The following is a 235,745-nucleotide window of genomic DNA, read 5'->3' on the forward strand; positions in this document are numbered from 1 at the left end:
GAAAAAAATAAGTAGGTTAACGGCGTGACTAAAAATTTTTTTAAGAAAATCTTCAAGGTGGTGAAGTGTCATTAAGGGATAAATCTATTTGAACTTTAACCGCAAGGAGTTCTTTATTTTATAATTTACCAAAAAAAACAAACATGGCCTCACCTTGGATCTTGACGTATATAAACATGGAGTTTTTATCTTTTCTTTGTTCCTTATATTTTGGGTATGCTAAAGACAAAGGTGCTCTGATATTGATATCATTGCATCAAGACGACCCACAATCATATCACCCCAAAACTTCCAAACTCATATTCCTCACGTCCTAATGTGAAAGATTTAACGCTTAGCCTGTTACCCACAATCCTTCAACAGGTTCAACATCAAGGCTCTTAGCTAAGCCAGCCAAGCAAAGCTGGCATACAAACCAAACGACACGTATCCACTTCGCACACCATAATCCAAAAGAATGCCGCTTCTGTCAGTCTACCCTTGCTAATGCCTGTCAAATACGCTCCAAATACGTGGCGCTGTTTCATTGGCTTGTCCACGCAATCCCAGAGACAATGCCAAACCCTCCGCATTAAATGACAGCAACGCTTTCTCCCAACAGCTTCTGCTCGCTCATTTAATGCCCGTTTGCAACTTACAGCCTAGATCCCTCTCCATCGCGTTCTCACCCAAAACTCCCTATCTCACTATCTTCTGCGGCGCGTTTCTTTTACGTGCTGAGCCGCCTCCTGGAATGTGGTTTTGTAGGAAGTTAGGGATATGCTTGGATAATTTGGATAAAGATGACGTATTGATTTAATACATTGAATTAGTCAGTTTCCAGACCCAATCCCCTTTTAAAGACAATGACAACTCAATACCAATTCCATGTTCCATGCAAATCTTCTCCACAAAATATATAGGAAAATTCAACCCCTGGAAAAGAGATTCTGATTTACTACAATGACAAAGGCACTGTTTAGGAAGATTTCTTGTTTTTGGGTTTTGACCTTTTCTTTGTTTTTTCCCCTTTTCTCCCCCCACGTTGAGCCATCTCGAGGGTCGACCTGAGTCAATACCCGAACCACCACCCTTGCCTTGTGCTGAGAACAGTCCTTTTTCTTTGCACCGAGTCACTGCCTGATCACCACCATGCAAGGAGTCTCCACGCGCGGTTCGTTCTTGACTCAACACCCCCAATTCACTAGTCACACACACACACACACTCACACTCACACTCACACTCACTCTTCTCTCTTTATCTTCACACAACACAAACGCAAAAGCTCTCTTCAGTCTTCACAACCAACCCTATAAATGACTAAATACACAAAAGACTTCCATGTTAAAATTAAAAAAAAGGATGAAGAGGAGAAAAAAGGAAAAGAAAGGGCTAGTACAAAATTAAAAACTATTAAAGGAACCGCCGTCGGGATCACGTGAGTGCTTTTTCCCTCCTCAGCTTTCGCACTGGAGGGCAGCTTTGATCTTCTGGACGGTGCATGAAATGAGGTTATTGACTGTCTCCACCGATTCTACTGTAAGCTTGGCCGTAGGTAAACTGTTCACCAATATTTGGAAAGCCACCGTGAGAAGGGACCCACCCACTCTCTGCGACCCGCCACCGCCACCACCGCCATTCCCGTTAACATGTCCATTCGATGTGGGCCCACGAGAGCCTGGACCATCCGGTACGATGGCAAAACCCGAGGGTAGGAGTGCCACGTAAGCAGAATCACCACCGTTCATAACCACGTGCATGGCTGGAATGTCAACGGGCGCGTACACTACAAGCGACCCCGCCGCGTCTATGCATGTCTCCTGCAATATCAGCATGCTGCTCTGGTTTGCGTTCATGGCCTGCAACCCCACAAAAAAGAGATAACAGTGCAAATCAACCCCTCGTGTTCTCCAAAATTTACAAATCTACCACTCCAAATCTTTTTTTATAATATAAAAAAATATGGTCCCAAAAAGTTGAAGTGTCAGTCTGATTACAGCAGCGCGAGAAAGAGGAAGAGTCAAAATGGGAAGTCGAAGCTTTATTCATAAAGAAAAGGGGAAAAAAGTTTGGGTCAGAAAAGACTGAGAAGGGAAGTGGGAAAGGTCACAAACGTCCTATTCTTTGACTTTTTAAAGCTTACAAATCAAAACCTGTTTTCATGTCCTGCATATGAAACTGTCTTCATAGATAATTCCAAATTCCAGGCTCGTCCTTTCAAATTCACCTTTCATCCTAACACGACAAACCCATTTGATTCACTCCATCCAATGTCATTTCCGCCCCTAAATTATTACCCTTCCCCCTGTTCCACCAGATTTTTCTTTCTCTTTTTGCTTTTCATTGCTATTAATTTCATTTTATACGTCAAACAGGAGAGAGAGAGAGAGAGAGAGAGAGAGTATATTTACGCTGGCACGGAGAAGGGAGACGCAGTTGCCATGATCTTGGCCTTTGGCAATGTGGGCCATCTCTTGCATGGGTCCACCATTCGACAAGATGTCCCACTCGCTCCTCAGCCGTTCATCACGTAGAAAATCGAACAGTCTTTGAGGTGAAACCGGCAACCAAACCGAAGTAGCCGCACTCAACACGATGCCCGGTGGCTCGCCAGGGTCATCCACGCTCTTCCGAGTCATGACCCTAACGTCTTCATCCACGTCCCCGGCATTATTGAGCTTGTTCCATTTATGAAGCGTCGACGCACAGACTCCAGCGCAGAAATTATCGGTCATCCTTTGCGCCAGCTTTAACATGCTTCGTCTCCCACTTGCAGTTATAGCTGGCAACATAAATTAAACATTTATATTTATTCATGCTTGTACATTATTATTATTATTATTATTATTTTCTACAGGGTATTCTAATATTAATCATTGGTTACCAGTATGATCTCTAGTAGGAACGGTGGAGGACATGAGGATGGCGAGGCATTCGCATTGGCGTTGGAGGGTGGCCACCCAGCGTTGGGCACCAAAGCCCATGCCAGAGCTTAGTAAAGGGCGGTAGAGTTGATGAACCTGGCTCTCCTCATATTCTGCATGTTCAACCCATGAAACCTGCCATTTTTTTTTTTCAGAACATCGTCAGTGGCCATTCCATGCAGAATTTTGAGTATCTCCGTTACAATCATTGGTATAATAATGATTTCTCAAATTTCCCATACAAATTATAAAAAGTATATCTTTTTTCATAGAAAAATAATAATAAAAATGTGGTATGAACTGAAGCTACTAGTCAATCAATCTTTGGAGGGAAACAAATAAGTGAAACTTTTCATGGTCAGTAGGAGGATTTGGATAATATCGTTATTGACAAATGATATTGATTTTTGGAATAGAAAAATACGAGGCAAATCTTGGAAATGACTCAAAGATTGGGCTCAATGAAAGAAATGGTATCTCATTATCTCTCGTGGTGGACGTTGTCCCTTGCACTGAGACATATAATAAAAAAAAAGGGAGGAGGGAAAGGAAAGAGAATTGAATAATGGAGAAGATAAACTTTTTAAAGATTGTTTGAAGGAACAAAGTATACCGCGAGTTGTGACATCGAGATGTGTACTGATGTCGCCTCAAAAAGCTCAGATACTCAGATACAAACAAAAGAGCTAGTCTATGGCATTTTGACTAAAGGGTCCTCGTTTAGAGTAGGAAAAACAAGCACATCAAAGCGGGGCTGGAACCAGGTCACACGCAGTTACATGCCCTTAAATGTAGCTAAAATGGGAGAAACCGAGGCAGCATCAAAGATTGGAATAGAAACATCAAATGAATAGTTTATTCATCAAGAGACTCAGGATTACTAAAGGATATGAAATTAATGTGTTCAAGGCACAAAAAAGAAGGGGTTATAGAGGCTTCCAATCATATAATAATGCTAGTAAGCCTCGATTTGCTGCTGGTGCAGCGGGGTGGGTTTTTATTTTATTGTGGTTAAGCAAAAAACCCCAAGTTGGTGAAACTTGGAATTTAAACTATAATTTGACATTGAGAAGAAGCATCCAAATCAATAAAATACTCCTCTCTAAAAAGTGTGTAGGAAGGTTCAGATTCTTTGAGAGTGGGTGGAGTTAATGTATTCGTTTGGAAGCAAAGCAGGCACTGGCAGTGTGGGGTTACAGTAAGTAATCACTAGACAAAACAAAATTCTTAGATGCATGAGCTCTTAATGTTGGCTTGGTAATGCAAATGTCCTTGATTTCGTGACCTGGTGTTTTCCCAAAATTAAATGTCTCTCGCAACTAAGCTCCAATGTTGCAGTTATTTCAGCAAAACTCATTAAAGACTTAAAGGGAGGAAGAACAACCACTTGGGAAAGACACAATAAATGTAAAAGAAAAACATGATGAAGTAAGATGTAAGACAATAGTAATTTGGTAGACTTATAATTTACTAAAAATTTACCTTGGAGTATCCATTGGGCATATCTTGCACAACACAGCCGGAAGGAAGCCTCCTGCAGTTCACAAATGTCGGTGCACCTGAAGTCTCTCGGATGGTGTCAATAGACACATCAACCACTGCCCAAACCCCTTCTGCATGCTGCTTGCAAAACCTTAGGAAATTGACCTCACGAACTGGAACCAAAGGAGAAAGGACTTGGAGCTCAGCATGCATCTGAAGAACCCACAAAAAAAAAAAGAAGCAAAACTAGTTAGTATAAATATTTAAGAGAGTAGATGAGGGAATATAGGGATGAGATAGATTGATTAAGTATTAATTGTAGCAGGAAATTCAAGTTACCAGTTGAAGTGCACCATTTCTGGTTCCTCCCATGCCACTAGATATCACATCGGTCGTTGATGTTCTGGCAATCATACAAGGAAACATCTCCGCCCAACGAGTCTATGGAAAAAGAAGGGAATAAAGAAAATTGAAAGTCAATTCCCATGGCACAAACCTCCAGAAAAGAGAGAAGAGAAGAGAAGACTAGATTTCTCAAGCATATACCACCACTAGAACAGTCTCTACTCTCCACTAAGAAAAGGGTAAAAAAAAAGGAAAACAAAAGAGGAGGCTGCTAATTGCAAATCTAGAAATCTTGGTGAGAAAATGCTTTGAAAATGACTTCAAAACCCTTAAATTAAAGTGAAACTGACGAATTGGAGGAGTAGATGATGGAATTAAATGGCTCACCGAGTCCATCAAAGTTTCAACGAGGGCCAAACTGTTGATGATCACAACCCCAGTCTCTCTAGAAGCCTCAGTGACAAAGCCGCCTGGTTTCATGCCAATGCAAGGAGTGAATGTCCTCAAGTATTCATCATGGTTTAGTATTTCTCGTCCACCTTCCAAGCTCCTAATCCAAAGTGGTTCATCACTCTGTGCCATCTTAACCAATTCATCCATTGCAGCCAAGGCAAGCTCCAAAAACATCGATCTTTCCACCGATCTATCAAGTCCAGTTACTCCAGTTGTCGGTCTGTTAGGTGGAGCCACTGGCAAAGCATTTGTTATCCCACCTCCAAAATCAGGGCCCAAAGGCAATGTTGTAGGCACGGTGCTTAGACCTCCAAAACCATTGCTACCAACTCCAAGTTCCAAACTTGAGTTTGGCATTGGAGGTGCAATTGAAGTGGCTAGTGCTGAAATAGGACGCCCCAAAAACTTGCCAGCAAGTGCACAAACGCGATCTAACTCATCCTTTAACCGCGCGTTCTCAATCCTAAGATGTTGCTCTTCAAGAGATATATCTCCAATAATTGCCGGACCCCCACAGTTAGTACAGATTGGGTTCCTCATAGCATCCCTAATAGACATGTTCTCAGCTCGAAGCTTGTCGTTCTCTTGCCTCAGCAAAGAGTTCTCATGGCGTTCCAATTGGGTCTGGAAAAATGATCAAAATTTAAAGATTACCGTACGATATTCAAAGCGCGAGAAGAACACGAGAAGAAGAGGTTTTTTAACCCCTGAATGGTTTGGTTCTTGGCATATACCTTCATTTGGGTACGGCGGTTTTGAAACCAAAACTTGACCTGCCTGGTTTCTAAGCAAAGCCTTTTGCTAAGCTCCAACCTCTGTTTCTCATCGGGATGAGGGCACTCCTTAAAGAGACTAAACCAAAACCAAGAACAGAAAAAAACAGAAAACTTGTAAGGCAATGTTCCGTAGGAAAAACTTGAGCCAACTGAAATAAGAAAAAGAGCTTTGCTTTGAAACATGAAATCATACGCTTCAAGCTCTTGGATTTGCTGAGGAGTGTGTCGGTGGTATCGCTTCTTCCTCGGAGGGTTGTCGGCTGCGTCTTGATCATCACCTGAACCTCCGTCCATATTATCACTTCCAGATCTGCTCTCATGTTCCTCTTCTCTGCTTCTTCTCCCAACACTTCCCTCAAAATTCTCACCCATTCTAGTTCCATCCCCTTGATTATCTATATTCGGTTGCTGCTGCAAACATCACAAAAATAACCCAGATCAGTCGTCCTAACGCAAAAGCAACAAGAATAAAACCAAAAGCAAAAGCCTATTGTTAAAAGAGAAGGTTGTTATCATTACAAGAGCAAGAGAGAGGCCTGGGGAGTTGAACATGTTCTTCGCAAGAGAAGGGGAGACAAGGCGAGGCTGAGCAATAGCACCGGTGGGCATGTTGTTGCTATAAGGGATGTCCGCGACTATTCTTGCACCCCCGCCACCAGAGCTGTTATCGAGAAAACCCCCAAAACTCATCAAAGAAAGTCCCTTTTTCTTGTTTTTTCTCTCTCTATTATCAACTTTTTGATTTTGGTTCCTTTCTTCTTTCTTTCTACAAATTTACAAGCAACTCTTTCTTAACTACACTCCCATTTGACTGATTTGCTTCGTTTCCGAATCATGACTCGCCTTTGACCATGAAATTAGTAAATTAGCAACGCTCAAGGAATAGAACCCAAATTTGCAGACTAACATGTACATATAAAAAAAAATCTATGAACCAAAAAAACAGTATTTGAGCAAGACCCAACCCAATAAAATAAAAGTAAAACAAAGAGAGAGGATAGAGGAGACAAAAGGATAAACAAACTCCAAATGTCTCCAACTCCCTCTCTACAAAACAACTGATATAGTGGAGAGAAAGAAAGAGAAAGAAGGCAAGCAAAAAAACCCCTTAATGTTTTATTGCTGCTTAGCTCTTCGTTCTCTATCCCTCTCTCTCTCTCTGTCTTTCTCTTTAAGAAAGAAGAAGAAGAAGAAGAAGAAAGCAAAAAAAAACCCTGTCTTTCTTTTTTTTTTTGGGGGGGGGGGGGGGGTTTCTAGGTCTGAAAAAGAGAAGGAGGAGGCCTTAAAATCAGTTGGATGGGCGGTTTCAAAGACAGTAAATGGGAACCCTAGTTTTGGCGGAGAGTGTTATGTTATCTTCTCGTTCTCTGCATGCTTGACTATTACTACTAATAAAGCTTTCTCAATGAAAGTCTTCTCTCCCAACAACGAAAAATTAAGAAAGAAAAAAACGAAGGAAAAACCCAAGGCCTTTTTTAAAAGATTTGCACAGAAAGAAAAGAAACATAAACAACAAAGGTGGAGATAAAACGCACTATGTGGACTCTTCGAAGCCTTACATATGCATACAACCAAAAAGAGGTCGGTTGACTCTCTCCCCTTCTCTTTTTCCTCTATACAAACCAAAAATAAAAAATAAAAAGAGAAAGTCTCTGACTGAGGGTAAACTTTTTTTTTTACCTTTTAACCTTTTTTTTAGGACAGTAAGAAAAGCAGTCTTAACTCAATTTTTTACATCGACATGGGACAGAGTTTCAGATTTGCTGCTGCTGCTGCCGCTGCCCTTCTCTCTCTCTCTCTCTCTCTCTCTGGCCATCGAAATTTCAATACATTGGGATCTGTAAATACACCAAATTCATGGATAAAACCAAGCAAGAACATAAATTTACCGTGGCAGACCGAGAAATTGGTGTGATTTTACCGTGACTCTGGCTGCTTTTACCTGTGTCAATTGTGTACAATTTTTTGTGAAAAAAGAAAATGGACTTTAGGTTAAAGTTGTACGGAATTACTGTGCAATGATGGAATAGTTTGAAGCTTTAAAGTAATAATCCACCCTTTCTTTGAATCTTTTTTTACTCCTCTTAATAGTTTGTTGTCAAAGAATAGTATTTACTCACACAAATTTAATGCCATTGAGCAATTATATAAATAAATGCTTGCCCAGTAAAAGAGTATCATCTTCGATCATTTTACAATGGAAAATGTAAAAAATAATTGGATCGATTTATATTCGATGTATTATCGGTATATAGATTTTATGCATTATTAGTAAATCTAATTTTATTGTCGTTTAGTAAATAAATTTTTAAGAATTTGAAATCTTAAAAAAACGTATTTATAAAATGTTACTCGATAATTAATTATATATCGACGATGTATCGAATATAAATTTTTACTAATTTAAGTTCATACTTAAACATATGTGGAATGCTTGGCGAAAAAAATTTAGTATGGTATGTAATTTATAAATTTCACTATGGTACTTGGACTGTCAAAGGAAAATGACTTGTGAAAAAACATTCTACACTTACATCTTAGCTTATAGGTTAGGTAGCTTAAATTTTTTATTAATCATTTGTGTTTCATAAATTATGAAGTAGCTGGGGAAAAGGAAATGCATCTTAAGCATTATTATTAGAATTAATTTGTTATTCCTTTAATTTTCTTTTAGACATCCATAAAAGATTTTCACTCCAAAAGCTTTGTAGAATCTTTATAGTTATATTAAATGTTTAAGTTTTATAAGAATAAAGCCTGGCCTTTATGCACTGAAAATAAATACCCACTTTGTTAATTACCATTAATTAAATTTTATTTAGTTAAGGTCATGAAGACCAAAGTTGAAAGGGCAAAATCCAATTTTTTTAATTTCATTTACCTTGTTCAATAATTATTATATATACCCTATGATCCTTTTGTTTATGACATGGATAAGTTATATTTTTGTTTCCCCCGTTTGTGTTGCATGAATATGTTAATGGGATTTATATTTGATACATTGTTAGCATATAAATACTATACATTATGGTTGAATCAAATGTTATCATTAAAAACATTTAAAATTAAATATTCATAATTTTAAAATTATTTATTTTTAAAAGATTTTTGAATTTTTATCTTTGCAGATTTATGAAATGATATTCTATGATTAAGTGACAACGTATACATATTATAGAATATAGCAATTTATTAAATATAAATTCTATAATTAATATACTACTAAATAATTTGATAGTGATTTTAAATGATGGAAAAAGGGAAATTGGGAAAAATTAAAAGCATGAATACTCTAATTAATACCCTTAATTATGTACATGTGTAATGTAGCTTCTACGTACTTAATTAAACAAGCTCTTTCATCATTAAAATTAATTAACTAACCCATGGAATTTTTTTTTTGGGTACTTAAATAGCTGGATTTAAATTTCCTGTATTTGTAATCAAAGCCTGTAATTAAGTATTTACGTATAATTAATTAAACATATTTGCCCAAAATTAATACTATGAACTTAAGCTAGTCAAATCAATTAAAAAAAAAATTTGAATCATCAAATCCCAATTGAAAAGCTTTCTCATTTGCAAATCATAAGGATAATCTGTCTGGGATTGGAATCATGCACTTATGAAAAGAATGTTATTGTTTGGAAATTTTGTTGATAAATAAACCCCAAAATATGTTTACCATTATTTCTTACCATATGGTTTTGATGCATATGGATTAATATTAATTAAACAAACAAGTTAATAGGCTTCATTAATATATGACCTTGAGGGGGGTATTTAATTGTACACATGGGGTGGTGAAATTAAAATAGCCAACTGTGCAAGAAAATTTTGGTAATAAATAGACTTGAATGGTAGCTTGAATGCCCTATTTTCATCAATTATCTAAACAAATGCCACCACCACAGAGAAACTCTCCTTCACCTACTGGATGAAACTTAATTCAAGCTTAATCTTCCCTATGATTATCGATACGACAAATAAGTAAGCAATAATCAGGGTTTAATGTTGAGTAATTTATAATTATATCCACAACGAGTAATTACTCGAGTATATTATCCTTTTTTAATTTCACATGTTCAGATGATCTCTCTTGCTAGGGAGACAATATGAGTTATTAATGTTAGTAGTTTTCATTTAGTTTCCTCCATCACCGATAAGGTTGGGAAGGTTTGATGAGGGACAAAGGAGGATGCAGGGAGAGGAGTGGAAGGAAGAAAAGGGTGGAGAAGAATTAAAAAGGGTAGGGGAGGGGGAGGGGGAGGGGGAGGGTGGAGAGCTTGCTCAGCAAACTAGTGATTGAAGCTAAATGCTTCTGGCTTAGTTGTTGTACCTGCACGCTATTACGTGACTTGGTCTAGATGGCCACATGCTATGTTTTGCCGACACAAACCAAAATCTCAAGGCACAACTGCACAAACAAGGACATCACCCCTGCCTCTCCCTTAAGATTTTCTTATTACATCTTAGTCCACCTTAAACAGTCTCGAACGACCGGCACCCATTCCCTCCTTACATCATCTCATGCTCATCAATTCAAACTCTCTACTAAATTTCGATACAACATACGTAGACTTGTTATGATCTTAGATTACACAATACAAAAAATAATTTTATTCGATGAATACTAGGGTCTGACAACAGTTTTAAGTCTACTTAGAAAGGAATCTATTGTTGTAAACCACAAAAAATTGGAATTGGTTCATACAAGGTAAAGATTTGGATAAAATTCTTTTATAAGTTTTGAACAGTAATATTGATGTCTTGTATCAGAAAAAAAGAACAGCACTGGGAGTGAATTTGTTGTGACTAGGACTAATGAAATGAAGAACTATGGAAAGTACTGTATGTTGACGAAAAGCAATGGCGCAATTGAAGAGAGGAAGTAACTAAGCAAAGGGCAGATGAGAATGGAGGGGCGGGGAGGGGAGGGGGTGTTAGTATCGGGAGACCCACAGTTCACATGACCTTTCACTCTCATTAGGTTGTAACATCTTAATTTTCCTGTCCATCTAAAGTCCTTCAGATCAGACCAATTCCACGAGTCCAGGTATATGTATATTAGAGCAGCAGTAGAGTCCAGAGAGACTTGGAGAAAGCTATCAAGCTATTGTATTTCTTTCATATATATATATATATATATATATTGTTTTAACAGTTAGGCACAAGGTCCACAGGCAACAGTAGCACCCCCCCTCTTCCCCTCCCCCTCTCCATCCTTTTTCTTCTTTTACCGTTGCATTAATGCTACTCCCATTTTCCAGCCTATCCCCTTTCAAGTTTACATTTAAAGCATTTGATCTTTTTGAGCAGCCTCTTTTCCTTTCCACATAGGATAAAGGCTATCGGGAAAGAAAGTAACAGCTGCTATGATACCTCCTCCCTCAGATTCCCACAAGTATCCTCAGCTGAAAAAGCCCTTCCAGAGTTGAAATATTTATAACCCTTTCATTTTCCAACTTTCAAAAGCTTCCAAGCTGAGTAATCCTTTCTCTTTTCTGCCTGGAAAAGATATATATCCTTGTATCTTTTCAACTAGATATTTGTCACGACTCACGCGTATTTCTGATATACGCATTATTACATATATACGCGTCTTAGATTTTGAGACTTGAAACAAGGGATCTACGTACATATGTTTCATGCTTATGCTTTTCTTCATTAAAGTTTGGTCACATGCATACTTCTCTTTGAGATTTATGTCCCTTCCCCCATTTTGGAATTCAACTCCATTAACGTAAGCCTAGCTAGCTAACAACTTTGACCCTCTTCTCTTTTTTTCCTTTGGGAGGTTAGGGAAGGGAGGAGAGAGGGGGGTGCGGTGGAGGGGACAAGGCTAGAAAATTTTTTGTGCTACGTAGAAGTGGGAAGATGGGGCTTTAAAGTTGGATAATTGTGGAAGCAAGCGAGCATTGCTCCCATGCTTTAACTTATTGCTCCAGAAAGCTGCAGGATACCTGATGAAGACAGGCTCCCCAAGCTTAGTTGTCTATGCAGTTATGGCAATATCGGCAGCTGACAACAACATTTACGAGCTCATAGCAGGAACTGATCCTTCAACCAAGTTTTCCATGAAGCCACAACTGACAGGAAAGCTCAAACACTATAGGAGGTAGTTAAAGGACACATCCTTACAATTAATGGATATACTAGGATAAAAATTTTATCACCTGTCAAGAAGTTCGTAATTGCAGTCTGATTCAGAATTACTAATATATTAGGAGATAGTGGAAGTTGGATCTTGATTTGCCTGAGAGTGGGGAGGCGTTAATCTAATGATGGGCATTTGTATTAGCATTCGCATTTATGTTTCCAGTCCCCCCTCACCCCCACTCCCACTCCCACGCACCCCTGCTTTCTTCAACTGGCAGCTTCATGTGGGATCCATTGGCCTTTTTAACTTATACTAGCCCCACACACCCCCACCCCCCCCCCCCCCCCCCCCCCCTTTTTTAAAATGACTAGGTTACAAGAAGATAATCAATTATGTTGAATTGAACCATTGAAGATTGAAATCTGACTTACAAACTTTTTGGGTACATCAATGGAACAACCTTCCCTAGTTGACCACTTCCACAGGCATTTCTTTTGCCAACCGACTCACGTTATAAAGATTCAAAGGATTGAAAATCTTGGCCCCTCTCTTCTTTCAACTTTTCTCTAACCAAATTCACATTTTGGTTATTGTCCGGCAAAATGATTCCATCCCCATATGATTGTATAAGGCTTATACCAATCTCATGAATTTATGGTGCTTTTTGATCAAATAAAACTTAAAAATTTAGAAGAAGATTACCAAGAAACTGGTTTTTTGGGCGAAACAAGCACATCATAATTATAATTTATAAGCCATAATTGAGAAGCCCCATTTAGAATAAATAAAAGGGGCCCAAGAGAAGTGACGTGAATTCCTGATAAAAAGGTTCTGAAAATGCGTGCGGATAGCAATACCCAGAACAATAAATTCTTTCCTCGAAGCCAAAACCAAGAGAATCCATTTAAGACAAGTCACATCCATGTTCAATGTCACAAAATCTGGCATGTTGATTTTGACCAGTGGAACAGAGGGATAAACCACACGCTCATAAAGTTACTCATCTGTTAAAGACTTGCATGAACAATTAAGTTTCAGGTAATGAACATGTGATAGAAAATGCTACTTCTATTCCCAAAACTCAAACCCATCTCTTGTTTCTGCGTCTCCAGCCATCCATGTGGTAAGTGGTTAGAGAGGCAGAGCAAAAATAAAGTAAAGGGTTATGGTCCTTTGAGAGGAAAGATTATCATTATTCATGGCCTATGATAATAACATGCGATCTAGTAGCCAAAGGGTTCCTGGATGATATTCCCCTGGATGAATAATCAAAACCACACACAACAGAATTGCCATAGTGATGAGGCTAATGCAGAGCAGTACCAAGTTAGTGACAATCAATGGCATCAAGTTACAATTGATTCTTACTGCTAACAGAAATTGTCATTGCCACTGACACGTGTGTACTACCATAAAGCTGCAGTATTTTGTTACTTATACTTTTCTAAATCTACAGTTTCTTGATATAAATATACCAAATAAGGAACAAGATTGCACCTACTTGATGCATGGAGAAGACAACTTGGCTTCAAATAATAATCAAAAAGAAATGAAGAGGAAAAATACCTACAGTTAAAAGAACAAAGGCGCTCAATGGGATGCTGAAGTTAGCTGCCAAAAGGTTTTGGTTGCAACCAGAATTTTCTCTCTACCATGTGATTCAGGTTCCTTGTCATATATGGTAGCTCTCCACCTTACTGCATGAGCTATGCGAGTCACTTTGTCTAAAACTTCAGGAGAATCTCGGATCACAACTGTTCCTTCTGGACGCAACATCCGGTCTATCTCTACCATTAGATCCACAAGGGTACACCTGCAGAAACATTAGAGTTTGATCTCAAAAGCAGAGTTGATAAATTACTCGAAGAGTAAAATAAGAGTATGGTCCATGCAGTAACATTGCATGAATCCATTTAATTACGACAAAACATGCAAAGACTTTCATAGGATATAAAGGTGCAAAGATTGCTTTTCTATGCTTCGTTTTTGCATTGCCTTTCGATGTTGAAGCTTCAAAGAAGAAAAAAACAAAAAAAAAAAAAGGTTTGTTTAAGCACAGAAATTATTGTGATTAGCAATATTTTAATGAAGATGCAACTAAAATATTTCCACTTTCAAGTAACTGGTGAATTTCTCCCATTCCAAAAAAAAAAGGAGGAATAAACTTGTATTGCTCATCCACATGCTAAGAGAATTCAAGAAAAGCTAAGGACAGAGAATTGAAGGATGAAGTCACAGGTTATATCTACCTGCTCTTGCTTGAACCTGGAAGCTTTATTAGTGATTCAATGCCAGCTACGTGGATGAGATCATAAGTACGGGGGTATGTTGAGAAAGGCTCACACCTGAAAACAAAATTCTAGAACATCAGTTAATCAGAACCCTGTAAGACCACTGTATATTTCACCATCACCAGAAAAAGACAAGCAAAAATGACAATGATTTGAGGATAAGGATTAAACATGGATCTACTTTGAAAGTTAAAACACTCTTGTACAAAATCATTGCTCCAGTTGAATAATCACTCATCTACCAAAACTACCTAAATCACATGCCTGTACAGTTTCCATGGGATATTCAATCAACAGGGAATAAGCGATAGCAGGGTTGCTTTGAGCATAAAGGAATGAACATGGTATTTCCACGGGATAGAAGTTTGTCATAGAAATTAGAAGACTAGGAACTACAGCATACTCTTGTTTATCAAATGGGTAACAAATTCTTAGTTACCATCAGCTCCCTTGAGTAGGTCCAACTACCAATATGGATGGAGAGTGTTTCATCCGTCACATCTAGTCCCATTCAAATAGGTGTAATTGTGCTTTCAAACTTACAGTTGTTTGAATTTTCAGTAAATAAGGCTACAAATGCCACAGTTACTCACCAATCATGGTATACTCCAATAAGGCCTCTGTCATATATAACACTAAGAGTTAATGGCTTTCGAGCAGGAACAACATTCATCACCCATACTGGATCAGATATGAGTGCTGCTGCAAAACCTCCAAAAAATGCATTCATGTCCATGACGTTGCGCATTGCCGGAGTCCCAAGCTTCAAGTTCAAAGTATTTTTATAATAGGCAACTCTCCTTGCCCAACGCCTTGTGTCTGCCTCAAACAAATCAATCCCGTTTTTCACGACCAAGTCCCTTGAAGGAGCCCTTTTTAGCCTGTCTGGCCACTTAGGAATTGTCCCAACAGCATATTCTCCATTCACAGAAGATGTTGTAGTCACACATCTTTTTAACTTAAAGTACCTACCAACAAAAAAAAAAAAAAAACCCTTAGAACAACATAACATTTTATGTTCTAGAAACAATAAATAAACCCAATAGGCAACCAAAAACTAAGCTAAATTAGATGAAAATCATGACATTTTGGTTGAAAATTTCTTAGGAAAAAAGAAGGAAACTCTTATCAGAATTCTTGAATCTCCGAAACTAAGTATTTCCAGGACAATTACCATGCATTACTTGGGTCATTTGATTCATCACATAACTCAAGCCCAAATTCGTTTTGGTTTGGTAGACACAAATCTCCATCAGACTTTTTCCAAATGACTGTGTTTCCATCCACAGCAATCAACTCATAACACAATGCTCTTGCCACAGCCTGGAGGTCTGCCCACTCCTTATCCTGCTTAGCCCACTGTACAGGGGGTCCAGAGATGACCAAATAGCCACCTGGGCGAAGTAACCGGTCCACTTCAATAAAGTAAGTTGCATCTGCAAAAGCCATTTTTCTTCACATTAAGACCAAACAAAAAGGGGTAGATATAAAATAAGAATATATCAAGGGCACTCCACACACACACACACACACAAAAAGAACCCACTATAAGCTGTAAAAGGGATCAGGCATCGAGAGCAGTGGATGAAGTCAAATGCAAATGCAGGAAACGGGAGTCTGCGAGTGCCAAGCATTAGAACAAAGGCTGGTATCCCTCTTTCCAATGCGAATTGTATTTGTGCTTTGTGCGAATCTCTTGGAGCAAATGAGAGTGTCAAAAGGCCTTCCGATAACAATGAACCCCCAAAACTTGCAACCTGGAAAAGGATTAATAAGCATGGTATTCAAACAGTACAAACTAAACTATAAGCATGTAACAAAATACTAGTATGTAACATATCAACTTACCCCGCATCCCATATCCAGGGCAGTCCTTAGAGTTCCCCCACTTATTGGAATGTACTGTCCAAGTTTCTCGATATATGGTGCTGCTCCATCAGGGAACATTGTTCCACCACCAGGGAAAATAAAGTAAGGACCTTGCTCTTTCATCCATCCTTGGTGACCTTTCCTATCAGCAATTTTGTTGTGTGGCATATTGGAATGCCATATCTAACCATTACACAATTAAAACTCTTTTTAAGAAACATTAATAATTTACTTCCATTTCCTAAAAGGAGATTAATTTATGGAAACAAACAATGAGGAGCAGTTTTATAGCAAATTTTGTGTTTAATAATCTCTAAAGAAAAACCCAACAAACCCACAGTTTCTGAATAATTAAAAAAATAGAGAGAGAAAGAAAGAAAAAGCTACCATGTGCAAGCTTTCAGGCCACCGAACAGGAATCTTATAGCCAGGAGGAGGAGGGATCAAGCAAAGAGGCATTTCATCAGGCAAAGGACATTGCCTTTCCCTATAAAAGTTCATCTCCCTGCTCAGCTGGCTGTTACGCCTGGGGTCCTCACACGGCATATGATCAACGGAATCAGCAGGGCAGGCTTCGATGGGCTGGTGGTGGTGGCCCAGTTCCACCAGGGCTACCAACCGATGCCGTTGCCCCGGATCCGACGTGGAAAGCAGCAGGGCTTGCCTACCAGAGGCAGCCAAGGAATCCCCAAGAGGGGTGAACACTAACAGGAAGAACAAGAGTACCAGGCCAAAGAATATGGTGGATATGATGTCTAAAAGCTTCCATTGCCGCGGGTTTCGTTTGGATGCTGGTAGATTTAAGTGGCCCATGCTTTTCGATCTTTTTTTTTTCCTGGGATCTTTCTTTGATGCGGTAAATTCAATTTAGTGGTTCATCCCAAGGTCTTGGTTGTGGATCCAAATTGGGTTGGAGGGGTTTTGGTGGAAAATGATGTTTTGGGATGAAGGGTCAATATTATCGGATTGGGGAGTGGAGTAGATTTAGCTTTCGTTGCAGAGAGGAACTGTGGAGGGAGTGGAAGTGTGCCTAGAAGTAGACGATTAACTTTGGCTGGAAGTAAGTATGTATGCGATTGGCCAGTGGGAGCATGTGGCGTGGCGTACGCGGTCGAATGCGTAGCTCTCAGCCAGTGGAACCGAAACCTTGGGAAACAATTATAATTTACTTGGTTGCGTGGAACGTTGTCGGGGAACAAAGATTTGGGCAGTTTATAAGAACATTTGCAAATATATTTCGATCTTGGATCAATTGGTGCCATTGCAAGTTCGGGCTTTTACTATCTGTGATAATCTGTTATAATCTGTTTTCTCTGGTGTTATTGCTGCAGGTGATAATCTGTGAGAGATGAAATGGAAGCTCTTTCACGTAGCTACATAGCGCCATTCTGCTACCAACTTGTATTAATGTAGCAGCAACAGGCTTAGACTGTGCAACAATGCAAAACATGAAATGATTGTCCTTTGGCCTTCAAGGCTTTTAATGAATAAGAAGATTTGAGAATAACACCGGAGAAACAAGGGAAAAATAAATGAGAAGGCCCGCCTAGTGATGTTATGTGCAGTGCAGCTACGAGGGAGCCTTCTTGAGTCTTGAGTTTCATGCCACACCTATATCAGAAACAAGCAAGCCCCAATCTCCCCAGCCTATGCTCTGTAGGCATTAATTTAAAACGGCCGGGAATTTAGCAACAATGAATGAAACACGAGTGGTAAAACACGTATGAGAACTCTTCAGAGAATCTAAAGACACTTGCTTCAATCAGATTGCACCATTCAGTTTGTATTTAAGAGTTACGGTAGCGATATAAATCGAATAAAAGAACAGGGGCCATGAACATAAATTTAAAAAAAAATGTAAATAAGAACAAATAATTGAAACTCATGAGATAAATTTTGAGTATATACAAACAGTGTATCCTGAAATCCTCAAAATGCAATCCACCACCATGGATAGCCAATTTTCCTTAAACACCTCACAGTCGCACTTCAGCACATTAGGAATCCAGGCGCAGGAATATAAGACACCTTATCAAAACAATCTTGGTCATGCTTCAGTCCAGAATTTAGAGTTTCCTGGAAGCCCTAACATTGTAGTCGTGCTTGAGAAGATTTGCTCTCAGCAGCATTGCCCTAACATCCTTATCAAATTCATTGCCAGTCTGCAAAACCCGCTGGAAAGTTGCATTTCTTTGATCCGCATGTCGTGCATAAAGAATTTTGTTGTGCGAGTCAATCCGAGCCTGCAGAAATGTTATAATTTTCATAAGAAAAGATGAAGTAGTCTACAATCAGACCTAAACCCCACCATGAACTTTAGCATGAGTCCTATTGTCTACATTTGAAATGGCTAACATCACCCCCAAAGAATTTACTGCATGAACGAGGATTAACTCTACTTCCCCCATCTAGCCATTCTCGATGTTTGGGAAGGTTCTGCTGGAGAAATTAGGTAATTCACTTTATTTCTTCTCAATTAACAAATAGATCATATTCCAAAGGTCAATAACCATTTTCAATCTAAATAGGCAAATTGTACTCATTGGTCGCTAGAGAGATATAGATTAGTTAACAAATCAATTTGGGTTTGGGACTAATATTTAGAGCCTGTTTGGCCTGATTTTTTTTTAGCTTAAAAAGCTACTATGAAACTATTATGAAAAATAATAACTTCTAAAATTAAGTTAAATCTATTTGATAAATTTACTTTATAAGCTCTTTTTTGTAGATAAGTTGTTTGGCAAAGAATTTATATAAATTCTAATTTTGGTTAAAATTACCATAAAGAGTATTTAATAAATAACTTTTTATTAATCACAAATTCCTTTGTTCACAATAGAAAAAAGTTAACTTTATTTTTTAATTTATTTAAAATAAATTTTTAGAAGTATAAAAAGTATTTTTTATATAACATAAAATTTATAATTAATAATAAATCATATAAAAATGAAAACGAATAATGTTAGAACTATTTTTAATAGATAAGGATTTTTTGAAACAAAAAGAAAAATTCTTTTGAATAGAAGGCATGTTTTTAAAAAAAAATAGAAAAGAAAGCTCAAGCTCTATTTTTTAAAAATTTTGTTTTTTAAAGAAAAACTATTTTTTTTATGAACTTCTCAAAATCACTATTTGACCTACCTTCTACTTTTAAGTAGTAGATAAACTGAAAAAATACTAGGCCAAACAGGCACTTAAAAAACTAGACACAAAACATGTGCCCACACACGGACAAAACTTATGAAAGCAAACTACTGGCGCAAAACAATACCTGTATCTGGTTGTCAGTAATCAAGGCTTCAAGTTCTTTCTCTAGTCCTGCAACACTTGTTTTAAAGGCATCAGCCATCATTCGCATATCAACAGACACAAATGGGTGGGTATACTGGATGAGGGCCTTGTTCCGAATTTGATCATAGAGGGTCCCAACATGGTCATGTAAATGGATGTCAAGCAACAGGTTTGATCTGAGGTTTCCAAGATATTCTAAGCAGGAAGCATAATGACTGCAATAAAAGAGGAAAATAAGTAGAGTTAAAATGTAACCCACCACACCAAGAATATGTGCTTCTTATTAAATGAGAAGATCACACATAAGAACTTTCTGTAATCCTGAGTCACAAGTTTAAAGGTTTGATGTTAGCTACTATTAACCAAAGAAAATTGAATACAAGATAATTAAAGAATATGGATAAATGCATGTTATTGCTCATAGCTATGAATGACAGCACAAAACACACTTTACATCTTCCCTTGTATTTCCTTTTATTCTTTGCATCAAGCAAGAAGCCAAAGCATAAACCAAACAGGTCTAACAATATCCGATAATGTCACAGAATTCATTCTCATGATTGTAGACAGACAATAACATGAAGATAAAATACCTTGAGTAAAAATCATTAATAAGCTCCCTTACTTCAGGTACCAACTCCAAGAAATTCCGGAAGTTGATATTGTCTATAACTTTGTTCTGCAAAGTGAAAGCATTCAATGACTAAGAAATCTATCAAATGACCAAAAGACATGACTGGAAGATTAAGGAGGAGGGAGGGAAATAGGGGCAGAATAGATGCCTTCAGCTCAGTTCGATCAAAGCTTGCAAGGGCACAAAGCCCACCATAAGTAGCAACATCTTGAGGAGCAATCACATCACTGTATGAATTTCCCAATTCTGGACCCACTTCCAAAAACTGCATCCACAGAAAAGGTGATCAATCACGCAATGAAATGGTAATTTTTCCAAAAGCAGCAGTATAGAGAGAATCATACCGTCAAACTAACCAATGAAAGAAACCCTCATTAACAACTAGTACAAGCAAACTCTATATTAATTAAACCAGCTTAATTTTAGGACTGCTTCAGATAAACCATCGATGAACACAAACATTATACTCCATTACCATTTTCTTTTGAGTGTGTTAAAATAGCTAAATGACATAAGTTTTCTACCATAATATACTACCCCAACGCAACCTACAGGAAGATCTCATGCTTTCCTTTTAGAAATGCAGTGTGAATTGTAGATTTCTTGAACTTGGCTCATAAAAAACTTACTGGGCTCAAGCTCAACTCAAGCTTATTTCGAGCTTAAAGGATGAGACATGAAACAAGATTGTGTGGCTTGACTAGCCTTTGAACTTGAGTATTAGACAATGACTTGGTAAAGGACAAGAAATGGAACAAGATCAATTATATGTAGCATAAAGGATCCTTCACCATGTCAACAGACTTTCGAGAATAACCACCCCTATTTAGAGATACATGCCCATGCCATAGCCAAATAAATCAAAAGTAACTACAGTTAACTTCTACACATATCAGCCATATCAAATTCAACACACCTTGCAAATAAAAGATAGTGGGTGATATAATCCTAAAGCACACAGAAATAAAAGACAAACGTGCAGCATCAGAATTATCCATAATTACATTATATAAGCAGACAAACCTTACGAGCAGCGAGCTTGTACTTTTTAGCTTCTAAATGAGCCAACCCAGCAGCACACCGTAGCTTAGCAACAGTGGGAGGGTCAAGAGCCTCGGGTGTTTGCTCAGCCTTACTAACGTAGCTTGTCACATGAGTAAATTGACCCATCTCAATGCTCACATGAATTGCACTCAAACACATCTGAATTATATGCTTTGACGTAGTACAATAATCGCGAGTTCGAACATAGCTTTTAAAAGCATCACCCAATGCACCATGAGCATAGTAAAAATCTCCAAAATCATTGTATCCCATTCTTATACTTTCTTTAATTAAATTCGTCTGAAATTAAAAAAAAAAACTAAATGAAAATCCAACAAAGAACAAACAAACCGCAAACAGATTTTGGAACAGAATTTAAATAAAATCAAGTAAATTACCCTATAAGCATTGAGTTCGTTTTCGAGCTTTTCTTTCCTCTGCTCGGCTTTTTTATCAATCATAGTACACCACGAGGCATCCATCATATAGTTGGGGCCCAATCGACCGTCGATCTTCTGGACCGCTTCACGGAAAAGCTGCGTGTTCTCCCCTTTCTTGATTTCTTCGTAAGCCATCCTTAGGGCTTCCAATTGCATCCCGGGATTGTCGCAGTGGTCGGCGATGAATATGAGCCGCATGATTTTCGTGCGGCCCGTATAAAGCCCAGCATACGCCTCGATATCCAGCTGTTCGCCGCTTATGATGGGCCGGTTCTTTCGTGTCGTTGTTGATGATGAAGACGACGGCGTTTCGTCGACGCCGCCGATGCCGTTGGCGTACATCTCCTCCATCATTGGATTTGAAGCGTCGTCTTCACCATCCATTATAAAAGATAAAAACTGAATTAACAAAAAAAAAAAAAGAGGAACGAGATGGGAATTTGAGCGATTTTAGGGTTAGGGTTTGTCTGCTTGTGAACTGTTTCAGCGTTTCACGGTAGAGTGATGGAGTTGCTGAAGACAGGAACTGGGTTGGCACGTGACCTCTTATAGGAGCTTGCTTCCTTACTCAACGACGTCGTTTCATTATTCAATCTCCCTTCTAAAAAAAATAAGTTACTAAAACTTCATTTTGATTTTGTCACACCCTAAATAGGTACATTAATTAAGACTTAGGAGGCGAGATTGATATAGGAAAGTAAGTTTCAAGATTAATAAAACTTATATTCCCCTTTTACTATATAGTTTTTCTTTTAGTTCTCAATAAATGAAACAAATACATTTAAGTAGTATTAAATGTAATGTAACAAATTAAAAAATTATCGGGGTCTCTTTTCTGTTTGGGTTTTAATTTTTCCCTCTTTCAAATTTCTATACTCAACCCCAAATCATTTAAATTGTATACATGTTAAGATTTATCTTTCAATTGATGATATTTAAGAGTTTTTTCCTCTGTTTTCATCTCGCTCGTTTTATTTTAAAAGAAAAAAAAAACATTAAGATTTCATTATTTATTGACAATATATGAAAAAAAAAAAAAATTTCTTTTTATTATCTTTTCAATCCATATTGAATTAAGCTGTTGAGAAGCAATGAATGGCTACATTTAAATTGAATTACCTCCCATCTCCATGGATTAAAGGCAAATGGTTCATCAAAAGAATTAGGATCAAAATGAGGTACAGTTTGATCAGCTACTAAATACCAACCTGCAGGAATTGTATATCCTGCAGAAAGGGAGCAATCAATTCCAATTAAACAATTAATTAAGGAACATATAAATGTTTCCTTTTCATTTTATAAAGAGATGATCCATCCTGCAAGTTGTAAAACAGGGATGTATATATGTCGAACTAACCTTTTATCTCGACGTCCTTTGGAAGTTTTCTGGTAAGGATTGGAACCAGATTTCCCGCCCTGACAATTTCATTGATAACCTAATAGCACCAACCAAGTAATTAGTATAAGTTCATTAAATGAATTCCAAAAGCTTAACTAAAAGAAGTTAGCTTTACCATGTGAGTAAACTCCATGGATTTATATTCTTGCCATGTGATTTCAAGCTCCTTATGTTCAGTTCCTCAAGTAAATGATCCACAAAACTGTGGTGATAATTTATCTTCGTCGGTACAGATAAGAGTAAAGACGGGACGCACCTGGCAATTCTTTTCTTTATAAATGGCGAAATCTCAAGTAATGAATAAGGAGAGAAGTACTCCATGGTCTCACCACTGATGGGGAAGCCCACGGATTCCGGTGGCAATTTTCCATTGCACTTGGGATTTTGTCAAATGTAAAACCAAACAAGAAGTAAAGCTGCAAGGCAAAGAACAACCAGCTCCAACATCTTTAGATATTGCTATATTTTCTATTTACATGCAACTCTGCCTCCTTATCATCTTATTCATGCAAACATGGTTGTCTAAAAATCTCTTTTTATATTTTACTTGATAATAAAAATATTAATTGTTTTCATTTAATAATATAGACAAACCTTTTTCAAATATATTTAATAGCAATATGTAACAGAATTTGCCCCATTCTATAGTACAAAGTTTCTCTTAAAATCCTGTGGGGGCAATTGCCCCACTCGTATTTATGTTTTTTTCCTTTCAATTTATGATGGTGACCCCGACCCAAAGTAAAACTTAATAAAATTTTGTCTAATTCTACTTAATAGCATTAACTTTATAAAAGAAAATTTAGGGTGGCAATTACCATTTTAAAAGAAAGAAATATTTTAGGATTTGTGAATAGTTATTACGATTTATATATACAAATAAATATTTATATATAATTCATTTTTTATTATTCATGTATAATAAAATTATAATTTATTACATCGCTATTATCATTTATGAATAGGTAAATAGTTGAAATGTTGAATGTCACAATATTCAATTTTAAAATATTGCTTTAGTTGCATTTGCCACTTTAAAAATGTTAGTAGGCCTACAAGCAGCATAAATCACGTTAAATTCTGAAAACTAGTCCTAATTTCAAAGAAAAAAAATCTGATTTAAGTTCAAATAAGTGATGTCAATCAACATAATTGTATAATCATATAAAAAAATTATTATAAGTTTTAATAATAATTATGTATAAATTAAATGTATACCTATATATAATATTTTTACAATTATATATATTAATAACATCTTATATTACAAAATATTACTAAGGTGTAATAATTGTAATATATTAGTATGTAAGATATTTACTATCATACATTATAATATTAACATATAAGTTATATTATTGAAAATATATAACTTGTAATTTCATATAAATACATATTTATAAATAAATAAACATATATAACTAAAATTAAATTGCTATGATTATGATTTTTATATGTATATATAATAAATTAATATATTTTAAGTATATTATTAATTAAGTTTGTTACCAATTCTTCTTAATATATAAAAATATTATATATATCAACATATAATATATATATATATATAATAGTTTGATTTTTTGAATAAATTGGTCTAAAAATTTTAAAATAAAAAATCGACTAAAAAATCAATTAAATCGAACCGTTTTACCTAAATCGCATTTAGTTTAAATGGATAATTAATCTATTTTAGTTTTGCTCACTCCTATACATAAGTTTATTTTGTTTTTATTTTTAATAAAAAGTTTTAAAAACTTTTAATAGTAGAATTTAGATTGCTAGTACCATTAATGAGATGCAGGGCCGCGACTTTAGCTTCTCGTTGTATTTGTCTTCTTTCTGTACATCTGTTATTGTATGTTAATCATCACCATACATTTATATATAGAATTCAATCTAATTGTGATATCATACATTTGAATGATGATTGAATATATAAAAAAGATTAGGCCATGTTCTTTTTACGAAATCTTAACTAACCAATTTTTTAATCTAATAGTGATCTCATATATTTGAATGATGTTTAATTATATAAGAAAAGTTATTTGATTTGAAATAAAAATAAAAAAAATTATTTAATTTAAAATAAAAATATAAACGTTTCATTAAACATAATAAAAATATAAAAAATTATTTACTTTTTAAAAAAATAATTTAAAGACTTTTGATAGTAAAATTTAGAGTAACTACTACCATTAATGAGATGCTTATGGCCGCGCCTTTGTCTTCTTTCAAACATTTTAATGCCTTTGTGTTTTCTTTGTTTTCATCAATGGCTTCTGGAAAACAACCTTTTCTTCATTTTTGTAATTAATGCATTGTGGAATGTCAAATCTAAGTTCTCCATTGTGGCTAACATGAAGGAAATGACATTCTTGTCCATATTATAATCCTATGCATAGTTAAATTGAGTATTGATAATTAAGTTTGGTAATATTAGCAAAAAATAAAAGTAGGTAGTTTCAAGAGGATTTCTTTTGTCTCTTACTTTTCAATATATTAATTGAAGGCCATTCACATATATAAAACCCAATCTAATCCTAATCTCATACATGTAAATAATGATTAGATGTATAAGAAAAGTTCACCCGGTTATTTTTGATTAAAAAAAATTATTTAACCAATCTTACTATTCTAAAATCAATATATTAATTATCACCGTTCACAAATATAAAACTTAATCTAATCGTGATCTTGTATATTTTAATAATAATTTTTTTTAAAGCTGAAAAAGCTCTTAGGGCTAACTCCTTGTTAATGTTTTATTAAAGCTAGGAAGGAAGATATGAACTTTACTTTCATAATTATATATGAGATATGAGAAATAAATCCTAATAAAAGTACTACTTTCTTTGCATATTTTTTAAGAATGCATAAGAATAGTGATACTACTCTTTTTACAAAAGCTAAATTCAAAGCATAAATAAGGATTCTTAATAGAAATATTATTTTCCTTGCGTATTTTTTATGCATGCATGGAAAAAAAAAACACTACTCATTTACAAAAGATAAAAAACTAAAAATAAATAAAGAGTACTTATCTTTTACATTTATTGGAATCTAACATTAGGGTAGATTAATTCGATTTAATTTTAAAATACATCTCAAATCATCTTCAATGTTGTGGAATATTCTAAGTCCTTCATGTGAGTGGCCTTGGTTAGCTTAATTCCCTCTCTATGAATATGAGTAATTCCGCAACTAAAGTGATTTAAACTTTTTCAAATAAAAGCTAGAGTGATTGCATGTCAGATGACCCTGTGCTCCCTTCTAAGATCATGTTTACAATATCATGAATATGATATGTATAATGTTATTTTAATAATAATTATATATATATATATATAATGTTAGCCCAAGTTCTTTATATTCACAGAAGATTAACCTAACCAATCTTATGACTTCGAAAAGATGTTAACACGAAGACCCAAACTCTTTAATGTAAGTTATCTTTATATCTTGGCCAAACTCTAAGATCGATACGATTTTAACAAAACTCAACCATTGCTTCCTGAATTTTATTTCATAAGACTTATTATTACTTTCAATTCATATTCGATTTAATTTGCGAAATAGAAAACTGACTTTTTTTCTTTCTTTTCCCTTCAATTATTATTAGTTATTTTTTGCATATTTTTAATTTACATGCTTTTTTTTTTTTCGCAAGACCCTGTTTAGATTCGGAGTTTAATTTTTAGACACCAAAGGTTGGATGTCCCCAGTTAGCTACTTCGAATTTCCATTTGTTTGGAAATTGTGGCTTATTTTTTACTATTGTCAATATTTGAGATTTTTTTAAAGTAATTGTTGAAAATATTTTAATATTTGCGTTTAACTTACACATAAAATTTTTTTAAAAAGTTATTATTATTATTATTATTAAAGTCTCCAACTATATTACGCATGTAAATATCAAATCAAATTTCATTTGGCCTCTTATTAACTCAAATTAGACAAGAATAAAATGTTGTTAAAATAATTAAAAAAATAGATTGTGATTCTTATTTTATAAAATTAAAAAAATATAATCGATGAGTCTAAGTCACAGTATAATCAATGCGTCTGAATCAGTTGCTTTTATGAAAAAAAGGAGTACATCAAGATCAAGAATCACTGTCCTTTTAGGACTTAATACATTTTAGCTAGGCTTCTTGATAATCAAGTAGCTTAGCTCCGTAATGCAATGTGATTTCTAGGCCTTTCAAATTTATGTGAAAGTAGGAATTATGTATTAGTATAATGTTCAATAGATATGGTTTTATAACCATCTTGATATATTTTATCTTTCAATTTACGATATTGAAGAGCCTTTGCGGCGCACAATAAAATAATCATATAGCGTTACTTTTAGTTCAATTAACATGTTAATTTCATTTAATAAAATTACCAAAATGTCTTTAATTCAAAAATTAATTTATATATTCACATTTAAAATTTTATTATATAAAATTAACGATATAATCCTGATTGTTGAGATAGATAATAATATTTTTTAGTTTCTACATTACATACTATTTCATGTTTATGATATATTACTTCCAAGTTCCAATGTCCCAAACCATGGTAAAAGGTACTAAACTTGGAAATCAAAGTCGAAAAGCAATATTACATTCCCACAAATGAGTCTTTATTGCTTGTACTATACGGCATCTTGCTCCAAGTTCTTCATCTATCATTTTCATTTTCGTTTCGAAATCTCTACGAAGAATCCATTCGGCAAGCTTAAAACTGGACCCCGACTGATGTCATTTCTTTTTATTTCCGACCACCTGAAATTTCAGAGACATAAAATTAGGAGGAACTGGGTATTGATCAAATGGGTGGCATATGGTTTCCATACTTGTATTTGGTGACCAGGTGATGTAGAAAAATTGCAATCTGAAGCTTTCCAAAGTTGGCTCCAACGCAGAATCCTGCTCCTCCACCAAAAGGTATGAAGGTTTTAGTTCCGGTATGGCCCTTTTTTCCCTGTTCCCATCTCCATCATTTTATTTTAAAAGGAAAGATAAGTTAAGATGTGGTCATTTCTTGAATTTTTAAGACAGATATTTAATTGACAATAGATGAAGAAACTTTTATTGTATTTAAGTTTTTAGCATATTATTAATTTAAGAGATGTGAATTCTTTTTATTATCTCTTCAAGTCATGTTGAATTTTTAAAATGAGTACAATTGACAATAAATAAAGAAATTCTTGTTATATTTAAATTTTCAAAATATTCCTAATTTATCTTATATGAAAAATTTATAATTAACAATCATTCCTTCAATAATAAAATTAACAAAATGAATTACGCTGCCGAGAAGCAAGAAAGGCCATATTTAAATTGGATTACCTCCCATCTCCATGGATTAAAGGCAAACGGCTCATCAAAATAATTAGGATCAAAATGAAGTACTGTTTGATCAGCTACTAAAAACCAACCTGCTGGAATTGTATATCCTGCAAAAAAGGCACAATAAATTCCAATTAAACAATTAATTAAGGAATATATATATATATATATATGTATATGCTTCCTTTTCATTTTATAGAGATATGATCCATCCTGCAAGTTTTAAAGCAGATCAAGGAATGTATATATATTCGAACTTACCATTTATGTCGACGTCCTTTGGAAGTTTTCTGGGAAGAATTGGGACCAGATTTCCTACCCTAACCATTTCATTGATAACCTGAGAACACCAACCAAGGAATTAATATGAGAACGTTACACAGATTCTAAAAAGCTTAATTGAAAGAAGTTAGTTTTACCATGTGAGTAAACTCCATGGATTTATATTCTTCCCACGTGATTTCAAGCTCCTTATCTTCGACCCGGCTCTCAATAATAGCCTCGTGCTCCTTCTGAATTACACAATTGTTGGTTAAAGTGATGGAATGAACAAGGAAAATTATAATTTATGTTCCTGACAATGTTAAAGGGACTTAGTTTTCTTTGCTTCAAGTTCTGTAAGTTGTGTGCTTTTGATTTTGATGCAGTAAGGCTGGGTACTGTTCTGTTTTACCAGTGTAATGCCTAAACTATCTGTAATAATATGTACACACCATTAATTCAGCTAGCACTTTGGGATGATCGGCAATGAGCTTCATCGCTAATGTGATGGACAAAGTGATAGCTTCAGAGGTTGTTATTATAAATAAAAGGACCAAGTCTCTGGCAATTGCTTCATCCAAACCGGTGTCTCCTTTCTTCAGTTCCTCAAGTAAATGATCCACAAAAGTGTCATGATGATTTATCTTTGATGCCTTCCTCTTCTCAAAGGTTTCATCGATTAGCTTCATAAGATTTCTACTTGCCTGATTGAATTGATTTCGAATGTTAGGGAAATTTACTAAGTAGGATGACCAATTCAGATGGTTTATATCAGGGAAACTAAACCTTTAATTCTGCATGATAAGCGGTTCCTGGGATGTTCAAAGGAATTAATGATGTCCTATTATCAACGAAAGCTCTGACATTCTCACTAAGTTTCTCTGCAGCATTTGGTTCATCATAACCGATTTTCTTAGCGACGTATTCGGCTACCATCTGCCATTGTTAATCAAAGCAAAAACGATTAGCTAAAACTTGTACAGTACTGTCAACCTTACGTTTTTCTATTAGAGCTTGAATTAATTGATACGTGTACTTTTTAGCAACTTGTCTGGCATCAATGGCGCCTTGGGTAGCCCACCAATTTAGATGTCTGCGAGTCGCCTGGTCTATTTCGCGAATCGACTCACCAGTCATGAGGCTTTCGGGGCTAAGTTGGTGCATGAAAAAGCTCCTGAGATACTTGTGAAAACTGGCACTGAGAACAAATTGGTCTTCTCCACTCACTTTGACACTATACTGAGTAAACCATTGAATAGGAGGCATAATTTCTTGTTTGAGCATGCCAGAGATTAACTCAGGATCAGTTACCATAACCACCTTCTGGCCGACAAGACTCGTTCGGAACATTGGCCCATATCTGGAGACAAAGATTATACTAATTCAATCAGTGTCGGTTAATTCGTGATATCAATTCGATTATCGATATTCTTTATCAGTACAGATAAAGAGTAAAAGTGGTACGTAACCTTGTAATCCTTTTCTTCATAAATGGCGAAATCTCAAGTAATGAATAAAGAGAGAAGTATTCCATGGTCTCACCGATGATTGGGAAGCCCATGGATCCCGGTGGGAGTTTTCGATTGCGCTTGGGATTTTGCCAAATGCAAAACCAAACAAGAAGTAAAGCTCCAAGGCAAAGAACAACCAGCTCCAACATCTTTAGATGTTGCTACATATTCTATTCACATGCAACCATATATGCCTCCTTATATTCTTATATAGGCAAACAAACATGATTATCAACAATCTCTTTTTTTATTGTAATTGATAATAAAAAAATCTTTACCAAATTATCTTCGAAATGTTTTAATTTGATAATAAATACAAACATTTATTTAACAAAATTTGGGACCATTCCATCTATAGTGTTAAGTTTTTTTTTTTTTAATTCCAATAGGGGCAATATTGCCTCACCCGTATTTATTTTTTTCCTTTTCAATTTAGAATAGTGACCCAAAGTAAAACTTACTAATATTTTGGTTAATTATATTAATAGTGTTAACTTTTTTTTTTTTAAAAAAAAAAGAAAGTTGGGTAAGGTTCTTTTTATTTAAAGACGATTAACCTAACAATTCTTATAGATGTCAACACAAAGGACCCACCTTCGGCCAATATGTAGATCTGTCCCGGAATATATACTACAAATAATAAAATGTTTTGTACACATTTTTAATCTACACAATTGAGTTAGACAAGAATTGTATAGAATATAAGAAAATTTTTTAAAATGTTCGACGGTCCATTTTTTATTGTTTTTATATAATACATAAATAAATATTTATAAAATTATTATAAAAAATGATCCTAATTAAAAGGTTTCTTGAAGATACTATTCTTTTTTTGGTCATACTTTATTCCTACAAATGCTATTGTCAATAGATCCCTGTGGAGTTGCGGATTGCATAGTCTCTGCCGCTTTAAGATTGGGTGCTACTCAACATTGATAGAGCTCGTTGAACTTTATGCCATCAATCCACTGTAGGAGATGTCTTCCATGATCATTTTAGGAAATGAAAATGCAATTTCTTGATCAAATTCAAAAACTATTTTGCATATTAAGCAGAATTATGGAGTGTTTATGGGTGTTTGTTGATGACATGGGATGAGAGATATTATAAGCTGATATTAGTTATAAATAAAAAAATTGTTGCATAGCTAATTCAAATGGAATCGAATGAACCAATTACTAGATTTAATTTTGGCTTTTAAAGATCTCTTAAAGAATAAATAGTAAGATAGTATCATCTATATGTATCGTAAATATTATCATTTAACGAATTTTTTTTACGAATATGACTATTCAATAACTTATTGGTACAACACTTTTCAAGAATCATTTTTAGAATAATTCTTCAATTTTATTAAATGATGTTATAAAAATTTTATTCTCACGTATTATTATTAAATGATTCTTCAATAATTTTTTCAAAAAAGTTAATATTATTATTAAAGTCTCCAACTATATTATTCAAGAAAATATCAAATCAATTTCATTCACTATCTTATTAATTCAAATTAGCCAACAATAAAATGGGTTAAATAATTAAAAGAAATATATATATATATATAGTTTAAAAGAGGTTGGGCCAACTCAAAATCAAATACTTCAAAGCATTGCCCATGTCTTCTCTCCGCAACTAGGCCAGTAGGTCTGTACACACGAACGGACACGTGTGAAAAATATATATCCACGTGGACCAACGTGAAATCATTCAAACAAAAATTGAAGAAGGGCGCGAACGTCTATCATTCACACACCGAAATACGTATAAAATTAAAAAAAAAATTTACTGACCGCATCCTTCCTTTCCCGTACGCTTTCCTTTTGTCTTCTTTTTCTTTTTTCCCTCCTCTCTCTTTCTCTTTTTCTCTGTTCAATTTACTTTGAAAAGAAGATTGACAAATCGACAGCAATGTCGACGCCGACACGAGATTCGATCGAGGGTTTCAAGAGCATAACCGGCGCGTCTGAGTCAGTCGCTTTACGAAAATTAGAGGTACGTTTCTTTAAAATCCAATTTTCACTTTACTAATTTCAAGATCAAGAATCACCATCTTTTTAGGACTTTTACATTTTAGCTAGGCTTCCTGATAATCAAGCAGCTCTTTTTGGTAATGCAATGCGTAATGTGGAAAATAAAGCTTTCGAATGTCATTTCTAGGGTTTTCCAGTTTATTTGAAAGTAGGAATTATGTGTTAGTATGTTTTTCAATGTGATAGATGTGGTTTCATAATTATTCTGATTTTTTATAATTATAATCCTGCGTTAATTAGAGCATGAAATTGCTAAGTTAAATTTATACTGATTAATGTTTTGATTGGTAAACAGGAGTATGGAGGCAATTTAAATGCAGCTGTTAGTGCACATTTTCTTGAATTGGAAAGAAGCATGTATGCTTTGTTCCTTTGTTTCACAAGCCTTTTTTCTTTTCATTTATAATTATTCTATAAGGGATATTAACTTTTTCTTCTTCTTTTTTTGGTGCGGTTTGGTCTTTCTTTCGATAACTTTTCTTTCTTTTTCTTTTTTTTTTTTGATCTGGTGCATTCATGTTCAGTACAAACCCGACATATGCTGTGCCTTCTCAAAATAATTCTGTTGATATGAACAATCAGAATGGAGTTGGAATGCGTGGAATTGTTCCATTCATCTCTGCTGTGAGAAGATTTAGGCCTTCGTTACTGCTTGACGCCAATTACAGGAGGAATTTGCTTAACCGGAGTGGTGCTTCTAACTTCAATCACCATGTGACATCTCCTCATATGGGAGAGGTGACAGGGGTCCCTGTAGGGTTCAGCAGCGGAAATGAGCATCCGCTGCATTCGGGAGTGAGGCCTGCCATCACAGATTCAACAGGACCACCATCGTATTATGGAGGGGGAATTTATGGGAATGTCTCTAGTGATGATCATCAACATCGGAATGATATAGAATGTGAAATGATGCAAGCTGCAATTGAGGCTTCTAAGCGGGAGTTTGAACAGACTCATATGAATGAGCAACATGGTTCTTCCTATGTACACACCCATAAGGACAAAATATCCGGTTCTTCCTATGGTTTTTTTAGATTCTTTCTTCTGATTTTTCTTTGATGCAGGATTCATCTAGAGCTGGGCTTCAACAGAGGCGACTTCAGCAAGAAGATGATGAGCTTGCTTGTGCAATTTCATTGTCTTTGAAGGTTTGTACATCTTTCCTTTGTTTTCATGATTTGATTTCCTTGTCTTTTGGTCCTGGGTTCTCTCTAACGTGAATTTAGTTCAGACAGCAGATGAAGAGAAAGCAGTACGTGTCATGAAGGATCATTATGAACAAGTGGGAATATATGATTCAAGTGCAAGAACTCAGGCAACAACCAATAACAGCTTGAAGGTTTGTTTTTTCTGTTTCCGGTTTTGTTTGTTACAAATAAAATTGCTGCATAAACAAGCACATTCTCAGACGCACATTGATCTGTGGTTGTTGAGAATGCAGTAGAATTTAGTTATTGAAACTATTGTTGACATTTAGCGGAAGCTTTCCTCAGACTTATTGGGCTGAATTTTAGCTGATTAGGCCTAAAGTGAATATCATCACTCTTTGGAACGATAAGAAAAGAAAAAGTTTCAAATTCTCCAGACAATTGTCTTTTGTGCTTCTGGTTTCTCATAAAGCATCTTTTCCTCCTTAATAAGAGGCTGTTCCCAATTGAAGGCAGGAAACTCATCACTTAGACAACCACCAGTGAATCATGATTCCAGCCATGAAACTCCTCCTAATCGTCTTCGGCACAGTAAAGATTCCTTTAATTCTATTGAGGTATTATTAACTGGTAATAACACCAAATTTTCTGCTTCTGAAGCAAAGGACCATGTTCCTGTATTACTAATTACATTCATTGCATCTTTTCTGTGACCACTGAAGTGGGGAGGTATTTCATCAGAAGAACTTGATCAGGCAATTATGCTGGAGACCCAACTTTTTAGCCAGATTCCTGAAGGTGCTTCATATCATTCTTCCAATCTGTCCCATGAGCAAAGTAGTCCGGGTGCAAGTGTTGATCCTGGTCCGCAGGCTCTATCTCGTCCACAATCATTCTCGTTAATGGAACAGCGTTTATTGCGGCAACAGCAGGTTTAAGATGACTCGTATTATACCCTGTATGATGATTGTATTACCTCTGACGAATTGGTAACATTTCGCTTGCAGGATGATGAGTATCTGGCGTCCCTTGTGGCTGATAAAGAAAAGGAAATGAATGCTCTCAAGAAAGCTGAAAGTCATAGTGTGAAAGAAGAAAAATCATGCAGAAGGAAGCTTGGAGGAAAGGTTATATATTTTTTATTATTGTTGTTTCTGAGTGGCATGATCAATTTTTGCAAAGCTCTGTTCTTCCGTTTTATATTGAAATTTTTTATTTCACCTCCTTATGCACAGTACAGTGGTATTTAATATTCTTGATTATTCCATTTGTTTTTATGTGCTATTTGTTATTTGCGATTCTTGTATGAGATAGATGCCTGCAAGAAGAAACATTTTCAATTCACAATAAAAACTTTATCCAAAGATTTACTTTACTCTTCCTAGATTATCTACATGTTTATTCCAATCAGCTGACCTGCAACTGAAGTTAACCATTAGTCAACCACAAAAATGATTTGGATATATTGTATGCGCCTGCTGATTTACTGACAGTGGGGTTGTCTCTTAAGGCAAATCAATTTGCAATCAACTTAAAGTTGAGAGGTTATTTGAGCTGTTTCGCCTTTGTGTTATCTGCTTTGTGATTGACTTCATATTACAACTAATTTAATTCATCTGTTTTTCAAATGAATTATTGCTGTGTCTATCATTGAGAAATTTAATAGGATTGTATTTGAATAAACAGTGTAAAGACTGATAGGAATTTGGATAATATTGATGTTTTTTTTTTTTTTTCATTTGTTTTAAAGACATGAATTGTTTAGATAGTGATGTTCTTAGAATTGCATGTCATTTAGTTGTTTGGTGCAGGATGAAATGGTCTGTTTACATGAGTTTTGCAGTCAAGGAAATGAAATGCTGCTCTAAACATGGATAATCTCCTTCTGTTTAAATTTAAAAAGATTATTCTGGTTACAGATTGACCTCGTTTTGGATTGTGAATTGCATAATTAGGCTACTGACTTCTGTATTTCACTGAGGGCAGGAATCTGAAATGTCTGCAAAAGGGACTTCACTCCCACCTGAGCCAGCTATAAATGATGAGAATGCAGTAACTATACTTGTTAGGCTGCCAGATGGCACCCGCCATGGACGTCGCTTTCTCAAGTCAGACAAGCTCCAGGTAAATTTTTTTACATTTAAGAGTTCAAGATACATTCATTTGCTGTGCTGATTCTGGTTTTATTCCTTTGTAGCTTCTTTTTGACTTCATAGATATTAGCAAAGTGGTGAAGCCCGTCACTTACAGACTGGTGAGTACCTAAATTTCCTTTCTTCAGGTATCCTAGTTAAGACCTGCTGCCCTTGTCATTTTGAATTATTTGCTGTATCTTTCATAGTTAAGTTACGATGATGACTTTTTTTTTTTAATTATTTTAATAAATGATTATATCTTATTCTGTCAATATCTTTACGTGGTGATTCAAGGCAATTATCTTATTCTTCATCCATGAGGTTTCCTTTTTTAATTCATCTCCATTTAGTTGTTATTTTAAATTTATAAATAATAATAACAAATACATGAAAGATCTTTGGAAAGTTGGCCAACTAACCAGACGCTCAATTAGAGTTGCTTTCAAATTGTTTTACCAAATTGAAAAGTACCCGTTGCTCAGCATGGAATGGATATTACCCTGTGATGCTGAGCTACTAATTGTATGTATTCTTACCTTGTTGTTCGCTTCTGTTTGATGAACAGGTAAGGCCATACCCTCGCCATGCTTTTGGTGCTAATGACTGCTCTTTAAGTTTGAATCAACTTGGCCTGACAGGCAAACAGGAAGCTTTGTTTCTGGAGTTCATATAGCATTCACTGTTCGACTTTTATTTTTTCTGTGAGAATGTAGCTTTTGCCCAGATACCCTAACTCCGAGAAATTTACCTTGTCCTGTTGAAATTGATGCCGGGGATTGAACAAGAAAGTTATCAAGGTAGCCATGAATTTACCTTCTTATGTTCTTAGGTCTGACATGTTGAATAAGAACCCACAATTCTGTAAATCTTTGGTTTGAACTAGTTTTTTTTTTTTTTAGTATTTTTTTCCTTATTTTGTATTGGTTTGATCTCAGTTAGAAACAAGCCATGAACCAAACGGAACGGACAAACATAAACCAAAGGATATATATATTTATCCACAAGAACCACCCGTCGCACACCTTAAACAATGGAAAACTATCACATATCTAATTATAGCCATAAAATTTTTTATGTAAAAATTAATCTATTCAACCGACATGTTGCTGTAGGGAAAAAAAAAATGAGGTGTAAACCCAAAAATAGCAACAATTATCTCTTATGAAATTGTTTTAATTCCTTGTTGGCTTTGTTCAGGTGCAGGTACGGTCCAATATTGCTTAACTGCGAAAAGAATCTTCTCTCTCTCATGGGGTCCGTCCTCATGGTCTACAATTCTGCCATCCCATTGCATAACATCTATGATGTTCTTGACCTTCACCAAGACATCCACGTCGTCTCTGATGATCACACTGCCTTCCGGTCGTAAAATTCTATCCATTTCTAGAAGTATATCCTCCATTTCACATCTGTCATATAAAACCAATTAGTGCCTCATAATGATTAATTAATGAAATAATAAAGTGGGTTTTGATTTTTATTTATATGTATGTACCTGTCTTGGTAGAGGCTGAAGATAGAATCAGCGTGAATAAAATCGTAAGTCCTGGGATAAGTAGACATTGCCTCGCACCAGCTTTGATATGTTCCGATCAATCCACGTTCATAGACGGCTCCAAGAGTGTTGATCTCAGCCTCGATGGGGACAACGTTCATGGTCCAGACAGGATCATCGACAAGAGCTGCGGCGAAGCCTCCCAGATGAGCATTCATATCCAACAAGTTCCGGTACCTCCCTGTCTCCGCCAGCTGATGGTCTACTCTCTTGTAATATTCTACCCTCTTCTTCCATAGCTCTGTGTTTTCTACAAACATTTTTTCTGTGATTCCTGTCAAGCGTCCGCTGCTGATCCTTGGAGGGATTGCATTCAGCCTCTCGGGCCATTTTGCTAATTGCCCACCAGCTATTTCCTTAATATTGGATACTTCAGGCAGTGGGGTTAAACAAGTCTCTAATTTTGTGTACCTGCTCCAGAAAAATTGAAGATTTTTTAGGTAAAAGCTTTTGGTGGATGGTGGTTAGAAAAAAAGGAACTGAAAAAGATTGATGCTGGGCAGGAAACAAAAAAGTAGTTGAATAGTTTTTTTTTTTTTGAAATTTAAGTAGTTGAATAGTTTAACCAGCAAAAAGGGTTGTGCTTGAGAGATGATTCAAATGGACAACGGCTTTATCATTGAATTGGTTTTGGTATCACTGCCAAAGTGGTCTGTAGCAGTGGGAAGAATTTGCCTTCTGATGTTGGAAAATAATTCTTTTCTCCAATCAGAAGCCAATCGCTAAGCAAAAGTTTGGATAGTGTGAAAGATTCCTGACACTGGCTCTGAATCTTGAACTAAAATTTTTCAAAAAATGTTGCATTGCAAAAATTGAAGAAAATTATCTCACCATGCCATGTCAGGATTTTGAGTCTGGCAAAAGCGTGGCTGCTTGAAAACCTTCCTGTTAGCTCTACAATGGATATGATTAGTGGGTTTTTGCCAAATGGCAAGGTCATCCTTCTGTACAAGCTTTTTCCAGCAGAGGCTTTTAGCCACAGTCTCGATCAGGTTTTGTTCTGCTCTCAGGTTATCCCGTGTCCTATTCCAACCTTTCCAATGATTTTCCCAGTTAATTGGTGGTCCAGATAGAATCCAATAACCACCAGGACGTAGAATTCTATCAACTTCAATTAAGTAAAGCCCATCTGCAACAAACATAAATCAAAATTAATAAGATGTTCGACGTACTCAAGCGAAGACAATGAAATAATAATAACCAGACGAGCATTAAATTGAAGGACCAAGGCTTTACCATACTGGCCCCAAGGGATGAGGCATCGAGAGCAATGAGCCATGTCGAAAGCTCTTGACGGGTATGGGAGCCTAATGGAGGCAAGAACTCCGATCAACGCAGGCACTCCTCTTTCAAGAGCAAACTGCACCTGAGCTTCATGGGTGTCTCTTGGTGCAAATGACACCGCTAGGATGTTCCTGGATAAAAGGTAAGCTCCCCAACTCGCAACCTGAATCCATTCAAAGATCAGAAAACCTTGAAAAAAACAGTACAAAATTGATAATATAGTGAACAGTCGTTTTTGGATAGAATTTCGCGTAGGAAGAAAGATATTATATGATTTTTTATTACTATAATTATGGGAATGGTGTGATTCTTGTAGATGAAGGGAGTGAGCGGTGGTTAAAAAAAGTGGAATAAATCATGGGGAAGGTTTATTCTGGTAACATCCATATATACCTTGTTCAACATCAGCCTGACAATTAATACAAATTCAAAGCACAATAAAGATACTACACTTAATGACAAAGTGCGTTGAACTTAAGCTTCTGCATTGGAGACTTCTTAATTATGATTCGTATAGTTAATTTTAGGATAAGAAATTATTCTGATGCAACCCCTTTTTCCCCAGCTAGACGATAAGGTCCATAAACAAATTATTGTTCTTGGTGAACCACTTTACTTGAAACTGAAGACTTTCCGAACCAACTTGAAAATCTACCAGAAAACCTCCTAAAAGAACCATATACATGGGTGAAAAGGAGGAGTTTGAGATTGGGGATTGGTTGGTCATAAATAGCTTTGAAAAGGGTTTTTACTTTTCTACTTACCAAAATGATCCAAATCCTCAAAATTCTCCTTAATTGCATCATTTATGACTTGCTTTAATTTGTATATTTCCCATGAACCATTCCCTGTAAACCCCAGCTGGTTTTTTACTAAGAATATGAGATTCTCTAGCTGGCAATGGCATCTCTTAGCCAGATTTTTCTCTTCCAGTGAGATCATCCTACAAAGGAAGCTTAATTAATTAGAATTATGACTTGTTCTCTTTTTGTGACTCTTTCACCTTTTCCTAGTCCGCTAAATGTAGATGTGGTCACCGCCCTACAGATGAGAACTCAACAAAGTTTAATTAAATAAATGTAGACAATCAAAGACTACTAACTCTTCATGTTTTTGCTTGTTTTAATATAAAATTTATCTCTATATTCTTGAAGTAAAACAAAAGGAAGCAATCAAACAAATAATTTGCAGGAACCCTCCAACAAATCACCTTTCATTTCAACCATTTCCAACCCAGTTTCCATCATCTCCCCCATTAACTTAATTCGGCAGTTTCTGGGGAATTTGAACCCTTTCTTTACATTTATACGTGCCTATGGCATCACTAGCCGGTTCAAAACAGAACCAGCTATCCCGGTTGGATTGGAAAACATTAAACATGAGTTTAGTAAAGATTGAACGTACCCCGCAACCGGTATCAATGGCGGTCCTTATTGAACCATCTTTGAGATTGATCAACTCGTCGATATCGTCGATATAAGCATCAGCGCCACGCGGGAACATGGTGCCTCCGCCAGGGAACCTGAACAGCTCCCCTTCGACCTTAACCCAATTCTGGTTCTTTTTCTCGACGGTCAACTCTTTGTGCGGCACGTTAGCGAACCATGCAAACTCCCTACTCCGGGGCCACCTAAACGGGACCTTGTAACCGTACGGGGCCGGGACTCGACACTTCAACAACTCGTTCTTTTCAGGGCAGTGTCTCTCCCTGTATACAAGCATGCCCCTGTCGAACTTCAACGATCTTTTAACGTCCTCGCATGGGGTGTATTCAGAGAAGGAAAGGTCACACGGAGGTAGGTGAAGGACACGCGCCGCCGCGGGAGGTGGGTCAGGAGGGAGGTGGTGGGGCAAGAAGTCGAGTTCGATAGTGGAGTGGAGGGAAGAGCAGGGGACGTCGGTTAGATATCCGTCGGCGGCGGCGGAGTTGGGGATGAGGCCTACTGAGTGTTTCCATATCCCAATAAGGTAAAAAGTTGTACAAAGAATTGCTACGAGAGTGTAGTAAAAAAGGCTGGGCTTTTTGGCATTGAATGTTGTGATGTGAGATAGTCTTGTTGGAAACCAAGCCATGACGGCCATTGACGAGTTGAAGAAGAAAAAACGACGGAAGAAAAGACTCAAAAGAGAAATAGAGGAAGAGTTCGTATCACGTAGCGGGGTGCGTGTACATATATATAGTTATATAGGGTGACGAGTGAAGTTTTCGAGGGGGATTTTGGGGGTAGACGTCACGCGCCTGGCTCGTGAGGATGGCTCAAACAGAATGGGGTAGGGAGCGCGTCTGTTTACACTTCGAAAGCTAGCAGGAATTTAATAAAATGTGTCTATTTTGTCATGGAAACTGCACGTTGGGTAGGATTCCGATTCCCCCTTCACTTGCCCTCCTGCCTTCTCTTTTCTTTATAAAAGTATTAATTAAGAAAAAGGACATTTATAGAATGTTAATTAAAATAAAAATCTCTCAAAATATCATATAAAAAAATTAAAATCATAAAAGAATGTAAATTGAGTCTATTTATTTATTTATTTTTTCAATTTATAAGTAAAATGTCTTGCACAAAGAAGAGCTAGTTTGGGAGTCAAAAGTTACATTAAATACCCTATTTATAACCTCGAGTTCTATTGATATCAATGAAGTAGGAGACTTAACATTTCTTCGCTAATTAAGTTTGCTCTGTTTCTTTGTAAGAACCGCACACGGTTTTTGGTAGAAGAAATTAATTTAATTCTTTATGAGAATTAAAGGTTAATTCACTTGTACAAACTTAATTCCATGAAAAAAAATTAATTAAAGGGTTGATTTAAATATATCGAACCTTTAAACACAATCCCAAATTTTTCTATAATAATCCCGAATATAATTCATGCTTTTATTTACATATTTGTAAATACCTTATAAAATTGTCGTTGAACACATATTTTTAAAACTTAAAAGGAAAATATTAATACCAAAGAGCAAGAGAAAAAACACCCCACGACACTTTTTAAGAGCTTAATTTTTTTTATATATGTGATACTAAATTATATAATAAAAATAATATTTTTTTATCTTATAAATCTCATTTCATTTGTTTTAAAGTGTCTTTTCTAAATTTTAAAAAGTTTGAATTTTTTTTTTAGGGTTTAACGATTTTGAGGGTTAGTTTAGAAGTGGGTTGGGAAGATAGGGATAGGCCATGGGATTAGTTACTGCTCCTTTAGTCTCCCCTTTCCTTCACCAGGCAGGTGAAGTTTTTGACTTTCCATCGAAAAGCTTGATATATAAAAACATTTTGACACACAATTTTCTTCCCCTGTTTTCTTGTCAAATATTATTTTAATTCTTCATGTAGCAGGTTCTTCTGTCAATATGATCAATCCAGTAAATTACTATTAAATTTTACTACCCTATATGGCCTAGAATTGTTTTTTTTTTTCTTTTGGTTTGTAGCTTTATTAATTTTTAATTAAAGAAAAAATTATTAAATATGCTTTTCATGTACAAGATGATTTCTGACTATAGGCTTACAGATTTAAGAAGAAATTACTGGAGAGTATTAGAATTTATTAATGGGATGGGCAAGCTGGGGTGGTCATCGACCCAAACTTGCTTGCCTTCACGTATAACTTGTGCTTAACAAAAAAAGAAGTGAAAAGCTTTCTTGAAAACAAAACATGCATGTGCCTGTCTATTATTGAGAAATTAATTAATGTAGAGGAAACCCCAGAATCACATGTGGATCGCTGTCCAGGCATGATTCAAGCACGACTATTAGGAGCAGACATGTTAGGGCAAAAACCCAATATAAAGAGAAAGTCGATAAAGATTGAAATGACTTGCATGCATGCATGCATGAGTCAAAACGAAGAACATGTTTAACTAGTAACCACAATATATAAATCTCTTGAGTTTTGGAATCATATAATAAAAAGTCTTGGGCTTAATTTTTTTAGGGGTTTAGAGACGGGTTTGTTTCTATAAGTGGCCCATTTGGCTTCCGGGCTTGTGAATGCCTACTTCACCTATTTCTTGGAATTAATGGGATTAATTAGAGAAATACATAACAATCATGAAGTATATATGGAACAATATGTATGGAAGGGCATCACGACATCTAGATCATGATATTACATTCTCGGTCTGCTATCATGATATCATTTTCCATCTATTTACATGAAAAGGACCTGTTAAAATAACAAAGCAGAATTATTATTACATGGCTTCATACAAAGAAATCTAACGCAAGCGACTGCTTTTATTTTGCTAGCTAGCAAATTGATTGATGGTGTCAAGCTTTAGGCAATAACCCCATCATTTTCTTCATGATCGTCTTGATAAGCAGCCAAGGAGTGGAATCCGACAAAAAGAAGAAGAAAATGGGTAGTCCCATCTAATCATAACTGCAGAGGTAGCTCAATTAAAGGCCCTTGTGGCATCCGTTGTTTGTTTCTTGAGTCTTAACTCGAAGCTCCTCGATCGCCATTCCTGCCTTTCAGAGATTTTGATGTGAAGTCCATTGGGAAATACCAGACCAGGCTTCCGAACAATGTCCCCTCCTTTTATCACTGTCCACCTGATAACAATTCTATTCATTTTCATTATTTCAATTGATCTTGAACCTGCATCAGGGACTCGAAAATGTTAATCTAATACCTGTATCTTGTGACCATGTAATGGATGAAAATGCCCATCTGAAGCTTGGCAAAGTCAGCTCCAACACAGAGCCTTGTACCTCCACCGAAGGCCATGAAATTCTTGGATCCAGCATGCAACTCTTGTCCCTGTATTGCCTTTTGGTTTTAATTAAATTTGGAAATAAATGGAATGTTTGATATATAACATTCATTGGAATTTACCTCCCATCGCCATGGATTAAATTGAAGAGGGTTCTCGTACTTGCTGGGACTCAAATGAACAGCTGCTGGGACAACCATCACCAACCAACCTGCTGGTATTGTGTACCCTGCACAAGCAACATCTCCTTAGTTTAGCTTTCAGGATACCCGATCTCTTATTAATTCAAACAAGTTCTTGAGAAGTAATCAAGATTTGATCATTTTGGGAATAATCCATCGATTCAGAACTTACCCTTTATCTCAACATCTTTCACCACTTTTCTGAACATTCCTGGAGCAATATTTGCTAGCCTAACTGTTTCATTGATAACCTGAGATACAAGCAAGATTCAAGTGTACACTGTCATTGAAAAGGGCATAAATTGAATCCATAAAAAGAATTAATTGCTAGTAAGTAAGAGGTTTTGAGAGTAGCAGTCACCATATGTGTGAAAGTCATTGATTTATATTCTTGCCATGTAAGTTCAGAATTCTCATTTCCTCGGCTTTTAATGATAGCCTCGTGCTCTTTCTGAAAATTAAAATATCAAAGATTGATTTAGTTTGTTTTGGGCCATTAATTTGAAAGGGTTTTTCTTTTCTGTAACTTTTTATAGAAGAAGCGCTTGATTGCACAAACTGTTAATTCTTCGAGGACTTGATGATGATCAGCAATAAACTTGACCGCTAATGTGGTGGCTGCAGAAGTAGTCTCATGAGAAGCAAAGAGAAGCACAAAGACCAAGTCTTTGGCAATTTGCTCAGTTAAAAACGTGTCTTCTCTCTCCACTTCATTGAGTAAATACTCTAAGAAATCATTGTGATGACCCTTTGATGCCTTCCTCTTTTCAAATATATCTTTAATCACCTTGTAGACCTTTTTACGACCCTGAATCAGATTCAAGTAATGTACTTGAATGAGAACTTGAGAAACTAAAAAATTTCTGTTGAGGTTTAGGGTATATAGGTTTGTCTATTTCTAATACCTGTAAACATGCATGATAAGCAGTTCCTGGGATGTTTAAAGGTAATGAGATAAGACCATCCAAGAAGGCTTGGAAACTGTCTCTCACATTCCTGTTTGGATCCATATTTTCATCATACCCAATGAGTTTCGTCGCAAAATATTCGAATATCATCTGTCAAAATGCAAACAAAGGTATATTGTTGCCACAAGTCAGGAAAAAAAATAAACATATGGATTATAGGCAAAATGCTTGCATAAATTATAAACATACCTTAGAAGATCCTTCTTTCACGTCGATACTGCCAAGGCTACTCCAGGAATTAAGATGCTTGCGGGTCGCTCTATCCATTTCAGAAAGTAGTTTCCCCTTCAGGTTTTCAGGGCTAACAAGCTGAAGGATTAAGTTCCTGAGGTACTTGTGAACCATCCCATGCTGTGCGACCAGGCTTTGTTGGCCAAAAATTTCTAAGAAACTCTCTGTATACCAGAGCAAGAACGACTTGTTTTCTTGTTGAAAGATTTCATAATTGATTTCAGGATCCGTTGATACAACAACCTTCTGACCAACTAAGCTAGTTCGAAACACTGCCCCATATCTGAAAAAAAGAAATTAAGTAAAAAAAAATCGTTAATTTTATTAGTCCCATTGCTTGAACTCTAAATTGGATTCTTGTGATTGAGCTACAAGTCTACGATGTCTCCCAATATCCATCCAAAAAGGAAATGCCATGAACATATTGTTAGTTTCGTTTGTGTCTCTTAACTGCGGAATTCAATTACACTGTAATGAAAGCAAACGGTGAGGAGCTTACCTTCGCATTCTTTTGCTGATGAATGGTGGGATATCGTACAAAGAATGGGGAGAGAAGAACTGCGTTGTCTCCCCAATGAAGGGCAAGCCCATTGAACCAGGTGGTAGAACCCCATTGCACTTGGGGTATGCCCAATTATGCACCCAACGGCTAATCCTAACAACGAGCAAAGCTACAAGGCAAAGAACCGCCCCCCACATTTCGAATTACCTGGCTTGGGGTGTAAGACTAAGAGTCTGTCTGATGAGAAGAAGTATATGCGTTTGTGTGGACATCAATGGCATTTGCTTGGTGCCCTTATAATAGTACTGGAGGGTCTCATCACTTTTAGATTTTTGTTTGGACCAAAATCTAGATGTAAAGGAGGAATTGTAATTGTCTGTGGCTGCTGGAATCTTTGGCCACTAATATTTCACATGACAAATGTGACCTTAATCATCGTTAAATTTATTGTCGGTTGATATCTTTCACAATCATAACAAATGGCATGATTTTTTTTTTAAAGAAAAATTCAATTAATCAAAACGTTAACTTACATTATTTTAGTTTATGATATGCATAGTTTATCTGTTAATAAAATAGAATAAATATTTAGAGGTGGAACATTAAAAATATGTAAACTTATCTCTAAGTCTTCATAGTTTGTTGCCATCCAATCGGCTCCTCGATTGGCCTCACGATATACGTGAGTAATAGTACAATTCCAATCTCGTTGTAACAGCTCCTTATTTCGCCTTAGTAAATTTGAACATGGATACAATGAAGAGTTCAAGCTTGAGATCTTCTAAATAGCCACCATTGAATTTGCTTCTACTTGCACCTTGTTAAAACCTCTCTCCCAACATAATTTACGGCTTTGAAAAATTGCCCAAAGTTCTGCGACATGTGGGTATGTTACTCCCACCTTATGAACAAAAGCAAAAGGCCAATTCGCTTCATCATCTCTTACCAAACCTCCTGCAGTGGATTCCCAGAAATACTTTGTGAGCTGCCATCTACATTAAGCTTTACATGTGAGCTATTTGGTCTTGTCAAGAATATAAAATTTCTTTTTTAACCCAAAAAAATAACATTAACATTCATGTATCTATCCGGAAGATTTTAATTGATTATAGATCTAATAAACATTAAAGTCATGTGAATAAACATTATGACTACTTATAAATCTATAGTCATTTCAAGCTCTAAACTAAACCACTGAACCCACAAACAAGTATATAATGGTCCTTAGCAGACAATTAATGCTTAAAATCGATGATTAATTTCTTTATATGCTTAATTTGCGTGCACGATTGTCTAATTTCTGGTTAGATTTATATAGAAGAAACACATGAATATAGATTACGATATAATTGGATATTCAGTACAAATCGGGACCATGAGCCCCCCAGCATGTGATATATGTACCAAAAATAATAATAATGCAAGGGATAAGCTGGTCTGTTCTTCAACAGTAATATTTCCAAGCTTGTGATATATGTACCCAAAAAGAAAATAATAATGCAAGGGATATGCTGGTCTATTCTTCAACAACAATATTTCCAAACCCCATATATGACGTTTGTTTTGTAGTTCGAAACAGCCGCTGCTTTACATGACTGCTACCATAGCTTAATTTGATTCAATTAATATGGTTAAAATGATTATGGATTAATTAAATATAATGAATAGATATAACCATTTTCGTTAATTAAATGATTTATTAATATATATATTAGGGTAAATATTCTCATTTTTTAAGTTTTGATTATAATCCATAGATCCATTAATTTTTAAAATAGATATTTTGTCTTAAACATGTAAATAACGTTAATATCTAAGTATGAAATATTTAAAATATTTTTTTTCAACTCTCTTTCTTTTTTCATTCCAGTCGGTCAGTAGAGAAGAATTTTTTTTTAATAAAAGAAAAAAAATAAAAAATAAAAAATTATAATTTATACAGTAATAATTTTTAAAATTAATAAAAATAAAATTATTTTAAAAATATGACGAAAACATAATGATTGTTTAACTTTATTTTCAATATTAATAGACTCATATAAAATTATAGTCAAAACTTAAAAAATGTCGAAATATTTTACCTTATAATTATAGGATTTTAGGTAATATAAATCACATATTCGGAAGTTTCTTAACATTATGCTTGGATTTTTTTTTTTTTAAAGGCATTAAGAAGGTGTTCATTAAGACGAAGGGGAATAAATTCTTTCCCCCTTCGAAAATACATCCCAGAAAAGCAGACACGTATATTGGAAGGTATACTTGCAACCTTGAAGCCAGGTACAACCTCCCAATATACGTTTGGAACAGGACATCCCTGTCTGTCTTCCTAAACCTGCACAAGATCAAAAGGTACAGCGCCACAACAGAGCCTACCCAGAAAACCACCAAAAGGCGTCGTTCCTGCTTGGACTTGGTTTACAATTAGAGAGTCAATTTATATTTCCAAAGCAAGGTTTCCTTGGGTTAATCATTTTTTCCTTTTCCCTTTCCTGAATGAGGAAAAAAACTGATGGGAGATGCCTTACTCTAACGCCAGAAGCGAGGTTACAGTTTTGGGCCTTGTGAGTTATGGACCCATCGTGGTTCGGCTGCGCCACTCTGATTGAAGAATGATAGAAATAGAAGGAATATAGCACAGAACCAGAACTAGAACTAGAGCTGTCAATATGAGTTGGTTCGGTTCAGTTCAGTCCAAGTTCTTGTAGATTAAGAAAATATGAGTTGGGTCGGTCAATTTATTTTTTATATAGGTTGTCAAAATTTCAACTCAACTCACTCTATGGCGTGGGTTGGGTCAACTTCTTTCTTTTTTTTTACAAAAAAAAATTATTTTTATAATTTTACTTAATAAATTTTTTATTAATAAAATTATTTTATAATTTAATTTATAAATTAAAATTATTAATTTAATAAGTAAAAATTAAACACATTGAAATATATAAAATAAGTAATATTATTGATAACTAAATTATTAATTTTATATAATTAAATATATTAAATTATTAAATTAATTAAAATTATTAATTTGTTTGACTCATAGGGCTGGCTTGCCCCAACCCACCTCAGCCCACTGATTTGGTGGATTAACCCATTTAAATCCGATTTAATTATGAACCTAAATTTTTAAATCTAACCAATCTCATATTTAATAAAAAATAAATCGACCGAATGAGTCAAGCTTATTTTGACAAGTATAACTAAAACCAGCAATTCTTCTTCATGCAAAATCAAGGTTGCATCTTCATTCTTATCAGTACTTTCCCTTGTTTCAATTTGTAATAAAAAAACTTGGGGAACAGCCTGAGCAGTGTAACTTTCAACTACATCTCTGCTACAATAGTTAACCTCTAATTTGTTCTAAAGTCTTATGTTAGACCTTCATTCATTGTAGTGCAAAATGCTGAGGACTGTTCCAGCACTCGTGCTTTTACAAGAATTTCACTCTGTGGTCTGTGTTGAAATCGCTAGCTGATATATAATTTTGTTACAATCAGCATAAACTAATTGTAGAAATGCTAGTTATGGAACCTATTGGCCTTATTTGCACATGATGAATTGTACAATTGCCCTAGGCCTATATTGAGATTGAGACCCCTGGGGGTCTAAAAGGAAAACCAGCAGATGAACCGGTCATGGAACTGGTTTTTACATGGCAGTTTATATCCACTGCCGTTGGAAAATTAAGTTCTGTAATAAGCAAGCAGGGCAGGGAGAGATTGCCGCTTGCCAGCCATCCGTGCCCCTCTCTCTCTCTCTTTCCTAAGCCAAAAAGGGGGAAGTTGATGGAATGTGGATTCAAAATTTAATCCACAAATTAGTTTGACTTTAACTCCTAGCAGACAAATTTAATTTAATGGATAATGTAACAGATAATCTCTGTCATTAGCCGAAACGTGTTAGTGGCACCAAGCCCCACGCCTTGTCCATATGCTCGTCTGACTCGGTTCCACGCAGAGAGAGATTTGGACTTTTCCCATTGTTAACTCTCATCCAAGTTGTTTATAACAACAAGGTGGTGGAGAATATTTGAACCATAATTCATTCATTACATCATGCCAAAGAACCAATTTGGTTCTTTTTACTTTAATCATATCAAAAAGAAATCTAGCTTGTTGCCTTTTTCATTTGTTTAATCACATGAAAGTAGTGGCTGGGCGGAAAGTTTTGTAGGAGATGACACTTTTTGGTTAGGGAAGTATTAATCGAGGAGTGAAGAACAGCATTTTTCTCAGTGAAAGTGCAAGTGCTGGTTAAAAGGGAAAAAATAATAAAGTTGCAGGGATCTGCTGAATTGCATTCCTTGTTACGAAGAAAGAATGAAGTTCTTCGTTGTAAAAGCAGCCAGCAGGCAGCAAGCACCCTTCTCCTTGGTTACAGTTGATATACAATCTCAACTGAAAATTGATAGAATTTAATGGACGACTGATCCCTCCCCATAGCAGCCAGTGGTTTGGAGTGGTTACATTATGTATAAACTGACAATATCCTATGTCGTCAGGAATCAAAATTAATCATAACATAAGAACTGGATTTGAATAAATTTTATAAGGATACGTAGGTTTAAACCGAAGACCTTACTATTTCTAATGTCAATCAATGAAGATTATTATTGTTAATTTAGGTTAAACCCTGAATGAATGGCAGCCTAATCCGAATGAAGGACCAAACTCGAAAAAAGAAAGAATCAGATAAAGCCGAAAGACAGGGTGGGCTAGCTAGACGGGTAGAAGTACAATTTAAATGAAATACGTATTCCATCCAGAAAAGCTTACGCGGCTTTATCAGTCATTTAACAGAAATGATTCAGGCATCCAGGATTGATTGAAGTGCGTATCCCAGGCGTCTCTGATACCTCGGATGTTGTTTCCAATGTTTTAAGGGATAAGATCTTTCTCAAGGCCACGAAAGCAAATCACAATCAGTTCAGTACTGCTTCAAACTCTATCCTCAACTTATGTTTACTGTCAATATACGACCGCACGATTATATATCTGTTCAAAAAGGCTTGCCATGCTTCTTTGTCTGCTTCCAACCGTCGACAAATCCAATCAAGTTCTAACCAGTGTAACACTCCCCCTCTGTTCTCTCTCTCTCTCTGTGTAGCAAACAAAGAAAGGTTTACATTTCATCTCAACCCAATCAATAAAACCATCATAATCCATGAAATAGCATGTTCGTGTCTACGAGTTCCACGCTTATACAATGAGAAAGTTGGATGTTGGTGAGTCGGTAAACGAAAGCTTTCAGCCTAATGAAATAGAAAAAGAAAAGAATTCTTGTTTGCTGCCTCTGTTTTTCTTACACTTGTCAGGAGGAACGGAACTAACTTACTTGCATTGAAAAGCTTAGAGACAGACAAAGTAAAAAATTTTAAAAATTAATATATTGAATTTAATCAATAATAAAAAGATTGTTAATGAAAAATAATTTTATATAATATGTAAATTAAAAAAAATCTTATAATATTTTTTAAGTAAAATTGTGCTCGATTATATTTTCTAAATTTAAATTTATCAATTAAAAATTATTTATTGAAAAAAACTATTTTTTTAAGATTGAGTGTTAAATATTTTGATTCACATTATTTTTTTTCATGAGTTGAAACATTGAGACTTAATGGCTTAAGTATAGGAGAATTATTTGGACAATTTGTATATTTTTTTTTAAATAATTTTTTAAATGTTTTCAACCTACTCATACTTTAATCAAAATTGAAAAAAAATTAATACATTCAACATCCAATGTTCTTATTCTATTTTTCTCTAAACTTATAATACTAAATATAAAATTATAATACATAAAATATAAATAGTTAAATACGATATACAAGATTAATAATATCTTCTTATATAATTAAGATTATTTAAAAACTATATATTCAAGATAATTTCTTTTCAACTAAATATAAAACTTAAAGTATATAAAAAAGATATATTCAAGATAATTTCCTTTTACATAGTTAGGATTAATTAAAAAATGATACTTTGATAAAATTTTAAGTAATAACGTAATATTATAACTTATATTTGAGAATTATATAATAATTTATTAATTTTTAAAAATTAAAATCATAAAAAAATTTAAATAACAGAAAAAAGACAAACATGACAAGTGGAAGAGAAAACTCATATATGACATAATAAAAAAATTATGATTGATGGTTTATAAAAATTTTAAAAAATAAATCTATGAAAACTTATAATATATAAGCAAATAATATAAAAAATAAATAAAAATAATAATATAAATTAAAAATAAAAAAAATTAAAATTGAATGAAACAAGTGAGATTTTTTTATATAAATTAATTATTAAATAAAAAATTATTGAGAAGACCATTAAGAGAATATATAAAAAATTTTATAAATTTTGTATACTATAAAAAAAGTTTTAAAAATTTTGAAGGATCATGGCCCTCCTAAAACTATACAGGCTCCGCCCCTGCTTGTCAGCCACGAACTACAAAAGCAAATAAAAAAAAAATGCCACTTTTCTTTTTGTTTGCAATTAAGGGAGGTCCAAGCCTGTTAAAATGGATAAGGGCTTGCATTCAATTAATGTTATATCGACAGCAGTGTTCTTTGGTTGTGATGTAAGCGTTCTGGTTTAAACTTAAGGATCAAAGCCCCTGTGTTAGGTTTCTAGCATCTATGTTTTGCTTTGAATATGGACAAAAAAGGAAAGAATATATTGGTATGACTTTTTCCAGGAAAGGGAAACAGAGTGACCCAAAAAGTGAAAAGATTTCCTGCCATTAAAATCTAAAGAAGAGACAAAAGGACAACAGCAGATGAACTGCTGCAATGTTCTGGCAAAAATGTTCTTCCTTTCAATTGTTGTCATCGAAGGCCAAATGCAAGGCATCTTCCAAGACATTTTTGGTATCTTAGCTCACACTATAAAGTAAATAATCCGCCTAATGAAAACTGATAATCCGAGTAGCACAAGATTTGTAGCGGACGCGCCCAGTGGCAGCGCGTTGCAGCAGACAGATGAGGCTAGGGCCAAACCTAGGACTACCAAACCACGTAAGAAACTGGCCCCTTTAAATCTTGGAGTGGATAAGATCCCGCCCCTCGTCCAGCTCAAACCATCTGAGGCTGATTCAGAAACTCTCGTCTCCACTTATTAACCCACAAAAAAATAAAGAAAAACTCCCTTTTCTCGACTCTTCTCCTTTTTCTTTTGTTCTTAGAAACAGCCATCCTGATGCGTGTACACAGAATTTAGGCATCGTCATCCAAATTTTCTTGTCTCTATTTCCTTACGTTTATTTGTCTGTGTAACATTACATGTTGTTCGCAAGTATCAAAAACAGGCGGCTTTGAATTTTCAGGGTTTTCTGTGTTTCTTCCTTAGATTTCAAATGACAAATTCTGTTTTATATTTCTCTGCATATCTCTATTTTTTCCCTCTTGTATTCGGTTTGACTTGACGTTGACTTCAGATTCATGTTCAGTGTTAAGATGTTCAGTGTTTAAGGCCCCTCTTTTCAGGTTGTTTTTCTTGATCTCTGTGTTTAAAGGACCCCAAAACTTATATCCGTTTTCTGTTCCTTTTGGAGAACCCAAATTTAGGATAAAATTCTGGGTTTTGGGGTTCAAACTAGAAGGGACTTAATGGGTGCAAACATATCCGGTGCTGTAGCGGATGGCGATGGAGATGGTCCTCCATCGAGGCCAAGACTCGGTGACATACCAGAGAGCTGTGCGGCATTGGTTTTGGCGCAGTTAGACCCACCTGAGATTTGCAAATTGTCTCGGTTGAACCGATCTTTTTGCGGCGCTTCATCGGCTGATTTTATATGGGAATCGAAATTGCCTTCCAATTATAGGTTCATTGTGGAGAAAGTGCTAGGAGACACAACTTTGTTGACTCTGCAGAGGAAAGAACTTTATGCCAGGCTGTGCAGGCCTATTCTCTTTGATGCTGGCACAAAGGTTATATTTTTCACTAGTAATTCTTTTGGTCCCCTGCTTCTCACTCTCTCTTCCTTCTGTGTGGTTTTAGTTTAATGACACAATGTTGGCTTTTGGCTATCTGCAGGAGGTATGGTTGGATAAGAGTACAGGCGGGGTTTGTTTATCAATTTCTTCCAAGGCGTTGACAATTACAGGGATTGATGATCGAAGATATTGGAGTCATATTTCCACCGAGGAATCGAGGTGCGTTTATCATCTTGCTTCGTCAGATTTTAGTTTGTGCTTGTCAATTTTTACGAGTCACGACTCACGAGTCAAGGAAGCCTCGAACCAGGATTCAGATTTAAGACCACGCAGCACTTTAGCCGGGATCCCCTGTCTCTGGTCTAAAAGCGCAGCAATCGCTCAATTTGAATGATCTCTTAACTAGACAAGTCTAACACTGTACATTTCGTGTCTTTATGCTGAACCTTTTAGATGTTAGCAAGCTAGACTGATTTCATATATTAGATTACAGTTGAAACGAGCAAATTTGAGCAATCTGGATCCATCAACGAAAAAGGTTTAACAATGAAATCATTGAAACTTGACAAACCTGATGGCAGATTTTGAGATTCCTTTGTTAACAAGTTGGTTAAAGCCCCATGAGTATGTTAGATCCATTTTGAATGTGGATTCGTATCTTGATTATGATTTTTTATTGCAATCAGTTCTGAATATGAAATAGCAGCCAGAGCAGTGATATCTCTCTTCCCTTAATTTGGCATGGCAGATATCCTACAGTAGCATACCTTCAGCAAATTTGGTGGTTTGAAGTAGACGGAGAGCTTGAGTTTCAATTCCCGGCGGGAACATATTGCCTATTCTTCAGACTCCAGCTTGGGAAATCCTCAAAGAGGCTTGGTCGCCGGTTTTGTAACGCTGAGCACGTCCATGGCTGGGACATAAAACCCGCCCGATTCCAGCTGACAACCTCAGACGGCCAACGTGCTGTATCCCAGTGTTATTTAGACAACCCCGGGAACTGGGTTCTCTACCATGTGGGTGATTTTATCGTCGAGAATCCTAATGCATTGACAAAAATCAAATTTTCCATGACCCAGATTGATTGCACTCACACCAAAGGAGGCCTTTGTGTTGATACTGCTCTGATATACCCCAGTAGTGTAGGGAAAGAGTTTAGATCATCATGTCCATGAGAAATTGAGAGCTGTAAATATCGAACTGTAATCGAGCTAGCTTGGTTTCTGTTTACGGAAAAATAGAATATATATTGTTTCCGTTGATCGGGTATAAATCTTTTCTTCCAGTTATAGTTTTTTCTGGAAAATATAACAAGTCCTGCTACCGACAAGTTTCTGCAAAATTTTGGAACCAGAAGTTGTATATCTGACATCAGGTTAGAGCAAATGTTTCGCCGTAACAGAAGTTGTCTGAGTTCATGAAACTGGACTATCAGGTTGTTGACTAGTTTTGGAACCAACAGCCTGACAGCAACTAGCAAATTGAATTGTTTTTGTCTAAAAAGTATAAATTATTGCCTGATTAGCTGGAAAGATATGCATGGACCCCGACTGAATCCTTAATAGTTAGTATACCTTTATCTATTTATTTTTTTTGTTGTAAAGCAAGAGTTGTATTCAAAAAGAACTTTACAAAAATCTACCCCACAAAAACAGGGTAGAAACAGGGCGGGTTCTATCCCTGACACTTACAGAGATACCACCTGTCCCAATTCACATATCGAGTTTCTTCCGACTTGAATACTTTGACAAATCTTTACAACCTGTTTGCCTAACCTGTTCAAATATGCAAATCCCATTTTTTTCTTCTGGGTTATTGACTTCCCAATTAGCATGTATAGGGTACATTTTACGCTAATTAATGAAATCAGATTTGTTTTTGGAGAGAGATTTCATACCTAAATTCTTATCTCTTTATCACAAATCGATTTTTGTGGCCATTTTATAACGTACACTGTATTTGGTTGCATGGGTATCAATATGAGGGAAAAACCGGAAAAGGATGGCAATGGGAATGAATAATAGAAAAGCAAGATAAAACTATATTCTCTCATTTGATAAATAGACATAAAGGAGACAAAAAAATAAAAAAATTAGGTGAGATACGATATTTTCATCCCTCAATTTTACAAAATTTCATAACGAATAAATAAAAAAAGAATCTTAAACTTGTGAACGTGGATGTTACACGCTCCATCACATTAGTCATTTTGAGAAAAAGTTAATGATCTATCACGAAGTGATACCAAAATTAACCCGTACTCAACTCCGATCTCTTTAGCAATTCAATCAATATAGTAGACAAAATAACCTTACTTGCGATAAAGAGATCACGAATTTGTGTGAAATAAAATGATACAGAATATCACATTGAATAAATAAAAGAGAGATTTTAAATTTATAAATGTTAACATTGCACATTTCATATGTTTTAATCTTTTGAGAAGAGCATACTACTCCCGTGACATCAACCTAATAAAAATCTAATGTTTCCATTAATAATAGGGTAAGAGAACAAAGAATTTCGGTATAGTAAATGAGTAGTTGGATATTATCTTTTTCTTTATCTATTTTGTAACTCCTACAAAAAATAGCTCTTAATGATAACAATAAAAAAATTTTTAGGTGGTGAATATTATTATCAGTCTCTTTCAATTTTTTTTTTTATTTTTTTTTCTCGTTCAGTTTATGGATGGAGTGATTCGTTTTTTCTTTTTTATTCCTTGTTGGTAGTCCCTCTCTTTCCTTAGCTGCTCACACTGTTTGATAACAATGGTTGGTTGGACCGGCCTCCCTGGACTTGGACTAGTAGTCAATTGGGTTTAAGTCAGTTTCAAGCGGTTTCCCTTCACGTCTCAGCTCTCCCTCTCAAAATTGACTCTAAATATTCCTCACTTCTCATTATACTAATTTTTTTCTTTGATTCTTAGTCTAAGGGGAGTATTTGATTGGTTCAGTTAATTCAATTTTAAATTTTCAAAATTTAAATTAATCTAATTTTCATAAAAAAATTATAAATCAAAATATAAAAAATAATAAAAATTCATTTATCTCAATCACTTTGATCAATTATTTCAATTTTAATAAAATAATTTTAAGATATATATGAAAAATATTTTTATATATAAAATATATTTGAAAAGTATATTAATGATGGTCAATTATTCTATTCGCTTGATTGTAAATTTAGGATGAAGTAATAAAAATATTGTTTTTTTAATCGATTAATATCAAAATAAAAAAAATCTGAATTAATCAAATTTAATCAATTTCCATCAATTATTTCGATTTAAATCAATTAATCGTCATTGTTATCATTTTTTTGTTTCACCATGAACGTACCATCTCTCCAATCGAGATGAAACTTAGTCTTCTTTAATCAACCTTGGATTATATCAACGCACGTTGGAATAAGAAGACCAATAAATTAGCAAAAATTAATCAAGTGATTAAAATTGTCAATATATATATTTTTTCTTTCTAACAACACATAAGACAAACAAAAAGGAACAAAATTTGGAAGCACGTAATCTCCCCTACCTTCCAGGAATACAACAGCAGTGGCTTCGAGCTGGTGCATGAGCGCCAGATGTCCGCCGGAATCGAAGAGAGCCGCTGCGTGGATTTACAGAGCAAAAGATCAAATCCTTTCTCTCTTTCGTTCATTTTCTTCATCTTTTCTCCATTACCAAACAAATCGAGTCGCAATTGCAAGTAGTTTTCGGTAATATTTGGTTTTTGCCAAAAACAAGATGGTACAATTTTCTTTCCAAAAGTCCAAAAAAATTGTTCCGTACAAAAAAAAAAAGTTAGCTCACGTGAAAAAGATATATTATTTGCTACCTTTTAAAGTAAAAAATAAAAAAAAGTGAAAAATTTATTTTAATAATAATACAAGTTTACATATCTAATTCAAAAAAAATAAAATGAATTTTGAATTTATGAATAACGATAATTCTTTATCTTTGATATAAAATTTATCTAATTCTTTATTAACGTGGAATGTAAATCAAAGTTAAAGTAAATTACGTGCAGGAGAGTTTACAAGTAAAGGAAAAATAAAAATTCAAATAAACTAATTAATTTTTATTTAATTTTAGGAAAAATTTGAATATACTATAGAATTGGTAGTAAGTGCAAATGTTAGTAATTAAATAAATATTATCCATAAATGGATAAAATTTTAAAAACTAATAATTATTGAGAAAAAAGGGCAATAACTGCGTCTTGTTTGCTGTCTGCTTTCCAGATATACATCAGTCTCTCTGTTCCAATTATCTCCAACAACAACCCCTTTCCGTCTTATGCCCTTTCTCTCTTTTGTTTTTTACCGTCACTTTTCGTCTCTAGGGTTTCCCATGTTTGGGAGATTTAGATTTTCATGACTTTTCTTTCTTTTTCCTTCTCAACAAAAAGGTGAGAATCCTTACTTTCTCTTTTGTTATTCGCATTTGTATCCTCTCTTATCTTTTCTCCCTCTACAAGTTTTCTCCACTTCAAAAGCTCTCTATCTCCCCTTTCCCTTTTCCCCTGTTTTTTTTTTTTTATTTTCTGAACTTATGGGAAATTTGTTGAATTCGGGTGCATTCTTATATTCATTTTTGTGATATTGAAATTGCGAATTTTCCATGAATTTTAAAGTAATTTTTTTATGTTATTGCTCGGAATTGCAATTAAACTCAATTGATTGGATTATCTACTCTTCTTAATAATAATTCTGATTAGAATCGGTTGTTTTGATAAGGTTGTAATTTCATGGTCATGATTGAAAATGTGATCGAAATCGAAACCCTTAGAATTCTGGTTATCTTTATGCGAGTTACTTCTGTCGTTGTGTCAATTATAAGTTTGATAATAGAGTCGTATTTGAATAATTTTCTTAAATATAATTCGATGGACTCAATTACTCGAAAAAATTCTCTCTTTTCCTTCTGTAATTTTTTGAGGTTTTTTTTTTTGGCTTCATTGTAACTTGCATGCATTTTGGGATTGGGACTTTCCTGTGCCATGAAGAAACATTTGAAATTGTCTTTCTTTTGGTTGCTAGATGGATTGTTGGCATCATTAATTTAATCCCTTTTTGTCTTTAAGAAAGAACAATAGAAAATGACAAATTGACTTGCATGAATAAGAAGCTTGAGTGTTTGTTTTTTCTTCTATGTCTAAGAAATATGTTTGGATTGATGTATCTTTTCAGATATTGGAGCTGTTTTGATCAAATAAGATTTTTTTTTTACAGCAAAATTTGATTTAACGAAAAGCAAGTGGTAAACGTGGGTAACAAATGGAATCTGAAGTTTTAATTTTATTTACAATGTGAGCTGAGCTCTAACATTTTGTTTTTTGCAGTGCTAAAGCAGACTTGAAGTTCAGGGCTTCATGGTTGCTTGATATCTGAGTTAGAACTTAAAAGGAAAAAGGAAAAGGAAAAAAAAGAATGCAAGGTGGTGTGGATTTCTTGAATTGCCTTGATGGTGACTTATCCATAAAGATTCTTATGTCTTTAGAGGATCCAGCTGATCTTGTTCGCCTTGGTGTCGTCTCACGTTCCTGGCGACATTTTGGTGAGCTAGAATATTTTTGATATTATCTTCTTCTCTTTTAATGTTTATTTCTTTTTAGTTGTTAAATGGCTATAAAAGTTTGTGAGATGAAGACTGAATTGGGATTTGTTTTTCATGTTGGGAAAGTTCTAATGCAGCATAAAATCTTCTGGAATTAATAAGTGGATAATGTTCTCAGTGTGCAGTTTGGTTGTTGTGACTTCAGTTTAGTTTTTGTCACTTGGTCCTTTGTTTCCCATGCCTTGTTCTTTCTTGTTCCATGTTTACCTATCAAAGACATTCCGTATTTTGAAGTAAAATGGTTTTCAATAAAAATTATAGGTTATAGTACTCTCTTTTACGTTTTTCTCTTCTTGTAGGAACTTTGGGAATTTAACTTTAATTAATGAAAGTTGCATGGTGATTTTTTGCCACTGCCAGGATAGTCATGGTTCAAACTAAAATGTATTCAGGCCCACCCCCTTTTCCAAGAGGAAAAAGGTCCAGAAAAGTGGAAGAGTTGAATGATGGTTTGAAGATAAAGGAATGAAAGGAAGTGACTAGGTTCACATCAAAAGTAGGAAAATGGTAGAGGAGTAAGAAACAGATATATATCAAGGTATTTTATTGACCTGTGGAATAGCTGACACCATAAAAACACATTCATTCAATATTTTATAGTTTGTTTTGTCATGGACTCCTACTGGCTCTGCTTGTCAGGTTTATGTCCAATTCTGAGATTGTGCACATTTTATTTCTTTTATATCATTATAATCTCAGAACTCCAACCCATTATTCTTTGTTTAATGATTTGTTATATAAGCACTTATCAACCTCATATATATTCAGCTTTTTTTTTCCCTAATCATGTGTACTCAATTCAATACAGATATTTTTTACCAATTCAATTGAAAAGCACCAATTCTGCTTTTCAGATTTTTTTTTTGACCAATTACCTATATAGTTCATGTTTTTCTTTTCATGCTAATGAAAATTTTGATTGATCAACTAGCTGAATTCTTTGATAACAATTCCTTTTGCATCAGATATCTGCATCTTGACTTTAACCATTACTGATCTTAATAAAACTATTTTTTGGCAATCTGATCTCTGTATTCTTCTGGTGTGGATTTGGTATACAGTCCTCTTTTATATTCAGGTGTTGTGAACTGAAGCCCAAATTTGAGGCCCATTCTTAGAACTTGCTTGGCATATACTAACTTTTTTTTTTTTGGGGGTGGGGGGGGTGGGTATCCAACCTCAGCAGCACTTAAAGGCTGAAATAAAGGAGACACTCATGAAGTTTGTAGCTCTTTGTAACAGTGTGTCATAACTTATATCTTAAAAATGATAGTAATCTTGCATCACTATTCTTTGGTTGTTATGCATGCAGGTGGCAGTCATCCATTCATTACTGACTCATCCATTTTAAATGGTTTGCAGTGATTACAAATGGTCTATGTAAGAATCTGTGCCGGAGAATGTTTCCTCAATTATCTAGACTTGATTGTGTCAATGAGCTAATTGGCACTGTGAAAAGGCATGCTGAAGCTGGACCCAGCAATTCTATGGAATGGGAAGCTTTGGAGAGGGAGCATAGAGTTTTTGCCTTTTTAGCTCGAGGTTGTTTGTCATTTGGCCTTAGGGACTGCATCTCAGCAGCAATCATTGCTTCTAGCACTGATAATTATCCAGAGGAAAGGATAGATAATACTTTGGAACCAAGAGATAGGGTCGCACGGAGAGCTTCATACTGGTCGAGTAAAGGTCAAAGTAACCCTGAAGTGCCTGAAACGCTGACATATAAATTGGCCGCTGATTTGTGTGTTATTACTGATATCAATATACGCCCTTTCCAAGGTAACTGTTTCAAACTTCTGGTAACTTCGTTTTCCATCTTTCATCTATCTTGATATTTTGGGGGGTGGGGGTGAGATATAGCTTCAAAATTTTCTTATAAGATTTGTTATTCGTCCAGCTTACTTCCTGTTGGGTTACCCTATATATTCAGCAAAATCTGTGAGATTTCGCATGGGTCATATCAAATCCTCCATGGACAATCTTGTGGATGATTCATGCCAGGGTTCTAGTGATGACAAGTATGCATGGACTTACACCTCACAGGAGTTTCCAATGTCTCAGGTGGGTTCAAAATAGCTGGTTTCAGTTTTCTTACATTATTTTAATTGCTTTCTCTGTTTGTTATGATACGAATATCAGATTTGGTTATTCTGTGAGCAGTCGTTGCCTTTGCTGAATAAAAGTGGTTGTCTGTGATGCTAATCAAATACTGTAAAGTATCTCTTAATGGTATCATTTTTTGTATTCATTTGTTTCCATGTTCCAAAATGCATTTTCTGTGAAGTTGACCATTTGCATTCTTTTAGTTTTGTAATAAGTAACTTATTTGGGAGCACTGATGACATTAGGTTTTTCCGTAACAGGAAAATAGGTTGCAGAATTTCAGGCTTCCAGAACCTGTTCTTTGCATTGGTGGAATCCTACAGGTTGAGCTGTTGGGTAGGGTCCAGAGAGAGGAGATAGATGGCTTGTTCTATTTATGGTACTGTCAAATGCGCCCCTTTTCTACCTAGTTTGATACATATATATTGCAGAAGGGTTATGAGTAGAATTTTGCTGAGTGCTGTAGATATCATATTGAAGTGCTAAGATTTCACTTTGGGGACCATAAATTTCAGATTAGTTCCTTGCTCAAAATGAAATAAGGAAATCTGATTAAAGCCAAAAAGTGAAAAAAAAAAAAATCTTGGATGACATGTACTCATTAAATTATAAAATTACTAACTCTGTATTTTTAGCCTCCATTTGGATGATGCTTTTTGCCATTTTTTTTTTTTTTGCAAAAATTGAATAGAAAAGAAAAGCCAAAACAATTGGAAATGTCCTAGTGTTAATGCAATTTGTTGGTGTCATTGCAGCGTGTCTCATGTTCAAGTTTTGGGACGCCCACTGTCACCTGGTTTCAGTGTTCAGATACTTGAACCCTCTGAAAAATTTGTGCTGGACGTGCTGAGTTATACAGAACCAACTGTACCTGAACAGCCAAGTTCTGTTGCCAATTTGCACGCGCAGATTGTGAATCTATTGGGGGGCAATGTAGATGTGGAATACGGGTATGGATGGGATATGGATGATGAAGATTCGGATGAGGATGAAGAGGTAGATGAAGAATAACCTCCTGCTGCTTTTTCTGCTCCCTCCTTCGAAACTTTAGTAGGAGGTCGCATAGAATCTATATTTTCTGAAACACTAGGAGTGTGTTGGGCTACACTTGGGCTTTAGCTCCTCTGGGAGTGTTAAGTAACGTTGTTACCGGATTAGTTCTTCTGGTATAATATGCTATTGTTTTCAATATTTTTAAGCTTTATTTAAGTTAGTATGATCTCATCAAGTTGATTCATAAACCACCTTTAACCAACGTAAACTCTCAGTAATCTTTTAGAGTATACCTTCTCCGTAGCAAAATTTCCTACATTGTTTCTTCTACAGATGGATCTGAGACTTTCCCTGCAGTTCTTTCCTTGTGAATGTCACTAGATTGGGCATGTGTTAACCATATTGCTCAAATTTGTCATACAAACAGGGTATAAAAGATGATCAGAAGACAGTTATTAATGGAATTTATGTCAAGATTCACAGGACCATTAAGGAATTGGTGGAATACTGTTAAAATTCACGAAATGTCAACAAATGACAGCAAGATATATATTAGTATTATTTTCGTTTGAGTGCTCGAAAGAAATTGCGACAACAGCGGTGCTAAATAGGGAGAGAATTTTCCAGGTCACCCCAGGGTGACAAATTCTTCAAAGCTTACAATATGAGCTTTAGGCACAAGTTCAATTAAATTATTCATATCATACTCGAGCTTGTTCTGCAAAACAGGCTTCCCCACTTCAGTGTGTCTTGGACTTGGGTGGTGATGGAAGTAACTGCAACACAAAGCAGAATTTTGTCAGCCTCCAAAATCGGTAAATCCAACCAAATTTTCACAGAAACAATAGATGTAATACTGGTTTTCCTATTATTTCAGATGGCATCCATTAACACCAATACAGGGTCCCTAGTAACTTATCGTTTTTATAGATTTAAAGATGTTGAACTCGGGTTCTAGTATGTCCTACTTCATAACTCGAGCTAATTCACCAAGGTTAAAGTTTCAATAAATGATTAACTATATCTGGAAGTTATCTTCCATAAAATTACATGCCAGGTTGTATAACCTGTTAATTGCTTTGCTTTTTCATTAACCTTTAACTCTTCCTCGACAAAACTAGTGATTCCCCATATATACATTCACCGCTAACATCCAACAGTCCAGTGAACAAAAAAGGAGACATCAAATACAAAATTGAATGCCTAGAATCGAGTACCTGGTAACAGGAGATGAGAGATGAAACAAATCCAAAGGCTCCAGTTACACGAGGAGTGACTTTCTTGGGTGCCGATTGAAGAAGCCCAACAGCTAGCACTATATCCATCCCTGCTTTAACAAGAGCTAGTGTCCTCCCATTTGATTTTTGGAGCTTGGCACAGTATTCCTCATTCTGCATGTATAGGAGCACAACAAAGTTGGGAAACACGGGATTAAAGGGAAGAAGACTGATTATAAGCACTGAAGAGAACACATATTAAACATACCTTGTATTTATCATTGTTCGTAAGATCCTTTTCCAATTTCTTCATTGATGTAGATAGCCTTCCAAGCTCCCCAAGCTGATAAAAGAATAGTACATGTCATGAAAAAGTGGATATAACCAATGAAACATTTTACATAAAAAAATAAAATTGTAAATAGAGACTCGTTCTCAAATTAATGAAGAGCAGCGAACCTCAACCAAGGTGGAACAGACTGAGGAACCCATCCAACAGAAAAGGGATATCCGTCCAATCAGCTCAGCTCGTTCTTTGTTCTGTAAAAGGCAAAATCAGAATTTCTTCTATTTAACATTTGTAAACTAAGACAAAACACATAAAACAAATACCAAATTGAAGTGTATCGCATACCTTATAGATGCCTGATCTGCCAAGCCAGACAATTTGATCGAGAAATAAGAAAGTTGACAACAGTGCATTCTTTGACTGAAACAGGAAAGCCCCAAAGGGACATTAAATTGACTAAGGTGAGAGGGTAGAGAAATTTCACAGAAAAATAATGCAGGCACCTTTCCCAGGAGAACAAGCGGAAGGGAAGTTCCTTGAGGAACCGGGCTAACAAGAGCATGCAAATCATTGACAAACCGCAAATCAACGGAGTAAAACAACAATCAAGCCATAACGATGACAAAAAAGGGAAAAATACGTGAGAACATAAGTTTGATATCAGATACCTTTTGTAACACTAAGTACTTGTTTCATGTTATGAGAGACGAGTTCATGTTACTCCCATTCTTTTTAGAAACCCCAAAAATAGAATTTTTAAGTAAAAGTACAAATTCAGAATGCTACTTTCACCCATAAAAAAAGGAAAAGATTATCTAATAAATGAATAAGTTACTAGAGTTATTCATCATTGTACAACATAAAACCAACTTGTCATTGTTAATATTTAACATAGTGTGATAACCTTAAAAAGACGGAAAACTTTACAAAAGTTAGTATGCCGCTATTTTTTCTTTTTATTTTTTTTGTTGTAAAGCAAGAGTTGTATTCAAAAAGAACTTTACAAAAATCTACCCCACAAAAACAGGGTAGAAACAGGGCGGGTTCTATCCCTGACACTTACAGAGATACCACCTGTCCCAATTCACATATCGAGTTTCTTCCGACTTGCATACTTTGACAATCTTTACAACCTGTTTGCCTAACCTGTTCAAATATGCAAATCCCATTTTTTTCTTCTGGGTTATTGACTTCCCAATTAGCATGTATAGGGTACATTTTACGCTAATTAATGAAATCAGATTTGTTTTTGGAGAGAGATTTCATACCTAAATTCTTATCTCTTTATCACAAATCGATTTTTGTGGCCATTATATAACGTACACTGTATTTGGTTGCATGGGTATCAATATGAGGGAAAAGCCGGAAAAGGATGGCAATGGGAATGAATAATAGAACAGCAAGATAAAACTATATTCTCTCGTTTGATAAATAGACATAAAAGAGACAGAAAAATAAAAAAAATTGAATGAGATAAGAGATTTTCATCCCTCAATCTTACAAAATTTCATATCGAATAGATAAAAGAAAAATATTAAACTTGTAAACGTAGAAGTTACACACTCCATCACATTTGTCATTTTGAGAAAAAGTTAATGATCTATCACGAAGTGATACCAGAACTAACCCGTACTCAACTCTGATCTCTTTAGCAATTCAATCAATATAATAGACAAAGTAACCTTACTTGCGATAAAGAGATCACGGATTTGTGTGAAATAAAATGATATAGAACATCACACTGAATCAATAAAAGAGAGATTTTAAATTTATAAGTATTAACATTACACATTTCATATGTTTTAATCCGAGAAGAGAACACTACTCCCGTGACATCAATATGATAAAAATTCAATATTTTCATTAATAATAGGGTAAGAGAATAAAGAATTACGATATAGTAAATGAGTAGTTGGATATTATCTTTTGCTTTATCTATTTTGCAACTCTTACTAAAAATAGCCCTTAATGATAACAATAAAAATTTTTTTAGGTGGTGAATATTATTATCAGTCTCTTTCAATTTTTTTTTTTATTTTTTTTCTCGTTCAGTTTGCGGATGGAGTGATTCGTTTTTTCCCTTTTATTCCTTGTTGGTAGTCCCTCTCTTTCCTTAGCTGCTCACACTGTTTGATAACAATGGTTGGTTGGACCGGCCTCCCCGGACTTGGACTAGTAGTCAATTGGGTTAAGTCAGTTTCAAGCGGTTTCCCTTCACGTCTCAGCTCTCCCTCTCAAAATTGACTCTAAATATTCCTCACTTCTCATTATACTAATTTTTTTCTTTGATTCTTAGTCTAAGGGGAGTATTTGATTGGTTCAGTTAATTCAATTTTAAATTTTCAAAATTTAAATTAATATAATTTTCATAAAAAAATTATAAATCAAAATATAAAAAACAATAAAAATTCATTTATCTCAATCACTTTGATCAATTATTTCAATTTTAATAAAATAATTTTAAGATATATATGAAAAATATTTTTATATATAAAATATATTTGAAAAGTATATTAATGATGGTCAATTATTCTATTCGCTTGATTGTAAATTTAGGATGAAGTAATAAAAATATTGTTTTTTTAATCGATTAATATCAAAATAAAAAAAATCTGAATTAATCAAATTTAATCAATTTCCATCAATTATTTCGATTTAAATCAATTAATCGTCATTGTTATCATTTTTTTGTTTCACCATGAACATACCATCTCTCCAATCGAGATGAAACTTAGTCTTCTTTAATCAACCTTGGATTATATCAACGCACGTTGGAATAAGAAGACCAATAAATTAGCAAAAATTAATCAAGTGATTAAAATTGTCAATATTTTTTTTTTCTTTCTAACAACACATAAGACAAACAAAATGGAACAAAATTTGGAAGCACGTAATCTCCCCTACCTTCCAGGAATACAACAGCAGTGGCTTCGAGCTGGTGCATGAGCGCCAGATGTCCGCCGGAACCGAAGAGAGCCGCCGCGTGGATTTACAGAGCAAAAGATCAAATCCTTTCTCTCTTTCGTTCATTTTCTTCATCTTTTTCTCCACTGCCAAACAAATCGAGTCGCAATTGCAAGTAGTTTTCGGTAATATTTGGTTTTTGCCAAAAGCAAGATGGTACAATTTTCTTTCCAAAAGTCCAAAAAAATTGTTCCGTACAAAAGAAAAAAAAAAGGGTTAGGAGATGAGATGTGATTCACATGAAAAAGATATATTATTTGCTAACTTTTAAAGCAAAAAATAAAAGAAAAAATTAAAAGTTTATTTTAATAATAATTCGAGTTGACATATCAGATTCGAAAAACATAAAATGAATTTTGAATTTATGAATAACGATAATTTTTTATCTTTGATTCAAAAATTTATCTAATTCTTTATTAACGTGGAATGTAAATCCAAGTTAAAGTAAATTACGTGCAGGAGAGTTTACAAGTAATAGTTTTACTCTGATCATATCTTTTGATTCGTCTTATAGTAAAGGAAAAATAAAAATTCAAATAAACTAATTAATTTTTATTTAATTTTAGGAAAAAATTGAATATACTATAGAATTAGTAGTAAGTGCTAATGTTAGTAATTAAATAAATATTATCCATAAATGGATAAAATTTTAAAAAATAATAATTATTGAGAAAAGAGGGAAATAACTTCGGCTTGTTTGCTGTCTGCCTTCCCTATATACATCAATCTCTCTGTTCCAATTATCTCCAACAACAACCCCTTTCCGTCTTATACCCTTTCTCTCATTTGTTTTTTACCCTCACTTTTCGTCTCTAGGGTTTCCCCTGTTTGGGAATTTCGATTTTCATGACTTTCTTTTCTTTTTCCTTCTCAACAAAAAGGTGAGAATCCTTACTTTCTCTTTTGTTATTCGCATTTGTATCCTCTCTTACCTTCTCTCCCTCTACAAGCTTTCTCCACCTCAAAAGCTCTCTATCTCCCCTTTCCCTTTTCCCCTGTATTTTTTTTTTTTGTTTTCTGAATTTATGGGAAATTAGTTGAATTCGGGTGCATTCTTATATTAATTTTTGTGATTTTGAAATTGCGAGTTTTCCATGAGTTTTAAAGTAATTTTTTTATGTTATTGCTCGGAATTGCAATTAAACTCAATTGATTGGATTATCTACTCTTAATAATAATTATTCTGATTAGAATCGGTTGTTTTGATAAGGTTGTAATTTCATGGTCATGATTGAAAATGTGATCGAAATCGAAACCCTTAGAATTCTGTTTATCTTTATGCGAGTTACTTCTTTCGTTGTGTCAATTATAAGTTTGATAATAGAGTCGTATTTGAATTTTTCTTAAATATAATTCGATGGACTCAATTGCTCGAAAAAATTCTTTCTTTTCCTTCTGTAATTTTTTGAGCTTTTTTTTTTTTTTTTGGCTTCATTGTAACTTGCGTGCATTTTTGGATTGGGACTTTCCTTTGCCATGAAGAAACATTTGAAATTGTTTTTCTTTTGGTTGCTGGATGGATTGTTGGCATCATTAATTTAATCCCTTTTTTTCTTTAAGAAAGAACAATAGAAAATGACAAATTGACTTGCATGAATAAGAAGCTTGAGTGTTTGTTTTTTTTCTATGTCTAAGAAATATGTTTGGATTGATGTATCTTATCAGATATTGGCACTGTTTTGATCGAATAAGATTTTTTTTTTTTACAGCAAAATTTGATTTAACGAAAAGCAAGTAGTAAACGTGGGTAACAAATGGAATCTGAAGTTTTAATTTTATTTACAATGTGAGCTGAGCTCTAACATTGTGTTCTTTTGCAGTGCTAAAGCAGACTTGAAGTTCAGGCCTTCATGGTTGCTTGATATCTGAGTTAGAACATAAAAGGAAAAAGGAAAAGGAAAAAAAAGAATGCAAGGTGGTGTGGATTTCTTGAATTGCCTCGATGGTGACTTATCCATAGAGATTCTTATGTCTTTAGAGGATCCAGCTGATCTTGTTCGCCTTGGTGCCGTCTCACGTTCCTGGCGACATTTTGGTGAGCTAGAATATTTTTGATATTATCTTCTTCTCTTTTAATGTTTATTTCTTTTTAGTTGTTAAATGGCTATAAAGGTTTGTGAGATGAAGACTGAATTGGGATTTGTTTGTCATGTTGGGAAAGTTCTAATGCAGCATAAAATCTTCTGGAATTAATAAGTGGATAATGTTCTCAGTGTGCAGTTTGGTTGTTGTGACTTCAGTTTAGTTTTTGTCACTTGGTCCTTTGTTTCCCATGCCTTGTTCTTTCTTGTTCCATGTTTACCTATCAAAGACATTCTGTATTTTGAAGTAAATTGGTTTTCAATAAAAATTATAGGTTATAGTCCTCTCTTTTGCGTTTTTCTCTTCTTGTAGGAACTTTGGGAATTTAACTTTAATTAATGAAAGTTGCATAGTGATTTTTTGCCGCTGCCAGGAGAGTCATGGTTCAAACTAAAATGTATTCAGGCCCACCCCCTTTTCCAAGAGGAAAAAGGAGCAGAAAAGTGGAAGAGTTGAATGATGGTTAGAAGATAAAGGAATGAAAGGAAGTGACTAGGTTCACATCAAAAGCCTAGGAAAATGGTAGACGAGTAAGAAACAGAAATATATCAAGGTATTTTATTGACCTGTGGAATAGTTGACACCATAAAAACACATTCATTCGATATTTTATAGTTTGTTTTGTCATGGAGTTCTACTGGCTCTGCTCGTCAGGTTTATGTCCAATTCTGAGATTGTGCACATTTTATTCCTTGTATATCATTATAATCTCAGAACTCCAACCCATTATGCATTCTTTAATGATTTGTAATATGAGCAATTATCAACCTCATATATATTCTGCTTTTTTTTTTTCCCTAATCATGTGTACTCAATTCACTACAGATATTTTTTACCAATTCAATTGAAAAGCACCAATTCTGCTTTTCAGATATTTTTTTTGATCAATTACCTATATAGTTCATGTTTTTCTTTTCATGCTAATGAAAATTTTGATAGATCAACTAGCTGAATTCTTTGATAACAATTCCTTTTGCATCAGATATCTGCATCTTGACTTTAACCATTACTGATCTTAATAATGCTATATTTTGGCAATCTGATCTCTGTATTCTTCTGGTGTGGATTTGGTATACAGTCCTCTTTTATATTCAAGTTTTGTGAACTGAAGCCAAGTTTTGTGAACTGAAGCCCAAATTTGAGGCCCATTCTTAGAACTTGCTTGGCATATACTAACTTTTTTTTTTTTTTTGTGGGGGGGGGGGGGAGAGGGGGGGTGGTTGGGTATCCAACCTCAGCAGCACTTAGAGGCTGAAACAAAGGAGACACTCATGAAGTTTGTAGCTCTTTGTAACAGTGTGTCATAACTTATATCTTAAAGATGATAGTAATCTTGCATCACTATTCTTTGGTTGTTATGCATGCAGGTGGCAGTCATCCATTCATTACTGACTCATCCATTTTAAATGGTTTGCAGTGATTACAAATGGTCTATGTAAGAATCTGTGCCGGAGAATGTTTCCTCAATTCTCTAGACTTGATTGTGTCAATGAGCTAATTGGCACTGTGAAAAGGCATGCTGAAGCTGGACCCAGCAATTTTATGGAATGGGAAGCTTTGGAGAGGGAGCATAGAGTTTTTGCCTTTTTAGCTCGAGGTTGTTTGTCATTTGGCCTCAGGGACTGCATCTCAGAAGCAATCATCGCTTCTAGCACTGATAATTATCCAGAGGAAAGCATAGATAATACTTTGGAACCAAGAGATAGGGTCGCACGGATAGCTTCATACTGGTCGAGTAAAGGTCAAAGTAACCCTGAAGTGCCTGAAACGCTGACATATAAATTGGCCGCTGATTTGTGTGTTATTACTGATATCAATATACGCCCTTTCCAAGGTAACTGTTCCAAACTTCTGGTAACTTCGTTTTCCATCTTTCATCTATCTTGATATTTTGGGGGGTGGGAGGGAGATATAGCTTCAAAATTTTCTTATAAGATTTGTTATTGGTCCAGCGTACTTCCAGTTCGGTTACCCTATATATTCAGCAAAATCTGTGAGATTTCGCACGGGTCATATCAAATCCTCCGTGGACAATCTTGTGGATGATTCATGCCAGGGTTCTAGTGATAACAAGTATGCATGGACTTACACCTCACAGGATTTTCCAATGTCTCAGGTGGGTTCAAAATAGCTGGTTTCATGTTTCTTATGTTTTTTTAATTGGCTTTCTCTGTTTGTTATGATACGAATATCAGATTTGGTTATTCTGTGAGCAGTCGTTGCCTTTGCTGAATAAAAGTGGTTGTCTGTGATGCTAATTAAATACTCTAAAGTGGCTCTTAATGGTATCATTTTTTGTATTCATTTGTTTCTATGTTCCAAAATGCATTTTCTGTGAAGTTGACCATTTGCATTCTTTTAGTTTTGTATTAAGTAACTTATTTGGGGGCACTGATGACATTAGGTTTTTCTGTAACAGGAAAATAGGTTGCAGAATTTCAGGCTTCCAGAACCTGTTCTTTGCATTGGTGGAATCCTACAGGTTGAGCTGTTGGGTAGGGTCCAGAGACAGGACATGGATGGCTTGTTCTATATATGGTACTGTCAAATGCGCCCCTGTTCCACTTAGTTTGATACATATATATTTCAGAAGGGTTATGAGTAGAATTTGCTGAGTGCTGTAGATATCATATTGAAGTGATAAGATTTCACTTTGGGCACCATAAATTTCAGACTAGTTCCTTGCTCAAAATGAAATAAGTAAATCTGATTGAAGCCAAAAAGTGAAAAAAAAAAAAATCTTGACATGTAGTCATTAAATTATAAAATTACTAACTCTGTATTTTTAGCCTCCATTTGGATGATGCTTTTTGCCTTTTTTTTTTTAGCAAAAATTGAATAGAAAAGAAAAGCAAAAACAATTGGAAATGTCCTAGTGTTAATGCAATTTGTTGGTGTCATTGCAGCGTGTCTCATGTTCAAGTTTTGGGACGCCCACTGTCACTGGGTTTCAATGTTCAGATACTTGAACCCTCTGAAAAATTTGTGCTGGAAGTGCTGAGTTATGCAGAACCTACTGTACCTGAACAGCCAAGTTCTGTTGCCAATTTGCACGCGCAGATTGTGAATCTATTGGGGGGCAATGTAGATGTGGAATACGAGTATGGATTGGATATGGATGATGAAGATTCGGATGAGGATGAAGAGGTAGATGAAGAATAACCTCCTGCTGCTTTTTCTGCCCCCTCCTTCGAAACGTTAGTAGGAGGTCGCATAGAATCTATATTTTCTGAAACACTAGGGAGTGTGTTGGGCTACGCTTTGGCTTATAGCTCCTTTGGGAGTGTTACGTAACCTCGTTACCGGATTAGTTCTTCTGGTATAATATGCTAGTGTTTTCAATATTTATAAGCTTTATTTAAGTTAGTATGATCTCATCAAGTTGATTCATAAACCACCTTTAACCAACGTAAACTCTCAGTAATCTTTTAGAGTATACCTTCTCCATAGCAAAATTTCCTACATTGTTTCTTCTACAGATGGATCTTAGACTTTCTCTGCAGTTCTTTCCCTGTGGGTGTCACTAGATTGGGCATGTGTTAACCATATTGCTCAAATTTGTCATACAAACAGGGTATAAAAGATGATCAGAAGACAGTTATTACACCATTCTAATAAAATTTATGTCAAGATTCACAGGACCATTAAGGAATTGGTGGAATACTGTTAAAATTCATGAAATGTCAACAAATGACAGCAAGATATATATTAGTATTATTTTCGTTTGAGTGCTCGAAAGAAATTGCGACAACAGTGGTGCTAAATAGGGAGAGAATTTTCCAGGTCACCCCAGGTTGACAAATTCTTCAAAGCTTACAATATGAGCTTTAGGCACAAGTTCAATTAAATTATTCATATCATACTCGAGCTTGTTCTGCAAAACAGGCTTCCCCACTTCAGTGTGTCTTGGACTTGGGTGGTGATGGAAGTAACTGCAACACAAAGCAGAATTTTATCAGCCTCCAAAATCAGTAAATCCAACCAAATTTTCACAGAAACAAATAGATGAAATACTGGTTTCCTATTATTTCAGATGGCATTCATTAACACCAATACAGGGTCCCTAGTAACTTATTGTTTTTATAGATTTAAAGATGTTGAACTCGGGTTCTACTATGTCCTACTTCATAACTCGAGCTAATTCACCAAGGTTAAAGCTTCAATATATGATTAACTATATCTGGAAGTTATCTTCCATAAAATTACATGCTAGGTTGTATAACCTGTTAATTTCTTTGCTTTTTCATTAACCTTTAACTCTTCCTCAACAAAACTAGTGATTCCCCATATATACATTCACCGCTAACATCCAACAGTCCAGTGAACAAAAAAGGAGATATCAAATACAAGATTGAAAGCCTAGAATCGAGTACCTGGTAACAGGAGATGAGAGATGAAACAAATCCAAAGGCTCCAGTTACACGAGGAGTGACTTTCTTGGGTGCCAATTGAAGAAGCCCAACAGCTACCACTATATCCATCCCTGCTTTAACAAGAGCTAGTGTCCTCTCATTTGATTTTTGGAGCTTGGCACAGTATTCCTCATTCTGCATATATAGGAGCACAACAAAGTTGGGAAACACGGGATTAAAGGGAAGAAGACTGATTATAAGCACTAAAGAGAACACATATTAAACATACCTTGTATTTATCATTGTTCTTAAGATCCTTTTCCAATTTCTTCATTGATGTAGATAGCCTTCCAAGCTCCCCAAGCTGATAAAAGAATAGTACTTGTCATAAAAAAGTGGATATAACTAATGAAACATTTTACATAAAAAAAAATTGTAAATAGTGACTCGTTCTCAAATTAATGAAGAGCAGCGAACCTCAACCAAGGTGGAACAGACTGAGGAACCCATCCAACAGAAAAGGGATATCCGTCCAATCAGCTCAGCTCGTTCTTTGTTCTGTAAAAGGCAAAATCAGAATTTCTTCTATTTAACATTTGTTAACTAAGACAAACACATAAAACAAATACCAAATTGAAGTGTATCGCATACCTTATAGATGCCTGATCTGCCAAGCCAGACAATTTGATCGAGAAATAAGAAAGTTGACAACAGTGCATTCTTTGACTGAAACAGGAAAGCCCCAAAGGGACATTAAATTGACTAAGGTGAGAGGGTAGAGAAATTTCACAGAAAAATAATGTAGGCAGTTTATCACACCTTTCCCAGGAGAACAAGCGGAAGGGGAGTTCCTTGAGGAACTGGGCTAATAAGACCATGCAAATCATTGACAAACTGCAAATCAACAGAGTAAAACAACAATCAAGCCATAACAATGACAAAAAAGGGAAAAATACGTGAGAACATAAGTTTGATATCAGATACCTTTTGTAACACTAAGTATTTGTTTCATGTTATGAGAGACGAGTTCATGTTACTCCCATTCTTTTTAGAAACCCAAAAAATAGAATTTTTAAGTAAAAGTACAAATTCAGAATGCTCCTTTCACCCATAAAAAAAGGAAAATGTTATCTAATAAATGAATAAGTTACCAGAGTTATTCATCATTGTACAACATAAAACCAACTTGTCATTGTTAATATTTAACATAGTGTGATAACCTTAAAAAGACGGAAAACTTTCCGAGCCAAACTGGTTGATTTGTCAACATTTTGGGCTGTGCCAGGCTGCCCATTACTCAAGAATTTCGAACCATATTGTATAGACCTGCATATCTTATCCCTTGCTTCAGCCTTATTCAAATACAAAACTATAAGTGCAAGTTCTGCTCTAGTTACATCCAGCGTACTCATTTTTTATCCACAAGAAACCTGAAAAATCATGATGATTACTTTTCCATAAGAACTTATAGGTCAAATGTGAAAGCATGCATCAAAGCCAACATTATCAGCCAGTTGAAGCAAGCTACTAAAAGAGAAGAAGAGCTTCTACGTTCAAACAAAGTACCCATTGAAATTTGAAGTCATCAACTATCAGTGACCTCATTCAAACACATTTTTTTATCACTTATTTTTTGGGGCAAGGCTATATGCTATATTTATGGCATAAATCTATGTGCATGCATGTTGGTATGTGCGTTTTTCTCTGTGTGTGTATATATCATCATCATCATCATCAGTATCTGTAAGATGCAAAGAGAGTATTTCGTTGCTTAATCAACCAAGGACATGAAAGCGCTACGTAAATCTGCAATTAATAAATAACATAAAAGCTGTAACTAACAACTTAAACTCAAACTGGAATATCCAGAAACACATTAAAATTTTGTTTGAACTCATTCACTGGACTCTCTAAAATATAAAGTACTCCAAAGCATCAAACTTTTTAGCTTGAACAAACAATAAGCAATATCAAACTATGCAGAGTCTAGCACCTATGGTTTAGCTTAGTTTTGGAATTCTTTCCAAACAATAAAACGCAGAGCTATGAGTTTTAATACCCAGAATTTAATTTCCATTCCCTGCCTTTCTTTTCTCTTCTTTCCTATAAACCAAACAGACCATACCACCAAGACCCAAAATAGAAAAATGGTATAAATTCCCAAATGAATCAAATCATAGAACCTCAAATCACCCAGATTGAGAAACCCTATAAAAACAAAGAAATCAAACAAGACGATAACAACCATATGAAAAAACATAAACTAAATTAAAACAAGAAATACCCATAAACAAAAATCTCATACAAGTATCAACTAAGCCATAAGACCGACAACCACAACAGCAGCAACATACAGTCAAGATAAAAACAAAGCTTGTTCCTCTTACAGCTCAAAACACAGAAGAATATCAATCAAGCAACCAGGCTTTTGGTCAATTCAATAAGCAGCCACACACCAGGAAAAGAAAGAGAGAAAGAGAATAGTACCGAAGAAAGTGCCCGATGATTTGGCCTCGAAATCCACAAACCTTGTCCCCCTTCCTTTAATAAAAATCCCTTTTTATTTTTTTATTTTAGGCAGATTAGAGTTTCTGGGTCTAAGGCTCTCCCCAGCGTCAGCTCAAATGTGTCGTTTTTTCGTTTCTCTATCTCTACGTGTGATAAAGGCTTGTTTGGTCCATTCCTTCCCAAAACAAACGAACAAAACACAAAGGAAACCCTCATTTAACAACTGGATTTTCCTTCCTCCTAATTTTGAGTTTTGGGATAATTTCCAAACAAGTCATCAAATTTTACTAGTAAATACAAATAACGCCCTCTTTTTTTCTAAAATAGAATTAAGGTAACAAAGTTTTATTTTATCACATCAAAGATCTTGACATCACGAAATATTTTGTATCCGGTAAAAATCTTCTCGATTGGTCGATTACATTATAAAAAATATTTACTTGAATTTATTTAGGTACGTTATAGATTTATTAGATAATAAATATTTGAGACAATGCTATTTTCATAATTGTAGAAATAAACTTCATTCACTCATTTTCAGATTTAATGGATATACTTATAATGAAATAAAAGATTATAGTTTTAATTTCATGCAAGAAGAGACCGAGGGCTTAATTGCATTTTTATTAAAGTGTGAGGGCTTATTTGGGTATTATCCATACAATCCGGGATCCTTGGAATGAGTTAAGAGTACCTTGGCAAAGCGGTTGCTTAACACGCATCTCAAGAATACTGAATTTAAATAGACAGCTGCTCTGTGTCATTGCCTCTGCTTGAGGCTTATCCACATCCCCTCTCTCGTTGTCAATGTTGACTCTTTTCCACCGGTCCAACCTTTTGTTTGGATACGTGGACAAGGAACCCCATTTCAAGCATGCTTACAAACAACTTTGAAGGAAGAGTTTGAATTATGTTAGCAGTCTTCATACAATTTAAACATTTTGAAAAGAATAATTCTTTATTTTCGATTCATACTTGTCGATGATTTGTGGGGTATCAATATCCAGATTGAAGATCATTTTCTCAGTCGATTTCAGGAAGCATTTTAAGGGTAATTTGAGTGGAAATTTTTGGAGTGGTGCAGTGGTTTGGCAGAGAAATAAAAATGATTGGTAGTTGCAGTTGTGGGGTTGCTGTCGTCTCCAGAAATGGAGGTTGGTTGCATTGACATACCATCTTGAATCACATTCATTTGATGGCATTGCATTAGCATACCACGTTTGAAGCAATTCATTTGATGGGCTCGACACTGACGGATGCGTCCACCATTAATGGTGGGGTTTGGAAACTATTGGTGCTTTAACTGCTCTCATATAACAAACCATATCTTCAATTCTGTCCAGCTACTTCTCCCAGTCTTCCAAGTCTTCTTTGCAGTTTCTGTAGATAGCATTGTTGTCAGCATTAGACCTACCGTCTTCTGCTTTTGTTTTATTTTTCTTAGTGGGGAATTAGAGAGGGGGTTGTTAGCACTTAGCAGGGATCCTTAATTTTTGTTTGGTTGCTGAGAAGATGAAAGGAAGATGAGATAATCATGATGCTTAGAACAAGAAAATTTTCTGGCATTAAATGTTCGACCGAGTTATAGAAATCCCCCATAGCCTCTAGCATGCAGGTCTGAACATTGTTTTAGCTTCAATTAATGTGCAGACACCAAGGAAAACAAAATATTTGTCATACAAAAAGTGAAAGAGCAAGATCTGTCTCGAGAATAAATAAAGAACCCTGGATGCAATCGAATCAAAAAAGCTTGCCTTGAGTTAGAAGGAAGAGCAAGGGGGGGAGTACGAAAACAAATGCATTATAAGCCACAGAATATTTGTGAACCATATGACAATGTCTGACAAATGATAACATGAAAATGCCATTCCATCGACGGTCATGAACAGGGCAATTATTACAAATCCCTGCTTATCATAAGATCTCCATAACCACAAGGAAAGCAGAACTTAAAAATATCAGAAAACCTCAAAGAGAATTTATGATATCATAGCTATGTCTGCAAAAGAATCACCAGCGACTGAAAAGTAAAGATCAAAGAGATAGATCGAAAGAGCAGGGGAATCTTGTCGTTTAATAAATAATAAAGCATTGATAGCATAGATTTGGTTTCATGTCATTAGCCAATTTGTTTCATACAGACAATGAAACATAGATCATGCAAGAAGGGGAGAAAAACAGAAAAGAAAAGGAAAATTTTATTATACAAAAAGAGAGATTTTCATTTCTTCCCCTACTTCCGGCTGAACAAACTTCTAAGCTTTCCTCTTTCCAACCTCTCGAGTAGCTTCTTCACACCAGGGATCTCCATCTCCAAAAGCTTCTTGAGATACCCAATTGCTCCATATGATATCATAAGCTTCTTGCATTTCTTACTTGAAGAGAGAGATGCGAGGCAGGAAACTGCATACTTCTTTGCAGTATTTTGGGGACTTGGATCAAGCAACTGGACCAGATTTGGCACGCTTTTATCATTCTTTTTGACTTCTCTGCAATTCTGAGAAACAGTTATCAAGCTTGAAAGGGCTTGAGCAGCTACCTCTCTAGCACTGTTCGATTTCGCCTCAAGCATTGTAATAAGAAGAGCAATGCACCCAGCTTCACCGACCATTTTTTTCATTTCACTTGAACTGCAAACTCGACAGATGGCTGATGCAGCAGCTTGTTGTGCACCCAGCGATCCAGATTTAAGCACGTGAAGTAATCGAGGGAGGAAACCTAGTGACATCAGAACTTCCATAGAAACTGAGCCAACCAAATTCCTCAAGGCTCCAACTGCAGATTCTTGAGGCAGAGGACCATCAAGGTATACCAAAAGACTCCGAATTCCACCTTCTGAGACAACAGACCTTCTCAAATTCTCATTGCTGGCCGAGAGATTCTGCAAGCACTCCGCAGCATATTCTTTGGAACCCAACAAAATTCCACAATCGAGGAGATTGATCATGACCTTTACAATTCCTTCCTCAGCTAGTATTTGTCGAACCTCAGGGACCGCTGATATATTTTTTAATGTACAAGCAGCTGCAGCCTGTGAAACAGAGTCTCCAGTTCGGCAGATCTCAGTTAGTGGTCGAACCCCACCATGCCCGACTATTGCTCGGGCTGTTTCAGCAGTCATTGATAATCTCTGCAGCGAAATTGTGGCCTTCTCTTTACCAACTGTGCTGCCTGATTCAACAAGCCTTATGAGAGGTGGCAAAACACCTTCTGATACAAGCCAGCTCTCACAACTCCCAGATTCTGCAAGTGAGCAGATTACAGTCACAGTCTTTTCCCGAATACGAGGAGAAGTTGCTGTTAATAACTGGACTAAAGCAGCAATGTTACTCCGCCCCATAACTGACAACACACACTTTTCATCCTCCTTCATGACCTCGACAAGGCTGTCAAGAGCCTTGTGCTTTGCTTCCAAGTGCCCAATCTGTAGCCGTGCAAGCAGTTCCTTTAGATGGCCATGTGTTGCAGTCTCAGATTCTGATGAGGAGCCAACAACAGATAAAGGCAAAGTAGCTTCGCCAAGTACACCAGTCTTGATCAGAAGTCCACAATCCCGTAAATTTAGGTCCAATTTCCCTGATAACGCATCAAGATCACTTTGCATCTTAAGCTTCCCCTCATACTTCTCCTTTAGACATAAATCTGCCAATTCAATTGCTTCCTTCAATGTCTTCGAGACAGCCTGCAATTGCTCCTTACAGAGTGCATTTTTGGAGAAGCAAGGATGGCTCGACAAGTCTGATAGGCGTGAAGGGATCTGCTCCAATTTGGACATTATCATCTTCCACCTACCAGGGAACCCCTTCACCTCCCTTGCCTTAACAAGTGCCATGGGAACAAGCTCTTGTGCATGCGATAACCATTCCTCAGCTGACCGAGCATCAGCCAAAACCCCATTTCCAGTATCTTCTCCCATGATTCAGATATGAGTTTTGATCAAAAAGATCACTAGAGCTGTATCAAGTGAAATTCATAGAAACCCAAACCTTCAGTAATGAGCCAGATGAGAGAATAGGATAATTAATATGGAAGAAAGGATATTTTGATAGAAAATAGAAAAGCAGTGGAGCAGTTGCAATTATCAAACATTTAATTTATAAGTTAATAATACAATTAAACAAAACAAAAAATAAAAAACAAATAGGCCATCATCAAAGAGTTTCGAGAATCTTGTGTGATCACACAAAGCTTGTTTACTGAAAACAAGACCCGACCAACAAAATTGAAGCACCTAAAGATGCCCCCACGAGTCCTTGCCTTTGCTTTATCAAGTGATCATTAAATGCCAACTAAAATTCATGATCTTAAAAGAAAAACACATGTAGCATCAACATGTACTAAAACCCTTTAAAATATAGTTGATGATAATGAAAGAAGTTACTTTTTAACTACTAAACAATTGCCATTTAATCAAGAAGCCGTCAATGAATACTTTCGAAATACCAGAATACCCTTTTGAAGACCAAGGGCTAAAGCATTCTGCAAGACTGTGATTCGAGGGGTATATTGGTAAGTGGAAGGAAAAATACAAAAAGATCAAAACTAACTTTACTTTTTACCCATGGAAATCGTGGTATCAGATTTTGGTAGGGATCTGTGATATCTTGCTTCATCTAAAGCGAAAGGTCAAGAATTTTCCTCGCAATGAACGCAAAAATTGGATTCTAAGCTGTATTACCAATTTTAACCCCATAAATCGAGTTATCCGGTAATGGTATGAGCCAGAGAAGAAACTTCCCTTTGAAGAGAAGATACAAGTCCCTATCCAAAGCTGTATACTTAGAGTGTATTTAAATTCTCCAAGATGGAGCAACCCCACTAACAACTTGCATTTAAGAAAATTCAAAGCAATAAATTCCAAAAGAAATACCTCAAATTGCTTTGACTTTCCTTGAAATTCACAGCACTCTACCATTTACAGCCACCCAATAGTCCCCACTATCTTCTGCGTGAGGCTAAGAGCACAAGAAAAGAACAGTAAGAAAACATTCATGTCCAATCAGAAAGATCAATATCAGAGACATGAGAATCCGGATGAGAGACAGCAAAAAGGAGAGAAAGATGAATAATTGAAGCAAATAAAGGGAAAAGAACAAAAACAAAAACCACTTTTTTTTTCCTTTTATCAGGGTAGTGATCAAAGAAAGCAAGCTAAAACAACTTCGAGGACCATTAGACCAACCTTTAAGACTCAGGTACTACAAAACTTGTCCCTTTTTCTCCAGCAAGCAACCCAATGCAGCTTAATCCTCAAACTTCTCCTTTCTCTTTCTCTCTCAATTCTAACCGAGAAAAATGCTTCTAAGAATCACCAACCCACCACAACTTAAAAGGAAAGAAAGAAACAAACTCTTTTCTTTAGTCTAAATTGGAAACCTGCAAGGCAGTGATACTTCCAAAATCAGCAATCAGGTTTCTTTATAAGAATCAAAAATACCCAGAACCCATTTTTTGTTTCCTAATGAAGGATCTTGAACTATGAAAACAAGCACCAGCTCAAGTTTGAAAAACCCAAATGATAGAAAGGACCCAGATTCTTTAAAGTATTCGAGCTTTAAAAAAAAAAAAAACCAGAAACAGACAAAGATAAAATAAATACACTACAGCAACGATCACAATCAGATTCAAAAATCAAACCTTCTTCAAAATCTCTCTCTCTCTCTCTCTAACATATAGAAGGGGCTGTGTCAGGGTCTTTCAGATTCTTGTTCTTCTCTCTGATGAAAATCGCAATACTATATTTCTTTTAACTCTTTGCCAGTGCCCAGTGGATTTTCTAAAGAGAGAAACAAGAGTGTGTTTACCAGACATGAGTGGTTAAATGTCGAGCAACTTTGGGGGATTTGTACGGTTGCGATTCTGGTTTAGGACAGAGGATTCGACCGTTGGGATTGGGTGATAAAAATTTTGAATACGGTTTCCCTTTTTCGAATTTTTTTTACGTTACCATGGTGCCGACGTGGAGGTTTTTGCCACGTGCGATGTGGGTACAGTTTAGGACTCTTTTTGACATAAACGTAAGCCTATGGTTGATATGGATGACACGTGTATTAAGACAGGGTTTAGGGAAGTGTGGAGGTTGGTTTTAATAAACGCACTTGGTTTTTGGATAAAATTTCGAATCTGCCACTCAATTTTGTATACTTAATTTGTACCTTTGAAATTTTTTTTAATTTTTCCAAATTAAAAAAATATTTGATTAAATAGTATAATAATAATAGCCATATTCATTTTTATTCTTGTTCTTGATGGAGATTCAAATTTTGAATTTCATGTTGAAAGAGTGACAACAATGTTTGTTGGGATCTTCAAATAATATCAAGTTGTAATCCTTTATGAGAAATCTTCCAATCATCTTCTAAATCTCATTACAATTATATTATTTAATCCACATCAAATGATTAAAATTTTAAATTGACACATGAATGTGTACTTTGCATGACAGACGATAAATATGAAAGCTTACGCAAACTTTTTACGTCTTAACAAAATCGAATTCATCTTCAAATCGCAAATAGACTACATTTAAACATGTTATTTTATAATGAATATAAATATATTTCTTTTTATTTAAAGGGTTAAATTTAAAGTTTTTCTTACGTAATTATATTTTTAAAAATATTCATAGAAGTGAAATCGGTATAAGTATTAAAAAATAAGAAAAAAATGTGAAAACTTATGAAAAGAAACTCAAAAAAGGTTTGTTAGCTTTATTTTTTAACTCAACTTTGAGTTAATTACTAATATATTATTTTTTAAGTTATTAGTAATATTACAATAGTGATATAAATTTGATACTGGATTAATTCTACATGTTACTTTTAAATGTGTAAAATTAAAAATTCAAATATTATTCCAAATAAATATTTTTTATATTTTTAAGTGGTAAATTTTTATTAATAAAATAGTAATATTTAATTTACTAATAATATATAAAATTTTCTTAATATTTGATCATAAAATTATCAAAAAAATGAAAACATAAAGGTTATGATACATAAAAAGGTTAAAGAGCAAATATTGTAAAACCTATAGCTTATTCAATAGAATGTTATGTTGGTTTCCTAGGATGCTTAAAAGTGGAACCGTTAACATAACACCGTTAAATCAACCACACTAAACCTTTTACCAATAAAAATATAAAGAAAAAGAAAAAGAGTTGCACGAAACGAGAGCAGCCTTTTGAGTTCGAGAAGATAGAAGCAAAAGCGAGGCTATCAAGACGCGTGGGGGATATGAACGTCGGCGAGGCCAGAATACGACGCTCTACTCTGTCGGCTATACTCAACTATTTACTTTTTGTGTTTTTTTTTTTTTTTTCTGATTTCCAATTTTGGATAGGCCCACTTCACCCTCTATCTCTTTCTTACACCAACCATGCCCTGTCTTAAGGTACAAATCTGTATAGTTCCCCTTCCCTATTGAAATTTGCTCCTGGTTTACACATCAGAACACAGCTTTGATGCATCACAATACAGCTTTGATGCTTTACTGTGAGTCAAAAGGTGTTGAATCTCATTGAATAATATTGTTATTGAATTGCCAAAGATGGTAGGGAACTAGGGGTCTGTTCCTAGTAAACATTGAGCTATCTGTTACCAAACAAATTTCTCTTGGGAGGGACCTGATCGATGTGGTACTCTTTTAAGTTGAAAGCATACCAACTAGATCATGAACCGACCATATCTCAAGAATCAGCCTGGAAGGGGGTGGATGGCCTTCAATCCCATGTGCTTTGAATCAAGGTGTAAAACCAGGCGCCTTATCTATAACCTCTCATTCTTTGCATTTTAGTTTCGATTTTTTTTACGTCGAAAGAAATATAAAAAATTGATAATAAGTGAAGAGTTATGTTTTTTATTTAAATTATATTAGTTTTTTATCATTATTTTAACAACTTTCTTCATATATAAAGAATGCAGAATTATCATGTGACATAAATTATTAAAAAATTTATAAAAGAATTGTCAAATGAATAATAATGTAGCACAATCTGTTTAAAAAGATTAAGAAAAGATCCCATGTCCGACTTTCAATTTCAAGTCAATTCGTACATGTAATGCTGTTTTTGAATACCTTAACTGGAACCCAGGCACATCGAAAGTTAAAAATTTGTTCTGCAAAGATGGCGTTGGCTATGACAAAAGTGTACATTTTCATGTTAAGATGCTGAGCAAAACCCAATCACTGGCATGGGAAACTGCAAAAGAAAGAGGGTGCTCCACAATTCCCTAAAGGCAGCTTTTTTCTTTTCAATAAAAGGTTTATGAAATAATAATAATAATTCCTTTTTGGTAGTAGCTAATAATACTATAATCATTCGTCTTTTAACTTAGGATATGCAATTTCCTAAGAGCCCACATTTAACCTGGCTGGCGAGATTAGGATTAATCGAAAACAGTAAACAAACAAGCCCAAACTTTTGCAGTCTCCCAGCATTTGGTAACTCAAATTAATCTGGTACTCAACCAAATGTTGTTTGAATTAGTCTGAGAGTCGAACATTTTATGTTTTGTTTCATTGATATTTTTATTATTTATATTTCATTTAAGATATTAATTAAATCGAGTCATTGTTTCAAATCAAAATTCAATTTATTATATCTAAAACCTGTGATGAAAAAATTTAATTAAAACATTATAGATCTTTTAATAATTTCATCCAATTCATGATTAGATTAGGGTTTTTGCGCCGATTTCATAAGTACCTACCTTTGTTAGGTTGCTTTCATCAAGTTCTTAACATGATGAGTTTTGTTTAGGGTACTTAAAAACTTCTGTACTTTGTCCATCAGCTTGCTTTAATTATGCATTGACATAGTCAACATTATGAAGAGGGTCCAAACATTTAAAGAATGTTTAGTACTATAATGATTTCCATTGCATTTAAACTAGTAATGTTGATAGATTGCCATTTAGGCATTTAGCCCCCACCCTCCCAAATCAATGCTTAGTGTTACCATTTTATTAACAAAGGATTGCTCTTCTTCTCCAATCATATTTATATGTATATGTAATTTTTGTTCTTGCAAATTTAAATCCGAAATTTCCCTTCTACAAGAGATAAAAAGAAATTTCTTACTTTGAATCTCACCTTATTGAAACAGTTAAAAAATTTATAATTAATTAATACATAAGGTTTCGATAATCACATACTAATGAAATAGTATGTTTGCTTTCAAGTTAATAGACTACTTCGAAATTGACCGCTTTGGAGAAATGAAATTTGTATTTTCCATCTTGGTAATGATCTGATTTCTTCATCCTTCCACCTCATATACAAAGAAATATCTACCAGATAACTACAAACTGTATCAATCCAATGACCAAACTTAATGATTGACAAGCCGTTTTTTAGCTTAGGGGATTAACCCTGATTAAGATTGACAGAGCCCAAGTGGCAGCGAGAACAGAAATCACTCTGTTCATTTTGTCCTTTATGTTGTTTGTTCATCCTTTTGATTTAAATTGTTCCTTCTTGCTAGCTAAGCCAGGCACAATTTTTACTCTGGAAAGTCTGGCATTCATTAATGCTGCTTCTAGTATTTTACATCCTGCAACTAGCTAGTGATGATTCATCATTATGAATGCTGTTGAGCCCACACCATTGCAGGACCACCCAACTGCTTCCCTCTTCTTTCTTGGTGTACCATGCAATCAAAACAAGAGGAAATTTTCCTCCTGGAAAACCCCAAAGGTTTGAATTTGTACTGTAGCGGCAACTCGGATTAATAAAGTAAGGAGTTAGCTAGCTCATTAATGCATCAAATTAGAAAAATATTCTCTCACTTTCACCAAATAGTGTTTTCCAAGAGGAGACGAGAATGAGAAAAAGAGCTTCTGTGCCTTTTTAGCTATCACTGAGTCATCATATGCATTGAAATCAAACTCAGGCATAAGCAAAGCATAAATAAGATCCTGTTTCACCCTTGCTGGTAGTTGGGTATATGACTAAGCTTCGCTTTTCCACATACCAGGATATGGGTATAGCCAAAGCTCACGTGACAATGCATACCTAAGTTCCTTCACATCCAACATGAATTTTTGTTTGTTATTGCAAAAGCCCCCAGTTTCAACGTGTGTGCATGTAACATTATTAACTATGCTCAGTAAAAACATAAGACAGAAAAGTACTACCACAAACTGGGATTTATTCTGAGAGGTCGGTATGCTTATGATTGCTTTTTGGACTAGCTAGCTAGCTAGTTACAGTGCCATTTGACAATTACAGGCTTCTCTTGGCTTAGCCTCTTTTGGTCTAATTACGCCAGACTGTAACCTCTCTCTTTGTCCAGATGTAGTCTGTACTTGCAAGCTTTAATAAGGAACTTATCTTCTAGATCACTCCAAACAGCAATAAGCTCTAATTATGGTAAGCTTCTGATGTTTTTTTTTCTCAGAAAGCTTAATTCATATATGGGTATATCACATGCTATGTAATTAATCAACTGCTTCATATATATGCCCTTAATTGTCTGTATTACAGGTGGACCCACTAAAAGTTGGGGGCACCACCACCGAAGAAGAAACCTTGAACCTCTTACTCCTTGAACCACCATCAGCAGGACTCATTATTCTTGGACTAATCTCTGGGCTATCCATCCACCCCATCATTTGGTCTGCAAAGCCTTGGTCACCAAAACTCACTTCTCCAATATCTGACCCATCTGAATCGAACCCATGTTGCCGAAACCCAACCCATTCATTGCTACAATCTGAAACGCTAGAGCTGTCCCAATTGGAGGAAGGGGGCTCATCTGCCGCACGGGGCACAATGATGCTTGGTTGCACCACTTTTTCAATATTCTTCATATCAACTGGTGGGTTCTGGTATTGGTAGTTTCTAAAGTGGAATATGCTGGCGAAAGTGAAGTGGTCACTCACTCTACTTTTTGTTGACTTGTTTTCCGTCGTCCTAGCCATGATACTCTGTAGGTTCTTGCTCAATTTAGCCTTCAATGAAGAGAAGCTAAGTCCATGCCGCCCATCGGATTGGGAGACAAACCCTCCATTAGAAGGAGAAGAACCTGATTGGCTCGAATTGTGATTAACCGGTGCAAAGTTGGTTCTAGCATTTTCCCCACGTAAAGCACGAGCTGCTTCATCGTAAGCTCTAGCAGCTTCCTCAGGAGTATCATATGTCCCTAGCCACAGCCTCACACGTTGAGATGAGTCCTTGATTTCTGCCACCCATCTTCCCGATGGTCTTTGCCTGACACCAACAAACCTTCGAACCATAGGTTTGGTTGGTTGAGACATGGTGTTGTCGGTGGTGGTGATGCCAGTAGTGGTGGCCTTGGCCGTTTCAGATCCTGCCATTAACACCAAAAGTTGCAGAAAAAAAAATATTCTAATTGTTTAGCTGAGAATTGGCCTTCTTTGATTCAGTGGAAGACTAGTTAATTGCACGTGGAATGGATTGTAGTCACCTTGCCTCTATATATACCAACTGGCTCGAAAGTACAGTGAAATCAGCGTAAAGTATATACCCATCTCTATTATTTGCTTGTTCTTTTCCTATTCCATTTTTTTAATCTTCAAACTGCCCTCCATGACGTGCTTGCAAATTGCCTTCGGCTTCGCTCAAGATGCCAAGCCTCAACTCTGCTAAAATTCCATCTACGGCACAAACAATTAGTTACTATATACTATAATATCTATCAAATTTATTCCCTAACATAAACAAGTTACAAACTTTTGTCACGTTATTAATCAAAACATATCATAGACTATTAAAATTTATAGAGCTTTGTTAGTTATGTAAAACATATGAACTAGAATATTTTACTTAATAATTAGCGTCTGTTTAATTTTTTTTGTTTAAAGAGTTAAATCCGAATAAAAATATTATGGTTTAAAAGATTTATAGGTGAGATTATATAAGCCGTGAGTGAATGGAATTAAAGCTGTAGTAAAACGGCTTAAGGATAGAAAGTTACAGAGGGAAGGTGACAAAAAAAGAGGCGGTCGGATTTTGGAAGCTTGTAAATGAAGAACGGATGAGGAAAGTTGGATCCGGAATTTTAAAATCCGGCGGGAAATTAAGTTAGTTTAATTAATAGTGACGTGGACGTTACCGTTGGCCTTTAGCACTTTGTTGATAGAATGATTTGTGGGCTCCCCCAAGGGGCTCCGTACCGTGTCCTTTGTGTTGGTTGCATTTCCCTAGCCGAATTCCCCACGGCCTCAGACCTAAATCATGACCCTTCTGCTTAAACCATAATTAATCCGATAATCTTCGTCTTAATCTGCCAACCCATGGCCCTTGGATTAAGACTATAGCCATATCCAGATGCGGCCTTAGATTCCCCGAACTCCATTCCTCAAAGGAAGGAAGTGGCAAGTTTTGTCTATTATTGTGTGGATTTTGCACATCATGACACATGTGGAATGACACGTGGAATGTTCCACGTGTGTGTGTCTCTCTCTCTCTTCACTCTCGAACAATGTGGATTTGAGGGTTGCGTACTTGCTAATTAAGAGATGTTTGACAATCATAGTTCTAAAAACCCTTTTTCCCTTATTTGACGTATGATTACCATATTTTGATTATTTTTTAGCTTATAATCCATGGAATCTGAGCTTAAAAAATGGTTTAATAGTGTTTAAAATTTGTTTAATTAAACAAATAATCTTTGTCCATTATTTAACGTTGGTTAGCAAAATTAAAATTTGAATACCTCTCGATGATATCAATATATCCCATCTCAGTTAACAAAAAAGAAGTCAAAGTAATTTTATTCTTATTAGATTTTACACATATTAATATATCCAAGTATTTTTTAAAATTAATTTAACTATTTTGGGGGTATACCATAATTGTCATTACTTTTATTTATTTACTTCTTTATATAGAATTAATTGGCGGTTGTGCATAATCTATTTCCCTATGGTTAATCAGAAAGGAACATGGAAGCTGCTTCCAATCCAATGCTTCAGTTGTAACGACAACGTTGACATAGAATAATTCAGTGACTGGCTTTTCTTTCTTGAAGAACCAATAACAAGAGATGTTGACACTGAAATCTCCACCATAGCAGAAGAGAAAGGGAGTACTTGTTCATTACTATTTGATGGCTTTTAATTATTTTATTTTATTTCTTTTTTAAATTAAAAATAAATTCTAACAAAGCATACCAAATTGTAATGGGTGTTAATTTTTTATAAACAACGGATAAATTAGGTTTGGTAGATACAAGAAAATTTTATCAGCCTAATCTGATTAGGTAAAATTAAGAATGTACTTTAATTTTAATATTATCACAATATATATATATATATATATATATTATATAAAACCATTTTGATTGTAAAACAAGTTTGAATTTGAAAAGAAAAGAAAAAGACACCAGCAAGTAGCTGACTGGCTGGCCGATGTCTTCCTAACTGGGTTATTGATTTACTAATGAAAGAGTATATAAAGTGCAAAATGCAATCATTGGGTGAAGAATTGAAAGACAAAAGCCAGTTGGGCCTGGTAGGTTTGTAATGGTCAAAGCCACCAGCCACCTTTATCCATTTTGGGGCTGAAGAGGAAAGTCTACTCAAGTTCAAACCAGCCCAGTCCAAACTGATATCACCATGTATTAGCTTTGGTTGTGTCAGTAAATCCAGCTGGAAGGGTAAAAACATAATGCATTTGCATGTAAAATCTTAAAATTATGTTTGTTTCAGAGCACAGTTAATAGTCAAGAATGAAACAGAGATTGTCCTTTAGGAAACTTTGTAAAATTTTTCAGGAAATGAACTGTCCTGTTTTCAGTACCTGAGATACTGACCATGCTTTTTACAAAGAACTGAGAATTGCCTCAATCAATGCAAACCCCACACTCAAGGGAAGGAATGGGAGTTTATGCACAGACCAAGTGTACAAGAATCCCAGGCCATTCTGTACTTGGATGGCCCCCTTCGTTGCTTGCTGAGAAGCTAATGCATGTCTTTGCTCCTTTTTTACCAGACCATTCTCTTTGCCTACATCAATTTCACGTTTCTGCTTGTCCTGTATTCATTTCTGGAGTTCTAGTAGCAGAATCTAGATGCGGTTGGTTGATTTGATTTCCTACGGAGCGGTCAGGGCCTGGTAGAAGCCACTGTCCAGAATGGTATGTTGAAGTCTCCGGACTCTCCATAGACTGAGTCATCGTCAATGTTGCTGGTCTTGCACTTTTTGCTTCAGAAGACTCCTGCAATGGTAAACGGCAGACTGGACATGTGGACTGTTTTCTTAGCCATACGTCGATGCAAGAAAGGTGAAAGTTGTGGCCGCATTTCGGCATGATTCGCAGTATTTCTTTCTCTTGGTAGTCACCCAGACATATCGAGCATCTGTGCAGAAAGGAAAAGTATACTAGTTAACCTTAATGTCATCTATCTTGCATTGTAATGCACAAATCCTATTCCCCACCTAAATATTGAAGCTAAGAGTGAGTGAAAATGAAGAAACTAAAATCAGTGACAAGGCCATGAATTGAAGGGCAAGTTGGAGAGAATGACCCTCTATCAAACAAATGAAAGAAACCTGAAAAACTTGCCGGTTGTAATTAAAAAGACAATCCCTGAATGTGGAAACGAAATGCCAATAAATGTCTGACATGGACTATAGAAGGTTTCCTCAACCAATTGGGGAATAGGACTATGGCCATCATTGGCAAATGGAATGAAGTTTCTGATGCAAGAGGACGAATGGCTGAACTTACTGTGCATCTTCTATAGAACTGAACGCCTCGCGGTTGAACCTCAAGGTGGGTATTGCAGCAACCACCACTGGTTCAAGGCCTCCAATCTGTTGCTCTGGCTGCCAACAAAGAAGAAATAGTTAAAATCCAAAGCTTATAACCGAAACATGTATCTGATAACTTGCGTATGGGCAGCAGGAGACATATAGGTATCCAGTGATTCTGTATATACGAGTGTTGTGAGGACAAAAAATCAAATCTGATTCAAGTTGAAAATCCGACACTGATTCAGGGAAAATTTCTTTCCAGCTGCATGAATTTTACCGCAATATATAGTACAACAATTGCAAACAAGAAAGCAAGCTTTAGAGGTTCGGATTTCAGTGCCTACCCGATCCCTACAATTTTAAGAAACTACTGATCTGAATATTCATAATCACCAAATTATATAACCGTAAAAGTCACGGCACCTTTGAAAGAGACCACCTGAACTTATAACAGTCACATGCCATCTATACATGTAACATACAGGAGAACCGAAGGAAGAGAGGAAAATGAGCAGGGAAAGTTCTTAGTTTTTACCAGACAAGAAAACCCAGTTCAGAGAATGAAATGTACCTGTTCGAGATCAATCCTGGACTCGGTCTGAAACATTTGTCTCGCCTGGGCCCCTCGAATTCTCCCACAGATTATTCTTGTACAGACAAACACAATAAAAGTGGCACTCATTCCAAAACCAATGATAGTCGTGATCAAATTCATGCCTGAACCGAACATCTTTAACTTCCCGTTTCTTGAACTAACTCCAAACACCAACCAACAGCTTCAATTCCAACACCAAAACAAGATGTGATAACAAAGATTACCAGAACAACACCCCCAAATTCCTCTAGCTATAACAAGACAATAGAAGAAGAACCTACAAAGACCTAAAAGAAAAAAAATAGGGAGGCAGAGAGAGGGAGAATGAAAACAAAAAATGGAAAGAAGAAGAAGAAGAAGAAGAAAATGAACAAAGACCCAGATCAGAATTTCCCAAGAAACGGCATGTTTCAAGGCAAAACTGGGAAAAGACCAGTTTCTAATCGCCAAACAAACCTACCCAAATGGAAGTATATCTCTTCAGATGGAGTCAACAGTTAATATTGATGGGCCATGAATGGATGGTGGGGATGAGACTTGAGAGAGGGTTGTGGAAGGAAGAAGACAGTTCGTTTCCTTGTTCTTACATCTTTGGAATTGCATTCAAGGGGTCCACGTTGTAACAGTGGACCCTCCGAGCTAAGGATTTTAGTATATCAGATTGTTGACATAGTAGCTCTTGGTCAGTGTTGGCGGCAAAATTCCAAGAGAATCAACTGTAAAGAAAAAAAAAGTGGATGTATACCGTGTTAGATTCGACTTTAAGGTGATATGTTTCAATTTTAAGGTAGAGAATCTCATGTAGATCTGTTGCTTCACAAACTGCATCCCTGATCTAATCTTGGCTGCTTTTGGATAAGGCCTAGTCGAGGTCCAATGATTAGTCTAGCAAAAGATGGATTCTTGGTTGTTTCAATCATCTGGTTCAACACTTTTAACAGCTTTTGAAGAAGAATTCGTGGAACTTTTGGCTATTGTTCATTATTCTGTCTATGAATATTGCATTGCTTGCTAATCTGATTTCCCATACACAAAGAAGATCCCATTAGAAGATGCTTAGCTCGCTCAGCACGCGATTTTTCTTCAATTCATTAGTTCCACCCACGTCACAGTTTACAGTTTTTTACTCTATTTGCTTAAACCAAGTCTTAATCGACAATATACTGAAGAACAATGATGATTAACATGCACGCGTAATGCACAAACATACCTTAAATATTTTTTGTCATCTAAACTACTTCCGTGATTGGGTTCTTCGATGATATGATTGACAGTTGACTTTCCCCTCACCCAAATTTTCTATAGTTCAGTGATTGATTTGAATTTTTCTCCTATAATTGGCTGTTTAAGTAGTGGACCTTGTGTTTCTCAACATCATTATCATCAAGCGAGTTCTTTCCAGATACTATGCATTGACTTTCTATAATCCTCATAGAGCTAAAACCTTTGGGTTTGGTTTGCAGATCATGTTCAGGCTTTACAGCATTTTTCACTTGTAACAAAGCAAGATGATTCCCTAATCGGTATACGTGAGCAAGGTGACTCCTTTTGCTTGAGTGGGTATCAACCCAATACTAGCTCAACCAGAGTCGTTTGCTTTGTGGTGGAATGAGGAGCTTTTAGAATGGTTTCAACACGATCTAGCAACTTAGAAGCTCATAGAAGTTGCTCAAATGAAGTCCAGGCCCATGATTTAAGGCTGAAATAGAAACTGTGCCCTGAAATGCAAGTGAAAGGCATACAGACAGAGGCAATTAAAGAGTGGAGTTTTGCCGTTTTGTGAGCTCACCTCAAAGTTTTTGAACATTGTCATCAAGCCAAGCAATTGTGCAGTAGTATAGAACTCAGTTCCATGTCATCAAGACAGACATTAAATTCATGGAGTCAGTCAAGTAAGGTGTAAGGAGAAGGGCTAAAGGTAATAGAACATTATTCTCTACCTTCCCTCTCAACTTCATTAACTGCCAATTACAAACAATTCCTAGTATTACGCTTTTCCCAGCAGTGTCAGTGCCTGCAGAAAAATCTTGCAAGTGCCTCTCAAGCATATCCAAGAAGGTGAAATATAACTAGGCAGCTAAGATTCCAACTATGCTAAATTATCAAAATTCTTGGCACAAGCTTATTGATCTATGGTGAACCCGACCCTTTAAGTCTATTAAAAGAACTATTAACATGCCTAAAACCAACCCTCCATCCATCTGAGGTCACTGAGGCTGTCTACAAGCTATATATTCACTCAGCTAGACAAGCTAAACCTAAAAACTAGGGAGGAAGCAGAAAAAGTGTTGGCCAGAAAGAGCAACTAGTTTCCTCACTAATCAATTCAGAGCAGTAATGATTCATACTATACAAACCAATCATCTGCGCCCATCAAAATTTACAATTTCATATCTTTTATGCAGCAGAGACCAAATATGCATAAGGTGCCTGCAAGGCTGCAACTATATGACATTACTGACTGCTCACTGCTGTATGTGAAGCAAAACGAGATTATTATCAGTTTATCACCAACCCCTGGAGTAAAAACTACAACGTACACAATGCATATGGGTAGGTAGTACAAGAAGACCCGGAAATGCCCATCAAAATACGAAAGATCCAATTAAATCACAATTTGAAGGATCAACACTTGAATACAAAAGTGCAAGAAACAACAGCCACTCAAACAGCCAACTCACCAAGAGCAAGAAGCCAAGTCACGAATCACTAGAACACTCCACAGTAGTGGCAACAGGCACCTGAATATCCTTATAGAGGCAAACATAGGGTGCATCACAACCAATGTAAGGCCCAGTCCACTTCGCTTCAGCAATGTAGCTTGCATCCCAAACCGAAGCATACAAGAACATAGGTTTCTCAGGAAGTGCCTCACCTTCCTTTTTCTCTGCTCTCCTCACCACCTTCCCATCAATCAACCACTCTATAGAATCCGGATTCCACTTGATCGTGTATTCATGGAACCCATCAGAGCAATCAAAACCCAGATCATGAATCTGCTCTCTATTCCCAGTACCTACACCACAATTTATACACAACCTTAGGAACAAAGTAAATCCTTACAGTAGTTAAAAAAGGGTAACTTTTTTTAAATGCAAGAATCTGTGAAATTCAAGAAATGTACTACTTTACAAAGAAACAATATGTTACTTTTTTGAAAGTAATTAAAAGGCCGAGTCTTGAAACTTAAACCTGTAGTGTAGTAATTGCTTTGGACAATGGTTTTGTCTTTGCCAAGGAACTCGAAGTCGATCTCGTCCTGGGATTTGTCTCCTTCGAGGGAAGAAAGATAGATGTTGAAGTTGAGACCGCTGGTGTTGCCTCTGGGGCATTGGATGAGGGAACTGAAAGTGCCATAGAGGAAGCGAGTGGTGGAACGCCACCTGGCGCCTCCACGGTGATCAAAGGTGAGTGTGATGGAGTTGGAGACAGGGCAGTGGGTGCAGGCCTCCGGGGTGTAGTCTATGGCTATTTCTTTGATGGGTTGGGTTTGGTGGTGATCTGCTGCATCTGCCATCGCCAACCTTGCTAAGCTAATAAAAACAGAGAGTCTACTTTGATGGTCAACTCTTGGGTAGCAAATGGGCAATCGAGTTTGGAATATATCCTCCTTTTAAAAGAGAAAGGAATATGGGATAATATCCGAATATGACATTTTGCTATGTTTGGGAACTATTTTGGAGGTAGGAAAGGACAGAAAATGGTAAGAGGAAATTGGAAACATTTTTAAATGGATTTTAAAGGAAGACATGATTTATTTTGATTAAAGATAATTAATTATAAAAATTTATTTAAAAAAACTCATGTAAAATTATTTTAATTTTAAAAATTTTTAAAAAATGAAAAGGAGGTGGTATGCCTTCCTTGCCTTTTCCTTTTATAGAGAGAACAACTTGTATGTCTACTATGCTTGGCATGTATTATCCCTCTAACCAAACAGACCAAAGCTCTTTTAAGCAGAGCCAATAGCAACTGGACTCCATCAGCAGTTCCAATCTTAGATGTCTGTGACTGTAAAGGAAAAGCAGGGAGACACTGTAGCCTTCTAGATAATGGTAGCACACCTGGGACTTATCTCTCTAGGCGTTTCTTTTCCTTCTCTGCCTTCCCTTCCTCGACTTGGCTTCACCAAACGCAGACCATTTGCCAGTAAGCAACATTACACCAACACCATCTCCGTTTTCTATTCTGAGTTGTTTGTGGCTGAATTTGGATGTTTCAGGACCAAGTCTCGGGGTTTGAAGAAACACCCACTGTTGATTGAATAAGTTTGAGTTCTGAAGTTCAATTCATTAGTCCATTTGATTTGAGAAGTGAACGAGTTCATTTCTGCCCTTCTGCTTTCAAATTACAATACCCCCACTACCCACCATTGACTTGATGTTCTTGTGAAAGAATTTTGATGTCTGTTTCTGGTAGAAGTTGCTTTAAACTGTTTTTTCCTCTTTTACTATGCTGAGATTTCTGTTTAGACTTAAGACCCGGATATAACCATCTATATTTAACATGTGCAAGCACTGCAAAAGTTCATCTTTTAATGGATGAAAGTGAAAAAATTGTCCATAGCTTTGGTAGTTTTGAACTTTAGCGAAATTAACTTCAGGGGTCTTAAAAAATATTGAAACTTTGGCTGGTGGACGTTTTGAACTTTACTCTTGTGGTTTTGCCTGTGATCTATGAAGTTGCTCTTTCGAGGACTTAATTTGAAACTGGTTGATAATTAATTTATGGTTTTCCTACAGCGGCAGCAATGAGTGAAGATCCTATCCAAGAATGGATTCTTACAGAAGGTAAGGCAACCCAGATTACAAGGATACGTCCTATAGGTGGCGGTTGCATCAATCTTGCAAATTGCTATGACACTGATGCTGGTTCTTTCTTTGTTAAAACAAACAGGTGTGGTATACAAAGTTCAAAATTTTTTATGCATTAGGAATTTATAATTCAGCTCAACTATAGCGTTAGGTTGTTCCTTTTGCTCAATGAATTCTTGTTTGTCAAAGGAATGAAAGTTTTCATGTTGTTGAAAACACTGGATCAGGAGTATCGGTCCATCTATGTTTGAGGCAGAGGCTATTGGTTTAGGTGCCATGTACGAAACTGGAACAATTCGTGTGCCTAAGCCATTTAAGGTAAGAGTATAAGTTTACTCTGACAAGAGCAATTTGTTTCTTGAAGTTTCCTAAAGTGTTAAGCCTAGTCTTATATGTGGAAAGACTCTAAGTATACCCTGTTAAGCATTGTAGGTTGGACCCCTACGAAACAGTGGATCATACATCATTATGGAATTTATTGAATTTGGTGTATCTCGAAGCAACCAGGTGAGCCAGTTCAACTACTTTTTTGGTGGATAGTGGTTAAAGTAATTTGCCTCTGATCTCCTAACTGTTTAATCATCTGTCAGTCTGTGTTAGGAAGGAAGCTAGCTGAAATGCATAAAGCTGGGAAATCAGAAAAAGGCTTTGGTTTTCCTGTTGATAATACTATTGGCAGGTGCAACTTTTAAGGCCATTATCATTCTCAATCATAATGGTCATCATACTGATGCCATTTAAAGGAAATTTATCCATGTTTGCCATTTTACGGTTGATGTTATCATGAGGAATTCAAGATGGTCTGTATGCTTCAGAACTTCTTTAAGTTTTAACAGATGAACCTGTGCTGCCTTTGTAGTACTCCGCAGATAAATACTTGGTGCTCTGATTGGATTCAGTTTTATGGAGAGCAAAGATTAGGTTACCAGCTGAAGTTGGCACAGGACCAGTATGGCGATTCAACGATATACCAAAAAGGTTATTGTATATTATTTTCTACTTTTCTTCTGTCATATCATGATTTGTCATATGTACTCTCTTCAGATGATTAAGTTATTTACCTTGAAAGGGAAGAATGGTATTAGAGTATTTATGGCTATGACTACATTTGTCAATAATGATGTGTAACTTACATGTATCTTGAGTGATGATTGCAGAGTATTTGCATGATTCTATATTATGCAAGAATATCTCCCGGTTTCTGGTTATTTGTGCATGTTGGTAGTTGCATTTAACCTAACGCAACTTAAGATATTAGTAATGACTACCTTCTTTTTGCATAGTCTAATCAACGAGATGATTCTACACCATATGAAGGTCACAGTGCAGCACTTTTTTTTTCAGAGATACTTATGTGAAATATAACTTTTAGGATTTCTAAATCAAATGAGATGATTTGAGAAAACATTAGCATGTTGAAGCACAATATTGTACTCTTTTCAAATACTTACAGGAATCCTATTTACAGGACAAAGACTTATAAAGAACATGGCGCCTCTTTTTGAAAACATTTCTATAGAGCCATGCTTGTTGCATGGAGACTTATGGAGTGGGAATATTAGCTCTGACAAGAATGGCGAGCCTGTTATACTTGATCCTGCTTGTTACTGTAAGTCACTGTCTGTGTCGATAAACCTCTGTATTGATAGATTTCTTTTGCCTTTGTTAATCTATTCAGAATTGGATCATTTTAATTTGCATCCCAACAGCCTAATGCTCCAGAACTTTTTGGTGGCATTGTGTTTGAATCTAAAAGAATTTAAGGTCAAGTTATTGTGGAGTTGAGTTATCTATTGTATCCGTGGTAGCATGAATTTAATGTGGAAATAGCTGCTCAGAGAACTAATTCACTATATTTTTGTGCCCCCTGCAGATGGTCATAGTGAGGCTGAATTTGGAATGTCATGGTGCGCTGGCTTTGGAGGATCTTTCTATGGTTCTTACTTTGAGGTATTAATCTTTGCATTGAAAGACATCTTAGTATCTTATGTAGTCATTAGCATTTGATTTAAAAAAGTTGAAGGTTTTGCAGCAGCAACCACTTGAGGCTCTACTCAACTCATTCAATGTTGTTCCAGCCGATGAAACTGCTCAAGCTTAGACCTTAACAATTGACTACCCTTAATAAGTCTTGATTTTGTCAAGTTAGAAATGCACCAGAAACAAAATTAAGTTGATTTAAGCGTTATAGAAAACCCCATCACTGCAACCTGAGTTCCCTTTTTCACTTTCTTGTGCTTCTTCTGTTTACCAGGTGATGCCCAAACAACCAGGCTTTGAAAAGAGGAGAGATCTTTATCTGTTGTATCATTACTTAAATCACTACAATCTCTTCGGCTCTGGTTACCGCTCGTCTGCTATGTCAATAATAGATGACTATCTGAGAATGCTGAAAGTATAGAAGATATCGAGACTTACAGTGCTTGTACACATCTGTATCTAGAAATTTCATGTGAGAAAGATTATTATCTTTGGAGCAAGTTATGTAGATTTTGGTATTAGGCTGATCAATATACCCTTTTCTGTGATGAATGCTCTATTCAACAAATGGTGCTGGTTTCCTGTGCGTACATCTGTCTAGCACCAGTAAACTTGTACTATGAATCTGATCATCTAATTCCCCCATCATTCGGGCAAAAGTTGGGTAAATCTTTTTAATCGAAACAATTAATGTGACAGGAATGCATGTCAACATGGAAGAATCCAAAGGAAGAAAAGTGAAATATGGGCACTGCATTGAACTATTTCTTTCTCTGCTGAGCTCATTAAAATCTGCTATGATTTGGGTGAAATATTAGTTATAGTAGTAGTACTATTCATGGATGAGTGCTGGGCTTCATCAGGAGAAAATAATTGATGACATGGTACTAACCTTTTCTCCCCTTTTTTCTCTGTATACAGCCCCATATTCACTATCCGATCCTAAGGAAGGTCATATTTCACATCCCCAGAGTTCAGGTTATCTTCCACTGTCAACTCTAGTTGGGTAAATATTCATATTCTCAATTTCTTAATCACTGCGGCTCTTCTAGAATTAAGCTAATTTCATCATTAAGGTAATAACCTACGAAGAGGTTTTGATCCTGGTCTGGGCTTTTGTCCAATTGAAAAATGTTCTCTATATCTTTCAGAAACAAACTCCTGAGAAACTCCCCAGGCCCCAAGGACACATCTGCTTAACGTAAGTGTTCTGTTTTGTACTTGCCTATAATCCTCAAAACACCCAAACGACCGTCTCCCACTCCAATCAAAACAAAAGAACAGCTAGAAACGCGGTTTTCTATGGAAAGCAAAAAAAACATGGACAACAATATAGCCATGACTGATACACAGCCGCCACCACTACCGCAATCGCCTGCGGCGGCGGTACAATTAACAGAGCTAGTATTCTCACTAGAGCAAGCAACCCAGATGGCAAAACAACTCCCTTCCTCGTCAGACCCAAGTTACCTCCACCAAATCTATTCCTCCCTCCATCAAGCCCATCATTCTCTCTCCTCTTTCCTCTCCGCTACCCAAACTCAATTTCTCGTTCCTCCTCCTCCTCCTCCTCAGCCACCGCTGCCACTTGTAGCCGCAGAGAACTCTCTCTCCTCCACCACCGGCGCCGCTAATGAGGATGGTAGTGAGCCGATGCAGGTGGGCGATGAGAATGAAGCTGAGGCCGAGGAGAATTCAAAGACATCAGTTGACAAGGTTGAGGAGAGGATGAGGGAATGCTTTATCAAAAATAAGAGGGCAAAGAGGCAGCTTTCGCCGTCGCATGCGGCGGTGGCCGAGGAGAGGAGGATTTGTGAAGATAGATTCGTGGGTGGTGTCAAGGGTTATGATTCCCTGGGGGACAAATTACGGGCTTTGGAACTTGTCTACCAGTTTCATGGTTGAACCGTAGACAGGGCTGAAACAGGGGAGAAGCAGAACAGGAGTTATTCAATGGAGCCTTTTTTTTGTTTTTCCAACCAATTGGGTTCCATTGCCTTTTAATTTATTAATTTTCTTTTTTTAATTCATTGTTCTGTCCTCTTTTTACCATTTGTTAATAGCAAGAAAGGAAGGGTAGGGAGGATGAAAGATGAATGCATATTTGTAATCTCAAATTTAAGAGGAAATTGAAAACACCTTGAATGAGATTTTTTTTTTCAACTTGTACAGAGCTTATTTGAATATTATGCATTCCCTTCATCAAATATAGATATGCAATGATCACCTCACCATCTCAGTAATTTTCTTCCCAAAAATTATGCATGGATTGGTGTTTATTCATGAAGTAAGAGTGTAAATGTATAACCCTATGATAATCCCTGATTGCTTCACTTCCATGGTGTTTGCTTGCTTCCTCTTCTTTGTTTCCTCTGCTTCCAGTGAATATCTCTAAGTGATTTCCTGTCTGCTTGACATTGAGAAAATAAAAAATGGAAACGCTCCCCAATTGCTAAAAAATGTGGGTGCTCAATTTGATGTTGTAAGATTTACAATAGCAAAGTGTACAAACTCTTATAATGCACATGTTCTCCGTACAGCCGGTATTAAAGTAGAGAGGTAAAATCCGAGGACACCTACATTAATATGTTATGATAGTTGGACCTGTATTGAGATTTTATTACTTAAGCATAGGGTGAGGAGTTGGAACCGAACTTGGAAAAAGACACATGGCAAAATTAAATGCTGGTAAGTCATAACCCTCATTACCCTCGAGATACCTTCTGCGACTGAGGCATTGCTTTTGAGAGTTGAGACAGACACTGGAGATCAACGAGACTTTTGCAGCGCTGTCCTCCATTGAGTTCCTAACTTAGACTGCGTTTGTTCTTCTGCCCATTGCTTATGCGGCAGCAAAAACCAGCTCTTCCTAGAAAGGAAACCATGGATATTTGTGATGACCATATATCCAAGAACTGGGCGCACTACACTCTCACAATTAAATTATGCAGCTTCACAAAATCATCTAAGGTAAGCTCCTCTGGTCTTGACTGCATGGATGGTTCAAATGTTTATTAACTCAATGCAAAGGTAAGATATATAATAACTTCTAGTTAAGCAAAACTGCACATAAATGAGAAAAAGGGAAGAAATTTTTACTACTAAAGAGAAAGAAAGTGTCAATTTTCATCGGAAACTCACTGTTGTTGGAAGGCCAGCATCTCCAAGAGCTCTTTCGATCTCATTAGATGGGCATATGTGCTGGAGTGATCTCCTCAACATCTTACGTTTTCCATTGAATGCTGAATTGACCTAAGTTTATAATAATGACAGTTACTAGATAAAGAACTTGAAGATATTCCTTTATTTTAAGCAGTTATTTAAGTTTTATCCTCAGAAAAATATGAGAATATCATGCCAAAACAGGTCAGAAGCCAAGCTTGAAGGTCTAGTTTAAGTTCCTGCATGGACTATGCTGAGTTTTACTAATGTGGAAATCAACTAACCATTGAGAAAAAGCTTTTTGTGGAGGCCACTGAAGGATAGTCTGGAGCTTGCTTCAGTTTAAATGTAACAACAGCTGCATCAACCTATAGAAGCATAAAAAATGAAGCCTTCAGTACCCATCCTTTCAGTAAGTTTTGTCAAAGATGGTTCATGACAGTAGAGCTCATCAGAGACAGGAGAAGCTTCTGCCAGGTGATGGTAGATTAGTTTAAAGTTAAAATATCTCAAAATAACAAAATATGATGCCTTAAAGGTAATTAAATGACTTACATTAGGTTGAGGAAAGAAATTTGTTCTTGGGACTCTAAACTTGTATTCAGGCTCTGCAAAAGAAAATCACAAAATATAAAGCAGGTCACGAAAGTTGTTAGAAACAATCTAATGATCAGTGAGTACAGTGACAAAATTCTTCCCAGTTGCATAGAGTTAAAAGCTCAAAAAACCCAATGAATTAAGACCAGGCACAAGACTTAAGTAAATGAAAAGCAAATTATGCAGTTAAAAGTATAGATTATGTACATGATGTAATCCAGAACAAGGGTTACATATTGTTGAAATACCTGAATAAAAATTAACAAAGATGTTGATGGGTCGGTACTCAGATGTCCGCAAAGACGATTCCACCAATCGCACAGCTGTTTCCTCCTGGTATTATTCAAGCATTACAGTCAGTAAGCCAGCTTGTGAATACTCGAATGATCCGAACAGCCTGAGACAATCAATACAGAGAGATCAAAGATTTTACCATCTTCAACCTCATGTTTCTACCTCACACATGATGCAGGTAATAACCCAAACATTTGTAGAATTTTTTTTGGCCAAAAAATCATCTAGAGAATTTGATGTCAAAACAAGGTAAAACTAAAATGTTACCAACCTGGAGCAAGAGAACAACTTCGGAGAAAATATCACCCATAGGAAGAAGTTGTTTAACTACATCTGTACTTATGTTAAAGGGTATGTTAGAAACTACCTGTAAAGAAAAAAGGTATAAACTAACAATGGATGAGATTGACATAGCAATTTAACAAAAAAAAAAGAGATACATCTATTATTCACAGATTAAGCTTCACCTAATTAGCATTTAAATCATATTAAGGTTCTGCATCTAACTTGGTTTCAAATAGAAAGTAATTTGAGGCAGCACTAAAAGCTACATAACGGCTAAAAGAAGCATAGTTCTTACTTTGGCCCGAGTCGAGCTCGTATTCAAACCCTTTCTATTTTCCAACATTGGAAACATATGAGAACGAATGTGACATTTGACAAAATCCTCTTGCAAAACCTACGAAATTTTCATATGATAATATTCAAAACCCAATGAAGATAATAAGTAAAGAAGTAATATTTAGCAGACAACAGAGTAAATTTACCTTGAACCCGTCCGTGCTTTCAAATCTTTCTCTTAAAAGGTCCACCATGTGAGGATCCTGCATTACATTAAAAGAAAACATAAGCTACATTCTATATTAAAAATTCATTTCCAGTACTTGCGATGTTGAAAAGAACAGACCTTTTCAATTGCGAGAACGGTGGCGCCGGAGCTTATAAGGACTTTGGTTAAAGAACCAGTTCCCGGTCCGATTTCTAAGACCACGTCACCTTCTTCTACATTGGCCGCACGTGTCAGTTGCTCGTTAATCTCAGAATTCAACATGTAATGCTGCGTTATATTAATAAGTGTTGGATAAAATTCCTTAATTAATTTAAGTTATTTCAATATCTAAAAAAAAGAAAAGGAAAGAGATTGGACGGGTAAATAGACCTGGCCAAGGGATTTTCTAGGGAAGCGGCCCTTGGAGTTGAGCGCTTTGAGAGTGGCGTGGTAGTCGTCATCTTGGCTCCTCGTCGAAGCGCACGCTATTCGTAAAAAAGGCATCTGGGTTCGCGCGCCGGCGCTGCTATTGCACGCCGGTACTGTAGCGGTCGAGAGCGAAGCAATTGGCGGGAGAGAGTGGCAGAGATGAGTTGCTGTGGTCATGTTTTCCTTTGCGAGAAAATTGGAAATGAAAGGATTTTCGCAATTTCTTTTTTTATTTATCTCCTGATATTTACATTCCAAAATTGCCCATCATAATTTTGGAAATTTACGCTTTTACTTTCCCGTTAAAGTCCAAAATTAGCCCTATACGTTCTACCGTTGTGAAAAGGTAATGGTGTATTTATGCTTGTTGTCTTCTATGCATGGTGCATCCCAAACGGAGACTAACCATATACCTGAGAAATCAACATATTTATCATGCATGACAACTGATAATCCACCAAATTTAATTTGGTGGCACATACATTATTTGAAACTAGGAACTAGAGATATTTAGCATCAACTTTCTTCATCATGCCTCAAAATCAAATAAAATTATCATTAAAATAGAAAATAACTGTTATTGCTGCAACAAAATTTTGGTAAGTACTTCAGGCCAGTAGGGAGACTGGACTCTGCATTGTCCCTGTTTCTCAATATAAAAGATGCCAACTATTGAGCCTATTTACCACCTTGAATGTCTGTTTGCATCACAGTTTGTGCTCTCTTTTTTTTTTTTTTTCTTTTCATACCAGGCATATAAACATCAAGAAGGTCAAAAAAAGAAAAAAAACAAATCCCAACCAGAAATATGTAATACCAGAGCATGAAGTTCTCCATTCTAAGCCACAATCTAATTTCTTATGTTCTGCTACTTCTAGATGAAACAAATCGTTGGACTATCAGACTCCAGAGTCTATTTAATCATAATTATGGTAATTGTGGCTATACAAAAAATCAAAACCAAATGAGTTGTTAACTAAGAGCAGCTCATGTCTCACGCTTCTGATGTTATGAAAGCTCTGTTTCCTGAATCACTATTGATTCATACTGATATGTGAGAAATTATAACATCTTACTAAGCAGGAGCAAAAGATAATACACCATATGTGATTCTTCAAGTTCATGATCAGAACAAGTGAGCACACCAAGGACATCATATAATTACCATACAATGTATGGTAATCCCTTGAAATAGAAAAAGCCAGTAAAGAAAAGAGAAAATCAATTCAACACTGTAGCATCAAAGATTTAAAGGAAATGCATCATCTAAACCATATCATTCGAATAATATATAAACTCTTTAATCAATGTGTATTTTCCAATGCAATCAAGAAAGAGCAACAAAATTAACAGCAATAAAACCCAAATACTTTATTTGAACTACTAGCTATAAAATCCGTCCTGCATTTATCATATTGAAAGCCAATTATGGTACCAAAATACTGCTCCTTAGCTTCTAAAATGTTCATCTGAGGCTGGATTCATATTCCAGGAATGTTGCTTTACATATTGTACTAAGCATTGATGTCATCAATTAACCTGCCGCTGCAGGCATTATGCACCAAAAACTAAAGCATTCAAAGGGAAAAAAGGGAGGGAGGGTGAAGCACCAAAGCTTTAAAGGTTAAAAACACACCAGGCTATATACCCGGACATGAAACTGATTGATCTACCAGAAATCATCAGAATCCTCATCATAGGATAGTTGACTTTTTCTTTTTCCCATGGTAAACACCTCATTGAATTCTCTTCCTCTTTCAGCCCCAAAAACATCATGTTCCTCTTGCTCCTGTGGGTGAGGAGGCAGTTGTGATGGCTCTGGAAGCAGAAATTTTAGTTGTTTCTGTTGTTTTTCTTGCAAAGAACCATCAAATGGTTTTGGGCAATGTAATAAACTTTCCAGCCCAGAATCTCCAATGTTCAAAAGATCAGTTTCTCCCTTCAGAAATTGTTCTGAATTCCCTATCTGATGAAAACCAACCAGTCCATCATTAACGGTGACCCTGTCACCAGTCAGATTAAATTCAGAATGAGCAGAATCTAGCTGTTTGTTGCATGGAGTCTGTTGCTCAAATTTAATCATCAATTCATCATTACAATTTGAATTTGCATGCTTAAGAAGATATGCAGAACAAAGGGAAGGAATAGGCATGTGTCCATTAAGATTCTCCTGAATTAGGCCATTGGTATCTGGTTGGTCTGCTACTGCCATGGATTGCCAATTTTCAAATTTAACAGACCCTTCTTGTGGACTGAATGGAGACGAAAGATGATGGGATACAACATGTTCTACAGCGGAACCTCTGCTCATGGTCTTCTGAATTGCATATTGTTCCCGTTTCAAGGAGAGACGATATTTCTGCAAAATTAACATTAAACAACTTTTCTTGCCAGACAAACATGATGTTACTAAACAATCCTAGGACATGCAAAGATGGGTTGGAAGAAAAACAGATTAACATATCATCCAATGCTTTTATCTGCAATCCATATTGCAGAATAAATCACAATATCTTATTTTTTATTTTTTTGAGTCACCGTAACTAACAACATGATTCCTGGATAATAGTTTGAATGATCAAGCTTCAGATTGTTTGCTTTCAGTAAATCGGGGTGCTAAAAGAAAGCTAAAACAAGGGTGTTATCTATACTTTTACCCTTTCTAGTGGCAAGGAAAAAATATGAAAGAGGTAAAGATAATTGGTAAATTACAGTTTATTGCAGAGAACAAACCTGTAAATGGCTTGAAACATTTTCTTTCTTTAGTCCAGGGACATTCATATGCTGAAGTATTTTCTTTGGATGAGCTCCTAAATGAGAAAGGAGATAAGAACAAAGGCCGGCTGCTATTATAATCAGTAATACAAGACAGAATAAGAATCCATTTTAGAATTCAAGTCTAGAAACTTACCATCAATACCAAGTACTTTGATAGCTTCCAAGAATCTATTATGTAGCTCATTAGTCCAAATTAGCTTTGGCTTCTTTAGAGCTACTGAATCATCATTATCTTCCTCATTATTTTCCATATCATCTGATCTTTCTCTTTTTTCATTTTGGTAATTCTGCCCTCCTTCACCTATAAGTGGTTGAGACTCTACAGTCACATCTGATGCATTCTCCAGTGATAATTCCTCCTCAAAACCAAATATCTCTTCTGCAGCTACCACATTTTTACTTTCCTTAATAAATGCAAACTGCCATAGGTTTTTAAGATCATCCATGGCGATTGGTTTGACAAGGTATAATACAGCTCCTTTAAAGAGGCTACCTAGTACGGCTTTCCCATTGTAATCGATAGACATGACTATATATGAGATTAACAAGCAACAACAAATAAATGCCATTAGCAAAAAAATTAAGTGTTTGAAAATATTTTATAATGGAAGAAGAATGATCGGAAAATAATACAGGAGGCAACTGCTTACGAACAACAGGAAGCTTAGAAATTTTCCTCATTGTCTCAAGTAGCTCATATTTATCCATATCAGGCAGGCAGCCTTCTGCAAGGATAAGGTCAATTTCGTACTGCCTCTCTTGTATGATGCAAAATGCCTCGGTTGCTCGTTTAGCAGTCATGACTGCAAAGTACAAATTTTTAGTACATAAAGTGATTGACAAGAAACTCTAAAGAGGTGGAAATTTAACTAGATTCCAAGAAGAAAGGGTAAATGAAAACAATCTTAAATTTAAAAGTATAGCATCATGGGATATATTATAAAAGTTCCATATAAACCAAATTGAGCATGATATCTGTATAAAGTTCAAATCATGGAGCTCTTCGACTAGAGGTTCTCTCATAATCTTTATTATTAAGAAAATACAAAAACAGATCCAAAATACTGTGATTTGGTAGACTATCTGTGTCAACAAAGGCATAATCGAATCTTACTCTTCGTGAATCTCAGAACCTGAGAATAGGATTACAACCTATTACCAGGTTGCAAACAAGATCCTTGACAATGTAACCACCTTTTCTAAAATTTCCCCAGTGAGCCGCCCATACAATTGCCAATTATATACCCAGGAAGCCATCTTTAATCATTTTTACCCTAAATGATATACTATGTTAGGTTTTCAGCCAAGAATGGGGGAAATTTAATGTGTGTAATTTTGGAAGAGAAGGGAATGGGGAGAGGGGGAGGTTGGAAGTCAGGTCAGAAAAAATGTGAGAAATATCTTCATATGGCACATGAAAACTAAAACAAAATTATGGCACCCTGCAATATCATGAAAAGAACAAGCAGACAACGACTACAAACTTCTAACCAAGGTTGTGATGTGTAACTTCCAACTCAAATACCTTCATACCCAAGCCTGCGAAGCATTTTTGATACGATAGTAAGACAGGTTGAATCACCATCTACAAGCAAAACTGTAACACCTGCACATGCAGTATTTATGCTGGATTCAACTGAGATAGCCATCTCGCTATTCATGTGGATGGGCAAGAATGATGTTATCAAGTTCAAGCTCACAAAGAGAGAGAGAGAGAGAGAGAGAGAGAGGGGGGGGGGGGGGGGGGGGGAGGGAGAAGAGAAGCTTATTCTGTAGACATAATATATGCTCCTTTACTACCTTGAGATCCTTATATAATACAAATTTAGCTATTTAGGTATACTATTCTCACTTACCAAAAGAACTGCTCTAATGCACCATTTTTTTGTCTACACTTCTGGTTACGTTAGCAATGATGTAAAACTATTACCTGCCTATATTCTATAAATGAGTGGTAATTACAGCCAACAACTAAAAGTTGATTCTCAAAGGCAGAGAAAAAAATGCCTGAAAAACACGCTAAAAATGTTAAAATAGAATGCAGTGAGTGGACAGCTCAACAGCATTTTTTGACATATTTTTTAAACTGATTAAACTTGCCATGTACAATGGATAATCGGTTTCCATCTTAAGCAGATCACAAAATCTCTCATGTAAAACACCATTAAACAAGTTGCCTTATAAACACTTTTCCTTTTCTCAATAAAAAATACTTTGACTCGTTTGACTGCAAGGAAGTTGAGGTCATTAATGTGCTAAAAATGTTTTCATAATATCACCTCTCCTAAACTTATTAGGACATTTAGATCTCGTAACTGAATTATAGTATAACAAATAATAGCAATACTAACAACATGATGAAAATAGAGAAAAATATCAAATAAAACCTTTTTACCTATTGGCAAGCAGTGTTGAAGAGATCACAAATCCAAAGTTGATGCACAATATCTTGGTACCTGATTTCTCATTTATCAGAGCATAAAGTCTAACCATAACGGTCAGATTTGTACAACAAGCGTAATAAATAGGGTTCTATCCTATACCGTTGACAAATAGGCATAAAGGTCTTAGTACGCTCCAATACATGCCAGTTAGCAATTAATGTAAGGCAGAACAGGTCATGCATACCAGGAAAAGTATCCTCTGCTTGTGCAACTCAAACCCTCACAATACTAAAGAACTCCTACCTTGACTACATTCCAACGAGATTATGTCCAGCCATTGCTAACATGCAAATCAATGTTATAGGCACCAATAGAAGAAAATTTGGCCTAATGATACCATGCTAGCAAAATATTCCAGAATGTCTATCTACATCTACGCCCAAGTTTAAGTGCCCACAGAATACTCTGCTGCCAAGCAGTCTATACTGATGTAAATGAGCCATTGGCAGGTTAAGAAATGCATAACAAATATATAAATTTTAATTTATCAAACTGCTTTCTATCCCCATTGTGATGAGTAGAGAGCAAGGAAACTACTGAGCACTGCATAAACGACTTTTGAATACATAGTTAGGTATTTGGCAATTGGAATAGTTAACAGCATTGCAACAAGAAATGGGATTTGAGCCTTAGTTCCGAGCTGAGGCATTTCAACAGCAATGACTTAATTAAATGTGGAGAAGAAAACCACTAAGGGTGCAAGAAACTAAGAGATAAAGTGGCATTATATTACTCAGATAAGATAAACAAAATCATTCTGCAACCTAAGAACCAGAAGCAAACATAACGTTACATCTTAAGTTGGATATCCTGTACATCAAAAGAGGCAAGAATTCAGAAACGATAAATTTATTAACCAAAAAAAAGGCGGCGTCTTACAGCCTTGGACAGGTTAGGACTTGACACTTTCCTCTTTTGTTTTGATGACCCATCACCTGGATTATAGGAAAGCTTGGCTAAATCTTCTCCTGGTTTTGCCTGAGACTGTATTTTGGTTGAGCGGTAAAATTCGGTAATACTTAGTTGAACACCTTGTGGTTTTGACAATTCTGACATTTCACTGGACCCTTCAGATTTTATCATTGAAGTCTTTCTTCTTTTCATTTCTTTTAGTTCCTGCCAGAAATTTAGCACAGGAAAAAGAAATCATGCAGCAGCTTTAGAGGCCATTTCATTTCCAACATCCTCATTTAACAATAGGTAATGACAACAACATACTGTTTTGTTAAAAGTTGAAATATATTTGTTGATCTATCAAATTTATTAAATCTGAATAACAAAGTACAAGTAGAGAAACCCAATTGTTTGAAAGGGACCTCCTTATCAAATTAGGCCACATGTGACCTTGACATTAGACTTATATTTCAACCAAAACTAACATAATTCCCACAATGCAGCTCTCAACCTTTCATCTTAGCAGGCTTTCAATAATCCTTTTATGGGTAACAACATTAATTTCCAACAAATGAATCTGAGTCAAATTTCATTGTTTTTACATTGCTATCAATAGGGGTGAGCAAAATCAAACCAGACCAATTACCCATCCAAACCAAATGCAATTTGGATAAAACGGTTCAATCTAATTGGTTCATTGGATCAATTGGTCCAAAATGTTTGATCCAATTGGTTTGTTGGTCGGTTCTTAATTTTAAAATTTTTAGACCAATCTACCCAAAAAACCAAACTAATTTTTTATATATATTAATATATATAATATTATTTTTATATATTAAGAAAAATTAATAGTAAACTTAATTAATAATATATTTAAAATATATTAGTTTATTATATGTACGTCTACAAATCACAATCATAACAATTTAATTTTAGTTTTATTTATTTATTTATAAATCTGCATTAATATGAAATTACAAGTTATATATTTTAAATATTTTAATATTATAATATATGATCATAAATATCCTATATATTAATATGTTATAATTATTACACCTTAGTAATGTTTCGTAATATAAAATGTTATGAATATATATAATTGTATAAACATTATATATATATATATATATTTAATTTATACATAAGTATTACTATAATTTATAATATTTATTTATATGATTACACTTAATAACCTTATTAATTATCACCAAAGTTTTTATAACATATTGTTTATAATTAATTATTATTTATACTAACTTTGACATAAAACATTGTACATATAAGTTATGCCATTAATTTCATATATACATAATAAAGTAATGTATATTACATATATACATATATTTAATTTATACATAAGCATTACTATAACTTATAATAGACTTTATTTATATGATTACACTTAATAATTTTATTAGTTATCACCTTAATTTTTATAACATATTGTTTACAATTAGTTATTATTTATACAAATTTTGATATAAAAATTAAAATATTATAACATATAAGTTGTGTCATTAATTTCATATATATAATAAAGTAGCACATTATATATATATATACATATATTTAATTTATACATAATTTGTATATATATTTTATAATGATGAAGTTTATAAGTTTTAATATTAAAATTTGTAAAAAAAGATGATAAAATTTTGATCCATTGATCCAAAACCAAACCTGACTAAACCAATTCTATGTTTAGTCGGTTTGGTCTTCTTTTATGTTTGATCGATTTTGGTTGGTTTTCTAAAAATGTTTGTGCATTTGGTCCTTAGGTAAGAGGGACCAAACCATCCAATCCACCCATTTGATTACCCCTAGCCATTAATTCATTTCAATGTCAGATGACCCTAATACATTCATTTAGTTCACCTATCATGTTCCTTCCATTATGTACTATCAACTAATCTCATGCCAGCATATGGATTACTAATATAGCCAATAAGTCTAAATATTTTGATCTCAAAACCTTTTTTCCCCTATATTTAATATTTAATTTTCAAAATATTAAGTAAAGAGTCTGGCAAGGAAACATAAAGAGAAAACAAAAAACAAAAACTCATACCTTTTCCTGTATAAACTTGACAACTTCCTTTGGAAAAGCTAAACAAACTAACGCTGGACTTTCATCAGTCAAAATGCAGCAGCCATCAACATGAATCTGGGGGTCGATGGAGTCATCCAACAGATCAACGGGCTCATCATCAACTTCTGTACATTCTTCTTCTTGCATATTGGACCGTTCAACAGGGACTGCACAACTAAGTTCACCTGATATGGCTTTCTTCCACTTGACCACATATGATTGATGCCCATATCTTATCTTCACACGCTGAATGGAATGAAATTCATATTGCCCAACTAACAAAGTTTTATTTGGATTTCTAGCCATTTCTCTCAAATACATGGTAGACAGCATTGGAAGTATCCGCTGCCGAACAAAAGACCGCTGCCATGACTGATGATAAGCCAAGAAATCAACTACCAGTTCAGTTTTTGGGTCCCCCCAAGCTAATAAAGAACCATCTTCTGCGAACAGAAGAATGAAAATACCTCAATACAACACCACAATCAACTCAAAAATACATATGTAAAAACAGGAGAACAATGAACTCTCTTAGATGTAAAAATGATTGCCATTGACACCCCTCCTCAACAACTTGAAGGTTGAAGAGAGTCAGGGCCTTACTACCAAAGATGAAACTAATAATGTAAAATATATGCAAGACATACCAGTAAACATTCTGTGATTATTGCCCATGTACATTTCAATGATCTCATCATTTGGGAAATTTGATTCCACAGCAATCATGTTGCAAACTTTAATCCACCAATTCTCATGCTTCTTCTGGTCGTTTTCTTTTCTAACCTGATGTTCATACACCATGAAAAGTACTTAGCAAAGAAAGGATAAAATTCAAACTACCCAAATTAGGAGTATAAAGCATTCCAGATTCTAAAGACAAAGTACATGGTACAAAAAGCCCAAACAGCAATTTAACATATCAATATGCTGTGAGGTAGTAATAATAGTAACAAAGGAGAAAAGACAACTAAGAAAATGAACCTTATCACAGGACAAGCAGTTACACTGAAACCTTTGTGACTTTTTCAAGCAACCCACACTATTCGCAGTGACACAATATTCACAAGAAAACTTAGAATGAGCTGTTTTGCTGCCAGGGTGCCCGCAGAAGGAACAATGAGACTGTCTTGGCTTTGGTGAGCTCTCATCTGAACAAGGTATAACATCATCCACATATCTAACTCTATCCTGAAATAACAGTACATCCCCTTTTCCTATTTCATATAATCTGCATGAAACATCATGTCCAACAAATATGGTAATGATATCACCAAATACCCTTCACAACTACAGAAAGCAAATAAGTTGATAAGTTTACATGTACAAGCATACCTATTCAATATCTCATCTTCACTAAATCTTTGTACAAAACGAAGTGCCTTATCAAGCCCAATCCCTTGCACCCCATTTAGGTCATGGTCATTTCCAACCAAAAGAGAGATGGCTATCAAGTGTTTCCTCTTCACTCCGAGACCAGCTTCAATATCTGACATATTGTAGCATTCAAATGGTTCCTGCATATATTAACATCCCCATCCTTACCAACGCATAAACAACCAAATTGGCACATTAAAAGAACAAATAATTGGTAGAGTTAGTACAAGTAAAACTTACTTTTGAATTGGGCCTAAGACATTTAATAACACAAGTAGCCCCAAAGAGGAATGCATCGCTGTCAGCTGTAATACAAGCATCAACATGACCATCTTTATTTAACTGAGCACACAATGCTTCAGCCTCACCGTTTGCTTTCAGCACGGGCATTCCCAATAGTTCAAGCAGCTCCTACAACAAACCACCCATTCTCAACAACCAAACTACCAACAATTGCAAATAAAAGAACACAAAACTAACTCACCACACAGTCATCAACACATTTTGAAAAAGCTGAGTTCCTCTCCTTGGAGACACCTTCTTCGACCCCAGTCGAAGTTGAAGTATCAATGCCAGAGAAACGGAAAAATCGAGCAATCCTTGCTTGAGATTTTAACGGCGACGGAGTTCCATCCAAAACAAATACCGGAAACGCTCCAAACTGCAACAATTTTTTTTTTTTTAAAAAGAACAACATTATAATTTTCTCACTCTGATAAATGAATAACAAAAAAACAAAAGCAATTGAATGTACCTTAGAGAAAAGGTTAATGGTTCGGAAGAAAGTAAGTCTGAGATGAGGATTCCTCGCTCGATTCTTGATGGCAGTCTCGTGCTGGACTATCCAAAAGGAGAGATCTATAGCAACCTTCTTGTCTCTCAAGAAATCGAATCCCTCACGTCGAGCGTAGGGTTTTAAAAGTTCCCAAAATTTGCCTCCCACCCCCATTTTAAATAGCAAAAGAATTGACTCCAATTCTAAGCGCCAACATTTTCAAAGAAAAACAAGAAGAAAGAAACGGGGCAAAAGATGGAAGATGAAGAAATCGGCACCGTTACGATTTGCATTCCCGTACAAATGTCAGTTCCTCGGCTCTTCGTACCGTTGGAAGATCCTTAATGAGGCTGGCGGGGGCCCGTCAGATCATGCCCAAATTAGATGACAGTCTTGGTGACGAAGCCCAATTTAATATGGACAGACCTAGGCCCAATTCGGTGGCACTTGGGAGCAAAGCAATTGCAATCAGATCATCAGGACAGCATCGGATGCTGTCCAATGAGGGGGTCCACGGATCGGAGGAACTAAGATATCGTACGTGCAAATGGTTGAAGTCAGATGGCAACATGTCCGAATTACCCGGCACAGAAGTACCAGACATTATTTTTCAAAAATTCTGAAATCAAATCTTTAAGACTTTTTCACATAAATCTCTGTTTTTGTTTCAGTGCATCAGTGTTTTTGTCCTGAAAACAGTGAAGAACCCTACAACATTAAAGGCATGTAAATAGTAATCGTTGTATTCTTGGACACCTACACCAGCACAAAAACATGTTACTTGATGGAATATTGGTCGTTTCCGATCTGATTTCTTACATAATTTAATCTGATTTTTACAAAATTTACAAGCATCAAAATAAAATGTTTTAATCTCATATTAAATAAGTAAAATATTTTTTTAAAAAAATTATAAACGTGAATGTTATGTCTCTTTCAAATAATGTCACATGTCACAGCTTCAGGATGCATTGGTCCTGGACTGACCAAAATGAACAAGTCTCTCTATCAGTAATTTCCATAGGTGAGCATCGATTTCAGAGGTCCCACGCAAACAGGATTGATCAACAATTTGAACTTTTGATACGGATCACGAGATGATTGATTTGCTGCTACGCTCCCAATGGTTTTTTGCATGTGATTATAGTGAAGTACACAGCAAATTGACAGTTAAAACGAGTCTGATCACAACCCATAGACCACCAGATTCAGTCGTGTTGAGTCAAACGTCAGACTGATCACTTTCACTTCAAATCCGGAAAGACCTCTTCTAATTTAATCAAATCTCACTCAACATATATATATATATATATATATATATATATATATTTCCTTCATTTAAATAACGCACAGGTCGGAAACATCCACGCTTCTGCGTCTTTTGTCATTTCTCTCTGTTTATTTTAATCTTTTTTTTTTATTTTATTTACTACAAATTAAAACCTTGGCTCGTAACCTGTATAACCTGATCAGCTTTCTTACCTGGAGATCTCCCCCCCTCCCCTCCTGGAAGCTACCTCTCTCTTTCTTATTCTACTTCCCTTTATATTTAAATTCTTTCCCTTTCACTTACTTCTTACTTTCCCCATTTGATTCTTTGCACTCTCGTATTGTTTTCTAGCTTTTTCTCTTCTTTCGAATTCTTAAGTATATTCTTGTTCTGTTTTGCTGCAATGGCTTCTTCGACCATTTCTAGACAGAGAAAGCATTTCCCATTGGAACGGAGACCTCGGATGCTAAAAGATTTCCTCCTGGATGACTCAAATTCATGTTCCTCGAATGGGTTCAAGTCATTTCCAAGAAAAACCTGCCAGAGCATCCGGAATCTCATCGAAACCGATCTCAACTCGAGCCATGCAAAGCCAAGCTATGCACAGCAACTTCAAAGGAGCCGATCAAAAGCTGCTTCAACAACAATCTCAACATTCCAGGCAATGATCAAGGCTGTCAGAAACATCCATTTCACTTCAGTTAAATCTCCTTCGATCCTGCCTAGAAGCCTTTCACGTAAACTGTCAAAAAAGAATTCACAGAAAGAAACTGAAACCAGAACTACCGTGAGAGTCAAAGATATCATACGGTGGAAATCGTCCCGTGATTTGGTCGAGGAAAAATTTCCACCAGCGGATTTCGCTTCTTCGCCTCATCATTGCACCACCAGGTCCACCACAACCACCACAACGACGGGGTCCAAGAGTACTCCTTGCAGTAGCAACAGCTCAAGCTGGTGTGACAGCGATTTTACCTCGGAATATTTACCTTCCGAGGAATACCACGAAAGTGAGGTCGACGTGGGTAAAAAATTCTTACCTTGTGTCGGCAAGGATCCCATGGAGACGACAACAGGGCTAGCAGCCAACACAGCAGTGGGACCCAAAGTAAGTAACTATTCAGTGCATCGTATCTCTTATTAAAATCTTATGTGTCTGCTGATGAGGGTACTGGATGCCTTAGTTTACGTTACCAGCCGGTGACTGTGTTGGCTTTTAGTTAAATTTTGTTTGACTTTGGCTTTGCCGAATACTACTCTGTTGTCTGTTTTGGGCATATAAGCCACATGGCTTTGTTTAATGCATTGGATTTGTCTTTTTTGAAGACGGAGTACAACGTACTTAAGGTACATAAAGACAAAACAGAAGTAATTAGAGTTGAGATTAAGTATAATAATAACTAAATTTCTTTTGAGTTGAGATGTAGTAACACTAAGTTGGAACTTGGAAACTTCCTCCCTTGATTTTGATATACTTTGATTGCATCACATTGAAGAAAAGCATAGGTTTATTAGTAAAACATTCCCCAATGCTTGTTTTTGTTTCCTTTGAATTAACGTCATGACCATCATCAGCAGGGGAGGAAGCATGCAAGTGAAGAGAAAGAACAGCACAGCCCACTTTCGGTGCTTGATTTCGAGTATGAAGAAGATGATGAAGAGTCATTATCCTCTTTCAATCGAAGCCTTGCCACTATGGAGAGTATGTTCCAGTCTCTTCTCTTTATTTCCTTGTTCATATTCCTTAAACACATTAAGGTTCATTTGCAGCTAACTAGTTTTGTATTGTTACCAGGGAAAAGGCAAAAGCTTATGCAAAACATCCAGCGGTTCGAGAGTCTAGCAAAATTGGAACCTGTCAACCTAGAAAAATGGATGTCCTTGGAAGAAACGGAAGAAGATGGTGAAGATGATGATGTAGAAGAAGAAAAAACAAATGAAGTGGAAGAAAAGGCATGGCAGCTGCTGAATCATGTCAAAGAAACAAGTTTACTAAAGAGCTATAGATATATCAGTATCGACAAACTGCTTTTGGATCTGTTTAGAGAAGAATTAGCTACAAAGTGGAATGAAACAAGAAAAGAAGAGGTTGAACATGATATGATTAGGCAAGCAGAAGCATGGATCAATGGAGAACAGAACGAGACAGCAAAATGGAGAGTATGGGAAAAAAGAGAGGCTTATGTTAGAGATATGGACAGAGAAGGAAAGTGGAGAAAGTTTGAGGAAGAGCAAGAAGAGTTGGCCTTGGAAGTTGAGAGTAGGGTGATGAATATTTTGGTGGATGAACTATTATTTGATCTCCTTTAATTCTCACTATAAAGGCAAAGGTCAATTTCATACGTTTATCAGCTATCAATTCAGCCCATGGGCCACCCAGAGACAAGAGTTGCCCGGAGCCCGGGTCCTGCTCGTTTTGTTACCATCTGACCAAAGATTGAGAAAGAGCAGGAACCTGTTGTTAGCTATGGGCAATGTCCATAATATCAAGAGGCAAAGAAATGAGTAAAAATGAGTTATTAGCCATGTTTCCCAGCATACTATACTAGAATTTGAGGCCTTGTAAGGTTGGGAAGAAGAAACCCATGTCGGCACACCTCATGCCCGTTTTAGATGGATCCTGTGGCGTCAGAAATCAGAATATATGCTAAAATGTTGTAGAAAGAAAATAAATAACATGTACTGCTGTCATATTTCAGTAGAGGTGTCAATTAGGACTGGTTTGGCTCAATTCGACCCAAAACATTGTAAGTTGAAAAAATATGAGCTAGATCAGGTCAGTCTATTTTGTACGTGGTCCTTCAAAACCTCAACCCCAACTTACCCCTTTCCAACTTATGGATCGAGCTAGGTCAGTCTACTTTTTTTATAAAAAAAAATTATTTTTACAATTCTATCAAGTAAATTCTCTGTTAATAAACTTGTTTTATAATTTAATTCATAAATTGAATAATAAAAACATGTTAATAAATTACATCAAATATAAATAAGTAAATAAATTACATCAAATATAAATAAAATTTTAATCTTTTAACACAAACTACAATCCGATAAATATAATTATATAACCAAATAAATAAAAACTTCAAGACTTATTTATTTTCTCCTCACTCTTCATTTTCAAGTAAAACATTTGAATTTTATTTGAATAGTAATGATATCTCAAAATTGGAAACATTATTATCTAATATTTATTGTCATAAAAGAAAAAAAATAAGTGAGTTTCAATCTTAACTAACATTATTAATTTGATAAATAAAATTAAAAATATTAAAATATATAAATAAATACTACCATGAGGTTCGGCAGCCACCCAAGCCCACCCAAGGAGGGCCTCTCCGCCAATGCCTAACTAGTCTATGATCATACAGCATTCTGTGGTCCTTGGGCCTCCGAAGTACACCTTACTACCCACACCGGTCATAGCAAGGAATCGAACGAGATAGGTTGATGTGGTACACATGAGACAGGAACACATCAAAGAGCGAGATTTTGATTGGACGGACCCATGCCAATAATAACCGGTAACCTAACACGTACTCTCCTAAAGACCGACAACGGCAAGCCTTATCTTCAGTTCTCTGGTTCTCTCTGAGCATACATACTGTACTTTTAAAACCTCTATCAATGTATATATAGACTTCCCATATTCAAGCTAAGCAAACGCATAAAAACAAAGTGGGAAAAAATGCTTCAGTATGGGAGTCTTGAAGCAGCAGAGTTGGCTCTGGGGAGAAACCTAACACTGCCAGAGAAGTTGTGGTATAGTTACTCAGCTGAGAAATCAGACTACTATTTGTATAACCACAATTGCCTTTTCTTGTTCTTGGTGTTCTCCTTGGTTCCTCTCCCATGTGTGTTGGTCGAGCTTTTTTGGTTCAACAACATGAACAAGTTCAAGCTTCAACCCAGAATCAGAAGATCGTTTTCAGAGCTGTTTAAATGCTATAAAGATGTTATTCTCAACAAGTTCATTCTTGTTGCCGTTCCTCTCATTGCTGTTTCCTTCCCTGCCCTAAAGGTACGTCGATCTAATTAAGGTATATATAGATATTTGAGGGAAAGTGCAGGATGGTTTTAGTTTGTTTTGTTAAGTGCTCACTACTCATATCAGATCAGGAGGAAAAGGTTTGAAAATCTATGCAGGCTTTCGATCCTTAATTATCTTTTTCTCGTTTCCATGTTCAAGTCGACATATATAAACCGCTTTTCATTGTCTTTGGATCAAGAATTATTTGGGTGTTACTGTTAACTAAAGTAGCAAGCATTTGGGGCAATAGATACTTATGAAGCATCGACCAGTTTGTTCTCTTTCAAAGACGGCAGATGCTAACAAGTGCAGAACACACCGTACCGAAGAAGAAATGAGTTTAACTCATGTCATTATTTTCCTTTCTTAAAATAGAAAATTTTCACTTACCATTCATGGGTCAGGTATCCTCGTGGGGGCCATAATTTTTAAAATTTTTTATTTATTATATATTTTAACATTTTTTATTTATTATATACATCTTTTAAATGATTCCTTCAAAATAGTTTTTATTTAATAATTAATATAAATAAAAAATAACAATTAACGTTACAAGCCTTATTCAATTTTATCTTAATTTTTAAGTTTCTCTCCACCTATTTCTCTCTTTTTCTTTTTCTATTCTCTTTTATTTTTTAATTTTTACTTTATTCTTTTCTATATAACTCAACACTTAAATATATTTTATTTTTCAAAAGATATTTATAAACTTGCGAGCTTGAATAAAAAAAGATGAGACTAATCACTACAATAGTGTGAAATTAAGAAAAAGTAAAATTTTTATTTTTTATTTTTTATTTATATTATTTAACTATTTATATATTTAATCATTTTATGAATTCCTATATATGATATTTAACTATTTATACTTTATGTATTGTAGTTTTATATTTAGTATTGTAAGTTTAAATAAAAATAAAAATAAAATATTAGATATTGAAAGTATTAATTTTTTATGTTTGAGTTTTTGTAAATTTAATTAAAGTATGAGTAAGTTGAAAATAATTGATAATTTTTTTTAAATGTAAATCGTCTAATTAATTTTCTTATAATTGAGTTATCAAGCCATCTGAGATCAATTTTGAAAAAATTATTGATTAAATTTAATATATTAATTTTAAAATTTTTTAATTTTTATTCTTTTTCACAAAAATTGATTAACTTGGCTCCTGCCATTCAACATTTCTTCTTTGTTTTCGTGTTGACAGTGGGTTAGGATCCGTTACCCTACAAGCTTGCCATTGCCATCAAAATGGGAGGTGATAAGCCAATTGGTGGTGTATTTTCTTATCGAGGACTATGGACACTACTGGATTCATCGGTTGCTGCATACCAAATGGGGCTTCGAAAATATCCACTACATGCACCATGAATACGAGGCTCCGATCGGGTTTGCGGCACCTTACGCTCACTGGGCAGAAATTCTGATTTTGGGAATCCCGACGTATCTTGGTCCCGCCATTGTTCCATGTCATATGGTCACTTTGTGGCTCTGGACGGCTCTGCGGCAGGCTGAGGCCATTGAGACGCATAGCGGGTAAATTTGCTACTTTTTCGGTTGGAGTATTAAACCTGAAATAGAATCGATTTTTCAACCAAGTAATACCTAAAAATTTTTTTTTAATTATCTAGGAAATTTTTAAAAAAAAATTACTCATTTGATAAAATTTTTATGTTTTTATTTTAAATCAAATAAAATATATGATGACACACACACCATTTTTTAACTCTTTCTAAATATAAAACAGTAAATGACATTTTCACTAATAATTATTAATTAACAGGTAGTTATAAAAATTTATTTAAATATTATAATTTTTTAATTGATGTTATTGTACAGAGTTGAATAGGTTTTGAATAGATTTTTTCAAATTCGAGATATTATTATATTAATTGATTATTAATTTTATTTAGTAGTTAAATTTAAAATATTTTTAATATTGTTATAAAAAATATAATTTAAATGAGTTAATATTTAAATTTTAAAATATTTTTAATATCTGTGTAGGTTCGACTTCCCATGGAGTCCTACCAAATTCATTCCCTTTTATGGAGGTGCAGAGTATCACGATTATCATCACTTCGTTGGAGGACAAAGCCAAAGCAATTTTGCATCCGTCTTCACCTACTGTGATTATATTTATGGCACTGACAAGGTAGTATTCTATCCACTAAAACTACATTTACATTTATCATTTAATAATGTTGCAGAAAAAACCATTTCTTTTATCCTTATACACTTTTTCGTAATTTGCCATAGAAAAAAGCTTTTTAATTTTTTTTTTTCCGTGTATGATCGATTTATCTTTTAATTTGTACTAATGTAGGGTTATCGTCATCACAAACGAGTCGTTCAAAAGGTAAGTTCACATGTCTACATGCAAGTGAAAATTTTACATTTTATGTGAATATAAATGAATTAATTATGGGAAGAGTTGATTGAGTAAATTATTCTCTTTTTCTTTTTCTCTAAAATTTAGTATTTATTTTTGGTGTAGCTTAAGGACAAGAAGCACCGGGAATGAACAGAATGGAAGTGGGTAGAGCACAAAATCCCAAATAGCAGACCTCAAAGAGAATTAGCTGTGCGTAGTTAGTGCGAGAAGTGAAGAACAATGGAAAATAAACATAAATAAATTACTATTAGGTTGTATTTGAGAACTTTAAATTAAGAAATAATTTGGACTTTAAATTTAGTATACATGATGTGATATATGTATATATATACTTTTAAAAAATAATAAAATTTTTAAATTTATTAATCCCTATTTAGTGATAAATTTGAAATATTTATATGATTTTGTGAATTATAAGTTCATTTTCTTATGCTCCTTTTTATACATATACATATATATATATATATATATTGAATCTTAATTAATTTTTATATAATGTGAAGATAAAGCATTTCCTTCTCACAATTTATATTTATGAAATGATATTAAAAAACAAATTCATTGAAATTTAAATGTACCAAAAATGGATTATTCAAAGAGCCAACAAAACAAATCGATCCAAGTAATTACGTCATGGGCCATAAAAGGATCTTGATCCCTCAAATCACTATATTCATACATTTAATTTAATTTAATTTAATTTATGTATAAAAATTAAAACAATTTAATTTATTGATTTTGTTCCAATTTAGTTTTTTTTTTCCAAACAACATTCAATTTGATCGTTAAAAATGATAATACATGATACATAATGTTGACGTGATAAATAAAGATAACTCAAATTAATGACATGACGTAAAATTATAAAAAATATCAAACAAAATATCAAGAGAATATTTAATAAATTAACATACGTGCTGTGCATAAAATGTCAAAACTGAAAACCATATTAAAAACCATATTTAATAAATTAACACCGTTTGGCATTAAACGACCGCGTATTAAAAACCATAGTCGCCTGCACGCAATTAAATCATAGACCATAGACAATTTGGCCGATATCACTTTCGAACAAATGACATAGCCCTATGCTCCTCTTACCACTAGTAAATACAATTAAAAGATATTTACTTGCTTTATCCAGGCTTTAATGAGTTCCGTCCTATACTTATCCATATATATGCTAGTGATGGTAACACGCCTGTTCTTATCGCAAGTAATATGATTGCACTTAAATTTCTACAATTAATGTCACCATATGGGAAGCGACTATATAAATTTTTTTTATAAATCATATCTTTTTTATTTAAATAAACTTTATTTACATCTCTTATGTTTTTAACTTTTCTCATATAATAACTGTGATTTTTTTCCTCAATTAATACCATAGAGATAATTTATATTTTCACAATAGATTAAGTTGTTAATTTTATGTAATAAAATTATCAAAACATTCTTAATTTAAATTTAACTTATCCATTTATTTAAAGAAGACAAGTTTTTGTATGTTTGATCATAAGTTGAGTTCCAAAAACGATCCTTAACATCGCCGAAGTCTAAGCGGTGATGATTATCATTTTTTAATTTTTAATTTTATTATTATTATATATAATATAATTATTTTTTATATTTATTGTATTATTATTTTTCATGTAAAATCTCGTGTGAATGAGGTTTTTTTTTGGGATCCTCCTGGCCCGTGGACTAAGAAATTTGTAACCTTATTAACAACTCAATTTTTTTTCACATGTAATGCCAACAGTATTCAACGTTCTTTTGATATTTTTGGATGTGACCGTTACTGTAAATCGAAAACGTGAATACGAAGTTTTTGTTCTCACATGTTACGGCTTTGGGTTCGAGATAAGCCATGAATTCCCCACCACAAAAGATACACTTATCACCTATGAAAAAGGATAATACCTTGAATAATTTATTAAATTGTTACACTTTTTGGGGCTCCATTTTACGTTTAATAACGGTATAATCAAAATAATTATGCATATAATAAGATGAATTTTAAAATTAATAATAAAAGTAAATAAATATTTTTTTTTTGGTTTTGTAATTCCCTTTGTAAGCATCATATATAAATGACTAACCTTTCAATAAAAAATGGTAATATGCTTCGAAGTTATTTTTTTTGAAATATTTTTTTTAAATTAATATTTATATACATATAAAATTTATTTTAAATATATGATCAATGTATAGATTTTATATATTATCAACAAATTAAATATTATCACGTGATAGTAAATAAATTTAAATATTAAAAATTTTTATAAGTAAATACTCATAAATTTAAAAATTTTTATTTTTAATGATTTTTAAACTTTTACCTTTGCACAATTACAAACTGTTACTTTGTTATCAAGTGATAGAATGTAATTGTACATATAACCCGATTTTGAAAAATTTGAAACATTTATTGAGACTTTTTTTAAAAGAAAAATTAGTTAATTACCTAATATTTATCTTTTTTATTATTTTTATAATTTAAGTAAAACACATAAATTTGATAGTTCGATTAATATTTAATATACTAATAATATATAATTTTTATACTATCACCAATTTTTTTTTTTAATGAGAATTATATGAACTGCGCGTTGGAAGTATCTCAGGCTAGGCCTTACATCTTGATCCAAGCAAGCATAGGAGGGAAGAAACCGACTGCGTTGTTTTTGTTCGTTACAAGTTCGGCATTAAGGCTTTGCTCTAATGAAGAGCTTGACACTTCATTAACGAAGTCACAGTATTTGGTGATCTGTCAATGTATTAAACATTAATTGGATATGTTTGAGAGTTTCAATCACCATACTTAATTATCTTAATCAAGAATGAACTGATAAAAATTAACAAGGCTCATATCTTTTGTGCATTTAATCACTTTTCCTTTGTTTTTTATTTTCTCCCTTCTTATGCCTAAACATAATTCTTTTTCTCAAAATATTTTTCTTATATAATTAAAACCTAATATAATAAACAATTAGAATATAAAACACATCAGCTTAAATAGAAAAATATATAATCTCTAATCCAGTGTGGCAATCCTCATTCGAAGATCCCTAAATCCTATGCAATTGTTCACACAATCAAACTCCCTAAGTCCTGATTGACAAAAGCCGAAAAATTAGCCCGAAAACTCTCTTATTCTTCAAAAGGTTGTCCATAAATGGTAACTCCTTAATTTTCCCCGTACTATAAATTTATCGGGAAAACGCATATAGAGAATCCACCCCTTCTAATATTTCTTCTCTCTCTCCTCTGTTTTCTCTCTTTTTCATCAAAAGCCAGAGCAGAGTATAAAAATACATTTACTGCTTGTACTTGAACAGAATAATTAGACGTAACCAAACCGCTACCGAAGTCAACATGCAAAGGGAAGGGAAAGTTGATTGACAGGTTTTCACGGTTGATGTCATCCAACTTCGTTTTCGTAGCTCGCACTAAGTGACGGGGCTTTTTTGTTTTTAGTAATCAATTGGAGTGAGCAGAAAACAGGGGTGGAGCAAAAGAAAAAAAAAACAAAAAGAAACAGAGATAGCAATGAAAAACGAAGAGCAAGCTCGTTCTTTGTTTGGGATTTCGCTTTCTGATAGACCGATATGGAAACAGTTTCTCATTTGCTCTTCTGGGTTCTTCTTTGGTTACCTTGTCAACGGCATTTGTGAGGTATTTTTCTACTCTCTCTTTTCAAGTCTTTTGGTTTATGGGAAAGTTGTGGGGAAGGAGAAGAAAAAACGAAAAGTTAGAGTCTTTAGTTTTTTTCTTTTAGTTGGAGAGATACACGAGGCACTCAATTTACAGAGAAACCGATTGAGTTGATTCTTTTCTTTTTGCTTTTTTAGTTTTTCTTTTCATCGTTTTTAATCCACTTTCTCAGCAACCAAACAAAGTTTGAATGCTATCAATTCTGAAAAGATTTTCTCAATATGGTTAGTTAGTGTTATGGAAACTCTATTTGTTGAAATATTTTATTGGCTTGTTGGAAATTTCCTTTTTAGGCAATCACTTTTAACCTTTTTCTGAACAAATCGTTAAAGTGAGGATTCTTTTTAAGATTACATTAAATATTCATGCATTATGTAGTATGTGCTTAAATTTCTTTTTAATTATGGTAATTAAATATTTTGCTACTTCTCAGGAATATGTATACAACAGGCTACATTTCAGGTAACTGCTATAGTTCTTATTTTTCTTGGTAATCAAGTTTTCATATGGAATTTTAGTAAGGGCCTACTCTGAGGATGGTTTTCACTTTTGTTTCAGCTATGGCTGGTATTTCACATTTGTTCAAGGATTTGTTTATCTTTTGCTGATTTATCTACAAGGATTCACTCCAAAGCAAATGGTGAACCCATGGAAGACTTATGTGAAACTCTCTGCAGTTCTTATGGGTTCCCATGGGCTTACAAAAGGGTCTTTGGCTTTTCTCAACTACCCAGCACAGCTCATGTTCAAATCCACCAAGGTAAACAGAAAATTCAAGCCCCTTGACTATAGCATTAATATCTTCTTTATAGGTTCCAAATTTAGCTGGCTACTTGCTTTTTTGATGAGTACTTAGCACTAACTGAAAAATTGGAATTGTAATCCTCAATGATTTTTTTATCTTTTCTGAACTAACATGTTCATGTCAAAGTTTAGCCATTATCAGTCTCCTTGCACAATTGACTGGACTGAGAATTCCAGTGAAATTTCAGAGGTTTTATACTGAGAAATGTTAATTTCAGAACTGATAATATTGTTGGTATCACATTGCTTATCAGTAAGAGAAAAGGATAGTTTCTCTAATCCAAATAATGTCTGCTTTTAATTTAACATTAGAATTTACTCCTTAATATTTCTTTTCTTGTTTTGGGGTTTTAAGTAGTTTACTGTTTTAGGTTCTGCCTGTGATGGTAATGGGTGCCTTCATACCGGGTCTGAGACGGAAATATCCAGCTCATGAATACATTTCTGCAATACTTTTAGTAGTGGGTTTGATCCTTTTCACCTTGGCTGATGCACAAACTTCCCCAAACTTCAGTGTCATTGGTGTAGTGATGGTAACCGGTGCTCTAGTAATGGATTCCTTTCTTGGTAATTTGCAAGAAGCTATCTTTACCATGAATCCTGAAACAACACAGGTGATTTGAACTTTCGAAAATTATCTTTGTTGATGCTTAAATGTGCAAAAATAGTTGTTCATGGAAATAATGTGACTTCGCATTTAACGCTTTTTATCACTATGCCTTAGATGGAAATGCTTTTTTGCTCGACTGTGGTTGGTTTGCCATTCTTGATACCACCAATGCTATTAACAGGAGAACTATTCAAAGCATGGAATTCATGTTCACAGGTAAAGATTGCAAATTTTTCACTTTTCTCTGTCTCCAAACGATCCACATGAAGCGTTGTCTTTAAACCATCTTCTTCTTTGAGCAGCATTTATACGTTTATGGCGTGTTAGTCTTTGAAGCCATGGCCACATTCATTGGACAAGTATCAGTCCTTTCCCTCATTGCCATTTTTGGAGCAGCCACCACAGCAATGGTACATTTCTCTTACTACAGCTAATCTCTTTCCCTTGTTCAATTATGTCAATTAAAGCATAGCTTATTCATGGAACTATTAATGGTTTGTGGTCATAACTTGATCCTTTCCCTTTGTAAGGAAAATACTGTCACTAGTAAACACCGCACATGCAATGAATTTATTACATTGTTGATTCTCTCCATTTTGTGGAGCGGTCTGCTCATTGAATTGTTGTCACAGGTGACAACTGCCAGAAAGGCAGTGACTTTACTGCTGTCATATTTGATATTTACCAAGCCATTGACTGAACAGCATGGGACTGGACTTCTGCTTATAGCCATGGGAATCACCTTGAAACTCTTGCCAGTTGACAGCAAACCAGTTTACAAAAGTGTCTCAAGCTCATCCTCATCTACAGATGAAAATATTGGAAATCCTTCTACCAGTAGCGAAGAATTGAGGACCCGATCAGAAACTGAAGAAAGAAGGCCCTTGGTCTAGACTTTGATTATTACTGTAGTTCATTTGTTTCTTTTGACATCCCCTAAACAAGAAATGAAAAGGCCAAAAATGGTGGCAACTTTATTTATAGTATAGTTTTTTTTTTCCTTATCTTGGTCGGAATCTTCTGTTTTTCCTTTAATTAAAATAGATGAAGATACTGCAAATTATTGCTCCATAGTCGAAAGGACAGATTCTGGCGTTTGACAAAGCAAACAACAACACAGTGGTCCGTTAACCACTTGTCAGTTTGGCTTCCATGCATGAGTACACGTACTCGCTAACTCTTCAAAGAATAAAAGCATATTCTTTTTACATGAAGGGGGTGAAAAGATAACAGATCCTGAACGGTAAAAATTGGAACTCTAATTCTACTATTGGAAATCAAGGGTGAAGAGAGAAAGCAGTAAAAATGAGTGGGTCTGTTGGTGAAATAACTGAGGAGACCACCAGCAGCCCATTGCTTGAAGGAGAGGATGGAGCTAAAACGAGACCAAGGGAGCCTTATTGGAAAGGAGAGACTGTGAAGAGCATCGTTTATGCAGGCCCGGTGGCCATTGTCACCTACTTCTCTCCCATTTCTTCCGTATCTGCCAGCCAGCTCTCCTTTGGTAAGTGGTAATTGAATATCCCATCTCTCTCTCTCTCTCTCTGCATACATGCAAACAATGAGACAAAATAATTGAAATATAAAGTGTTTTTCAGCTAGTACTACTTTGTTTACATTTCTTTACATCTGAATTTTAAAGCCCGCAAAAGCAAAAAGATATGCAAATAAAAAACGCCCACCGTGGGGCTCGAACCCACGACCACAAGGTTAAGAGCCTTGCGCTCTACCGACTGAGCTAGACGGGCATTTGTAATGACTACTTGTTTAAGCATCTAAATTTGTAGTAGAAGTATTGGTACTGGTTATACGAAACTGCACTCTTTCACCAAAGCATACGTGCGACACTTGAGTGGATGCTTTCATACAAATCAGTCAATACTTGATTGTATCAATATCAATATTAATAATAACAATAAATCAAATTAAAGGAATTCACATTAGAACCAAAAGGTATACCGAATGCCATATATGCAATCACTTAATCGTAAAAAAGAAAAATATTTTATTAATATAAAATTAATTACAAAGGGACCAAGACACATCATCGTTGGGTTATCGGAGCAGCTCTAGATGATTCGTTACAAACATACTTTTACCAGTGAGACAACCTAACAACTCACCAACTACTTATCCTTATAAAGAGTTTATGAAATTTTATAAGTATTTTACTAATAATCATTACAATACTTAAAATGAAGACATTCTTTTCTTAAAAGATTTTCTTCTCTAAAGACTTAATAAGCATTTTTCAAGAAATCATAACGAACCATTACATTGTTTAAAAGTGATACTTTTCTTACAAGTACAAAAGATTTAATCTCATAAATAATTCTACCCTGTAATAATTTGGTACAAAGTCGTGATATCGGGCACTGCAAACCTGACTGCAGGCGGGATATCACAGAGCCGAGGCTTGGAGACTTTTTGTCTACAAGCCCAAAGAAAGATTTAGCTGTCAAGGAAAGGGCAGTGACTGAGTGGGATGCCATTAAGGATCAGCAGCAACAGCTCCTCCAGCATTTACGAATACCTTGGCATGGACGTCGACGAGTCCAACATGGTAAACTTCAACTATTTAATCAGTCAATTAAAAGTTTTGTATTTTCCTCATGCTTCATGAAAAAAACTGCTTTGTTAATTGTTATGCAAGGTGGTAACCATATTCGCCAAGTATGATGACATTCCGACAGACGAAACAATGACAGCCCAGAAAGGGACTCGACCACCGGACCAAGGAGGAGAGACGAAGCCATGGAACAATGGTCTTGTAACCTAAGTGGCTTTTGTGGGTTTCGGCAACACACCGCTCCTGTCTTTCATCATCCTCGAGCCTTTTACAGATAACGATTTGGCTATTTCTATTGGAGCTTGCTTCATGTCTGCTTTCGCATTTTCTCTTCTTGGTATCGCCAGGGCCAAGATTGCTGGCAAAAACTACGCACGGTCAGTGGGCATAGTCCTCTTAAATGGTGCTGTTGCGGCTGCAGCTGCAGCTGCTTATTCCCTTGGATGGGGGATTAGGGATGTAGCTGGCTTTGAAGAACCAATCAAGACCAAAGTAGAATAGGAACTTCGATGCCCATCACATTTCAGAACTGTGATTGTAAAACATTTACCACATCTTGAATGTGGAGTTTTGTAAAACATATCCCATGTCTTGAATGTGGATAATAATTAAGTTGCAAGTAACTAGCTTAACGAAATCGCTTATTTTGAATGAAAAGGAATTCATTCCCCATTTTAAGAAATTTGATAAAAATTTATAAATAATTGTATTATATCTTTTCTATGCAAAAAGAAAAATTATTTTTAGCGTTCCAGAAATAAAAAATTTGGCACCATAAACTTATTGTATGATATGAATACTCAATGTCCTTCACTTAGAGACAATTGCAAGGCATGCTCTGCTTCCTTGAGGAATAAACGAGTCAGTTGCTTCTGCCCTCTCCGATACACTATACTAGACCACCTGTTCCTACTCATCAGCTTGTGCTGGGCTATGTCATTTGTCTCCGCGCTACAAAATAAAACAAATAGGATAATCCAATATTAATCAAAAGATGTTTTATTTGGGTGACAAGTTTTGCAAATGAACCAGCAGCCAATCGGAATGAAACTATAGATGGCAGTGAAAGTTTGTTTTCAATGAAAAGCAGAAAGTTTGAACTTCTCATATACCTTGTTTGCTGCTCTGGGCTTCCAATAATGAGGGCATTCTCAAGAAGTGCAGCATCACAGTCCTCTGTTCCAGAACTCGCTTCGAGGTCCATCATCCTTGCCCGTAGAGAATTCAAGTAATGATATAAGAACTTTCATTAGGTAATCACATGCATACGTAATCAGGGAGGTTCAGGATTCAAACTCTAAGATGATTCTGTAATGACTTACTTCTTCTGAAGGAGGTCAACAAGTAATTGCAGAGCTCCAGAATCCCCACAGGCCTCCCATACCGCTGTTCTTATTTCTGTCTCAGATGGCTGTCTTTCTCCTTCAGACCCAACAAGCTTGGAGAAGAGCAACAGTTTCAGTTAGGGCTAAAGCAACAGTTTAAATCATTTGTCATTTTCAAGATAATTCTCAAATAGCCAGTTAAGGAATTCTACTTAGTATTTTAGTGTAACATGACTAACAGTAACTGCAATAGATTGAAGAATCAATATGATGTAGCAAACGAGAAATTGCACCTCTTCCAGCATTAAGGAAACCTTAGAAACCTCATCTTCTTGCATGGCTATGGTCCTCAAGGCAGTCATAAAATCTTCAGGAAAAACCAACTTATTCAAGTAATAAGGTGTCCTGCGGTGACCGCTCCAACTAAAATTGCAAATTATATCAGCTTCACAGGTATTCTTTGATTTATTGTTAGAGGACCCTGCTGGAAAAAACCCACTATCCAGCAAAATTTTAGGTAAAAGACACCGCATTGCAGCATTCTGTGAACCAAAACAGATTTTTCAGCAAATCAAACTTGTTTTCAGGTGAAAAGGGAGAAAGGCCATAAGAATAGCAAATCTAATAGTTATACCAAAGAATATGTAGTCATTGAAACAATACATCTCAATTAAATATTAACATAGCAGAACATTAGACTAATTATAAATATATGAAGACTGACCTGTCCTACAAGCAGTTGTCCTTTGAAGTCAGAGAAGGAAATGTTCTGGAGTGCCTCCCCAGGATAATGAATCTGTAGAGTTGACAAATGTTAGTGCATAAGCTCAGAAGAGCATAATGAAAGAATAGGATCTGGTTGAAAGCCCCAAGTCATTCAGTTTATCTCCTCACAAACGATCAATGCCTAAATAACAATCATTCCTAAAACACAAGTGGACAAACTGCGAATTTTCGCATAAACATACCATGAGATAGTCATCTGGATTATTGTCGATAACGAATCCATACAAGTAAAGCAATTCCTGGGTCAAACACAAGGTAATCAACATGGCTTCACAGACATCAATAAGTATGTATGCCCCGGATAAGAGTGCCAATATATATTGATTATAAGAGAAGTTCAGTGTCACTCAAGAAGTCAATATTGTAAAACTGACAGAGAGCTAAGATAAAACTACAACCTATTACACATATTTTACAGGTCATGATCGGAGATGAAAGCATGTGGCATGCTAGCCACCAAACATGCCAGCCACCAAAAGATCATCTAAAAAGGAAGATGCATCAATATCATTGGAAATAACTTAATCATGTAATTTTTCCACAATAGAAACCTATGCAATTTACACAGAATCAAGGAGCAGATTTAAAAAAATTCTTTTTCTACTTTGTAAAGGACCATAATTCAATTCAAAGATATCCTCATTATGGGATAATAACAAAAAGAGATGATTAAATACAAGAATAATCTATGACATTGAGATACTTCTAGAATATATAGAAATTGTACAAGTCATTTGTCACTGCAATAAGTACGGAATATGCTCACAGACAACAGCAAACATCTTGAAGTTAACAAGAGTAACGGAAAGGCCAGAGGAGGCTATCACTGTTAACATATAAAACTTTTCAAAGTACAGAAGAAAGAATTCATGTTAGGAAAATAAGAATATCTCCAGGACAAGGTGAAGTACCTCATTGCCTTTGTTTCCATAACTAATGGAAATCTCTTTCTCAACCAGCGAAGGACTTTGTAAAGCTTTCCATTTTGAGCATAAAAAATAATGCCACCACTGGTTAGAGTTCTGATATTTAAAAAAAAAAAAAAAAAGGAAGAAACACTACAAATATCATAGATTTCATCAGAACATGTTACATTTAAATCCATAAAAGGGAAAGAGGAGACTACCAGAAATAAGGTACATGGATAAAGGAACTTCAGTTATTGATCCTATTCCATCAACTTCCCATGTCGCCACTGCCTTCAAGTCTAAATGTAAAATTAACAAGCAAAAACCTCAAAATTGGATTAGTTAAAAGCAATGAAAAGGGTGAGGGGGAAAGAGAAACTACAAATGAGAATCAAGAATAAAAAACCAGGAATGCAACATAGATAGAACCAATATGAACTAGAGAGTTAATGACTAATAAAAATTAGCCTACCATGGTTGCAAAAATCAATGCCAGGGAGAAGACCCTCCACCCAGACAGTTTCTCCTTGTCTTGATGTGGAAGTCACTCCAGGCATTCCGGTATCATTCCCATGAGCCTCAAATCCTAATTAAAAAAAAATAAAATTCTAATCTCAATTCAACAGGAATGCGGTAAGTTTTTCAGCTGTAAAATCTAATCATAGAAAAGACCTATGCCACATATAACTGATAAGTAAGAAGCATAACCTCACTTTTTCCATCATTTTCATTAATTGGCGATCCACTATAAATATTACTGGTGGAGACCTCAGAACTTTTGTCAACTGAACAGGAAATCTCCTTCTCCTGATCTTCTTGAATTTGAGGAAATACATAAGAATGCGGAAGAGGAAGGTTCAAAGCACGCGACCAAAATATAGAATTTGCCCTAGCATGATGGAAATCATGCAATATTAGCCAGCATAGTCGAAGTGCCGGAAACACCCCACAACCCAAAAAGAGAGAGAGAGAGAGAGAGAGAAAAAGAGTTCATTGAGGAGATTCCTACCAAAGGAAATCTTCGAAGCACACATCACTGCAAATGAAGCAAAAGAAAATAAGAATATATGCTTGACAAGACCAGAAACTCAAAAATTTACTCACAACATTTGGTTGCAACTTTTTTTAATGTAATAAATATACACCTTTCTGAATCTCCATCGAGAACCAGAAGCTTCTTGACCAAATCCTTCACTTTGTCTTCGTACACAGTTAGCAAATCCTTTTTCTGTAAAACAATTATACTATCTTTCATCATCGTGAGTGGTAAAATTTCATCCATTGATCTTCAAGGGAAACAAAGTTTAACCAAATACTAATATTTACCCTCAATTCAGTTGCTCTGTACAAGGCTGTTCCTCTCAACTCCAACAGCTCATCATCCATAAACCAAAGTGGATTCCCAAAAGTAGTCGGAAGCATATCAAGGTACCTGACCCAATCTTTCAATCCACATAAATAAATACAAAAAAAAAAAAAAGAACACCAAACAACAACTCAGCGAAATAAACGAAATACACACGGTTTCCATGAAGAATTCTTACGGAGACGCTCCACAGTAAGAAATAAAATCATTAAGAACCTATCATCAACTTCTCCTTCTTCAAACATTGCTCTACACTCTGCTCCAATAAGAGGGTCTTGCAATACCCTCATCGGAGTTATTGCTAAATCCAAGGGAACAACAAGAATAACCCCTGCCCAGTTTTTTTTCCATAAAAATTAACAAAAACATTTTCAGCAACTAAGTATCATTCTGGTTCTTTAACTTCTTTTTAAAGGGTTTTACTTACTAACCATCTTCGTGGGTATTATCGGAGGAATAAATACCGAAGCCTTTGTTGGAATCGCAATACTTGATTTGACAACCGCGGAATTGAGCTCCGTTTGCCTGAATCAAAAGTTGTTGTTTTGTTGAATGAGAGAAATTAAAACGCAGAGTTAAGACTTTAAGTAAAATTGAGTTCAGGGTATCGGGGAAAACTGAACCTGGAGCCATTGAAGGAAGAGGTCGAGTTGCGCTTCCTCTGGACTCGCCATTTTCGTTGGTGATGATTAATTGGCTAACGCCTAACGACGGTCCAGTGAGGTTTAACTGTTTAAGGGTTTTAGAGGGCATCTCAACGGCGTCGCTTTACCCACCTCTATTTACTTTCCATTTTTTTTATTTCGTAATTAATAAGTGCAAATAGTTTTTAGTAATAAGAATGTACACTGATACATACAGCCAAAAATTAAACTTTCAAAAGAGATACCAAGTGGATTGACATAATTACATTAAAATAAATTAAATTAATGCAAGGTAAAATACTTTAAAAGTTTTAAAACTATAAGAAAATTAAATAAATTCTTTTTTAATTACATTTAATCAAAATTTTATATTTTTATATTTTTATATTTAACTAAATAGGCCTTCATAACTAGTACTTCACTAACTATTTATAATTAAAATAACACTTATCATTTATTATAGTGATGTGGTGTTGATATAGATAGTGTAAAATGTTATGTGATTATATTAACATGTGACATCCTATGACATAAAATGATAAATATATTTTTAATAACGATAATTAATTGTTAATATAAGAATTTATTCAACACAAACTAAAAATAAAAAGATTTAATTGAATATAATAAAAAACATAATTTATTTAAAATATTATATCCAAACAAATATATATATATGATATTAGTCTTTATTGATGACATAAAACAAAATGTCATAAATTACTTTTAAAATCTAAAATTTAATATAAACCATATGCTCTCAATGACACCAAAATTTTATTTACCTGTGCATAATTTAATAAAACAAATTTCATGCTACGTTGCTACTCCTACACTATTACCTAATCTTCGCATCTAAGCCTCCACATTGCTAGTTAGTCATCATCTTCATCCATAGTTTTAATCTTTAAGCAATTATATTCTTATTAATGAAGAACATTGCTTGGCCAATAGAAAACCACATTTCACATTCCCTTGGTAGTGTGCCTACAAATAGAGAAACCCCCATCAAGATGTCCAAGGAGACAGAGACCTTGCTTCCCTCTTAAACCAAAACTTTGCATCAAACGGGGACAGTTTGACTGTCACACTTTACTTAAATGTGCCATCAACGGCTCAAATCCAACCCAAATCTAACTTTCTTTCTCTTATTTTCTCCTATGAAATTTAGTGACAAAAGTTAGAGGAGTTCGAGTTAGCAAAGTAGTATCAATATCTCGTTTATTATGTTCTCAATGTATTAAATACTTTAATATTTGATTAGAGAATAAATACATATAATTTATTTAAAAAATAATTTTAAATTTTTTATAATATAAGATTATAAAAAAATAACAAGTAACCCACCAACCCACCATTCGCCATTTGTCTAAACCTCCGTGTGTCCTGGCCCCGCTCTATAAGTTTGCTCCCATAATCAGCGCCAAAAACACTTAGTCGTTTCGTATTTTATATAATGTATATAAATAAATTATTAATTAACAAAATATGAAAGGATATTGAAATCAATGTGACAATATCTTATGGTTTGTTTTATCATTCTATTAAATTAAGTAACTAGTAGAACATGCAAAGTTTTTTCAAATGAAATTGATTTTTTTTTCTTTTTTCACTTAAAATCATTGATTAATGAAATATGAAAAAGATTAAAATTAATATAATAATAATGTCTAATAATTTTTTCTTTTCCTACCATTAATGAATAGAAAAAATTAATAAATCATTTAAAATATTAATTTATGGAATATGAAAATATCGAAATCAATGTGATAAAGGCTTATGACTTTTCCTCTTCCACACCATTTATGAATATAAAAAAAATAAGAAAATCTTTATTTTTGTTTGTTTTAATTTTCTATAGGAACCAATTGAGACTTTTTTTCCTCTATTTTTCTTTTCGGTACCATATTACCTGACTTAGAAAAAATTGAAAAATAATAATAATAAAAGAGATTGCATGTGTCTTTAATTAAAAAAAAAAAAGAAAGGGAAGAAACCAACGGAAAGATGATAGAAAGCGAAGCAACAGGGGGAAAGGTAACGATGCATTCAGCACAGACGACGTGCTGAAGGGTAATGCACCTCTCCTCTCTCCTTCTCTCCAATTTCCTCTTCCCTGTTTCCGAGTTCCTCTTTTATCTCTTACACCTCCTTTCCAGATCTGCCACTACCGCACATCCACGACGTCGTTCCGCTCCAATCCGGTACCGAACTCTATTCTTTCCGTTTCTCTTCTCGTTCCGGATCCGATCATTGGTTCTCGCATTTGATCCGACATTTCACAAACTTTACTCGTTACTTGATGTTACTAACTGGTGTCAATTATCATTAAAATTCAGCTATGGAAATGTTAGTATAAATTGCTTTTTAGTAATATCTTTGGCTGAGAAAATGAAACTGAATTTACTGTCGCAGGATGTAATTAAGATCCATTTAAGTCAGTCAAAGTCATGTTTGAAAGTCCTACGACGATCCAATCTTCTCACAGTCCTCATCTTCGGAAACCAGGAGGCAAAGCTGTTTTTTCTGACCTAGGTAAATTAAATAAACCTTTTTCATCTCTTTTAATAATGATTTACGTAGATTTAAACTTATCTAACAAAATTAGAATGTATTTTAGGCGCAGGAGAACCTGGAAATAGTGTTCAAGAAGGTTACGTGTTTCCGTTGGTGCTAGGTGAAATGAAGGGTGCAAATTCACCTTTGCATGCCGCGGCGATAATGCCTTCTCCTACCTTTCTATGGAGATTTAAGGTTTGTTTTTTTTCTGAAAATGCATTCAGTATTTAATTCTTCATAATTAGTTCATTTGTTAAATCGGAATTCTTACTTGTTAGTTTTGAAAAGAAATTTTGATGAACTTCTAATGGAAGAGATTTTCCAGGTCATATTGTTTTTGATATGGGGCTTCACTTGTTGCAAGGTCAGTATTGATACAATTAGCTAGGATGCCATCAGTGGTGTGGATTTTAGTGCGAATTTGTTTTGGAAATTCTTGATTGGTTTTTAAAGATTTTAATATAGGTTTTTTCTTTTTTTTTTCCTTTTTGGGAAATAGATTGGATGGGACTCAGTCATGAGAATGAGCGCAGACCTGCGAGACTTATTCTTGTATGAGGCTTTCCTATATTATAACCCTTTCCTTCTCGTGGTTAGTTAACATCTCCTCAGTTTGACTACAGATTCTTCTTGATATCAGATGTTTGTCGAATCTTACTTCATGGTATTGCAATTGTAGACAATGATGGTTTGGCTATGGGGAGTGTGTTTATGGGTCTTCTCACAGAGTAGTGTTAATTATGCCAAAATATTTGATCTGGATCAAAACCATCTCACCCACAGAGAAATATGGAAGGTACTCATGCTAATCACTCCTCATGTTATTCGGATCTTTACACTGCATATGCTTTATTGAGCATCTGGTCCTCAGATTATGGTGCAACCTGACAAATAAAATGCAATATTCCTTTTCTAATATCCAGTTTCTATTTTGCTATATGCAGTGTAGCATATGGATGACAATTATAGTTCCAACTAGCATGACAGCATACCTTTATCTCTACTCCCATGGAGAAGTGTCATTGGCAGCATCACAACCAGTGTAATATCTGCCCTGCTTTCTGGCATTATCTCATCTCTGTATCCCTTCAATTTAAGTGCATATATGCAAGACATTAGTCTTGCGTTTTGTTTCAACCATTAGGTTTAGTGATTATAGCTTTAGTACTTATTATTCTGTGTTAATTTTTCACAGCAAATATGAGATGCCAATAATGATTTGGTGCATATATGTATGAATACATATGTTTCTGTGACTGACTGTAGTGTTCTCTTGTAGTCTTTTAGAATAGATTATATGGACTTATTATTATGCAATGGATTATTTGACATGTATTGATGGTTCTGAACTTTTTAAATACAAATCACAGGTGATCCTGTATGTTGCTGTTGCTTTGGTTTTGGTATTCCCCTTCGATATTTTCTATTTGTCATCTCGTTACTTCTTGCTAAGAACACTCTGGCAGATAGCCCTCCCACTGCAGGCAAGTTTCTAGTGTAGCTTCCTTTCCCTTTTTACTTGAGCTAGCAAGCTGCATTGGCAGATCAGCTTTTCTTCATATTGGATGTGATTTTTTGAAGTTGGGTTCTCTTTAATCTCTCTTTGTAATTTTCTTTTTAAGTAACAATTACTTGAGTTTCTCTGTGGCTGACATGCATTCACATTTTTACTTGTTTAATACTTGTGTAACAGCCAATTTCATTTCCTGACTTCTTCTTGGCTGACATTCTAACCTCCATGGCCAAGGTATGAACCTATAACCTCATTTCATCTTTTTAAGCAAGTTATTAGTTTCATTCTCTTAGTCATTATATTGTACCAATTAATGGAACTGTCCTATGAAATGTTTTATCATACTTTTATACTCTTGTGGAGAAGGTTTTAGTTTCCTGCTGTCAGATGCAAATAGATTGCATGTCATAGTACCTGCTTTCTTGATTTCTCATCCATTCTTATCCTACCGGACGTACACTAAAGTTATGGTATTAGAATTTGGTTTCATAAGAGGAGTTGGATTTATTTTTCTAATTGTTTGTAATTGTTTCTTATGTGAAGGTATTTTCAGATTTGGAGCGTTCAGTCTGTCGAATGGTTCATCGCCAGGTAATTATAATACTGAAGGCTTTTTAAGTAGGTTATTTATAAAAGGCTAAAAGTGCTCAAAATCTTAAATTTAGTGCCTTGGTAGGAATTTTTATTTCATCTCAAATTGACTGGATTTAAGACCTTCAAAACCCTTCTTGACAGCCTAGCACTTTCAATATCTGTAAGTTATGTTACCTAGGTAATTTTTTGATCCCGTGATTCTATGAAAAATAGTCAATGTTAAAATTTGATTCTTTTCAAACATGGAGGGAAGGTAACATAACACTCAAGACCTGATGAGCATGTGAGGCCTTTACTCTTTCTTCTGGTTTTTAGGGGAGTTAAAGCTAATTGAACTTAAGTCTTAATGTTGTGTCTCATAATGCTTTAGAATAGAGCTGTTAAATTGCTTGGATGAGGTCTTCTAATTAAACAATGCTTGTGGTTATCTGCTAACGGTTGTATCTATCGTTTAGTGATGATGTAAAGAAGCAAAGAGCAATATACTGTGTCTTTCTTATGAATTCTAAATATGATTATGCTTAGATTTGGTTGTGATCAATTCATACCATAACTTTGAACTGCTGTAGCTTTTCGTATTGATGCAAGGCTGATCATCTTAGATTAATAAGATGAGGTTTCTCTTGGCATTTAGGTGGCAACAATCGCATGGTTTGAGGCTGACTCGGTTTGTGGTAGTCACTCAGTTGGAATTCCACTAGTGCTTGTTATCCCTTACATTTGGCGGCTAATGCAATGCCTGCGGCAGTACAAGGACACAAAAGAGAAGGCAACCCTTTTCAATGGTAATGCATCTAGTCCCTGATGCTTACTATTTTCTTGTTAATTTACATCTAGTCAGATAGGGATATGGAACTATGAACTGGTAAGGTGTACAATGTTATGCCCCAAGAAATTTGTCAAGTTTTGTGGTCAGCAGACCCTTGAACTTAGTCAGTACTTTGTTTTGCTAGCTCTCGCTTGTTTTATCTCATATGGGCTATGTGACTGTTGTACACCTGATTCTTGTTCTAGCCATTTTCCCTTTAACTGCTATCTATCTGTTTTGTTGTAACCCAATTTGCATGTGGTTTTCAGCTTTGAAGTATTCGACAGCAGTCCCTGTGATTTTTCTTTCAGCCCTTAAATATCATGTCTTACCTGATAGTTGGACATATATTTACCGTCGCCTCTGGCTTTTCTCAAGTGTTGTTAACTCACTCTACTCATTTTACTGGGACGTGACTCGTGATTGGGACCTTAGGTATGTTGACATTTCCCTTTTCCCTGACAGAGACACTCTTATATGTAGCTTTTGAAGGGGCACTTTGGCATTTTTGCACCTAATGTTAAGTTCATTTTAAATGTGGCATGTGCAGCTGAAACATCACACGGGAAGCATAAGTGTTGAATAAGGAAATATAAATAGCTTTTCTACTTAATACTGTTTCAGTAACTCTTTAGAACACCAACCATTTGAGGGAACATATCTTTAGTCTGTTAATAAATGCTGCTTTTGCTTGAGTTCATATGACCTCAACTCAATTTACCTTACCTGAACCAGAGAATGCTACACATCCCGTAATTATCGAATTTTCTATCATGGCATGCATACTGATGTTTTCTTCCTTTATTTTGTCAGTGTCTTCACTAGAATTTTCAAGTTCAACAAACCAAGTTATTGTTCCAATCTGTTATATGGCCGACAATGGGTAAGGATCTTAGGTGCCGTTAGTTATTCATGCCATTTCATTCTGCAAGATAATGTCTCATAGATAGCTAGTTCATGTGCATATAATTGCCTTTTGTTTTGTTTTTTTTTTTTTTTTCCTTTTTTCACTTGGTAGGTTTATTTTTGGGTTATTGGGAGCAACTTGATTTTGCGTTGCACATGGACATACAAACTGTCTGCTCATCTCCGCCACAACTACTTGACTGTCTTCATGGTTACCGCCTTAGAGATGCTCAGAAGGTTCCAATGGATTTTCTTTCGAGTAGAAAATGAGTGGAATAAAATCACCAAGTCCGGCTTTCAGCTTCCCATGACTGACATCCCAAGAGAGGATGAAAAATTACTAGGCTCAACCAATCACAATGTATAGATTACACAGAGTCTCTGGCTTCAAGTTAGCATCAAATTAAATTCATTCTTTGCTGATACCACATATTATTTCAGCCTTAAAAGCAGTTAGCTGCATTTTGGTTGCCCCCTATTACAGTTGGACAATAGGTTGGATTTTCATACCTTACAGTTTGTTGGGGACCAGTTTTGATTTGCGAACGCGGCCTAGATGTATAACCTTGACTAAACATTATATCATATTGGAGATTTAGAAGTTACTCTAGATTTGAACTAGTTTCCAGTGTTGTCACATCTCATAGTGAATTCTTCCGCAATTGACGCTTGGTTACCATATCACAATCATAAGGTTTTCTCTTTAATTTATTTATTTAGTTTTCTTTTCATTAAATAGTGGGAGAAAGAGAATTAAAAATTGAAATCATATAAACTGATAAAATTCGAATAGGAAGTAGAAAACAAATCAATGCCCAATTTCGAACTTTGCAAGTTTCTTACGAGACCATGTCAATGGTGATGCAAAAGGATAGAAACTCCATGTCTTTGCCGGAAAGTTTTCTCTTTTCTTTTGTTTTTCTGGGGGTAAGAGGGAGCGTGGAAAGAACTGTACTTGATAGTATTCTTTAACCAATTAAGTAATAAGCAGTCAGGTTTCCAGGGGAAATCATCCAAATTATCTAAACACGCAAAAAGAAAGGAAAAAAAAACACAAATTTCCTCCGGAATGAAAGAAGCACTTTTCCCATCTGTAAAGCAAAACAAAAAGCAAATGTATTGTTTTGTTATTGTTCTTTTTCAGTTGTGTTGGGAAATCTTTCAGGTTTCGAAGCAATGACAAGCTAAGAAATAAATAAAGAAAGAATATTTAAAACCCCCCGGGACTCAAACAAAGTTACCTACGGGGTTGGTTTTTGCCCTTACAAAGAAGGTGACTCACGTAATACAAATCGTGGCCTCTTTGTCAAGCTTGCCTCTCCTTCCCCCAACTCCCTCTCACACCCCCACCATTATAAACCGCCAAAACTGGTCCTCACACCACACTCGTGCCCCTCGAAAACCTTTCTTTCCAATGCATATAAATTTCCCAAGCTCATCACTCATTCCTCTCTCTCTCTCCACGGCCATGGCTTGCAATCTTTCTCAGAGGCAGATTTATGCATTAACAATATCTTTAGCCGATGAAGCTTCTTGGTGCTGTGTTTTCGTCTTGTTAACCCTACTGTTGCTGAACTCTTGCAAGGAGACTACTACGATAGCAAATGATGAGGATGTCAAAGGGAGACAGCTTTTGGACAGACCCTGTGATGAAATCTATGTTGTCGGAGAAGGAGAAACCCTTCACTCCATCAGCGACAAGTGTGGTGATCCATTTATCGTGGAGCAGAATCCTCATATTCATGATCCCGATGATGTTTTTCCTGGACTTGTCATCAAGATCACCCCTATGAAGTCTAGGAAGTCATTGAGGTAGCTTTGTTCACTTCAGAATTACTTTTGGTTGTAATTATAGTTTGTTTAGTTTTCCTCATCAATGGAAGAATCGAAACATTCTTGTAAGAACATAAGATATACCCGAATTAAACATTCTTCTTCATACTTGTAAGATTGATCAATGGATCGAACTTCTTGTTTATTATATTCCTTCATTGAATCTCTTTCGTAAGTACATAATATAGATGTTGAAGGCCCGTCGTAAAAACTTGAAAGCTTTTCTCCTTGTACGAGGTGAAGCTTGAAACTTGAACATGAAAACAGAGAGGCCCAAACATATTCCATTCCGGTACAAGTGATTAAACAAATCAAGATAATTAAGTAAGATGGAATGTTGGAAAGCTTGGTAAGATAAGCATTAAGCAATGACAAAAGTTGGGTAATTAATTATCAGGATCAATGTCTCATTAATCCATTAGTTGTCTACTGGAATGACGGCTTCACCATTTTATACCTACAAAGAAGAAGGGTCTTAATAATTTCTACCAACATTTCTCTTTGTTCTCCGATGAAGCTAAATGGCAATATATATATATATGCCAAAGTGGGGGCATACCTTCCATTAATCAACAGGTGGGGTGGAGGAATAAATCCTCTATTAATTACCACGTGTACAAGCTAGAAATAATGCTATGAAATTACCACCCCAACCAAACAACTTTGGATTTATTTTTATCCATACCAATTTGACATTTTCCATTTGTTCTAATGTTTTTTAATTATTATGTAAAAAAAATGGACAGAAAACAGAAGAGGGCTCCTTTCTAAGCCTGCGAAAATAAGATTCTGGTATTGGGCTGCTCTCAACCTAGTCCGGCCTAAGCTTGTGACTTGGACCCATCAGTTTCCAAACCATTAAAAGCCAAGTCGTTCGATTCGGGCTGAGGTTCGAATCTTGTTGCAATAGTAAATCCAATTTGAAATAAGATATTTTATGATCGAATATCTTAATTTTATCGAATGTTTATAGAATACAAGTACTTAATTATATTTTTTTATATCGAATATTTTGTCAAATAATAAAATGTTTAGATGGAATATCTAATTAACCATTTAAGTCCCAAATTATTTTGCAGAAGTGAATTTAATATATCCTTGTCCAAAATTATACTCTCAGTCAGGGACAAAGTTAGCCAAATTTTATTAGGAGGCCAAATATAGTTGAATAAGAGTTTAAAATTTTAAAAAATTAATATGTTAAATTCAATTAATAATAAAAATATTGATAATAGAAATATGAAACTAAATATAAAATTATAAATTGTAAAATATAAATAGTTAAAAACGATATATAAGATTAATAATTTTTTCTTATATAATCAGAATTATTTAAATACTATATATTCGAGAGAATTTCATTTTAACTAAATATAAAATGTAAAGCATATTAAAAAATATACTCAAATTAGTTTTCTCTTACATAATCAAGATAAATAAAAAAAATGATATGTTGATGAAATTTTAAGTAACAATGTAATACTATAATTTATATTTGAGAATTATATAATAATTTATTAATTTTTAAAGATTAAAATTATAAAAAATAAAATTTATGTAACATAAAAAAGAAGAACATTACAAGTAGAAGGCAAATACCACATATTACATAATAAAAAAAAAGAATATGGTTAATGGTTTGTAAAAATTTAGAAAAAAATATTTATAGAAATTTATAACATATGAACAAATAGAATAAAAATAAATAAATAAATAATAATAATAATAATAAAAATTAAAAAATTAAAATTAAATGAGATAAGTGAAATTATTTTATTATTTTATTATTTATATTAATTATTAAATAAAAAGGAGTTAGTGATAGAATATATAAAAAAATTAAAAAATTGTTATATGTTATGAAGAAAATTTTAAAAGTTATGGTCCCCCATCACATAAGGTCCGCCCCTGCTCCTAGTGTCTTAATGACGAACAAGAATATTCATGCATATGCTTCCTTTGTGGACGACAATATTCACTTTAGTGGAACGCAACAATGACAATAGATAAGTAAAAATTATGATAAAGAACCCTGATTAGACTCACCAACACAATGCCATTTCCCTGTAAGAGATTGTCATGGAGTTGTTGACTTTTGGTGGTCCAATCCGATCATTGACATCCGTACCCTTTTGTTTTTCTAAGTTTTATAACAACCAATCATGATTCAACGAAATCCCATGGCTGATCTGAAGCTGACAAAGAACTTTGTGGAATGAGCCATGAGTGAATTTTCTCCACAGCGGGATATATATGACAATCGATGAAGTGAACTGTTCTACCACACGCTTGGCTTGACTCCTTTTATGGCCCAAACATGCTGCCCGTTATGCCAACAAGCAACAAATACATATCCTTATCTTGGACTCAAATGCTTTCATTGGCTGCCATGCAACCTAACATCTCAAGGTTTTTGCATATGGTTTTTTTCCTCCAGAGAACTAATACAGTAAAGAATTAAGCACCACAGGTTATCCAATTTTATGAGTTAATCCCATGATCATTAAGCACAGGAATCTTGGCCTCGTAGTTCATTTCTTCACTTCTCTGAACTATGCTCTTCCAATGGAGTTCACAGTCGCTTTTGAGCATAAAAAGGGTTTGTTAATTCTAGTTTCCCATCCCTTGAAACATCGGGAACGAAGAAGTGGATGTTAGATTTCTGTTTCTCCCACTTGCAGATTTCGACAGACTATACCACATATTCAATATCCCACTTCTTATTTTTCTATATCCGAATCAGCACGAGAGAATATTCAAGGGGGAAATTGCAGAAAAAAGGGGAACCAGACTGAATTCTCCCCAAACGAATAGGGTTCAAAATGGAATATTCAACATATATTATTACTGAACCACATACAAGAATAAGGTTTTTGTCATCTCTGAAACTTTAATTAAAACGACCGCTACATTTATATTTCTTTGTCCTTAGCAAATTAAGAAACGCACGCGATTCCTCCAAACTGATACATAGGAAAGGAGGGTTAGTCATTTACTTACTTCATATCTCTCACTCCTGCCCCATTTTCCATCGTAATTTAACGTTCATGAACATCATTTCCTTGCTTGTATGTGTCAAAGTTTGAAAAGAAAAACAAAAGCCAGATTTTTGTGCACATTATTGTTGTTAGAATATATGTCTGTGGTCGTCCATCCATGTGTCTGTGTGCCTTTCTCCAAAGTAGCATGGTGGTAATATCTTTTTAACTTTTAGTGGTTAGGCACAACATTTTTTTAACTTTATACCATGGAATCCACGGCTAATCCGGCTTTCTAGATTTAACTTTTGATCCTAATTTATGACAAACAAGCACCAACAGCCACGGCCTTAAAAGTAAGATTTTCTCTTCATTTCAGTCCCAACGATCAGTACTATTGTCATAATTTAGTCGTAAAAAAGAAGGTTGAATGGTGACCTTTCAATATTCTAAGGAGTCAGGCAGTTCGCGAACGACACGTGTTTTGTCTCGTGATTGGTAATCAAAGCTGAAAAACATCCCTCGTTCCTGTTCATGTTGAGGCTGCTGCACTATATATGAAAATGGGGTTTTGACATTGCTTGGCGACTCGACCCCATGCATTAAACCCCATTTTCTTCTACCATTGCCAGATGCCACCTCCAATTTTTCTGCTTCTCAATGATCTCCAGGTTCTAACTTCACAGAAACAGGGAAAACTTTGCAGTTCTTGATCAGCTGGCTTCTCACCACAAGCTCGCAGAAACTGTAAGTCGGCTGCTCGTAGCACTTTTGCTTGTACCTTCTTCTTTTTCACCTGAATACGTACATGTGTATGTATACTTTTTCACCTACGTACGTGCATGTAAGATTATACAGACCTTTAATTAGTGTTTGATTAATATAAAAATTAAGGTGCAAAGACAAAGGGTATGCATCCTAACATGCTGGGTTTGCCAAATGCTAATTGCTAATTGCCAAATCCTAAAAAAGTTAATCACTTCAGTTGAGTTTTGGCTAAGATTTTCAAACCCAACTTGAGTTCTCATCATTTTATGAAAATATTATTGATATAATATTCTGTATACTATTTTAAAAAATTCTTAAATTATGTAAAAAAAATTAAATAAGTGTTTATATTTTTATTATTACGCTCATATATCTTTATATTTTATTTTATTTTAAATCAAGTAAATTTTTATAATTAATTATTAATTAATTATTATTAATTAAAATATTAATTTATATTAAGTGATGTTAACTTGATATATTGATATATTATAATAGATGATAATATAACATACTAATGTGATGTGATAATATTATCATATATGATATTTTTTACCCTCTATGCTATCATCATATGAACATAAAATAATAAATAATATTTTAATTAATAATAATTAATCAATCGTTAATCATAATAACTTATTTAAATTTTTTAAAATAATTTTAAATTTTTTTCAAATGTTATGTCAAAATATTTTCATTGTTTTAAATTAATAGCAAAAACTCTAGCTATATGGGCTGGTCTTCACTAAGTTTCCAAGCCCATGTCAAATGAGGCCTGGCTAGAATGTACCATCGCTTAGCCCATGGATGTCTATTGATTTTCAACTTTAAAAGATGAAACACCGCCGCCTTTAAATAACGAAAAACGCAGGATCCCTGGAGTCGCGGTGCGTTATACACGTGTAAAAGCGTTTTAGCTGCCACGTACTTTCCTACGAACTCGTTATAGTAAATTGCTTTTGCTCCTCCTAACTAAAAGCCAAACTACATTTACAAATTTCGCGCGATTCCCATGACACTTCTCAACTTCACGCCTCTGTCTCTTGTAGATTTGATCATTCATTTCGGTCGGCCATGGATTTCTTTTTCTTCCGAATTCCCCAAAATTTTGTGTTTGTTATTTCTTTCGGTTTTGGATTCTGATTCCCATGGACGAACCTTTTGCAAGAGCTGCTTTCGTCTAGTCCAATGAATCTTTTTCTTGTTCTTTCTTTTCCTAGGACTCAAAACTCTTTGCTACCATGTTTGGCTAACTGTCATCTGCTTATACCCCACGCAAATAACAAACATTTTCAGACCGAATAAGGTTCTAGTTGTGTTTTGCTGATCTTCCTACGATCTTTAAGGCCTTTTTGTTTCTAGGTTTCTGTTTAAAGGTCCAAACTGTCCCCCTTTTAATATTCCGGAATATTGTTTTTTTCCTATTTGATATCTTTCTGGGGTTTAAAGGATCTGAATATATAAAGAAAGTCCATATCTTTCCAATCTTAATTTCCACTAAACTGGAAAATTCTTGAATTATTCGAATGTGTTACTTACCTTGACAAGATTTTGAAGCTTCATTGCTCCGAGAAACTTATATAGTAGTTAAGAATAGATTCTCAGATCATAGTTTCTGCTTTTCTTTGTAGCAGTGAATTGGCCTTTGCGTGGAAGATGGTGGCCTTCGGGAAGAAGTTGAAAGAATCACAAATTCAAGAATGGCAAGGGTATATGTATAGTTTATGTATTCTGACTGCTATTTGAGTTGGTTTTGGTGATTCCTTCAAGTATGCCTGAAATGTGTTTATTTTCAGGTATTATATTAACTATAAGTTCTTGAAGAAAAAAGTCAACCGATACGCTCAACAACTGGAGGTTGGAGCCCAAGATCACCGCTATGTTCTCAAGGACTTCTCAAGAATGCTAGACAGCCAGGTAAACTTAGCAATAGATGAATCTCATTCACATAACTAATTCCAAGACAGATCTGTTGCTGTTATTTTAGAGTATAAACACCATTTTCTTTCTGCTTGTCTTGGCAATTTTTAGATTGAAAAGATTGTATTGTTTCTGCTGGAACAACAAGGGCAACTAGCGAGCAGATTATCTGATCTTAGAGAACAGCATGACGAAATTTTGCAGCAGACAGATGGAGCAAAAATATCAGAGTTACAAGAAGCATACAGAAGAGTAGGACATGATCTTTTAAGGCTTCTCTTTTTTGTTGAGATGAATGCTACTGGCTTGCGAAAGATTTTGAAGAAGTTTGATAAGCGCTTTGGCTACAGATTCACCAATTACTATGTCAAAACCCGAGCAAATCATCCTTATTCTCAGCTGCGACAAGTGTTTAAACATGTGGTAATGCATCCGGTTTTAACATCAATCTTCTCTTTGTTCCTATTTTATTAAGATTTTAATATATTTTTATAGGAATTTCTTAGTTGCATTTTCTTTTCTTTGGCACATGACACGCAGATAACTATACAAGCATGAATCAGCTTCTATAGTCTCTTCATGTGAATCAAAGCTTTATCAGCTACTAGTTGAACATGCAGGGTATTGGGGCTGTTGTTGGGGCCATATCTCGCAATCTCGCAGACCTGCAAGACCATCAAGGGAACTACGTATCAATATATGATCAGCCTGCTTTATCCCATCCGGTTTTTCCTCGGATCCTTTCCTTTCACTATCTATGCAGTGTTCATTACTCTCTTCTAATATTCAACTTGTAAAGTGGTGAAGTATATAGAAGCTCACAATGCATCACCACATAAGAATCTCCATTTTCTTGGCAAACAATCTACATATAAATGAAGCATGTAATTTTTAACTGATATTTTAGAATGGCTGCAGCTGCATATGTACTTAAACGGATCATGAATTACTTGATTTTATATTTGATCAATGCTAAGAAATATAAACCAGATCAATATTTCAACTCTATTAAAAATTTAATTGCATCAGGGCCATTCATGAGCTGATAGTACTTCATTCAGCAACTTGATGATATATTCTTTTCAGTGATAGAGACTCAACAGTCAAATGCTTCTCCATAACTTCTTAAACAGAACTGTGGATTTTGGAACTAGAAGCTAAATTAGAAAGAAAAGACTTCCACTTAACTTGTCTTAGATTACGTATCTGACTGGAAACTAGAAAAAATTATCTCTCTTTGATCATTTAATGACCCTTATTCAGAAATGACGTAATTGAAATTCCAGGGCCTAGTTGGGTGTAAAGTTGTTTAACTTTGGTGCTAGACATGAGTTTCTTATGGCATATAATGTCAACTTCGTCTAAGCAGTGTATTATTATAGCAAATTTTCTATTGTTTCACATAGTATTTCTGCATGCTGGTTTGTGCGCATCAACTGATAAGTAAAAGTGAAGACCTTAAAACTTGCAGGATCCCGTGGTTCATTCTATAAAAGCAGCAGTAAACAGATTATCAAATTCAACAAACTTTCTCGAGTTTTTGGGGAAGCATGCATTTATTATGCAAGATGATTTACCAACTCCATCTGAAGAAGATGTTGCGGAGGAGAGATATCATTTCATGTCACTTCTCTTGAATTTGGTAAACACGTTTCTATATATGGTCAACACATATATCATTGTCCCAACAGCAGATGACTACTCCCTTAGCCTTGGAGCTGCAGCAACTGTTTGTGGTGTTGTGATCGGGTCAATGGCTGTTGCACAAGTGTTCTCTTCAGTTTATTTTAGTGCATGGTCGAATAGATCATACTTGAGGCCACTTATTTTTAGCAGCGTTGTGCTTCTCATTGGAAACACCTTGTATGCTCTGGCTTATGATCTTAATTCAATAGCAGTTCTTCTGGTTGGTCGACTATTTTGTGGGTAAGTTGTCTAATCATTTCTCTGGTTTAATAATATATCGGAGGCCTATCAGGAAAGAAGCTCATTTTGATAGTAGTACCACATTCCTCTTGTTCTTTTAAAATGATTCGTCTTCACTAATATTACTTTCTTAATGGAAAAGTTAATGCTGCTGATATTTCCAGGTTAGGTTCTGCAAGAGCTGTAAACAGGCGTTATATCAGTGATTGTGTGCCACATAAACTGCGGATGCAGGCATCTGCAGGTTTTGTTAGTGCAAGTGCTCTTGGAATGGCATGTGGTCCAGCTCTCGCCTGCTTGTTTCAAACTGATTTTAAGGTTTACAAACTCACATTTAATGAGGACACTTTACCCGGTTGGGTTATGGCTCTTTCCTGGCTTTTCTATTTACTGTGGCTGTGGATTTGCTTTAGAGAGCCTCCTCAGAAGATCAAGGAGAATATCTTGCCACAGGAAGCTCATTCTGGTTGGTCAACAAGATTGAATCTCATACATTTTGCATTTACTGTTCTTGTCTTAATTTTTCTAATTCATTTTATACCGTATGAAAGTATTGATATTTTCTGCATCCCTAGTGGTCAATTTGTAGTTGTGAGAAACATTAGGGAACAAAATGATGTCCACTTGGACTCTGGCTCTTTCATTCTCTCAGATCTTTTTGTATGACTAAGTAGGCATTTCTGGTTCCAAGATTTGCTATTTCATAAAAACTCCACATTGTCTCTTATATTTGCAAGTCCATCATTGAACAATAATACAATATCATTCCAAAATTTATTCAAGGAAACTTTGTCTGTTTTAGGATCATCAGTGAATTACGCTGTAGAGAATGGTTACACGCAGCCACTGCTTTTGAACATGGAAGCCAAGCAACAAGGTCAAAATGAAGACGAAGAATATGATGATGGCGAGGAAGATTCTTGTGAGAAAGCTCCCAAACCTGTCACTTCAATTGTCTCGGCATACCGGTTACTCACACCATCTGTAAAGGTATAAAGTTGATTCTTCATTCTCAATTTATCTTTCATCAACTTCAATTCTCTGAGCTGACTTTGAAATGGTCCTTCTTACTGAAATTGTTCTATTGTTTATCAGGTTCAACTATTTGTTTATTTTATGCTTAAATATGCAATGGAGATATTGCTTGCTGAAGCAAGTGTCATCACTGCATATTACTTTATATGGTCAACCAGCAGTGTGGCGATCTTTCTTGCATGTCTTGGGCTAACAGTACTTCCAGTAAACATTGTTGTTGGAACCTACATCAGCAACATGTTTGAAGAAAGGTGAGTTCACAGATGAAAACAAGCATGATAATTCCAGCTTTAGGTGCAACAGTTTTTCAAATGGTCTTAGTTTCAGTTACATTTAGAAACAGTATTCCAAAGTTGTCATCAGGCTTAATCGGAGCATAATGGTCAAAAGGAAAATATATTGTCCAAGATATTTCTATTTCTGTCAATTTCAAGTAACAAGAGCAAGAGCATAATCGGTTCAGCTGATAGACTGATCCAGTAAGCTCTGAGCCTCTTATAATCAAGTTATTCTCTAATGCATAGTGTAGTGAGTGATTATATTAGGATATTTTCTGCCACTGATTTGTTCACATCTATTCCCAGATGACATGCATCTTATTTAACCTGATTGCAGGCAAGTTCTGCTCGCATCTGAAATCATGGTTTTGATTGGCATACTCCTAAGCTTCCATATCGGCATCCCTTACTCTGTGCCTCAGTATGTCGGCTCTGCACTAATCACTTTTGTATCTGCTGAAGTCCTTGAAGGTACTTTCTGTGGTTACTTTGTGTGAACAAAACATTGCACTATCTATGTAGGCAAGGATGACTGCTTGTTCTTTCTGCTGACATTTGAAACCTTTTAAATCCTGCTATAGAAAATTTGACATGGCATTCTATATTAGAAGGCCAAACTGTAACACATAGTACTAGTGTTTACTATTAAGGCTGTAGTTTTTGCTTCCTAACTGTAATTCTTGGATTCCCTTCAATGATCAATCCAGGTGTGAACTTGTCGCTCCTCTCCCGGGTCATGTCATCAAGGCTTTCTCGTGGAACTTACAATGGAGGGCTGCTTTCAACAGAAGCCGGAACCCTTGCCCGAGTAATTGCAGATGGTACAATAACACTATCTGGCTACTTGGGCGTGAGTAGGCTCTTGAACACTACCTTAGTTCCTTCACTATTCATCTGTATCTCCTCTATTATTGCCACCTGCTTCACCTACAACTCTCTTTACTAACACCCTCTTGTAAGCAAAAATTTTGTGAAGTAGCAGTTCCACAGATAAACTCATGCTCTAATCAATTACCAAGTATAATTAGATACAATTTCTCGAGCTTCTAATCATTGCTGATGCAAAACATTCAAAGCGATCAGTGGCCGTTATTATTGATTCCCATCTTTCCAGCTTATCTGCATCACCCGAAGCAGTTGATCACCTGATATAGCACAAACAATATGAAAAACTGTCATAGCCTAAGATTTACACAAGATTTAGATCTTATAGATATTGAGCTGCTGCCTAACACGAGCAGCATAAACTCCTCCTCTACGTCCCGAAGTGTGGTTTTGTTGGATAAATAAGCTTTGAGTAAACAATATGAGGTTTCCTCCAACAAAATGCAGAAGGCAAAATAAAAGAAGACTTGGTACTGAACTAAACATCGACAGGGAATAGGAGGAATAGCACTGTTACTCAAGAGGATTGTTCCAAAGGACTGTTGATGAATATTGGAATACCAAAATAATTGTATGTTTATTTAAAAAAGCCTAATATAACATATAATTTAATTCAATAATTTGAATATTGGAACACCCGAAGTACAGGGTTTCTTTTAATATACTACATATATATATATATATATTTATTTATTTATTTAAAGGAGCAAAATTTTAGGATAAAATATATATTGATAGTGTAATAAATAAAACTCTGGAATGCGCACGTCTTACGCCCCTAGGACAAAACCTGGTGTGACTTTACTTCATGAGTTCAATTCGTACGTTTATCTAAACGCGAATTAGATTCAGCTCCCCAGTTTTTTTCTAGAATAGAAATCCTGACAAATTTTCTGGGTTCGTCCAATTCCATTCCTCGGTGACGCAATAGAGGAAGAAAAGGTTTTGTTGAAAAGATGGCAGACAATCTGGATTTACCAGAGGCAACTGTTCAGAACATACTGGACCAAGAGAGCCTGAAGTGGGTTTTTGTTGGTGGCAAAGGAGGGGTGGGTAAGACCACTTGTAGCTCGATTCTTTCGATCCTCTTGTCTCGGGTCCGACCCTCTGTCTTGATTATATCCACGGATCCTGCTCATAATCTCAGCGATGCCTTTCAACAAAGGTTCACAAAGACTCCTACTTTGGTTAATGGCTTCAGCAATTTATATGCCATGGTACCCTTTTTGATATTTTCTAGCCTTTGTATTTGATTTTCGTTTCTGGGTATTGAGGGATTTGGCTTATGGTTGTCTTGTGAGATTTGCATGGGGTGTTTTGGTTGTAATTTTGGGTCTTTTTGGAATAAATTAGGCAATGCTCAGTCATGTTTTGTTTTTTGATTGTTGATTTGTGGATAATTTGATATTCTTTCATGAAGTTGCAAATGCCCAGTCCCTAAATTCTCTATTTTCAACTTGTTTCCATCTGAAAGGAGGAACAATTATGTGAATATGATTTCATTGTAATTTAGTAATGGATCCATCCCCGTTTATTGCGTAGTTTCTGCATTAAGGATTAGTTCTTTGTTAGAACTTTTACAAGATGATGTGTGGTGATTGTTTCATTTCTCAAAATTTTATTCAACTCCTTTCTACATTTGATGCATAATAGGAGGTGGATCCTACTGTCGAAAATGAAGATGTGGGTGGGCCTGATGGAATGGATAGTTTATTTTCTGATTTGGCAAATGCAATTCCAGGAATTGATGAGGCAATGAGCTTTGCAGAGATGCTTAAGTAAGAATACTGTTCTTTTTTCTTTGATACTTCGATTAGGATGAATCATCTGGATGCGTTAAGTGGCTATTGCTTCTTTGCAGTTTATATATATATATATATGTATATATATTGGAATAAGTTAAGAGTTACTATGTTTTATTGAAAGCTTTTAACTTTCTCTATTAGTATCTTTATGATTTTCAACCAAAAGCCTTAAAACAGGGCATGGATTAAGAAAGATTACTGTTCAGCTGTGCTGATTGTGGGCATTTCTAGATTTTACTTTCGAAAGTTTTAATTCACATACTATGGCCGAGGGTCTACTATAATGATTAAATCGAAGACTTAGCTTTCAGTGTGCATGTTCATGTTTTGTTCTATTTTGTTTCACACTTTTCAATGGTTGATAATGCTAGGATATTTGAAAAATATCCTTAGTTTTTGAAATGTTTAAGATAAATTATGATGGATAGCTTCTCTCTAAACTATTTCTTGCATGCTCTTCGCCACCTTTTACTTGTGTTTTCTCAGCTCCCATTGATCTGTTGTTGTCTGAATGTAATGCATTCTTGCAGATTGGTGCAAACAATGGATTATTCTTGCATTGTATTTGACACTGCCCCAACCGGCCATACACTTCGACTTTTACAATTTCCAGCTACCTTAGAGAAGGGACTTGCAAAAATGATGTCATTGAAAAGCAAATTCGGTGGTTTGTTGAGTCAGGTATGACTTTATGTTTTAGTATGTCTTATCACCAGAAATTGCTAATCCAGTCTTCAAGAATTTTGTCAACAATGGGCCTGTTGTTAGTAAAATTTTGTTTTAACCTTTTTGTTATTTCCATTAAAACTACTATTCTTTCTTGAATGTCTTATTTCAAGTGATCAATTCTTGCAATAATGTCTCATAAGTTTGTCTTCAATACCATTTTAAAGGTTATAGCTCAAATGTCCGCTCACAGGATTTATCAATTGTTATTATTTCCTAATTGGTTTTCCTTATATATAAATCATAGAGTTTGAAACTCATCATTGCAGATGACACGTCTCTTTGGGGTTGATGATGAATTTGGGGAGGATGCAATTTTGGGGAGGCTTGAAGGCATGAAGGATGTGATTGAACAAGTTAATAAGCAGTTCAAAGACCCAGTAAGTTATACCATTCTCAAATTTTTTTTTTTTCCAAACATATTGTTTTTAGTTTTCCTTCTTCATTGGTTAATATATGAAATTGAACTGCATATTTGACAACAATCTGCTTGGTAGCCATCAGAGGCTGTACTTGCACTAAGCTTGGATTTTTTATTTTAGCATATTAAGAGCTTTTATAAATAATATAATGGTTGCCATGCTTTTTGACTAGTGAAGTAGAGTCTTTCCTTTAGCAGAGTAAGTTTGGCCTTCCATGATATGCCACAAATTCAAGGCTTTGTTATTCATGATAAGTTAATCTAACGTGATGATATTCTTTCTTTTGAAAATGGAGAGAAGGAAGGAAAAAAGCTGCTGCTATGTGTGGAGATTCACTTGATTCAATCTCCTGCTTAGTTTTCACTCTTCATGATATAGAGGAAGTGACAGATATACCTCTAAATTTACAATTGTTAAAGCACTAAAACTTGTGAAGTGTGTTGGAGGCATTTTTTTACTTTTCGATTTCAAGTTGGAAGTCTTATGCAACTTACTGAAACTTTTACCATCTGGCTTTTGTTCCATTCCGATTGAAGTTTCTCGAGCTGCCCATGCTTTTTGTATGATGCACTTTCCTTTTGGCAGGACTTGACAACCTTTGTCTGCGTTTGCATTCCAGAGTTCCTCTCTCTGTATGAAACAGAGAGACTGGTACAGGAACTCACCAAGTTTGAGATAGATACACACAATATTATCATTAACCAAGTAATTTTTGATGAAGAAGGTATGCTTACTTCCACTATATCTATCATTTTTCTTTCTCCCCCAAAGAATTGTTGCTTAAAGAAAAAGCTTACCATCAATTGGCCTGTGTTGTAATTTAAGATGTTGAATCCAAGTTACTGAAAGCAAGAATGCGGATGCAACAAAAGTACCTTGATCAGTTTTACATGTTATATGATGACTTTCACATCACTAAGCTGCCACTGCTGCCAGAAGAGGTGACTGATTGTCATTATTGTTTTTTCCCTTGCCTCTTGTTTCTCTAAGAATCATTTCTGCATTTCAAGAATAGAATCCTTGAGCATGAAACTGATTGCCAAATCTGAATTTTGTATCTAGACATATATTGCCAAGCATTTTCATTCAATAGTCGAGGCTCTTGATCATCCTTGTATGGCTATAACAGGTTACTGGGGTTGAAGCTCTGAAAGCATTTTCACGTCATTTTCTTTCACCGTATCAACCTTCTCGCACTATAGAAACAGTAGAAGAACTAGAGCAAAGAGTATCCACTTTAAAGCAACAATTGTCAGATGCTGAAGCAGAACTTGAGAAACTCCGAAAAGGAAAACAGAAGGTCTGATTGCTGTCCATGACTTCATATGGCCCTTTTCCTCTTGGCTATTCGGTCAGCCATGTGTGGCATCATCTCTCACTCGACCCAAAGGGAATTTAGCAGTCTATTTTGTTGCTGGATAATGTTGCATAGCATTATTTATTTTAGAAAAATTCTTTACGATACTTTTTTCATTTTTGGCAGACCCTGTAATCTTCATTTTAACCTTGTGAGGGCATTCTTTTTTTATTATTATTTTAAGAATGGCACCACTATGCTTGACCATGGACGATTTTTGTTTATCATAATAAATTCCTGTTGTCCATTCCCCCATGGTATGTCAGTCGGAAACAAATTTGATATGCCTACAAATAATAGATTGGATACAGGGTTTTCTAAACTTTATCTGCTGTAAATGAGTTCGTTTCCTTGGGAAGTGACTAGTGAGACGGAACACTATGCAGGAAAGCTTGTTCTTGTTGGCTTGGCTCCCTTGCGGGCCATCAGTGCAGAAGAAAGATCAACCATGGATAGAAAAAGAAGACAAATTTCCCGGTGTAATAGTAGTGGGTACTGTAATATTCACAAAATTAAGTTTTCTTTTTACCCTTTGCTTAAACATTTACAAAAATTAAATCCAACTATCAGAAATCAGAACTTTTCAGGGAGTGAGAGCACTTTATTTTGGGCAAGGTACCATCCATGAAGGTCATATTTTGTTTTAATACTATAATCCAAGGCACCTTATTTTGTTTTTTTTTTTTAATAGAGAAGGGAAGAATAACATACAAAGAAAACTACAAGTAGCTAGAAGAAACATATATTAACTAGCAGAAATTAGTCCATTGCATAAAAATAAAAGAACATGAGACTTAAACACCAAAAATATCATTGCACTTTCATATAATATCTTGAACGATGCAGTTCAGAGGCATTACAACTATGCCAAACTCTGATATCCTCTTCATCGCGATTGTTTATAAGATATAGTAACAATCATCTAGATACTATCCACCATGCAATGTTGAAATAAAAACTACCACATCCTTCTCTTCCAAGGTTGTGTCAAGCTGACCAGTCAACTCCCAGTCACAATCATTTACTAGCACAAGAACACCTGGTCTCCTGCACAAACCAATCCCTCAACCAGTTTAGCAGATTGCTATTAAAGTTAAGTCCTAATTGAATTTGTTGCTTCATTAAGAAAGAGTACTAAGATCCTTAGAAACTTACACAGACTCCCCTTTCATGAACATTTCAGGTCTCTCCTTGATCAAATCGGTACGAACCCAAGACAGTAAATATCTCATGGTTAACTGCGAAAGCCCAAAAACAAAAACAATACTCTAAGTCAGCTTACATAATAAAAACTCATCTAATAACCTGTTTACAACATCTTAAGTTTAGAAGAGGAAGAGGCTTACCTTATCTGCTCCTTTTGGGAGATCAACATTCACATTATGAACTTTAACAGATTCACATAACAGTTCTAAACCTCCACTGCCTCAAACAATGAATAACAGAAAGACATTAAAAGCAAGAACAAGCAGAACAGTTTTGGTAATATCCTCAAGAAAGAACTTCATTACATAAAACTGCAATACAGATGAGGGGCAAAAGATGGAATTTTGAACCAATCCCAAGATTGTTCTTATATTTTGATACCTTTTTTTTTAATTGTAGCAAAAACAAAGATTTAACTGTAGCAGAAGCAGAAAACTTTTTTGGTAAAAAAAAGCAAAATCAAAGCCTAAATAAGCACAGAAGATTCAATGAGATTACCAATCTTTACGCAGTTTCGATCAATCCCAAAACTGATAATCAGTTTCGATTAAAGACAAGAAAGGAAGTAGAAAACTTACCCAAACTCAAGAGTCAATTGCATTCTGAACAAATTTCCGCAGAAACTCAAAAACCCTTACTCGGGATTTTGCGGCATGGCCCTTGGTATAATTGTATTCAAGGAAGAATCAGTTTGCACGACGTCGTTTTCGAACACTGAAACTTTCGCATTCTTTGGGCCTGAATATTTTGGGCCTAGTAGTAAATAGGAACATATTTCGGCCCTTTTTATGGGCCCTCTTTTTCGTGGATTACGAAGAACTTTCTCTTAAAAAGGTACAATTGAACAATTTGTCATTTTACCAAAAAGAAAATTCAACAATTTCTTCATCAAAATACTTTTTTTTTTAAATTGTAAATAATTTATCACGTGGAACTCAACATTCAGGTAACTTTTAAAAAATTAGAATACTGCATTGGTTGTGAGAAGATTCATATCCACCATAAACATGTAGATATTTTCTTTGAAAATATCCCTTCTCTATACTTTATATGCTTTGACTTTCAAACAACAATAAAATCAAAGCAAGTACAAAACACATAGGTGCTACCAAATAAATAAAAATAAATATCCTTTCTCAATTAGTTATTAGTTTCTTACGATTATGTCCACGATATAATATCAAAATCGAAAAATCAATTGATAATAAGTGAAGAGATATGCTTGTCATCAAATGTGAATTTATTTTTATTGTTATTTAAATATTTTTAAATTACAAATTTATCATGTAATATGAATCATAAAATAATTCTTGAAAAGGTTAATGAATGGAGGTAGTAACATTACTCTTGTATACGAATATTTAATTTAAAATTGATTGATGATAATCGAAATTTTTTTTATTATATTTATATATTTAAAATATTTTCAATTTAAGTAGTCAATTTTTTTTATCAGGACTTATAGGATAGTAAAGTTTAAACAATGACATTAACAAAGTACTTTTGTTTTTTTTTTACAAAGATTAACAAAGTACTTTGAAACACTTGTTGCTTTCTTACATCCACTTAATCATATGATGATGTTAGCTTGATTTTGTTAGCACTAGTTGTATTTATTTGGACAGGATGAGGAGGACATTGACGGGATTGATGATTTTGCATGGTCAATAACGCATTGCCATTGGGGTGCACAAAACCGGTATCCTGTCCCTGGTTCTGTCTTTCTGAGTTTCTGTTTTTAGCTTTACGATTCCCTGCTGTCATCACCTCAAAAGCACTATCTCCGCCGCTAAAATTCGTTCATCTTCACATCACTTGGTTCGTCGAAACGGACAGATCGAAACCAGTGATCTAACATCATACCAATCAACGGTTGAGGATTAGAATCCCAATTTTAGTAGGTAAGAAAGAGGCACACCTCATAGCCCTCACCCTCCCTGATTCACTTTTTCGAGATACCCTTCCACCTCCGAGCTTCTCGTAAACGTTCTTCCATTTTCCTCTACAGAATCGAAGAATTCGGTTAAATTGCAAAACAGGGGTTCATTGATTTGGTATTTGCCAGTCTGGGTCGGTCCCAAAATTCCAAATTTGCCCAAGTTGAGCATGAACTGGCTTGGTAGTGACTAAGCAGCTAGGGTTTGAATTCTTTGTTCTTGGTTTTTTTTATAAAGTTTGTAATCAATGGAGGCTTATAAGACATGGGTTAGGAGGAACAGAGACTACGTGCACTCCTTGGAGTCTCTTGCCAACGTAAGCCTTTATTATTTCCTACCTTGCCATATAATTACATAAAGTCTTTTTTTTTTTTTTTAATTCCGGAAGTGTATTTTGATAGCTATTAGACGATTCTTGAATCTTGATCAAGAACACTTATAATCTTGGAGAACGATTGGTTTGAATGTTAATGTGCATTAAATTTATTGTTATGCTTGTGCTTCAAATATTAGCGCTATAATCTGTCTTTCTCAAAAGTTTATTTCTTGTTTGATAGTTTAAACTCGAAGTAGTTGACTTTCTAGGTTTCAGTTATGCTGGTCTAGATTCTGGTTACTGCCTCTTCCATCTTTCCCTTGCAAAGAATGAAGTGAAAAATAGAAGATATTGTATTTGCAATGTAAATTGAAATGGAAAAAAGAAAAAATGAGATATTTGATCACAAAAATCATTCAATTGGAAACGCAAAATGAAAGGTGTTGGATTAGGAAGAGTAATGATTATCTGCAATTTTGGAGCCTTCGTTAGCCGGTAGAATTCCATATTTGTTACCTTTGTGGGTTGGTATATCTCCAACGTTCCTTGTATATATGATCCATCATTATTTGGATTATTTGGTTTTGTATTCAACGAGTGAGCTTGGAAATGTAGGCAAGATTTTGTGAATGACTTTTGAATGTGTTTAGAAATTTGAGAATTCCTATCTTATGCTGTTATTTAAAACTGCTGTCCAGGGATTGACGTGGTTTCTTCCTGAACGGTTCTCCACTTCAGAGATAGGGCCAGAAGCAGGTTTTGTGAAATTTTGGTAACATTGGCTACTTCTTGATAGCTTAGAAATTGATAAGAGTCATCTAGTTGGTTGCTGCCCCCCTCCCTCCCCTCTCTTCTCCTTGTATATCAAATTCCCCTCTTTTGAGCTATACTGTCTTTTTCATTGACTGCTGACAGTTTTTCCCCATTAAACAATTTGGTAACCTTATGCAGTAACTGCAATTTTGGGAATAATCACTGCTATCAATGAGCATATAATCGATACAGCCCCTAATGGGAGGTACACTGGCTCTGCTGACCCTTCATTCCCTTATGGGTTGTGCATATCTGCTTTAAAGGACTTGGAAACTTTGGTTGAAGTTGTTGCAGAGCAGTACTATGGTGATAAGAAATGGAATTTTATTGCTGTTACAGAAGCTACCAAGTAAGAAACATTCGTCATCTATGCTTTTCTTGCTAATATACTGGCATTATGTCTTTGCCTAATAACTTGGCATTCGATGTACATTAGGGTGATGGTTAGATTAGCTTTGTTCCGGAACAGTGGATATAAAATGCTTCTGCATGGAGGAGAGATACCAAATGTTCAAAAAGATTCTGACGATACAAGTTCACAACAGAGAATTGGGGGTTTCCTGAAGCATGGAGGCCATCATGGACCTGGTTTGTTACAAAATAATCATGGGCAAAACCCTTGGAATCTTGAAGGAAGGGCATTGTCTGCTTTGAGCAGATTTGGAGAGAGTGCTAGGATGATTTCTGACCCTGTATGGATGCAAAGAATTCAACAACAGCATGCAATTATGGAGCCTCCAAGTGATTATTTCTTAAAACTTTCATGATTGGGTACTAATTTCAATGAAATGATGGGAAATCTGTTAATTTATTGCAATTTTTCCTCTTACAGCTCCAATGATTAAAAGGCCTACGCTCTCCATGATTTTGTCAGAGAAGGATGTTAATGGAGCTTTATTTCTTCTGGGGGAGGTCCTTTTTATTACAAGACCACTTATATATGTTTTGTTCATTAGAAGATATGGAGTTAGGTCATGGATTCCTTGGTTTCTTTCTCTGGGTGTGGACTTTATTGGAATTGGCTTTCTATCGCATGTTGTGAAATCAGGGAAAGGTGGAAGAGATCAACAGTTTTCTGCTTCTGAAAAGGATGAGGTTAGAGTCATCATAAATTTTTGCATTTCATCTGCCTCATCAACCTTTGGCATGATATCTGCAGATTTATTTTTTGAAGCATTCATTGACCTTGCTTAATAAAGTTAACTAGAGCTGTGCTGATATCAAGCGTTTGATGCAGGTGAAAAGACGGAAACTGTTATGGGCACTTTACCTAATGAGAGAACCCTTCTTTAGCAAGTACACCAGGTAATCGATAAACATTCACAAAAGTTACTACCTAATTCCCGCTGTTCTTTTGTCGATACCTTCCCACTGCTAAGGAATTTAACAAACTAGCATATGCTTGGTCTACAGGCAAAAACTTGAAGGCACTGAAATGCTACTGGAGACTGTTCCTTTAATTGGGACTCTAGCAGGTGCATTGGACAGATTCTTTCCCCTTTAAAAATCTGAATATATTGAAATCATTCCATGTAAAATTATTGATCAAACTAATATAGCTAGAAACTAATATTTTTTCTTTATATCTTTTGGCCAGCAAAAATTGTTGAGCTCGTAATCGGAGCTCAGACAAGGTATACATACATGTCGGGATCATAAGAGTGAAGCTGCTAGAAACCATGCTTCAAGGCAGTCATTTTGTTCCTTTTTTTCTTGGTTACAATCTTTTGGTGAAGATCCTCCCAACCACCAGATGCATGTTGTTGCTGTTGTATTCTTTAACCAAGTTCTAGATACAAGTATCATCGACATTCGACATTCAGTTTTCTTATACTTTCCATCTGTGTTAGAAATGGGCTCAACTTGTTTTTTGCATGGAAAGGGCATGTATCTGTATACGGGCCTCGAGCTCAGGCTGTGCTGGGCTCAAATATTAATCAGCGGACTCTGACCTTCTTTGATTATTAAAATGAATATTTAATTTAAAATTAATTGATAATAAATTTTATAATATCTTTAATTTAACAGATATAGGTCTATCACTACTTTAATAATAACTCTCACTTAGAAGGATTATGGAATAGGTCTATGGCAGCATAAATCAAATGAACGAGGATAATGTTTATTTTAATATAATATTATTTTTTAGAACAGCTATCTAACTTAGAATTAATTAACAATAAATAGAGAGTTTTATTATATTTATAGATCTGAATTTGTTTTTTTTACCCTTAAATATAAAAAAAGAAAAATCTTGTTGATCCATAAAGTTTAAGTATATGTATGAAAGTGATATTATATAGTAATCTATAGAGAATTTGCTTTGTATAATTATGATCATAGTCTAAGTTTGTACAATCATTATTATATATGAACATGAGATTACGTTGAATTTACGTCATTGATGATATACATTTTAGTTATGTATGTTATATGATTATTGCAAATAATTGTGGATGATGTATTGGGATATCAATTGCCAACATCTTTAAGTAAACTCTCTTCGCCACTCACAAACTCACTCCAAATTTCTGTTTCATTGAAAATAAATATTTAAAATATAAAATTTATATTTAATGTACGATTAATTAGTTGATAATAGTATATTTATTCTTTTTGAGTTTTCAGAAATCCTGTGATATTGATGTGGCTGTTTAATCCTCAAATGCCGTAAAAATTAATTAAACTAATCTTCAAGGCTAGACCCCGCCTAATCGTACCACTCTTATAAGCTGCGATGGTCATCTCATTTGGTAAACATGTTCAAATTGATTTGATTAGAAAATTTAAAAATTAAAAAAATTAATATGAAATTATTTGAATTTAAATAATTGATATAAATCGAAATAGATTTAATTTTAAAAAATTGATAACTTAAAGTCAAATTCAAATCGATCTGAATAAAAACGACATAAATAGATTTAAAGAAAAAAACCAAATTTTCTTCAACTTAAAATGAGTCTCAAAGAGTGCAATTTCCACCTATAACGATTAAATGGAAGCATTTTATCTTAGTCCAAAAAGAGAGAAATGGTCCACCAACCTATTAAGAGCTTGAGGGGATGGAGGTCCCATTGGCCCACCAGTAAGGTGAACCATGATGTTAAAGACATTAAAATGGCGTGGCACAATGTCATTAGTGGGTTGTGGTTGGCAAAGCCCTCTCCTCTATCTCGTGCACCTGCAAAAAGACATGTGGTGGAGTGGTGGGGTACATGTACACGCATTCAGTCCACATAGAAGGTTAAGTACTTCGATTAAAAAATTTTAAAAAAAAGGAAACATATGGGGGATGGGGTCCCCATCCAAGAAAAAACTGAAAAGGGGACCACTTTTAGAAAGGGGCAAGTGGGACTGTGGCCATAACCTATAACCCATTGTGGCCTACCTTACCCCTACCCCACCACCACCACCACCAGTGCCCCCCAAAGGATGAGAGAATTGTGAGATGAGCCTGGTGCGGGTTGTGCCCCCTGGTTATGGCCCCCCCAATGGTTCATGGTGCTTGCTCCTTCACGAGACCGGTGAAAATGGTGGGATCCCACCATCTTTACTTGGTCCACCATGTAAATGCTTTTAATAGGTCCCACATTTTGGAAGAATCTAACACCCGTCCCCCCCCCCCCCCCCCCCCCACCCTCCCCCATGGTTTAGACGGAAGAGGACTATGTGGTAGGGTCCATTATAAGGCCTGGTGGAGCCGTCAGATTTACAGATTGGGTCTTGGCCCCACCCCTTGGTTATGTTGCCGTACACCACAGCTTGGGTGGGCAGCTTTACAGGCGACAACTTTACTTACGACAGAGTCTCTCCAGGGTAAATCTTGGTCTGTTACCAGGCACAGTGTTTCTTACCATTTATGCGTGGATGGTAATCATTTCCCTCTTTCCATTTCATAATACAGAAGGCATTAAGAGGCTGAAAATCTTATATGAAAAAATTACCCTAAAACTCGTACAAGTCTATGTAGAGAACTCAAGCATATGCGATCCCACCTCAGCTAGTCACCCTGAAAAAAGGCCTGGCCTTGTCCTTCTTCGAATAGAATGTATTAATTTGTTAGGTTAAAGCTTAAAAGTTGTGAACAGCTAAAAACCTTCTCATCTTAATCTCAATGGATATATCCTTACTTCTTTCAGCATGCAATTGGTGGGTACGTAGTGGAATTTTATGCTATTAATTTCTCCTTTAAGGCTGTCAATTTCATAGCTTTACTTGCTAACTTACGCACAACTGCATTCTATTATTTTGGATTGAAAAGTTCCTTTGTATTTTCTTTTACTTCAATCTTTCCAAGTTTCAAATCCCAATCAAGGGCTCTGAAACCTAAGGTATGTCGAGAGAGAGAGAGAGCCGGGCATGGCAGTGATGTATCAGCCGCAGCTTGGGCCGCCGTTTACTTTTATGTATATCCGTCTCTGCAGCGGCATGTGTTGTAAATTGGGGGCCACCACAACCAGCTAAGGCAGTGTGCCAATTGCCATTGCATGACCCATTAGCTTATGCCGTGGGCCATTTTACTCGTTAAACACATTTATATTGCCAACCTATTAAACTAAAGTCGATCTCACTGCTACATTAATTCTCTCTTCTTCGGTGTAAACCTGTGGCTGTGATGAAATCGATCATGTGTTAAAGGGGTGCATTTTCAGGAGTCATGGACTTCACTGTTAAAGTTCAACCACCAAGGGCAGCTCCGGAATGCATGATGGATTGATGGTGTGGTGGGGTAAAGGCTCAACACTCCCTCGTATGCTTGCTAGAAATTCCTGGTTTTGGCCCCCACAAACCAAATGGTTCTTCTTCTTACTAAGTCTTTCGTTTTTTTTTTTTTGTTTTTGTTTTTCCATTTCATACACTTGACTTTTGGTTTTTCAGATTACATTCATATGCATTGGATGATATTAACATGATTGTCTTATTTAATTATTCTAATTCTTCAATTTAGAGACCGTTGGATTTGAATATTGTTTTTAATTTCTTGGCTTTCATGAATAAGACAGTACATAAACTCAAACTTCATACTTTTGGATGAACTTGATGAATATCATACTCTATTAATTTTATGAGATCAATGTTACTAGGCTTTTTAAGGTTATTAAACTTTTTTATTTAAACAATGATGTGTAAGATTTTTATCTCATTTTTTGTTGCTTTTCTGTTGATAAAATATAGTAAAGATACTGCCAATCACACGTGAGGTCTATTACATATATCATCTTTTAATCAAAAACGGTACGAAACAAAGTTATTATAATGTCTAATGAGTTAATGTTAAGGGTAAAGGAAATTATTTATGGGTTACTACTCTTTAATTTCACTCAAGGTATACAAGTACACACATGCTCGTGGTTATTTTTCACTAAAAAGAAAAGGGTTTTATTATTGGAAAATATTTAAAAATCTGTCTGTATAGTGTTTTTGTCAAAAATTTAATTGACAAAATATATTTTCATAAAAAATGGTTAATTTCCATTGTTGTAGTAGAAATATCTGTTCAAAGCAATTCACCTAAAAGAGTATAGCATTATAATTATAACCTATGATGATAAAATTCATTGAAAGCTACATCATATTTTGAAAACTATATGCATGTGTCATTTTATCCGCTTTGTATATTTATGAATCTCTAACTTAAAAAAGCCACGTTTTTCTTTTCATTCCCTTTAGTTAATTCAATGATAATTATGGTTTGGGGCAACAAGAACTAGGGATTTTTCAAGAACTAATCAGGTTCATTTCCGGCCCTGAGAATTAGATGAGAGACGTTTTTAGTTTGCTTTGCATAGTCGTCCATGCAACTTGGAAAGGCTTAAAACGGAAGATATAAAACCCAAAGAATTTTCCTTGTAATTTGGATCCTTGGAGGCATCACCAACTTTGACCCTACCGATCAGATAATCCCATAAATCCAGTGGGAATGGGGCCCACCACGTGTCATCATCTGGTGCGTCCAAACCTTAATCCATGATCGGTAGATAACCGTAGATTTTTTTCTCATCAAGATATCAGAAATTAGAAAAAGCCTCAAAAGGTCTTCAATTTAAGTGGATTAACAGCACCAGCACATTAACGCTCCTCCTTGTATAATATAAAACGAGTTTTATCATTTGTTCGAACTTGTTTAAGTCAGTACAAAAAGACTTCCCTCATGTAACCCACCGTTTTGTGTTTCCTTTCCTTTCTTTTTATAAAATTCAAAGCATTTTCAGTGTGCTCTTCTGTGTTGTTTTCTTCTCTAAGGTGTCTCTGCTGCTTCTTACAACAAAACTCATGGCTGCAATTCAAAAACAAGAAGTTGAAGAAGATGAAGATACAAGAGCGGTTGATCTCAGCATCAACGGCGGTGGAGACGCTGCTGCAGCAGCGTCAAAGAATCCCAAAGAGGAGCCCGACACAGAGGCAGCTATAGGCGTGATGCCCATGGCGGTGCACGTGCCGTCAGCTATTCCCATGCCGTTAGTGACGGCGCCACCCACCGCTCCGAAACGGGCTTCCACCAAGGATCGTCACACGAAAGTCGAGGGACGTGGTCGGAGGATCCGAATGCCTGCCACCTGTGCGGCTCGGATCTTTCAGCTGACCCGAGAATTGGGCCACAAGTCGGATGGAGAAACTATCCGCTGGTTATTAGAGCACGCGGAACCAGCGATAATTGCGGCAACCGGAACCGGCACCGTTCCCGCCATCGCTATGTCGGTTAATGGGACCCTTAAAATCCCAACTACCTCGAACGCTAACCCCGAACCCGGTGACCAAAGTAAAAAGAAGCGCAAACGACCCGCTAATAGCGAGTACGTTGATATAAACGATGCCGTGTCAGTTTCATCTGGTTTGGCCCCTGTAATTACTTCTCAACGACGACAGCAGCAGCAACAACTACCACCTGTTTTGCCGCAAGGGTTGGTTCCAGTTTGGGCAATACCATCAAACGCCGTCGTTCCAGGGGCCTTTTTCATGGTCCCACCTATGACATCCGTGGCTGGGCCTTCCACCGAGCCTCATTTATTCACATTTCCAGCCACCGCTACACCGTTAATTAACATTTCGGCTCGGCCCATATCGTCGTTTGTATCCGCCATGCAACATGGTGTAAGTATAGCAGCAACGCCAGGTCAACTTCAAAGTAACGTAGCGGTTACGAGTTCCACACTTCCAGTGTCAAAGACGGTCAAAACGACGTCGGTTATGGCACCGAGTTCGAGTTCTGCTGCTACTATTACAAGTAGCAGTGCAAGTACTACGACGACGACGACGACTCAGATGCTGAGAGACTTCTCGTTGGAGATTTACGATAAACAAGAGCTTCAGTTCATGACTCGACCTTCAAAGCACTGATTGAAAAACATAGGAAGACAAGAAGGAGTTCTTTTTGTTAATATGTTTTGTTCGGGGTTGGTTCATGCACTTTCATTGGTGGCTTCGTTGTTGGTGCATCCGCCATGAACGAGCAAAGCTAAACGAGGTCTCTCCCAAGCGTAAAAGGGAGGAGCACGTGCTCACGTGACGGGGTTTTAAAGGTGTGCACGTGTAATGTGGGGTCGGATTAGGCGGAGGTAGGGTCCACATCTGTGGTGGGTCAACACTCAACCAAAAAGCAGAAGGAGAGGGCACTCCGTGGACCGTGCAAAGAGTAGGATTTTTCCTTCTTTTCGTTTTTTCTCTTAAATACTAAATCTTTTTCTAATGAGGGGCCATGGGGCCACCGGGCCACCTCATCCCGCTGTCATGTGATGTGTGGCTCGGGACCCCATGGGGGGGAAAAGTGGACCCTACGGGACCGTTTTTGCAATGTTCCCAAGGTCGCCGCGTGGTGGTCCCTACGGGGGTGGGGGTTGAGGGGGTTTGGTTCGGTGGTCCGATCGAGACGTGTGGGCCAAAAGCTTAGTCAGTATGGACTTAAGACACGTGTCTGGAACTTAGCTGTAGATTGTAGGGACAGCCTTTTTTATTTTCCTTCTTTGACACGTGGGCCCCTTTGGTTTGTAGGGTCTACAAGATAACGCGATCACGATGAAAAAAAAATGAATAAATGATGATGAATGAAGATGATTCTGGCATCAGATGCTCTTCCCTTCCTCGATGTTTATTATTAGAATTTGTTTTCCCTTTGAATTGAATTTGTAAAATGCAAGTAAATCGATGAACCATGTTAATAGACTTGTAGCTGATCATATGAATGGGAGGAGTTGATTCATGAATGTTGATTTTTGGTTTGGAAAAATTGAATCTTCAAATATTTTTGTTTAATGGTAACAATTGCTAACACTTCTAGTTCTTGAACAATGTTAGAAACTCTCTAATCCCATGCTTTGCTCTCACCTGACCATGAAAGTGAGTGCGCACTCAGTTGGAATAATCATACATTTGGGAAATTTTAATGGTTTTATTTTATATTGCGTGGAAGTTGATTGGGGAGATGTAAATTGATTATTAAAAGATAGAAAGAATAATATATATATATACCCTAAATCATGAAAATGGACAAAGGTCATTCAAAAAGACTAAGTTTTTATCAGCCATAGCTAGAAAAAATATATTGAATTGATTATCCAAAAAAAAAAAGAAAAAATAAATTGAATGTATAAATATAGAAAATTAGAAAATGACAGGTAAATGAATTGGTAAGGGTATCTAGTTATGGATAGCAAATGACATGTGCTCACTGCATTTTTGTTGGCTTTCCAACGAATCTTTTTAATATATTGTCCATTGCTATCAAAATCTGTTAGCATTATTAAATTTTTATTATAATCTTATAATCTACTAATTATAATATAATAATTATAAGAGATATTTTTAAAATCTTTGGTACATTACTTAGAACTGAAAGATATTTAAAAAAAAAGGAAAAATTCCCTAAAAGTTTTAATATGCCCTGAAAATCTAAAGTTACATATTAAGTCACTTGATTTTCTAACCGAAGAAGTAAGTTAGCTGTCATCAAAAGTACAAGGCATCAAAACTAAAAAATATTCCATTTATGTGAAAAAAAAAAAAACAAAAGAGAAAGAAGATTGTACGTTTTTATTTAATATTGACCAAAATGATCAACGGTGTAAAAGAAGAAAAGGAGGTGGGTCCAGTGGGGGATAAGATGTGGGGACAGGTACAGAAGATAAAATGCACCCCCTTCCCTCTCCTAGAGTAGAGAGTCGCCACTGTTTTGCCTTTTGTGGGCTGCAAGCCACCAAACACTGGGTCCACACTAGAAAGACAGTCTGGATGCAGGCAAGGGATGGTCCACGTGTACGGTTGATATCGAAGTTTATTTAAGTTTCCATCCGGTCCCAACCATAGGATGTTTTACTTATTGCCTCTGCCAATTTTAGCCGCGTCATATTTATTCCCAAAATCTAACCTATGAGCCACAGTCAAAAGGCCCAACACCATCAAAATAGTATATACCAATCTGTTAAAAATTTAATGTGCATTTAAATATTTATTTTACATTTCATTTGAATATTTTTTTTTACAAAAATAATTATATATAAATAAAAATATCTGTAAAAGATAATGTTTGAAATTTTTAAATATTAATTTATTAAAGTATTCAATACTATTAAAATAATTTTTTAATGAAATCATTTAGTGTAATTACATTTTTATTTACAAATTAGATAAATTTTACTAATATTTATAATAAAAACATTTAAAATAATAATAAATAAATAAATCTATTTTCATCAATAAAAAATTTTAACAATGCATATAAATATATATTTATATATGCATGTACGTACGTACGTACGTATAGAGAGAGCTTATAGATAAGGCAACAAAAAAGAACAAACCTGAATAATTTTTGTTTAAAAGATGTACAGAGGAAATATGAGTATGTACAAGTAGAAAGCATTGCCCAGGGAAAAACTACACAGTATAATGGGAATGGAAGAACTGTACTTATGCCTCTTCTAATTTCAACTTTATTTGAAAATACCATTTTCTTTTCAAATTGTAAGATTCTCCTGTATGCCAAGAAATGAGCCGACTATGTTTCCTCCCACGTCTGGGAAGCTTTCACACCCGGGAAGGGGCTTGACCTTACCCTTTCGGTCGACTTCAACCGGGTAATTTAGCAAGTGTCCTCTCATCTCTGTCACTTCATCCGCTGCGAACTGTTTCCAGTTCATCTCAGCCATCTGCTTAACTCGCCTGACGCATTCGATACTCTCTGGTTCTCTGAAGCAGTCCTCAACAACTCCAAGATGCTCTGCCCATAATGACATCCTATATCCATAGATCTATGAACCACATATTTGCACAAAAAATGCAGAAAGTTAGGTACCTTAGTACAATGTACATTCACTGATATACTAAGAAAAGAAAAAAGACAGTCTACCACATGTCTACCATGTGATGTTAAGATAAAGAACTTTTATGCGAATACGCTATCCACAGTAAATGGTAATGGAAACATCATGTTTGTATTTACATCGTCTCCTTCAGTAAATAAAGAAATTCATCATCAGTATGATATAATGATGGGTTACCTGTCCATGAGGATTAGAGTGTTTTCTTGCCCAGGCATGTTGAGGTTGGTAAGCTCCCATTGCAATCTCAGTATCTCTGGTACCCTCCATGGAGCGTTGATTGATGTTTGCAGATCCCAGTATTACATACTCATCATCAACAATCATACCTTTTGAATGGACATAGATCATAAATCTTCGACTTTTCCGACTAAGAGCCTGGAATGCAAAAACAGGGAGCACATATTAAGAGTGAGGGAACTTAGGCTTATAAAGAAGGGGAGGAACCCGAATTTAAAAAATTTTCTAAGTCTTACTATAAATGTCAAAAACGAAAGTTGTCAAGGAAAAGGAAAAAAAAAAAACTAGTTAATTTTGGAGAACTCGAAAACTTGATAAACAAACCTATCTTTTAGATATGGGTAATAGGATGCAAAAATGTTGACATTAAAGAACAGAGAGAAGGATCTCTTATCAAATTAGAAGGTTTGCTTTGCTTTTTTCTTTTCTGTTCGAAGAAATTTACTTTGCTTCATAGAGCAACTAGTCTGGGCTCAAAAGCTAGACTTATCAAGTGGAAGGCTCCAATTAAGCTTCTGTGTCATTTAGGCTTGAGATATTCAAGTAAAATGGGATTTTGAACTGTCTTGTCCTTCAGTCTATCCAACCATGGCTTTAATCCACCTTCGACTTTAGGAAAAGATTTTGGGTAAGGTTTGGGGGCCTTAGAGTACCATGATATTGTGCTAAAAATAGAGAGTACCATGTTATTGAACTACCTAAAAAATGGCCTTTGGGATATGGCATAGATTACCTGAGGTGTATTTGCAGTACTAGGACTTTCAAGGCCTGAACTTTGATGTCCATCTCCCTCACGATTGCCAAGACAGAAAAAGTTCAAATAGTCTTGTGGTGAGAAAGCACCCTCAAGCCCTGCCTCCACCAAAGCCCTATAAATAGTCTCGTACATCATTTGCATAGTTTTGTGCTGCAACAATTACAAAAAAAAAAAAGAGAAAAGGTCCTACGATAAGCAAAAGAAGAAATTAAGCAAGTTGATTACCGACCATTTTAAATTTAACATATTTCTTCATTAAAATAGCCTCATACACCAAAAGAGCCCATTTAAAAGGGTGGTTACCCTCATACCGTATATGTCGAAATTCATGACTAAGCAATAGATTGTCGGTTTAGTAGTTAATCATCTTTATGAGAAAATAAACATGTCTTAATTGGATCAAGTTAAACATCAGTGGCCATTAAAAGTTTGTGTTGAACTTGCTTCAAAGCACACACTAAATCTTGCTGAATTCTCAATTATTATAATACAGTCAAGGCTCTGATCATTTTATGCCAAGTTTATAGTGAAAACACCCACCTGCCAAAATAAAATCCTTTGAGTAGCAGCTCCGGTTGGAACACCCTCTGGCCACATTGGAACAACAATATATGCAGCAAACCTCTCATTTGCTTTAATTTTGCTGGCAATCTTAAGAGCAATTTCCATTGGAATCAAGTTGTTAGCCCCTGCAGAAAGAGTGCATGATTATGGTTCTGATCCAAAGTATGGAAAAAAGCATCATTATTCCCATAAAATTTCCACAGAACATCCGATACAAGAAATATCACATAAAATCACAGTGCAAGTCCAGCCATAGCTCTTCTTCCTTTTTATTGGAAAGGAATACTTAGTTGTTTTGTCTGTTCTTTTCTGCTGCTTCCAATTGTCCTACAATGACCTACCTGCCTTCGCACATCAACTCAAGACAAAAGGTTTATAATCTGATTATAATAAAATATAAACTGAAAAATTGGTTCTCGATCTTTTTACTTTATCTCTTCTACATAAATCCAAGTCTCAGGTCTTTATCCTTTTCTAATATAAACAGAAATTTATATTGGGGTAATCGTTCAGCCTACATATAATGAGCCCAATCTGACTCCATTCATTAACCCCATAGAACTGCAGAACTCATGCATTTATGCAGGGTTGTAGACCAAAATTGCATCCCCCCAAGCAAAGATGTACTAACCATTACCAAGTTTCTTACGTTAGTCACAAAGATCATGGTCATCAAAATGTAATGGATGCTAAAATTTTCTTACCTAAGTCTTTATTAGAGTTCCAATTGTAGGAGGATCCAATGAAATACTGATTTTCTATATAAATGAAATGCTGGGCAGCACGAATAGCCTTCACATATGCTGTATGTATGCTCATATCAATAAGTACATTTTTACCACACACCAAATTCTGTCACAAAAAAGAGAATCCATCAGCTTCTATACACAGGAAATCAGAACAAGCCAATTAAGGCACAAAAAGGAAAATTTATTGCAATGTTTTCTTTTACCTTGCTTGTGGCATCCTTTGGATCCTTTGGAAAGTCTTTAACAGAATTTGAATCAATTGAACGAAAAATCTGTGTGTTGGAACCCAGAAACAATAAATGAAAATATTCCATTTGTCTAAAAATTAAAAAGTATATGAAAATTGTTTTTAAAAATTATATCGGGCAAGCAAGATATAAGCCTACGACTTACTTGAACCTCACCAACCCGCCCAACTCATTATCACTAAAGCCAATCTCAACTAGCAAAATTACCTGAACATGCCAAGCTTCAGGCTCATTCTCATTAACACCAGGAAAATCAGAAACTCCAATAATGTCTGGAATTCTTTCTAACCTCAGCAAAGCATCATCATATGACATTTTTAATTTTTTAATTCCATGAGGCTTTGCAGCCTTGAACCATCGCTCCTCAAAGTTGACCAGAACATCATATGCAGCTGGGCCATCAATTCTACAGTGCAAGTCATGCCATGGTTCTCTTGGACAACCAGCAACATTACCCTGCTCAAGAAATTAGCGTTTAATAATGAGCAGGACTTCTTTGCTGTGATGACATACTATTAAACTTGCAGCTACCCAATAGCAAAAAACAAATGGAAAGAAAGGCAAGTAGTTACCGTAAAAGTTGGATTATGATAGTCATCCTTATGCACTGTTTGTAGCGTCCTAAATATAGGATGATGTGGAGAATCATATCGCCCATCACATAAGTCAAGGCCACCAAGGAAAGCAATAATTTTTCTTCTATTTTCCCCAGCATCGGCATCCACAATTACAGTTTTCTGATGGTGTGTATAAATTGTTCCAACTTCCTGATAATTGAATATGTGAGAAGAAATGCAATGCAAAATTTTTATGCCAAACATAAAGACAAGGATCACATAATGAAAAGCTCAACAAACTAGATTTGGCTTAGTGGTTGTTGCCCCTCCTCAAGAGAGTTAAGGGCCAAGGTTTCAATCCCCTTGGACTTCTTTATATGTACTAAAAATCCAATAACAAGAGTTTCAGCAGACACAAAAATGATAAAGGATTTATATTTCAATGATCTGTAAAGAAATTGAGAATCCATTCAAAAAAAAAAAAAAAAAGAAGGAAAAACTCTCAAAAGTTCTAGCAAGCTTGTTCACAAACTTCAAACTTCGGAAATGATTAAATTAATACCAGCATGACTACAAACTCATATCTAAATATGTTATGTATATATTTACACATTCACACTTCACAAAAGACACAAACTATATGGTTCAAGTTCAATCACCGTCAAAATTAAACAAAAAATATTTGAACCCATCAAACAAATACCAATGAAAATAAAATATTTTTATTCTTTTATTATATTGAGAAAGGAGGATCAGACAGAGCCATTATATTTCCTCATTCAGCACCACTCTGTCAAAGTTTGATAGGCCAACTTATCGATTTGAATAGGTGGAAAATAGTAAATACCGCTTTAGCCATTCCTGAACCTAGCTTTATTTGAGAAATATAAAATATCTAAGCCAAATAAACTTTTCCAATTGCCAAAAACATCCTGCCAGCATGTGGTGGTAGGTGTACTACCAAATCCAGCCACCACAAGAACAACAACAATGTAGAATGTGACTCAAAATTTTTATTAAGGCAGATAATGATTTCGAAAAATACAACAATCGAGTAGTACCACCTGATGTCAAATAAAATCCAAACTGATGCAGGAAAAATCTGAACAGATAGGGGGGCATAGCTTGGGGTGGAAAAGCTAAGATGATCATACACCTAACCTTTTGCTTGATCCAGCTATGTCGTTTTCCAGCAATACGAGGACAAAGTAGCACTTGCACTGAAGAGTGCTTGAAAAAACGACGAGTTTCCTCATCATGGGTCTGCATTATTCCATCCTGTATTGATCAATTTAGAGAGGTTACTGTAAAAACATAGCAACGCTATTGAAATTGAAGACAAAAAAGTGATAAATTTCCAACTTCATAAACATCTATAAGTAGAAAAACTAAAGATCTTGACTTCTGTTTATATAATAGATTGGAGTGCATGCAGAACAACATAGTCAAACCAACTGATAAATTATTCTCTCACTTCTTTCAGTTAGATGCTCTCCACCATAAACCAACCAAGGAACCACTGAGACCGTGCAAAGCATGGCAACACACACATACATACACAAACTCACAAAGAGGACTAAGTTTGCATTTTCTCATTGTTATATTCAAGTTTGCACCTGCCATGCACAATGATAACCATATACTTTTACTGTCATTAGGTTTAAACACTTCATTATATTGAACCTAATTAATTGTAAATGGACTTAACATTCAGATAATTAGAAATAAAGTCCTAAGTGTATAAAGCTGACAGTTAACCCTGATGCTAAAATATATAAAGAATAACATAATCTGATATAAGTTACTCACTGTTTTGTATCCCAAGATGCTTCTTGAAGTAGGGTCATCCCATATCAGAAGCAGCACTCTCACTCCTTCCTGGGACTTTGACCTGAGAATATCACCCAAAGTGCAATCTGAAGCAGGACCAGCATCCCGCACTAGCCTAACATTGTGCCAAACTGACCATCCTGTAATGTAAATCAAGCGCCTAGCCTGACGAATTGCATCAAATATGTCATGCCAACACTTTCCATGCACATAGGTCATCCCCTGGTCAAGTTTCAAGTTTGGAAGGCACCCATCAGGGACATGGGCATCTTGATAAAGAGTCACTGTTCCACCCTTCCTAAGAGGAAAATATGTACCAGGAACCCCCAAATAATCAGGACCTGCCCCAACTCCGTCATGATAGAAGCTCAATTTCTCCATTGGCGTGTACTGAATTGATACTCTCAAGACAGCTCCAGGCTTACAGGGTTTTCCACTATTATTCAGAATTGGATAGATTCCCTCAATCTTTTCCCCTGAGTATATCTGCTCCACTGGAATCGGTACAATTCCTATCAACTGTGACCCCACAACATCACTGTCTTTAACAACAAAATGCACTTCGGCAGCATAATGTGCAACAGGAACATAGAAATGTTGCATCCAGACAGGGTTTTCACTATTGCTAATCACATATGTCCTTCCCAAAACAGCACCTCCAACTGCAATTGAGACATAAGGATCACTTGTAATTTTCCGGTTCATGTGTCCTTCAATCTTGTTGGTGACATTCACAGGTAATTTCCCAAACATATCACCTAAAGTTTTATGAAACATATCCATGTTGGGAAGATTCTTTGCATCATAAACCAAAATATCTAAATTTCCATGTAGGAGCAAAACTCTCAGTGAACCTTTCTGGAAAGGCACAATCTGCATACCCTGGCTATGTTGTGATCCATTGAATGAACCCGAATGGGAAAAAGCAGAGTGATCGGAGGAATCCATCCGGCCCCAATAAGACCCCTCCCAATTACTAGAAAAAGAGTTATTAGGATATCCATAAAAATTTCCTGGACTAGCATGCCCATAAACTGGACTTTGTACCTCAGGTGTTGAAGCAGACGTGGGCAATGGAGGCCCTGAAGGTGCTGGGGGTGATGCAGGCACTGTCAGGCGACTATCAGACAAATGCACGTTACTCAAAAGATCATCCAAAGGCGGATAAGCCGAGGCATGAGATTGAGTACTATCAGTATTTGATCCTAAAGAACTTGTACTTTCCTGCCTGTTATGACCAGAGAAGCTATTGTCTCTGGAGTGTAGCTGAGAATTACTTTCAGGAGGAGGGTATCGTGCAGGTTGTTGATAAGAGGAAGATACTTGTGAGTTGCTTTCAGGAGGAGGGTATTGTGCAGATTGTTGATAAGACGAAGATACTTGAGAATCACTCTCAGGAGGTGGGTAATGTCCTGGTAAGGATTGCTGATAAGGGTACGGAGATGAACCATACTGAAAACTACCATGATGTTGAAGAGTAGGTGGAGGAGAAGTTTGAGGAATTGGATTTGGAGAAACTGGGTACGGATATTGATAAGGAATCGGTCCAGAAGGAGAATGCGAATAGTCTAAGGGAGCTGAATGAGAGGTTTGGGCCGGATATGCTGCTGGTGGATAAGGGTAATGGGGAGAACTGTAAGGGTATTGATATGGTGGTGGAGGCGCATATGGATCTTGATTTGGAGGAGGATATCCATGGTGATACGGATATGAATACGGATTATTGTATGGGTAATTATCCATCAAACTCTATATCAAATTATGATTCTTTATGATGGTAATCAAATCATGTACAGAAAAGGAAACTTTTTCCTTCATACATATAACAAAAAAGATGCAGAAGAAATCAAATTGAGTTATAGTTCTCAGTAGCAATGGAGAATTCAATTCTAATAACAGGATTTGAATCAAAAAACCAAAAAACAAAAACCCAAGAAGCCCAAATGAAACAAAGAGACCCGAAAAGGACAAGCAATCTCTTTTCCTTTCTTCTTAAAACAAAAGAACAGAAGAAAGAACACAAAGAAATGAAAGAAAACAGAAAATAATTCAACTTGGGTTCTCAGGGAAAGAGGCAGAGAAACAGTTACCTATTGGGAACTTTTGGATCATTTAATAAGGTGGATGATATCTCTCCTTCTGAGAATCTTCATAGAAAAAAAATTGGAAGAAACAAAGATAGAGAGAGAAGCATTTGTGGAGAGAAATGCAATTAAAAGAAGCTTCTATAGGTAAAAATCCCTTTCGCGTTGACAACTTGTGTCAAGGAAGAAACCAAAGGTTGCCACATCGGCGTTTTCATGTTTCGGCTGTCTTTCGGATTGGGTTTCACCAATCTGCCGTGGGAAAACCAAAGACAGGGCAGTTTTGTTTACCTGTTAACCCCTAGCCACGTGGGGAACAGTTCTTACGTTTAACCACTACGCGTAGATATAATTCAATAGTATTAAAGTGTAAAATCAAAGCAGATTATGTCACGAGAGAAAGATCTCTAATCTTTGAAAATTAGAATAGAATTGGACACGTAGCTGATCTACAGATTTTGCTTTCAATTTGTTTTGACGGAGTCAAGCGAATGACAAAGATTTGAGTTGAGGAATCCAAGAAAACCAGGACAAGTAGTATTTTTCTTTCGGGTTTGAGTATTTGACAGGACTGACTTTTCATCCCAGCACTGAAATAATTAAGGAAGCCACCACGAAACTTAAAAGCGTTTCCCTGTCAAACAAGGAAATATTGTATTTTATCAAGGTACATGTTAATCAAACTAAATTTATTTTAATTATTTTTGGGCATTTTTTCAACAAAAACTCCTGGGACTTATTAGAAAGCAAACCTAACAATCCCAACTCTGCTACCAAGTTACTGCTACGGGGCTCCTGACATGGTATTTATCAAGGTACGACCACTTTATGTAGCCGAAGGAGGTCTTTCGGGGTACTGTTCCGTTCCTTTGTGTGAAAGTAATCTTGTAGCTAAGCTTCTGGCCTGGATTTTCAAACTTCAAAATCTCTGGCTCAACCGTTATTGATACTCCATCCGGTTCAGTCCCACGTACTTCATAAGTAACATTAGGGATCCCGACATGTGTGACAGTCCTTGTGAAGGTAACAGTATTATTGTCGATGGAACGTTTGAAATTCACTGCAAAAGAAGGGTAATTTAGGTCTCCGGGTTGCATAGTTAGATTTTGGGGACAAGTGAAATCTTTCCCTGCAAACTTTGCTATATCGGAAGCTGAATACTTCAGGCTGCACAAATAGTTCAAGTAATCTTCTGGGGTGATGTCATAGATTAATCCTGGATCAGAAGCCTTTTCAGGGTCAACATGACCTGAGCCGAATGCAAAAGGTGTAGCCGCGGTATAGTTACTAGAAGCAACATCTGCGATTTCCCCGCACTTGTCGTCGTGAACATAAGCCGTTGTCATAAGAGCTGATTTGATTGCAGCAGGGGACCAGTCATTGTGCACTGATTTGAGGAGTGCTGCTATGCCACTAACGTGAGGGCAAGACATCGAAGTGCCCGAAGCTATATTGAACAGAACTCTCCTTTCGTCACTCTTAAACGAGGACGGGCCAGTCAAGCCTGGCCATGCTGCCAATATGTTCACCCCTGGCGCAGTTACATCAGGTTTAATCAAGTCTGGTCCAACCGCATTTGGTCCTCTTGATGAAAATGCTGCCATCATTGGTGCAGGCTTGCCATACTCTGTTCCTTTGAAAGTAATTGAAGCAGTTGGGTTTGTGGTTGATTTCAGGTACTCTTTGATGGCTTTGCTTTCTGAAAAACCTAATGAGGAGTCTGGTAAAGGTTGTGCAACCAACGCACGTTCCTCACCTTGCTTTTCGTCGTTTAACAGTAGCATTCCAGCTCCTCCGGCCAATTTTACTTGCTCCCCCTGTTCAAATCGACTAAAGATGAGGGCCGAGTCACAAACAACGATTTTTCCTTTCACACGTTCACGATTGAGTGAGCCCTCAGCGCAAAAAATTGTATTTTTATTACCACCGGCTGTTTCTCCATATACAAGTGGTAATTGCTTTGTTTCATTGCCAACATATAGAGATGAACCCTGAAAAGTTTGCCCATCTCCAAGTTCGACGGTCGTTGCAAATTTCCGATCAAGATAGCTTGCAGCCACAGTCATAATCCATGGCGCGGTATTGGTAACACTTGAGCTAGATGGGCCTGAATTGCCACCAGCGCACGACACAAAAATCCCTTTTTTGACTGCTTGAAATGTTGATATTGCAATTTCATCTAGATTATAAGGCTTTGAAATAAAACTTCCTAAAGAAAGTGACAACACGTCAACACCATCAGAGATGGCTTGGTCTATGCCTGCTATTATATCAGAGCCAGCAGCAGCACCATCATTCCAACACACTTTATATATTGCAAGCCTAGACGTGTATCCCATTCCACCCGCCGTGCCATTGGCCAAGCCAAACATGCTTGCATTGTCAACGAGATTACCAGCCGCAGTTGATGCAGTGTGTGTCCCATGGCCTACAGAATCTCTTGCAGATTTATAATCGGTTATTTTACTGAATTTGCCAATAGTAGCCTCGTAGCCTTTGAAGAAGTATCTGGCACCAATTATTTTTTTATTGCAATTTGATTTTGTGAAGTTTGTGCCTTCTTCACAAGCGCCTTTCCATCTTGATGGCACTGGTGGCATGTTTTCATCCTGGAAACTGACATGTTCTGGCCAGATTCCAGAATCCACCAAGCCTATTATTACATCAGAATTCAAATTCGAAGCATTCCAGAGTCCTTTTCCATATTCTAGGCCAAGAAATTGAGGGGAACGTGTAGTTTGTAGAGTGAACATTTCATCAGGAGTTGCAGAGAGGAAACCATCGATTTTTTTCAGTGATTCTAGTTCCTTAGAGGAGAGCTTTGCAGCAAAACCAGAAATTGCAGATTCATAGACATGAATTAGCTGGGGAGATGTCGACTCAGAATCACTTTCTTCTTCTTCAGCTGAGAGATCAGTGATAGAGTCGATCACTGCTTCGTACCATTCTTTGGAGTTGCCTAGAGAATGATGTGAGGCAGCTATCTTGGTCTTGTCCATGTGAACTATATAAGTCTGCCTGTTCATCGAAGCCATTGAAGTTGTCGCTGCAAAGACTAACAACAGCAAGGCTGTTTTACATATCATGGTTGCTGTAATTAAAGAGAACGAATCAAACATATAGTTATCTGATTGATAAATGTTACCAGTAGAAATGAAATGTTAATTCGGAAGAGAGCTACAATAGACTAAATTTAAATCTTAAGATGTTGAAAATGGCCTATATGATTTGGAAAGTGTGAGCAGGGTATTCATACAATGGATGCCGAAGAAATGAATAAGACAGGATTATGGATTCAATTCTACTGACTGAATAATGTCAAGAAATATAAAGTACAAAGGGCTGTTGTATCAGCTGTGCATTCATTGATAGAGTAAGGACAAATGAAACTCACCTGTCTCCATAGCACATACAGGACGAGGAATGACCAACCAGGACAGGAGCTTAATATATAAATATATGCTCGATAACTGAAGCTAACAATATTGTGATGAACTACTCAGATAACTTCCTTAAGTTCATTTGAACAAATTTTACATGTATTTATACAGAGGTTACACTACACAGTGAGTTGATAAGTATTATCTGCACATAAATTTGGAACAATGTTTCAAACGTTAAGTTTAGTTCAAATATCAATAGATAAGCCGCACACTTATCCCTTTGTTTGATTAAAAAATTAAGTGTATCCCTTACTTTATCCCTTTGTTTGATTACAAAAGTGCAGGCTTCAAGTGGATAAATGGATGGGCGAGAGAGCAATTTAAAGCTGTAAAATCCTCCTCCATTGGCATCGGAAGGGAAAGAGATGGACAGTGGGACCAATCCATGGCTAATGTGAACATGAATGGCGGCTATTCATTAAGATTAGGCCACAACTGTGCACTTAAGTCCAAGCCAGATTAACGCTGATAGCTTTTTCAAAGTTCTAAAATGGATGTCTACAACTCAAAGTTCTGTTTCACATGACTTAATCATTGCATTTAAAATCTTTACCATCACTAAAATTGTATCTACAAACTTTGAATACCTATACTATGTTTAAATATATATATATATATAAATCTTATAAATGATGCTTGCCAAACTTTACAACGTTTCTTATTTTGTATATTTAATATGAAATTTCACCAAAAAAAAAAAAGAATTAGTGAAGTCACTGGGAAATTCTTGAAAATGTTATTTATAGCTCTTCAATTTCATTTTTCTTTCAATAATAATGATTGGTCCCTAGCAATACATGAGATTAACATGGTGTGTCACATGCAAAGAACCTTTCTTTTAATTATTTTTAGGCATATTCCATATGTTTTAATTTTTTTTGGGCAAAAACTCTTGGAACTTGAATGATTAGAAAGCATCCACACTTCAACTCAAGGACTTTTGCCGTCTTTTGAACCTACACTACGTCCAAGTAACTGCTATGGGGCTCCTGACATGGTATTTCTGAAGGTACACCCAATCTATGAAGCCGAAGGAGGGCTCTCGGGGTGTTGTTCCTTTCTTTTGTGTGAAAGTGATCTTGTAGCTAAGCTTCTGGCCTGGCTTTCCAAACTTCAAAATCTCTGGCTCAATCGTCATTGATACTCCATTAGGTTCATTCCGTTGTACTACGAAAGTAACATTAGGGATCCCGACATGTGTGACAGTTCTTGTGAAGGTGATGGTATTACTTTTGCTGTTAGGTTTGAAATTAACAGCAAAAGAAGCGTAATTTAGGTCCTCGGGTTGCATAGTTGGATTTTTCGGACAAGTGAAACCCTGTCCTGCGAACAATGCTATCTGGGAAGCTGAATACTTCAGGCTGCACAAATAGTTCAAGTAATCTTCTGGGGTGATGTCATAGATCAATCCTGGATCAGAAGCCTTTTCAGGGTCAACGTGACCTGAACCGAATGCGAAAGGTGTAGCCACGGTAGGGTTACTTGAAGCAACATCTAAGATTCCCCCGTGCGTGTTGTCCAGAACGTAAGCTGTTGTCATAAGAGCTGATTTGATGGCTGCTGGGGACCAGTCTTTGTGCACTGATTTGATGAGTGCTGCTATGCCACTGACATGAGGGCAAGACATCGAAGTTCCTGAAACTACATTGAACAGAACACTCCTTTTGTCACTCTCCAGCTGAGTTGGGCTAAGCAAGGGAGGCCATGCTGCCAATATGTTCATCCCTGGTGCAGTTACATCAGGTTTGATCAAGTCCGGTCCAACGTCATTTGGTCCTCTTGATGAGAACGCTGCCATCATTGGTGCAGGGTTGCCATACACTGTTCCTTTGAAAGTAATTGAAGCAGTTGGCTTTGTAGTTGAGTTCAGGTACTTTTTGATGGCTTTGCCAGCTAATGCACCCAAAGCAGTGGCTGGTAAAATGTGTGCATCTGCAAAAAGTTCCTCACCTTCATTTTCGGTATTGACCAGCAGCATTCCAGCTCCCCCGGCCAATTTTACTTGCTCTCCCTTTTCCGCTCGACTAGTGATTCCTCGTTGGCAAACAACGATTTTGCCTTTCACAAGTTTACGCTTGAGTGAGCCGTCAATGCAAAACACAGCTGTTGCATCACCAGCTGTTCTTCCGTACACAAGTGGTAACTGCTTTGTTGCCTTGCCAACATATAGAGATGAACCCTCAAAAGTTTGCCCATCTCCAAGTTTGACGGTCGTTGAAAATTTCCGATCAAGATAGCTTGCAGCCACAGTCATAATCCATGGCGCGGTATTGGAAACAGTTGAGCTAGATGGGCCCGAATTGCCACCAGAGCATGAAACAAAAATCCCCTTTTTGATTGCTTGAAATGCTCCTATTGCAATTTTATCGCTATCATAAGGCTTTGCAGAACCTCCTAAAGAGAGTGACAACACGTCAACACCATCAAGGATGGCTTGGTCTATGGCTGCTAGTATATCAGAGCTAACACAACCTTCAGACCAACACACTTTATATGCTGCAATTCTAGACGTGTATCTCGTTCCACCCGCCGAGCCATTGGCCAAGCCAAAAATGCCTGCATTTTCAACGAGATTACCAGCCGCAGTTGATGCAGTGTGTGTTCCATGGCCTTCTGCATCTCTTGCAGATCGATAATCTGTTGTTTCATTGATCAAGCCAGCAGCAGCCTCGTAGCCTTGGAAGAAGGCTCTGGCACCAATGAGTTTTTTATTGCAATTTGATTGTGTGAACTTTGTGCCTTCCTCACAAGCTCCTTTCCATCTTGACGGCACTGGTGGCATGCCTTCATCCTGGAAACTGATATGTTCTGGCCAGATTCCAGAATCCACCACGCCTATTATCACATCAGACTCCAAATTTGAAGCATTCCAGAGTCCTTTTCCCAATTCCAGGCCAAGAAATTGAGGGGATCGTGTTGTGTGTAGAGTCAACATTTCATCAGGAGTGGCAGAGAGGAAACCAGTCATCTTTTTCAGTGATTCTAGTTCCTTAGTGGAGAGCTTTGCAGCAAAACCAGAAATTGCAGATTTATAGACATGAATTAGCTGGGGAGATGTCGATTCAGAATCATTTTCTTCTTCTTCTGCTGAGAGACCAGTGATAGAGTCGATCACTACTTCGTACCATTCTTTGGAGTTGCCTAGAGAATGATGTGAGGCTGCTATCTTGGTCTTGTCCATGTGAACTATATAAGTCTGCCTGTTCATCGAGGCAATTGAAGTTGTCGCTAAGAAGACTAACAGCAGCAAGGCTGTTTTACATATCATGGTTGCTGTAATTAAAGAGAACAAAACAACAAAAAAATGATATAGTTATCTGATTTATAAATGTTGCTAGTAGATTACATTTTACTCTTTTCTCTAAGAATGACAATGAAATGTTAATTCGGAAGAGAGCCACAACAAACTAATTTTAAATCATAAGATGTTGAAAATGACCTACACATGTGCAGTGGAATGTTCAAAACTTCAGCAGAATTACTCACAATAGACACCATCAGTCAAGAATGAATCAACCTAATAGCCAATGTAATGTAATCCATGATTATGGATTATGATCGGACAATTGGACCAGAAAGAAAAGTTTTTTCTTTTAAAAGATTGATTGATTAAAAAAGTGAAAGAAGAAAGAGATGGAAAGTGTGAGCAGGGCATTCATACAATGGATGCTAAAGTTATGAATAAGACATGAATTTTGATTCAGCTTTACTGATTGAATAATGTAATATAAAGTATAAAGGACAATTGTATCAGCTATGCGTTCATTGAAAGAGGAAAGACAAATTAATGAGGATCACCTGTCTCCATAGCATAGCCCGAGAGAATGAGAAGGAATATGCAGGACGAGGAATGACCAACCAGGACTAGAACTTATATAGGCAAAGAGTGGAGGATACCTAGCTAAAGACTGCACTTCTTAAGCTCAATGCTTATTATTATACAACAAAAGTGTTCCCTTACTTTTTTCCTTTTGTCTGACTATAAAAGTGCACGCTTCAAGTGGATAAATGGATGGGCGAGAGAGCAAATTAAAGCTGCACAATAATCCTCCATTAGCAACAGATGGGAAAGAGTTGGAGAGTGGGACCAATCTATCGGTAATGTGAACTTGAAAGGCGGCTAGTCAGTAAGATTTTGTCACAACTTTGGGTTTTAAGTCCAAACAACAATAATGCTAATAGGTTTTCCAAAGTTCTAAAGTGGATTTGGATTTTTTAACCAGATACGTTTGGCATACCAACTTCAATTTATACTCGCACACTAGTGTCAATAAATAGTCATCAGAGTAACATGAAATTTGGGGTAGCAAGTGATTTCAATCAACATGCTTATTTCGAGTAATAATCTAATAGCTGATCAAGTTAGAGTAGTGTGCTTTTCTCTTAGGAATCATGATAGCAATGAACTGGATATTGAAATCTTTATATACTCCAATTAAATGGCAAGTAGCTGTGCCATGTTAACGGATTCAATAGTTGGGTTGGGACGATTGCCACTTTCTATGGTGCTGAATTCGTTAATTATTACCATTATGACAATCAAGTTAATGGAGCATTAACATCAAAAACTTGTACATGGAACATTTCTTTAAGCTGGGTGTCCCAATTTCTTTGGTGTTGGAGAATTTTGTCCTTAACTGTTATAAAATATTTCTTGCTTTTTTCCATATTTATGGGCCATGGTTTATCACTACGCCAAGATACCAAAGAGATAAGAAAGGTCCCTAGAAGGAAAAAATACAAGACAGGGTGGGCAGGCTAGAATTCTATATTTGCTGGAAGTACTGATACCTTGTTTCCATGTTTCTCCTATTACATTTCAGATTTCATATTTTTGACAGACTGGAGTGTACTAGTATATTTTTACAGCTTAGTGAAAGTGTGAGCAATATGCTGTTTAAAGATTCCTTTTAAACCATTCAAGGCCAACTAGACCTGAGGGAACATATGAAATAGTTTTTCGGATTTGGGATCCTAGAACAATGTTAGGAGCAGATTTCAATGCAGTAGGTACAGCAGAAAATCTAGAAAGGGTTGGTGCCTGACATTCTTTACCCCAGAAGGGCTAGCACATGATGTTTACTTGGTTAGTGCTTTAGTGGGGTGGGGGGTGGGGAGATAATTAAGGGTGGCTTTGGCAGAAGAAGAATAAAGGGTCTTTCAAGCCACGATTGTTGGTCTGTATGCTGAAATTCCAATAAGATATATGGTAACTTTACCTCCAAGGGAAGTTCAGCAGGTTGAACCAGGGAAAGAAAAAAGAATTCCAAGCCCTTGCAGGATCAGTAGTAAGATTTTCATTTCCTCTTTTTGACATAATCAGTGTTCATCATTCCAAGTTTTCCCTTGAGTCCATTGGAAGTTACATGCAAAGCCTCATGCAAGAGCAAACGGAGTGAAGTGGAAGTGGCCGAGGAGTAAAGAAAATATGAAATCGACAAAACTTCATCAGAACAATGATGTATATGTATGCCCTTGTCTTTTACTTTTGGTTTCAATCCAGGCAATTTATCCGGCCTCTCTTTTAAGATACGTCAAAATGACCAAAAGAGGACAATCCCAACATTATCCTCTCAAAAAATTCCTCTCTTTCAATTGATAAAAAATAAAAATCGTTGATTCACGAGTTGTTTATAAATTATGTGTTACTTATAAATTATTTACGAATTTTTTTTTTATGATTTATTATTAATTACAAACTTTTATGTTATAAAAAAATACTTTTTATATTTTTAAAATTTTATTTTAAATATATAAAAAATAAAATTAACTTTTATATATTGTGAATAAAAGAATTTGTGATTAATATATAGAAAGTTATTTTGTTAAATACCATGTATGGTAATTTAACTACAATTAGAATTTATATAAGCTGTTTTGTCAAACAACTTATTTATAAAAGTAAATTTATCAAATAATTTTAATCTAATTTTAAAAATTGTTATTTTTCATAATAATTTTTAAAATAAAAAAAACACTGACAAAACAAGCTTATTTTGAGAACTAAAAAGTTTTTAAGCATGATGACCAAGAGTGAAGAGACAATAATAATTTTAATATCTCATTTTACATAAGATATTGATATGATTTGAATTAAAATGTTTAAAATTTATATAATTTAAATTTAAAAAATTATTAAATCAATAATATTTGAATTCGGATCATTACAACAAGCGATCAAACTAAATCAAATAGATTGATTTTAAAAAGCTGATAGCATCACCCACATGCAACAAAGAAGCTTGAGGCGACATAAAATGGAAAAGTTAGTAATACATCGGCTTCGTCAAAAGATGAGTTCAACTTTTTTTTTTTGCTTTTTTGCTTTTTTGCTAGAAAAAAGACGAGCTCAAAAGAAGTGTGTTTGATTCTTTTGGTGGTGCAAAAAAAAAAGAAAAAAGACATTTTAATTAAAAAAAAAACGTTTAACAAGGTTGAATTGGACGGGCCAGATGGCTTGCCCAAGCTTGTCAATATAAGTTGGGCCCCAGTTTGTGTTCTAAAGTTTATTATATTTTTGTTGTAAATTTAAGAAAAATACAGTATATAATAAAATAATGTTTTATATTATGCTATATAGTTTTGCTTAAGAAACGATCTTGGGCTTCAAAGTCTAAACAGGACATAATTAATTCTATTTTCTTTTTTTGGAACAGTCCAATCTTGATAAGGATTAATACATAAATTTTGCATACTACTATTTAGTTTTGTTCCTTAGATAAATATAAATGGTTGATGGGTTTAAAGCTTCCAAATATAGGACATGGAGTGTATGTTCTTGGAAATAGAAGGAAGCAATAGTACAACTAACAACACAGATCAAAGCACTGAGTAAAGTAGTTTTCATGGTTGTGGAGCAGCCCACACACTTTTATTCCTTCAACAGGTAGAGCACTCAGGATAGAAAATGGGAAAAGAAGTAGTAGCAGTAGTACACGTAATATAATTCTACCATCTCGACTCGATTCAATGCATCTTCAACCAACTTGCTGCTATTGGACTTCTAACTCTGTAGTTTCCAGAAACCCAAACCAGGGATCCAAAAGATGAGGCAGCAACTGGTTTTGTCCTTTTCAATCCTGTAAAAGTCACCTTGTAACTCAATTTCTCACCCAACATGTTAAATGTTAAAACCTTAGGCGTCACAACCACGGAGACTCCTTCAGGTTCTTCCACAAGCACATCGTAGGTACTTTTAGGAGTTCCAACATTTGTGACAGTCCTATGGTACGTAAGAGTAATATTTTCAGCAGCACTGCTCTTGAAGTTGACTACAAATGAAGGATAATTCAGGTCTCCAGGCTGCATAATTGCATCTTTAGGACAAGTAAAATTATATACGAAGCCAGAGATTTGAGAATCGGTGTACTTGAGGCTGCATAAGTAATATATGTAATCCTTGGGACTGATATCATAGATTAACCCTGGATCAGAAGCTCTCTCGGGATCAGCATGACCTGAGCCAAGTCCAAAAGGTGTAGCAGAGCTACCAGAAGCTACATCCAGAATTGGAGTCCCTTTGTTGTCCGCAACATATGCTGTTGTCATTAGAGCTGATTTGATTGCTGCTGGTGACCAATCTTTGTGCTTGGATTTGAGCAGTGCAGCTATGCCACTAACATGAGGACAAGACATTGAAGTACCAGAAATTATATTAAACAAAACTCTTCTCTTGTCGCTTTTGAGCTCACTTGGGCTAGTTATAGCTGGCCATGCTGCCAGTATGTCTACTCCTGGTGCCGTCACATCTGGCTTAATCACATCCAGTCCAACTAGGTTTGGCCCTCTTGATGAAAAAGCGGCTAGTGTGGGTGCACGATTACCATAAGTTGTCCCTTTGAAAACAATTGAAGCTGTTGGCGATTTAGTTGAGTTCATGTACTTTTTGATAGCTTTACCGGCTGAGTCTCCTAATGAACTGGCTGGCAAAACGTGGGAGTCAGCTAGAAGTTCTTCACCGTCATTTTCAGTGTTGATTAGTAACATTCCAGCTCCTCCTGCCATTTTCACTACCTCTCCGTTCTCTGTACGGGCATTCTCTCCACGCTGACAAACAACCATTTTTCCTTGGACAAGATCTCGATTCAGTGAGCCAGCAATGCAATGCTCTGCTCCTTGGCCACCAGCAGTTTTCCCATACACAAGGGGCAATTGCTTTGTTCCCTTGCCAACATATAAGGATGATCCCTCAAACGTTTGTCCATTTCCAAGCTTAACAATCGTTGGAAAGCTTCGATCAAGGTAGCTTGCGCCAACCGTCATTATCCATGGAGCAGTATTGCTAACTGTGGATTTAGACGGGCCGTAATTGCCTGCACTACAAGAAACAAATATCCCATTTGCAATTGCCTGAAATGATGCTAGAGCCATATAATCTCGGTAATAAGGCCGAGCTGCTGTACCAAGAGAGAGTGACAACACGTCAACCCCATCCAAAATGGCTTGCTCCATAGCTGCTAGAACATCAGGGATAGAGCAAATTGACCAACATGCTTTATAAACTGCAATTCTGGAGGTATACCTCAAACCTGCTGCTGAGCCATTGGCTAAGCCAAAAAGGCTTGCATTTTCAACAAGACTACCAGCTGCTGTTGATGCAGTGTGCGTTCCATGACCATTTGAATCTCTTGCAGATTTGAAATCTTCTGTTTCATTGATTCTTCCAACGGTGGCCTCGTAGCCGTTGAAGAAGAATTTAGCGCCAATGAGTTTCCGATTGCAATTTGATGAGGAGAACTTTGTGCCTTTCACGCAAGCACCTTTCCATCTTGAAGGTATAGCAGACAAACCACGGTCTTGGAAGCTGGGGTGCTCTGGCCAGATTCCAGTATCCACCACACCAATTATCACATCGGACTTTAGATTTGAAGCATGCCAGAGCCCTTTGCCCTTTTCTAGGCCTAGAAATTGAGGGGTATGCGTCGTGTGGAGACTAATTAGCTCTTCATCAAGAGTCGCATATTGAAAGCCGTCAATTTTACTTAGCAATTCTAATTGCTTGGATGAGAGCCTTGTTGCGATACCAAACATTACAGTCTCGTAGGCATAAAGAAGTTGGGGAGGTGTTGCTTCGGATCCATCTTCTTCTTGAGATGAAACATCAGCTATAGAATTGAGCATTGCTTCGTACCATGGTTTGGAATTATCAAGAGATTGATAAGCAGTTTTGATCTTGGTCCTGTCCAAGTGGACTATATATGTTTGTTTCTTTGCTTGAGCTGTTGAACTTATGGCCACAAATGCTAGTAACAGCAAGGTGGCGATAAAGATCCTGGTGACTGTAAGAAAGAAAGAATATAGGGAAATTTAACATTAAATAATTGATTTTGAACCAACATATTATTGAATTAAAGGTTAAATCCAGGAGTTAAACTTGATTGTGTGAGTACTATTGTTGATATCGAGTTTGTTAACAGAATATATAATTATCCATCCAGTATTCAGCAAACAGTCATAATCTACTGTTTTTGCTCTTATGAAAATGGCTTGTGGTATAATACTCTTTTTTTTTTTTTTTGAAGGGCATGAACATTTCATTGAAAGAGCTGGCAAGGGGGTTGCCAGAAAAAAGCAGAGAGGGTAGAGAAAATCCCTTCAGCTGCTAATCCCCTGTTACAAAGAGACCAAATGGGTCACAACATTCAGCCACAAAAAAACAAGAAGTCCCCTGGGTCCTAAATGGCAACACAGTTCAGCCACAAAACACATGAAAAAAGCAAAGGGGCAGAAAATATTCATGCCCACCTGAACATGCAAATATACCTCAAAATGAATATCCATCATCCATACTAAAAAAGGAAAAGGTAGGGATGAACTGGAAACCATCATAGATCATTATCATCAAACCAGTGGCAAGCAAAGCATTAAAAAACTGCAGAGAATTTACCCAAACATATGAATAATGCTGAATTAATGCATTTGAAAACAGACTCAATCTATAAGTTGTAGGCTACCCTGGAACTATGCAAAAAATGCATCATGGATGGAAACCAGTAATCCATAGTGTAATTTTGCCATGTAATATAATGAGACTTTATGATCCTTCAGAGCTGCTAAATAAAATACCATCATGGTTAGCTGTGCAAACGCTGCAGTAACACCAGATTCTAACATAAATTAATCAAGCAAGGGCGTAGCCTAGTCATAAAGGCTGAAAGCACAACATAGTCGGCGATGTTGTAATCTGCAATTCCATGAAACTTAGCTGTAAAATCAGGGCTACCGGCTCCACGACTAGGCCTTACAGCTTCTTCGCCGCGGCCCAGAGTATACCTGGCTCGAGCCTTGGGGTTGAAATTGAATAGAATATATAGAGCGAGCAACCCCATGACGTTGCCAGACCACTATGCACTACCCCCCCTCCTAACAAATTGAATGAGCTAACTCTCTGTCAAACTCAAATCATACAGTAAACCAGTGGCAATGCATGGAAGGAATTACTAGAGAAGACAAGTTCAATACCTGTTTCCATGTCTCAAACACGAGAAAAGAGAGAGGAGACGAACTAATAGGAATGATGGTGAGTTATTGACTTGAAGAGGAGACTATATATTGGCAAAAGTTCATGATACCATGCAGGGTAATTCAGCCCAATTTTTCTTGTGCTGTTTTTTTTGACGTTTAACCCTTGACTTGCTCAAAAATATTAAGTAAATCAATGAGTGATAACCACATTAAATTGTCCCTACATGCAAACTTCAAGGTGTATGCTCTTTTAGGTCTATGCTTATATCGTCATTAATCAAATTACTATTTATCAGTTTGTACTTATCTAATGTTGATATGACGACAATGTAATGTTATAAGATTATATCATCGTATTACATCATTATCTAATATGATATGTAAAATGTACAAACTATATAGTATAAAATGATAAATGATATTTTGATTAAGTTAATCACTAGTTAAAAAAGCTTATTTGACTCAAAATAAAATTATTAAAGAGATATTTGATTTAAAATAAAATTATAAAAATTCGATTGAACGTAATAAAATAATAAAGATTTATTTAATTTTTTAAATAATTTAAACATTTTTATAAATATTATACCAAAAACAAAAAAAAAAATTATGTTGTTTAAAAAGATTGGCCCAATTTAAAATATAGCCATTTCCATTTTCGTGTTGCAGGCAGGCAGATCAAGATTCAGGAGTAACATTAAATCATTACTTTCCTGCTTTGAGTTTGAAAAATCATCATGTCACTCGTGACAAATGCTTTTCACATACGTGGCGATCATATAGTTGATCTTATTATCAATTCACATACAGAATTAATCAATTTAATGCCAAATGTATAAGTATATATTTACAGATATTAACTTTAGCATCAAATCATCATATATTTTTGTTCTAATTAGTGTGGTCAATAAAGGGTATAATTTATAAAAATTTTATTTATTTTATTGTTTTTATATTGTACTAGTTTTATATATTTTTTTAAAAATAGCATTGAAATAACAGTTTGATTAATGGGTGCTATAAGTATGGGCAAATGATCATTAAAATCATATTTTAGGAAAAGAAATTATTAATCATTCGAAGATGGGTTTTCTTTTCCTTTTTTGTGTGTGTCTGTGAACTTCCTTCTTAAATTCACAGCCAATGCCCAATATTATATGTTGAAAAACAGAGGTACGATTCAGGCTAAAGAAAAAAATAAAGAATAAAGCATGACTCTATGACTCTCATTCGAAAGCATTTGACAGGTTCTATGTTGGAATCTCTTTCACATTGCTTTTAACAATTAATGGAGTCCAGAACACAAAGTTATAAAAGCTACAATTATTAGTCAAATGAGCTTTAGTACTCCAATTTAAAAATTTCCAGGAGGTTATGGTCATGAAAATTGAACAAGTTAAATTAGATTTAAATAATACTGTGGTAATTTAATGCTGAAAATCTATTCAATTCATATAGATAAACAATTGGTATTTTTTGTCTATAATCTTGAAAGAAACTTACTCTAAGAACCTCAATACTTTGTTTTGTCTTTGAAGTAGCTTGTGGGTTAACCAATTAGACTTTAAGAGGTCTTAATAAAAATATAATGCTGAAAACCAATTCAATTCATATAGTCAAACAATTGGTATGACTATTAACTTCAAAAATAAAGGTTTTTTTTTTTTGGTCTATAATCTTGAAAGAAACTTGGTTTAACAACCTCAAGACGTAACTTGTTTTGTCTTTGAAGTGGCTTGTGGGTTAACCAATTAGTCTTTTGAGAGGTGTTATTGAAAATAATAATGGAACAAGGCTTTGGCTTGCTTTAGGTCTTGGTCCGGTTCGGCCGTAGTGTGGAGGGGCAGACTGGCTCCAACAAACGCCAAAATAACCAAGCTTTGCTTTTTGAAATAACGACCAAGACTTTACTCTTTTGGCACGTTTGGTACGGAGAATAGCTATACTATTCCCCCTCTATTCCCGATCATTTCCTATTCTTTCGTTTGGTATCAAATTGCAATACGGAATAGTAATTCCGCAGGAATAAAAATTCTGTCAAATAGGTTAAAAGTCAGTAATAGCTATTCCCTTCCCCCTCCCCAATAATAGCTATTTCATGGCTCATGGAATAACTTTCAAATATATAATGACCAAAATAGCCCTTATAACCTAAAAATATTACAACTTTGTACCTATAAATATTTTTTTTCTCTCATTTTCCCTTTTCTTTCTTTCTCTTCTCCCTCTCTCATTCTCTCTCTAACTGGAACTCAACACCGGCGACGGCGGCGGCAGCAACCGAATATGATCGAAAAACGTCGATCTAGTCCTTTTCGACAATATTGAACCGAGATCCAGCCAGATCTGGCACTCAACGGCCAGATCTCGCCGCGGGAAACACCGGATCTGGTGCTTCCCGACCAGATCCCACGGTTGGATCTGGCACTCCACGGCCAGATCCAGCCGTGGGGAAGCGCCGATCTGGCGCCATAGTGGCCAGATCCGGCCAGATGGTGCGTCAGATCGACGTTTTGTTACACCGGTTGCCTTTCCGACGACCGGCCCATGAAAAAAAAGGCAAAAATAGAATAAAAAGAATAAATTATTTGTAAAATTTAAAATATTAATATTTTATATATAATTGAAACATTATTAATATTAATATGATTAAAATATTAAATATTAATATTTTAAATTATTAATGTTTTATTTATTAAATTATTAATATATTTAATTTTTAATGAGTATAAATAAAAATAAAAATTATTAATATTTTAATCAAAATAATATTAAATTATACATAAAATATTATTAATTAAAATATAAGTAATTAAATTATATTAAAATATTGATATTTAAATTATTAATATTTTAATTAATTATAAATTATTAATATTTAAAAAATAAAATAAAAAAATAATTATATATAATAAAGGGTATTTTTGTCTTTTTATTTTCTATTCCTTTCTTATTCCAAAGCTATTGTTACCAACTAAACACTGTAATAAGTTATAATAATTATTCCTACTCTATTCCATTCATCATACCAAACTATATAATACTTATTCTATTATATTCCCACCTCATTCTATTTCCACGTAATAACTATTCTATTCTATTCCTATCTATTCCGCGAACCAAACGTGCTGTTTAGGGTTAAACAAGGCGTTAAGCATGATTGATGGCGAGGAGATAAATTGATTTGAAAATGCTGACAGCATCACCAACTTGCGGAAAATACCATTAAGGCCCCCATGAAATGGAACATTTAGCTATATATCTTCATCATTCTTGGTTAAGAAAGAGAAATATTTTAGTACATTAAATGCGGTTTTTATATTTTAATTCAATTATGATGAATTAACAATAAGAAATGAATGGATTAAATTAAATTTAATCCACACATAATGAACTTGAATTAAAAACCACAATCTACGAATCCGGAGTCTATAACTTTATGTTTATATTGACTAAAACTATGTATACTTCATTGTTATAACTTCTTAATTAATAATAATATTTTTAAGATGATGAAATTGTGTGATGCCTGAGAATCTATAGAAGAAAAAATCACTTCAATTCTTATAATTAAACAATTGGTATTGCTATTAACTTCAAACATCTAAAGTCTTTTTCCTCTATAATATCTTTAAGAGAAACTTGATTGAAGAACCTGAAAAGAACCTCAATACGTAATATGTCTTGCCTTTGGAGTTGCTGGTGGGAGTTGGACAAGTAATAGTAGAATGAAAGGTCTCCTTGCTTGTTTTTAACGTGCAGGTGATCCATCTTGATGTTTTCCTCCGACAAAATGGCGCACATTATTGAAAGTAGAGGGGCCACCGACTGGCTTTTACATAGGCTAAGATAAGCAAGAGACTTCCTTTTTTGTGGCCGAAAAAGGACCAGGACTTGTCAAGTTCGGAGTGGATAGGAACGGACATGGTTTTTCCAAATGGTAAGTGAGCAAGGAGCTACTGTTTTTAAGATCTTTGGTTACTGATCTGATCGGTCCTTTACAGTTGGGTGTTTCTGAGTTTTAAATGTCTGTAGCTCATGGTTTTGGGGCCGGGTTGTGGTGTTCAACTGCTTGCTGTTTTAACGTACTCACCCAGTTATGTATCCTGATGACACCAAATAAAATCTATATGATTGTTTGAATGGTGAAGCCAACTCGTGAGCATGCAGTCACTGGCGCAAGAGGAAGCGTTTTGGAAGTGAACACCATGCTCTTTGCCTTACCTAATGTATTTATTTTCTAGACATAATATTTTTAAAAAAATTAAATAAATTTTTATTTTTTTATTAATTTATTTAAATTTTTATATTTTTATTGTGAGTCAAATAAGCGTTTATAATTAATGATTGATTTAGTTAAAACTCTATTTATTATTTTATATCACATGACACTAATGATGACGTAACATATTAATGTGACATAATAGTGTATAATATTTTTCATCTCACATTAGTGTCATGTTAACACTAAGTAGATATAAAATGACAAATGATATTTTGATTTATGATAATTAATCAATAATTAATTATAAAGACTTAATTGATCTAAAATAAAAATACATAGACTTAATTAAAATAAAAAAAAATAAAAAAAATTAAAATTTTTTAATAATTCATGAATTTTTTGGTGCATTATATTTTTTTTCTTACTGATTAAACATATTTGGTTTCAACTAATTTATTTTTTCTTCTTTTTCTCTCAATTTTTTTCCCCTCTTTCTCTCTTCACAGCTCAATACCGAAGCCCTTCTTCCTTAGCTCAAGTATTTTTCTTTTTTGCATAGTAGAACGCCATGATGACAAAAACTTGGCACTCCAGGACAGAGGTAAGGTATTAACGAGATGCGCCATTAATTTTACAAAATAGCAGGCATAGGTGGTCTTCATTAACTTATACCAAAATACAAGTCATACATTAGATGACTAGACGTGCCCACTGATTCTAAACCCTATCAACCCAAAAACAAGATTACTTTGACGAATTAATGAAAAGAAATCCAACAACCCATTGATGATCCACATCTTCAATACTCAAAATCCAGTTAACCACTTTTGATGCTACATTGATTAATCTTCCGTATACCGATCCCTCAGTATAGTTCATTAAAGTGATTGTGATCTTGATCTTGCTTTCGGTCATATCTAGCCATGGCGTTTGCCAGCGATTCAAGTTAGAGCCACCCTAGAGCTCAAGGGAGAAACCCAAGCAATTCATACTAAAATTAAAATAAAAAAAAAGAAGGGAAGAAGGTTGAAACCAAATATTTATTAATCAGCAACAAAATAAAAAAAGAAGAAACATGACAATTTTTTAGAACTGGGGCAAGAAATGGAGGCAATGCATACATAATTCTACCATCTTAACCTGATTCAAAGCAGCTACATCCAACTTGCTGCTATTGGACTTCTGACTCTGTATTTTCCAGAAACCCACACCAGGGATCCGAAAGATGAGGCTGCTACTGGTTTTGTTCTTTTCAATCCTATAAAAGTCACCTTGTAACTCAATTTCTCACCCAACATTTTAAATGTTAAAATCTCGGGCTTCACAATCACCGAGACTCCTTTAGGTTCTTCCACAAGCACTTTGTAAGTACTTTTAGGAGTGCCAACATTTGTGACAGTCCTTTTGTAGGTAACATTTTCAGCAGCACTGCTCTTGAAGTTAACTGCAAATGAAGGATAATTCAGGTCGCCAGGCTGCATAATTGCATGTTTAGGACAAGTAAAATTATCCACGAAGAGAGATATTTGGGAAGCGTTATACTTGAGGCTGCATAAGTAATATATGTAATCCTTTGGACTGATGTCATAGATTAACCCTGGATCAGAAGCTCTCTCGGGATCAACATGACCTGAGCCTAATGCAAAAGGTGTAGCAGAGCTACTGAAAGCTACATCCAGAATTGGACTCCCCTTGTTGTCTGTGACATATGCTGTTGTCATTAGAGCTGATTTGATTGCTGCTGGTGACCAATCTTTGTGCCTGGATTTGAGCAGTGCAGCTATGCCACTGACATGAGGACAAGACATTGAAGTACCGGTCAGTATATTAAACAAAACTATTCTCTTGTCGCTTTTGAGCTCATTTGGGCTAGTTATAGCTGGCCATGCTGCCAATATGTTTACTCCTGGTGCCGTCACATCTGGCTTGATCACATCCAGTCCAACTAAATTTGGCCCTCTTGATGAAAGCGCAGCTGCTATGGGTGCACGATTACCATATGTTGTTCCTTTGAAAGCAATCGAAGCTGTTGGTGATTTTGTCGAGTTCATATACTTTTTGAGAGCATTGCCAGCTGAAGCTCCTAATGAAGTGGCTGGCAAAACGTGAGAGTCAGCTAGAAGTTCTTCACCTTCACGTTCAGTGTTGATTAGTAACATGCCAGCTCCTCCTGCCATTTTCACCACCTCTCCCTTCTCTGCCCGGGCATTCTTTCCACGCTGACAGACAACCATTTTTCCTTGGACAAGCTTTCGATTGAGAGAGCCAGCAATGCAATACTCTGCTCCTTGGCCACCAGCAGTTTTCCCGTACACTAGGGGCAATTTCTCAGTTCCCTTGCCAACAGATAAAGATGATCCTTCAAACGTTTGTCCGTTTCCAAGCTTGACAATTGTTGGAAAGCTTCGATCAACGGAGCTTGCACCAACCGTCATTATCCATGGAGCAGTATTTTTAACAGTGGATTTAGACGGGCCTTCATTGCCTGCACTAAAAGAAACAAATATCCCATTTGCAATTGCCCAAAATGATGCTAGAGCCAGAAGATCTCGGTAGTAAGGCTGAACTGCTGCACCAAGAGAGAGTGACAACACGTCAACCCCATCCAAAATGGCTTGCTCCATAGCTGCTAGAACATCAGGGGTAGTGCAAGTTGCCCAACATGCTTTATAAACTGCAATTCTGGAGGTATACCTCAAACCTGCTGCTGAGCCATTGGCTAAGCCAAAAAGGCTTGCATTTTCAACAAAACTACCAGCTGCTGTTGATGCAGTGTGCGTTCCATGACCATTTGAATCTCTTGCAGATTTGAAATCTTCTGTTTCATTGATTTTTCCGCCGATGGCCTCGTAGCCTTTGAAGAAGAATTTAGCGCCAATGAGTTTCCGGTTGCAATTTGATGAGGAGAACTTTGTGCCTTTCATGCAAGCACCTTTCCATCTCGAAGGTATAGCAGACAAACCATGGTCTTGGAAGCTGGGGTGCTCTGGCCAGATTCCAGTATCCACCACACCAATTATCACATCGGACTTTAGATTTGAAGCATGCCAGAGCCCTTTGCCCTTTTCCAGGCCGAGAAATTGAGGGCTGTGCGTCGTGTGGAGACTAATTAGCTCTTCATCAAGACTTGCATATTGAAAACCGTCAATTTTGCTTAATAATTCTAATTGCTTAGATGAGAGCCTTGCTGCAAAACCAAACATTATTGTCTCGTAGGCATAAAGAAGTTGGGGAGGTGCTGCTTCTGATTCATCTTCTTCTTGAGATGAAACATCAGCTATAGAATTGAGCATTGCTTCGTACCATGGTCTGGAGTTATCAAGAGATTGATAAGCAGTCTTGATCTTGGTTCTGTCCAAGTGGACTATATATGTCTGTTTGTTCGCTTGAGCTGTTGAACTTACAGCCACAAATGCTAGAATCAGCAAGGTGGCAATAAAGATCCTGGTGACTGTACGAAGAAAGAAAGAATAGGGGTAAATTTAACTTGTAATCATTAATTCTGAACCAACGTAATATTGGATTAAAGGTTAAATCTTAGAGTTAAACTTGATTATGTGAGTACTACTGTTGATATCGAGTTTGTCAACAGGATATATGATTATCGATCCAGTATTCACTAAACTGTCAGATCTACTGCTTTTGGTTGTGGTATAATACTCTTAATGCAAACATATGAATCATACTGAATTAATGCATTTGAAAACAGACTTAATCTAAATGTTGTAGGCTACCCTGGAACTTTGCGAAAAATGCAACATGCATAGGACTGGTGATCCATAGCATAATTTTGCCGTATAATGTAATGGGACTTTATGATCCTTTGGAGCTGCTTAATAAAATGGGGTCCTGGCTAGCCGTGCAAACGCTGCAGTAACCACCCGATTCTAACATAAATTAATCGTGAAAGGGCTAGCCTAGTCAAAAGGCTGAAAGCACAACATAGTTGACAATGTCCCCTAATAGAAAACACATGGAAGAGTAATCTGGCAATTTCATGAAACGTTGCTACAAAATCAGGGGTACCGGCTCCAGGACTAGGCCTGACAGCTTGTTTGCCGGGCCGCAGAGTATCCCTGGCTCAAACCTTGTGTTGAAATTGAATAGAATACACACAGCGATCAATCCCATGACGGACGCCCCTACTTACAAACTGAATGAGCTAACTCTATGTCAAATGCGTTCTTACAGTGAACTACGTTAGCAAGTGGAAATACATAAAAGAAAATTAGGAGTTACTAGAGAAAGGCAAGTGCGTTACCTGTTTCCATGTCTCCAACACGAGAGATGACAGTAGGAAGGACGATGAGTTATTGGCTTGGAGAGGAGACTTTATATAGGCACAAGTCCATGCAACCATACAGGGTAATTTCAGCCCATTTTTGCTTAAGCTGTTACAAAAGTTTTAACTTTTAACCTTTTAACTTGTTCAAATTAAGTAAATGAATGAGTACTAACTACATTAAATTGTCCTCGTCCGAACTCCAAGATGTCCGTCCCTTCTACCTTCTACCTCTTGATAATGGTACCTCCCTACTTTAGCTAACATCTTTTTCATGGTGCGTGTTTCCTGTGAATAAAAGAAGTGCCTGCCAAACCCGGGCGGGACCAAGCAACCAATTATGGAAGATCATATTCCTTTCAAGTGTCATTCCTGCCGAAACCTTTATTTTGCTTTGGACTGATGCTAGGATTTTTCTTCTCTATGGTAAACTTTCTGTAATCTGTTATATTTTTTGATAAAGATAAGGCATATTCTAACTATATAGAATAGCCTAGGATGTTGAGATTGCAGTCAAACAAGGATATAAGCTACTGATATTAGCCTCTACTTTTGTTCATGAAACAGAGTTTGCATAAAAACCGTCAAAACACTCTCATTTCATTGTTTTCACTATATATATTTAGAGAACAGTTAACATGCACATAAAACATCATCAGCACTTGTTAAACTAAACAAACAAGTGTAAAGCATCATTTATACGGTACATGCATAACACCACGTATGGTGTTCTTTGTACAGCACAACAAAAACAACTTCCTGCACAGCATTTAAGTAATAAAAAAAAAAAAGTGTCACTCTCTTTACTTAGACACTTGCAAGCATTACATTCAACATAGAAGAATATTCTGGAGGAAAATGTTCTTTGAAAGAAACCAAAAATGGGGAAAAAAAAAACAAAAGAAGAAAGAAAACGTTCTTTGAAAAGATTGGCGCCAACTAATGATGTAGCCTTGTTGACAAGGCTTTCCATTTTGGAGTTGCCGGCAGATGAAGATACAAGAATATGGCATTGAATCATTACTTTCCTCCTTTCACTTGGAAAATCCATCATGCCACATTATCCGTGAAAAATGTTTTTCACATAGCCGCCATAATATTGTTGATCTTATCAGTTCATATACTCAAGTGATAAATTTAATGTCAAAATGTGTAATGACATATGCATGTTAACTTCAGCATCGAATCATCTTATATATTAATATATTATAATTTTGGTCCATAAAGGGCATAGATTACATAAATTTTATTAATTTTATTGATATTATATTGTACTAACTTTAAAGTTTCTACAGGAAATGCTTTGAGGATTGACAATGATTTTGCTGGAAAAGGAAACATAACATAGAAGAACTAATAATGTTAGACGTGTAGAGAGACTTGATGAATCCCTAGCACAAGGAACGAATTAAGGGTGTAATACAAATTCCAAGCACAAGAAAAAAAAATCAAAACAGTGATGTAGATTGGTTTGATCTATTGCTATATTGCAATTTCTTTACAATTTCTTTGGAATATCTCAACATAACTTTGATTTGCTGTCATATTTATAATTGTATTATATAGTTACCATTTTGTATCCATATATTTAGATATAAAAATCTAGTCGGTGTAATATCAAACTCATTGAAAAAAGATTAGTAATTAATTACTTTCTATATTCTGTCTTTTAAAACTTTTTATCAAGTAGAGTTAATAGAAATACATGGACACAGTGGCTGCCAGTAACATCCCATCTCTTCTGAATCTGAGTTTCAATCCATTTTCATTTTGGCTTTATTCTATGGACTTAAGTGTTCAAAATATTTCCTCATTGATGCCAAGACTATTTCTCATTGTCCACAATGGATTTTTGTGCTTTCAAGAGAACAGTGTGAATGGCATGGGACAGATCAAGCACTCTAGATTCAGCCTTGGGTTCGACCTGATGCTTCCTTTCCACTGGCCTCACTATGTCAGAAAATGCAAGTCCTTTTCCCTGCAGTCCTGGCAAGTCATCAATTCATTAAGATAAAGTTCAAAAATAGAGAAGTCCTCAAGGATGAGGAGTCTCCAATGTTGTGAAATGCTTCCAAGTTTTTAGAAAAATTACAGAAAACTAAACATTTTCAGTGATAAATCTTGTTGATTTAATGAATTGTTAGAGGTACTTAAGTCAATCACATATTGCTATAATTTCCCAAGGTAGGAGAAAAATAAAGGAGGTTAATGATTAAGAATAGAAGTATTCTATCTCTACCTTATTGGTAAAGCAACTAGAAAAGATAAAGAAGGAGATAGGATCAGGTTAATAATGGAGAAATGAAATGACGGGTTGTTGACCTTTCATGGGAAATGATACCTTCTCCACTCCCATTGATGAAAAAGTGAATGAGCAAACCGCTCGCAGCTGTTAGTGCCAGTGCTTCCAAACAACATAGGAATGTGATGTAACAGGTTGAATTTTGCATGACAAATTTGTTTAACTTTTTTTTAAATGATCGAATACTAGAGAGAATACAATGGACGATTCGAGTCCCATACTTTTCCTGTGGCGTTTGCTGAATTATTGCTGGAATCAACTCTGGAGATTTTTTTGGTAGTTGCTGGACTAACTTTCAAAAAAACAAAAGTAGTTGCCGCGTTATATTCATGATAGCTGCTAAGAGTCCTTTCATATTTTTTTTAGTCTTTGAGATCATCATATTTTTTAAAATTTTGGTTATTATGTAAATTAAAATCGTGTGGGGATTGGACAAGCAAAATAGCCTTCACGGTGAAAAAATATTTAAAAACTTCGATTAATGATAGGAAACTCTTTTTTTGAATTTCTTGATTTTTCTAGATATTTTTCAAAAAGAGTAATCAATTTAGTTGAATTTTATTGTGAATTTATGAAATTTAGATTGTAAAATCAAAATCAATCCACCAAGTGTTATCACAAACATTAATCATTGTACATTCATAACGTACAAAAGAATTGAGATTGTCTTTCTTTTCATGCCGAGCCTTTCGATTAGGACAATACTTTCGCACGTTTTCCTTCGCACTTGGATTTTTCCTTATGCAGAATATGGGCAACTATATATGTTTTCGCTTTCGCTTTCTCTTTCTTCTCATCGGCTTGCTTCTTATCCTTTTCTTGGGTGATAATATGCACACTTTCACCCATTTTTGTAGTAATCTCCCTTCCTCTTGCACACACATGACCAAGAGTTTATTAATTGACCATGTTTTTTTCTGTATGTTAGACGATATTTTAAAAGGATTATACTAAGATGGGAGAGAGTTCAAGATAAAGTATACTAGAAAAGAATAAAAAATCTTAATCTTCAAGGTCTTTAGCTGAGCAGCTGTATCCCTCATTTGCAATGTGCTCTCGTACTCCTTTGATGCCAATGAGCTTTGCCGACAACAACTTAGCTATAAGATATGGACCCACGAATACTAGTAGTAATATGAGATTTGATGAACATCATGCTCAAACAATTGAATCGCTCCCATCATTCATATAAAGCAATTTCAACTGGTGTACTAGTAGCTGTAATTTCTACAGACTCATCTTTTTGAAAAGCATAGTCAAGGTCAATACAAACCGAATAAAAGAAAAATTTTCTCCTTCCATACTTCATAGTTGTTGCCACTTAAGTAGGGAATATCAACTTTATCATCAAACAATATCAAAGGTTGAATTGCAAATAAATATATAATCATACTTACGATAATAGAAAATTGAGACACAACCATCAATAAAATGATATGCTTACCAATGTAAGGTATATCTAAATAACAAACAGGAATTGACAAGTCATTAAAACCTACCTGTAGGCAAAGATGTTAATACAAAATTGATTCGCTTACTTTATGCAAATCATCAATATTTCTTAAAGCCAGTAAGTTAATTAAGAAACAAAAATTACTATCTCATCCTAATTAAATATGAAAATATGATAACCTCCTTGTGGGGTAAAATTAACATAATAACATATTCAATTAGACATAAAATCTAGATGTGATCAACATATATACTTACCAATACTTTATATGTACATTATCATAATTAAAGATACTGTGGCTACTCCTTAATTAATTAAATACATACTAATTACATGACAACAGTACCATAAATTAAGATATTATTTTTAAAAAATAAGCATAACATAAATAATTAATTTTATTATGCTAATAATATCTTAATTAAAAATAGAACTAATTTGGACTAAGTAGACTTCTTTATGACTAATTAAATAGACTAGCCTATTTACACAAATTAGGACCTATAATACAGAATTACAAAATTAGGTCTAATTTGTAATGGGCTTCAAAAATAAGCCCAAATTAAGTTGCAACGATCAAACTGTAAGTTTAATAAATTCACAATGAAATTCAGACAAGTCGATTGCTCCTTTTCCATAATCATTTGCAACTGATCATCACAAAAGAAACCTCCAATTGAGCAACATGGGGTAAAATAAAAACAGAGTACTTAGTTGGAAACTAATGTCCTACCAGGATGGGCAAAACCATCAGGGCGATCGGGAACCAATCATTGGTATAATTATAAGGTTTCAGTTTCCTCTTTGCGATAACAACCAAAGCTCAATAAATGCGATGATCTAAAGACTTGAAAAATATGAAAGGAATCTCGTGTCACAGACGCATAGTATAATATGATCATTATTTAGTTTTGTTTAGATCATTACTAGGCAAAAGGAAAAATATTTAAATATATTATCATATAATATACTTAAATATGAGAGATAAATATTTGATATATAATAATAAATAATGATAATTAAATTTTAAATTTAAATTAAATCTAAAATTCCACCTGTTACGGGACTAATTAAAAACAAAAAAGTTGCTGTACTATATCTTAAGTACTTTTTTATGGGGCAGATTAGAGAGGAAACTATTGCTGCAAAAATTTTGTATAATTTGACTGTGATTCCACGTTCCCTTGCATCTCCTTTAGGGATTTGCAGCTTTTCAGACACGTAAACAAAAGGTAAAGAGAATTGGCCGTTAATCAATTGGTGTCCTGTTTTGGCCTGCTTGATTGGAAACAAACCTTTGAAGTTTGAGTGGCCGTTAATCAAGTTACCATGGTTAAGTTGTTGTTGCTGTTAGTTGTTTATTTTTAGCAGTGTTTGAGTCATTAGCAGGATATGAAGGATATGGCTGTAATCAATGTTTTCCATCAGCCTATAAATATAGGACTGTTTCTTGGCGAAATCCTTCGGTTATTAGGAAGCACCTAAGCTCTTGAAAATCCTTATGTGTCACAATTTACATAAGATACTAGCAAAAGCGTGTAAACATATTAAAATTTTTGCAGTATGCAAGGCTGACTTTCCTTTTATTAACAGGTTTTCCCCCTGCTCCCCTCATTCTTTCAAACATAATCAGTTAGTCTCGGAGACTGTAAATAACAATAGGACTTCTCACAGTGTGACGAGTGCTTTTCCATACAAGTGAAGCTGATAGAATCGTGAATGTACTGCTTGCCACGGGTTTTGCCTTCACAACAACCTTGAAACTCCGCTTCTGTAAGGGACGAGTGAAGAAGAGACACGTGGGCTTAATTGTGATTTCCACTCCTTGGGGCGCCTTAATGGTAGCATTATACACGGATGGAGGACCTACATTGGTGACTCTTCGATGAAAAACACCTATGGTTTGCGGTCGGCCATTTTTCATGGAAAGCTGCATTGATGGGTAGTTAAGAGCATCATAGCCAAGTCCAGGAAGCAACGAGGAGCAATTTAAGGATTTTGCACCAACTAGAAGAGCTATAGATGATCCACTGAAGCCTTCATGACATAGGAACTGTATATAAGACATCTCATCCATGTCATAGACAAGGCCAGGGTTTAAGGCTCTGGTAGGGTTCAATTGACCAGCACCGTAGGCGAATTCAGCATCATTGTTCACCCTCCGGCTCATTGGTTTTGCTTCAAAGATAATTAATTAGTATGTTGCTACTGAAGTAGTGAATCAAGTTAAGAATGACTGACTGGTTCGCGTTCTATCTTTACCTGTGGTCATGATTGCAGATTTGATTGCAGCCGCTGACCAACTAGGATGAAATGATTTTACATAGGCTGCTACACCTGCAACATGTGGGCAGGCCATGGAAGTTCCAGACATGATAGTGAACTTTGAATGCTGGGTGTCACCTTTCAGCCCAGTGAGTGACTTCAAAAGAGTGTAAGCTGCCAAGATGTCAACGCCAGGGGCTGCAATATCAGGCTGTATCATGGTACAGCAGAGACTATAGGTTTAGATATCAAGCACTTGATGGTCGAGGGACAAGAGGGTCAATGGAAAAGGAAACATTCTCTGGTTTAAAGATAGAATTCAAAGCTTATACCTTGAGAAGATGCTGTGAGCCTGGATTTGGACCCCGAGATGAAAACGAAGCAACAAATGGAGCAGAAATTTTGACTGCCTGGGACTTGTATATCACTGCTGAAGGTGATCTGCAATCATCGTTTAACACAGAACAGAATATAAGATTTAAGGCATTTAGTGACAAAAGGGTGTAAGTAAACTTTTCCATATGAACATTCGTTAAGGAAGCATTTCAGCATTTGTCATTATCAACAAGGAATCATTTAAGAACATCAATTTTCATACCTTGTGGAATGTATATATTTATCGATAGTTTCTCCAACAGTTCCATTCACCATGGTAGCTGGTGCCATAAAAATTTGGGCAATGTCAAGGTATTGCTCACTTGCAATTATAGTGCCTATACCTCCAATTCCTCTAACAACAGAATCAGCACCCCACTGCCCTAGTATGCAGTAAACAAGCCTTCCCTTCACCTTGCCAGGATCCAACGTGTTATCATAACAGAACCTGTAAAAACAATTACGCTGTCTGTTTTTCCCCCATTATAGAAGATTTCTATGCAAAATGCATCAAGAACAAAGTACTACCTTGCACCTTCCTTGCTTTGTGAGTTCACGGGAACGTCAGCCCCGCTGACAATGGGGTAAATTTTTTCCTTTGGCTCAAATGCGTTAATCCCAATTCCCTGCTTATCAATACAGCAGGAATCTCAAAATGGCAGTATTCAGAAAAAATGAAAAAATCAGAACATGTCTGTTATTGATAATATTTTGGCCATGGATATTATGTTTTTAAATTGTTTAAGTGTCCATCGCTAAGCTATGGTTTCAATTCTCAATTTTGGACTCTATTTTGTAGTGTTGAATCAGAATTTTCCAAATTTGAATGCATATCAAACTTACCGAGACTCTTCTTCCATTACCCAATTTGACTGTGCTCGTAAACTGTCTGTCAATCCCACTGGCTGCCACAGTAAGAAGCCATGGGGAATAGTTGGACAGAGAACCCAAGCTCGGACCTTCATTCCCAGCAGAAGCCACAGTAATAATCCCCTTCTTCAGGGCATGAAATGCACCAACCGATATAGAATCTGTTACAAAATCCTGAGTCGCCCCACCAATAGATACTGATATAACATCCACACCATCACTAGCTGCATCGTCAAATGCAGCAAGAATGTCCATATCGGCACATCCTGAGCTGGCCCAACACACTTTATAAATGGCTATCCTAGCTGATGGCACTGCACCGCGAGCAGTGCCTTTGGCTAGCCCATAGAGACTTGCGTTTGGAACTAGGTTGCCTGCTAGTGTTGACGAGGTGTGGGTGCCATGCCCATCCACATCTATTGGTGATAAAATGTCAGCAGGGTCGGCGGTGCCATCAAGCTTGAAGTATTTAGCTCCTACAATCTTGCTTTAGAACCCAATGATGGTGGTCCAAGAGAAAGATGAAAAGAAGAAATTAAACCATGCAACTTTTATTCCATAGCAATTTCACTATTGAGGTGCTTTCACAAAATTAAAATTTAGAAAAAAATCAAGGAGACTTCTTAGGAATGGTCATTTTCAATTTTTTTTATTAATTTATTCTGAAACGCGGTATATTAACGATTGAAACTGACTGGAAGCAATGAATTTTCATATTTAAGTCAATTCACCATTTAGTGCAATTGATTTGCAGCGAAAGAGGGGAAAGAACCCTGCCAATTATACTATTTTAAGATAAAATTAAAGCCGGTTATATTCAAGAGTCCATGGTTTTTACTTGTTGCATCCTGAGAAATTTGCAAAATGGCCGCATGTTCCTTTCCATTTGGAGGGTGGTGGACCGAATCCGTCATCCTTGAAGCTTTCTGACTGCGGAGTGATCCCTGGCAGAGCAATATGTTTGCAGATTGCTTTGAGAGAGACCATTATGCTATAAAAATGGTGATTACACTGAATAAAATGTGAAAGTTTTCTCTTTTTCAACCTGTATCTAGCAGACCCACAACAATGTTTCTCTCCATCTTCAATTTTCTTCTAGCTGTTTGAGGAAGTCCAATGAAGTCCCATGATCTTGTTGTGTGTAGCTTGTGATATCGATTCGGAAACACAGAAACCACCTCATCCATCTCTAAACATTTCACCAAAAGCAATTTAAGTAAATCTCAGTGTTAAAAAAAGGGAAGTTTTGTTAAATGAACAAAGGAAGAACTTTCACGTACCCTGTAACATATCAGCTTCATCTTTGGATAGCTTGGCAGCAAAGGCATTGAAGGTCTTTGTGTAGCTGTAGATCATGGACTCTTTGGCATCATGTTCACTGTTGAAAATGAATTACAATGATTAGGTACCTAACACAGGAAGATTGCCACATTTAAAGCAAGTGGCAGCTTGAATTTCGAGGAAATTCTTGCTGACTAATCCCTGGACAAAACATCTTATTTTTACTGATATGAAGTCTCAGCTTGAATTGGTTGGTTTACAAACCAAAAGAACTCAAAGATGAACCAAGTTCTCTTTTCATTTGTGATTCAAATGCATGCACGTTTCGGTATATATCAAACTAACTCATGGGGAAACTTACCTTCCTTTGACATAGGAGAGAAGGGCTATGTGTTTCTGAACTGCAGAGTCTTTGCTCAAAGGACTAGCTCCCAAGTAAACAATATAAAAATTCTGCCAAATTAAACAGATACAAATTACTGTCAGAAAACTAACTAATAGAACAAATTAATAATCTGTTAAAGACAACATAACCCAAAGGAGAATGCACCTTTGTTTCGTCCCCAGATGCAACGACATTCAGAATTATCAAAATCAAAACAAGAAGAAGAAGCTGACAGGTAAGAGCTGAGCAAAGAAACCTCATTCTCGCCATGCTAACAGGCTCTTGGAATTCCCCTGTTACCTTCATCGAGCTCCATGCTTTATATGGATAACACATTTAAGGCCATCGACAGGTTTAGCTGGACTAACAGCAATAATAAAATGGCTAATGAATGAGAACAACAAACGTATACTGCACTTCTTGAGCTCAGATTGCTGGGAGGGCTATAGGATTTGGGAGCCTTCAAAGAAAGACAACAAATATTTCTGGTGCTTCTAGTCAATGTCACATTTAGCTTGCGATTGCTTCTTTTGTTGAACAAGGGCCGAATATTTCAACCTCTTCCTGGTTTTGTAATCCCACCAGCACCACCCCTCTATGATTTTGTAATGCTTTTTATGACAAAAAGTATGCAATGCATGCAAGAATTTCTTATTTTCATGGTGTAATTGTAAGGCAAGCTTGATTATACTCTGAAATGATTCATTTCTCAATTTGGAATTAGCTTGATAATCTGCTCAAATGGTTAAATTGGGCAATGGCGTAATTTCGGTTTATGGACCACTTCCAATTACTGTCAATGGTTAAATTGGAAAGTTGCTTGAAGAAAAAGGGCACATAAACATCAAGAACCCCTTTTGCCTTAATGTCCAATTCAAGCAATTAAAGCTTTCAAAATCAAATAAAATGAATGGAATTGAGAGTACCTTTAAGCTTCCTACATAGATTTGTTTAACTCAAGATCATTTTGCTTATCTTACAATGTTTAACCTCTCCATTCAAACAAATATTACTAATTTATCTATATCTATATCTATAATTCTATAATCATTACAAGCTCAAAAATATAAATAGTGAATGACATTATATCCTTACAATTTATTAAATTAACCATTTTATTCTTAATTAATCAGTGTCTTGTTATATTAAAACATTAGTTAAATTTAATTTATTTCCTTATTAGTATTGAAATCATTATTAAACTAATTTTTTTAATTGATAATTTTTTATTAAATTAATATTGACTATTATTTATCTATCCATCTATTTCTTTATTAACCTTGAACTTTTAATTAAAGTACATTGTTCTTAATAAAATTTTAATTTAGCTATATCAAAACTTAAGATCTTTATTCCTTTGATTTATTAAATAGTTAAAATAGTGAAAAATGTTTCTTGACTCAACACTTTTATAACCATTATTTGTCCCTCTTCTTACTAAATTAGACTATGCTTAATTGATAAGTTTCTCATTAAATTAAATATTATCTTTATTTTTATCGATCTAGAGTCTAATTACCTTGAACTTTATATCAAAGTAAATTATTCATAATAATATTTAACAATATAAAAAATAAAATCTTTACTCACATTCAATCTTTAGTGACCTTAAATAATGAAAATTACTTCGCAAACCAACTATTTATTCCTCCTTATATATAGGCCAAAAATGAGTTGGTTTAATTTTGAAGGTAATATTTATGAAGAAACTGACCTACTGTTATCTAATCTCACTTTGATTATCCATGCAATTTTTTCACATCAAAAGGGACAAAAATGTAAGTTAACAAAGAGTAGCACTCATAAATAATTATGAAATTTACGTAATTGGTAAGGTTTCATTAAATTATAATGTCCAACTATATATATATATATATAGCTTAGTTTTTCTTCATTGATAAATTATGTTTTCTCATGCACGAACAATTAGTTAAAGTTAAGGTGTCAATCATTTTTAATATACTTGAGTTTGAATGCAAATAATGAACGGTAATTTGTAAAATTAATTATTTTATTCTTAATAAATAATTTTTTAAATTTAATTTAATGTGTATTTATTTTTGTATTAACATCAATATCCAAATTCAAGTAACTTTCCTTGATTGATAATTATCTTATTAAATTAAATATTGATTAGTTTTTATTTTTATATTCCCTTGTTAACCTTGAAGCCTTTATTAAAGCAGATTATTCTTATATATATATATATATATATTCAAATTTTGTTAAAAATACTTTTCGTAAATATTAATAAGATTTATCTTAATATTAAATAAGAATTTTAATTGCATTAAATAACTTTTATTAAAAAATATTTTTTATTATAAATATTAAAAATATTTATCCAAATTGTAAATAGAAATTTTAATTTTATTGATTGACTCTTAGTAAAAAAATATTTTTAATTTTAATAATATTTAATAATTTATAATTAATATTACAAAATTTCATACAATTGAAATATTAATTAATTTTTATATGCAATTGTCCTTCAATCATAATTGTTTTTTTTATTAATATTAACTTTACATTTTAAAAATATTTGTATTTTATATAATTATTATTTAAAATAAATAAAAATAAAGTGTTCATTAGCCGTGATTTGCGAAATTACCAACTTACCCACACTAAAATCCCAAACTGACAACCTGAAGCCCTTCTCCATTTCTCCGTCTCTTTGAAACTGACAACCTTAAACCCTAACAGTCCACATGATCCTAACTCGCCTCTCCCGCCAAAAACAACCACCACTCGCAATCACCGCCACGCTCCTCACGCGCCACCTCTCCACCTCCGCCTCCTCCTCAAAGCTTCGCGACCATTACTCCTTCCAGCCACCACCATCCCTTTCTCCAAACCCCCAAAACACCACCCCGAATCCTAATCTGAACAAAAAGCAGAAACCCAAATACCGACCAGCGTCGTCTCTCGATCGGATTAAGCCGACACATTCCGATTTGGCCTTCGATTTCCGGTTCAGTTACACTGAGAGCAGCCCGACGGTGAGGCCCATTGGGCTCAGAGAGCCCAAGTACTCGCCGTTCGGACCAGGCCGATTGGACCGTGAATGGACTGGGGTTTGTGCTCCTGCTGTGGACCCGAAGGTGAAATCGGTGGACGGTTCGGAGGATCCAAAATTGGAGGAGAAGAGGAGGCTGCTGAGGGAGAGGATTCAGGGGACGCCTCTTATTGAGGCTGAGAGAAAGATTTTGGTGGGAAAGTGTCAGAGAAATAAAACTAAAAGGCAAATAAATTTGGGTATTGTGTACAGTTTTTAAATCTTACTCCTTTTTTTTTCCTAATTTTTAGTGTAATTATGGCATTGTAGCTTCATGATGTTCTTTTTCTTTTGGTTTATGGAATTTATATTGCTTTGTGTTTTCAGTATGAGTCTTTGGTTTGTGTTATCAATTAGGTGTTGTTGGGGTTTAAGTTTTTTGTTGGACTCTGTATGATGGTTATCTGATTGATTATGCTTGTGATGGTTGATTCCTTGAAGTATATGAAGCAAAAGCAAGGACTTGAGAATATGAGATAATAATACGGCTTTGATAGTCACAATGTTAAAATTAAAAGACAATGGATAATCAAAGAAGTTATTCCGAAGATTTTTGCTTATTTTTTGTAACTATTTGCATATAGGGATTAGGGAGGTACGTTTTCAAGGGTCTAAAAACTCTTGTAGGAAGCTGTGAGGGAGTGTAGAACCTCTTCGAGGAGAAGAAATGGATTTTATACAAGGCCAAGCTTCATTTTAAGTGTTTTGGCATTGTGATTGGATCAATCTATTCTTTCATGGAATGTTCACTACTTTCCATTACATTGCCTTGTAGAAGATATTCTTTATGGAATTTTTCGATTGTTATTATCACAGGTTGTCTTATAGCATGGTGTTCTGATGTCTTGAAATGTAGGGAGAGATGGTTTAACACATAACATGCTGAATGATATTCATAATCATTGGACATATGCTGAAGCAGTTAGGATTAAGTGTCTTGGTGTCCCCACTGTTGACATGAAGAACGTGTGCACCCAGCTTGAGGTACAGTGTTTACTGCTAATATAGACAGTGCCCTATGTTCAGCTCTAGCATTTTGAAGGGAAGAATTTTCTTTTCATATAGTATCTTTATGTCCTAGATGTTCTGAGCTTCCAATACTTGTATCCTGTATCTCATGTATGTGTTTTATATTGACTATTGACTGACATAATATCATGTACTTACTAGATTTTCCTATGTCGTGAATTTAAGTATTATATGTGCAAATAACTATGAGATATTTACCCTTGCCACGGATTTTGAATAACTATTGCAGGATAAAACATTTGGAAAGATCATCCAGAGGCATGGTGGTACACTTATATTGTACAGAGGCCGGAATTATAATCGCAAGAAAAGACCTGTAATTCCTTTAATGTTGTGGAAACCTCATGAGCCTGTTTATCCCAGGTTGATTAAAACTACTATTGATGGTCTAAGTATTGAGGAAACAAAAGAAATGAGAAAGAGAGGACTAGCTGTTCCTGTTCTGACAAAACTTGGTACTTTTTGTGTCATCCTGTTGGCTTCTAGTTTCTGGTATGGTTTTAAGCAGTTACTTATTGCAAGTTAAATTTGCAGCCAAGAATGGTTACTATGGTAGTCTGGTACCCATGGTCAGAGATGCTTTTCTTGTTAGCGAGCTGGTGCGTATTGACTGCACGGGACTTGAAAGAAGTGATTACAAGAAAATAGGCTGCAAACTCAGGGTAAAAATTATATTTCTTTTAAAGATATATTTTAACTTTCTTTGCTGACTGGATTGGCAGTGTGATACAAGTTTATCTGATCAGCTTACTAGTGTACTCATGCTTTCTTTCTTTCCCATTATAGTCAAGAACTACTGATGTTTCAATCTAGCATACATATCTGCATTTTCAATAGCTTTGTGAGCTTATTTCTTTGTAGAGGGATATAAACCTACTATTCCACACTGTTTGTTTAACAAACCTTCCCCAAAGTGATTTGCAAGGGAAAAAGAAAGAAGTTGAGTTGCCCTTGGTCTGTGTATTTACATATTGTGCATGTTTAAAGTTTCTATCATGGGAACTGAAAATTGGTGAACTTTGAAATGTTCTTTTTTTTCATCTTCTAAACGAAGGGCCTTTCTGATCTTATGCACTTGTAATGCTTTTCAATATTAAATTTTTTAGCCAACTTTTAATTTTGGTACAGGACCTGGTTCCTTGTATCCTTGTGACATTTGACAAGGAGCAGGTTGTGGTGTGGAGAGGAAGAGACTACAAGCCTCCAGACGATGGGCATTTCTTCAGCAACCGAGAATTTTTTGATGAGCCAAGTGGTGATGTGGAGAGATGTGATAGCTCGGATGAGAGTAATGATCAATAGGTCTGCATCTGTAATATACCCCAAATGTATTTATTCACACTTATCTAAGAAATGAAAAAGATGGAAATGGATCAAAGATCTTGGAGAAATGCATGACCAGATGAATGTATTTGTCTGTTTATTAGTTATTACGTAGACTTTTCAGGATTCTCACACCTTCAGAGCAGATTGTAAATCTTTGCACATGCACTGTATTTGTCAGAGTTTAGATCTGGAATACAATATGTCATAAACCAGGATTGCATCTTGGTTTTTCAATTTTTAATAGTATTTTTTCTCAACTCTCACTCTTTCAGCTTGCATTCAATAATAGTAGTTTTTTTATTTTCTCTAAATATATTTTTTTGATAAAATTCCAACAGTTAGGAGATTATTGCTAAGTGCCAACTTGTTTTCTTTCGTGCAAGATTGCAAGTCCTTGTAAGCTTAAGGTTGTGAAGTTCCATGTGGTTGAGATTTGCATGGGCAATAAGTGCAGGGTCAAGTAGTCCTGTTTGAACATTATTGAAGTGGTGTTGGATCTATCTCATATGTCTGTTTCTCTAGGCCTATAGGTTTTATGCAAAAACTAGGTAGTGGCAGGCACCAAACATCTCAAAATCAAGTTGTTGAAATGTCAAAAACAATCCCCCCTACCCCTACACCATTCATATTGGCATGCCGACTACAAAGGGATGGAATTCAATTTGTTTGTCTCCTTAGCATGCGGAAGTACTAGGGAGAAAGTTGACGGGCTTGGTTTTTCCAGCCATCAAATGCAATTTGCCAAATCTTGAAAGTAGAGGGGGCCGATGATGGGTCTCTTTTTCCAAATTCTGGTTGACCCTGGACCCCTACATTGTTAAGGTCCCTTGTTTTCTTATTCAAGGGGGATCCAGGACTGTAAACGATCTAAGCCCGTGCCCAAATAAGCCTTCTGTATGAGTCCAATCCAACTCTATACACGAGGAGTTATTTGGTGAACATACAGGTTCAGGTTCAGGTTCAGGTTGTTGAAAAGATCCCACGTTCGTTAATTGCTGTATTTGAACGATTTCTCTCTTTCTAGTAAAACTCTAGCTTTTAATACCATATTAATGTGAGAGTTTGGTAGAAGAATGCCTTCTTTTATCTCCTATTCTCCTGGCATTGGGAACAACCCAAACCATTCACACTCCGCTAGCAAAAGGGGTATGAATGCGTGCTGTCCCCTCCCACTCTTCCGTCACCAATCAATTCACCTTAACACTGTTTAATGCTTAGGTATTTCAGTGTTGGATAACGTGACACGAAATGGCTTCCACACTTTCCGACGAAGCAGCTAACAGGAGCCACAAGCATGTTGGATTAGGGTGGGGAGTCCCCCATTATCTGTGTCTTTGGCTCAGTGCCTGTCGGGTGTACTTTTTTTGTCATAATATCATGGACAGATTGCAATAGGAACTGCTACCTGGAGGGCTCCCAGGAACTCCACCTCTTCCTGCAGAGTTTGAACACGTTTCTCCTTCTCCCAAATAGAATGGCAGTTGATCCTAGACCAGCAGATCACGATTCAGTTTCTGCCATTTGTTGGAGCAGCACCAAACGTATTTTGCCAATTGTAGATGATAACCTTGCGAAAGCAACGGACAATCCCCTCCCTCTCTCTCTCGGGAATGGACTAAGGGTCCTTATGGGATTATTGCAATTTTCACCCCGAATGTATTTGGATATTCCAGGCACCGAGACCAATCTTAAAATTGATCAATCCTAAACAACATTTATTAGAGAAAATGGGTTTTTGTTAAAAATCACTTTTAAGATACTTGTTTAAAATTAATTAAAATATGTATAATACTGCAAAAAAAATCTTTATATTATTTAAAAATATTTAAATAAATTTTTATTTTTTTATTACTTTCAATCAAGTGTTTGTATTTTTTATTTTGAATCAAATGAATTCTTACAATTAAAGGTTAATTAATTACAATTAATTGAAACATCACGTGTCATTTTATATTTACATAACATTAATGTGAAAGATAAAAATATCACGTAACGATATTATCATATGCTACATAAATAGACTATGTAACAATCTATTATGATATCTCAACATACCACATCAATATAACATGACATAAAATAATAAATAACGTTTTTACTAATATTAATTAGTTAACAGTTAATTAATTGTTAATTAAAAAGATTTAGTCGACTCAAAATAAAAATACAAAAACATAATAAAAAATACAAATAATTTTAAAATTTTTAAATAATTCATTATTTATTTTATATATTATGCTGTTAACATTAAAATACTATTTATAATAATATTTTTGAATTAAATACTATAATTAACAATTAATTTGAAAATTTTAATTCATTAAAATGATATATTACTTAATTTGATAATTTGAAGAGTATCTTTAGAATCCTTATTTAACAAATTAACAAGACTCAATTTTTTTTCATTTGAAAAATATCTTTATCTATTCGACTAGAAATGTTATGAATATTGTTATGATTTTCAAGCCGCTAAATAAGATCTCCTTATTAAATAATAATCTTAATAGAAACTTGTTAGTAAAAATGCAAAAAAAAAAAACCCTAAATAAACAAAAAATTTTGCAATTTATTGATATAATAATATCTTAATAATAGTTGTAAGATTAATAAAAAGAATTTTAAAAACAAAATGGTATTTATTATATTATCTTCTTTCTTTTTCTTACGTTAGTAGTGGCATTAATTTATTTCAAAATTGGAAAAATATAATACAAACAAAGACATAAGGACAAAGAAGAATACAAAACCGTAATTAAGAAAAGGTTAAAGATAAGAAAAAAAAAAAAGGAGCCCACATGCAAAGCACGTGGCGACAGATATAATAAACAGACAACCTTTTTTGCCTCTTTTCTCCTCATTTTGGTCGGAAAGAAAACAAATTCAAGTCCGCCACATAAACCCCAAGTCCACTTTCCTTCACTCCCTCCAAACTTCACATTTCCAGCTCTCAAAAAGTGGAACCCCAAGAAAAAGTTCAGCTGATTCTTTATCCTTGATTCAGTATAATGGCGGAGCATGATCTGACCTCGCCCCTCCTCTCTCCTCGATCGTCCGATCAACCCCAAACTGTCCTCATCGTCTCCGACGACGAAGATTCCGAACCCTCCGATCGACCGCCATCCAATCAGCAATCTTCCCTCCAAACCGGCATTCCTCGTCAAAATCACAATCAGAGCTACGGGAACGGGAACGGGAACGGGAACGGGAACAGCCAAGTCAGCTCTCGGAATCCATACGAGTTTCTCGGGTCGGACGGGTTCTCGGTTCCGGCACCAACTACGATCGATCCGTTTCGAAACGGGACGCCGTTTGTTTCCGGGGTTTACGAAGTGATAAAGATATTGCTGTGTTTGCCGATTGCTTTAGCGAGATTGGTCTTGTTTGGGGTGTGTTTGGCAGTAGGTTATATCGCGACCAGGATAGCGTTAGAAGGGTGGAAGGATAAGCAAAATCCCATGCCGAAATGGAGGTCTAGAATCATGTGGGTCACCAGGGTTTGCGCTCGCTTTATTCTATTCTCTTTTGGGTGAGTTAAAAATCAAAATTATTTACTCTTTGAGTTGAAAGTTTCTACTATTTAGTTCACTATGGTTGAATTTTTTTTTCTTTTTCTGTGAATCTTTTCCTGCAGCTATCAGTGGATTAGAAGAAAAGGAAAACCAGCTCCAAGGGACGTTGCTCCAATAGTTGTATCTAATCATGTATCGTATATTGAACCTATTTTTTATTTCTATGAATTATTTCCGACAATTGTTGCGTCGGAGTCCCATGATTCCATACCCTTTGTCGGAACTATTATCAGAGCAATGCAGGTAATCTAGGATGTAAATTTGATAATCTGTTTTGTAGTTGCTGTTTGTTTTATGACCATACTGAATTCGTTGTCTTTTACTTCGTAGGTGATATATGTTAATAGATTCTCACAAGCATCAAGAAAGAATGCTGTAAATGAAATAAAGGTAGAAAGTTTCTATGACATTTGTATTTTACTTGTTTCACAAAGTTGTTTCTGAACTCTAGGAAATGAAAACTATGGTAATGTTCAATTGTTCATGAGTCTAAGTTAATTCTAATGAAGTAAATTATATAATTTTTATCAATTTATAAGCTATTTGATACAGAAATGTGCTTTCAAGGGTCTGAATACAGAGAAGGGCTTCATGTGATACATTTCCTAGACTGCTACTTTTTCCCGAGGGAACTACAACTAACGGGAAGGTCCTTATTTCATTCCAACTTGGTGCATTCATCCCCGGTCACCCAATTCAACCCGTAGTTGTTCGTTATCCCCATGTACACTTTGATCAATCTTGGTAGGACTTGACTTCTTTGGTGAAAACTTTCCTTTTCTCATTTTTTTCATCTTTTTATTCTCTCTCTAAATATTTTTGTTGTCTTGTTTAGGGGGCTTATTTCTTTGGCTAAGCTCATGCTTAGAATGTTTACTCAGTTTCATAATTTTATGGAGGTATGTCATGGAGATTACTTAATTCAAATTTTTAGTATTGTGTTCCAATGTTAGCAAATGTGCATTCTGTTTAAATCTAATTTGCTATGTTTTTAATTGACAGGTAGAATATCTTCCTACCATTATGCCCCCAGATCATCAAAAGCAAAATGCTGTACACTTTGCTGAGAGGGTGAGTTTCTGCTTGTAATCAATCTAGTTTTGTTACTTATCTGACGTTTAATGTGTGTATTTTGAGTTTTTAAAGGTTAAACACCCGGTGTACATATTATGGAAATTTGCTGGAATTTTTTTATAGTAAATTCTAAGAAACTTTAGTTTTTATATTTTCTGGTGCTTGACTTTCATTTCCTATGGTTGCTAGTGAATCTGTAGGGATATGTTGAGGTATTCTGTAGTAATGTTGGGTTTTGTAGATTGTTGACTAGTTCATATGTTTGTCTGTAGACTGGTCAAGCTATGGCAAGTGCTCTCAATGTTGTACAAACATCTCATTCCTATGGGGATTTAATGCTCCTCATGAAAGCTGCTCAGTTACAAAAGGTGTGTGCTTCTCTCTGTGATTGTTTATGAAGCTTTAAATTGATGAAAATTGAGTTAACTTTGTTAGAAACTAGGGTTCCATGACATGTGGTTCATCTTGAAGTGCAATCATGAGGCATAACAACTTTTCTTCTTTTCTAGTAAAGTAATTGGAAATAAAGATTTTTAGTTACATTAAATATCAAGAAGATTTGGGATTGTGATTTCTATAAGTTGGTGGTATGATTTAGTAATTTATGTATACTAGAAGAGTCATTATTAAGCCTTTTCTTATGTTTCTTAAGAACAGAAATTTGCTAGTTTATGTTACTAATGTTGTCCTTAGTTTAAATGGTAAACTGTCCTCACTAATTTTAGATTTGCTATATTTACTAAGAGTGACATAGCTGAAGCATATAGATGGGTAGGTTTATGTCCATGTTTTCATCAAATTCATCTGATATAGATTGGTGAGTATAGAATAAAAATCACAAGGAGAAAATACTCTATTTAGTTTAGCAGCTTACTATTTAAGTTAAATTCACAACTCCTTGTAAGTGGATGTTTCAATATAGGATCAAGTACTGACTAATCAATTAATTCCTAGTACATTTTCTGACAGTATTAGCTGCACCTCCTTTCTGGAATGATTGCTGGTAATGACTGCCTGGCATCTGAATATTTACTTGTGTTAGTTTTATGCTTAGAATTGAATCAGTTGTCCTTTTATAGTTTGTGCTAATAGTTGTTTAATGTAAATTTTGCAGGAAAAGCCCTGGAGTTATATGGTTGAAATGGCCAGGATTGAATCGGTGAGTCAGGCATTGGAACTCCTCATATTTGAAACATACTCGTATTCTTTTGTCTTCAATGAAATACATTTGCATTTTGAAATTGATTTAACCTTGTCTACATTGGTTTCTATGAAGGTTCTTGGTCCTATGTTTTTTTCCAACCACTTCCTCACTTAGTAAACCACTTTATCTCATTTTTCAGCTGTACCATATAAGCAGTTTGGAGGCTGTGGACTTTCTGGATAAGTTTCTTTCCATGAATCCAGACACCAGGTATTGCTAAAGCATTTATGATGAAAAAAAATATTCTTTTTCTTTTTATTGAGCCAAATTAGAGTAGCAGATGCTAGACTTTTAAAACCATACCACCTCTAATTCTGGAACACTGAAGGATATTTATTTATTTCTTTTTCCAGTAATTTTTTAAGTTTTGAATCATCTCTTGTTGCAGTGGTTGTGTTAAACTTCATGATTTTTTGAGGGTTCTACGACTAAAGGCTTGTACACTTTCTGAAGAGGTCAGTTGCCCTTACCCTGTCTATTGATGTATGAATATGACTTCTTGTTGATCAAATCAAGCCGAAATACTTTTGAGTATTTTCTTAATATTTGCTTATTGTCATGACATTTTCTCCTCTCTTCTTTTGTGATTATTTTCTCGGAATACAGATATTTGGGTTCCTTGATGTGGAGAAGAATGGATCAATTACATTTAAGCAGGTACATGTCTTCATGTTGGCATTATGCTTTATTGTTTTGCTATCTGACCAAAAGTAGCGTATTCATGAAAAATTATTTGCTCTGGTCATCTCTAGAGACTCTTTGTACTTTATACACACAACCAAATACATGCCCCATTGATTAAATTTTATTTACCCTCTTCTCCTGCACAAAATCTAAATTTCACCCCCTAACCTTCTCCCATTAAGTTGTGAATCTGTGGACTCACTACTTTTCCTCTGCTAGTCATGATTTATGAATCGATGGACTTTGTCACCTTGCCACTGCTGCTATTATATTGTCTTCAGTTATCAATATTTAGTAGTCAGCTGATGTCCCAGTATTAAAGCAAATTAAGAGCAGATGTAGAGAAGATAACTCTCTAGAGGCATATTTTTCTTGGTGATAAGTTTTGCATGGCCTTTTCTGTTCAATTCGGATAACTCTTGCAGATGAATCTCACTACATCTTTCAGTGTTGTTATTGGTTGCTTTATAAAACAAAAAACTATATCATTACCGGTTTCCTTATAAAACCAAAAACTATTCCTTACCCTGTCAGTTTTTATCTTGTTCTATGTTTTGTGTATTCTCTGGAAGGTTTCCTAACCATCTGAATTGAGTGAATTCTCTATGTTGTTTGTCCCTGATTTCGATATGAAACCTTTACCTGAATTTTGGTCTGAAGACATCTTAAGCAAAATTTGTTTCCATAGATGGCTTACTATAAAATATTCCTTCTTCCTGGCAGTTCTTATTTGGATCAGCTCATGTTCTGAAGCAGCCATTATTCAGGCAAGCCTGCGAACTAGCCTTTGCTGAATGTGATGTGGAGGGAGAGAACTATTTTATGGAGAAAGATGTATGTTGTTCTTTCTTTCCTTCATCTGTACTTGATCGTTTTTTTTCATCTGTTTAACTTTTGTGCACTTATGCTCAGAACATTAACTTAACTCTTCGTTTCTGATTGCTTCTGAATCAGTTGGCAGATATTTTAAGACACGCAATTCCAGAGTTGAATGAAGATGAGGTAATAAAAAGAAGCTTTCTAGATTGTTAATGAACAATTTTTTTTTCTGGCTGTCATTTCTAGCTTGATCCAACCTACATGTCACTGGCTACTTGTAGATCCATGGGCTGTTCAATTTATTTGATACAGACAAGGATGGGAGGATAAGCAGAGATGATTTCTTTTCCTGCCTGAGAAAGAATCCTTTGCTGATATCACTCTTCTCACCCAGATTGCTGCATAGAGACACGTCCAAAGCCGGCGATAGGATGCTTGAGGAGATTGTGTGATGTATGGGCCGTTGTCTTTCACAATAGATAGGTTTTGGATTTTTGTGTACTATCTTTTTCATTCGTTGTTGGGTTTTCTAAGATATGGAAAGGAATGAATTCTTGCCTATTGTCATAAGTCTTTCAAAGAATATGGGCCTAATATGTTTTTTTGATGTTGCCCATGTTGTTGCTCGCATGAACGAATATTTACCAAATATAATTGATTTGTATTTACTCCTATAAAGTTTTATTTATAAATTTTAAATTAAGACATAAATATTAAGAATTATATCTCTTATTAAAATAATATTTAGATTAAAACAAACGAAGTCTGGACATGGGATAGGAGAAAGGTGGATGGGTTTTTCCAACCCAGGATTACGAACAGAAAGGGAGAAGCCTTTCCCAAACGGAAGTTAAACCGAAAATAAAGAAAAATTCCAAAGCAAAGGTAGCCAGATTCCTCCGATTTTTTTATTATATGGGTTTGACATATCGACGTCATCTTATAGCTAGCTTTTCCCCTTTAGTTGCTGCCTAGCTGGCCTACACTGAGGTACTTGACGTCCCTCCCCACTGAATTGGTTTGTGAGGATTTCCCAACGTCGTCGTCTTGATCGGAATTGGATTTCCTCTTTTTGGCTTTATTTTTTTTAATCCTCGATAATTATATGTACTAAAATCCAGTTTTACCAATTACAGTTCGTCACCCAGGTCATTAGTGATGCAACCCGTTTAAAATCAAATTCAATAATAATAATTCACTATTACCCTTGCGACCCATCGAAAATAAATTTCATAAGAACCTTTTCATGTATTCACGTATCTAATGACTAAGTTGATACATGACATTATTGTGAAGTTTTTTCTAAATTTATTTTTATATCAAGTTATAGATATTAAATTTCTCAACATCAAAATATTTAATTTAATTTAATACAAATAAGCTTGAAAATTAATGGCATTCTTTAAGAATATTGTAATCATTTTTTAATCAATGATTAGTGTCACAAAGTCATCATTATCTTCTCTTAACAAATCAACTCAATGAAATATATAATATTTATATTTATAAAATTTTCAAAATTTTTTTACATGTTTAACGTAAAATTGAAATATTTTATTTATTTTCTTTGAATCGCTTGGTGTAATACTAACCATTAGAATCGACAGAAAACACAGGAAAAAAAAAAAAAGGAAAATGGTTTTTGATTTCGTCTTTCCCTTTTTTTGAAAAGAAATTAGGGCAAAGATCAGATTAAAAACGACGACGAACAATTGCAAAAGCCAAAGTTGAAGTGGACATCAAGAATAGGAGAATGAGCCTCGACAGCCACCGTTGTTTTCAGCATTAATGATTTTAACGGCGGATCGCTTCTCAAAATTAATACTGGGAAAAGTTGATATCCGTACTTACATTATTCCAAAATAATTAATATATCTACCTCAACATGTAACACCTAATCCACGCCCCAACATTTATCCTAAAAATATCGGGAAAAAAAAATGAATCAACATCGATGGTAATAAAAAAGAAAAAATTATGAGATAATATTTATTTATCGTAATTTTAGAAAATTGAATAGAAGAAAATAAAAAGATAAAAAATAATATTACAGATGAATTAAAAGATAAACACTGGATTAATATTACGTGAACTCAAATTTATTTTTTCTCCAATTTTGAAGCCAGATGGGAGTAGTCATTGAGTATTCCACTGGAAAAAGTAGAATTAAATAAGGTAGGAAACTTATTTGGTTGCACTGTGCTTCTTTCTTTTATATTTCTAGCTGTCAATATAGTACAAGCTCATCAATATTTCATAATGGAAAACGGTTGACTTTGTTTGATCTTATTCAAAAACCATTGTTTCTCGAGATGGTAATACTAAGTAGTATTTATTTCATATTTTTTTTAGCTCCCCACTTGGGTGCAAAGAATCCTTCTTTATTATTATTATATAAACTTAGTATGCATATATATATATATATATATATATATATATATATATATATATATATATTTAATGGATGATTAATTATCGTCATTTATTAATTTATATTATATGATAATAACATAATATAATAATTTATTATAATGAATATATCATATCAACATCATATTCAAATAGATATAATATGATAAATGTTAATTTGATTAATTATATTTAATTAATTGTTAATTAAAAAATTATTGTAATTTAAAATAAAAAATATAAAAATTTAATTGATTGTAACAAAAAAAAACATTTAAATTTTTATTAAATAATTTAAGAATTTTCTAAAGCATTATACCGTAAAAAGTTGAGTAGTGAGAATTCTCTCTTAAAACGTGGGAAGAGGAAAAACAAGTTCCCATCTTTAATTGCCCTTTGTCCTTCTCCTTTGAAGCTCACTGTTCCCACACGTTTGCATCTAGGTAATAAGTTACATCGGAGTTTTGTTCTAAGAGTAGAGGAATCTTTCCTATGCGTCGAGAATGGACCATATTCCTGTACATATGTCACGTGGGAAAATAAGGGCTAAGATGAGCAGTGTCAGCCCTGGGTAAAGGAATCGTCGGTTCAGACATAGGCCCAAATTGCAGGACCACCCAACCCTAAGACATCTCAGTTCTGTTCCTCGAGAACTTTCTGAGGAATTTAGGTCTAAAGGCCATAACTGTCCACCTCATTTATTTCGTTTATTATAAAAATTTCCCACGGCGTAATCTCACAAATCCCGAATGAAATATGGACCGTTGGATTGAAACGTGATGGGATTAAATATTGAAAGGAGCATGGCACGCTTTGTGGTCCCCCTCGTAGCAAACCTTAGCCTCGTTTGTCAAGACTGATGTGAACAGAGAGAGAAGAAACAAAACGGCCCCCCTGAAGTCTTGGACAAACAAACCTAAGCCGACGCCCACAAATGGCATAAAAACCGCCACATCAAACTCACTGACAAGCGACAAGTGTCGCCAAATTAACCCTATTTATTTCATAAAAGAAAAATAAATAAATACCTAAATAATGGATTGGTTAGATGAATAAAAAAATATCTAAAGGCATAATACCAATTTCCTCCCGCCAACGAACTTAGCCCAATTTTCCACTTCCACCAATCTGTAAGTATAGTAAAATGGACGGCTTTGCATTTATGTTTAATTAAAAACACTTGTACCTTCTAATAATTTTATAATAATTGACCATACACAATAATTTTTTTGCTACAATGTTCACTGTTATATATGTCCTTTACGACATTTCACTCTATTTTTTTTATTGAAGTATTCATGAATCTTACCAAAAAGAACCCATGAAATTAAAATTTTAACTAATCTAAAATCTACCATAATAGGAATTAAGAATATAAAAAGCTTCTTAATTCTTAATATATGATTTGATAGTAAAAATAATACTAATGAAATTAATTGTTGGTATTCAGTACATTAAGATTTTACGTAATTGTATATTTTTAATAAGATTTTGGGTTTCTTAAGCTTATATTTAATATTAGAATGTAGTTTATTTTATTAGACAATATAATAGATTATGATGTTGTCACTTTATTAACATGGTCACATCAAATAAGCTTAGATCATTTTTGATAAAAATATGTAAAATAAATTTAATAATGTAAATTCATATTTTATTATTTGAAAACATCTAAAGTATATAGTACATTCATATTATGTTTAAATCACAATTGTTCTTCTTGCAACTGCTAAGCATAGGAAAGCACATTTTGAAGTGAAGTTTGACAAACTTATGTAAGTAAATGAATATGAACACGATTACCCAAAAACAAAAAGAGGAAATATAATATAATATAATATATAGTAAAAAGAAAAATAAAAAGATGTTACCCGAAAAATGAAAAAACAAAACAAGTCGAAAAGGAAAAAGGAAAAAAGAAAAAAAAAGAAAAAAAAAAAAGAAAAGAAAAGAGACGTCAGTACAAAATCCTTGGCCTGTCTCTGACTGGCCACAGAAAAAGAAGAGGCCAAAAATCCCGTGGGGACTTCATCTAAACGTGGATCGACTAAACATTGAAGGCATGAGTGGGGTTTCTCTCTCTCTCTCTCTCTCTCTCGCGTCTTCGGTATCTGTTTTAGTTTTTTGTGGGTAAAAAAGAACGTGATGATCAGGACCTTCGTGAGCTTTCGAACCCTCATTGGCCGGCTGGGTACGGAAATGTACGGACGATGTTGACGTGTTCCGAACATTGTACCATCCCCACTTCCCATTTTTAACTTGGTACTGCTTGCTCTTTTCCTTCGTTCGTTTTTTGAAATTCAACTGAAAAAACAAAGGAGGAAAAAACTCAAAAAAAAAAAAAAAAAACAGAACGAGAGAAAGGAAGAAGGTTTGGACGCATAGCACAGACACCAGATTCTTTGTTGCAAATTCATTAGACTTTTCAACCCAAGCTTTGATTTCTCCTTTTCTCGATCTCTGCAAACTGTTTCAATATTTTTAGTAATATTTTTTTTCCTTTTTCCATGTAAGTTTTGTCTTTAGGGATTGTACTATGAGTTTACCAAAACAGGCAAAGCAAAGCAAAAAAGAAAGAAGAGTTTTCGAATAAAAAACGAGAATTATTGTTATAATATGCAATATAGTATAATATCTTTATTCTTTCTACACCTGTGTGACTACGGAGCGTGCATATTGTTGTAGTTACTTAATATAGGTGGGGTTTGAGGAAGCAAGGGAAAGCTAATGGATAGATGAATAAGGAAAGGTTATCATGTGTGGGTTCTTTTTTCTATCCTTTGGTGGTGACTAAAAAAGGGTCTGCCCAATAAATCAATCACAAGAAGATATTCTATCTTGGGTCTTCTTGGCTAGTCTCCACAACCATCAGATTTTCTTAGCTCTCTCCCTTTTTTGGTCTCCTCCTCCTCTAAGCTTTCTGGGTTTTGTTTTGGATTTTGCCTCTTTGGTAAGTAGAGGCTAAGCTTGATGATCTCCTTTTGGACGTTTACTTCGTTAAAGCTATTTAATTGAAGTTCAAGAGGGATCAGATCACCCGAAGAAAGTACATGTTTCTATGTTTATTGGATTTTCCAAATTTTGCTTCCCAGGCTTCTTACCTCCTTTGCTTCTTCCATTTCTTCTCCCTTCTTCTTCTTCTTCTTCCTCAAGATAAGAAAAGTTCCAAGTTCTTTCCTTGCCTATTTGGTAAGGTTTTTTTTTTCTTTTGTTTTCCCTCATTTTCTTTTGGACTAAGGGGCTTTGTTTTTCACACTTTTTGGTGCCTTCAAAACAGTTTACACCAAAGAACATTTGGTTTTGTTGTGTCTTGTTTTCATTGAAGCAATCAAACCGCAAACATATGCCTCAGTTCCCTCATCTAAGCTTACAAAATCTCTATTATTTCTCATCTTTCTCGGCCTCTTTGTCCTCTCTCATAATTTAAAAGGCTTTCTGGGTTTCACTTGGTTGGGTTTCCTCTTTACCTTCAAGTTTTGCTCATTTTACACTCTTAATTAATTTGCTTTGTTTCTGCGTCCTAGGGAACTACGTTTTTTTTTTCTTTTCTCTTTCTCTGGAAAGTGAAACATTTTCTGTTTGTCTGTTTCATGATTTCTTAGTGGTTTTTTGATGCTGTGTATAGTGATGATGGCTTCATGAGTTTTGTCTGCTTGAAGGTGCGGAGATGGTGAGAGGGAAGACTCAAATGAGGCGCATAGAGAACGCCACGAGCAGGCAAGTAACCTTCTCTAAGCGGCGAAATGGATTGCTAAAGAAGGCTTTTGAGCTATCAGTTCTTTGTGATGCGGAGGTTGCTCTTATAATTTTCTCCCCAAGAGGCAAGCTTTATGAATTTGCAAGTTCTAGGTATGCTGAGTTCCTCATTTTCAATACTTAATCACTGCTGTAGTATCCTGGCCAATCTGTGTGCTTCCCACTTTATCTGACGAGCTTCACAATTTTCTTGTATGTGATCATCCCAGTCTTTCCTCTTTCTTTTTTCCCTTTTAATTAACTACTAATTCCGTACCATTTTCTTTGTTATAAATGGGATTTTCAACCTAGGGTTGTGTCATCTGACGCTGTCCTCTCTCATACGTACACACAGTAAAACAAATATAGTTTGTAAGTTAGATCTTAATCTCCCATTGATTTCTGTAGTTATTTTTCCTTTTCTATTGAACGTTAAACAGGGAAAGAAAGTGAAAAGCTGAATTATTCTTGAACTCGTTTAAAGTATCCTCCATTAATGTTTCATACGATGGCGGTTGCCTTTCTGTGTGAGTGCCTGTCTTCATTGTTCTTCATGTGGGGTTTCCAACAATCATATTAAACTAAAATTTTTCCTTACTAATTCCGTATTCTTGATTAAGTGTTAAATGCTGTTTTGAAGGAGAGTTGGCTATTCCTAGTACAATGTAAAAAATGCTTTCTTTTTCTTTTTTGTGGTTTTGTATTGTGGGGAGGTTTTGAAGAGGCAGGTGACCCTGGGTATATTATATTTGTTACAACAAATAACAGCTTAATGACTAAAATGCAGGCTTATCATTAACATAGTGAAAACTAACCTACCCCTTCTCCCCAAAAAAGAGACCTTTCTTTATTGAAATGTCCTTCTACCGTAACCATTTAAAGCGTTTTCAAAAACGGTGTTTACCCAAGGAAAAGGGTACAGCCCCTGGTACAATTTCTGATAACCTATTTTATGAGGGGAGGGGGGAGGTACTGTATGTTTTCAACTGGTACACTGATTAACTTTGGGATACACAAATTCTTGGTTGTGCCACTGTTTTCTCTTTCAAGGATGTTACCTAATTTTCCAAGGCAGGCACAATAAAATTTGTAACTTGACATTATCTTACCCTTTCCTAAAGTAGAAAGGGTGCCATGAAGTGATGTGGGAGTGCTTGTGCTATTTGTAGGCATATTGGTTTCATCCATTGTATTGGAGTCACATCCTCATTCCCATCCAAACCCACTACCGGGCTTCTTGATGTACTTAAATTAAAAAAGTTAATCATTGCAACTGACTATATGACTAAACTTTTTCCTCCCTTGTACTGTTTGATTCAACTTCAATCACCACCATTTTTGGTCTTATGATATTAATCCCAGTGCATGAAGATGAAATATTGTCAAATGTGGATAGAGGAAAGGAAAGCTTCATGTAATACGTGTGGGATGAGAAACTTGATTCACAACAAATAATCCTAATATCCCATCAAGCACCTGAGTTCTTAAAGATCAACAGATAAATTTTATACAGCTATGGTTGTTGTTGAAAATGTTTATGGCATGCAGATAATTTCAAATTCTTTCTCTTTTCCTTTTTATTGTTTAATAAAAGATAGGAAGATTCTTTGGGTGACTAACCTCAGGTGCTGTTCCATTAATTTTGGCAAAGTCAGGTGTACCTATAAGACCTCTCAACCAAAATTATTTCCGTCTTTTTTCGGTTCACTGATTTGAGGTTGATATGACAATTAAGCTAATTATTTGCTTGGTTTAATAAACTTTCTTAAATCCAACTCAGAACCTTAAACTTGGGAAAATGCTATATATCTTTTTTTTGGTTAAATTGGGAAAATTTCTGTAAGTGTTAGCAATTTTTTTTTTTATTTGGGGTTATATTGTCATTAATTAATTTGACATCCTATGTAAAAATTTTATGATAGCAATGTAAAACTCTGCAGTGCGGCTCGTGGGATTTTCAGTTTTACTTGTAAGCAGATTTTTATTGAAAGAGTTTAGAAAAGAGTCCCAAACAAAGAAGGAGAGATTGGACTGAAGTCCTACAATGACACATCCCTAGCAACACTGACAACATAAATTTGTGTTTTAAGTGTTAGTCTAATGCTCAGAACTTTGATGGTTCCTAACTTTTTATAGGCAGCAAGCATCTGAGCCTTAGTTACTACTATGATTTTATTTGTGTACTCTTTGCCCAATCATATGTACCTCTGTGGATTCTTCAGTATTTCATTCCCATGCTGCTGCTTGTGAAGTCCAATAGTTTCTCTTATTCTAATCAGTTTGTTGGCAATGATTGTAATTTTAATTGACTCGCATTCAGTTGCATCTCTTTGTTCTTCATGCAATTGGAAGATAGGCTATATAGGTGATGTCTCTAATTGGTATCTGTAATCTATAGGAGAAACAATGTAGTCTTGATTGATGGCTTTATTATCCTTTTCTAGGAAAATCAAAATCACATATTCAAATCTCCCCTTTTACTTAAGTTTGCTCACCATACTAAATTATGAATTGAAAACTAAGATCATGCTCAAATTTGGAAGCCATGATATCATTTTCTCCTGTTTATGACATTTGATATAACATTCTCCTGTTTTACTTATGTGTTCATTCCAATATGCTCTTGAAGCTGTTCTCTCTTTAAAATTTCATTTCCTCTTTTCTTTTAAAAGACTGTAAAAGTTGTCAAATAGTTAATAAAGTGTTAGTATTGCAGCCACAAGAAGGATTCTTTATGGCATCTACTGGATTACATGGATGTTATATCCTTAGTCAATTTGGTTTATATTCAACTTGCATCTCTACATTTGATCTGGTTATTGGCCAACAATGAAAGATCCTTCATTTATTTACTAGCATTCGTTTGTGTTAACAACTCTATTTCCTCTCATCCAAAAGCATTTGTGAAGTGAATGGTTCCAATCATTTTATCAAAAAAATTAAATGAAAGCAATCCTAATGATGGATTATTTTTTTTTTTGAAAGAACTGAATTTATTTTTTACATGATTTAACAAATTTCGATTTTGCTATTTACACTAGTGTAACTTTGCAATGATAATAAATATGTTTAAGCCCTTAAAATTCTCTTATTTTTATTATCAAAATGTTCAATGTTATAAAATAAAGAGGTGGAAAAGAACATATGTTGGGTATTGGTTACCCCATTTCCTACAGTTGGAAACTTACACTATCAATAAATTTAAGGTAACCATAGTTGATTCTATTGAAGGCTTTCTTTCTTTGATGGTTAACACTTAAAACATCAATAGCCCTTTCTGATCAGGTGGAGACCATGAACTTGAGCTTTGAAAACCACCTTTCTTATTTCTCCTGTTGTTGCATTAACACTACTCCTTAAGCAATAGCACCCCTTGCCATTGCTTTCTAGGCAGTTTCAAGTAATTGCATAAAACCTCACTTGATGAATTTGATCTATGTAGCACTTAGTTGATTCAGATTGTTATCATGTAACAGGAAGCCATTTGATTGTTCTAAGAACTTACCTTCAAGTAAATTAGCAGAATAAGATTTGCAGGTCTTCCTTGATCTTCCTAGGTGATGTTAACATTGTTAAATTTTTTTGCATCTCATCCATGTTTGAATTGCAGTAAGGCTTGCTCATTTGGTAGGCAGTTTTGGGTCAGCAAATTAACAAGAAAATCTCCAAAAAAAAAAACTGAAAAAAAAAATAGTGACAGAGGAGCATCTAGGATTCTATTTAGTTTTTTTAATTTTAGTTGATTTAGGATTTATTTTCTTTATTCTATTTAGATTGAGTTTTAATATCTTTGACTTAGCCAACCAAAGTGAAGTTTTGGCTATTTTCACCTTAGTGGGTTTCCAACCTTATAAAGATTAATGATTCACCTTAATGGGATTTTCAACTTTGCCATAATTAGTGTCTTTCACAACGTCCGGGTGTCTTTACATCGTCCCGATGTCAAATAGAGACTACATCTTTAATTGATTTCAACAGACTGCATACTTTTGGTTATATTGAATCATAACAGAGAGGACTGATATTGCTACCACTAACAAAATCTCCTAGAAATGAACGTAATGCAACCAACTTTTATCTTAAAAGGTATAATAATACTAATATTGATTTAGTTGCCACTGATATTGCTTACCTTTTTGTTCATTTTTTTTTATAAATAAAGAATAAAGATCTTTGTAGAAAATTAAAACTGTATTTTGGCTGGGAAATGAGCATATAGTTAAAGGGTAAAACAATTCAAATATAATGCTTCAATATTTTGCTTTTATTATATCTTAACATTAGTTTTTCTTTTTCCCTTTTTAGTAGCACAAACAGTATCCTATAATAGAACCCAAGAAAAAGAAAAAGCTTCATCCATGATTTCATCTTATCATAGCATGATTTTCTTGCTTTTTAATGACTGCGCAAGTTGGTTTGACATTCATACCATTTACATGAACTTTGTCTTTCAAGATTTTGTGTCACTTTTTCTTTCTTTGTTTTTGGCAATAAAGTGCATAGGGCGGCCAAATTGTAATATCTTATCAATCTCTTAGCAGTTGGCACATCCAGTCCTCTTTCACACACGGTATATATGCAATTATTGGCATAAATTCCAGGAACACTTAATAATGCCATCATTCTTATCCTCGTCTACACATGTTTTAGTTTGAACATATGATGGTTCTTTTAACTAATGCAGGAGAAGGGAATGATACATATTAACTATTTTTGAAGTATGATCAGTTTGTAATCGACTTTTCGTATCGTTTTATGATATGTAATATATTCTCTGTTTTTGTCTTTATTGCATACATATGTGTGTGTGTGTGTGTATGTGTGTGTATATATATATATATACACGTGCATGTGCACACATGAAAATTTTTGGGTCAAAAATTTTTTAGCTTTTCCTAAACTTGTGAATGATCCTATCTGGATTTCATTTCTAAGATTTCAAAAGTTGTAGTGTTTTTACTGTGAAAGCTGAGAAGCATTGATTGTATTGCTACTGGTTTTCATTCTTCAGCATGCAGGAGACAATAGAACGTTACAACAGGCATACGAAGGATACTCGAACCAAGCCAAGTGAACAAAACATGCAGGTAAGGCATTTTCTAGCTTCGGTTAATCCTTTCTCTTTGTATGTGTGCATTAGCCAGTATCCAATTGTTGTTTTCTTTTTATTGTAACAACATAGGCCACAGCACATGTCAGTTTCGGGTTCGGATTGGCTATGAGCTGTATTTATCGGTTATAAGATGGCGTAACATCATATTGATTGAGAGTTTGTTTCTTGCTTTTCTCATGCACATTGATTGAAATGGCAGCTTCTGAAGACTGAAGCAGCAAACATGGTGAAAAAGATTGAGCTTCTTGAAGTTTCAAGACGGTACTAGGCCTAGTTCAAGATTCTTTTTTTCCACCCAAATGTCGTTGGTTAGTCATTCCTAGTAATACATTGAAATCCTAAAGAAGGGTTTTGAAATTTGAGTCTGCAAATGCCTCAGGAAACTACTAGGGGAAGGCTTAGGGTCATGCACGCTAGAAGAATTACTGCAGATTGAACAACAGTTGGAAAGGAGCGTAAGCAGCATCAGAGCAAGAAAGGTTAACTATGGAAACAATTTATATATGAGTTTTCTCGACATATTACAGAATGAAAATCTAACATGCTTAATCCTTGTCTACTTTTCAGGCACAAGTTTTCAAGGAACAAATAGAGCAATTAAAAGAAAAGGTAAGCCTTGAGCATTTTCAATAATATATTCAGACCTCAACAGTCACAGATTTTCATGCTGATTATATTGATTCCAAGAGCTTCTAACAAAAAGATAAGCGTCAAAACTATACATAAAGAATTGCAATGTCGGAAAAGGAAAAGCTTATTTGATTGGAGCCATGGAAGAAATAAACTAATGAAACTGATTCTTCTTTGCCTTTCAAAGAGTGACTACTGATTGCTGATAACTGTCCTACTTTTTTGGCCAAAACTCAGGAAAAAGTCCTAGCAGCTGAAAACGCAAGGCTTTGTGAGAAGGTAAGGAATTGGGATAGTTTACAAGGATCCCTTTTTGACATTGTGTCATCAATATCTTTGATACAAGAAACGCTTCATGCTTGTCTTCTGCTTTCAGTGTGGTATGCAGCCGTGGCAAGGATCAAAGGAGCAGAAAGAGAATGTTCCCTGTGATGAAAGCAGTCCAAGCATAGACGTGGAAACCGAATTGTTCATCGGACCACCTGAAAGGAGAACAAAATGCTTCCTGCTATAGAACTGATTGATGACAACTTATCCCATCCCTCGCACATATGAATACAAGGCAAAAGTTCACATATTACGCTTCTTAGTTTTGAATAAAATGCATACCAGCAATGGTGTGGTAAGTGTAAAAATGTTCGTTGCAGAAACTACCATAAGCATGACCAAGGGCTCGCTGTGTAAAACATAGTATCTTGGAGCATGGTACATGTCATTGAAATGCTTCAATATTTTATTAACTTGTTTTTTAGAGGATCAATCCTGCTGCTTCAGGATATATTGATTGTCATTTAGCATATCTGAAGGGAAAAGAAACTTCTGCCATTAAATCAATGCCAGTTTTTACAATAAAATTGCTGCTATAATTTATATCTAGGAGAGACAGTGAACTCTGTTGGCTCATGTGCATCAAAATGAATAATACTTCCACAAGGCAAAAATCATGTGGCAAAATGTCCAAAATTGATTAGGGAGTAACATTTTCTTCTTTTCATGACAGAATTCAGTGCTGATGCAATGAGTTAGCGTGAAAATAAAAACTTGCACTCGACAAAGCTTGTAAGATTGATGAACAAGTTTTTAACACATAAAATTACACTTAAAATTTAAGAGAAAATATATATCATTCAATAATTCATAAAAAATAAGTTTAAATTGTCTAAAAAATTAAGCTTAAGGGTGAGATTTATAATAGTCTAATCTTATTTAACTTAAACTTTGAGTGCAAGTAAAATAAATTAAAATAAGAAAGTATTCTACCCTAGATTTTCTTAGAGTATAAGAAAAATAAATTTCTAAACCCATATTTACTTATCGTCTAAATAAAATAAAATCTATTATACCTATAATTCTTATGTAAGACTCTTAACTAAACAAAGAGAACATTAAAATTATGAATATACCCATTTATGATTTTTGGGCTTTTGTCTTGGCTTCTGATGTCCAGTTTGCTCTAAGAAATTGTCTACTAGATGTTCTATGTCATTCCCCTCCACTTGAGAAAAACTCGACTTCAAGTTAACTTGTAGATCTGGATACAAAGGTTCATCTGATGGATGAAATGAGTAAATATCCGTCACATTAAATGTTTTGGAAATTCCCATTGTATCTGGCAAATCCACAACATTTGTATTGTCATTATGTCTAGCACTAGGAATCAAATCAATATGGTGCTGAAAATCTCTCATGGATGGTAAGCCATCAAGCAAATCTTTTGGCATCACCTTACTGAATTCTTCAAGTAACAGTTTAACAGCTTCTGGATACTCTACTATTTTCTTATCATCTTCAATTGTCAACACTTGTTTCACAATTAGAGCATGCACCTCCATTGACTCTTTGCAAACAGCCTCTATCTCATTCCCTAAATGAGTAAGGGTAAAGAAAATCCACCCCTCCACTTTAAAAGCTATGGTTTTGGCATTTCCTTTCATTGGCAATAAAATAAACTTTATGCCATTTTTCTCCAACTTGTAAGTGTTGTCTTTCCTATCATGCTGTGTTGCAACATCAAATTGCCAAGGTCTACCAAATAACAAATGACAAGCATCCATATCCACATTATCACAATATACCTCATCCTTGTATTTACCAATGGAAAAAGGTATCTTGCACCATTCTGTTACTTGAATCTTTTCTGCTTTCTTAATCCAACCAATGTAGGGATTGGGGTGCTTTTCAACTTTAAAACCCAAACTCTCCACATCATCTTTACCAATAATATTCTCACAACTACCACTATCAATAATCACATCAAATAAGCGATTAGTGATAATGCACTTAGTTCGAAATAATTGATTTCACTGAGTGTTATTCTTCTATTTTGGAGACATCATTCTTTTCACCACATAGTTTTGGCCATCGTCATAATCCTCATACTCATCATCATCCCTATCTAGATCACAGCAAATCTCATCATCCTCTTCTTTTCGTTTCACAGCATAAATTGCTTTTCTGAGAAGACAGTCACTGGATCTCTGACCAGGTTGATTGCATTTGAAACACTTTCTTGGAGTTGGTTTGACATAGGGATATGTAGTTTTTTGCCCTTCCTTCGTATCTATCACTTTGTGCTTTCCAATTGCCTTCTTCTCGTTGTATTAGTCATTGCGTGCAAAACTATCATGAACTGATTTATTCTTATCATTGGATGCCTTATAATTACCCCCATTGTAACTTTTGCGAGACTAATCATATCTGTTCT

The 235,745-nt window shown here is 35.4% G+C and overlaps 40 protein-coding genes, 1 non-coding gene and 2 pseudogenes across 70 annotated transcripts; 19 read left to right on the forward strand and 24 right to left on the reverse strand.

Moving 5' to 3' along the window:
• Positions 1–834: 834 nt before the first annotated feature.
• ANL2 (Homeobox-leucine zipper family protein / lipid-binding START domain-containing protein) lies at positions 835–7,486 on the reverse strand. Of its 2 annotated transcripts, none has more exons than XM_007051851.3 (9): positions 6,480–7,486; positions 6,154–6,368; positions 5,919–6,036; positions 5,119–5,808; positions 4,726–4,827; positions 4,387–4,599; positions 2,865–3,039; positions 2,392–2,762; positions 835–1,839 (listed from the first exon to the last, which is right to left on the reverse strand). In XM_007051851.3, exons 1-9 carry the CDS (start codon positions 6,648–6,650, stop codon positions 1,438–1,440), a joined length of 2,457 nt encoding a protein of 818 aa, XP_007051913.3. In that variant the 5' UTR covers positions 6,651–7,486; the 3' UTR covers positions 835–1,437. The 2 variants fall into 2 exon arrangements, with proteins under 2 accessions (XP_007051913.3, XP_007051912.3); XM_007051850.3 differs by having other exon boundaries at positions 6,154–6,371.
• A 5,905-nt stretch (positions 7,487–13,391) lies between these two features.
• On the reverse strand, positions 13,392–17,276 carry QUA3 (S-adenosyl-L-methionine-dependent methyltransferases superfamily protein). The gene is made up of 7 exons (XM_007051853.3): positions 16,608–17,276; positions 16,200–16,403; positions 15,898–16,108; positions 15,526–15,787; positions 14,945–15,319; positions 14,310–14,405; positions 13,392–13,873 (listed from the first exon to the last, which is right to left on the reverse strand). The coding sequence occupies exons 1-7, from the start codon at positions 17,031–17,033 to the stop codon at positions 13,651–13,653; spliced, it is 1,797 nt and encodes a 598-aa protein (XP_007051915.3). The 5' UTR covers positions 17,034–17,276; the 3' UTR covers positions 13,392–13,650.
• Positions 17,277–17,959: 683 nt separating this feature from the next.
• Positions 17,960–22,153, reverse strand: FUS6 (COP9 signalosome complex subunit 1). Of its 2 annotated transcripts, XM_018114353.2 has the most exons (6): positions 21,588–22,152; positions 21,169–21,489; positions 20,294–20,410; positions 20,105–20,190; positions 19,492–19,726; positions 17,960–18,463 (listed from the first exon to the last, which is right to left on the reverse strand). In XM_018114353.2, the coding sequence occupies exons 1-6, from the start codon at positions 22,011–22,013 to the stop codon at positions 18,287–18,289; spliced, it is 1,362 nt and encodes a 453-aa protein (XP_017969842.2). In that variant the 5' UTR covers positions 22,014–22,152; the 3' UTR covers positions 17,960–18,286. The 2 variants fall into 2 exon arrangements, with proteins under 2 accessions (XP_017969842.2, XP_088659137.1); XM_088803011.1 differs by lacking the exon at positions 21,169–21,489 and having other exon boundaries at positions 21,588–22,153.
• Positions 22,154–27,709: 5,556 nt separating this feature from the next.
• LOC18614211 (cytochrome P450 87A3-like) lies at positions 27,710–30,288 on the reverse strand. Its single transcript, XM_018118388.2, has 9 exons — positions 30,098–30,288; positions 29,676–29,988; positions 29,415–29,564; positions 29,081–29,332; positions 28,787–28,879; positions 28,629–28,707; positions 28,368–28,474; positions 27,872–27,999; positions 27,710–27,800 (listed from the first exon to the last, which is right to left on the reverse strand). The coding sequence occupies exons 1-9, from the start codon at positions 30,286–30,288 to the stop codon at positions 27,710–27,712; spliced, it is 1,404 nt and encodes a 467-aa protein (XP_017973877.2).
• A 1,643-nt stretch (positions 30,289–31,931) lies between these two features.
• Positions 31,932–36,933, forward strand: LOC18614212 (UBX domain-containing protein). 2 transcript variants are annotated; one of them, XR_016025964.1, is made up of 12 exons: positions 31,932–32,128; positions 32,462–32,523; positions 32,691–33,150; positions 33,231–33,314; positions 33,398–33,505; positions 33,827–33,931; positions 34,037–34,246; positions 34,322–34,441; positions 35,301–35,438; positions 35,512–35,568; positions 36,015–36,246; positions 36,647–36,933. XR_016025964.1 is itself a non-coding variant. In XM_007051857.3 (11 exons), the coding sequence occupies exons 1-11, from the start codon at positions 32,045–32,047 to the stop codon at positions 36,120–36,122; spliced, it is 1,536 nt and encodes a 511-aa protein (XP_007051919.3). In that variant the 5' UTR covers positions 31,932–32,044; the 3' UTR covers positions 36,123–36,315. The 2 variants fall into 2 exon arrangements, 1 of the variants encoding a protein (XP_007051919.3); XM_007051857.3 differs by lacking the exon at positions 36,647–36,933 and having other exon boundaries at positions 36,015–36,315.
• LOC18614213 (S-adenosyl-L-methionine-dependent methyltransferases superfamily protein) lies at positions 36,425–40,611 on the reverse strand. Its single transcript, XM_007051858.3, has 5 exons — positions 39,693–40,611; positions 38,241–38,451; positions 37,836–38,133; positions 36,945–37,415; positions 36,425–36,858 (listed from the first exon to the last, which is right to left on the reverse strand). Exons 1-5 carry the CDS (start codon positions 40,368–40,370, stop codon positions 36,609–36,611), a joined length of 1,908 nt encoding a protein of 635 aa, XP_007051920.3. The 5' UTR covers positions 40,371–40,611; the 3' UTR covers positions 36,425–36,608.
• Positions 40,612–42,296: 1,685 nt separating this feature from the next.
• Positions 42,297–45,193, reverse strand: LOC18614214 (cytochrome P450 87A3-like). The gene is made up of 9 exons (XM_018116194.2): positions 44,886–45,193; positions 44,345–44,669; positions 44,093–44,245; positions 43,747–43,995; positions 43,549–43,638; positions 43,360–43,438; positions 43,128–43,234; positions 42,925–43,052; positions 42,297–42,844 (listed from the first exon to the last, which is right to left on the reverse strand). Exons 1-9 carry the CDS (start codon positions 45,083–45,085, stop codon positions 42,685–42,687), a joined length of 1,491 nt encoding a protein of 496 aa, XP_017971683.2. The 5' UTR covers positions 45,086–45,193; the 3' UTR covers positions 42,297–42,684.
• A 6,603-nt stretch (positions 45,194–51,796) lies between these two features.
• PP2-A13 (phloem protein 2-A13) lies at positions 51,797–54,109 on the forward strand. Of its 3 annotated transcripts, none has more exons than XM_018114298.2 (3): positions 51,797–52,830; positions 52,937–53,055; positions 53,523–54,109. In XM_018114298.2, the coding sequence occupies exons 1-3, from the start codon at positions 52,510–52,512 to the stop codon at positions 53,569–53,571; spliced, it is 489 nt and encodes a 162-aa protein (XP_017969787.2). In that variant the 5' UTR covers positions 51,797–52,509; the 3' UTR covers positions 53,572–54,109. The 3 variants fall into 3 exon arrangements, with proteins under 3 accessions (XP_017969787.2, XP_088659132.1, XP_017969786.2); XM_088803006.1 differs by having other exon boundaries at positions 51,812–52,830; positions 53,543–54,109; XM_018114297.2 differs by having other exon boundaries at positions 51,820–52,830; positions 53,585–54,109.
• A 2,968-nt stretch (positions 54,110–57,077) lies between these two features.
• On the forward strand, positions 57,078–61,753 carry LOC18614217 (F-box protein At4g00755). 5 transcript variants are annotated; one of them, XM_088809732.1, is made up of 7 exons: positions 57,080–57,251; positions 58,075–58,108; positions 58,185–58,399; positions 59,822–60,238; positions 60,357–60,520; positions 60,823–60,941; positions 61,318–61,753. In XM_088809732.1, exons 3-7 carry the CDS (start codon positions 58,273–58,275, stop codon positions 61,571–61,573), a joined length of 1,083 nt encoding a protein of 360 aa, XP_088665858.1. In that variant the 5' UTR covers positions 57,080–57,251; positions 58,075–58,108; positions 58,185–58,272; the 3' UTR covers positions 61,574–61,753. The 5 variants fall into 5 exon arrangements, with proteins under 5 accessions (XP_007051926.3, XP_088665858.1, XP_007051925.3 ...); XM_007051864.3 differs by lacking the exon at positions 58,075–58,108 and having other exon boundaries at positions 57,078–57,251; positions 60,390–60,520; XM_007051863.3 differs by lacking the exon at positions 58,075–58,108.
• Positions 61,754–62,080: 327 nt separating this feature from the next.
• LOC148764823 (peroxisomal membrane protein 11C-like) lies at positions 62,081–63,693 on the reverse strand. Its single transcript, XM_088809743.1, has 6 exons — positions 63,565–63,693; positions 63,407–63,481; positions 63,232–63,312; positions 63,041–63,115; positions 62,773–62,946; positions 62,081–62,331 (listed from the first exon to the last, which is right to left on the reverse strand). The coding sequence occupies exons 3-6, from the start codon at positions 63,262–63,264 to the stop codon at positions 62,296–62,298; spliced, it is 318 nt and encodes a 105-aa protein (XP_088665869.1). The 5' UTR covers positions 63,265–63,312; positions 63,407–63,481; positions 63,565–63,693; the 3' UTR covers positions 62,081–62,295.
• A 3,043-nt stretch (positions 63,694–66,736) lies between these two features.
• Positions 66,737–71,451, forward strand: LOC148764824 (F-box family protein). 4 transcript variants are annotated; one of them, XM_088806181.1, is made up of 6 exons: positions 66,737–66,906; positions 67,846–68,060; positions 69,525–69,941; positions 70,060–70,223; positions 70,527–70,645; positions 71,014–71,451. In XM_088806181.1, exons 2-6 carry the CDS (start codon positions 67,934–67,936, stop codon positions 71,267–71,269), a joined length of 1,083 nt encoding a protein of 360 aa, XP_088662307.1. In that variant the 5' UTR covers positions 66,737–66,906; positions 67,846–67,933; the 3' UTR covers positions 71,270–71,451. The 4 variants fall into 4 exon arrangements, with proteins under 4 accessions (XP_088662307.1, XP_088662312.1, XP_088662309.1 ...); XM_088806186.1 differs by lacking the exon at positions 66,737–66,906 and adding an exon at positions 67,111–67,131; XM_088806183.1 differs by lacking the exon at positions 66,737–66,906 and adding an exon at positions 67,748–67,768.
• A 328-nt stretch (positions 71,452–71,779) lies between these two features.
• On the reverse strand, positions 71,780–75,156 carry LOC18614218 (peroxisomal membrane protein 11D). 2 transcript variants are annotated; one of them, XM_007051865.3, is made up of 8 exons: positions 74,947–75,156; positions 73,680–73,889; positions 73,279–73,353; positions 73,111–73,185; positions 72,937–73,017; positions 72,749–72,823; positions 72,481–72,654; positions 71,780–72,039 (listed from the first exon to the last, which is right to left on the reverse strand). In XM_007051865.3, the coding sequence occupies exons 2-8, from the start codon at positions 73,869–73,871 to the stop codon at positions 72,004–72,006; spliced, it is 708 nt and encodes a 235-aa protein (XP_007051927.3). In that variant the 5' UTR covers positions 73,872–73,889; positions 74,947–75,156; the 3' UTR covers positions 71,780–72,003. The 2 variants fall into 2 exon arrangements, with proteins under 2 accessions (XP_007051927.3, XP_007051928.3); XM_007051866.3 differs by lacking the exon at positions 74,947–75,156 and adding an exon at positions 74,847–74,868.
• Positions 75,157–77,016: 1,860 nt separating this feature from the next.
• On the reverse strand, positions 77,017–80,756 carry LOC18614219 (ARM repeat superfamily protein). Of its 3 annotated transcripts, XM_007051867.3 has the most exons (4): positions 80,605–80,756; positions 80,150–80,343; positions 79,838–79,922; positions 77,017–78,921 (listed from the first exon to the last, which is right to left on the reverse strand). In XM_007051867.3, the coding sequence occupies exon 4, from the start codon at positions 78,881–78,883 to the stop codon at positions 77,201–77,203; it is 1,683 nt and encodes a 560-aa protein (XP_007051929.3). In that variant the 5' UTR covers positions 78,884–78,921; positions 79,838–79,922; positions 80,150–80,343; positions 80,605–80,756; the 3' UTR covers positions 77,017–77,200. The 3 variants fall into 3 exon arrangements, with proteins under 3 accessions (XP_007051929.3, XP_007051931.3, XP_088659087.1); XM_007051869.3 differs by lacking the exon at positions 80,150–80,343 and having other exon boundaries at positions 80,605–80,752; XM_088802961.1 differs by lacking the exon at positions 80,605–80,756 and having other exon boundaries at positions 80,150–80,501.
• A 4,677-nt stretch (positions 80,757–85,433) lies between these two features.
• On the reverse strand, positions 85,434–86,288 carry LOC18614220 (uncharacterized). Its single transcript, XM_007051871.3, has one exon. It carries the CDS (start codon positions 86,283–86,285, stop codon positions 85,434–85,436), a length of 852 nt encoding a protein of 283 aa, XP_007051933.2. The 5' UTR covers positions 86,286–86,288.
• A 2,324-nt stretch (positions 86,289–88,612) lies between these two features.
• On the reverse strand, positions 88,613–90,954 carry LOC18614221 (RING-H2 finger protein ATL5-like). The gene is made up of 3 exons (XM_007051872.3): positions 90,260–90,954; positions 89,663–89,760; positions 88,613–89,291 (listed from the first exon to the last, which is right to left on the reverse strand). The coding sequence occupies exons 1-3, from the start codon at positions 90,416–90,418 to the stop codon at positions 88,949–88,951; spliced, it is 600 nt and encodes a 199-aa protein (XP_007051934.1). The 5' UTR covers positions 90,419–90,954; the 3' UTR covers positions 88,613–88,948.
• A 1,747-nt stretch (positions 90,955–92,701) lies between these two features.
• LOC18614222 (xyloglucan endotransglycosylase/hydrolase protein 8-like) lies at positions 92,702–93,892 on the reverse strand. Its single transcript, XM_007051873.3, has 2 exons — positions 93,476–93,892; positions 92,702–93,299 (listed from the first exon to the last, which is right to left on the reverse strand). The coding sequence occupies exons 1-2, from the start codon at positions 93,798–93,800 to the stop codon at positions 92,983–92,985; spliced, it is 642 nt and encodes a 213-aa protein (XP_007051935.3). The 5' UTR covers positions 93,801–93,892; the 3' UTR covers positions 92,702–92,982.
• A 306-nt stretch (positions 93,893–94,198) lies between these two features.
• On the forward strand, positions 94,199–97,667 carry LOC18614223 (Protein kinase superfamily protein). Of its 3 annotated transcripts, none has more exons than XM_007051875.3 (9): positions 94,199–94,432; positions 95,026–95,179; positions 95,325–95,415; positions 95,530–95,604; positions 95,688–95,776; positions 95,957–96,075; positions 96,566–96,706; positions 96,971–97,047; positions 97,121–97,380. In XM_007051875.3, the coding sequence occupies exons 1-9, from the start codon at positions 94,336–94,338 to the stop codon at positions 97,196–97,198; spliced, it is 921 nt and encodes a 306-aa protein (XP_007051937.3). In that variant the 5' UTR covers positions 94,199–94,335; the 3' UTR covers positions 97,199–97,380. The 3 variants fall into 3 exon arrangements, with proteins under 3 accessions (XP_007051937.3, XP_007051936.3, XP_088665375.1); XM_007051874.3 differs by having other exon boundaries at positions 94,203–94,432; positions 97,352–97,667; XM_088809249.1 differs by lacking the exon at positions 94,199–94,432 and adding an exon at positions 94,505–94,698 and having other exon boundaries at positions 97,352–97,667.
• A 182-nt stretch (positions 97,668–97,849) lies between these two features.
• On the forward strand, positions 97,850–99,240 carry LOC18614224 (AP2-like ethylene-responsive transcription factor SNZ). The gene has a single exon (XM_007051877.3). It carries the CDS (start codon positions 98,380–98,382, stop codon positions 98,980–98,982), a length of 603 nt encoding a protein of 200 aa, XP_007051939.3. The 5' UTR covers positions 97,850–98,379; the 3' UTR covers positions 98,983–99,240.
• A 286-nt stretch (positions 99,241–99,526) lies between these two features.
• On the reverse strand, positions 99,527–102,537 carry PFC1 (Ribosomal RNA adenine dimethylase family protein). 2 transcript variants are annotated; one of them, XM_088809246.1, is made up of 10 exons: positions 102,290–102,537; positions 102,038–102,187; positions 101,898–101,954; positions 101,711–101,809; positions 101,402–101,497; positions 101,085–101,169; positions 100,795–100,847; positions 100,524–100,607; positions 100,219–100,329; positions 99,527–99,946 (listed from the first exon to the last, which is right to left on the reverse strand). In XM_088809246.1, the coding sequence occupies exons 1-10, from the start codon at positions 102,503–102,505 to the stop codon at positions 99,920–99,922; spliced, it is 978 nt and encodes a 325-aa protein (XP_088665372.1). In that variant the 5' UTR covers positions 102,506–102,537; the 3' UTR covers positions 99,527–99,919. The 2 variants fall into 2 exon arrangements, with proteins under 2 accessions (XP_088665372.1, XP_017969317.2); XM_018113828.2 differs by having other exon boundaries at positions 99,527–100,067.
• A 1,137-nt stretch (positions 102,538–103,674) lies between these two features.
• On the reverse strand, positions 103,675–108,113 carry LOC18614226 (two-component response regulator ARR14-like). 2 transcript variants are annotated; one of them, XM_088809640.1, is made up of 6 exons: positions 107,502–108,113; positions 106,632–106,712; positions 105,757–105,909; positions 105,240–105,635; positions 105,062–105,138; positions 103,675–104,687 (listed from the first exon to the last, which is right to left on the reverse strand). In XM_088809640.1, the coding sequence occupies exons 2-6, from the start codon at positions 106,654–106,656 to the stop codon at positions 103,998–104,000; spliced, it is 1,341 nt and encodes a 446-aa protein (XP_088665766.1). In that variant the 5' UTR covers positions 106,657–106,712; positions 107,502–108,113; the 3' UTR covers positions 103,675–103,997. The 2 variants fall into 2 exon arrangements, with proteins under 2 accessions (XP_088665766.1, XP_017980883.2); XM_018125394.2 differs by lacking the exon at positions 107,502–108,113 and having other exon boundaries at positions 106,632–106,844.
• Positions 108,114–108,257: 144 nt separating this feature from the next.
• LOC18614227 (5'-3' exonuclease family protein) lies at positions 108,258–113,010 on the reverse strand. The gene is made up of 8 exons (XM_007051880.3): positions 112,668–113,010; positions 112,398–112,574; positions 112,154–112,324; positions 111,872–112,053; positions 111,521–111,767; positions 111,187–111,322; positions 110,519–110,982; positions 108,258–108,666 (listed from the first exon to the last, which is right to left on the reverse strand). Exons 1-8 carry the CDS (start codon positions 112,860–112,862, stop codon positions 108,403–108,405), a joined length of 1,836 nt encoding a protein of 611 aa, XP_007051942.3. The 5' UTR covers positions 112,863–113,010; the 3' UTR covers positions 108,258–108,402.
• Positions 113,011–114,119: 1,109 nt separating this feature from the next.
• On the forward strand, positions 114,120–116,792 carry LOC18614229 (uncharacterized). 2 transcript variants are annotated; one of them, XM_007051884.3, is made up of 3 exons: positions 114,120–115,066; positions 115,537–115,660; positions 115,754–116,792. In XM_007051884.3, exons 1-3 carry the CDS (start codon positions 114,362–114,364, stop codon positions 116,266–116,268), a joined length of 1,344 nt encoding a protein of 447 aa, XP_007051946.3. In that variant the 5' UTR covers positions 114,120–114,361; the 3' UTR covers positions 116,269–116,792. The 2 variants fall into 2 exon arrangements, with proteins under 2 accessions (XP_007051946.3, XP_007051945.3); XM_007051883.3 differs by having other exon boundaries at positions 114,121–115,066; positions 115,534–115,660.
• A 708-nt stretch (positions 116,793–117,500) lies between these two features.
• LOC18614230 (methylsterol monooxygenase 1-2-like) lies at positions 117,501–120,689 on the forward strand. The gene is made up of 5 exons (XM_018114213.2): positions 117,501–117,979; positions 119,197–119,525; positions 119,997–120,144; positions 120,316–120,348; positions 120,487–120,689. The coding sequence occupies exons 1-5, from the start codon at positions 117,647–117,649 to the stop codon at positions 120,511–120,513; spliced, it is 870 nt and encodes a 289-aa protein (XP_017969702.1). The 5' UTR covers positions 117,501–117,646; the 3' UTR covers positions 120,514–120,689.
• A 2,979-nt stretch (positions 120,690–123,668) lies between these two features.
• Positions 123,669–126,496, forward strand: LOC18614231 (UDP-galactose/UDP-glucose transporter 2-like). Its single transcript, XM_018114212.2, has 7 exons — positions 123,669–124,062; positions 124,535–124,563; positions 124,660–124,861; positions 125,277–125,519; positions 125,630–125,731; positions 125,818–125,925; positions 126,148–126,496. Exons 1-7 carry the CDS (start codon positions 123,937–123,939, stop codon positions 126,406–126,408), a joined length of 1,071 nt encoding a protein of 356 aa, XP_017969701.2. The 5' UTR covers positions 123,669–123,936; the 3' UTR covers positions 126,409–126,496.
• Positions 126,497–126,820: 324 nt separating this feature from the next.
• Positions 126,821–128,593, forward strand: LOC148764825 (uncharacterized; annotated as a pseudogene).
• Positions 127,191–127,263, reverse strand: TRNAK-CUU (transfer RNA lysine (anticodon CUU)). Its single transcript has one exon. It is a non-coding gene; the product is annotated as a tRNA-Lys (tRNA).
• Positions 128,594–128,766: 173 nt separating the features above from the next.
• Positions 128,767–133,205, reverse strand: LOC18614233 (SET domain-containing protein). Of its 2 annotated transcripts, none has more exons than XM_007051888.3 (16): positions 133,093–133,205; positions 132,901–132,994; positions 132,626–132,800; positions 132,430–132,535; positions 132,249–132,331; positions 132,113–132,139; positions 131,817–131,992; positions 131,576–131,689; positions 131,322–131,402; positions 131,107–131,171; positions 130,378–130,434; positions 130,134–130,205; positions 129,703–129,951; positions 129,407–129,522; positions 129,197–129,292; positions 128,767–129,035 (listed from the first exon to the last, which is right to left on the reverse strand). In XM_007051888.3, exons 1-16 carry the CDS (start codon positions 133,141–133,143, stop codon positions 128,885–128,887), a joined length of 1,713 nt encoding a protein of 570 aa, XP_007051950.3. In that variant the 5' UTR covers positions 133,144–133,205; the 3' UTR covers positions 128,767–128,884. The 2 variants fall into 2 exon arrangements, with proteins under 2 accessions (XP_007051950.3, XP_017970026.2); XM_018114537.2 differs by having other exon boundaries at positions 131,107–131,180.
• A 1,867-nt stretch (positions 133,206–135,072) lies between these two features.
• LOC18614234 (EXS (ERD1/XPR1/SYG1) family protein) lies at positions 135,073–140,114 on the forward strand. The gene is made up of 15 exons (XM_007051892.3): positions 135,073–135,186; positions 135,273–135,317; positions 135,529–135,648; positions 135,734–135,867; positions 135,998–136,036; positions 136,172–136,264; positions 136,352–136,468; positions 136,617–136,712; positions 137,043–137,156; positions 137,366–137,419; positions 137,729–137,776; positions 138,414–138,564; positions 138,857–139,022; positions 139,401–139,470; positions 139,606–140,114. Exons 3-15 carry the CDS (start codon positions 135,564–135,566, stop codon positions 139,858–139,860), a joined length of 1,422 nt encoding a protein of 473 aa, XP_007051954.1. The 5' UTR covers positions 135,073–135,186; positions 135,273–135,317; positions 135,529–135,563; the 3' UTR covers positions 139,861–140,114.
• A 599-nt stretch (positions 140,115–140,713) lies between these two features.
• On the forward strand, positions 140,714–141,474 carry LOC18614235 (uncharacterized). Its single transcript, XM_007051895.3, has one exon. It carries the CDS (start codon positions 140,908–140,910, stop codon positions 141,307–141,309), a length of 402 nt encoding a protein of 133 aa, XP_007051957.3. The 5' UTR covers positions 140,714–140,907; the 3' UTR covers positions 141,310–141,474.
• A 3,236-nt stretch (positions 141,475–144,710) lies between these two features.
• Positions 144,711–151,268, forward strand: LOC18614236 (SPX domain-containing membrane protein At4g22990-like). Its single transcript, XM_018129990.2, has 11 exons — positions 144,711–145,051; positions 146,710–146,784; positions 146,872–146,992; positions 147,107–147,418; positions 147,616–147,720; positions 148,467–148,921; positions 149,086–149,387; positions 149,724–149,911; positions 150,017–150,207; positions 150,572–150,705; positions 150,942–151,268. The coding sequence occupies exons 2-11, from the start codon at positions 146,732–146,734 to the stop codon at positions 151,178–151,180; spliced, it is 2,100 nt and encodes a 699-aa protein (XP_017985479.1). The 5' UTR covers positions 144,711–145,051; positions 146,710–146,731; the 3' UTR covers positions 151,181–151,268.
• A 604-nt stretch (positions 151,269–151,872) lies between these two features.
• LOC18614237 (P-loop containing nucleoside triphosphate hydrolases superfamily protein) lies at positions 151,873–155,676 on the forward strand. The gene is made up of 7 exons (XM_007051897.3): positions 151,873–152,336; positions 152,773–152,897; positions 153,455–153,605; positions 153,920–154,030; positions 154,658–154,796; positions 154,898–155,013; positions 155,202–155,676. The coding sequence occupies exons 1-7, from the start codon at positions 152,076–152,078 to the stop codon at positions 155,376–155,378; spliced, it is 1,080 nt and encodes a 359-aa protein (XP_007051959.3). The 5' UTR covers positions 151,873–152,075; the 3' UTR covers positions 155,379–155,676.
• Positions 155,677–156,223: 547 nt separating this feature from the next.
• On the reverse strand, positions 156,224–157,335 carry LOC18614238 (Ubiquitin related modifier 1). Its single transcript, XM_007051899.3, has 4 exons — positions 157,214–157,335; positions 156,776–156,851; positions 156,585–156,667; positions 156,224–156,476 (listed from the first exon to the last, which is right to left on the reverse strand). Exons 1-4 carry the CDS (start codon positions 157,234–157,236, stop codon positions 156,359–156,361), a joined length of 300 nt encoding a protein of 99 aa, XP_007051961.3. The 5' UTR covers positions 157,237–157,335; the 3' UTR covers positions 156,224–156,358.
• Positions 157,336–158,268: 933 nt separating this feature from the next.
• On the forward strand, positions 158,269–161,582 carry SSE1 (shrunken seed protein (SSE1)). Its single transcript, XM_007051900.3, has 9 exons — positions 158,269–158,536; positions 158,644–158,888; positions 159,587–159,644; positions 159,840–160,050; positions 160,138–160,442; positions 160,534–160,796; positions 160,939–161,006; positions 161,115–161,176; positions 161,299–161,582. The coding sequence occupies exons 2-9, from the start codon at positions 158,820–158,822 to the stop codon at positions 161,358–161,360; spliced, it is 1,098 nt and encodes a 365-aa protein (XP_007051962.3). The 5' UTR covers positions 158,269–158,536; positions 158,644–158,819; the 3' UTR covers positions 161,361–161,582.
• Positions 161,583–165,788: 4,206 nt separating this feature from the next.
• Positions 165,789–167,764, forward strand: TCP9 (TCP family transcription factor). The gene has a single exon (XM_007051902.3). The coding sequence runs from the start codon at positions 165,975–165,977 to the stop codon at positions 167,037–167,039; it is 1,065 nt and encodes a 354-aa protein (XP_007051964.3). The 5' UTR covers positions 165,789–165,974; the 3' UTR covers positions 167,040–167,764.
• Positions 167,765–169,472: 1,708 nt separating this feature from the next.
• On the reverse strand, positions 169,473–177,271 carry LOC18614242 (phospholipase D beta 2-like). The gene is made up of 10 exons (XM_007051903.3): positions 174,939–177,271; positions 174,291–174,407; positions 173,145–173,339; positions 172,780–173,028; positions 172,528–172,596; positions 172,280–172,427; positions 171,552–171,700; positions 170,988–171,161; positions 170,195–170,392; positions 169,473–169,945 (listed from the first exon to the last, which is right to left on the reverse strand). The coding sequence occupies exons 1-10, from the start codon at positions 176,700–176,702 to the stop codon at positions 169,652–169,654; spliced, it is 3,357 nt and encodes a 1,118-aa protein (XP_007051965.3). The 5' UTR covers positions 176,703–177,271; the 3' UTR covers positions 169,473–169,651.
• A 542-nt stretch (positions 177,272–177,813) lies between these two features.
• On the reverse strand, positions 177,814–180,129 carry LOC18614243 (subtilisin-like protease SBT1.1 pseudogene; annotated as a pseudogene).
• A 1,081-nt stretch (positions 180,130–181,210) lies between these two features.
• LOC18614244 (subtilisin-like protease SBT1.1) lies at positions 181,211–184,385 on the reverse strand. Its single transcript, XM_018114175.2, has 2 exons — positions 184,285–184,385; positions 181,211–183,759 (listed from the first exon to the last, which is right to left on the reverse strand). Exons 1-2 carry the CDS (start codon positions 184,292–184,294, stop codon positions 181,448–181,450), a joined length of 2,322 nt encoding a protein of 773 aa, XP_017969664.2. The 5' UTR covers positions 184,295–184,385; the 3' UTR covers positions 181,211–181,447.
• Positions 184,386–187,241: 2,856 nt separating this feature from the next.
• On the reverse strand, positions 187,242–191,072 carry LOC18614245 (subtilisin-like protease SBT1.1). Of its 2 annotated transcripts, none has more exons than XM_007051907.3 (2): positions 190,948–191,072; positions 187,242–189,764 (listed from the first exon to the last, which is right to left on the reverse strand). In XM_007051907.3, exons 1-2 carry the CDS (start codon positions 190,955–190,957, stop codon positions 187,453–187,455), a joined length of 2,322 nt encoding a protein of 773 aa, XP_007051969.3. In that variant the 5' UTR covers positions 190,958–191,072; the 3' UTR covers positions 187,242–187,452. The 2 variants fall into 2 exon arrangements, with proteins under 2 accessions (XP_007051969.3, XP_088659259.1); XM_088803133.1 differs by lacking the exon at positions 190,948–191,072 and adding an exon at positions 190,552–190,883.
• A 5,125-nt stretch (positions 191,073–196,197) lies between these two features.
• LOC18614246 (subtilisin-like protease SBT1.1) lies at positions 196,198–199,467 on the reverse strand. Its single transcript, XM_018114244.2, has 2 exons — positions 199,437–199,467; positions 196,198–198,626 (listed from the first exon to the last, which is right to left on the reverse strand). The coding sequence occupies exons 1-2, from the start codon at positions 199,444–199,446 to the stop codon at positions 196,330–196,332; spliced, it is 2,307 nt and encodes a 768-aa protein (XP_017969733.2). The 5' UTR covers positions 199,447–199,467; the 3' UTR covers positions 196,198–196,329.
• A 5,298-nt stretch (positions 199,468–204,765) lies between these two features.
• On the reverse strand, positions 204,766–209,094 carry XSP1 (xylem serine peptidase 1). The gene is made up of 11 exons (XM_018114427.2): positions 208,554–209,094; positions 208,365–208,456; positions 208,003–208,100; positions 207,768–207,911; positions 207,561–207,666; positions 206,696–207,209; positions 206,381–206,478; positions 206,076–206,300; positions 205,810–205,918; positions 205,475–205,688; positions 204,766–205,390 (listed from the first exon to the last, which is right to left on the reverse strand). Exons 1-11 carry the CDS (start codon positions 208,722–208,724, stop codon positions 204,846–204,848), a joined length of 2,316 nt encoding a protein of 771 aa, XP_017969916.2. The 5' UTR covers positions 208,725–209,094; the 3' UTR covers positions 204,766–204,845.
• A 1,950-nt stretch (positions 209,095–211,044) lies between these two features.
• LOC18614248 (RNA-binding CRS1 / YhbY (CRM) domain-containing protein) lies at positions 211,045–214,058 on the forward strand. Of its 2 annotated transcripts, none has more exons than XM_088804618.1 (5): positions 211,045–211,646; positions 212,303–212,430; positions 212,705–212,930; positions 213,010–213,137; positions 213,646–214,058. In XM_088804618.1, the coding sequence occupies exons 1-5, from the start codon at positions 211,100–211,102 to the stop codon at positions 213,775–213,777; spliced, it is 1,161 nt and encodes a 386-aa protein (XP_088660744.1). In that variant the 5' UTR covers positions 211,045–211,099; the 3' UTR covers positions 213,778–214,058. The 2 variants fall into 2 exon arrangements, with proteins under 2 accessions (XP_088660744.1, XP_007051974.3); XM_007051912.3 differs by having other exon boundaries at positions 211,046–211,646; positions 213,604–214,058.
• Positions 214,059–216,673: 2,615 nt separating this feature from the next.
• Positions 216,674–221,832, forward strand: LOC18614249 (calcineurin B subunit-like protein). 2 transcript variants are annotated; one of them, XM_007051914.3, is made up of 14 exons: positions 216,674–217,330; positions 217,436–217,616; positions 217,704–217,763; positions 217,954–218,117; positions 218,209–218,272; positions 218,376–218,444; positions 218,720–218,815; positions 219,562–219,606; positions 219,791–219,861; positions 220,040–220,106; positions 220,258–220,308; positions 221,059–221,169; positions 221,290–221,337; positions 221,436–221,832. In XM_007051914.3, exons 1-14 carry the CDS (start codon positions 216,810–216,812, stop codon positions 221,604–221,606), a joined length of 1,719 nt encoding a protein of 572 aa, XP_007051976.3. In that variant the 5' UTR covers positions 216,674–216,809; the 3' UTR covers positions 221,607–221,832. The 2 variants fall into 2 exon arrangements, with proteins under 2 accessions (XP_007051976.3, XP_088659157.1); XM_088803031.1 differs by having other exon boundaries at positions 221,549–221,832.
• Positions 221,833–225,906: 4,074 nt separating this feature from the next.
• On the forward strand, positions 225,907–233,895 carry AGL20 (AGAMOUS-like 20). Of its 6 annotated transcripts, none has more exons than XM_088803039.1 (8): positions 225,907–226,047; positions 227,223–227,412; positions 232,310–232,385; positions 232,611–232,672; positions 232,791–232,890; positions 232,979–233,020; positions 233,279–233,320; positions 233,418–233,895. In XM_088803039.1, exons 2-8 carry the CDS (start codon positions 227,231–227,233, stop codon positions 233,553–233,555), a joined length of 642 nt encoding a protein of 213 aa, XP_088659165.1. In that variant the 5' UTR covers positions 225,907–226,047; positions 227,223–227,230; the 3' UTR covers positions 233,556–233,895. The 6 variants fall into 6 exon arrangements, with proteins under 6 accessions (XP_088659165.1, XP_088659170.1, XP_017969660.1 ...); XM_088803044.1 differs by having other exon boundaries at positions 225,914–225,934; XM_018114171.2 differs by lacking the exon at positions 225,907–226,047 and adding an exon at positions 226,133–226,513 and having other exon boundaries at positions 227,189–227,412.
• Positions 233,896–235,745: the final 1,850 nt, after the last annotated feature.

The sequence above is a fragment of the Theobroma cacao genome, chromosome 1, assembly GCF_053813885.1.
Source record: "Theobroma cacao isolate CCN51 chromosome 1, ASM5381388v1, whole genome shotgun sequence".
In the NCBI taxonomy this organism is placed as follows: domain Eukaryota; kingdom Viridiplantae; phylum Streptophyta; class Magnoliopsida; order Malvales; family Malvaceae; genus Theobroma; species Theobroma cacao.

Bases quoted from the DNA above. Each gene is read 5' to 3' on its own strand.
- LOC18614211 (XM_018118388.2), bottom strand. From the start codon at position 30,288: ATGTTGGAGCTGGTTGTTCTTTGCCTTGGAGCTTTACTTCTTGTTTGG. The intron at 29,989-30,097 runs GTTACGTACCAC...CTTTGTCTCCAG, and splicing joins ATGAAGAAAAGGATTACAAG to ATATGGGCCAATGTTCCGAA. The intron at 28,880-29,080 runs GTGTGTACATAT...TGTGTAATTCAG, and splicing joins AAGTGCTAGCTGAATTAATG to AAGGAGCACGAGGCTATTAT.
- LOC18614227 (XM_007051880.3), bottom strand. From the start codon at position 112,862: ATGGGGGTGGGAGGCAAATTTTGGGAACTTTTAAAACCCTACGCTCGA. The intron at 112,054-112,153 runs GTAAGTTTTACT...TAATATATGCAG, and splicing joins GTCTTAGGCCCAATTCAAAA to GAACCATTTGAATGCTACAA. The intron at 108,667-110,518 runs GTATGAGTTTTT...AATTTCTGGCAG, and splicing joins TCAAGTTTATACAGGAAAAG to GAACTAAAAGAAATGAAAAG.
- LOC18614242 (XM_007051903.3), bottom strand. From the start codon at position 176,702: ATGGATAATTACCCATACAATAATCCGTATTCATATCCGTATCACCAT. The intron at 172,428-172,527 runs GTAAAAGAAAAC...TTTTTGTGACAG, and splicing joins CAAAGGATGCCACAAGCAAG to AATTTGGTGTGTGGTAAAAA. The intron at 171,162-171,551 runs GTGGGTGTTTTC...TAATTGTTGCAG, and splicing joins AAAGGATTTTATTTTGGCAG to CACAAAACTATGCAAATGAT.
- LOC18614233 (XM_018114537.2), bottom strand. From the start codon at position 133,143: ATGGCGAGTCCAGAGGAAGCGCAACTCGACCTCTTCCTTCAATGGCTC. The intron at 132,332-132,429 runs GTAAATATTAGT...ATTGTTTTACAG, and splicing joins ACAGAGCAACTGAATTGAGG to AAAAAGGATTTGCTAACTGT. The intron at 131,403-131,575 runs GTAGGCTAATTT...TTTTACATTTAG, and splicing joins CATTGATTTTTGCAACCATG to ACTTGAAGGCAGTGGCGACA.
- LOC18614235 (XM_007051895.3), top strand. From the start codon at position 140,908: ATGCATATAAATTTCCCAAGCTCATCACTCATTCCTCTCTCTCTCTCC.
- LOC18614213 (XM_007051858.3), bottom strand. From the start codon at position 40,370: ATGGCCGTCATGGCTTGGTTTCCAACAAGACTATCTCACATCACAACA. The intron at 38,452-39,692 runs GTACGTTCAATC...GAATGGATTCAG, and splicing joins CCATTGATACCGGTTGCGGG to GTTGCGAGTTGGGGAGCTTA. The intron at 36,859-36,944 runs GTACATACATAT...TTTATATGACAG, and splicing joins TTCAGCCTCTACCAAGACAG to ATGTGAAATGGAGGATATAC.
- LOC18614223 (XM_007051874.3), top strand. From the start codon at position 94,336: ATGGTAGCACACCTGGGACTTATCTCTCTAGGCGTTTCTTTTCCTTCT. The intron at 95,605-95,687 runs GTGAGCCAGTTC...ATCATCTGTCAG, and splicing joins GTGTATCTCGAAGCAACCAG to TCTGTGTTAGGAAGGAAGCT. The intron at 96,707-96,970 runs GTAAGTCACTGT...TGCCCCCTGCAG, and splicing joins ACTTGATCCTGCTTGTTACT to ATGGTCATAGTGAGGCTGAA.
- LOC18614214 (XM_018116194.2), bottom strand. From the start codon at position 45,085: ATGTGGGGGGCGGTTCTTTGCCTTGTAGCTTTGCTCGTTGTTAGGATT. The intron at 43,439-43,548 runs GTGACTGCTACT...CTTGTATCTCAG, and splicing joins CAATGACTTTCACACATATG to GTTATCAATGAAACAGTTAG. The intron at 42,845-42,924 runs GTATTAGATTAA...AATTGTTATCAG, and splicing joins TACATGGTCACAAGATACAG to GTGGACAGTGATAAAAGGAG.
- LOC18614226 (XM_018125394.2), bottom strand. From the start codon at position 106,767: ATGAATAGCGAGATGGCTATCTCAGTTGAATCCAGCATAAATACTGCA. The intron at 105,910-106,631 runs GTATTTGAGTTG...TGTACTTTGCAG, and splicing joins TCGCAGGCTTGGGTATGAAG to TCATGACTGCTAAACGAGCA. The intron at 105,139-105,239 runs GTAAGTTTCTAG...TTTCTCATTTAG, and splicing joins CAAAGTACTTGGTATTGATG to GAGCTCATCCAAAGAAAATA.
- FUS6 (XM_018114353.2), bottom strand. From the start codon at position 22,013: ATGGATGGTGAAGACGACGCTTCAAATCCAATGATGGAGGAGATGTAC. The intron at 21,490-21,587 runs GTAATTTACTTG...TTTTAATTTCAG, and splicing joins ACGAACTCAATGCTTATAGG to ACGAATTTAATTAAAGAAAG. The intron at 20,411-21,168 runs GTTTGTCTGCTT...CTGTGGATGCAG, and splicing joins ACAAGCTCGCTGCTCGTAAG to TTTTTGGAAGTGGGTCCAGA.
- AGL20 (XM_088803039.1), top strand. From the start codon at position 227,231: ATGGTGAGAGGGAAGACTCAAATGAGGCGCATAGAGAACGCCACGAGC. The intron at 232,673-232,790 runs GTACTAGGCCTA...CAAATGCCTCAG, and splicing joins CTTCTTGAAGTTTCAAGACG to GAAACTACTAGGGGAAGGCT. The intron at 233,321-233,417 runs GTAAGGAATTGG...TTCTGCTTTCAG, and splicing joins ACGCAAGGCTTTGTGAGAAG to TGTGGTATGCAGCCGTGGCA.
- SSE1 (XM_007051900.3), top strand. From the start codon at position 158,820: ATGGAGGCTTATAAGACATGGGTTAGGAGGAACAGAGACTACGTGCAC. The intron at 160,051-160,137 runs GTAAGAAACATT...GATGTACATTAG, and splicing joins GCTGTTACAGAAGCTACCAA to GGTGATGGTTAGATTAGCTT. The intron at 160,797-160,938 runs GTTAGAGTCATC...CGTTTGATGCAG, and splicing joins CTGCTTCTGAAAAGGATGAG to GTGAAAAGACGGAAACTGTT.
- LOC18614231 (XM_018114212.2), top strand. From the start codon at position 123,937: ATGAAAAACGAAGAGCAAGCTCGTTCTTTGTTTGGGATTTCGCTTTCT. The intron at 124,862-125,276 runs GTAAACAGAAAA...TTACTGTTTTAG, and splicing joins TCATGTTCAAATCCACCAAG to GTTCTGCCTGTGATGGTAAT. The intron at 125,520-125,629 runs GTGATTTGAACT...ACTATGCCTTAG, and splicing joins TGAATCCTGAAACAACACAG to ATGGAAATGCTTTTTTGCTC.
- LOC148764824 (XM_088806181.1), top strand. From the start codon at position 67,934: ATGCAAGGTGGTGTGGATTTCTTGAATTGCCTCGATGGTGACTTATCC. The intron at 68,061-69,524 runs GTGAGCTAGAAT...AATGGTTTGCAG, and splicing joins ACGTTCCTGGCGACATTTTG to TGATTACAAATGGTCTATGT. The intron at 69,942-70,059 runs GTAACTGTTCCA...TTATTGGTCCAG, and splicing joins CAATATACGCCCTTTCCAAG to CGTACTTCCAGTTCGGTTAC.
- LOC18614229 (XM_007051883.3), top strand. From the start codon at position 114,362: ATGGCTTCTTCGACCATTTCTAGACAGAGAAAGCATTTCCCATTGGAA. The intron at 115,067-115,533 runs GTAAGTAACTAT...GACCATCATCAG, and splicing joins ACACAGCAGTGGGACCCAAA to CAGGGGAGGAAGCATGCAAG. The intron at 115,661-115,753 runs GTATGTTCCAGT...TATTGTTACCAG, and splicing joins AAGCCTTGCCACTATGGAGA to GGAAAAGGCAAAAGCTTATG.
- LOC148764823 (XM_088809743.1), bottom strand. From the start codon at position 63,264: ATGGGTTCCTCAGTCTGTTCCACCTTGGTTGAG. The intron at 63,116-63,231 runs GTTCGCTGCTCT...TTCTTTTATCAG, and splicing joins TCTGTTCCACCTTGGTTGAG to CTTGGGGAGCTTGGAAGGCT. The intron at 62,332-62,772 runs GTACTCGATTCT...TTTGTGTTGCAG, and splicing joins CTCTCATCTCCTGTTACCAG to TTACTTCCATCACCACCCAA.
- LOC18614238 (XM_007051899.3), bottom strand. From the start codon at position 157,236: ATGCAATTGACTCTTGAGTTTGG. The intron at 156,852-157,213 runs GTAAGTTTTCTA...TGTTTGAGGCAG, and splicing joins CAATTGACTCTTGAGTTTGG to TGGAGGTTTAGAACTGTTAT. The intron at 156,668-156,775 runs GTAAGCCTCTTC...GGGCTTTCGCAG, and splicing joins TCCCAAAAGGAGCAGATAAG to TTAACCATGAGATATTTACT.
- LOC18614224 (XM_007051877.3), top strand. From the start codon at position 98,380: ATGGAAAGCAAAAAAAACATGGACAACAATATAGCCATGACTGATACA.
- LOC18614236 (XM_018129990.2), top strand. From the start codon at position 146,732: ATGGTGGCCTTCGGGAAGAAGTTGAAAGAATCACAAATTCAAGAATGG. The intron at 149,912-150,016 runs GTATAAAGTTGA...ATTGTTTATCAG, and splicing joins TACTCACACCATCTGTAAAG to GTTCAACTATTTGTTTATTT. The intron at 150,208-150,571 runs GTGAGTTCACAG...ACCTGATTGCAG, and splicing joins AGCAACATGTTTGAAGAAAG to GCAAGTTCTGCTCGCATCTG.
- LOC18614234 (XM_007051892.3), top strand. From the start codon at position 135,564: ATGTTTGAAAGTCCTACGACGATCCAATCTTCTCACAGTCCTCATCTT. The intron at 135,649-135,733 runs GTAAATTAAATA...AATGTATTTTAG, and splicing joins AGCTGTTTTTTCTGACCTAG to GCGCAGGAGAACCTGGAAAT. The intron at 137,777-138,413 runs GTAATTATAATA...CTTGGCATTTAG, and splicing joins GTCGAATGGTTCATCGCCAG to GTGGCAACAATCGCATGGTT.
- ANL2 (XM_007051850.3), bottom strand. From the start codon at position 6,650: ATGAGTTTTGGGGGTTTTCTCGATAACAGCTCTGGTGGCGGGGGTGCA. The intron at 4,828-5,118 runs GTGAGCCATTTA...CTTTTTCCATAG, and splicing joins TTGAAACTTTGATGGACTCG to ACTCGTTGGGCGGAGATGTT. The intron at 3,040-4,386 runs GTAAATTTTTAG...AAAAAATGGCAG, and splicing joins TGCCCAATGGATACTCCAAG to GTTTCATGGGTTGAACATGC.
- LOC18614221 (XM_007051872.3), bottom strand. From the start codon at position 90,418: ATGTTCGGTTCAGGCATGAATTTGATCACGACTATCATTGGTTTTGGA. The intron at 89,761-90,259 runs GTACATTTCATT...CTTTGTTGGCAG, and splicing joins CCAGGATTGATCTCGAACAG to CCAGAGCAACAGATTGGAGG. The intron at 89,292-89,662 runs GTAAGTTCAGCC...CTTTCTGCACAG, and splicing joins AGTTCTATAGAAGATGCACA to ATGCTCGATATGTCTGGGTG.
- QUA3 (XM_007051853.3), bottom strand. From the start codon at position 17,033: ATGGGCCACTTAAATCTACCAGCATCCAAACGAAACCCGCGGCAATGG. The intron at 16,404-16,607 runs GTAGCTTTTTCT...TGTAATGGTTAG, and splicing joins GGCCTGAAAGCTTGCACATG to ATATGGCATTCCAATATGCC. The intron at 15,320-15,525 runs GTAATTGTCCTG...TTTTGTTGGTAG, and splicing joins AATGACCCAAGTAATGCATG to GTACTTTAAGTTAAAAAGAT.
- TCP9 (XM_007051902.3), top strand. From the start codon at position 165,975: ATGGCTGCAATTCAAAAACAAGAAGTTGAAGAAGATGAAGATACAAGA.
- LOC18614230 (XM_018114213.2), top strand. From the start codon at position 117,647: ATGCTTCAGTATGGGAGTCTTGAAGCAGCAGAGTTGGCTCTGGGGAGA. The intron at 117,980-119,196 runs GTACGTCGATCT...TCGTGTTGACAG, and splicing joins TTTCCTTCCCTGCCCTAAAG to TGGGTTAGGATCCGTTACCC. The intron at 119,526-119,996 runs GTAAATTTGCTA...ATATCTGTGTAG, and splicing joins GCCATTGAGACGCATAGCGG to GTTCGACTTCCCATGGAGTC.
- LOC18614237 (XM_007051897.3), top strand. From the start codon at position 152,076: ATGGCAGACAATCTGGATTTACCAGAGGCAACTGTTCAGAACATACTG. The intron at 152,337-152,772 runs GTACCCTTTTTG...GATGCATAATAG, and splicing joins TCAGCAATTTATATGCCATG to GAGGTGGATCCTACTGTCGA. The intron at 152,898-153,454 runs GTAAGAATACTG...GCATTCTTGCAG, and splicing joins AGCTTTGCAGAGATGCTTAA to ATTGGTGCAAACAATGGATT.
- PP2-A13 (XM_088803006.1), top strand. From the start codon at position 52,510: ATGGGTGCAAACATATCCGGTGCTGTAGCGGATGGCGATGGAGATGGT. The intron at 52,831-52,936 runs GTTATATTTTTC...GGCTATCTGCAG, and splicing joins TCTTTGATGCTGGCACAAAG to GAGGTATGGTTGGATAAGAG. The intron at 53,056-53,542 runs GTGCGTTTATCA...ATGAAATAGCAG, and splicing joins ATTTCCACCGAGGAATCGAG to CCAGAGCAGTGATATCTCTC.
- LOC18614248 (XM_007051912.3), top strand. From the start codon at position 211,100: ATGATCCTAACTCGCCTCTCCCGCCAAAAACAACCACCACTCGCAATC. The intron at 212,431-212,704 runs GTACAGTGTTTA...TAACTATTGCAG, and splicing joins ACGTGTGCACCCAGCTTGAG to GATAAAACATTTGGAAAGAT. The intron at 213,138-213,603 runs GTAAAAATTATA...ATTTTGGTACAG, and splicing joins AAATAGGCTGCAAACTCAGG to GACCTGGTTCCTTGTATCCT.
- LOC18614220 (XM_007051871.3), bottom strand. From the start codon at position 86,285: ATGGCAGGATCTGAAACGGCCAAGGCCACCACTACTGGCATCACCACC.
- LOC18614222 (XM_007051873.3), bottom strand. From the start codon at position 93,800: ATGGCAGATGCAGCAGATCACCACCAAACCCAACCCATCAAAGAAATA. The intron at 93,300-93,475 runs GTTTAAGTTTCA...ATTGTGGTGTAG, and splicing joins AAGCAATTACTACACTACAG to GTACTGGGAATAGAGAGCAG.
- XSP1 (XM_018114427.2), bottom strand. From the start codon at position 208,724: ATGTGTTATCCATATAAAGCATGGAGCTCGATGAAGGTAACAGGGGAA. The intron at 208,101-208,364 runs GTAAGTTTCCCC...CATTTTCAACAG, and splicing joins CTCTCCTATGTCAAAGGAAG to TGAACATGATGCCAAAGAGT. The intron at 206,301-206,380 runs GTAGTACTTTGT...TTGTTTTTACAG, and splicing joins CAAAGCAAGGAAGGTGCAAG to GTTCTGTTATGATAACACGT.
- LOC18614217 (XM_088809732.1), top strand. From the start codon at position 58,273: ATGCAAGGTGGTGTGGATTTCTTGAATTGCCTTGATGGTGACTTATCC. The intron at 58,400-59,821 runs GTGAGCTAGAAT...AATGGTTTGCAG, and splicing joins ACGTTCCTGGCGACATTTTG to TGATTACAAATGGTCTATGT. The intron at 60,521-60,822 runs GTGGGTTCAAAA...TTTCCGTAACAG, and splicing joins AGGAGTTTCCAATGTCTCAG to GAAAATAGGTTGCAGAATTT.
- LOC18614218 (XM_007051865.3), bottom strand. From the start codon at position 73,871: ATGAGTACGCTGGATGTAACTAGAGCAGAACTTGCACTTATAGTTTTG. The intron at 73,186-73,278 runs GTGTGATAAACT...TTCCTGTTTCAG, and splicing joins CGCTTGTTCTCCTGGGAAAG to TCAAAGAATGCACTGTTGTC. The intron at 72,655-72,748 runs GTATGTTTAATA...CTATATATGCAG, and splicing joins AGAACAATGATAAATACAAG to AATGAGGAATACTGTGCCAA.
- LOC18614249 (XM_007051914.3), top strand. From the start codon at position 216,810: ATGGCGGAGCATGATCTGACCTCGCCCCTCCTCTCTCCTCGATCGTCC. The intron at 218,445-218,719 runs GTGAGTTTCTGC...GTTTGTCTGTAG, and splicing joins CTGTACACTTTGCTGAGAGG to ACTGGTCAAGCTATGGCAAG. The intron at 219,862-220,039 runs GTATTGCTAAAG...CTCTTGTTGCAG, and splicing joins TCCATGAATCCAGACACCAG to TGGTTGTGTTAAACTTCATG.
- LOC18614219 (XM_007051867.3), bottom strand. From the start codon at position 78,883: ATGGGAGAAGATACTGGAAATGGGGTTTTGGCTGATGCTCGGTCAGCT.
- LOC18614212 (XM_007051857.3), top strand. From the start codon at position 32,045: ATGTCGACGCCGACACGAGATTCGATCGAGGGTTTCAAGAGCATAACC. The intron at 33,151-33,230 runs GTACACACCCAT...TCTTTGATGCAG, and splicing joins AGCAACATGGTTCTTCCTAT to GATTCATCTAGAGCTGGGCT. The intron at 35,569-36,014 runs GTGAGTACCTAA...TTTGATGAACAG, and splicing joins AGCCCGTCACTTACAGACTG to GTAAGGCCATACCCTCGCCA.
- PFC1 (XM_018113828.2), bottom strand. From the start codon at position 102,505: ATGACCACAGCAACTCATCTCTGCCACTCTCTCCCGCCAATTGCTTCG. The intron at 100,330-100,523 runs GTTAGTTGATTT...TTATAAACTTAG, and splicing joins CAAAAAGCTTTTTCTCAATG to GTCAATTCAGCATTCAATGG. The intron at 100,068-100,218 runs GTGAGTTTCCGA...CCATCCATGCAG, and splicing joins ATGCTGGCCTTCCAACAACA to TCAAGACCAGAGGAGCTTAC.